Raw genomic sequence first — 288,358 nt, 5'->3', positions numbered from 1 at the left:
CAATGATTTTTAATGTGGCTTCTTCAAAGTGACTCAAGGTTTTGAAGTTTTTGGGGCTTTCCTCCCATAAGCGTTGCCTCCCTTCTACTGCGTGCTGCTTTATCTTGCAAGCATAGACATAACACTGAGATGTTAGCAGTGTTATGAGCACATAAAGTGGCACCCAACTGCTCATTCTGCAGCCTGTCCTGTGAGTACATGAACATAAATCATGCAGCTAGGCTTTGTTAGAATGATTTTTTTTCGTGAGAAGCTTTCCTAAAATGTTCCCTGTTTGGGGGATCAGTGATAAGGGGTAATCAATTTAAACATTGGCCGGGAATTTCCTTGGAGCTTCTTCTGCTCCATTGCCGTTAACAATGTATCCACCGCTCCTCCGGTGAAGTTACAGTGGTCAAGCAGAAGCATCTCCAAGGTCATTCTCAGCCATTGCCACTAAGAGAGTGACAAGAGATTTGGAGAATTGATTTCACGCAGAGAGTTCATAGAACATGGGAATGCTGTGCCGCAGGGAGAAATTGAGGCAGAGACCATTGCATCTTTTAAATGAAGAGTAGATAAACATTTGAATCAGAGGAAGATACAGGGCCATGGGGAGAGAGCAGGACTGTGGGATTAGTTTTGGATTGCTCTGGCATGATAGACAAAATGACAAAGCGTATGGAATTGGAGGTAATCTTGTGGCATGGGTTGGAAATTGGGTGGGCAGTAGGAGACAGAGAGTAGCGATAAAGGATATGTATTCTGATTGGTGGGGTGTGACAAGTAGTGTTCTCAGGGATTTGTACTGGGGCTCTTCGCCATTTTTATCAATGACTTGGATGAAAGAATAGAGAGTTGTATATCGAAGTTTGCAGATGACACTAAGTTGTGAGGCACAGTAAATAGTGCAGGTGGGAGCAGAAAGTTACAAAGAGACAGATTGATTAAGTGAGTGGGCAAAACTGTGGTAAATAGTGTTCAATGTGGGGAAGTGTGAGGTCATCCACTTTGGATCCAAGAAAGATAAATCAGGGTATTGTCTAAATGATGAGAAATGGGAGTCCAAGTGAACAAATCACTAAAAGCTAGTGGACAGGTACAAAAAGCAATCAAAAATACTAATGGGATGTTGGCCTTTATCTCAAAGGGGCTAGAATACAAAGGGGAGGGATTTATGCGTCAGCTGTATAGAGCCTTGATCAGATCCCATCTGGAGTACTGCGTTCAGTTCTGGGCACCGCATCACAGGAAGGATATATTGGCCTTGGAGGGAGTGCTGCACAGATTCATCAGAATGATACTGAGGCTAAAAGGGTTAAATTATGAGGACAGATTGCATAAACTTGGCTTGTATTCCCTTGAGTATAGAAGATTGAGGGAAGCATAATCTTAAAATTAGAGCCAGGCCATTCAAGAGTGAAATCAGGAAGCACTTCTTCATAGAAAGGATAGTAGAAATCTGGAACTGTCTCCCCCAAAAGGCTGTGGATGCTGGGTCAATTGAAACATTCAAGACTGAGATCAAAAGATTTTTGTTAGGTATGGGTATCAAAGGATATGGAGCAAAGGCAGGTAAACGTGGTTGAGGTATCACAAATGATTTAATTGAATGGCAGAACAGTCTCCAGTTTCTATGTTCCTATAATGACTAACCAGAGACTTACCTTGATGGAGGTGAGGACCTCTTTAAATGCTGCTTGTGGAAGCTGTTTATTGATTATTCCCACTATGATTTGTTGGGCGGGTTAAGGACGTGACAGTCGAGGTGCGTATGGACAGCAATTTAAGAAAAAGGCCCCGATACAGGCGCAGGATCCCTATTATCATATTTAAATGGTGCCTGAGCTTGTTGCAGGTGGCCACCATTGATGCCTATCAAGCAACCAGACCATTATGGTGTCACAAGCACCTCCGGTGCTCTATAAGCGCAGAACATCACGCTGCTCTATTCAACACGTGCAAGATGCATCTCAATTTCTCTCTCGGCGAATGGGAAAAGTCAAATTTTCAGCTTGCAGCATTCTTTGATGTGTCTAGAATATGTGAATACTTCTTGGATCAATTATAGCACAGGACAAAAATCCTGTAACGATGCCTGTGAAACATTTTGTTCATTGCACAATATAACAATAGAACAGGGGATTCTTCTAATGAGGCATGCCTCAACAAAACATCTGTTATAAAAAAACAAAATGATGGCACAACTTTAACAAGGTAATCATATTTGTGATTAAAATAGAAATGTACCACAATGTCCTAATTCAAACAGATAATACTTCCAAAAAGATCAGAGTGTTGTAGTTCTATTTTCAGGAAACATCCATCAAGGTCACAGAGAATTAGAAACCCATGGAATATGATAAGCTTGAAAGGAGCTCTAGTTCTTTTCCTTGGAGTGTAAATAGGCTACTTATACACCCATATACTTTAAATATTAACTCTGTTTACAGTGGGGAAGGCAATAGAATTGCCATCATTCAAAAATGAAAACAATGAAAACAATAGGCCTTTTCTCATTCCATACTTTCTCATAACCTTAATTACATCACCATTTCAGCACTTTACTGGTTCAGTCAGAATAGGCAAAACTGCAGTCTATAGAAAGTCCAATTGAAGCGGATAAGAACAAATTCTATAGATCTAGAAGAGTTTGTTATTTTACAGACTGGAATTTATTTTCAACACCATAAATGACAAAGTTCAATTTCCAAGAAGACATAAAATGATGGAAGGAGAAGCTGTCATACATTGTCCAGGAGAAGCAGGCCACTTGCAGGGGGATCCCGGATTTAAGGGACCTCACTGATTTCAAGGAACAAGTTATCCCTGCTTGCCCCTCCCCCCTTTCCCCTGGCTCTGTATTTACTTAAAAGCTGTTCATCCCTAACATCTTCCAATTCTAAGGAAAGGTTATCCCCACAGGCCGCCTGGCCTGCAGAGTGTTTCCAGCGTTTACTGTTCTTATTTCAAACTTCTAGCATCCGCAGTATTTTGCTTTTATATAGATTATACAGAGAAAGGACTGAGAAGGAGGGTGAATTAGAGTGGGTGAATTCAATGTTAAATCAGGTACAGAAAGAAAAATAAAGAGAGGAAAAGAAAGATTGGATTAAAAAGGAGAGAGACAAAAAAAAGACAGAAAGGAAAAGTAAGAAAAAAATTTTAAAATTTAAAATTTGACATTTTTAAAATCTAAAACAATTCACAACCTGAAGGCATGAGACGCCACACATATAATAGGTCACTATCTGGGCAAGAGAGGTTGATTGGCCGTCATTAACAATTATCATGTTGTTAAAAGGGTACTTACTCTATTAATTACTAGACTTAACTTTCTGTGGCGAGTTTAATGGGAAATTAACGTGCAAAGGCAGCAACTTCATGAAAATCACGGGGAGGTTAAAAGCGGGATGCCATTTTCGCGAAGCTAACATTGGAGCAGCACAAATCGGCCAGCAACTTGTGTCGATTCACAATTTATGGGGTACCTCTTCCTTGCTACAACTTGCTGGCCGATTTGTGCATTAAAAATGGCATGCATCGTTCTGACGTCATTATATTTTCAGCAAAATCTGACCCATTCAAGTAATGCTTCATTTGGAAAAATAGGCTTCCTCCATCTTGATATATATTTTAAAATTATGAACAGTTACTGCAGCTTTTATACTCACTTTATGCCATATCTAGCTAGTATTTTAAACAATATCAATATCTATAAACATCAACCTCCATAGCCAATGTATGAAACCCAGTGTCTTCTGTGACAGAGAAAAGGCTGTCTGTGGGAAAGGTAATAACATTAGTTTCCCTGTGTGAGAGAGGGAACAAATGTTCAATATGTAAGTGTGAGAGAGAAGCAGCAAGAGAAAACTATTGTGTTTTGTGAGAAAGGAACATTACTGAAATCTCTGTGAGGGGATGAAAAGCAACAATGTTTCTCTGAGAGATGAGGGGGCAGGACAGTATCTTTGTGTGAGCAAGAGCTATGTTAGTGTCTGTCAGATGTGAAGAATAAAATCACCATCTTAGTGAGTCAGGGCAACATCACCATCTCTGACAGGAATAAGGTCTCAATATCTGGTAAGGAAAAGGGACCAGTAATGACATCTCTATAGAGATATGGAGAGGAGTCAAGCCATTTGGTATCATATCAAGCAATTTTCCAAGTTCCTGTAAATTCAAACCGTAAGAACATGTGGGAATGCTGCAGTTTTCTCTGAGCAGCTCTGCAATACTAGCTAATCATGGAATTTAGCACATCACTCAGTGCAGAGCCTCAATTATCAGAGCTTGATACCTTAACAAACTGGCAATGGGCCCCTTCAACCCCATAAGAAATTACCAATCAAAATGTGCTGATTGATAACTTTATTAATATGGTTCAAAAGTCATTGCAAAAGACTTGTTTCATTTACAATGGCGCGTCAATTATTGAGCAAGTATTCTGCAATGATTGAAATCATCCTTTTATTCCCTTTGTTTCCTTTGTAACTTGTACCTCTGGAAAAGCACAGGGCAATGGCAAGGTCAGGCAATTTGCAATGATTGCTGCTATATCAAAAGAAGAAAGATGCTCTTTACTATAATAAATAAATTATTATATCCACACATCAATATGGACAAGTACTATGTAACATCTCATGATTAGATGAATACTTAAGAGTAAATTCACCAATCCTGCACTCAGTAGGTAGCTGCACTTGAAGGGAGCCTGGGTTAGAGAACTGATGCTACAGTGTTGTAGCCCCATTCCCTTTGAAAGTGGCTCCTCATTGGGAGTGTGAGACCAGTGAATTTATTCTTTAATGTGTGAACAGGTTTCAGCCAAATTAGGATTAGTATTTCTCACTTTGACTTTGATAATTACCCTTATTGAAATGGGTGGCAGTCAGATTGGGCCTAATGTCCTGTGCTATATTATAGCATGTTCAGCTGATGTGAGCATTTGGAGTCTTCAGTTTTCTGTAGGCACTGTTTAAACACATTCTCATTCAGTTCAAAGTGAAGTCCCTTCTTGATGTAAAGATTGCAACAGACTACAATCCATCTGTACAATTTGAATAGCTCATTATGCAAAACACCCCGCTCCAAAATTGTCAGAATACTTGAAATACTGCTTGAGGACACTAAGGCCTAAAGGTTCCTGGGATGAAGAGGGCACAAGTCCCATTTCCGTTTGAGGGTTTGGAACATTGGGTCCGCATTCCATTTAATTTAGACAGGATCTTTAAATTCCGATCAGGGAAGCTGTGGGCGAATCATCCAACCCCCATGTCAAGTGGGTATGTTATGGGGAGATCCTGGGCTTCCCCAAGAAATCTCTTCATATCCTTGAAAACAGGCAGGAGTCCCTTTGAGGAAGGTAGATCAGCTCGGGCCGGGGTAGCTGCCACTTGCCCAATACACTGATGGAGTGGCAGCACATCCCAGTTATGCTAATGATCCCGTCCCTAGGATTTAGGACAGGTTCTCCAGTCTTGGGCACTTACATGGTGGAACCTGGTTCCAGGAACTTCCAGGCCTCATTTACCTGATATTGCATGAACATTCTTCCCATAGGCATACACTCCACTTACCTAAATTCAGAGAAGTTAAACGTAGGTTAGTAGAGCCAAGGCTCAAGGAGCCCCAAGTGTGCACTGTACTGCTGCAATTTAGCAGGCAAAAACAGCACATAATGCACTAATAAGCTTCTGAATCAGTTCTGAATACTGGTGGGGGAGAGATTCCACTAGGCAGTGCAGCCAGAGCCAAGTCCACAGCACCATGGGTGGCTCAGCTGCACAGGAGGGAGGAGGAAGGTCAGGAGAATGATAGTGATAGGGGATTCTATAGTTAGGGGAACAGATAGGCATTTCTGTGGCCACAGACAAGATTCCAGGATGGTATGTTGCCTCCCTGGTGCCAGGGTCAAGGATGTTACCGAGCGGCAGCGGAGCATTCTGGAGGGGGAGGGCGAACAGCCAAAAGTTGTGGTCCATATTGGGACCAACTGCGTAGGTAGAAAGAGGGATGATGTCCTTCAGGCAGATATTAAGGAGTTAGGAAAGAGATTAATAAGAAAGAACTCAAAGGTAGTAATCTCTGGATTACTCGCGGTACCACGTGCTAGTGAGTATAGAAATAGGAGGCTGGAGCAAATGAATGCGTGGCTGGAGAAATGGTGCAGGGGGGAGGGCTTTAGATTCCTGGGGCATTGGGACCGGTTCTGGGGGAGGTGGGACCTGAACAAGCCGGAGGGGTTGCACCTCAACAGGGCAAGAATCAATATCCTCGCGGGGAGGTTTGCTAGTCTGTTAGGGAGGGTTTACACTAGCTTGGCAGGGGGATGAGAACGTGAGCGTATATTCAGAAGGTAGAGAAGCAGAACTGGAAATGGAAGGCAGAAAATTAGTAAGTGAGTTTGGAAGGCAGAGGAAATAAAGATTAGAAACTAGACAACAAAGGAGTTAGGCAGTGCTTAAAGGTATATACCTCAATGCAAGGAGTATAGTGAATAAGGCAGATGAGCTAAGGGCACAGATAGACACATGGAAGTACATTATCTCAGCTATTACAGAAACATGGCTTAAACAGGGGCAGGAATGGCAGCTCAAAGTTCCTGGTTGCAGGGTTTTCAGACGAGATAGAGAGGGGGATAAAAAAGGAGGGGGGGTGACAATATTGGTTAAAGAAACAATTACAGCTGTCAGGAGGGATGATATGTTAGAAGGATCATCAAATGAGGCCATATGAGTTGAGCTAAAGAACAAAAAAGGGGCAGTCACACTGCTGGGATTGTACTATAGATCCCCAAACAGTCAGAGGGTGATAGAAGAGCAAATTTGTAGGCAAATTTCTGAGAAGTGCAAAAACAATAGGGCAGTAATCGCAGGGGATTTCAACTACCCTAATATTAACTGGGATACAAACAGTGCAAAAGGTATAGAGGGTGCAGAATTCTTAAATTGCATTCAGGAGAGCTTTTTTAGCCAGTACATAGCAAGCCCAACAAGAGGGGGGGCAGTTCTGGATTTAGTTTTAGGGAATGAAGCTGGGCAGGTGGAAGGAGTATCAGTGGGAGAGCATTTTGGTGGTAGTGATCATAATTCAGTTAGGTTAGCATAGTAATGGAAAAGGACAGAGATAGAACAGGAGTAAAAGTTCTAAATTGGAGAAAGGCCAATTTTTCTAAGCTGGAAAGTGATTTAGCAAAAGTGGACTGGAAACAGCTACTTGAAGGTAAATCAGTGTCAGAGCAGTGGGAGGCATTCAAGGGGGAGATTCAAGCGGTTCAGAGTAAACATGTTCCCACAATGAAAAAGGGTGGGACTGCCAAATCTAGAGCCCCCTAGATGACAAGGAGCATACAGGGTAAGATAAGGCAAAAAAGGGAAGCTTATGTCAGACACCGAGTGTTCAATGCTGCAGAAAGCCTAGAGGAGTATAGAAAGTGCAGGGGTGAAATTAAAAAGGAAATTAGGAAAGCAAAGAGAGGGCATGAAAAAATACTGGCAAGTAAAATTAAGGAAAACCCAAATATGTTTTATAAATACGTAAGGAGCAGGTGGATAACTAAGGAAAGAGTAGGGCCTATTAGAGGCCAAAAAGGTAATCTATGTGTGGAGGCGGAAGATATGTTTCTTAATGAATACTTTGCGTCTGTCTTCACAAAAGAGGGGGATGATGCAGAGATTGTAGTTAAGGAGGAGGAGTGTGAAATATTGGATGGAATAAACACAGTGAGAGAGGAAGTATTAAGGGGTTTAGCGTCTTTAAAAGTAGATAAATCGCCAAGCTCAGATGAAATGTAACCCAGGCTGCTGCAGAAGCCAGGGAGGAAATAGCAAAGGCACTGACCATCATTTTCCAATCCGCACTGTATACAGGCGTGGTGCCAGAGGATTGGAGGACTGCTAACCTTGTATCGTTGTTTAAAAAGGGAGAAAGAGCTAGACCGAGTAATTAGAGGCCAGTCAGTCTAACCTTGGTGATGGGCTAATTATCGGAATCGATTCTGAGGGACAGCATAAGTCATCATTCAGAAAGGTGTGGTTTAATCAGGGACAGTCAGCAAGGATTTGTTAAGGGAAGGTCGTGTCTGACTAACTTGATTGAATTTTTTGAGCAGCTAACAAGGAGGGTGGATGAGGGTAACATATTTGATGTAGTGTACATGGATTTTAGCAAGGCTTTTGACAAGGTCCCACATGGCAGACTGGTCAAAAAAGTAAAAGCCCATGGGATCCAAGGGAAAGTGGCAAGTTAAATCCAAAATTGGCTCAGTGGCAGGAAGCAAAGAGTAATGGTTGATGGGTGTTTTTGTGACTGGAAGGCTGTTTCCAGTGGGGTTCCACAGGGCTCAGTACTAGGTCCCTTGCTTTTTGTTTTAATGATTATATTAATGATTTGGACTTGAATGTGGGGGGATTGATCAAGAAGTTTGCAGTTGATACAAAAATTGGCCGTGTGGTTGATAGCGAGGAGGAAAGTTGTAGACTGCAGGAAGATATCAATGGACTGGTCAGGTGTGTAGAAAAGTGGCAAATGGAATTCAATCCAGAGAAGTGTGAGGTAATGCATTTGGGGAGGGAAAACAAGGCAAGGGAGTACATAATAAATGGGAGGCTATTGAGAGGTGTAGAGCAACAAGGGCAACTTAGAGTGCATGTCCACAGATCCCTGAAGATAGCAGAACAGGTAGATAAGATGGTTAAAAAGGCATATGGGATACTTTCCTTTTTTAGCTGAGGCACTGAATGTAAGAGCAGGGAGGTTATGGTAGAACTGTGTAAAACATTGGTTAGGCCACAGCTTGAGTTCAGCTACAGTTCTGGTCACCACATTACAGGAAAGGTGTGATCGCACTAGAGAGGGTACAGAGGAGATTTACGAGGATGTTGCCAGGGCTGGAGAATTTTAGCTATGAGAAAAGATTGGATAGGCTGGGGTTGTTTTCTTTGGAACAAAGAAGGCTGAGGGGCGATTTAATTGAGGTATATTAAATTATGACAGGTGTAGATTGAATGGATAGGAAGGACCTATTTTCCTTAGCAGAAGGGTCAGTGACCAGGGCGCATAGGTTTAAAGTAATTGGTAGAAGGATTAGAGGGGAGTTGAGGAGAAATTTTTTCACCCAGAAGGTGGTGGGTGTCTGGAACTCACTGCCTGAAAGGGTGGTAGAGGCAGAAACCTTAACTCATTTAAAAAGTACTTGGATGTGCACTTGAAGTGTTGTAACCTACAGAGCAAGGGACCAAGTGCTGGAAAGTGGGATTAAGCTGGATAGCTCTTTTTCGGTTGTCACGGACACAATGGGCCAAATGGCCTCCTTCTCTGCTGTTACTTTCTATGATTCTATGATTCCATAATTCTAAGCTTCCTGCTGCTTGTCAAGCAGGAAATCCTTACCTGCTAAAAGAGTGGCTTGCAGGATTATCTGGGCTGAGTGAGAAGAATTGCACCTGTAGTGATAAGGGGCTCAATTTTAAAACCGAGCCGGGAAGGTTTCCCGGACGTCCTTACGATTTTGACTTAAGGACATCTTTTATTTTTTTTTGTCGGTTTCTCGTCCGAATGACCGGCCTGATTGACAGGCTGGTGTCAGACGGATGGGAGACCAGTCAGGGAGAGGACGTCTTCAGGTAAGCCTGCAGGCAAATCATTGTTTGTATGGATGGTGGGGGGCATGAGTGGGCATGAGGGGCATGATTGGCATGGATGGACATAGGTTGGCATGGATGGACATAGGTTGGCACGGGGCTATGAGTCATGGGGGATGGGATCGGGGTCAATCATGGGAGAGTGTCGGGATCGGGGGTCATCGCGGAGGTCTGCGATTGTTGAGGGGGAGGATCAGAGTGTCGGAGTGGGGGCGGGAGGATCGGGTTTCAGAGGATCGGAGTTGGGGGAGAGGATCGGGGTCAGGAGTAGGATCGGGGTCGGGGATCTGGAGGATCGGAGTGGAGGGAGGATCAGCGTCGGGGGTCGGGGGTCCGCGATCGGGGGGGTCTGCAATCGGGGGTCGGGTGTCCACAATCATTGGGGGGTTGGTGCAGGTAGGCTTGTTTGGCCTGGGGGAAGCACTCCTGCTCCTCCGGGCCCACAAGCTGTGCCTTTCTAGGCACCTACCTGTTAGTCTCGAGCCTTCTCACCTCCTTTCACTAGGCGTAAAACAGAAGGTCCGGGAATCCCAGTCCCCCGGGGCTGAAATTGTGAAGTCCAGAAAAATGGAGGCCCGAAGCCTCCTTGAAAGGTTTTAAGGCCTGACCCACCTCCTGGTGAAAACCGGAAATGGGCGGGTTGGGGACGGGTCTGAAATGGTGGCAATTTTCAATGCTCCCCTGCCCCCAACCCACCCGTTTTTGAATGTTAAAATTGAGCCCAAGTTGTCTACTCCAGGTTCCGTTCGTGAGCTAGGTTGGTTGATCAAAGATCAGTAGTGCTTCTGAGTATTGAGAATCTGCCTTGTCTCAGTATTGAATTACTACCACTTTGCTCCAAACTTCCATCACCAGATGTGTCATCTTTGAGCCACCTTAGTCCCAAAGGTGTCTCCACTCAGTTTACTCCACGTCCCCCCCCGTCCCCTATGACGGTTAGACAACTGACAGGCATGGGTTTGAGCCCTCACTCGCTGCACATGGTGAGCAGCATAACACACCATAAAATATCTACGTGCATTACCACCAACCTCTGGACCACAACAAGGACACACATCATACTCCATTAAGGGTGAGTTCACCGATTGGAAATATGGGAATTTATTTGCATCTCCTTGCCTTTAGAAGCTTTAGAACTTCCCCCTCAATTCCATAACAAACATTTGCATTCAGCATGCTGGCATAGCCTAGACAAAGAAGGTTTTGACTTGCCAGCCATATTGATGGTCTAGATGCCCTTGTCCAATACTGTGCACCATACTAGCTTGTCATCAACTACTTAATTAAGATCCTCATGTGACAGGCTTTGTCAGGATGATGGTTATTGCATTCAAATGGCTGAGGATGTATGAGTCACATGTCGATCCCAGGAACTTTGTATTGTCAAAATCTTTGACTGTGGATTAAAAATCATTCATAGGATTGATCATAGGCACATTCTACACCAGTGCAGTCAATGATATTCAAACTTTTGGGGGAAAACAGTAATAACATAGAATTGTTGCAGTTTCGCATCTGTATATTCACACCTCTGAGGAAATAGATAAGCTTGTGATCCCTCTGAAACAGCACATCAGTTACACACTCAGTGCAGGAATTATATTGTACTCTGCCCAATGCCAACTAAATCACCACTAGGCAGTTGGAATGATGCAGTTGTAAAAAATTTAGATCAACTATTATTTTTATAGCCACAGGCATATCAGTTCTGGTCACATTGGGAAACATTCACATCATATACAATTGTTTGTCATTGTTCAGTAATCTTCTCTTTTGATAGCAACAACCTTCAGAAGGGGCGATGTTGAATATAAATATCATGGGATTTCATCTGCGACATAATAAATAAGTAATGTAACCCCATTTGATTCAGCAATTAGGGATGGGCAATAAATGCTGGCCTCGCCAGCGACGCCCACATCCCGTGAACTTGGATTCAAACATTAGGAATCCCTATCGAAGCAGATTGTAATGGCATGGGTAACACTGCTAGTTGCTTCAGTGAATCAAATTACTCTCAAACCTTAAAAAAAAACAGGATGTGCGATTAGTAAAGAGAACAGCTTGGCTACTAGAAGTATAACTTGGTGTAATTTTAAAAATTACATGAGTGTTACACACAGAATACTAGAAGTATCCTTGATGCATTTAAATTATTGTAAAGATTTCGATAAAAAAGATCTGAAACTGTCTCATATACATCCACGTTGTAACCAGCAGCACCAGGCATACCTAAAAATGTGGTGCCAACCTGGTAAAGCTAAAACTCAGGACTACATGCGTGCTAAACAGCGGAAGCAACATGCTATAGACAGAGCTAAGCGATTCCACAACCAACGGATCAGATCAAAGCTCTGCAGTCCTGCCACATCCAGTCGTGAATGGTGATGGACAATTAAACAACTAACGGGAGGAGGAGGCTCTGTAAACATGCCCATCCTCAATGATGGCAGAGTCCAGCACGTGAATGCAAAAGACAAGGCTGAACCGTTTGTAACCATCATCAGCCAGAAGTGCCAAGTGGATGATCCATCTCGGTCTCCTCCCGATATCCCCACCATCACAGAAGTCAGTCTTCAGCCAATTCAATTCACTCCACGTGATATCAATAAATGGCTGAGTGCACTTGTACAACAAAGACTATTGGCCCCGACAACATCCCGGCTGTAGTGCTGAAGGCTTGTGCTCCAGAACTAGCCGCGCCTCTAGCCGAACTGTTCCAGTACAGCTACAACACTGGCATCTACCCGACAATGTGGAAAATTGCCCAGGTATGTCCTGTCCACAAAAAGCAGGACAAATCCAATCTGGCCAATTACCGCCGCATCAGTCTACTCTCAATCATCAGCAAAGTGATGGAAGGTGTCATCGACAGTGCTATCAAGCGGCACTTACTCACCAATAACCTGCTCACCGATGCTCAGTTTGGGTTCCGCCAGGACCACTTGGCTCCAGACCTCATTACAGCTTTGGTCCAAACATGGACAAAAAAGCTGAATTCCAGAGGTGAGGTGAGAGTTACTGCCCTTGACATCAAGGCAGCATTTGATCGAGTGTGGCACCAAGGAGCCCTAGTAAAATTGAAGTCAATGGGAATCAGGGGGAAAACTCCAGTGGCTTGAGACATACCTAGCACAAAGGAAGATGGTCGTGGTTGTTGGATGGCAATCATCACAGCCCCAGGACATTGCTTCAGGTGTTCCTCAGGGCAGCGTCCTAGGCCCAACCATCTTCAGCTGCTTCATCAATGACCTTCCCACCATCATAAGGTCAGAAATGGGGATGTTCGCTGATTATTTCACAGTGTTCAGTTCCATTCGCAACCCCTCAAATAATGAAGCAGTCCGAGCCCACATGCAGCAAGACCTGGACAACATCCAGGCTTGGGCTGATAAGTGGCAAGTAACATTCGCGCCAGACAAGCACCAGGCAATGACCATCTCCAACAAGAGAGGGTCTAACAACCTCCCCTTGACATTCAACAGCATTAGCATCGCTGAATCCCCCACCATCAACATCCTGGGGGTCACCATTAACCAGAAACTTAACTGGACCAGCCATATAAATACTGTGGCTACAAGAGCAGGTCAGAGGCTGGGTATTCTGCGGCGAGTGACTCACTTCCTGACTCCCCAAAGCCTTTCCACCATCTACAAGGCACAAGTCAGGAGTGTGAAGGAATACTCTCCACTTGCCTGGATGAGTGCAACTCCAATAACACTCAAGAAGCTCGACACCATCCAGGACAAAGCAGCTCGCTTGATTGGCACCCCACCCACCACCCTAAACATTCACTCCCTTCACTAGTGGCGCACAGTGGCTGCAGTGTGTACCATCCACAGGATGCACTGCAGCAACTCGCTGAGGCTTCTTCGACAGGACCTCCCAAACCCACGACCTCTATCACCTAGAAGGACAAGAGCAACAGGCACATGGGAACCACACCACCTGGATGTTCCCATCCAAGTCACACACCATCCCGACTTAGAAATATATTGCCGTTCCATCATCGATGCTGGGATAAAATCCTGGAACTCCCTTCCTAACATCACTGTGGGAGAATCTTCACCACACGGTCTGCAGTGGTTCAAGAAGGCTGTTCACCATCACCTTCTCTAGGGCAATTAGGGATGGGCAATAAATGCTGACCTTGCCAACGATGCCCACATCCCATGAACGAATAAAAAAAACAAAATCAAATCAATGGGCTGAAAAAACTAATAGTAAGGTTTAGCCCACATCTGTTCTGCTATCCTTAATGGTGCTATTACTATTCCTCAGTACTTGGTGACTAGATATGACGGGACTAATAGAAACAGTAAGGGTGCGGTCTATATTTCGGATTACATATCTTATGTATAATTCAAATCTAATTGAAAGATTTAAATATTGACTGAAAAAAATCTAGTTTGAAGTTATTTATTCTTGCATATCTGCAATAAAAGAGGAAATACCTTAAACCGAAAGAGACAATTCTTCTTGGTGATCTCAACCTAGACGGGGCAAAATTAAACTTTGAACTTCTCAAATCTGCTTTTTCATCCTAAACACAGGATGTATAATTTAAAATGCTATACTAGAGGATATCTTGAAGATATAAATTCAGCAGTGATGTGTACCAGGTACAAAGATCAAATGGACTAAAGTAAAATGGCCATCATAAAGCTGACTCAAATATAACTTGAGTAAGCTGAGCCTGGAAATAATCTAATGAAAGTAAACTACTTGATCATTTATATATATATAGACAATAAACAGGTCTGGGAGGCATTGTACAGTAGAAGTGAAACATAGTAAGGGCTCAGTAAAATTAAGGGGCTTATGAATGTACCATTTCACTAATAAAAAGGAAAGTGCCTGAATAGCTTGTACTAGGAATATGCCATGGTATGTGTCTTCACATTAGGATTGGATGATTTATAGAGCAAACATAGTTCATACTGTAACAAAAATTATATGCAAGTCAAAGTGAGCTACAGCTCCCCATTCTCACTCTGTGAGTTCATCCGTTAAGTAGCTAATCCATACAGATCATGAATGATCCAGTTTCAATCCCTGGTCTGTACTGAAGCAGCTGATTTCAGTCAGAGTAGTGGCAGGGATGTTGTAATAATTGTTGGCGGCTCTGGTTAGGGAGGGAAAATCGGCCTAGGTTGCTGCTTCTGATTATTATTCAGTGACCCCTACTGGAAGTATGAAAATTGATTGAGGGCAGGATTAGGCTCCATTTGTGGCTGAATAGGCTTTAAAACAACTTTATTAGCAAAAACATTGATAAAGCTCTTAAGTGTCCTGGCCAACGTTCCTCTCTCGACAAAAACATCCCAAAAAAAACATTCTGACTGATCATTTCCTGGTGCAGAATGGCGCCAGATTTGCCTATATGACACGTTTGCTCTTTAAATGCAATTCATTGTGTGAAGTGCTTTGAGGTACTATATAAATACAAGTATTATTATAACAGTGCAGACTTTTTGAGATTGGGGTTAACGCACATTGTTGGCAGTTTCACTCTGCATCTGGTTATGTTCTACCTGACCACAAGTTAGAATCAAATTCAAGGCAGTATTCTGGGCTCTCGTGGTATCTACCAAATGTAATCTCATGTTTTATTTTTGTTTCTTTACTGATGCCAGGTGAGGAACTTTCAGAGCTAGGAGACAGTTAAAAATGAGAAGAACAGAAATGGAGAGAAGCATAATCCAATTGAAATTGGATAGAAGGCACATTGGGCAGAGTAGAGATTGCCGCTGTAAATCTAGCAATGCTGTACCTAACTTGGAAATGGTTGGTGCTGACTCGAGGGGCACAATTTTAAAAGTGAATAACGGGTGGGTTGGAGGCAGGGGGTCATTCAAAATTACAACCATTTCCCTAGCTGGTCTCCTGTCTGACTGAGACCAGGGGCATGATTTTGACTCCGAGCCGGGAAGGGGCAGGGGGGTCAATTGAGGATGGGAAACCCGGAAGTACGGTTTTCTCGGAGGCCTTTACGATTTTGATGTAAGGACGCCTTTTTTTTTGTCAGTTTGCCATCGGACTGACCGGCCTGATTGACAGGCTGGTCTCAGTTGAACAGGAGACCAACCAGGGAGAGGACGTGTTCAGGTAAGTCTTCAGGTACGTCTTTGTTTGTATGGATGGAGGGGGGCATGGATGGGCATGGAGGGGCATGGGTGGGCACGAGGGCATCAGTTGCATGGGGGTATGGGGGCACGGGTTGGCACGGGGCATGTGTTGACACAGGGGCATGGGTTGGCATGTGTCATGGGTTGGCAAGGGGCATGGGTTGGCACAGGGGCATCAGTTGGCACAGGGTCACGGGGAAGTCAGTCATGGAGGGAGGGCTCAAGGGTCAGTCACGGGGGGGGGGGGGGGAGTGTCGGGATCCGGGGTCATCGCATCAGGGGGGGATCGGGGATTGGGGTCGGGAGTCCGTGATTGTCGGGGTGGGGGACGATCTGGTGTGGGGGTCCACGATTGTTGGGGGGTCACTGCAGGTAGGCTTGTTGGGCCTGGGGGAAGCACTCCTGCTCCTCTGGGCCCAGAAAGGCACCTACCTATTAGTCTCGGGCCTTCTCGCCTCCTTTCACATGGCATGAAAGAGAAGGCCCAAGCATTCCGGCCCCCCGGGGTTGAAATCAGAAACTGTGGAAAAATGGAGGCACGCAGCCTCCTTGAAAGGTTTTAAGGCCTGACCTGCCTCCTGGGAGTGGGTTGGTCACCCGCCCCTTGTCCCGCCCTGGTGAAAAATGGAAATGGGCAGGTTAGAGGCGGGTTGGGGGTGGGTCTGAAATGGTTGCAATTTTGAATGCTCCCCTGGCCCCAACCCATCCATTTTTCACTTTTAAAATCGTGCCCCAGACTGTCAATCAGGCTTGTCTGTCGGACAGCAAACCGACAAAAAAAAAAAGACGTCCTTACGTCAAAATCGTATAGACGTCCGGGAAACCCATACTGACAGGTTTCCCATCTGCCATTTGACCTCTCCCTGCCCCCTTCCCGGCTCGGAGTCAAAATCATGCCCCAGGTGATTAAAGTGATCATATTTTTTCTTGTTGTGCATGGAAATGGTATTGAATATAAAGAGGCAGATTTTGGTGTCCAGTTTTGGAACCCGTGGGAGGTGGGCAAGCCCCGAATAGCACCTACCCGAGACTACGAGGCTGAACTTGGTCATGTTTCCTGATTCAGTTTAATTACTATATTATGGGTGCATTTCAATTGCAGGTTACACCAAGCAGCTTGCCCAAAAGGGGGCATGCAATCTTGTGCTAGAGGAGGTCTTGAAGGTCTGCAGGTCTTAAAGGAATGCTTGACTTTATCTGGCCAAAGGGGGGGGGGAGAACAACATTCAGCAGCTGTGCTGACACATCTTCTAGCAGTTCAGGGAGCAGCAGAGCATTTTGCTTTTCTGACAGACCTGTGGAAATTTTACTTGAGCAAGTTCACCTAAAGATGGTCGTCCTCTTTCCTGCAGCTAGTTGAGTTGGTCAGAATGGTTGGCAAGAGGTAACCATCCATCTGAAAGCTAGCAGCCTTGTTGCAAACACCTGGCTGGAGTGCAACAAAAAGTTCAGTGATCTCATCAGGGATACCAAGATAGGAAACCCTATCTTTTATTGTTTCAAATATAAAGGGCATGATCAGTGCCCTTGCCTTCACAGTCTGACATTACCTTGGAAGCTTCCCATGTTTTCCCATTGTGCAGCAGGGAAGACGTATCTCCACTCCACCCATTATACCAAAACAATGCTTCCTCCTGTGATTATTAATACTATGATCAGAAGGCTGCAAAATGGCTGTGTCTAATGCCCCCTATCATTGTCAATTATTCAACCCCTTCCACTCTTCTTGCAGGAAAAGACTGTTCCTAGCACTGCCATGCAGCCTCTACTACTCTTGTCCCTTCCTTAGCTGTGCTGGAGTTTATGAAAGCAGGAGCTTCAATAATCTCAATGCGCTCCTTGAGACTTCTCCCATACACATCTGTGGACCCGCTCAGACAGAACCTAATAGCAAGGATAGGTATAGAATGGGCATTGTTGATGTTGCTGCCTCCTGGATGGCAACACCTCTGTACCTTTGTGCTTCCACCTCATTGAATAACTACACATGTTTCAAAATACAAGCATGGCCTGGCTACCCCTGCAGCCACGAGAGCAATACAGCCTGCAGCTCGACTCACAGAAGTCAATTATCACCACCATCCCAGGAATTTGACTGAAACACAGTAGCTAGCCACTCTTATGCTCCAGACATTGGGGAGCACCTCATAGAAGGATATTATTATGGATAAGAGCACTGCGGTCAGGCACCAAGAGCAAATACCAAGGTGGCAAACATTAGCAACCCAGATGAAATGTAAAGAAATAACATTTTGTGGTACTTCATTTGCATTGTTTCCAGAAGGTAGATTGGAACCTAAGATGAAATGCATGGTCTGGTTGGCAGTTGAAGAATAGTAGTTCATTATTGTGGTAAGGACTCTTATTTCCAGGAATTGGTAAAAATGGTTGGTAGGACCATTAATACAAAGAGCCTAAGGTGTCATTATGTAAAGATGTCATTAATCAGACCTTGATGAATGGCTCTGGTAGCTAGTAACTCTTGTTCAATAGTGGTATCCTCAGCATCCTCAATGTCACATGTGTCTTTTTGCCTCATGTGTATTCCTCAGTGCACCCCAAAGTTGTGAAGCATGCAATGAACCAAGTAGCACTTGGTTTGGGCTAAATTAGAGGAAGCCGCCAAACCTATCAAGCTGTCAAGATTGTTGCTTCATCGTTCTTATAGCTACAAGGACCTCATTAAACCTGTTCAGTAGGTGACTGTGTATTTTGAATGTGTCGTAAGCCTGTTCTGCAGTGGGTGGCCTTGGTCTCCAAGGAGCTAACCTTGCATTTTTTGACCAGGGATAAACAATGGAGGACTGGCATAAGATAAAGGAAGCATTGCTATTGCCTGGGAAGCGAGAATTGATCTGTGGAGATGGTCATAGAATAGATGTCCATTGATAGAATGGAAGTATTTGGAATTCATGAAGATTGCACTATGGTGGCCAGGAGCATACAGGGCAACAGGTGCACAATCTATGCCATTCTGAATTTTGGCAAATCCTGCAATTTGGGAAAAAGCCAGAGCCCACCCCTACTGTTTCCAGTTGTCCATTAAGAAAATAATGAAGGTTTTTGCTCTGGCAAATAATGTATCAGTCATCTGATTTATATTTGTATGTATTGCGGATTTGTATGTACTGCCAATATTACTGATGTTCCCTTGGCAGACTGGAAGCTGACAGAGGCAAAAAAGTTCAGGGCTGCAGTGACCTTTACTGCATTTGACAACATTCCTCTTCCTCCTCATTCTTGTCCAAGTATTCCAAGTAAAATGGAGTTCCCTGAAGGACACCATTTGTTCAAAAGGCTTGAAAACTTGGAAAAATGGCCAAACCAAGATCTCTCCAACAAACTACCCTTCACACACTGACTGCCTACATTTTCATAAAGTAAGTTTCATTTAATAAGATCAGTAAGGTCATCCTCCACCAACTTAGAAAGTATCTGGTAAGAGCTGCAGATCACTTGAAAGGGTCGCCTTCCTTCAGCAAACACTCTAGGTTTGCGGGCCTTCATCTGGAATTGGAAAATCCCAGCTGAAATTCTGCGAAATCGCAGGAGGTCACTTCCTCTTCAATTTATGATTTTTTAAATTCGTTCATGGGATGTGGGCGTCGCTGGCGAGGCCGGCATTTATTGTCCATCCCTAATTGCCCTTGAGAAGGTGGTGGTGAGCCGCCTTCTTGAACTGCTGCAGTCCATGTGGTGAAGGTTCTCCCGCAGTGCTGTTAAGAAGGGAGTTCCAGGATTTTGACCCAGCGACGATGAAGGAACGGCGATATATTTCCAAGTCGGAATGGTGTGTGACTTGGAGGGGAACATCCAGGTGGTGTTGTTTCCATGTGCTTGCTGCTTTTGTCCTTCTAGGTGGTAGAGGTCACGGGTTTGGGAAGTGCTGTCGAAGAAGCCTTGGTGAGTTGCTGCAATGCATCCTGTGGATGGTACACACAGCAGCCACTGTGCGCGATGGTGAAGGGAGTGAATGTTTAGGGTGGTGGATGGGGTGCCAATCAAGCGGGCTGCTTTGTCCTGGATGATGTCAAGCTTCTTGAGTGTTGTTGGAGCTGCACTCATCCAGGCAAGTGGAAAGTATTCCATCACACTCCTGACTTGTGCCTTGTAGATGGTGGAAAGGCTTTGGGGAGTCAGGAGGTGAGTCACTCGCTGCAGAATACTCAGCCTCTGATCTGCTCTTGTAGCCACACTATTTATATGGCTGGTCCAGTTAAGTTTCTGGTCAATGGTGACCCCCAGGATGTTGATGGTGGGGGATTCGGCGATGGTAATGCCATTGAATGTCAAGGGGAGATGGTTAGACCCTCTCTTGTTGGAGATGGTCATTGCCTGGCACTTGTCTGGTGCGAATGTTACTTGCCACTTATCAGCTCAAGCCTGGATGTTGTCCAGGTCTTGCTGCATGCGAGCTTGGACTGCTTCATTATCTGAGGGGTTGCGAATGGAACTGAATACTGTGCAATCATCAGCGAACATCCCCATTTCTGACCTTATGATGGAGGGAAGGTCATTGATGAAGCAGCTGAAGATGGTTGGGCCTAGGACACTGCCCTGAGGAACTCCTGCAGCAATGTCCTGGAGCTGAGATGATTGGCCTCCAACAACCACTACCATCTTCCTTTGTGCTAGGTATGACTCCAGCCACTGGAGAGTTTTCCCCCTGATTCCCATTGACTTCAATTTTACTAGGGCTCCTTGGTGCCACACTCTGTCAAATGCTGCCTTTATGTCAAAGGCAGTCACTCTCATCTCACCTCTGGAATTCAGCTCTTTTGTCCATGTTTGGAACAAGGCTGTAATGAGGTCTGGAGCTGAGTGGTCCTGGTGGAACCCAAACTGAGCATCGGTGAGCAGATTATTGGTGAGTAAGTGCCACTTGATAGCACTGTCAATGACACCTTCCATCACTTTGCTGATGATTGAGAGTAGACTGATGCGGCGGTAATTGGTCGGATTGGATTTGTCCTGCTTTTTGTGGACAGGACATACCTGGGCAATTTTCCACATTGTCGGGTAGATTGTTTCTGAAGCTCCTATTGATTTAGGATGGGAGCTTCCAGCCCCCGACCCAATGCTCAGTGGAAAATCGTCCGATTCCATGATTGGGTGGAGACCAGATAGAACTGATTCCTGCCAAATTTCCCGTTCTATTATGCTGCATCAGCACCCAGTGTTGGAGTGTAACAAACAGCAACATGGACTCCAGAATATCTTCTCGGGACTTAATATCAAATGCAATTTACTTTATTCCTAGAAAAAAGTACGATTGAAAGAGTACATAGCTAACTTTGAAATATAAATAAAAATGTCATTTTCCAAGCTAAACGATTGAGCTATCTTAATATTTCAACAGCCATATTTAATACAAGGTTTCATTTGGGACACCGCCAAAAACTTTCCTTGGCTGGAGTTTGAGAGATTGTTGATTTAGATTCTAACTGTTAAAGGTGATCAGTTTAGGCAATTCGAATAAAATGACAATGAAGATTTATTTTTCTTTGTGAAAACAAAACGTTTTTTTACAAATGTCAATTGAAACTGGGCATTGAACAGATTAATAACCAACTGCAGTAAGAGTGCACAGAAAAATAAGTGGTAAATCATTGTTATAACAGCATTGGCCATCTGGACATGGAATTCTGAAGTTTACCTTCTAAAAGACAAAAAATTTATACCTTCCCAATGTATTCATTGCAAATAACTTAATTTTACGCACACGATGAAGTTCGTTCCTGTTGCAGTTTTTGTTTTGTTATGAAAAGTCGGGTTTCAGACAGGGCTCCAGGGTGTCAATGTTCACAATGACAACTTTTCAACTCAATTTCGACGCTTAGAACTTTATTAGTTTCAAGTGTTTATGAATATTTTCTGGTTATTTTTCCTTTACAGTGATTCTAAATGTACGTAGAGTAAAATTCATAACTTTCCTGGAACAAAAAAAGACACACTAAGTTAATTAGGTTTCAGTAACTAGGCAGTAAATCAAACTATAAGTTCTAAACAAAAAGGGGTCTCCCTTAAAGATTTTTTTAATGAAACAATCTCTCGATGTGGACGATGATTTAATAAAGATATAAGAGCTGTCCTTTGTGCTGAAACCGTTCTGCTTGTTGGAAACAAAGACGCCCTTGAATCAGGTGACCCACTGGCCAATCGGTAAAGGTAACTTGTGTTAACCCCATTCCTTCAAAATCTTGTTTCCTTTGCACTTTTGATTCTCCTTCACAAGTGTTTTACAACAAATGTATTTTCGGTTTTAAGAAAGTGTGCGCTGACACTTCTAAAGAATAGAATATTTCCCATTTTGCCTCCGATAACCTTGTCGAATACAGGCAGATCCGTGGGGCACCGTCTTGTTCCATTTTTTTCCGTGGACGAAAATGCCATAATGTTCACATCGCCAGAATAGCGCTTTGCATATTTTGCTTGCATTTCTGAATCGTTCAGAGATCAGACTACCCATGGTATCAAGTGAAAATAATGGAAAGATGTGAACTGTGGCACATTTAAAAATGATTTGGAACATTCAGATAACTGTGGAAAAAAGTGTTTTTCTTTTGTATTCACTTTTTACTCGAATATTTCCAGAGTGGCTTTAAAAGGATTTTGCTTCAGAAACAATTCACACACAAGATATAAAGAGAAATGTATGCCCACTCAATTAACTACAACGATCTTTGCCAAAAAGTAGTTATATAACTTATTTATAAAAGAGGGCTAAATTGAAAGAAAAGTGTTTAACAATTAAAAACAAAACAAATCCCAGACGCGGCTAAATGGCGTTGTTTTAGGGGAGACAGCGAGCCAGTGGGGCCTCCTTATCAAAGCCAGCATCTTTACAATTACAACTTTCGCCATCTCCAGAGTGGAGTCAGATGCTGATCTTACGGCGAACCTCTAGTCTCTGCAATTACCGCAGGGCAAAAATGAGTGAATTGGAGTGATGTGGAGGTGCTATCAGAAATGAAATGGTAGGCATGTCAAAATGACAATGCATATTACATGGTTAGAAGAATAAATGGTACGTGCGATAGCTGCGGGTGATTTCAATAGCTATCTTCAATAAGTATTCTTTTTTAAGTGAATCACGAGAATTGGCTCCAATTCAATGCAGATTAATTGTTTGCTCGAAGCATCTCCTTGCATGAGCAAAACCGTTTGTACATTGGATTGTAAAGAAAGCAACGTATATATAGGATTTTTGTACACGTCCCAGCTTACAATCTCACACAGAAAGAGCACCAGTAAACGCAATGTCAGCTGTAGAAGTTGAAAGCAACAGATCTGGAAATGCAATGCCTGTTTGCAGTGGTAAGGGAATTTGTTTCTTATTTTCATTCGTGCAGTGAAATATTTCTAACTGCTTCCTTCTGCGTGTCTCAGTGTTTTAAAATTGACATCACACGAGATTTCCTATAAATTTGAAGGTATTTGCTGTACACGCTGATTAGATTTGCCTAGGTAGGAACTGACATCAAACAAGCCTCTGCATTAATATTTTTATTGCATTGCAGTTTCACTTCGTGCTTTAAACTTCCAAACTACAAAGCGGAAGTATTTGGTCAAATTAATAGTTTAACGTCTGCATGCGGCTCGATGCAAAACAGCTAAGTATATGACTTACACAAATTCTTATGACTGAAATGTTCATATATGTAGTTTGCACCTACTAACTCTCTTAACTCTGTGTCACACACACAGACATACAGAGAAAGAATTTACTTAGAATTATTTTTCCTAGTGGAATGGTTTTGATTGAATTTGCACAATCAGGACGCTCGAGTTGGGCGTCTAAGCGATGTAATTGATTTCGAGTCGAAATACTTAAACAACATGATTTTGCGAGGCGAAGAGTGGCGATTAGAACCTAAAACCAACGTCTAGAAAATAAATTAAAGAGTAAGGCTGAAGGATGCGATGATCACAGCGGGCGAGACGAAGAGTGTTAGCGGTGCAACAGGTCCACCGCTTATATGTGTCCATTATCATATTTATTGTGCACAACATCTCTTAGGAGTAAAAAGTAAAATGATATGTTATCCCATTTCTTGGATTCTAAAGACAGAATATCTACATGCCTATTTCTATGTTTTAAATGCTGGTCAGGTACACAGCGTAGATATTTCCATTGGATGGTTTGCACCTTCATGGATTGTTACTCAACATTCTCTCATTTTCATGTTTTCCGGTATGGGTTCTCCCAGGCAGTCCTCATGACTGCCCACAAAATACAGGGCCAATCTAAGTTTGCCACTGCAAAGATTTTTGTTTGCTTTTAACACTGGCAGTTCAAGCAATGTTGGGAGAGGGACTGGATTCCTATTAGTCACAGTTACTTACAAGGCTGCATGCCTGCTTTAATCAGAATTATATTTTATACTTTTGTTATTATAATATGCAAAGTACGGAAGAGTTAGGGAGCTAACAGTATAAACTAGCTCCATAACATACAGGTATGTGATTGTTGGAGTTGTCCAATCGAATCCTCAATAATGGGATTGTCTAGAAGAGGGGTATTAAATCTTCTGGAAAGAGATGGTACACGCCTCACATTAAGGCCGAATCGACCGTCCACATTTACAATAGCCCAAACTAAAATACATTTTTACGCAAGTGATATATGGAAATTAACTCGGTTATATTGTATGCTTTTTGTGTTACAAACAGAATGTTCATTGCTAAGCTATTGAATACAGAGTTTGTGGCACTAGTCAGCAGGACTGGTGCGTTATTCGATCCCACTCACTTGGGTGAATGGATCATTATTAAGGTATTGGACATCGAATATATTTCATATTAATATGTTAGGTTCTGTAACATAACACCTTATGTTAGTAAGGTTTATGTGTCAGGTCTTTGAGAAGTTGTACTAATATCCATTATATCCCAGGCGTTCAGAGTAAAATTCCTTTTTACACGATACGTTTTTCAACTAATAAGTATTCAAAGGAAAATGATCTCTCAAGTATGAAGGTGGATGTTTACTAACTCATTAATGTGTAAGAAGAATGATGCAAACTGTCTGTATTTCTTTATAATCATTGCAGCATTTTCGGAGTAAAGTTTATTTTTGTATCAACACCACATCCTGTACACTGTATTCACCATAGACGATCCTTGTATTGATTACTGAAGTATTGAAATCTTGAATCGATTTTCCTTAAAGAGGGCTATTGCCCACATTTGGCATAAACCGCAAAAGTTTTTCAAATCTTAAGACTCCTTAATTTTCCCCGTGTTATTCCATTCCAATAAAGGGCCCAATAATACCAGCAAATCCTGCCGTGCCGTATAATGGAATCAAGGCAATAACCCATTTTGTTTATTGCTTTGGCTCCTTTTCGTTGACTTTACCAGATGTGCTTTATATAAAATGTGACTTAATTGCTGATAGCCCACATGATAAGGCAATAGAGAGCTTACACTGCCCAATATGATTTTCAAATCAAATGCCACAGATAGAATGAAGGAATAAGAGGGCATTTGTTTTCTGTCTTGCTAACTACGCCAACGCCAGCCGTTGGAGCAGGCTGAGGCATTCCAATAAAGATATTAAGCGTCCAACATGTTTTATTTAAAATTAGGCTTAGTCAGTCTTGGAGATGTAATAATGAGTTAATTTGGGAAGGTTGTTTGTTAGTTATAGTTATACTGCCCGTACCAACTGTTCAACAGTTCTGCGAAGTTAGCGTGCAGTCTGTGCGCTCAGGTGCATTCGCTATAGTTAGATCGCATCTCAAGCTTCAGCAACACTGTCCGTTTTGTTCACGTTTCTTTAATGAAGAATTCTTATAAAGGTCATTCTGACAGTATTTGTGGACCACATAATTTTTTTAATACAGGTACAATTTTCTGTCCATTTTGTTGTTGGAACTGAGATTAAACGGGTGTCTTTAAGTTAAACATTTGCTGTTGTATCTCAGTATAACAGTTACACATTCAGAAAAAGAAATGAAGAAGGAGAAATAGGTTGTTAGATACATACAAGATAGATAGATGGATGGACGGACCTATGGCCGATTAGAGCAAGAGAGATACAGTGGGATTTTTACATGGGACAAGGATGTTCACTATTTATGGAAGTATTTGTATGTGAAAGGCAGTATCAAAACTGAATATAATACTTACAGTATTACAGTAATGCTTACAGTATGTATAGTCATAAGCATTTCCTCACAATTTTCACAAAATTAAAATCATATTTTCTGTTGCACATTTCAGTAATTATGTGCTATTGTAAAGTATGATGATTAATGAGGTTTTCATTTATGCTACAAATTTGCAATTAATGTCCACTAAGTACAAATTAATTCTCTGTTGGCTAGTTTAAATGAAATTTGTTGCAATGGAACTTGTGGTCACATTTCTCAGTCACTCAAAGAATGTCGGGGTCTTATCCACAAATCCAGTTTACAGACACATTGGGGTAATTTTAACCTAACTCGCTGGGTGATAAACCCTGCCCAATATTACCCTCCATTAACTTCGAACTAAATATAATCATATGCTTAAAACAATCATAATGCTAAGCTTTTATATTACTAAAAGTAGCAAATATGTCAATAACTCTTTATACTACTGTAGTACTACAGAAAGAAAAGTTGATGATCAATAATTGACAAATACACGTGACCAATTTTCAAACTGAAAAAGTAAACTTTGTGCCAGGTAACACATAGGAACATTTGATCTTACCAAAATTGAAGTACATATCAAAACATTTAATGATCTAATTGTCTTTTATGATAATGGTGGTTAAAATAATCTTTAAAATCTTTCTCTGTGTGGTAAAAACAGAGGTCATCACATAAATTTACACTGCAGTCAGGGCACTTGATATGTGTCTGTTTGCTTAAACCTACTCTCTGAACAAACAGCAGTCTAAACTTGTTGCTGTTAACACAGGGGAATGCCACTCACTATGTTCCATACAATCTGTGAGTTGACAATCTTTTAGTAATGCCAACTTGCTTTGCTTCTGCATTTCTAGTAGGAAATTAATAAGCTGCATTTGGAAATCGAGCAATATAGTTGGCGATGAGCCTGTGAACAGGACGCCAAGTCAAAGAAGGAGATATTAGAAAGATGATCAAAAGCTTGGTCAACAACAACCATTGGCAGGTAAAGTATACCTGATCCAGGACAAACTTCTGTCTATTTTGCTGCAACAATGTAACTTAAGTACAACCTCAGAAGACTATCCCTCATTGACCCAATATGACACTTTAATTTGACACATCAGCCATTCTTCTTGCCTGTCTGAGTGAGATTGCCAAATTATGACTGAACTCTGGAAATAGTTATGCTGTAGACAGATATCTACTGGCAACTGAACTGATTGACTAGACTTATCATAGAATCATTGATGTCAATGTTCCAGTAGGGCTGCTCCACCAACTGAAAAGTGGTGGAGTAGACTTTTAGCATGCCCAAGCAGATAGGCCCAGAACCCATTCCAAATCCCTAGGATGGGCCACCTGAATGGATGGAGCAGGCTGCTGGCACCTGCAAGGGTCCATCAAACCGGACAGAATGGAAGTTAAAACCCAAGCGGTGCAGTTATGGCTCCTTTACCACCCTGTGGCCATTTTAACACTGCTGTTTTTTTTTGGGCGGTTGAAGCACCCACCTATCGCAGGCAGCAACCTAATGAAATCAGGGCCCCAGGACATACATGGGACACAGAGGCTATTCTAATGGCCTATTAGTCAGAGTATCTGTTGTGGACACTCAGTTCAATAAAACCTGATGGGCAAGAGGGGATGGGTGGCTGGTCCCTCTAAGAAGGAGATTAGAGAACCAGTTGGGTTTTTATGATTATCTGCAGCTCTCATGGCAATTTCTCTACTGCCAGCCCACAAATTCTCCAATTATTTTGCATTCAGTTTCACAATGGTGGGATTTGAATTCGCAACCATAACCACTAGACTACCATAGCCTAATGAGTAGGTCTTTATGTTTTGTAATCTATTCTAAATGGTCATCCCAGCTAGATTTCTTTAACTTTTTCACAGACAATCAGAACAAAATGAGTGCAATTTTAATGGGCTGCCTGGTGTAAATGGGACAGTAGCAATCGAATAATGGCTTCCTACTCTGTATATGGCACCACAACGGCCGCCATCACCTTCAAAGGGGCCTACCGCCAAGAGTCTGAAGTGCCCGCCTGTTTCAGGTGGTAGACCCTTTTAATATGCAAATTGGAGTCCTGTGACCTACATAAGGCCTTGATTGACACGTTAGGACATAATAGAGTGGATCCTGTGCCATGCATGTTCTGTTCAGTTTCAGCTGGCAATCTAGCCAAAGACTAGCCCAGAAGTAAGTACTTATTTATTTTTATGAGTCCAGAAGGATCATGAATGCTCCTCTGGGTTGCACAAAAATAACTTAGACCATTGTCGATCCAAGTGTATCTCCCACAAACGGACTCCCCCCCAGTGACCTACCTTTTTCTGGGCTGTCCTGGCATCCGGGCATCACAGATTGCGCCAGCTCAGAGCCGACCGGCTGCCCTGGAGTGTCTGTTTTCCACCCACAGCGCACTTAAGGAATGATAATGAAGTCCGGCACTCAAAATAGACCTGGCCTCCTGCCAGCACTGTTGGCCGGCTGATAGTCAAAATTGGGCCCAATGATTCTTATACACAACAGCAAGATCTAGCAGGTCTGTAAGCTCATTCCAAGTTTTGAGGAGATTCTCAATAAAAGTCCTCAATTTAAACATGCTTCTTTAAGCATAGCCATTTGGTAATATTAAATACAGCTGCAGCTATATTTGGTAAAGAAGGAAAGATGCAAATTAGTTTAATCTTTTCTTAATTGTATATATTTCTTGCCATCACTATAAAATCAGGGACAGTAAAAAGTAAGAAGGCAGCTCACCACCACCTTCTCAAGGGCAAATAGGGATGGGCCTTACCAGCGACGCCCAAACCCCATGAACAAATAAAAAAAAAGTTGCTCCCCCGTAATACATGCCGAGATTTATTTATTTAAGTGTGGTATGTGAGGCCAACACATTTATTATTTATCTACCTGTAGTAGATAATAAAATAATATTTATTTATTTTCAAGAAATCAGTCAAAAAACAGTTACTTCACTGTGTCTGATGAGATCTCTTACAAACCTCTTTCCAAATCCTAACAAATACTTCTTCCAGCAAAAGTCATTGGACAGTGACCAGGAGCCAAACCCTAGTTGATTTTTCCTCTTTTTAGCTAAGGGACACTGAAGCCAGTTGTAGTACTCCATGCACTGCCCCAGCTGAAATGAACTAAGTCAGCACTGACAAGGAGGTGTAACTAAGGTTCTTTAAGATCAGAATCTTTCTTGTAGCTCTCCTCTGAACTTTTTCCAAGGCCACTGTATCATCCACCATGTGAGGGGACCAAAACTGGGCACAGCACTCTAGATGCGGTCCAACCAAGGAACTATACAATAACAGAATGATGTCCTTTGATTTGTACTAAATGGTTCTATTAATACAACCCAATAGCTTGTTTACTTTAGCTACAGTTTCTCCGCATTGGCCATGAACCTTCAGTGATCTGTGCACAATAACACTTAGATCCTTTTCCCTCTCATCCGCTTTCAGTATCATTCCCTGTAAATGTAAATGATTAATGTATTCTGTGTTGGTCCTGTCAACATGCATGACACTGCATTTATCTAGGTTAAATGCCATTTGCCATTGTTTGGCCCATTCCCCTAGTGCATCTAAATATCTTTGCATTAGATTGTACTCCTCCAGTCTTAACCCTTGCACAGATTTTAGTATCATCTGCAAGCTTACTGACCATAACCCCAACACCACTGTCCAGGATATTAATAAAAACAGTGAATAGTAGTGGGCCTAAGACCAATACCTGGGGGACACCACAAGTAACGTGCCTCCAGGCTGATCCACAACTGTTAACTACAACTTTTTGGCTGCAGGATTGGAACCAATTTCCAATCCAGCATATCAAATTCCTACTGATACCACAAGATTCTATCATGTGAAGTAACCTAGTATAAGATACCTTATCATAGGCTTTCTGAAAGTCCAGTTAGATGATGTCAACAGGAAAAATCGGAGAGCAAGTTATTATCTCAATGGCGAGAAACTGGAAAGTACTGCAGTACAAAGGGATCTGGGGGTCCTATTGCAAGAAAATCAAAAGGTTAGTATGCAGGTGCAGCAGGTGATCAAGAAGGCCAACGGAATGTTGGCTTTTATTGCTAGGGGGATAGAATATAAAAACAGGGAGGTATTGCTGCAGTTATATAAGGTATTAGTGAGACCGCACCTGGAATACTGCATACAGTTTTGGTGTCCATACTTAAGAAAAGACATACTTGCTCTCGAGGCAGTACAAAGAAGGTTCACTCGGTTAATCCCAGGGATGAGGGGGCGGACATATGAGGAGAGGTTGAGTAGATTGGGACTCTACTCATTGGAGTTCAGAAGAATGAGAGGCGATCTTATTGAAACATATAAGATTGTGAAGGGGCTTGATCGGGTGGATGCGGTAAGGATGTTCCCAAGGATGGGTGAAACTAGAACTAGGGGGTATAATCTTAGAATAAGGGGCTGCTCTTTCAAAACTGAGATGAGGAGAAACTTCTTCACTCAGAGGGTGGTAGGTCTGTGGAATTTGTTGCCCCAGGAAGCTGTGGAAGCTACATCATTAAATAAATTTAAAACAGAAATAGACAGTTTCCTAGAAGTAAAGGGAATTAGGGGTTACGGGGAGCGGGCAGGAAATTGGACATGATTTTAGATTTGAGGTTAGGACCAGATCAGCCATGATCTTATTGAATGGCGGAGCAGGCTCGAGGGGCCGATTGGCCTACTCCTGCTCCTATTTCTTATGTTCTTATTTCCCTCATCCACTAAGCTAGTAACTCTTCAGAAACCTCAATCAAGTACGTAAGACATAATCTTCATTTCTGGAAGCCATGTTGAGTATCTCTAATGGCCCCTTCTCTTTCCCAGTGACCATAAAGAATATCTCTTAGGATCCCTTCAAGCATCTTCCCAATGGCGGATATCAGGCTTATAGGCCTGTAAGTCCCTAACTCTGATTTATCCCCCTTTTTTTGAAAATTTTAACTACATGAGCTAGCTTCCAGTCTAAGGGAACTATCCCTGACTCTATTAAGCAATTGAAGGTACAGACAAGGGGCTCACAGTGCACCTATCCCATCTCTTTAGCATCCTTGGGTGGATATCATCTGGACCTGAATTCCTATCTTTTTTGAGATTTCCTATTCTAGCCAAGATGACATTTCTATTTATTTTAATATTTATAATGTTATTTAATACAAGACACCCCACCACTGGAACATGAGCATCATTCACAGGAATATAGACTGATGTGAAATAGTTATTTAACAGCTCTGCCATAACTTGAGAATCAGTTTGAATCTGTCCCAAACTGTCCTTCAGTGGCCCTATATGATCTTTAATGGTCTTCTAACTCCTGACATAGCTGAAAAAGCATTTGTTATTACTACCACAATTGCGCACCATCTTCTTTTCCAGAGATCTCTTAGCTACTCTAATGGCTGCTTTTGTCTCCCTCAATTTCATGTGATATTTGTCCCTTTTCTCCTGTAAATTAAATTGCTTCAGTTTGTAGAATGCCTTCTGCTTCAATCTAATTTCTCTGCGTACATTATTTGTCAGCTCTAATGATTCCTGCAGCAAAAGTGCTTTTCTGCCCTCCACCTGTGACAGGCTCCCAAGTGCAGACAGAAACACTGCCAGAAGCCCACCAAAAAAGTTCAAATAGAGCTGAGGCAGGAAAATTTGCTTTAGGTGCAAAGTCTACCCTGTCAATTTAATGCTGGCAATCAAAGCAAAAGAAAAATTCTGGCATGTGAAGTAAGTGTTTATTTAATTGGTTTCTGGAATAAAGTAATGTTTTCTTACCACTGCAGGTAGATAAATAAATGTGTTCCCTCTTTACCATTGCTGTACATCTACTTAGGGTATGCACTTTTATAGTGAAGGCCAAGAAATATCAATTTGTACCTTTCCTTCTTTACTAAATATCATTACAATAGTACTTATTGTTAGCAAAAGCTTCTACTTAAATAAACACATTTACATTCAGGACATAATCAGAATTTACCTCCAAATTTGAATAATGGTACAATCCTTCCAGAACTTGCCCGTGGGATTGAGCAGCGCTGGTGAGAGGATCCTAGGAGTTGGAACTAGAATGGAGGTCCTATGACTCGGCAGCACTTCAGAGGGGAAACCTGGGGTTTCACAGGACCGTGGTGGTAGTATGTGGGGTCCAGGAGAGAGAAAAAAGTTTTTTTAAAAAAAAGGTTTGTAAGAGATCTCCCCAATGACAGTCAAGTAAGTGTTTTTCATTGATTCTTAGAAAATACCTACATTAGTGTTTTCAAACACTAACAGTGAATAAACATTCAAATATTTGTACCATATGGACATTGGCGTATGGGAGTGAAGGAGGCAATGAGAGAATTTGGAAGGAAGTGCCTAAGACTTCTATCTAGAGAAGTGAAGCAAGTGTTTTTTGATTGGTTCCTGGAAAATAATTAATTAAGGGCCAAAATTGTATAGAAAGGATGTAATTGGGCAGTAATTCTGATGAGGAGGGCCATAATTTGTGGCGGAATCAGGATCCTACTGGGTTTCTGCTCCGTTGTTGGTTTTATAGGAAGATGTATTTGGAAGGTGGGGGGGGGGCGGTGGGGTGACCATTTCTTCTGCCCATCCCATTGTGTTGCTGCAGCACTTTGGGGGCATATCCAGGTTTCCCCAGGAAGTCTGCCTAAAGTGCCCTACACTAACTCAGCAGGACCTATGTCTGTTGAGGGCAGGCATAGGTCTTATTCTGAGCCTAGTGAAGACCCCAGCAAAGAAGAAGCAAATGGTAATCAATCAGAGCAGCAGGTGGAAGTACCACCCTGCACACTTGTGCCCCCTTAAAAGGATCAGTGGAATTTTGGAGCCCAAATAAGATATAAATTAATAAAATGGACTGTCCCCACTTTGCCCATTGAGTACTTATAGATCCTGTAAGGGAAATTTCCTACAGTTTTATAGCAATAACACATATGTTGCACATGTGATCAAATACAAATCTCAGGTATTGCACCATGGGACCAAAAGCAGAAAATATGTGTAAAAAACAAAGGTGTCTCTATTAGCCTAAGTTGAAAAGGACTCCCAGAGCTGAAGTTTTAACTGGTGTAAAGAACACTGATTCAAACATTTAAAATACTGCGAGGCAAACATTATGTAGATGTAATCTGTCTATTTAATTTGGACTTCGAACATACAGCTGGAGGATGAGTTCAAAGTTAAGAAACATCATGTGTTCACGATTATAGGATTCCCTCCTCCCCCCCCCCCCCATAGAAGTGGACACATGAAACAGATTAATGTGCATTTATTATTCCATCTATTAACTCCTTTAAAATCTATCTGGATAAATATTAAGGTTGGAGAAAGGGTAGGGAATTGGATTTAACAAATGAAAAGAAATGGGTGTGCAGGATAAACATATTGGCCCTGAATTTCCTTGTATTTTCAAATGCACTGAGGCGATGGTGATAACCATCCATACAGGAGCACTAGTTAGGATGGAACCCATTTTTATTGAATTTCCACCCGTTTATAGAATCATAGAATCATAGAAGTTTACAACATGGAAACAGGCCCTTCGGCCCAACATGTCCATGTCGCCCAGTTTATACCACTAAGCTAGTCCCAATTGCCTGCACTTGGCCCATATCCCTCTATACCCATCTTACCCATGTAACTGTCCAAATGCTTTTTAAAAGACAAAATTGTACCCGCCTCTACTACTGCCTCTGGCAGCTCGTTCCAGACACGCACCACCCTTTGAGTGAAAAAATTGCCCCTCTGGACCCTTTTGTATCTCTCCCCTCTCACCTTAAATCTATGCCCCCTCGTTATAGACTCCCCTACCTTTGGGAAAAGATTTTGACTATCTACCTTATCTATGCCCCTCATTATTTTATAGACTTCTATAAGATCACCCCTTAACCTCCTACTCTCCAGGGAAAAAAGTCCCAGTCTATCTAACCTCTCCCTATAAGTCAAACCATCAAGTCCCAGTAGCATCCTAGTAAATCTTTTCTGCACTCTTTCTAGTTTAATAATATCCTTTCTATAATAGGGTGACCAGAACTGTACACAGTATTCCAAGTGTGGCCTTACTAATGTCTTGTACAACTTCAACAAGACATCCCAACTCCTGTATTCAGTGTTCTGACCAATGAAACCAAGCATGCTGAATGCCTTCTTCACCACCCTATCCACCTGTGACTCCACTTTCAAGGAGCTATGAACCTGTACTCCTAGATCTCTTTGTTTTATAACTCTCCCCAACGCCCTACCATTAACGGAGTAGGTCCTGGCCCGATTCGATCTACCAAAATGCATCACCTCACATTTATCTAAATTAAACTCCATCTGCCATTCATCGGCCCACTGGCCCAATTTATCAAAATCCCATTGCAATCCACGGACCACAATGCCACCAATCTTGGTGTCATCTGCAAACTTACTAACCATGCCTCCTAAATTCTCATCCAAATCATTAATATAAATAACAAATAACAGCGGACCCAGCACCGATCCCTGAGGCACACCGCTGGACACAGGCATCCAGTTTGAAAAACAACTCTTTACAACCACCCTCTGTCTTCTGTCGTCAATCCAATTTTGTATCCAATTGGCTACCTCACCTTGGATTCCGTGAGATTTAACCTTATGTAACAACCTACCATGCGGTACCTTGTCAAAGCCTTTGCTAAAGTCCATGTAGACCACGTCTACTGCACAGCCCTCATCTATCTTCTTGGTTACCCCTTCAAAAAACTCAATCAAATTCGTGAGACATGATTTTCCACTCACAAAACCATGCTGACTGTTCCTAATCAGTCTCTGCCTCTCCAAATGCCTGTAGATCCTGTCTCTCAGAATACCCTCTAACAACTTACCCACTACAGATGTCAGGCTCACCGGTCTGTAGTTCCCAGGCTTTTCCCTGCCGCCCTTCTTAAACAAAGGCACAACATTTGCTACCCTCCAATCTTCAGGCACCTCACCTGTAGCTGTCGATGATTCAAATATCTCTGCTAGGGGACCCGCAATTTCCTCCCTAACCTCCCATAACATCCTGGGATACATTTCATCAGGTCCCGGAGATTTATCTACCTTTTTATGGGCTGACAAAATTTCCTGGTTCGGTGTGGAGCCGCTTCCCACACCTGCCCCTTCAGCAACATGAATATTTAAATTAAATATTAATGATGCAGTGACATCATAGATTCTAATTCCCATCATTACTGCCCCCATTCACAATGTGTAACTTATGACCAGATAAATGAGGTGGTGTGGCATGCAAGGATCACCTGATTCTTGTGGCTGTTCACTGCCTGGACAACTTTTGCCCTTATCTGAGGTTTGCTTCCATATATTTTCCCCTTGAAGCTACAGAGATGGACTTTAAACAGCCAGATTGAGGGACCCTTTGGTTACCTACAAATTTATGACCCCACCCACAGTGAAGAATACTATTGACCAGCATGTGATGCCTATGGGAATTCCTTTGATGTAAGAAGAGGAGACCTGAAGGAAGCAAAGGAGAGTGTGGCAACATTGAAGAAAGATGCGGCCAAATCACAACTATCCTAACCCTCTCCGTATGTATATATAGGTCCAGGAGATCTTATGAGAGTTTAACTGAATAACTGTGACTTCACAGACTTAGATTCACTAAGGTATTCCTGAATGAAGTATGCCAGTTTCTACACATGCATTTGCAGTCCAGATTAAGTGCCCAAACAGCTCTGCGAGTGGTTGTCAACTTTTATGCCATTGGCTTATTTCAGACTGCAACTGGAGCCTTCAGTAACATCACCCTGGATGCTATCCAATTCTACGTTCACTAGCTCACCAGTGCCATCTTTAGAAGAGACAGATAATTCATCCATTTTGGGATGACTCCAAGGCAACAGCATGAAAAGGCCATTCAGTTCTATCATGTTCTTGGTTCTCAAAAGTTCATGGGAAAATAGATGGCACCCATATTGCACTGTGGATCCCTACCATTGAATCTCCTGAATATAAAGTGATTCCACTTTGTTTGTGGCCAGCAGAAATTATTTATCCATGTCAGTGCCAAATTTGCAGGAAGTTGTCATGACTTTTTTTTAATAAGAAACTCCAACTTCCAGCAATATTCAGAGAAGACAGTCATATGTTGGTATGGATGCCTTGCACAAATTTGCTATTCAAAAAAAAATGGAAATGAAATCTGTGGAGGAGGAAGATTTGACTACTGTGGATGCTGAGGCATCTGGAACCCAGCATCATAAGGATCTTGACTTGGAGGAGGCTACTATCCTGGCTGCTGGGGAAATTCATAGGCATATTAGTAACAGATTCTCTTCAGATTAAAGGACTCACCTGACTACATCTCCCCAGCCTTCATGCCTACTCCAATCCTTCCAAGAGAAAACATCTGTCTATGTATCTCACAATAGCCATGCCACTTCACCCCAATCAGACCTCATGAGACCTAATGAGCTCACTGAACAGCACAGCCAATACAAACATCAATATCTGTTTTATTATGGCTACACTGAGTTCACATTCAATATAAGGCTTTACTTCTTAACACCTATTTCCCATAGGTGTTTAGGTATGCTATTCTTTGACCTAACATGGAACTTTTATTTGAATCAATGCATGAAATGGACTTCCAGATAGAGTAGTGAGATGAAAACTTTTGAAACATTTAAGAAGCAGTTGGATGTTCTGATGGGGGAACTGTGAATTTCTTAGAATGAATGAGCTAAGGTGGGTCAAATGCCCTTCCTCATCTGTATCTATCTAGCGACCTATGTTTTCACTACAAAATTCAGCTCAGCGGCCAATTTCTCTACTATCGGAAGAGTGGACAGAACTCTGCTCATAACAAAAGAAATTAGCAGTCAACAGCTTGGCTCTGCTTCAGGCTCTGCCCTCTGCTGGCCATTTATATTACTCTCCCTGCTACTCCTACTGGGGACAAATCCAATCACTACACAAATATTTTCGGCACCTATTAAGTGCCTTAACAGGTCTACAAATTGACATAAAAGTGGCTATGGCCTTGAAATCAATCGTGAAGTGTGGAAGTTTGGATGTGAGTGTGGAAGCTCCTCAGAGAAGAAATATGTGATTGATACATCACACTGTCGCTTTCTTAGTGGATTCAGTGTTTGCTCCTTGGCAAATCATCTCTAGATTACGCTTCCAACCAGACCTGCTGATTCCGAGAGGAGAGGGTGTCCTCAACAAGAAAAACAGTTTTTAAAAAGGGGGATATTAAAAACTCACCAAGGTAAGTAATTCCAATGCAAATAGTACTACTCACTGCACAACATAATGCACCGTGATCTTTCTCTTCTGATCAGCAATATGATTAGATGCATCCAACAACAACAATAACTTGCATTTATATTGCACCTTTAGAATCATAAAACGTTCCAAAATGCTTTTTCCTGATCAGGATATTAATCCTGATGCCACAGCTGACTAATGTGGTATGCCTTAAGAGAGAGAAAAAATGAGTGAAGCTGTCATCTCAAAAGCGTACCATAAAAATAGATGGTTTTATCATTTAAGAATGAGTGAATACGTTAGCTATGGAAAGATGCAGCAGGAAACAGCTATGCACTTTGTGCAAATATGAGAGCACAATGTAATAATAAAATTGTGGAAGGCCAAATAATTGTTTTATTCCTGTATGGTTTGTGTGGCAAAATGGAACCATGTATGGTATTGCAAGCTAGTTAGACAAAGCATTAGACATGTAACTAAATAACTGCAAAGTGATCATGTGTGCCCTAATATGCATCATATGATTGTTACATTTCTGGGTCTTTTGTATCCTTCTTAGTCTGGATTTTAGACGGCCATACTTTAAACTTCTCTCATAGATGTACCTTGACTGCATCTTTCTCCAATCTATGAAAAATGGCAGAGCCTCACAACATCAAACCTTGTTTCAGACTTTGACTATCAAGTGAATTTATTTAACAACTAATAAATCTCCTGTGGCCTTGGTCAAGATCAAATGTAATCTTCAGGTGAAGTGAGTTTAGAGGGCGGGGCTAATTGGACCAGGCAGTGCAGATATAATTCAGACCCTATTTTAAAGTCATATAGAATCATAGAATCATTGAATGATACTGCATATAAGGATGCTATTCGGCCCATCGTGCTGGCTCTTTCCCCAAGCCCTGCAAATTTTTCCCCTTCAAGTATTTATCCAATTCCCTTTTGCAAGTTATTATTGAATCTTCTTCCATCACCCTTTCAGGCAGTGTATTCCAGATCATAACAACTTGTTGTGTATAAAACGTTTTACCACTTGTCGCTTCTGGTTCTTTTGCCAATCACTTTAAATCTGTGTTCTCTGGTTACCGATCCTTCTGCCACTGGAAACAGTTTCTCCAAATTTACTCTATCAAAACCCTTCATGATTTTGAACACCTCTATCAAATCTCCCCTTAACCTTCTCTGCTTCAAGGAGATCAATCCCAGTTTCTCTAGTCTCTCCACGTAACTGAAGTCTTTCATCCCTGGCATCATTCTAGTAAAGGGGTCCGCTGTAGCTCAGTGGCCGCACTCTCGCCTCTGAGTCAAAAAGTTGTGGGTTGAAGTCATACTCCAGAGACTTAAGCACAAAACCTAGGCTGACACTCCAGTGCAGCACTAAGGGAGTGCTGCACTGTCAGAGGTGCCATCTTTCAGATGAGACGTTAAACCGAGGCCCTGTCTACCCTCTCAGGTGGACATAAAAGATCCCACTGCACTATTTTGAAGAAGAGTAGGGGAGTTCTCCCTGGTATCCTGGCCAATATTTATCCCTCAACCAATGTCACTAAAATAGATAATCTGGTCATTATCATATTGCCTTTGTGGAGCTTGCTGTGGGCAAATTGGCTGCTGCGTTTCCTACATTACAACAGTGACTACACTTCAAAAAGTACTTAGTTGGCTGTAAAGCACTTTGGAACATCCTGACGGCATTATATAAATGCAAGTCTTTCTTTTTAAATCTCCTCTGCACCCTCTCTAAGGCCTTGACATCCTTCCTAAAGTGTGGTGCTCAGAATTGGCCATACTCCAGCTGGGGCCTAACAAACTTTTTCTAAAGGTTTTGCATAACTTCCTTGCTTTTATATTCTTTGCCTCTATTAATAAAGCCCAGGATCCTGTATGCCTTTTTAACAGCCAACTCAATTTGTCCCACCGCCTTCAAAGACTTGTGTACATACACCCCCAGGTCTTTCTGTTCCTGCACCTGCTTTAAAATTGTACCATTTAGTTTATATTGCCACATTCTTCCTACCAAAATGAATCACTTCACACTACTTTGCGTTAAATTTCATCTGCCATGTGTTGGCCCATTTCACCAGTCAGTCTATGTCCTCCTGAAGTCTGTTACAATCCTCCTCACTGTTTACTACATTTCTGAGTTTCATCTCATCTGCAAACTTTGAAATTATGCCCTGTATACCCAAGTCCAAGTCATCAATATATATCAAAAAGAACAGTGGTGCCAACACCAACCCTTGGGGGACACACAGTATACTTCCCTCCAATCTGAAAAACAAACGTTCATCACTACTCTCTGCTTTCTGTCCCTCAGCCAATTTCCATGCAGCCACTGCCCCTTTAATCCCATGGGCTTCAATTTTGTGAACAAGTCTATTATGTGGTACTATATCTGATGCCTTTTGAAAGTCCTATGCATAACATCAACCGCACCACTCTCATCCTCCTTCTCCGTTACTTCATCAAAGAACTCAATCAAGTTAGTCAAACACAACTTGCCTTTAACAAATCTGTGATGGCTTTCCTTTATCAACCCATATTTTTCCAAGTGTCAATTAATTTTGTCTTGGATTATTGTCTCTAAAAGTTTCCCCACCACCAACGTTAGGCTGACTGGCCTGTAATTGCCGGGTTTATCCCTCTCCCCTTTTCTGTATATTCTGTACTTTTTTTAATATAATACTTTGATTTTCTATTATCATTTGTAGCTAAATAGCAAAATTTATGGCGGTTTGGGAATCAGGGAAATAGAGTTGTTTGGAGCATGCGAGCTTCTCTGCAGTACAGGCTGAGGAGCTGGGGGACTAAGGTGCTACAGTGACACCACTGGTACAAAGGTGTAATTACAACATGTTATGTTTACAAAAGCAATTTCCATTACAAATGTGGCCCTAGGAATTTATAATAGAAAAAGTTAACAGTAGTGGATGGCCATCAACGACAAAAAGGTATGTGTTTGACATCAATGGTATCTGATAAGAGGTCGGTAGATCTACTCAGCCTTTAAAAGCATGCAAATCCCACTCCTATATTAGTAGTATTGTTATGACTAGAAGTACATTGCACCATGTATGCCCAAAGTTCATTTTTGCCCTTGTGCTCTCTCAGCAGATGAAGGTGATGTGCCAGTATTACAGGAGGCTGGGTGTGAACAGCTAGATACATCCACACAACTACAGTTACTTTCACAGAGCACTTCTCATAGTCCTAAGAACTCAAGCACCTCACTTTCTCAGCAAGAGCACATTTCACCAGGTGATAGTAACGCAACACAAGGTTAAGGGTGGATCCAGGGAAGTCTTCAGACAGGACAGTAAATTCTTTATTGAGATTCATGTCGCCTGCTGCCACTCCTGTGTTGCCTAGGTATCAAGAGCTCTCTGTTGATCTGTTGGGATGGTACATGCTCGAACATGTTGTGAGTGCGAGATCATTTGGCTCCATGGAACACAGTTTGAGTGCACATCTATGTGCCAAACAGAAGTGTGTGACCCAGATATCCAAAAATATAGGCCAACCAACTAGAGCCCGCAAAGCAGAAGTTCTCTGAGCTATATAGTAACATAGTAAGATAGGAACAGGACGCCAGTCAGTCCCTCAAGCCTATTCTACCATTCAATTAGATATGGCTGTTCTATACTTTCATTTACCCTCCTTTGCTCCATATCCCTTGCTGACTTTACCTAATAAAAATCTATCAATCTCAGCTTGAAAATTTCAATTGACTCAGCATCTAAAGCTTTTTGCAGGAGAGAGTTCCAGGTTTACACTACCCTTTGTGTGAAAAACTACTTCCCCTATATCTACCTTATGGAATCCCTTTATCATTTTGAAGACTTTAATTAGATCACCCCTCAATCTTCTAAACTCAAGGGAATACAAACCTGCTGATATGGTGCACATTGCAACCTCAGTCTCTGAGGGCATAGCTACAGTGTGTTCAAGTTTAGCACTGTTCTTTTGTCAACATAAGTGGTAATAAAAGAAGGTTTTCAATGCTATTAGGGACTTCAAAAAGTTGTCGATTGCCAGAGTTTAAGCCGATGTTGACATTGACGGTAAGTAATTGGTACTAATGTTCAGAGAAGGGACTGGAATATCACGTTGTTGTAGAAATAAATGGGGACTTGACAGGGACCTTCACCTGCTGGGATCACATATTGGTAATTCGAGCATATGCTGTGCATGATTTTCAGAACATTATGATTGCAAAGTGTAAAAATTATCCCTCAAATATTGCAGTACATCTTCACAGAGGATATCACAGAGCTAGGTTTTGCAGTGCAAGTATATTCAAAATGTACACAACAACTTTTTTTAAATTCGTTCATGGGATGTGGGCGTCGCTGGCAAGGCCAGCATTTATTGCCCATCCCTAATTGCCCTTGAGAAGGTGGTGGTGAGCCGCCTTCTTGAAACGCTGCAATCTGTGTGGTGAAGGTTCTCCCACTGTACTGTTAGGTAGGGAGTTCCAGGATTTTGACCCAGCGATGATGAAGAACGGCAATATATTTCATGCAGTTTGAATTCTCTTCACAAAGCAAATTCTATTCTTCCAATAAATTTACTCATTTTTATTTGTTTCTCACCTTTTGCAATTTGGTTTCAGACTTCAGACAGGTTTTATTGGATGGATTCCAAAAATATGCTTCCATTAATCCTTCCTAGTGGGCTGCTATTGGATCTCTTCCAACTTGAATGGGGTACGAGGCAGGAATGCCCAATTGTTTTTTGGACTAGAGCCTTTGAATCAGATAATTGCATTTTTCCTTAAATCTAGGGAATAATAAATGGGATAAAGTATTGAATTTATTTATATGTGGACAATATTGTCCTGGTAAAAGAAAAAAAAGCCTAGAATAAAAAACAGCCAATGTCCCATAGTTCTGTAATGTAACATGTTGGTACTTTGCAAAAACAGCAACAACAACTTGCGTTTATATAGCACCTTTAACGTAGTAAAACATCCCAAGGCACTTCACAGGGCCGTTATCAAACAAAATTTGACATTGAGCCACATAGGACAGGTGACCAAAAGCTTGGTCAAAGTGTTGGAAGGAGCGTTTTAAAGGACGAGGGAGAAGTAGAGAGGCGGAGAGGTTTGGGGAGGGAATTCCAGAGCTTAGGGCCTAGGCAGCTGAAGGCACGGCCACCAATGGCGGAGTGAAGAAAAACAGGGAGGTACAAGAGACCAGAATTGGAGGAGCACAGAGATCTCGGCAGGTTGTAGAGCTAGAGGAGGTTACAGAGATAAGGAGGGGCAAGGCCATGGAGAGATTTGAAAACCAGGATGAAAATTGAGGCATTGCTAGACCGGGAGCCAATGTAGGGCAGCAAGCACAGGGAAAATGGGTGAACGGGACTTGGTGCGAGTTATGATACGGGCAGCAAATTTTTGGATGAGCTCAAGTTTATGGAGGGTGCAAATTGGGAGGCCAGTCAGGAGAGCATTGGAATAGTCGAGTCTAGAGGTAACAAAGGCATGGATGAGGGTATCAGCGGTGGATGAACCAAGGCATGACGGACAATGTTAAGGAGGTGGAAGTAGGCGGTCTTGGTGATGGAGCGGAGATGGGGTTGGAAGCTCATCTCAGGATCAAATAGGACGCCAAGGTTGCAAACAGTCTGGTTCAGCCTCTGACAGTGGCCGGGGTGGGGGCACTGAGTTTGTGGCATGGTATGGTAATGAGGCCTTGCCTGGCCCTCAAAATGAACTGCACCTCCTGTTGGCACAGTTGGGTGGTCGGCCAGCTTGCTGCACTGGTCAAAATCTAGCTCAGGGAGTCAGAACCAATGGGGTAATTTTTAGTTTGGATGCGGATAGAAAACTGTTCCAATAGAAATGAAAATTGTGATGGTGGGGGGGGGTGGTGGATGATCTGCAACCGCCAGTTTTCTGCCCAGTGTCAAAGTGAAAATGACCCCACCAAGTGCGGTATGCTGTTGAAGTGGGGTTAGAACCAAGGGGATAATTGGACCAGGCATATGGGCATAATTCAGTCATTATTTTAAAATCATACATTCTGTACTTAGTTTGTATAGTAATTTCTGCCTAAATAGCAATACTGATGGCAATTTGGGAAGCAGGGCAGTAGAGTTTGAAAAATACCAATAAATCTGAGTCATTTAACATAAATCTCGAATGTACTGCTTATTTCATTTTGGTTTAGGGTAATGCAGAAAATATAAGGGCTATGGGGAAAGAGCGGGGTAGTGGAACTAATTGGATAGCTCTTTCAAAGAGCTGGCACAGGCATGAATGGCCTCCTTCTACGCTTTAAGATTCTATGATTCTATGATCCTAAGCACAATGGAAATATGTAATTTATCCCATTACTGGAAAAGATCTCATGGCTTCATTACAAAGTTGCAAATAGATTGGTTGTGAAGGTCATATTGAAAAGTGGATTGAACTCAACATTTCAATGTTATTTATTATTTCTTCTGTTTAACCCATATAAAATGATAAACATAAGCAATAAAATTTATTAAAGTTCTTAATTATGTGGAATTGCTGAAGTATGGAAGACATTTATATAAGCTCCCGATAGTTTTTTAAAAAGTCCAGAAGGTCCAATGGACCCAGATATTTTGTTAATTCTGGATGGACACCCCCCCCCCCCCCAGAATTACACTTCTTGCAGTGTGAAAGCAATGTGAAACTACCTCCTCTGAGAGTCTCCCACCACTTCACTCTATGGTCAAGTGGGGGCCTGAATCCATATTTATACTACACCCTTAGCGTTGCCATGAAGCGGAAAGTGACACTTAAGTTGTGACATTTCAGAGACTTGAGCACAAAATCTGGGCTGACACTCCAGTGCAGTACTGAGGGAGTGCTGCATTGTTGGAGGTGCCATTTTTCAGATGAGATATTAAACCATCTGCCTTCTCAGGTGGATGTAAAAGATCTCTCAGGTGGATAAATGATCCCATGGCACTATTTTGAAGTAAGAGCAGGGAAATTCTCCCCATGTCCTGGCTAATATTTATCCCTAAATCAACATCACTAAACAAACAGATTAGTCATTATCACGTTGCTGTTTGTGGGATATTGCTGTTTGTGGGACCTTGCTGTGTGCAAATTGGCTGCTGCCTTTCTTACATTACAACAGTGACTACACTTCAAATGCACTTCATTGGCTGTAAAGTGCTTTGGGACATCTTGAGGTCATGAGAGTCGCTTTATAAATGCAAGTTCTATCAATCAAGTTTTATGGCAATAATAACAAGGCCAGTGGAGCAATGGTAAGGTGGAAGGGTTCAACAACTAGGCAGGAAGATTCAGGAGCTACATCGATTGGGACAGACAAAAACTTGATGAAAGGTCAAAAAGTAAACCTACCTGCTCTTGCAATGAGGTGTCACTGGCCTAAGTGCACCTTAGAGAAGAACAAGGAGTGTGATAGACACGCACAAGTCTATTCCTAATCTCATGAGATCCAATAGCCAATGACGAATTTTGGAGATCTGGTGAAAAAAAAATCGAGAACTGGTACTGTAAGTACCCACCCAGGTGAAAACAGGAATGGTATCCTGGACCATCCCAGTTCACTTTAACCCCTAGTTCTAATCTATATGTATTGACCTACTGATTGTAAGGAATGGAAACTCTGCCATTTTTTAAGTGTAAGTGTAATGGGTAAACTAAAGTTATAAGCTTTTCACCTACCAGATAATTCTTAATAGCACAAATCTTTCATGATTGCTTAGGTAATAGGTTTCAATAATTTTGGCTTTCTGATATATATATATATATAGATAATTTATAAAATATATAACCATCAAATGGTATAACCATTCTGCTTAGGGATGACTGTAATGATCACAGATAGTTTTCAATCAGCCGTGACCTGGGTTATTCTACATGCTGCTGCTGAGGGGTGGAGATTTGCCCTTTGGACATGTACTGTACCGCGCTTTCAGCCAATCGGTTCTCCGAATGTTAATAGTGTTTAATAACTCTGTTCCAACACCTTGCGGCTTACAACAAGAGCAGGAAAGTACTGCAAACTTTTTTTAAAAAATTATTATTTTGGAAGGAAAGTAAGCTTTGTTGTGCCTGAACTTGAACTGTGCCTATTCCAGGAAAACAAGCAAGCAAGCACAACATGAGTGCTCCAGCTGCCGACCATGAAAGTCCAGCGCCAGGTCCCCCCAATGTGCCCGTGCCAGTTACTGAGCTGGAAATCAAACACACCAAGGTGAGTGCGTTCATTTAAATCTCAACAATTCCTGCGCTTACAACTTGCCCGACTGCAGCCCTGTGCGTTTAGTCATCCCCATCCGATCTGTTATTTCATTGAGATGTAACATAATTTGTTTCAAACCTGACATTAAAAGCTATGCTTTTACGTGAAATGCGGGTATGCTGTAAATCCCCCAAAACAATACCAAGTTTATAAGGGTTTTTTGCGCCACAATGTGACCTAATATACGATCGGGAAAAAGTTGTTATTACTTAGGTAAATTTCAATGGAATTTTCTTATTAAAACAACAAAAATTGACCGCTTTCGCTTGCCCCCAAACAACTTCACGCGGACTTGTGGCAGAACTGGGAGACTGCAGCCAGCAACCTGCCGACAAAAAGCCCCGATCTCACAGGGTGCTATAAACTGGAAGATTAAAGTATTTGTTGATAACGAAGACAAAACATGTTCTCACAAAACTACCGTTTTTTTCAAAGCACGTGTTTAGAAGTGTCTGAGGAAAATATATGACTATCAGGAACCTTGACCCTAAAGTGTAGTGTTAATTGGAAAGCCGGCCAGCCTTTAGATGTTAAGAGGATTCACATTGGTATTTCTTTCTCCCTTACAACTCCGGTAAAACTTAGACAGCACTGAACTGGAGAAAGAAGGAAGAAGTAAGCGAGCTCTACACTGGGGTCTGGGTAGCTCTGTTTGCCGGCGGTGCTATTTTGAACCGTTGCCCATTTTTAGGTGTTTGTTTTATTGTAGATCTTTATAAACAATGAGTGGCATAACTCCAGCAGCGGCAAGAAGTTCGCAACCTGTAACCCTGCCACGGGAGAGAAGGTCTGCGACGTGGAAGAAGGCGACAAAGTGGGTTTCGTTCATAATTTAAACATATATTTTTTAAATAACTCTAGTGCGTGCTTCGGAGAATTTTTCAAAACTCTTAATTATTTGTCGGTCTTCTCTCTGTTTTCACACATAATAGAACAACAACTGAATTGAGACCATATTTGAATCCATGTTTGGAATTACACTCTTCAGCTCTTTCTGCTCTAAATACTTATTATAGTATTCAGAGTTCATTGATATTTGTTTGGTATATTTAACTTTTGCTTCATTGATTAGCTATAAAGTAGTTTATGCTGAATACTTCAGTTAACTGTAGATACGTATCTATAGCTAGTTTCAAAGAGAGATTGAATTATTGATGGTTGGGCATGAGTAATAAGACCCAGGAGTTGAAATCATGTCAAGCCAAGACAGTCTTTATTCACTCTTTACCACCTTTAATATTTTTACAATATGTGCTATAATCTCAATAAAATGTTAGTCATACTAACAGCAGTAACAAGCAGCTCAGACGTGACATTATAAAGAACAATAAATAGTGACTGTAAAGTCATCATTACAGAAACATATTGTTTGGTGATTGATATGAGCATGTAATAAAATAACTATTCTACAGTTTCAAGAAGAATCATAGGGGAATCAAGAAGTTATTGAAGAACAGCATGTATCTGAAGTTACTGTCATATGGGAGTAAATTAAAAACACAATCATGTTCTGTTCGGGTGCAAAAGTTCTCTTCCAGTGCTCAGGTGGTTAAAGTACCACTGTCATCAACTACAAGGTCACAATAACTGATTGGAGAAATGTGATTATGTCAGAACAACTTGGATAGTAAATTCTCTTTAATTTTGAAGGCTAAGAAAGTTGTATTATAGTTTTCATAATATATATACTCTCAGCAGAAATTGTATAGGTATAAGTTTTGTATAGGTTTTCTGTCATTTAAAATCTATAAAGATGATTTAATCCAAAACTCAATGAAGATATATTTTAATTTAATCTCAAATGTCCTCTAAATACTCTTTAAAAATGACCTTGTTGTAACTTGGGATATATTTTCCTCCATTCATTAACATGTAAACTTACAGTTCTTTTCTGAGAAAGTCATACTGCACTACTCTTAGAAATCAAAAGAGAATAACAGGAACCTCAAAAACCAGACCAAAATAATTCATATTCTGCCAATCTTCTTTTATCTGATGATTACTGACAATGGGAGGGTATTTTGATCTTTCAGAAAATAACATTTTGGGATACAGTAAATGAGTAATTTGAGACATGACATGTGGTAAGTGTAGCATGCTTGGGAGAAACAGGTGACTTTGGATCTATAGTTCCCAAAGCTCTCCAGCATTGGGATTTTCCTCACGTCATGTCTGGGTCTGGTGTGGACTAATTGATAGAGATTGATTGCAGTGATTAGTCAACAACTCCATTATTGTTGTATCATTTGACTACCAGGATGGTAGAAGGCGAACTAGATGGACCTTGGTATTTTCTCATTTAGCAATTCTTACATTCCTATCTATGATATGAAAATCATAATATTTTAATTTTGTAAACCATTGCTGCCTGCTGTTCTGAATGTACATGATTACCTTACCTTAGTTTCCAGACATGATACAGTAGCCGTAAATATTAAGACTAACAAACAGTAAAGAAAATGAAAATCTTCTTTGTATTTTATAAATAATAACAGAAATAGTTTCAGTCTAATCTTTTTCAGAGAACATTTCTAAGACACTTTAAGCACTTCAAGGTTTATGACATCAGAAAATCTTTGGATTCCAAAGCTTTAATCACACATTGAAAGCTATAATTCTATACATATAGGTCACATTTTCACAATTTTTTACTATGCTATTCTTTACAAAAGTTGGTATATTAGAATATTTAGAGTAAATGTTTAGATATGTATTATATTGCAAGGTCACCTATTATTTTTGATTAATTACTACAGCTACAATCTGCGATTGATATCTAAGGAATGGGATACATGCTTGCTTGATTGGAATTATACTGCAGACTGTGCATCATTGAAGGTCGCACTAGATTAGCTACAGTGGAGTGCTGCGCCTTTATGGTCTGGTCCCTGGGTGGCTAATTTTAATGATATGAAAGAGTGGGTAGGAGCTTTCTGCTCCCATTATAAAATTGAAAGGTAGTTTATGAAGTTGATAAAACTGAAGGTAGTTTCCTATGTTCCTAAGTGCCCACGAGATCCAGTGAAGTGCCTCGACATTTTTAAAATGTAGCTTTGCATCAGACTACAGTTATACTGCACTTAGTGTGAACTCAAACCCAGAGAGGTTTCACACCTCCTGAATTTGGTGCACTCAAGGGTTTGATCAGAACCTGACTATTGAGTTATACTGTCACATTTCTGTCAATGCACACCCCATATTGCATTGACACAAAAGTGAGAGAATAACTGCACCATAATGTTCTTTGCTGATCTGTAAAAAAGTACAATGTTAGCAGCGCTACCAAGGACATCCTATCCTTTCACACTTTCTTGTGAATAGGCATTTTGAACTCTCGAATATGAAGGCTTATCCTGTACTATGATTCTTTACCCTTCATCAACTTTAAATATTACACCTTAATTATTGTGACAAAAAGGGTTACCATGGCACAGTACACAAAATTGCATCTGAGCAAACTATATAATGACACAAATAACCACAGGCTGGGAATCTGGTGATAATTTACAGGAAAGTGAGTGTGTGTGTGTGCGAACATGTGGCTATGTGCATGTGTGTGTGTATGCATGTGTGTGTCTGTGTGTGAGTGCGAGTGTGCTTCTAAAGGCTCGATTTTAAAAGGGCGGTGGGATAGCAGTGGGGGGGGGGGGTGGTCAGTGGGCGCACGGCAAACCCGAATAATAAAAACTTACCGTTCCCCACGCGATCGCAACTTAATTAGTGCCCCTTAGCCTTGTTTCCGAGTTTGCCGTCCGAAAGCTGTGCAGTGGGCGGACTGCACGCCCGCATGACAGGCTGTCATCTGGAATGTCTAGATTTAAAGGCCATTGCTCCAATAGATTTTGCTGGAGCAAAGAACAAGAAGATCCAATGAGCAGCACAGGAGCAAGGCTGCTCTGAGATTCAGCGATGCCTCACTTCAGCTGCTACTGGCTGGGGGGAGGAGGAGGAAGGAACTATTTTACCCGGCTGACAGGAGGAAGTGCCCTGCCTCTGCCACCAAGAAGACCTGGCTCGAGGTGGCAGAGGAGGTCACCAGCAGCAGCAAAATCTGTCACACTGGGGTCCAGTACAGGAAGTGTTTCAATGACCCAACTAGGTCAACAAAAGTAAATACACTTACTCATTCTTCTACATTCCGTGTTCCACATCACCCCCTCCCCCCCCACAACTCATTCTGCACTGCCAAGATGACTCCATCACATCACTCCTCACACCCACTTAAGGCTCATCCTCAACTTACCTTCACTTCCTGAGCATTTCCTCACCTCCCCATTTGTGACCCTGCCACTACCACTCACCCCAATACTGATCCAACGGTGATTTATCTGTCTCATACTCACCCACTGATGCACCTCTTTCACGGTTAGCCTTACCCAAAGCATTGCATTCATTGGCTGGCCACTTCACCATCACTCAATCACACATCTGTACTTCCTCCCCTTGTAGGAGAAGAGAGCGCAAAATGCACGCGAGAGGGTGAGGACTGGAGGGGGGGCCACAACAAACAGCAGTCCTCACAGAGGCTAAGCAGGAGCCCCTGGAGATCAGCCACACCTTCGAGTGCCTGTCCATCGGGGACGCGAGACTGGTACCCCACAAACATCTGGTGACACAACTTTAACATTCATCACACACAACATGAATTGATGTTAACAATGCTTGGCATGTTGAACACCTCAGTATGCTCATCGCAACATGACACATCTGCGATGATGCTTAATATTGCCTTCTGTTCAATGACCGCAGTGACGGGAGAAAGCGATTTCTCAGAAGAGCTCCCGGCCTCTGAGGGCGCACCGTCACATCTTAGTGAGCCATCCACCAGCGCAGATACTCACACCTCTGTGGGTCCTGGTAGTCAGTTAGTTGGGTTGATACCTGATGAGTCACCACACACAAGTGAGCACGAGCAGACACTGGTGGCAGGGGCAGTGGTGGGGAGTTTGTGTCGGTGGGCGCACTCCTCTTCAGGCTCTGCTCAGCTGGAAGCAGATGCTGAACCCCCGAGGTCCATCTTTCAAAAGGAGAATGATCGAGGGACAGCAGCACATTTGTGAGGTACTGGAACAGGTGCCACGCACACTCCCCACAATAGCGCGGAGGATGGAGGAGTCCAATTCCTGCATTAGTGGAATGGTGGCACAGATATGTGTGGGAATCTCTGAGATAGTGTCACAGGGACGTGAGCAACTGTCTGAGCTAATGTCGCATGTAACTGCTGAAATGTCTGAGATATTGGGCTCAATGTTAGCAGGGCTGCGGGTTCTCGGCGGGGGGGCTATCGGGCGCGTGGGTAAGGCACCCGGTGAAATTAGTCAGCTTCCCGCGCGATTGTAGCATCCAATCCACTAATTGGATCCACTTACCTGCTCCTCCGGGTTCCCCACTGCTGATCTGCACGTCGGGCGGGCTGCGCATGCGCAGTAAGATCTGTCAGCTGGAGGAGCTCTATTTAAAGGGGCAGTCCTCCACTGACAGATGCTGCAACAAATAGAAAAAATGACAGCATGGAGCAGCCCAGGGGGAAGGCTGCTCCCAGTTTAATGATGCCTCACTCCAGGTATCAATACATGGGGTGAGGAGGAGGGGGAGGACAGAGATCTTCCTCCCAGCGGGCGGGAGGAAGCGGCCTGCCTCTGCCACCAGGAAGGCCTGGCTCGAGGTGGCAGAGGAGGTCACCAGCGCAACCAACATATCGCCCACCTGCATACAGTGCAGGAGGCATTCCAATGATCTCAGTAGATCAGCCAAAGTGAGTACACGTAGTCTTTCCCCTACACTCCGTCTGACACATCACCGCCCCCACCCCACATCTCCTTCGGCACTGCCAACACTACTCTGTCACATCACCCCTCATACCTACTCAAACCTCATTCTCATCTTACCTGCACCTACTCACCTTGCCAGTACTCATCCCGCCACTACCACTCAACCCAATCCTCATACAATCTCATGGCTCTATCTCATACTCACCCTCTCGTGCATCTCTTTCACGGCCAGCCTCACTCAACCTGCCACTACCTGTGCTGCAGCCACAGGGCATGCATCACATATGTGCAGTAGGCAGCGTAAGGCAAACGTGTCGTGAGCATGAAGGGGATGCACAAGGGTGTTTGAGGGTTTGTCATTGTTTGTACTTATATTGAATTTCTGACCAACTCACATTACATATTATATTGGCACCACTACTGCCATGTCTTCGTGAATCCTGTCTGGTTTGTGCAATAATGCCCTTTCCTGAGGATCACTATGAAGACCCACAACTGATGCCACCCATTGTGTCACTGCAGAGTGGGTGTAGGTGTATTTGCAGGGCTCCTTTGCGCAGACGACTGAGAGACATCGGCGATGTCCCCGGTTGTACCCTGGAAGGATGCGGAGGAGAAGTTGTTGAGGGCAGTGGTGACTTTGACAGCGACAGGTAAGAAGATGGTGCTCGGGCCAGCCGGGAGCAGCTCAGCATGAAAGAGGCTGCAGATGTCCACGACTACATGTCGAGTGACTCTGAGCCTCCATGTGCACTGCTGCTCAGAGAGGTCCAGGAGGCTGAGCCTCGGTCTGTGGTCCCTGTGGCGAGGGTAGTGCCCTCTGCGATGCATCTCTCTCTGCGGTAGCCCTCCCTCCTGCTGTACAGGTGGATGTGTCACAGCACTCTGTTGTGAAGCTCCACGTGTCAGAGGTGGACGGCGTGGATGGCGAGGCTGGTGATGCTGTTTGCCCTCCGAGGAGGTCATGACTGCAGCTATGGTGGCCCCCATCCGCAAGATGTACATCTGAGGGGGTCCGCAAGGTAGGTACATGTCTCCGGATCCCGGGGTAAGTGTGCAGGTTGGTGACTTTGACTGTCAGGAGGAGGGTGGTGGAGGCCAAACTTTGTCCCAAGTGACAGAGTGGCCTCCTGCAATGAGTGAGGGTCTCTTTTTCCCCCCCGGCCCCCCCTCAACCTGTCAAATGGACCTTTGCAGCTGCCACACGCTGACAGCTGCAACAGGTCCATTTGAACTGGGAGTGTTTCCCCCAGTGTGGGAAACAGTCCCAGTTTGCTCTAAAATCCCACCCCTCCTCACATAATCCCTTCATCAGGTCAAAATAAATAGCTTCAAGTGGAACCCCGCTGGCTTTAATTGCCTGCGGGATTCCCACCAGCGGGGGCTGCGCGCGCACGCTGGCGCGTCAGCGGGGAACCCGGAAGTGCACGGGTTCGAGGCGGGCTCCGGTCCCGCTCCGGGATTTCCCGATTTTCGGGGCCCCCCCGCCAGGAACGCACCCGCTGGTGGGTGCTAAAATGCTGCCCATTGGCTCAGGTAACTGCAGAAATGTCTGAGATAGTGTCGCAGGTAAGCGTGGGAATGCCTGCGATGGAGAGAAGGCTAGCCTCCGTTGAGCTTTAAGCGCAGCTCACAAATGAGTCCATTCAGGCCCTGACAACGGCTGTTCAGACTCACGGTGAACAACATTCTGCCATCTTAAACAGGCAAACAGAAACTTTACAACTGGGCTTCCAAGACATCACTCACCAAACTGTTCTCCAACAGGGTGGTCGGAGTGATATGGGCCTGGACCAGGAGAGGGAGGATGGTGAAAGGGGACATGGAAGTGGGGACTTCACTCAAAGTGCTCCCACGTCTCACCCGTTGCCTCCCCCCCCACAACCAGTACCCACAATGCTGCCTCCTCTCGAGGTGGCCGAGTCAGCCCCTGCACAGGTGCAGGTGGAGCAGTCTTTGGAGGGGCCCTTACAGGCACTGAAACCCAGAGGGCGCAGACCAAAAGCAGCTAAGCAATCAGGGCATGAACATGAGCAACCTGCCACTACCTCTGCTGCAGCCATTGGGGATGCACCACATAGAAATGGCAGGAAAAGAAAGGCTAAGGATTTGTGATCACGAAGGGTATGAACAAGGGTGTCTGACAGACTCATGTTTTTCATTTATATTTGTTTTTTGTTAAAGTCACATTAAATGTTATCATTCTCACCACTACTGCCACATCTTGCCCATTCATGACTGGCTTTTGTGATAGGGTCCTTTCATGTGTTTCATCACGAATGGTGAGACTTGATGCCACCCAGTGCGTCACTTTACAATGGGTGTATGTGTAGTTACAGGGCTGTTTTGTACAGGGGGTGGGGCGGTGCTGGTGTTGGCGCTGCTCTTTCCAGGTGGTGTGAGGACTGGACTCATCTCACTTTCTGATCTTACGTGAACCTTTCACATATGAGTGACTCCCTGGCCTCACGGGCAGCCAGGTGAGCCGCTGCTCTGCCAATGGGTTTGTCCTCATTCTCCTCCTCCTGCTCCTCCTCCTCCTCCTGCTCCTGCTCCTGCTGCTGTTGCTCCTGCTCCTCCTCAATGTGGATGGTGGATGAGGGGATGGGGCCTCATCAACTGGTACCCCTCTCTGTTACGCCATGTTGTGCAGGACACAACACACTACTATAATGTGACCCACTCTCGCTGGTGCGTATTGAAGCACTCCCCCAGAACGATTGAGGCACTGAAATCGCATCTTCGGCAGTCCTATTGCATGTTCAATTATAGACCTAGTGGCGATGTGGCTGTCGTTGTATCGACGCTGTTGCTTGTTGATGGGGTTCCTCAGATGTGTCATGAGCCATGTGTGCAGTCGGTATCCCTTGTCCCCGAGGAGCCAGCCCTTGAGGGTGTTCGGTTCAGGGATGTTGGATTCCCTCAGAATGAATTAATCATAGCAGCTGCCAGGGACTCTCACGCACACGTGAAGAAATCTTTTGTGGTGGCCACAAACGAGCTGAGCGTTGATGGAGTGATAACTCTTTCTGTTGATGAACAGTCCTGGCTGGTGTGGAGGTGCTCGGATTGCTATATGCATGCAATCAATTGCAACCTGTACCCGTGGGAAGCTAGCCACAGAGTGGAATTCCACTGCCCTCTCCGTCTGGATGAGGTCGTCCATGGGGAAGTTGACGTATTGCGAGGCCCTGCAAAACAAACCGTTGGTGACCTGCCTTATGCACTTGTGTGCAGACGACTGAGAGACCCTGGCGATGTCACCGGTGGCACCCTGGAATGATCCGGAGGCGAAGAAGTTGAGCGCAGTGGTGACTTTAACTGCGACGGGTAATGAGATGCCACCAGGCCCAGCCCGGGAGCAGCTCGGCATGAGGGAGGCTGCAGATGTCTGCAATCACCTGGCAACTCACTCTGAGCCTCCGTATGCACTATTCCTCATAGAGGTCCAGGAAGCTGAGCCTTGGTCTGTAGACTCTCTGATGAGGGTAGTGCCTCCTGCAATGTCAGTCCATCTGTTGTTTCCCTCTGTGCTCTTGTGCAGGTGCCTGTGGCGCAGCACTGTGTTGTGGAGCTACAAGTGACTACAAGTTGCACGCCGTGCCTGGCGAGGATGGTGATGTTGCTCGTCCTCAGATGTACTGGTGAATGCAGCCATCACACCCCCCATCCTGATGGTGTCAGTTTGAAAGGGTCTGAAAAGTTGTTAAATATGTGTAAACAGGACAATTCTGAGTGGAAACCAAGAATTTTCAGTCGAAACACAAAGATCTCCCAGCCAAAAGTTTGTCTGAGAGAACTGAGTGCTCTGCTGCAGTAACTGGCCTTTTAACCCATCTGTCAAACAGGGGTTTAAATGTCCAAATGGCTACTGACTGAAACACGACTCGCTTCCCATGGCGTGTTTCACACAGCATGGGAAACACGCTTAGGGAGCGTTGAAATCGCTTGGCTTCATACCTAATTGTATTTTTGGACTTTTTAAACTAGGTTAACTAGTTGAATTGATGCTTTAAATATCGTCTCACTGGCTTTAATTGCCGGCGGGACTTCCGTGTTCGGGAATGGCGCGCGCACCCAGATGACTCAGGGTCATGCGGGTTCTTAGGCATGTTGGAGCCGGGATTCCTGCCCGCTCCTGGAAAACGCGATTTTCTTTGTCCCCCCCTGCCCCCAACGCACCCGCACTTCCGTTTTCAAATCGAGTCCTATGTGTCTGTGTCTGCTACTGGATGTGTGTAACTGAAGAGCATGTGCATTTTTTCATAAGTTCATGAATTACACAATTTTCAGTCTGGTGGAACTATTGTATGTCATCATCACATCAAAATATAAGTAATTGTACGGCTTCCACAATTTTAGCACAGTTAACATTTTGGACACACACAGAAAATAAAGGAAAACCATTGAGCAACAAAGTTTGATTATGATGCGATAACATTTGTTTTGGTTTTCCAACAGCATTACCAGGAGGCAATCCTTGAGAGTTCTGTATAATTATATACCTTTTTTAATAATTTAAAAAAAAATTCAAGTTAGTATGTTAAGCGGACATAGTCAATACATTTTACAGAAGATGATCATTTTAATGGTTGACTACAGTGGAGAGTTCATTCCTATTAAATATTATTTGCTGGTAGATTCACCAGTGATGTAATGGGGAGCGACCACTGAGACATATAAACTAGGAATAACCTAAACGGCGCAGGGCATAAGGGGGAAAATATTGTTTGCTAAGAGTTTTAATATTTATTTATTATTGTAGCTACATTCCAAAAATGTATTTGCTAGTTCGCTAGCCAAGCTATTCCAGTGTAACTGTTTCATTGGTATCTACCCGACAGTATGGAAGATTGCCCAAGTATGTCCAATCCACAAAAAGCAAGGCAAATTTAAAATGGCCAATTATCACCTATCAGCATCCTCCCAATCATCATTAAAATGATGGAAGGAGTTATTAATAGTACCATCAAGCAACACTCACTCACCAATAATCTATTCAATAATGCTCAGTTTGGGTTCTGCCAGAACCACTCAGCTCCAAACCTTATTACAGCCTTGATCTAGGTATAGACACGAAATCTGAATACCAGAGGAGAGGTGAAAGTAACTGCCTTCGGTATCAAAACAGCATTTGACCGAGTAAGGCAAAACTGAGCTCAGTGGGAGTGATTGGGAAAACTTTCCAGTGGCTAGAGTCATATCTGACGCAAAGAAAGATGATGGTCATTGTTCAAGACCAATCAGTGAAGCCTCAGGACATCATTGCAGGAGTTTGTCAGACCACGATCCTCGGTCTAAGCATCTTCAGCACCTTCCCTACATCACAAGGTCAGGAATCGGGCTGTTTGCTGATGATTCTATAGTATTCAACTCCATTCACAACTCCTCTGATAAAGAAGTAGCTCATGCCAGCCTAGAACAGGACCTTGATAACAATTCAGGCAAGATTGACAAGTGACAGACAACATTCATGCCACATAAATGCCAGATAATGACCATATCCTGCAAGAAAACGCCCAACAATATTCCACTGATCTACAACTGCTCTGCCATTGCCAAGGCCCCCACAATTAACATTCTGGTCACCATTGACCAGAAGCTTAATTGGACCAGCCATATTAACAGCGTGACTACAAGAGCAGGACAGAGGCTGGGTACTCTGTAATGAGTTGTTCACCTCCTGTCCCTTCAATACCTCTCAACCATCTACAAGGACCAAGTCAGGAGAGTGATGGAATACTCACCTGGGTGTAGCTACAATAATATTCAAAAAGCACAACATCATCCAGGACAGAGAAAGCTGCTTGATTGGTGTCCCTGCTACTGGATTGAATATACACCCCCCTCAATTGGCATACGGTGCACTGCAGAAATTCACCAAGTTTACTTCGAGTACACCTGCCAGCCCTGTGACCACTACCTCCAAGAAGGACAAGAACAGAAAAATCATGGGAACACAATCGCTGCCAGTTCCCCACCGAATCATACACCATCCTAACTTGGACATATATTGCTGTTCCTTCATCATCGCTGGGTCAATATCCTGGAATTCCCTACTTAAGACCATCATGGGTGCACCATTAGCACTGCAGTGGTTCAAGCATTGCCTACATTCCGAGAAGGAAATCAAGAAAAAATAACTTGTAAAGTACATTAAATTCCAATTCTAGTGGAATATCTGATAAAGATATAAGAATTTGACCACAATGTTGTGGCACAATGGGGGTATTGTTTTATCGCTACCATCCTGTTTGTACATAAAAACGGGATGGCAGCGGGACCAAAAAGATGCGACTGGTGGAAGCAGCAACTTACCGCCAAGTTATCATCTGCCTGATTTTTGGGTGGGGCTCCATTCTAGTGGCCAGAGCTCCCATTGGAAACAGGTCAGAGGAGGCAGTTAATACCCTTGACACTATTTGAGGCTCGGCCCACCTGACTATCACCAGTTACTGCTCCTGCTCACCAATCATGGGCGGTACAACTTAGGAAGCACCCCTTTCCAGCGATAGTTAATGAATTCCTTAGCTGCAGTCAGGGAAAGATGGATCGAGGTTTGGGCATTATTCTTATGGTGGCCGCTTATGGGTTTTGAGCCTTAAAGACTTTCAATTTTAATGTATTTGCTGCTGTAGATTCTGTACATATGTTGCTTGCTGCTGTAAAGTGCTGATTCTTTTCATTCCCGATACCATTACCGTTCCCCTTGTGCAATAGTAAGATACAGTTTGAATCCCATGATTCACCACACAATGAATTTCAGATCTTAGCCATTTCAGGCTCCCCTTCAAAGTAAAGAATGAAAGAAAATCAGAGTGTGACTCATCCAAGTAACTTTAAAGTACCTCCTATTGTCCATTGGCAGGAGCCTGGGAGTAGGTTGTCTGCTTGACAAAATTGTACATGAGATACAGAGATTTAAAGGGGTGGACAAATATAAAGTTGAAATAAGGCAAAACACTTTTTTAAAGAAAACTCACCATTGTTCATTAAAGGGTTAAGTATACCACCACATGAAAGAATAATATTTTTTGGACTTTGCCTTTGTTAGTTTACTGGACTTTTGTTCTGAATTCTAAAGATAAAATTGTGAGAAGTACTTTCCAAACATGTAATGATATGTGTAAGTTCGGACTATAAATTAAATTATCCTATTTAAAAGATAGAATTCTGTTTACACTGAATAAAAAGTATAGATTTACTTAAGATTAAGTTACCACCATACTTAGTTTCGCTGATATTTGACCAGGCAGGAATTACAAGATGAACTGTAATTGAATTACCTCAATCCATTTTTTGACAGCTCACTTAAAGCTCTGTTTCACTGGCATTCATTCTCCATATACAGATGAGAGAATGGATAATGCCATTATGCCCACAGGTGCCTTTTTCTCTAACTAATTGCTAGGGCAACAAGCTGTGTTACTGCAGACATTGCACTTTGCTAGTTTTACTGATACAAAAGAAGGAGATGTACTTCTTTTCCTTTCCTTCCATGTTCCTCTTTGTATTTCTTGTCCGTGGCATTAAGAACATAAGAAAGTCCGGAATATTAAAAATAGGAAATACTGGAAATGCACAGCTGGTCAGTCAGTCCCTGGCGACCATGTGTGCAGGAAGTGCGTCCAGCTGCAGCTACTGGCTAACCGTATTTCGGAGCTGGAGCTGCGGGTGGATTCACTGTGGAGCATCCGCGATGCTGAGACTATCGTGGGTAGCACGTTCAGTGAGGTGGTCACACCGCAGGTAAAGATTACGCAGGCAGAAAGGAAATGGGTATTCTGCTTTGGATACTATTGGGGGAGATAGCTTATCAGGGGAAAGCAGCAAGAGCCAAATTCGGGGCACCACGGGTGGCTCTGCTGCACAGGAGGGGAGGAAGAAGAGTGGCAGGGCTATAGTGATAGGGGATTCAATTTTAAGGGGAACAGATATGCATTTCTGCGGCCGCAAACGTGACTCCAGTATGCTATGTTGCCTCCCTGGTGCTAGGGTCAAGGATGTCACAGAGCGGCTGCAGGGCATTCTGGAGGGGGAGGGTGAACAGCCAGTAGTCGTGGTCCATATTGGTACCAACGACATAGGTAAAAAAAGGGATGAGGTCCTTCAAGGTGAATTTAAAGAGTTAGGGGATAAATTAAAAAGCAGGACTTCAAAGGTAGTGATCTCAGGATTATTACCGGTGCCACGTGCTAGTGAGTATAGGAACAGGAGAATAAACCGGATGAATGCGTGGCTGCAGGGATGGTGTAGGAGGGAGGGATTTAGATTCCTGGGACATTGGGACAGGTTCTGGGGAAGGTGGGACATGTACAAGCGGGACGGGTTACACCCGAGCAGGACCGGGACCAATGTCCTCGCGGGGGTGTTTGCTAGTGCTGTTGGGGAAGGTTTAAACTAGAGTGGCAGGGGGATGGGAACCTGAGCGGGGAGTCAGAAGGGAGTAAAGTTGAGAGTAGCAAGAGAGGGGAAGACCCAGGGGATATTTACAATACAAATAGTACAAACAGTTGTTCAAGAACAAGTGAAAGGGAAAAGCGTAGAGCAGCGGAAAGAAAATGTACTTTAGGCACGACAGATAAAGTAAAAACTAGAAGGTGTAAGGCGATTAACCCAGCATCAAAGCTGAAGGTCAGGCTAGGGTGTGTGGCCCAACTAAGAGTTCGATATACAAATGCACGGAGTATAAGGAATAAATTAAATGAACTACAGGTTCAAATTCAAATTGGAGGGTATGACATGATAGCTATTATTGAGACATGGCTGCAGGATGGTCAGGATTGGGAAGTAAATATACCAGGTTATAAGGTCTACAGGAGAGATAGGGAAAATGGAAGAGGGGGAGGAGTAGCCTTAATGATTAGAGATGAAATCACTTCAATGATAAAGGGGGATATAACGAGAGGTAAGCAGCCAACAGAGACCTTATGGGTTGAATTGAGAAATAGGAAAGGATCTAAGACTATAGTGGGAGTTGTATATAGGACCCCTGGCAGCAGCTCTGAAGTGCTAGATTGTATAAATGCAGAGATTAGACAAGCGTGTAAGAAAGGCATAGTGGTCTTAATGGGGGACTTTAACCTTCACATAGATTGGGAAAAGCAGACTAGCAACTGTCAGAAACTGGCGAATTTCTTGAGTGTGTCCGGGATAGTTTTCTACAGCAGTATGTCCTAGAGGCAACAAGGGGGCAAGCCATACTAGATTTAGTAATGAGTAATGAACCAGATTTAGTTAACGGCTTAACTGTGCGTGAACATCTATCCAATAGTGATCACAACATGATCGAGTTCAATGTAATGCTTGAAAGGGAAAAAAGTGAATCAGCTGCTAAGATTCTAGACTTGGGCAAGGCCGACTTCAATGAGATGAGACAGAGACTGTCCACAGTAAACTGGGCAAATCTGTTAATGGGTAAAACAACTGATGATCAGTGGGAAATGTTTAAAGAAACATTTAACGTGATACAGAATCGGTTTATACCCCTGAGGGGCAAGAACTCTACTTGCCAAAAAAAACAGCCATGGACAACTAAAGAGGTAAGGGACAGTATAAGATATAAGGAAAGGGCATACAAAAAGGCAAAAAATGGCACAGATCCTGGCGAATGGGAAAGATACAAAGATCAACAAAGGGTCACAAAACAGATAGTAAGAGCTACAAAAAGAGAGTATGAAACGAAACTCGCAAGGGATATCAAAACCAATACGAAGAACTTTTATAGTTATATTAGGAAAAAGAGGGTGGTCAGGAGCAGTGTTGGCCCCTTAAAAACTGAAAGTGGGGATATTGTCATTGACAATGGGGAAATGGCGGACATGTTGAACAATTACTTTGCGTCAGTATTTACAGTCGAAAAAGAGGATAGCATGCCGGAAATCCCAAGAAAACTTATATTGAATCGGGGACAGGGACTCGATAAAATTAACATAAGTAAAGCAATAGTAATGAAGAAAATAATAGCACTAAACAGTGACAAATCCCCAGGACCAGATGGTTTCCATCCCAGGGTTTTAAAGGAAGTAGGTGAGCACATTGCGGATGCCCTAACTATAATCTTTCAAAGTTCTCCAGATTCAGGAACTGTCCCTCTAGATTGGAAAATTGCACATGTCACTCCGCTTTTTAAGAAAGGAGAGAGAGGGAAACCGGGGAATGATAGACCAGTTAGCCTAACATCTGTTGTGGGGAAAATGCTGGAGTCTATAATTAAGGATAGGGTGACTGAACACCTCGTGAATTTTCAGTTAATCAGAGAGAGCCAGCATGGATTTGTGAAAGGTAGGTCGTACCTGACAAACCTGATTGAATTTTTTGAAGAGGTGACTAAAGTAGTGGACAGGGGAACGTCAATGGATGTTATTTATATGGACTTCCAGAAGGCATTTGATAAGGTCCCACATAAGAGACTGTTAATTAAGATAGAAGCCCATGGAATCGAGGGAAAAGTACGGACTTGGTTAGGAAGTTGGCTGAGCGAAAGGCGACAGGGATAATGGGTAGGTACTCACATTGGCAGGATGTGACTAGTGGAGTCCCGCAGGGATCTGTCTTGGGGCCTCAATTATTCACAATATTTATTAACGACTTAGATGAAGGCATAGAAAGTCTCATATCTAAGTTTGCCGATGACACAAAGATTGGTGGCATTGTAAGCAGTGTAGATGAAAACATAAAATGACAAAGCGATATTGATAGATTAGGTGAATGGGCAAAACTGTGGCAAATGGAATTCAATGTAGACAAATGTGAGGTCATCCACTTGGATAGAACAGGTACTTTCTAAATGGTAAAAAGTTAAAAACAGTGGATGTCCAAAGGGACTTAGAGGTTTAGGTACATAAATCATTGAAGTGTCATGAACAAGTGCAGAAAATAATCAATAAGGCAAATGGAATGCTGACCTTTATATCTAGAGGACTAGAGTACAAGCTGGGATGACCATTTAGAATAGATTACAAGACATAAAGACCTACTCATTAGGCTATGGTAGTCTAGAGGTTATGGTTGCGAATTCAAATCCCACCATTGTGAAACTGAATGCAAAATAATTGGAGAATTTGTGGGCTGGCAGTAGAGAAATTGCCATGAGAGCTGCAGATAATCATAAAAACCCAACTGTTTCTCTAATCTCCTTCTTAGAGGGACCAGCCACCCCTCCCCTCTTGCCCATCAGGTTTTATTGAACTGAGTGTCCACAACAGACACTCTGACTAATAGGCCATTAGAATAGCCTCTGTGTCCCATGTATGTCCTGGGGCCCTGATTTCATTAGGTTGCTGCCTGCGATAGGTGGGTGCTTCAACCGCCCAATAAAAACAGCAGTGTTAAAATGGCCGCAGGGTGGTAAAGGAGTCATAACTGCATTGCTTGGGTTTTAACTTCCATTCTGTCCGGTTTGATGGACCCTTGCAGGTGCCAGCAGCCTGCTCCATCCATTCAGGTGGCCCATCCTAGGGATTTGGAACGGGTTCTGGGCCCATCTGCTTGGGCATGCTAAAAGTCTACTCCACCACTTTTCAGTTGGTGGAGCGGCCCTACTGGAACATTGACTTCAGTGATTCTATGATAAGTCTAGTCGATGACACAAAGATTGGTGGCATTGTAAGCAGTGTAGATGAAAACATAAAATTACAAAGGGATATTGATAGATTAGGTGAATGGGCAAAACTGTGGCAAATGGAATTCAATGTAGACAAATGTGAGGTCATCCACTTTGGATCAAAAAAGGATAGAACAGGGTACTTTCTAACTGGTAAAAAGTTAAAAACTGTGGATGTCCAAAGGGACTTAGGGATTCAGGTACATAGATCATTGAAGTGTCATGAACAGGTGCAGAAAATAATCAATAAGGCTAATGGAAAGCTGGCCTTTATATCTCGAGGACTGGAGTACAATGGGGCAGAAGATATGCTGCAGCTATACAAAACCCTGGTTAGACCGCACCTGGAGTACTGTGAGCAGTTCTGGGCACCGCACCTTCGGAAGGACATATTGGCCTTGGAGGGAGTTTAGCGTAGGTTTACTAGAATGATACCCGGACTTCAAGGGTTAAGTTACGAGGAGAGATTACACAAATTGGGGTTGTATTCTCTAGAGTTTCGAAGGTTAAGGGGTGATCTGATCGAAGTTTATAAGATATCAAGGGGAACAGATAGGGTGGATGGAGAGAAACTAATTCCACTGGTTGGGGATTTTAGGAGTAGGGGGCACAGTCTAAAAATTAGAGCCAGACCTTTCAGGAGCGAGATTAGAAAACATTTCTACACACAAAGGGTTGTAGAAGTTTGGAACTCTCTTCCGCAAACGGCAATTGATACTAGCTCAATTGCTCAATTTAAATCTGAGATAGATAGCTTTTTGGCAACCAAAGGTATTAAGGGATATGGGCCAAAGGAAGGTATATGGAGTTAGATCACAGATCAGCCATGATCTTATCAAATGGTGGAGCAGGCACGAGGGGCTGAATGGCCTACTCCTGTTCATATGTTCCTATGTATCTTAGATCACTCTCACAAGCAAGTCCCAACTCCCATTATATTGGGAAGTGTCAGCCCTGCCTTAAGATCTAGCTAGGCTCTTGTTAACAAGGCCAGGAAGTGAACAGCAAACCCTGTCAGATAATTGCATTTAGCTGCTGTAATTTTAAAAATATATATTCTTGGGATGTGGACGCCGCTGGCCATCCCTAGCTTCCTAGAAGATCTTCTTGAACCACTTTTGCAGTTTGATATAACTGAGTGGCTTGCTAGGTCACTTCAGAGTGCAGATAAGAGTTAACCCATGTAGCTGTGGGACTGAAGTCACATATAGGCCGGACCTGGTAAGGACGACAAGATTCCTTCCCTGAAGGACATTAGTGAATCAGGTGGGGTTTACAACAATCCAAGAGCTTCATAGTCAATGTTACTGATACCAGCTTTTTAATTTCCAGATTTTTCAAAAAACAAATTCATTATTCTCAAAATGCCATGAACTCACGTGCTCTAAATTATTAGTCCAGGCCTAATCCGGTAACGTAACCACTACATTACTGTACCCATATTCTTCATAAAATCAGTCTTCAAAGGCAGTACGTCATCACATCAGACTTCATTTTAAGTTTAAACTATCAAGTGAATTTATTTTACAAAAGATTAACAAGCACATAAGTAACAGTTAGATAATATAGTTATATATTTACAGTAGACACCTAATTCCTTGAGTGGACAAAATAATAAGATCACAACTTTAAAAACCAAGCTAATCCTTTGTATATGAGTTTCAAATAATAACATAATAGTGCTAATTTTCCTTTTATTGCATTTAGCCTAAAGAATAACCTGGGCTCAACACATTGAAGAAAATTAGGTGGTGAGGATCAAACAATTGCAATGGAGCCTGCCTGATTTTCCATCCATAAAAAATTGCCTCATTGTTTTTTCTTATCACTATGGGAGCCTAATTAATTTAAACTCTTTCTTGAAAAGCCAAATGGATTTTTTCGTCTTTCTGGAGTTTCAAACTGACCGGTTCCTTCTCTGAGATTTTCAGACTCTCTGATGAACAGAGCAGTTTTTTTTTAAATCTCGGCAAAGAGTTACCAGGACTTCCAAGATTTTGAATATCCCACCACTTAAATTTGAGAATAATCTACCAATCTAACGCAAATTGAACAGCATTGTTTAAGTTTACATTATTACAGAAGGTTGAGGGTGACCTAATCGAGGTGTTTAAAATGGTAAAGGGATTTGATAGGGTAGATGCAGAGAAATTATTTCCTCTGTTGGGGAAATCCAAAACAGGAGGGCATAATCTTAAAATTACAACTAGGCCATTAGGAGTGAAATCAAGAAGCACTTTTTCATGTAAAGGGTAGTAGAAATCTATAACTTTCTCCCCCAAAAGGATGCCGGATCAATCAAAATTTTCAAGAATGAGATCTTTAGATTTTGTTTGGTAAGGTTATCAAGGATGTGGAGCAAAGGCCGGTAAATGAAGTTGAGATACAGATCAGCCAGGATCTAATTGAACAGCGAAACAGGCACGAGACACTGAATGGCCTACTCCTGTGCTTATGTTCCAAAGTAACAGCTAAATTTCATTTGGTTTTACTAATAGATCGCCAAATCACTTCCAAATAAAGGTATGACTACTGATATGCATTGTGAATCCAAGCATTATGGCCTAGAAATTTGGGCCTTTTTTATCGGTGCGCGGGGGCCACAAGGTACAGTCCTTGTGCCTGAATGGTGAGGTCCAAGGCACTCCCGATATCGGGCCTCGGGTCTCATTTCCGTCAAGCCAGTGGGCTGCGGAGAGTAACAGGCAGCTCAACGGTGAAGTGTGATCGAACATTGGGCCGCTGTGATGCTGGCCACAGCCCTCAGGCAAGTGAGAAAGGGGTTAGACTGGGCCAGAAGGGGGGCGATCGTGTTGGAAGGGTGCTCCTGCTCCTCCAGGCTCCACATTCAAGTAAGTATATTTTAAAAACTTACCTTGTTTGTTGCGGCCTGTTAGGCCACATGTAGACCTGGTATTCCTGAGTACACCTGGCATCTTGCAGTAGGGGCCTCAAACAGGCGTTAGGCTCCTTATTTGCCAATGCAAAGGGATTAATGCCTGTTTCAGATGTGGGTACTACATGCCGATTTTTTGGCATTTACCAAAATGGCAGATGGTGCATATCTGGCTCATAATGAGCATGCACGTCATGCCCGCCTTATTGGAGGCTTACGAGGTTGTTTAGCGCATGAAAAAGAGGCGCTGCGTGGCTGAATTTCTAGGCCTATTTCTTTCTAAGTATGTCAGCTTTAATTCTTTTCCTCAACCACATCTCATATTCATTTAATGTTGTTTCTCTTGATTTGTCAATGTGTGTGCGCCCTAAAATGCATCATTATATTCGGGCATTGAAAAGCCGAATGTGAGTAGCTAAGTAGATATATTTGTAACCATTTCTTCAAGCTTTAATTATATCAAGTGTAGAATATCTTAATGTTATTTACTGTAGGATGTTTTAAAGTTAACTACTGTACTGTTACCCATTAAAATGTTACCTAATTATAACAGTGTTACCTATACTGATAAGCTGTCATAAAATCTCAGGGTAACTGTTTTGCTTGTGCATTGTCGCCTTTAAGGTGGATGTTGACAAGGCAGTAAAAGCAGCCAGGGAAGCATTTCAGATTGGATCACCATGGCGCAGGATGGATGCTTCTGAAAGAGGAAGGCTTTTGAATAAACTTGCTGATTTGATGGAACGGGATCGAGTTACGTTAAGTGTGAGTTATATTTTACATTTTCGTGATCAGACCTGTGAAGGTTCCAACATTACTGTATGGTGCTCTATTGTACTAAAAGTGCTGCTTACAAGGGCATTCACTTAACAAATAACTAGAGCATGACTTCTAGCACAACTTTCCCATTTGTGTGTGTTGGAAATTATTTTAAGAGTATTAGTACAGGTATGAATGCTCTAAAACAATGGCTTTCTCTTAAAACTATACAATTTTTTTTCTACTACGGTCACCTTTACACATTAGAAATACTATTGCTAATTAAAATAAGTGCTTAAGTATCAAAAAATGGACAAGATAAATTTTGAAAGGATTCACTATGGTCGTAGAGCCAGAAAATCTGCAAGAAGGCTTCGCCAGCACAAGTGCCGGGAAGTGCTTACTGAAAATCTCCACTCCTGACCTCGCTGAAGTATCCAGGGTTGGGGGAGGTCCCTCATTTCCACATTGTTGTGCCACTATGGGTGCCCTCCAGAAGTGGGGGGCGGGGGATTGGATAATGCAGCGCTGGGCAGCTGTTAGTTCTTCACCCAGCAGCCCGGCACAGCAGACAATTATTTTTTACAAAGCCAATTTTCCTTTACAATGCAGCCGATTTCCTCATGCTGCCAGCATTTTTTGCAGGGGCCCCGGACAGGACCCCCAGGTGGGCCTCAAATCTGTCACGCCAAGGGCTGGTACGCCTTGTTGAGTCTAGCGTACTGGCTGCTTAGCATAGCCAGGCTGTTGATGCAGAATTTCTTTCCTCCCTCTGCAATGTCAAGAGCCATGTTTGGAGTGGTGGAGGCTATGCCTCAAATAGATCCCCCCAGAAACTTCAAATAGAGGTGTTTCAGGTTTTCTTTTGCATTTCTATCTTTAAAGATCAATGTATCTGCACTGCAAGTTTTCTCTGTTCACTCTTTTAAAAGACTTACTTTTTAGGGTATACTTCACTTCACTGTTCTTTTCCCAAAATGGATTACCTCACATTTCTCTGCATTGAACTGAATCTGCTCACTCACTATCTGATCACTCCTTTAATCTGCCTCTATTCTTCTACAATCTCCCACACTAATCTTTGCGATTTGCCCTGCCCACTAGTTTGTTATCATTCTTGTGCTTAGTCCAGTCATTCATATAAATAGAAGACAGATCTCAGCAGATTCCTATGGAATACCAGCAGCCCACATCCTGCCAATCTGAAAACTACCCATTTACCCCTACTCTTTGCTTTCTGTCTCCTAGCTGGCTCTCAAGTGGCAGTTTGGCTCAGTGGTAGCACTCTCGCCTCTGAATCAGTTTGAAGTGCAGACAGAAAAGGCTGTCAAAAAGGCAAATCCAGTGTGGTTTTTCACATTGGAGCAATGAATATAAAAGAAAGGAAGTGATGTTGAATTTGTTCAAGTCCCCCTCCAGGACTTCAGCATATAACCTAGACTGACACTTCAGTGCAATATTGAGGGAGTGCTGCATTGTCAGATATGCCGTCTTTCAGGTAAGATATTAAACTGAGGCCCCTTTTGCCTGTTTAGGTGGATATAAAAGATCCCATGACATTAATTAAAGAAAAGCAGGGTAGTTCTCTTGGTGTCTTGGTCAACATTTGTCCCTCAGCCAACACCACTAAAAATAGATAATTGATCATTTATCTTATTTGCTATTTGTGAGACCTTGTTATGTGTGAATTAACTGGTTGGCTGCCACATTTGCTTATAAACAACAGTAACTACAATTCAAATGGCTGTGATTGCACTTATACTGAGTGTGACATTCAGTACTCCATTCAGCCTAATACCACGTGAGGTATCAGGTTATGACCAGTTATTCCCAAGTAATATTTTAAATGAATACAACTCAATATAATCTTATTTGTGCACTATTAGGTAAATAACTTAACTTAGCACTCCCCGTGCAGAGCTTCACACGACAGGGGTTTATATTGGGAATTCACAGTCGGGACAATTTTCCATCCACTATGGAACACAAATGAGGTACACTAACCTTTACACCTGACTTCCTGATATACGTGCCCAAGATGCGAAACTCTGTATGGGAGTGCTAGATCATAAAATGTACCCCTATTAGAATTATCATGGACACTCAAGTTGGGTAACTAATGCAGTTAAAACAAATTTAGTAAGTAAGATTATGGGGATGAATTGCAACAGGGTTCTCCTGATTGTCCACTGGAACTTCAGCAGAAGAACTGTGGAAACCCTGAAAAATTGGTCATTAACTCAATTTCTCCTGGGTTTTGCAGCTCTTCTGCTGAAATTACAGCTGATGAACCCTCATGGAAATTCACACCCACTTTGTTTATGTAGTTACATAGCGACAGCCAATTCCTCTACACATCCTCCCTCATCCTCCTTCCTATATTTAAAGTATGAAGAGTTAGAATCAATTGATTAACTATACCATAATGTAAACAATTTTACAACACCAAGTTATAGTCCAGCAATTTTATTTTAAATTCACAAGCTTTCGGAGGCTTCCTCCTTCGTCAGGTGAACGATGTGAAAATGAAATCCTCGAAATGAAATCGCATCTATAATTGTTCTGTGAATTATAAATGCGATTTCATTTCGAGGATTTCATTTTCACATCGTTCACCTGAGGAAGGAGGAAGCCTCTGAAAGCTTGTGAATTTAAAATAAAATTGCTGGACTATAACTTGGTGTTGTAAAATTGTTTACAATTGTCAACCCCAGTCCATCACCGGCATCTCCACATCATGTATACCATAATGAATCAGGAAAGAAAGAATTAAAACATCGAAAAGGAAAGGCCATTTGGCTGATTAAGCCTGCTCCTGTCACAAACAACGCACCCTGTCATCCACTCTGTCCAGGCCATTTAAGCATAAGTTCAGTGATCACATGCTGTTAGAGGAGAGCAATGCTTGAAGGGAGCATAAGTTGGAAATACAGCTACAACACTGTAGAGCAAGTGCTCCAACTCATGGGCCCTTCGAGTGTGGTTTCTCACTGGGAGTATCGCTGAATCTATATTTTAATTGCTTGAGGAAAAGTTCTGGATAAATACACGTTGATATTCAAAGGTTATCAAACAAATCCAGAAAATGTATTCATCATCACAGCCACATTATTCAAACCTGTTTGCTGCCCTCCAGACAACACTCCATTCCCCTCCCCCCACACACAAAAGCTTCCTGACTACAGCAGTACTTATACGTCCCATGAAGCATTTGAGTTACTTGACTTCAATTAATTAATATAAGGGCAAATTTGAATGTCAGCAAAAGATGGAATTGTGATCCCCAGGTTACTGACACGAGTTTCAAAGCAGCATTTTTAATTGTTACCTTAATATTGATGAGAAGAGCTTTCACATTCATCAACTATTTAGATCTGACATTCAAAAGGATCAGGTCTTATAGTGTAATAGCCACAAAAGCATGTGCCAAATAATTCAAGGAATGGTACAATTAAGCTGAATGTCATAGTAGTAGATTATTAAAAAAATTCTTTACACAGTATGTATGTTTAGTTATCCCTAAATTATAATGAATTTTAACTTCTCAATTATTAGAGATAGCTCCAGTCAATCTTGGGAAGTGGTTAAATCTGATCTAACTGTATGCCATTATAATTAGTTTCACTGACTGGCAGATTTTTCTTTTTATTTAAGACAATAGAATCTATTGACGCTGGGAAGCTCTTCCTTCACGCATACTATGTTGACTTAGATGGCTCAATTAAAACACTGCGTTATTATGCTGGCTGGGCTGACAAAATCCAAGGGCGTACCATCCCTGTGGGTAAGGTTTTATTTATGTCCATTAATTGTGTTGAATTAATGCGGTTGAAATGAACACGGAATTTTCCCACTTTGGCAGGAAGAATAGAAATGCAGAATATTTTTTAAAAGGTGAGAGACTAAGAAATGTTAGTATTCAGAGGGATTTGGGTGTCTTTACACGAATTACAGAAAGTTAACATGCTGCAACAGCAAGCAATTAGGAAAGCAAATGGTTTCTTAGCCTTTAGTAAGGGGGTTGGAGTATAAGAGTAAGGAGGTCTTGCTGCAATTATATCGTTGTAAACAATTTTACAACACCAAGTTATAGTCCAACAAATTTATTTTAAATTCCACAAGCTTTCGGAGGCTTCCTCCTTCCTCAGGTGAATAGTGTGGATAGGTGAAGTGGATAGGTGAATAGTGAGACTTCCTCCTTCCTTCACCTGAGGAAGGAGGAAGCCTCCGAAAGCTTGTGGAATTTAAAATAAATTTGTTGGACTATAACTTGGTGTTGTAAAATTGTTTACAATTGTCAACCCCAGTCCATCACCGGCATCTCCACATCATGGCAATTATATAGGGCTTTGATGAGACCACACCTGGACTACTGTGTACAGTTTTAGTCTCCTTACCTAAGGATAGATATACTTGTCTTAGAGGGGGTGCAATGAAGGTTAACTAGATTGATTCCTGGGATGAGAGGGTTGTCCTATAAGGAGAGATTGAGTAGAATGGGCTTATTTTCTCTGGAGTTTAGAAGAATGAGAGTGATCTCATTGAAATGTATAAAGTTCTTAGGGGGCTTGACAGGGTAGATGCTGAGAGATTATTTCCCCTGGCTGGAGAGTCTAGAACTAGGGTTCATAGTCTCAGGATAAGGGGTCAGCCATTTAGGACTGAGATGAGGAAAGATTTCTTCACTCAGAGGGTTGTGAATCTTTGGAATTCTGTATCCCAGAGGATTGTGGATGCTCAGTCGTTGAGTATATTCAAAACTGAGATTGATAGATTTTTGGACACTAAGGGAATCAAGGGATATGAGGATAAGATGGGAAAGTGGAGTTGAGGTAGAAGATCAGCCATGATCTTATTGAATGGCGGAGCATGATCGAGGGGCCTTATGGCCAACTCTTGCTCCGATTTCTTATGTTCTTAGAACATTGTTTATTTTTGGCCAAATTATTTTAATCTCAAGCTTTTCAGAATCAGAAACAAAATTATCTGTTATTCCCAGTACAGGTCTTAAACTTCATTAATCATTGAAGACCCCTGTTAGGAAGAATAGTTATTTAAATATATAATGAGACAATTATAATTAAATTATTAATAAGTTATTCCCAAAAAATACATTTATCTAAGGTGATTCATCATTAGAGATCTTTAGTTTTGGCTGTTCCCCCCCTCCCCGACCTTCTAATCTACTGGAGACATTGATTTCTTCCTGAGGTATGGTTCCATAGGCACCAGGATACCTCCAGTGGAAGTGGCCATGCTTCATATGTGAACTTAGCTAGTAGACATTGGTAAAACTATTCAACTTTGAGGGGTATCACAGCTGAATTCCAATTCTGTTCTTACAAGATGTCCACAGTAATACACTTTTCAGCATAGATCGCTGAGCAATGATTAGGAATAGTATTCCCCCCCCCACCCCCACCCCCACCCCACCCCACCCCCCTCCCACCCCACCCCACCCCCCTCCCACCCCACCCCACCCCCCTCCCACCCCACCCCACCCCCCTCCTACCCCACCCCACCCCCCTACCCCATCCCACCCCCCTACCCCACCCCCCACCCCACCCCCTACCCCACCCCCCACCCCACCCCCCTACCCCACCCCCCTACCCCATCCCCCCACCCTACCCCACTCCAGGAATGCTTTGGACAATTGTAGCATCCCTACTACCATGACAGCTGAGATCATTTAACTCACCATAGACCAGAAATTGGACCTGGAAGCTGCAATTCTATTGGAGCTCGGTGCTATCAGTAAATGGTATGCAGTAGAAAAATAGGTTTTCAACTCGTTTGTATCTTTAGCAGCCTAAAAAAAAAACATGGCAGTTGATTAAGAATAGGGAACTACCTGTGGCAATCTTCACTGCAGAGTTTGGTATCTAATTTACAAGGTACATGGAGTTACATGTGCTGCACTTTGGCCAGTGCAACAGTCCAGCTAACCCTGACTTCAGGGTGTTTAATATTTTTACTATTTCAGGTTTATAGGTCAATTATACTTTACAGTTTGTTACGTTAATGTAGCTGCATGGTACTCAAGGGTGAAGTGAACTAGATTGAATTCTGGCAAGGATGTAAGGATAGCTTGAGTCCTGCAATTCGTTCCCATGCCAGCTGCAGTATAACTACAACCGATGCAAAGAAAACCTTTTAAAAGTTCCATCTCAGTTGGTTGGGCTCCCTAGAAACTTTTTAACCTTATTTTTAAACTGTTTAATATTAGCAAAGAGCCGACTGTCCCATTGGCACTTCACTAATATTAAAAGTTCAGCAATATTGGCTCCATACTGCTCTAAGCTGGTATGGATCCAAACTGGGTACTTGTCATATAACAATATCATTAAAAGTATAACCTGGCACTACAAACTGACAAATTATAATGTTCTCTCCCATTGCCAGAAGTAAACTTTTTAAATAATCTGTTGCAGAAGAATCTGATAGTTCCCAGAGAGGTCAAAGGGCAGAACAAAGGAAGCACACCTAAATTAAACATCAAATATAATTTGCCTAATAAATATATACTTATTAGCCTTTCAAATAACTTCCAGTCATTGAAATGAAACCACAAAACATTTCCAGTACTGATTTGAATTGAAAATAAATCAACTCAGCCAGATCTATAGAGATTCAAGCTTATTAAATTGCTTTCTTGATATTAATAACAGCTTTATTGTTTATTTTTAAAGATAAAATGGCATCAAATGTTTTCATTTTGTAGTATAATTTTTTTTATTTGTTCATGGGATGTGGGTGTTGCTGGCGAGGCCGACATTTATTGCCTATCTCTAATTGCCCTTGAGAAGGTGGTGGTGGTGAATGTTATATGAGTATGTTTAGTTTTCTATTACTAAAATCACAAGCAATCATTCCTAGGCTAAAGAGTTTAGTGCAAATGTATGATCTTGTTATACTTTTTATGCATATTCTGTTACATGTGCTCCTATTGTTTATATTAATTTTAAAAATTACACATGAACTGCAGAACTATACAAATGTTTGCTTATGTTATGTGATAAATTTATTATGAAGTTAAATTCATATTTTCTATTAGATGGAGATTATCTCACATTTACAAGACATGAACCAATTGGTGTGTGTGGACAAATTGTACCTGTGAGTAACAATTGTAATGTTATTTTATTTTATAACGATTTCTGTAAGGAGTTTGACTTCCAGTTACATGAGTACAAAGTAACACAATAGTCACCTGTATATAACTCTACAAAGTTGGGACAAGTTGGTTGAGTCTTTTAGAAAATTGTATTTTCACCTCTGGGAGCTATCTACAAGTTCAGCTCAGACAGATGGCGGCCATGCCTTCAGCTGTCTAGGCCCTAAGCTCTGGAATTCCCTCCATAAACCTCTCCATGTCTCCACCTCTCTCTCCTCCTTTCTCACCCTCCTTAAAAATTACCTCTTTCACCAAGCTTTTAGTCACTTGTCCTAATATGGCCTTCTTTGGCTTGGCGTCTGATTACCTACCTGTGAAGTGCCTTCAGACCTTTTCCTATGTTAGAGGCACTATATAAATGCAAGTTGTTGTTCAGGTGGAAGCCCTCTTTCCCCTTCTCTTTCTCTTTCTAATGCTGTTTCTGATGATTGATGATGGCGGTAAAGAAAGTTAATTTAGACAGTTCCATTACATAAGCCCAAATAGAAAACTGCTTTAATTTATGACCTTTTGCCTTTGGCCACTTTATTTCATATGAGGAAGAAAATCCTACCGATTACTAAAGTGCTACCATTTTCTTGCTTATCAATTACCCACCAGTGCTCAGAATAGAGCAAATTAGGCAGTTTCTCTAATAGACGGCCGAACCACAATGTCAGTTTTACACCTGGGTGGTAAGTTGAAAATCTACTCCGTGCTATTGCACATAATTATTACTTCAGCATTAAGTAAATAATAGAGACGAAGTACTGTCATTTTTTACTGAGCTATACTATGTTATAATGGTAATTTCCATTTGTCATTGTTCCTCATCAATAAATTATTCCAAAACTTTCATTAAATGCTTTAATGTGCAAGCTCAATATTTATCCAGCACAAGAATCATTTATTGCTTTATAAAGTTCAGCCAAATCACAGGCCATTTAATTATGTAATATTATAGCTGGTTTCCTGACAGGCAACTGAATTAAAGGATGTGCATGAATGAGTTGAGAAGTCAATGTATTTATTAACAATTAGTGCTTGATACTTCAAAGAATTCAATAAACTGCTTGTGAACTTATGGTTATGCATGATCAATTTCTAGTGAATATAACAGTTAATTTGCATTAATTTCATGCAAGTTAATTTTGATTCATTATTAACTTACTGATAAATGTCACGGCCAAGAGCAACATTAGCTAGAAGATTATTGACATGCTAACGATCCTTTAATTATAAATAATTTTAATCAAATTAGGATAAGAGTTTCACTGTCCTTTATGTGTTTCAACATTGAAATTTATTTCTGATGATTTCCTCTGTTCAATATTTCTAGCAGTATCTTTTCTTAGAACATAGGTTAAATTCTATGATCCTGCACAGTAGGGAACTGCACTTGAAGGGTGTGTGGTTCATAGAATTGTGTTGTAGACCTGCCTCTGACCCACACTCCCTTTGAGCTCAGTTCTCTGCTGGGAGTGCAGGGGTTTAATTTACAATCATGTTTACATTTTCAGTGGAGGCATCGAACATAGGAAATTTCACAAACATATTTATGATATCACCATACATATGAACAGAGAATTCTTACCCCATTATGGTATATTAATATTACTATTATGGTATAGCAATAGTATTATTATATCCATAGAGCTAGTCTGTAATCTTTAATAAAATCTGATGCCAATAATGTAATACTTTTTTTGTCACTATAGTGGAACTTCCCACTGCTGATGTTTGCTTGGAAGATTGCTCCTGCACTTTGCTGTGGCAACACAGTAGTTATCAAACCAGCAGAGCAAACCCCACTCACCGCGCTCTACATGGGAGCTTTAATCAAAGAGGTAATTGGTTAAAATTGAGAATTATGAGCTCGGCACTTACTGATGTTCCTTACAAAATCAAATAAAAGCTCCTGCAGCAGTAAACTCAAGTAAATTCATATCAACCCATGTAAATGTCGTAAAAGTATGGACTGGCACCCAGCACCAACTGACAAAGGAGAAACCTATAAATTAATAGAAGTTCATTGTCTGTGATGTTTTGATGTGAACAGGACTCATCAGGTGAATGAAAATGCTATAGGGGTAAAATTGGCCTTTGTTGCGTCTGCTTTCTGGGCAGAAAACAGGTGAACAGAAGTCCAATTTAGGGGGCCAACCTCTCGCACCTGAACAGCATCGGAAACACGTCTAATACTATTTTGGTTCGGGTGCTGTAGAGGCATTTCTGGCAGCTGCCAAAAACAGATTTTAGGTCCTTTGAATATGCTAATAAAGGGCCTAATGCCTCTTTTAGGATCCAAACCAGAAATTGGTTTGCCCTGAACGCAACAGACTCCTCCTGGCTCCACATTAAAAGTGCAGGCTGCTGCCAGCCACCGCTCACCCCCCCTCCTGATTACCACCCCCACTGGACTCACCTAGGCCCTTTGTTGGAGTCCCAGCTAGCCAATCTTGCTACCCCTAGCGATTGGCTAGCTGCCTCTGTGGTCGCAATTGGTGCCCGCAGCTCGCCGGTACTATATTAATGAGGCCAATTTGCTGTGTTCCTGCCATTGGCCTCATTAGGTACGTGCACCGTGCTCTGCACCCAGATCACCCCCCAATTCGGGCGTGATCCAACTTCTAGGCCTACATCTCTCAGTTTTGCAGTGGACTGATTCCTAAAATATTAACAATAACCCTTGAGTATTTGCTCATAACTTTACAGCTCATTCTTTCCAATCCCACTGCCACATCATGGGCCAGGTTAAAAATCTTTAAATCCTTTTCTGGCTCATCTAGAATCTTATGAGTCAGTTTGATTGTAAATAGTTAAATATAGCAGGTTGAATGGTTTTCATAAGTCACAGCAAGTAAATTATTTACCAGAGCTGTAGACATCGAATTGGAATTGGTTGATCATTTTCCTTTCACTTCATGCTAAAGGTCTAGGTCAAGTCAAGCTTGAGTTGATATCCTCAGGCACCTTACTGAACAGCTGCCATAAAGGATGCAAAGCTTCCTGTTCTACTGATTTTTGAAATTAACTGTTAATCTGAGGCGAAGCACCTTTCAGAAGCAAAGTATTAATGCTTCAGTTATATAAGGCTATTAAAATCGAAAAACTAAGCATTGTTATCAAGTTGTTCTGAGGATTATTTTAGTATGGATATAATAAATGTTAACATTTCTCATTATTAATCAACCCTAACTACCAGTTGTGACATTGTTCACGTTCGGTAAAAACAGGGAGACCAGCAGGCTGATGTTTCTTGTCTCTGAAAATTAAAAATTAACTTTGACGGGATAAGTGCTTTGATTTTTAGACAGAATCAGTCAAATGACCACAGCAATGCTGTTCTTTGTTTCTCTATCCAATCTAAAAATAATATTGAGTTGGAAGTTCTACATTAATTGTTTTTCAAGAATCTGCACTTTTTATTAAGAAACCTAGGTGAAGGGCTGAGGCCTAGGGTACAAAACACCACTACAAAAAGGGTAGAAAATGAGTAAATCAAGCAGTAGTCATTAGATGATACTAAGCTTGGATTTTAAAAGCCTGTTTTGAATTGTATAAAAATATTGTATTGTATTATGCAGTGTTTAAAAACCTGTAAGCCTTCAAATTTAAAAACTATACAGTATCATTATGCAACCTTTTTACAGAATGTTATTACATTAGAGCTTTCAGCTTTAGTTTCCTTTAATTTTCTCCTGCATTCACAAATAACATTTGTAGAAATCTGTTTCATGTAACATAGCAGATGCTGTTTTAAATTACAGTCATGTCACCCAGTGAGCTTGGACAGACTCTTCAAAGCTAAATTTAAAGCCGGCCAATTTTCTTCACTCCCCAACTGGCCCGCTGCCTCGGAGACCCGGTTTGGTGCCCAAAGCTCGCGGCTGCATGTCAATGAGACCTGGGCCTCAAAGTGGCTCGGGCCTTGTGGCAGGAACAGTGGGTGAGAAATGGATGCACTCTGCCTACTGACCGCCCATTGTGCGCCTGTAGTTAAAATCGCTCCCGTTGCTACATTCAAAGTCAAACCAAACTATCAAGTCAGTGTAAAGCATGATGAGCTAGATTTTGCACTTGATGAGCAGAAGCATATTTCCTGTCAATGCCACAGGAAGAAAATATAGCACCATTCCAATTCATTATTGCACCACTCCTCCCTCCCCACCCCATAAATATATCAATGTAGACACAATGAGGGAAAAATTTGATAAGGGCCGTTTTCAGGCAGGGGTAACGTGATACGCTAGCACCCCACGCCCAATGGCCCCTACGCAGGCAGCACATGAATTTTGTGCTGCCTGCTACTTACCATGATATCTCCGTGCAGCCAGCGCTACCCGCGCTGCTGAGAGGCTGCACAGACAATGAGGAAGTTGGAAATGGGGCGTGCACAGTGCACGTCATCAGCAGCCTGCACCTCTTAAAGGTTCAGGTGCACATTTCAAATGGCAGGAACACAGTTTACTCGGAGAAGGGAAAGATGGCCATTAGGATAGCAGGACCGGCACGAGAGAGGGGTCCACGCTTCTCCGATGATGCACTGGAGGCCCTGGTGGAAGGGGTGGATAAAAGGAGGGCCAACATGTACCCGCAGGGTGGCAGGAGACCCTCCAGACTGCAACTCCACAGGCATTGGCAGGCTGTGGTGCAGGAAGTCAGGAGCATTGCACCATGCACGTGGGTGCAGTGCCGAAAGAAGTTCAATAATTTGACACAAATGGTCAAGGTGAGTGAATGCAAGTGTCAAGTGGCACATCCTACCAACTGTACCACTGCTCCACGCATCATACTGTTGACTGGAGGTCACCGGTTATGGTTATTGGCTTAGTACAAAGAAGAGAAGAGTCAATTCTCTCTTAACTCTCAATTCGCTTTATTCACATCGTTAGATCGTATACATATAGCTTATACGTCTGGTTAGTTATAGACATGCAGTTTGCACCAGCTTATACAGTTTTATACCCAAACTAGGATCTAAACACACACCCGCTAGGTTTCTCTGACACTCCCTGAGTGGTCACAGAATATAAAGGCTAATACCCGAAAAGGAGAGCTGACGCTGGCCAAGCGTTCTATTCTCTCTCTCTTTCGACGTCGTCTCTACGTCCCTGATGTAGGTTCTTCCACTTCCGCGATGGTTGGTCACCGGAGTCTTCACTCTGGCTCCACGCCCGAGATTCTTCATTCTTATTTTGAATCTTATCTCTTCAAGCTGTGCTGTCTCTTTCCCGTTGGTTTAAGCTTGCTCGCCTAGTCCGTGTCTTCTCCTCATTGGCTCTGTCCCAAGGACTTAGGTAGCATTACCTCATTACTCCTTTTCTAAATAAGGACTTGTGTCTTATCACATCTCCTTTGTCTTTCACAAAACTTAACTAATTCAAACCAGTTCCAGCCAGCTCAGGCCAGTGACTGAACTCAGGTTACTTCAGTTCAAAAGTTGCTTTTGTCTGTGTGTCAGCAGTTTGGAATAAACTCAGTAGTTTCTGCAGCCTCTGGCCAACAATACTCCCTGTCACCCACCCACCAACAAATACTGCCCATCCATACGCAATGCTGCACACGGCATGCTGCATCTCACCCGCGCATAGTACCATATTTGCAGGCCACACGACCATCACTCACAGGTCACACAAACTGGCAGCTATTCAGCCACAACAGGCACATCACCCACACACCTTGCAGGATACTCACTGACACAGAGACCCCTTTCTTGCAGGAGAAGGTGGCACATAACAGCTGGCAGCAGGAGGGACTTGAGGGTGGACAGGCACGCTTACATATCCTCATCCCCTAGAGGAGACAGTGCTTTGGATCATTGGGCGGGCAGTCGCTGCAGCAGTGACAACATGTCCCGCTGGAGGTCCCGGGGAAGCGGATCTCTGCATATCTAATGCTCCTTCTCATTTCCCACATCTCCCTCCTCCCATAATCTTTTCTGACTCACATGCTGCACATGCTGTCAGCACGCACATCTTACTTGCTCCTCTCCCCACTCCACAACCCAGCCAGTTTCCCATTGTCATTTCAAATACCCAAGAACACGTGGAGGCACGGTCCGAGGAGGAGGAGAAGGAGGAGGAGGGAAACACTGAAGCCACACCCTCACTTGATCTGACACTTGCTTCCACCAGCTCACAGACTGACACTGCGCGTCCTTTAGAAGCTAGGTTAGAGGAGAGATCTGCACGTGGTGAGACACCGAGCACAAGTGCGCAGGAGCTGGGGCGGGGGGAACGGATACCACAGGCATCAGCTCGCCAGAGGGCGAGGTCGTTCACTAGTTCTGCTGCAGAGGAGTCAGATGAGGACTTCGATGGGCCAGGCTACAGAAGACGGCTGATGAGCATTCACCACCAAATGCTTGGGGCACTGGAAAGCCTGCCAGAAAGCCTGCGCACATTGAGAAGGGGCATGGAGGAGTCCAGCTCCAACTTGGCGCAGAGCTTGGAGCCCATCCTTTCCAACATGGAATGGGTGGTCACCTCCATCATCGCACCTGTGGAACCCACCATGATGCAGTGTCTGATGACCGATGTCACGGCTTCCATTGCAGCACAAACATCTGCCATCCAAGGTCTGACTGCTGCCTTGAAAGCTCAGACTGCTGCATTGGAAGCTCAGACTGCTGCTATTGTAGCTCTGGGGACCACTGTGGAATGAGGCTTCCAGGGCATTGCAGCATCCAGCAATCCGTTCTCCAGCTGATCACCAGGATTGCTGAGGCGCCACCCCAGGAGAGTGGCAGTGGCTCCATGGCAGTCGGACCTGCTGCCCTCTCTCAGGATGACAGCCTTCATGCTCCCACTTCTGCCACTCTGCCAGCGCCCCTGTTGTTGCCTATCAGCCAGCCAGGCCAGACTGCTGCAGCCCATGCTGAGATGGTGCAGCCTGAAGCCGGGCTGTCCCAGCCCAGAGCTGCTTGAGGTCATACTCCAAGGCCATCTGCACGCTCCTCCATTGAATGCCAGCAGCCTCCCACCCCCCATGCTCCAGCCACTGGGGAAGCACCTCGTAGGAGCACTGGGATAGGTAAAAGCACACGAACAAAAGGCACTAAGAGAATGCGCAAGGGTGAATAGTTCTGTTATGTTTGCAACATTTCATTTATTCATTGATAAATGAGATTTTGATTTTGCATTTGATGGTGGTTTTTATTTATGCAATGAGCTGAGAGGGAAACCAACGTGTAATCAGATGGAGGGCGATTTGATTGTCTTGCGGGAGCGGAAAGGTGAGGAGTGTAGGTGGTGAGCTGGGGGATGTAGTTCACATTATTGATAGCGGGCACGGATCAGGCGAGCAGAGCGCTTGCAGACAAGGCGTATGGTTCCAGTTGCACCCTTGCGTCTTCCTCCACTTCCTCTTCCGGCTCCACCCCTCCCCCACCTCCTCCTCCTCCTCAGCCTCTTCCTCCTCCTCCTCCTCAGCCTCTTCCTCCTCAGTCTCCTCCTCCTCCACCTCTGGCTCAGAGTCTTCTCCCATCATTGGTGGCAAAGGCTGGTACCTCATGATGGCGAGGTTGTGCAGCATGCAACATACCACCACAAATCTGCCCACCCACTCAGGGGAGTACTGCAGGGCTCCTCCAGACCGGTCCAGACAGCAGAAGCGTTGTTTGAGGAGGCCTATGGTGTGCTCCATGATGTTGCATGTGGCAGCATGGCTCTCATTATAGGCCTGCTGTGCACTTGTGCGTGGGTGACCTTCACAGCCACAGGCAGTGCTGTCCTTGCCCTGCTCTGAGGCTGCAGTTGTGGCCGCACCAGTTGACAGATCTCGGTCATGGCTTCCTTGGTGAACCTCAGACGTCGGATGCAATCCTCCTCGATCATGTTGAGATAAGAGAATTGGTCCCGGAAGGCCCTCATTGGATAGGGCCTGCTGCTCAGTGCCCTGCGCCTCCTCGTCCTCCGTCTCCTTGCAGCTTGACTTGTTATGTGTGGCCTCTCTGCGTGCTCCCAGGTATGCTCAATGCCCAGTGGGAGCCCTAGCAGATCACCCATGGTTGCCAGGAATGTTGTTCAACCATGGTTGTAACTTTCTGAACCATAGGGCAATACCTGCCAAACCACTCTCAAATGTATTCTAGGAACTTTCAGTAAGTATACGGAGCTTCAAAAAACACTTCCTATTCCACCAGCAGCCAGAAGCAATAATCCAGCAACTAACCTGCAACACCTGCATGGCCCCTTTAAATAGCGCTGGTGGGTTATCCTCCAGGCACTCTAATACATGTTCAGGTGTGCATGATTAAGACTGTGCGTTGAGTTGAGCATTAAGGTCCAAAATGATGTCTATCACTTTAAATCAGCATTGCATACTGATTGCATGCATTTTCTCCCTACTTTACATGCTTGCAGCGTTCGTTTTTTGCGCATGCGCTAACTCCTATACCAAGATGGCGTCCGGCACACGTCACGCTGGAAACATGCGTGTGCATCCAAGACGCCATCTTGGATGTCAGAGAGGCTGTGTAGCGCTGAAACAACAGGTGCTACATGGTCCAATTTAGCGCCCATTGAACTTTATGTATTGCCTTGCTTTTCTCAACTTACACCAGTGTGTAGTAGGTGGAAATTCTACCCAACTAATAATTATTTGCCATTTTCCCCGTAATGTTTCTTCCTGATTTTCCCCTATTGGTATGTGCAGTGTTTAAGTGGATTTGTAATCTGCCTCCATTTTCAGGATCATAAATCTTATTCTTAGCATTCTTTCAATATTGGCAGTCTGTAGCAGTTAGATAACCTTTTTTCACTACTGGTTAAAGTAATCTATAAACTAAAGAGCACAATGCATTCTTACCTAATTCTTCATAAAGTCTTATGAACATTAACTCACTGGGTTAATTTACTTTAAGGCTGTCATTGTTTTTCTCTGCAGGCAGGATTTCCTCCTGGGGTGGTGAATATTGTACCAGGATATGGATATACAGCAGGAGCAACTATAGCCAGTCATATGGACATAGATAAAGTAGCCTTCACCGGTTCTACTGAGGTACATTGAATTAAACACCATTCTTTGGTAGGAACTGTGCATATCTCAGATCAATTTAGAAGATTTTTTTTTAAATAATGTTGATAATTATTGTTTTTGACAAATTGCGGATTTCAAGGGTACTTTAACCAGATTTGGTGTCTCTAGGATTTGGAATTGGGTTGTGCTACTACAGTACACTTCATAGAGTCATAGAATCATAGAAAGTTACGGCACAGAAGGAGGTCATTGGGCCCATCGTGTCCGTGCCGGCTGAAAAAGAGCTATCCAGCTTAATCCCACTTTCTAGCACTCGGTCCATAGCTCTGTAGGTTACGGCACTTCAAGTGCACATCCAAGTACTTTTTTAATGAGTTGAGGGTTTCTGCCTCTACCATCCTTCCAGCAGTGAGTTCCAGACACCCACCATCCTCTGGGTGAAAAAATTCTCCTCAGCTCCCGTCTAATCCTTCTACCAATTACTTTAAATCTATGCCCCCTGGTTACTCACCCCACTGCTAAGGGAAATAGTTCCTCCCTATTCACTCTATCTAGTCCCGTCATAATTTAATATACCTCAATTAAATCACTCCTCAGCCTCCTTTGATCCAAAGAAAACAACCCCAGCCTATCCAATCTTTCCTCATAGCTAAAATTCTCCAGCCCTGGCAACATCCTCGGAAATCTCTTCTGTACCCTCTCTAGTGCAATCACATCTTTCCTGTAATGTGGTGACCAGAACTGTAAGCAGTACTCAAACTATGGCCTAACCAATGTTTTATACAGTTCTAGCATAACTGGCCTGCACTTATATTCTATGCCTCGGCTAATAAAGTAAAGTATCCCGTATGCCTTTTTAACCACCTTATCTACCTGTCCTGCTGCCTTCAGGGACCTGTGGACATGCACTCCAAGGTCCCTTTGTTCCTCTATACCTCTCAGTATCCTCCCATTTATTATGTACTCCCTTGTCTTGTTTGCCCTCCCTGAATGCATTACCTCACACTTCTCTGTATTAAATTCCATTTGCCACTTTTCTGCACATCTGACCAGTCCATTGATATCTTCCTGCAGTCTACAGCTTTCCTCCTCACTATCAACCACACGGCCAATTTTTGTATCACCTGCAAACTTCTTGATCAAGCCCCCCACATTCAAATCATTAATGTATACCACGAAAAGCAAGGGACCTAGTACTGAGCCTTGCGGGACCCAGCCTTCCAGTCGCAAAAACACCCATCAACTATTACCCTTTGCTTCTTGACACTGAACCAATTTTGGATCCAACTAGCCACTTTTCCTTGGATCCCATGAGCATTTACTTTTTTGACAAGTCTGCCATGTGAGATCTTGTCAAAAGCCTTGCTAAAATCCATGTACATTACATCAAACATGATACCCACATCGACCCTCCTTGTTACCTGCTCAAAAAATTCAATCAAGTTAGTCAAACACGACCTTCCCTTAACAAATCCTTGCTGACTGTTCTTGATTAACCCACACCTTTCTAAATGATGATTTATGCTGTTCCTCAGAATCGATTCCAATAACTTGCCCACCATCGAGGTTAGACTGATTGGCCTGTAATTATTCGGTCTATCTCTTTCTCCTTTTTTAAACAACGGTACAACATTACCAATCCTCCAATCCTCCAGAACCACGCCTGTAGCCAGGGAGGATTGGAAAATGATGGTCTGAGCCTCCACTGTTTCCTCCCTTACTTCTCTTAGCAGCCTGGGATATATTTAATCCGGGCCTGGCGATTTATCTACTTTCAAAGATGCTAACCCCCTTAATATTTCTTTTCTCGCTATGTTTATCCCATCCAATATTTCACACTCCTCCTCCTTAACTACAATCTCTGCTTTGTCCCCCTCTTTTTTTGAAAACAGACGCAAAGTGTTCATTAAGAACCTTACCCACATCTTCCGCCTCCACACATAGGTTGCCTTTTTGGTCTCTAATAGGCCCTACTCTTTCCTTAGTTATCCTCTTGCTCTTTATGTATTTATAAAACATTTTTGGGTTTTCCTTAATTTTACTTGCCAGTATTTTTTCATGCCCTCTCTTTGCTTTCCTTATTTCCTTTTTAATTTCACCCCTGCACTTTCTATACTCCTCTAGGCTTTCTGCAGTATTGAGTTCTTGTGTCTGACATAAGCTTCCCTTTTTTGCCTTATCTTACCCTGTATGCTCCTTGTCATCTAGGGGGCTCTAGATTTGGCAGTCCCACCCTTTCTCTTTGTGGGAACATGTTTACTCTGAACCCCTTGAATTTCCTCCTTGAATGCCTCCCACTGCTCTGACACTGATTTACCTTCAAGTAGCTGTTTCTAATCCACTTTTGCTAAATAACTTTTCAGCTTAGTAAAATTGGCCTTTCCCCAATTTAGAACTTTTACTCCTGTTCTATCTCTGTCCTTTCCGATAACTATGCTAAATCTAACTGAATTATGATCACTGCCATCAAAATGCTCTCCCATTGATACTCCTTCCACCTGCCCAGCTTCATTCCCTAAAACTAAATCCAGAACTGTCCCCCCCCCTCTTATTAAGCTTGCTATGTACTGGCTAAAAAAGTTCTCCTGAATGTAATTTAAGAATTCTGCACCCTCTATACCATTCACACTGTTTGTATTCCAGTTAATATTAGGGTAGTTGAAATCCCCTACTATCACTGCCCTATTGTTTTTGCACTTTTCAGAAATTTGCCTACAAATTTGCTCTTCTATCTCCCTCTGACTGTTTGGGGGCCTATAGTACACTCCCAGCAGTGTGACTGCCCCTTTTTTGTTCTTTATCTCAACCCATATGGCCTCATTTGATGATCCTTCTAACATATTATCCCTCCTCACAGCCATAATTGTTCCTTTAACCAATATTGCCACCCCCTCCTTTTTTATCCCCCTCTCTATCTTGTCTGAAAACCCAGTAGCCAGGAACTTTGAGCTGCCATTCCTGCCCCTGTTTAAGCCATGTTTCTGTAATAGCTAAAATATTGTGTCTATCTGTGCCCTTAGCTCATCTGCCTTATTCACTATACTCCTTGCATTGAGGTATATACCATTAAGCACTAACAAACTCATTTGTTATCTAGTTTCTAACCTTTGCTAGAACCTTCAGTGCATTCAACATAGGGATGAACATTTTTCTAAATTTCTGTGAATCAAAATATCATTTCAAAATTTGAATCCCAAACTTCAAATCCCAGCAGACAAATGTGAAGAACCTCAGCTAGATTGCTGATGAAGTCACATGCATACTGAAAAGCCTCAAATGTGCTTCCCACCAAGACTACTACAGAGCTGACACAAAGGCCCTGAAATTCTGTTCAGTCTCCTGCTGTAGCTACGGTGGGCAATCAGCAAACCTACACCAACCACCACAAATTAACTGTAGACTCACTGCTAGACCATTTCCTTTTTTCCCCACTCATCTATGAAGGATTGAAACAGGAATATATAAGTCTTAATAATTAATAGTGCATTCCTTTTTTGCTGTAGCTGCAGTACCACAGATATTATTTGGAAATGTGATTTATCTCTCTTCAGACATGTGCATAGCAGGAAACATGTATCTGGTGATAGAAAATTAGATAACACATTCATAGAAGCACTTTTGTCTTTTTGGCATTTTCATGGTCCCAGCAACACAAAAACCACTGGGGTCATTTTCATTTCCAGTATATAGTGGGAGTGTGGTGGGTGGGGCAGCTGCTCCATCTGTCCAATGCAATTGGCAGAAGGTCAAATCAATTTTCATGGTTGGGCCTCATTTACATTGAATAGTTGAACTGCTAATACTAATTGCAGTCTTTATAGGCAGTTGGCTGATTGGGAGGGCGGGAAATCTGGTGAGGTGACTGCTGCTTAAAGGCAGCCTACAGCCTCTTAAAGGGGAGGTGTACTTTTCAAAGGTGAACACTAATTTACTGAAGCAGCAGGCTGCATGATGTTACCTAGGGAACCCAGATTCTCCAATGCAGCCATGGAAGTGCTCATAGAGTAAGTGAGCAACAGGAAGAAGGTCTTCTTCCTCTCTGATGGGTAACAGATGTCTCATCAAATTAGCCTGCAACAATGGAGAGGGATGGCTGAGTAGGTCACTACCAGCAACATTGTTCTGGGGACCTGGCTGCAGTGCAGGAAGAAATTTAATGACCTCACCAGGACTGCCAAGGTAAGACTCCCCTTCGCATCTCTCTTACTGTCTGTACAGAACTGCAGCGCCCTGCTTTAGCTCCAGCATATCAATCCTTCCTTCCCTGCTTCCCTTTGATCACAATGGGATACTTCACTATGCCTCCTTCTGCTTGCACTGACATGCTCAAGACCTGCTGCCCTCACAACTACTTTCCCTCTTGGCCACAATTGTTGTTTCTTCCTCTCAGAATGCAATCTATGTTAAATTGCCTCACACATCTACAAAAACCCTATGAAAGGATACACACTAACCCACTGCCAGTCTTCTTGCAGGAGAAGCTGGCACATAACCAAAGGGAGAGTTGAAGAACAAGAGGAAGTCATGTTACACTGCAAACCTGAAACCAATGGAGGAGATTGCCATTGACTTATTTGGCAGGGAGAGGGCATGCGACATTAGAGATAGCGAGGCCACACCCAGCATCTTCCCTTCCTTTTCTCTTTCTACTTAACTCTCTCACTCTCACAAACACATGTGCACACACACACTCAGCATGACAACCTGTTGCTACATTGTATTACCACTCATCAGCTACTTCTTACCCTTGCTAACCTTTATCCTTCTGCCCTTTTTCTAGGTCATTTGACAACTGGGGCCCTGCAAGCACAAAAATTGTGGAAGACAACCCTCCCAAAGATGCACCATCACTTACTCTTACCCTTCCAAGCACCAGTACAGAAATTGGCACCCCGTATGATGTAGATAGTGAGTTAGAGGGATTTGCACTAGGTGATTCACATAGCAGAAGTGAGCAGGAACAAGTTCAGGTGGGAAGGAGGGCCCAACTTTTAAAAGAAAATGTGTTTTGTGCACCAGCAGTGCTCAATGCATTGGACTGCCTGCCAGGGAGCTCTGCAACATGTCGGAGCATGTGCAAGAGCCCATTAAAACATGTGTGGGGTTCTGGCACATGATATCAGCACTCTGCAGTCAACTATAGAGTGTGTGGTCACCTCAATGGATGCTGCAGTTGGGCCCTTCTTGCAGGAGTTGGTGGTGGAGGCCACTGAATAACAATCAGAAGCAAGAGTCCTAGTGGATTTTTCTCTCCCTAACCTTGGATACTTCTAATGTCATCCCACTGAGATCAGCTAAATCAGCATAGAACAGGAATTGAATGCTTTCATGTTTGCCTACAAAATATTTGTCACTACACTTCAAAGTTATTAATTGTACGTGAAACATTTTGAGTGCAATATAAATGTAAGTCTTCATTTATGTGGATATCATATTCACAATTATAATTATAATTTTTCACTCAGGTTGGTAAACTAATACAGGAGGCAGCAGGCAAGAGTAATCTAAAGAGAGTAACACTGGAACTTGGAGGGAAGAATCCAAACATCATATTTGCTGATGCAGACTGTTAGTATTAAAACTTATTTCTATTCTTAAAGTTCATGTTTATCAGATGTCTCACCTGTTTTTCTTATTTGGTATCAAGATGTGGGTGGTATTGGCAAGGCTGTGTTTACTGTCCATGTCTAGTTATCTCAAGAAGATGGTGGTGGTGCTTCTGTCAATTTTGATCCAGCAATGATGAAAGATTGGTGATACATGTTCAAGCCAGGAGAGTGCGAGTCTTGGAGGGGAACTTGGAGTTAATGGTGTTCCCATGATCTTGCTGATCTTGTCTTTCTTGGTGGTAGTGGACAGGAGCTGGAAAGTGCTGGCAAAGTGACCTTTTTAGCGTTGTTGCAGTGCCTCCTCTAGATAGTACATTCTGCAGCCACAGTGTGCTAGCGGTGGAGGGAAGGAAATTGAGACCAGAGGCAAGGGCGCCAATCAAGCAGACTACTCTGTCCTTGATGGTGTCAAGCTGGTGCTGTTGAAGGCCAGAGAGAGGTGGTTGGGCTTTTTCTTGTTGGAGATGGTCATTGCTTAGCACTATGTGGTGCAGATGTTATCTGCCACTTGTCAGCCCAAGCCTGGATATTGTTCAGCTCCTGCTGTAGGCTGGCATGGGCTGCTTCATTATTTTCCTCTTTGAAGGAGTATGTTCTTCATCCTTGTGTCTTCTTGTTTTTTTTAGAAGTGATATTATTGAGTTTGTAATTTTGCTTTTGAGTTCAGATGCATTGGGGTAGATTTGAACTTTCACCACCGAGCAGCAAATTTGACATCATGGATCGGCCACCCATTCCACACCCTACCCAATTTTCCTTTCAAGGAAAATCAGGTGGGTGTATAACTGGCAGCGATCAGGCAAGGCTGAGTTTACCACCCAGCGGTGAAAGATAAAATCTACCCCATGGTGTTAAATTATAATCAAACTACAATAACTATTGGCCAACAGACTGTGGGGGTAGAGTTTCCACTTTGGAAAAATGCGCTCGAAATTGCACTGGTTAGGTTACAGTTCAGGTTTCCGATCAAATTCATTTGCAGAATTACAAATGTAAAATCTTCAATGTACCAGCGCAATCGGGCAGCGTAATAGAACATAATCATTTCTATTGTTACCATTAAAAGTATTCCTTGATATATTTAAGAGTGGTGACCTGGTGCAGTTTTATTAATATTGCTGAAAATGGGTTTATCACCAAAAATAAGTATTTTTAATAAGGGTGTCCAGTCCTCCACTTGTAAGTAACCTGATTTAAAATTACTTAAAATGACTTTAAAAAAACTATACTGAACCATTTAATAGTTTCATTGGTGCACATTAGTCAGTTTCTACGTAAATTAAATATTTTTTGATATAAAACTTTAAAAACATGCCTACTAGTGCCAGTGCGCTGAAGAAAATGAGCGCAATTTGAAGAGCCTTCCCTAACCAGCGCAATTGGCGGAAACTCACAAAATCGACCTGGAGGCGAGGCTAATTTTGTGGGCGGAGCCTGATCCGGGTGAATTGAATCTTAAACCACCGTAAAAGATCGCGGAAAACATGAACGTAAATTCTCCAATCTTTTACGCTGGTTCGCCCAATTTCGCTCCAGTTGTGCTGATGTTACTCGCGGAATCGAGCAGAAACTCTACCCTTGTATATTTTATTTTATTGTAATGGGATTTGACAAAGCAGCTTAAATGTTTACTGGAAACTGTTGTAATGCTTATTGTTGCATTCTGAAATTACCTGGGAGCTAGTTGCACAATAATTAATTTTCTGGGTTTCACCATTTAGAAACTTGAACACAGCTATCAATGAATTTTAGTTTCTTGAAATGAATACAGCATAAAAACTGTTAATTCAGAAGTCCAGTTGTAATTGATTAACTGTGGCCAAAAATCAAACAATGATTCATTAACCAGAAAGTGGCCATTGCACCTTTTTGGCCGAGTCTTCTGTTCTCCATTTGCTGTCATTCCTGTTGTGATATATAGTAGTAGCTCACAAACTATGCCAAGATCTCACTCATGTGGAGTAATATCAGGGGGAAAATCTCATAAATCCAAAACTGAGTTTGTTACAACACCACCAGAATAGCTCATTGAAATTACTTAAGGCAACAGTGAATGGCAATAAAACTGCCACAGCACAAGGTACATTTTCCCAAGTTAACTATTTAACTACAATACGTGACCAGGCACTTGGTGAACTGCTCTCGCTCCAATCACACTCAGTTGACTATAACATGATTTACTTGGGTCCCTTGGATCCCAAGCCCCTGTTGTTTGCTGTGAAGCTTATCCCTCCTCCCCCTCTCCCCCCCTCCCCCCACAGCAGCCTGGCAGTAAGAGAGACCTGACTTGAGGGTCTCCGTGCTGGCAATAATAATGACATTTCTAAGAAATTATCAGATAAAATAATGGTGATATTATTTTCTTTATGGAAGAGGAGACAACAAGTACTCTCCCAGAGTTTCCTTCCTCTGTAAGTGGAGGATCAATTGGGAACCGGTAAATTAGATTAAAAATAAACTGTTCAGTGAGATCAATCCATAGAACTCCCAGGCTTTGCTACAAAAGCCAGAATATTCCCCTATTTCTGGTTAAGGGCTATTAGTAACATTTTAAGTTTTGCTTTGTATGTATTCAATTTCATAATCTATTATCAAATTATTTAATATAAATTGTGAATAATATAACTTCACGTAATTACTTTCAAAGTGTAAAAACACTAGGTCATAAACTTGAGTGCATGTTAATATTTAATAAATGGATCAAGTCAATGTGATGTGAGTAGCACGTCCAGGTGATTTTGCTGTTGTAAAACGTGGCTTTAATGATTATTCTATATGATCGTACAAGATCCTTTTAGGTTTCTAGGAGAACCCCTGTGGGATTAAATAGAACAAATTATAATTCTATTGGAATGCTGGATTTGAACTCTTATAAATAAATTAAACTGTATGAATTTTCCCCAAATGATATCCCATATTTTCAAATATGAATGACTGTGCTAACCTGACTTATATTTTGCAGTGGATTTTGCCGTAGAACAGGCTCATCATGGTCTCTTCTTCAATCAGGGACAGTGCTGTTTGGCAGGATCCAGAATATTTGTGGAGGAATCTGTCTACAAAGAATTTGTCTGCAAGAGCACTACACTAGCACAGAAGCGTGTTATCGGAAATCCTTTACATGTAGCAGTCACTCATGGGCCGCAGGTATCGGAGAAAAGGTGTTACATGGAATGTACTGTAGACTAAATGAGGAGTTAAGATGATGTTATATGTTATGGGAGACCCCTTGTAATATGAAAATCAAGGTCCTAAGACATATATCAGACCCCAATTGCAATTTTGAGGTACAAAAGGGTGAATCATACATCACTCATGCTCTGCCCATTAGTACCCCCTTAAAGGGAGTGCTGGAAATGGCTGAGAAAGTGGACAAAGTTTCTTCTTAACTTTTATTTTTGTGGGGCCAGGAGGAGCAGGAATGCTCTTCCTGAGCCCACAAAAAACTCTGGCCTGTGCAAAGCCCACCACCGAATCACCAACCCTCCCCCCCAAGCTCTGTTTATTTGCCAACTGATTTCCCAACTTCCCCAATCGGCGAGCTGCTGGTTTGGGACCCACAGCTCGCCAGCACCCGCCAAGTGAGACCTGAGCCTCAAATTGGCTCGAGCCCCATAGCATGAGCAATGGATGGGACGTGGGTGTGTTCTACTTGCCAACTGCCCGTTGTGTGCCTCAAATTAAAATCGGCCCCACTGTGTGTAGAAACTAGGGTTTCAAATTCAGACCTGGAAAAAAATGATGTCACCACACTGTTTCCATAAAAATCCTAAATGAATTAAATGTATTAATTTCAGGACAGTCCACAGTGTAAAAGTTAAATTTGGAAACCTAGCGAGAATTTAAATATAAGCAGTGGTAATCCCATTCATTGTGTTGATTGGTGCTTGTTTAAGATTGGAGCCAGGATATATCATCAGCACAACGTAAAATCAGAGGAGACCAAACTTCCACAGACCTATGGCTCATGTGATATCAGACAGCTCAATCCTGTTGTTAAATGCAGAGTATAAATATATTTCAGACTTTAGTACTGTCCCTCTGTTAACCACAGCTCTGTGATTAATCATTGCCACTTATTAAAATAAAACCCAATTGCAATATCATTTATTATCTCACTGAACTGTTAAATATAGGATAAAAGTTTTGTACCTATCCCATTTAATTGAAATGATTTATCCTGGCCTATTCTTTAATGTTGAACAATGTCACAATGTCACAGCATTAACTTAATGTGATAATGGAATGAGCTGATGACTGTGGGAGCATTTATTATCAGTCTTTGAATATGATACTGTAACAGTAAAGTTCGTCACATCAGCATTACAGTATTATCTGGCAACAATAGATTGCAATAATTGCAATACATTGTCTTCCCAAGACACTGAGTTATAGGAAGTCTACTGAATTATCATTTTCACTGAGACAACAATTGATGATTCATAGTCACAAGAAGCAATAATAACAGATTTAGACGGATATTATACTGAAAGGTACATATTACTGTATTTGAAACATAACACATTTGCCCTTGTGATTACACTATGGGATACTAACTCACCAACATTTAAACAACACAAAAATTAAACTGCAGATACTGGAAATTTGAAATAAAAACCCAAAACTCTGGAAATGCTCAGCAGGCCGGGAGAGAAAATAGGATTAGCATTTCAGGTCAATGAGCTTTTGCCTAATGTCATCAACCTGAAATGTTAACTCTGTTTCTCTTGCCGCAGATGCTGCCTGACCTGCTGAGTGTTTCCAGCATTTTCGGTTTTTATTTCACCAACATTTAACAAATTTATCTGAAGTTCCTCTCTGCTATTATAAACAAACGAACATACAAGTTAAGAGCAGGAGTAGGCCATTCGGCCCCTCGAGCCTGCTCTGCCATTTGATAAAATCATGGCTGATCTGATTGTGACCTCAACCCTACTTTCCCATCTACCTACTATAACCTTTGACTCCCTTGTTAATCAGGAATCTATCTAACTCAGCCTTAAAAAATAGTCAGTGACCCTGTCTCCACCGCTCTCTGGGGAAGGGAGTTCCACAGACTTATGACCCTCTGAGAGAAAAAAATTCTCCTCATCTCCGGCTTAAATGGGAGATCCTTTTTTAAACCGTGTCCCCTAGTTCTAGTCTCTCCTAGAAGGGGAAACATCCTCACAGCATCTACCCCTTCAAGTCCCCTCAGGATCTTATATGTTTCAATAAGATCACTTATTCTTCTAAACTCCAATGTATACAGGCCCAACTTGTCCAACCTTTCCTCATAAGATAATCCCCTCATCCCAGGAATCAGTCGAGTGAACCTTCTCTGAATCACCTCTAAAGCAATTATGTCCTTTCTTAAATAAGGAGACCAAAACTGCACACAGTATTCTAGATGTGGTCTCGCCAATGCCCTGTACAACTGTAGCAAAACATCTCTACTTTTATATTCCATTCCTCTTGCAATAAATGACAACATTCCATTTACCTCCCTAATCACTTGCTGTACCTGCATACTAACTTTTTGTGATTCATGTGCTAGAACACCCAGATCCCTCTGTACCTCAGAGTTCTGCAATCTCTCTCCATTTAAATAATATACTGTTTTTCTATTCCTCCTGCTAAAGTGGACAAGTTCACATTTTCCCACATTATAGTCCATCTGCTAAATTTTTGTCCACTCACTTAACCTATCTATATCCCTTTGCAGACTCCTTATGTCCCCTTTACAACTTTTACTTTCCTACCTACCTTTGTGTTATCAGCAAATTTAGCAACCATACATTTGGTCCCTTCATCCAAGTCATTGATATAGATTGTAAATAGTTGAGGCCCAAGCACTGATCCCTGTGGCACTCTACTCATTACATCTTGCCAACCTGAAAATGACCCATTTATGCCTACTCTCTGTTTTCTGTTAGCTAACCAATCCTTTATCCATGCTAATATGTTACTCCCTACACCATGAGCTCTTATTTTGTGACCCTTTGATGTGGCACCTTGCCAAATGCCTTCTGGAAATCCAAGTACACCACATCCACAGGATCCCCTTTATCCACGTTGCTTGTTACTTCCACAAAGAACTCGAATAAGTTAGTCAAACACGATTTCCCTTTCACAAAGCCGTGTTGACTCTGCCTGATTGCAATGAGATTTTCTAGGTGCCCTGCTATAACCTCCTTAATAATAGATTCTAGCATTTTCCCTGTGACAGATGTTAAGCTAAGTGGCCTGTGGTTTTCTGCTTTCTGTCTCCCTCCTTTCTTGAATAGAGGAGTTACATTCGCTATTTTACAATCTGATGGGACCCTTCCAGACTCTAGAGAATTTTGGAAAATTAATACCAATGCATCTACTATCTCTGCAGCCGCTTCTTTTAAGACCCTAGGATGAAGTCCGTCAGGACCTGGGGACTTGTCAGCATTTAATTCTAATAATTTTTCAGAACCCTTTCCCTGGTGATTGTAAATGTTTTAAGTTCCTCCCTCCTTTTCACCTCTTGATTCACAGTTATTTCCGGCATGTTATTTGTATCCTCTACAGTGAAGATGGATGCAAAATATCTGTTCAATTCATCCACCATTTCCTGTTCTCCATTATTGATTCCCCAGACTCACTCTCTAGAGGACCAACGCTCACTTTACTTACTCTTTTTATTTTAAATACCTGTAGAAACTCTTACTATCTGTTTTTATATTTCTAGCTAGCTTTCTCTCATACTCCAATTTCTCCCTCCTTATTATTCTTTTAGTCATTCTTTGCTGTTTTCTGTATTCTGTCCAACCTTCTGACCTGCCACTAATCTTCCCGGAATTATATGCTTTTTCTTTCAATTTGATATTATCTTTAGCCACGGATGGTACGTCCTTCCTCTAGAGTCTTTCTCACTGGAATGTATCTTCGCTGAGTGTTATGAAATATCTCATTAACTGTCTGCCACTGCATCTCTACTGACCTATCCCTTAACCTAATTTCCCAGTTCACTTTAGCCAGCTCTGTCTTCATGCCTTCATAAATGCCTTTATTTAAATTGCAAACACTAGTCTTAGACTTACTCTTCTCTCCCTCAAACTGAATGTTAATCATATTGTGATCACTACTACCTAGAGGCTCCTTCACAATGAGGTCATTAATAAATCATGTCTCATTACACATTACCAGATCAGAATAGCCTGCTCTCTGGTTGGCTCTGGAATGTGCTGCTCTAAGAAACTGTCCCGAAAGCATTCTATGAACTCATCTTCCAGGCTACTTAACAGGTTAATGTTTCACTAAACTAGTGGACAAAGGAATTTCAGACAAGCATACGAAGTGTTCATATATTAGTATCCGATGACTTAATTTCAGGCCCATTGGGCTCGATTTTGAAAGGGCGGTGGGATGCGGGGTGTGGGGGGGTTCAATGGGCGCGCGGGTAACCTGACTAATAAAGTCCTACCATTTCCCACAATTAACTTGCGATCGCAAGTTAATTGGTGCCCCTTAACGTGGCTTCCGGGTTTACCGTCCGAAAGCTGCGCAGTGGGCAGTCTGCGCACCCACATGACAGGCTGTCACCTGGAGCGGCTCTATTTAAAAGGCCATTGCTCTATGGCTGCAGCAAACACCAAAAGGCACAATGGAGCAGCACGGGGCAAGGCTGCTCCAAGATCTAATGATGCCTCACTGCTGCAGCTACTGGCCGGGGTGAGGAGGAGGTGGGAAGTGTTTTACCACGTGGTCGTAAGGAAGTGCCCTGCCTCTGCCACCAAGAAGGCCTGGCTCAAGGTGGCAGAGGAGGTCACCAGAAGCAGCAACATCTCCCACACCTGGGTCTAGTGCAGGAAGCGCTTCAATGACCTAACCAGGTCAGCAAAAGTGAGTACACTTACTGATTCTCCTGCATTCCCTGTTCCACATCACCGCCGCCCCCCACCCCAACTCATTCTGCGCTGCCAACATTATATAGCACATCACTCCTCACACCCACTTAAGGCTCATCCTCAACTTACCTGCACTTCCTCACCTCCCCATTAGTCACCCCCACTATCACTCATTCCAATCCTCATATGATGTCATGGCTTTGTCTCATACCCACCCTCTGATGCAACTCTTTCACGGTCAGCCTCACCCAAAGCAATGCATTCATCAGTTGGCTACTTCACCATCACTCACTCACATGTCTGTTCTTTCTCCCCTTCTAGGAGGAGAGAGCGCAAAATGCACCCGAGAGGGCGAGTACTGGAGGGGGGCCACAGCAAATAGTGGTCCTCACAGATGCAGAGCAGGAGGCCCTGCAGATCAGCCGCACCCTCGAGTGCCTGTCCGTCAGGGATGCCGAGACTGGCACCCCACAAACATCTGGTGACACAACTTTAACGTTCATCACACACAACATGAATTGATGTTAACAATGCTTGGCATGTTGAACACCTCAGTATGCTCATCGCAACATGACACATCTGTGATGATGCTTAATATTTCCTTCTGTTCTCTTTCAGGCCCTTCAACGACTGCAGTGTCGGCAGAGGGCGATTCCTCAGAGGAGCTCCCGGCATCTGAGGGTGCACATCATAGCGAGCCATCCACCAGCGCAGTTACTCCCATCTCAGTGGGTCCTAGTCATCAGACTGTTGGCTTGGCATCGGGTGAGTCACCACACACAAGTGAGCACGAGCAGACACTGGTGGCAGGGGGCATCTGTGGAGAGTTTACGTCGGTGGGCGCACTTCTCTCCAGGCTCTGCTCAGATGGACGCAGATACTGAACCCCGGGGGCCATCCTTTAAAAGGAGAATGATCGAGGAACAGCAGCACATTTGAGAGGTACTGGAACAGGTGCCACATACACTCTCCACAATAGTGCAGAGGATAGAGGAGTCCAACTCCTGCATTAGTGGAATGGCAGCACAGGTAAGTGCGGGAATGTCTGCGATGGAGAGAATGACAGCCTCCGTTGAGCTTCAAGCACGGCTCACAAATGAGTCCATTCAGGCCCTGAGAAAGGTTGTTCGGACTCAGGGAGAGCAACATTCTGCCGCCTTAAACAGGCAGACAGATACACTAGCTCTGGCCTTACAATGCATCACACATGTCCTCCAAACTGTTGTCCAGCAGGGTGGTAGAAGTGATATGGCCCTGGCCCAGGGGAGGGATGATGGTGAAAGGGGACGCCATTCAAAGTGCTCCACTGTCTCACCTGTTGCCCCCTTCTCAACCAGTACCCGCAATGCTGCCTCCTCTCCAGGTGGCTGAGTCTGCCCCTGCACAGGTGCAGGTGGAGCAGTCTTTGGAGGGGCCCTCATGGGCTCCAAAACCCAGAGGGCATAGGCCCAAAGCATCTGAGCGTCAGGGCATGGACATGAGCAACCTGCCACTGCATCTGCTACAGCCACAGGCGATGGACCACATAGAAGTAGTAGGAAGAGATTTGTGATCACGAAGGGTATGCACAAGGGTGTCTGACAGACTGTCATGATTTCCATTTATATTTGATTTTTGTTATATTCACCTTAAATGTTATCATTCTTACCACTACTGCCATGTCTTTCCCTTTCTTGACTGGCTTTTGGGAAAGGGCTCTCTCATGAGCTTCACCATGTACGGCGACACTTGATGCCACCCATTGGGTCACTTTACAGTGGGTGTATGTGTAGTTGCAGGACTGTTTTGTGCAGGGAATGGGGGTGCTGGTGTTGGCGCTGCTCTTTCCAGGTGGTCTGAGGACTGGACTGTTCACACTTTCTGATGCTGGCTGAACCATTCATATATCAGTGACTCCCTGGCCTCACAAACAGCCAGGTGAGCCGCTGCTCTGACCATGGGCTCATCCTCCTCCTCCTCCTGCTTCTCCTCAATGTGGGTGGCAGATGTGGATGGGGCCTCCTCAAGCGGCATCCCTCACGTTGAGCCATGTTGTGCAGGACACAACACACTACTGTAATGCGTCCCACTCTGTCTGGTGCGTATTGAAGTGCTCCCCCAGAATGATCAAGGCACCTAAATCGCATCTTGAGCAGCCCTATAGCATGCTCAGTTGTAGACCTGGTGGCGATGTGGCTGTTACTGTATCGACGCTGTTGCTCGGTGATGGGGTTCCTCAGAGTTGTCATGAGCCACATGTGCAGGGGGTATCCCTTATCCCCAAGGAGCCAGCCCTTGAGGGTGTTCGGTGCGTGGAAGAGGGGTGGGGTGTTGGATTCCCTCAGAATGAAGGAATCATGGCAACTGCCAGGGTATCTGGCGCACACGTGAAGGAATCTTTTGCGATGGTCACAAACGAGCTGAGCATTGATGGAGTGATACCCCTTTCTGTTGATGAACAGTCCTGTCTCATGTAGAGGTGCTTGGATTGATATGTGGGTGCAATCGATTGCACCCTGCACCCGTGGGAAGCCAGCCACAGAGTGGAATCCCACTGCCCGCTCCGTCTGGCTGAGGTCGTCCATGGGGAAGTTGACATATTGCGAGGCCCTGCGAAACAAGCCGTCGGTGACCTGCCTTATGCACTTGTGTGCAGACGACTGAGAGACCCCGGCGATGTCCCTGGTCGCATCTTGGAATGATCTGGAGGCGAAGACGTTGAGGGCAGTGGTGACTTTGACAGCGACGGGTAATGAGATGCCGCTTGGGCCATCCAGGAGCAGCTCTGAGCCTCCATATGCACTGCTGCTCAGAGAGGTCCAGGAAGCTGAGCCTTGGTCTGTTGACACCCTGGCGAGGGTAGTGCCTCCTGCAATGTCGGTCTCTCTGTTGTTGCCCTCTGAGCTCTTGTGCTGGTGCCTGTGGTGCAGCACTGGGTTGTGGAGCTCCAAGTGGCGGAAGTGCACACCGTGCCTGGCGAGGATGGTGATGTTGCTCGTCCTCGGATGTAATGATGAATGCAGCCATGGCACCCCCCCATCCTGATGGTGTCAGTTTGAGGGGGTCCGAAAAGTTGGTAAATATGTGTCAACAGAACAAATCTGAGTGGAAACTGAGAATTTTCAGTGTAAACACAAATATCTCCCAGCCAAAAGTTTGTCTGAAAAAAGAGTGTCCTGCTGCAATAACTCACCTTTTAACCCCATCTGTCAAACAAGCATTTCAACATCCAACTGACTGCTGGCTGAAACATGTCTCCTAAAATATGGAGTGTTTCCCACAGCACGGGATACATGCTGAGGCTGAATGAAAATCGGACCCCTGCCTCAATCAGCATGAAATTAACTACGTCAAATACTTAATGTTATTTAACTGTGTTAACTATCATCCCACCAGCTTTAATTGCCGGTGGGACTTCCGCAGTCATGAGGCGTGCGCGCAAACGGACACATCTGTGGGGAACCCGGAAGTCAGCGGGTTGGAGCCAGCTTCCTCACCCACTCGGGATTTCCCCGATTTTCGCAGCCCCCAACACACCCGCAATTTCCTTTGAAAATAGGGGCTATTGTGTCTTATCTTCCCCTTTGCTGGCTCGTGCTGGAACACAGAGCCTGGTACTAACATTATATCTGAGCACCAAACTCCAGCTTTCTGCAGTTATACAAAAGCTATTTCTTGTGATGTAAATATGTATGTGGTGTAGTCAAGATAGCTGAACCTGGGTATTTTCACTCATGGGCACGTTGAATATAATAATAAGGCAAATGTAGAATATATATTTTTTTAAATCAATTTTTATTTTTAGAAGAAAAGACACCCAACTTCAGTAGTAGTACACAAAATGGTCTACTCAATGTGGTATCGGCCTCAAGGATACCTTGCAGCAGCTCTGATATCATGGCAGTAATTATTTGGGTGGGTTTGGGGCGGAAATGAAGGAAAATGGGGTAGCAAGGTTAGCCACACCCCTTGACTTATTTAAATGTGGTAGAACGAATTTCCAGCGGGTCTTAAAGGGAACTGGTGGGTTTTTTGGGAGAAGGATTCAAGTGCAGTTTTTTGTGGTGGATTTGAAATGGTAGCCTTTAAGAATGCTACCATTTCATCCCCCAAGGCCACCGGGAAACAGACAGTATTTCAGAGGATAACCCACCTATTTATCTTGTCTGCTTAAGGGAAAGACTTAGGGGATCATATTTTTGGCACACTAACTGACAGCAGGCCTACCTTCTTAGCTAGGCAGCAGTCATATGAGTGGGAAAGCTAACTGCAAAGCCTTTGTACAGCTTTCAGCCACTGTCACTAGAGAGTGCTGGCTATGCGAGGCCATTTGTACAAAGGGCAAACATGGACTAACCGATCTCAGTCAGGCATTGACGCACAGTGTATAAGAAAGAAAGAAGTTGCATTCATATACTGTCTTTCACAACATCAGGACATCCCAAAGTGCTTCAAAGCCAATGAAGAATTTTTGAAGTGTAGCCATTGTTATAGGGTACATGGCAGCCAATTTGCACACAGCAAGATCCCACAAACAGCCATCAGATAAATGACAAGATAATCTGTTTTTTGGTGGTGTTGGTTGAGACATAAATATTAGTCAGGACACTGGCAGAACACCCCTGCTCTTCTCTGAATAGTGCCATGGGATCTTTTACATCCACCTGAGAAGACAGACGGGGCCTCGGTTTAACATCTCATCCAAACATCAGCACCACTGACTGTACAGCATTCCTTCAGTACTGCACTGAAGTGTCAGCCCAGATTACGTGCTCAAGTTTGGAGCCCACGACCTTCTGACTCAGAGGCGGGAGTGTTACCATTGAGCCAAAGCTGACATCTAAGCTAAGACTGGTGCTCATATGGTTTGTTGTTGAAATGTATGTAGCTGCGTGCATGGCAATATAAGGTTTCAGTTACCTCAGTAGGGGAGCAGTGCATGGAAAAATTGTTGACTTTTGAGATGTCTCCTGTGAGTGTCTGGAAGGAGCCAGTGGCAAAAAAGTTGAGGGGGATGGTGAACTTCACCGGCACTGGTGGCACAGTGGAAATGTTAACCTCTGACTACTGGTCTTCTTAGATTAAATGGCACATATTAGCAGCAACTCTTCTGTGGAACCAGAAGTTCCTCAGTCATTCCTCTTCTTTGAGGTCTAAGCATCTGATTCTATTGCAATAGATCTGGTCCCTAGGGCAGTACATAGGGTGAATGATGCACCTTTTATCCCTTCTGCAGTTCTAGCTGCCTTTTCCTCCTCCACAGTGGCAAAATTGCCAATGGTCACTGCATCTATGATATGGGTCAAAAATCTCCTCTGCAGCATGAACACCTGTGACTACTGTACCAAGACTTGCAACTCTTCTGGATCTTTCCACTGGTCCAGCAGTAGTTCTTATTAAATTATAGAAGTTTACAGGATAAAAAGAGGCCATTCAGTCCATCGTGCCAGTGGCAGCTCTTTGATAGAGCAATCCAAAACTAATCCCACCACCTGACTTTCTCCCTACAGCCTTATTTCTTCACTGCTTTAACTGTTTATTTACTCTTGCTTCCCTTGAAAGATGCAATAGTCTCTGTCTCAACTATTTCCTATAGCAAAACATTCCCGGCTTTAACAACTCTGTATAACAAAGTTTCTCCTAACCTCTATCCTCACCCTCTTAATGACAGTTATGAAGCTATGACCATTCTTTACTGACTTCCCAACCAGAGGAATAGTCTTTTTTTCTATTAACCCTATCAAAACCATTATAATTTTAAAAACCTTTATTGAGTCTTCTCTGCTCCAGCAGAAATAGTCACAATATGGGGTCCCCTAGCAGAGATATTTGAATCATCGACAGCTACAGGTGAGGTGCCTGAAGATTGGAGGGTAGCAAATGTTGTGCCTTTGTTTAAGAAGGGCGGCAGGGAAAAGCCTGGGAACTACAGACCGGTGAGCCTGACATCTGTAGTGGGTAAGTTGTTAGAGGGTATTCTGAGAGACAGGATCTACAGGCATTTGGAGAGGCAGGGACTGATTAGGAACAGTCAGCATAGTTTTGTGAGAGGAAAATCATGTCTCACGAATTTGATTGAGTTTTTTGAAGGGGTAACCAAGAAGATAGATGAGGGCTGTGCAGTAGACGTGGTCTACATGGACTTTAGCAAAGCCTTTGACAAGGTACCGCATGGTAGGTTGTTACATGAGGTTAAATCTCACGGGATCCAAGGTGAGGTAGCCAATTGGATACAAAATTGGATTGACGACAGAAGACAGAGGGTGGTTGTAGAGGGTTGTGTTTCAAACTGGAGGCCTGTGACCAGCGGTGTGCCTCTGGGATCGGTGCTGGGTCCGCTGTTATTTGTTATTTATATTAATGATTTGGATGAGAATTTAGGAGGCATGGTTAGTAAGTTTGCAGATGACACCAAGATTGGTGGCATTGTGGACAGTGAAGAAGGTTATCTAGGATTGCAACGGGATCTTGATAAATTGGGCCAGTGGGCCGATGAATGGCAGATGGAGTTTAATTTAGATAAATGTGAGGTGATGCATTTTGGTAGATCGAATTGGGCCAGGACCTACTCCGTTAATGGTAGGGCGTTGGGGAGAGTTATAGAACAAAGAGATCTAGGAGTACAGGTTCATAGCTCCTTGAAAGTGGAGTCACAGGTGGATAGGGTGGTGAAGAAGGCATTCGGCATGCTTGGTTTCATTGGTCAGAACATTGAATACAGGAGTTGGGATGTCTTATTGAAGTTGTACAAGACATTAGTAAGGCCACATTTGGAATACTGTGTACAGTTCTGGTCACCCTATTATAGAAAGGATATTATTAAACTAGAAAGAGTGCAGAAAAGATTTACTAGGATGCTACCGGGACTTGATGGTTTGACTTATAGGGAGAGGTTGGATAGACTGAGACTTTTTTCCCTGGAGAGTAGGAGGTTTAGGGGTGATCTTATAGAAATCTATAAAATAATGAGGGGCATAGATAAGGTAGATAGTCAAAATCTTTTCCCAAAGGTAGGGGAGTCTATAAAGAGGGGGCATAGATTTAAGGTGAGAGGGGAGAGATAAAAAAAGGGACCAGAGGGGAAATTTTTTCACTCAAAGGGTGGTGAGTGTCTGGAACGAGCTGCCAGAGGCAGTGGTAGAGGCAGGTACAATTTTGTCTTTTAAAAAGCATTTGGACAGTTACATGGGTAAGATGGGTATAGAGGGATATGGGCCAAGTGCAGGCAATTGGGACTAGCTTAGTGGTATAAACTGGGCGACATGGACATGTTGGGCCGAAGGGCCTGTTTCCATGTTGTAAACTTCTATGATTCTATGATTCTAATATCTTAAGCCTCTCTTCATTACTATATTTTCTCATCCCTGGCATCATCCTGGTCAATCCATGCTACATGCTCTTCTATAATAAACATTAAAACAGCACAGAATACTCTTAACTGTGGCCTTACCAATGCCTTAAACAAATTTATCAATACCTCTTTGCTCTTATACTCTATATGCCTAATTATAAAACCAAATTCCTATTGGTCATTTTTGTGGCTTTATCTCCCTGCATTTGCAAAATTTTACATAGAAAGTTCAAACATGCATAATTCTTCATAAGTTCATCTTAATCAGCCATAACAAGCAACAGCCAGTTTTTAAAAACTGTTCATTGCCATTTATAAAGACTATTTCCAAAAATGAGGAATGTGAGGAGAATACTCTGTTAGCAGTTTCTTCACACAATGTTCCATTTTTTATAACTATTTATGCAGTCAATAAATGTTATGGCAGGAGCAATTTCAACCCCTGGATAAGAGCAAATGATTTCTCGTATAAGCAAGCCTATTTTTGTTTAAATTGCAGTGCTCTGATCGTGATGGAAGGTTTAGAATGAGGTGTTCAATGCTAACAGACATAACAGATTTTGTTGTAGCATTAGAAACTACTGCACTGCACTTAAATTGGCATCTTACTTCAGCTTGGCATCATCCCACAGTGCCACAGCTTTGATTAGTAAGCTCAAAGGAAACTCAGATCATAAGCTCTCATCCTGTTGCTCTGTGTGCCAGAGTGCACTGAACCATCACTGTCCTCAGAACTTTTTGGACTTGTGGTAAGGTGAGGGATGCCAGTATCATGCAACTACACCTCTTGGAGGACTTAATCCTCGCCATCCTCTTCAACATCATCATCTTCTTCCTTGTCACCCATTGCTGTGGTGGGTGTGCAGGAAGGGAGGGTAGAAGGCAAGTAAGCATCACTCCTTTGCAATTTGGGAGACAGAGAAGGGAGTGGAAGGTTGTGGCAATGTGCTGTGCTTCAGAGCGATGCTAGGGTGACAGTACAGGTATTCAGTCAATAACCTGGAGTTAACAAGATGCCACCAACCTCTCCATCTCCCATGGCAAAAACTGAGTGCCTCCCCACAAGATGCCTGACCTTGTCCTCAAAGTGGGCAAGGAGTTCAAAGGGGATGAAGCATCTATTGGCCTGCTTTTGGCCTGTCTATGGTGGGCATTGGGCACTCATTTCTCCTCCAAAGAGGTAAGTAAATGAGAGTAAGGCTGGAAGTTAAGGAGTGTTTGGCAAGTGGCATGGATAAGGTGAAGTAATAGATTTGGAGGTGTGAGGGTGTTAAATTGGAGGTGGGTTTAGAGGTTGTTTATTGTAATTGTGTATTAGGGGAGCTGTGTAGCCATAATACAGGATGAGGAGTTTGAGGGGCCCTCAACCAAGATGAAGGGTTAGTTGTGTGAGTTTTGCTTTAAGAGGGTGAAGAGCGTGCTGGTTCCTAGGATGGGCAAGAAAGAAAAGGAAGAGTTGTGCAGTGTGTTGCCTTCCTGCCCTGCTGAAGATGTGAGAATTCTTGTGGCACTGCTCTGCAGTCCTGGGGGAAGGGTGTTCACACTCAGTGCCAGTGCCACTTCCCTCCAGATGGCATAGGTGATAATTCTGGATGACTAGGTAGCACCCACGCCGAGGAGTCTGTTCATCCTGCCTTCAATGCCCCCACAGAGAGTTTGGAGGTCTGTACGACTGAAGTTGTGCATTCTTCTCCTATCTAATTCAGATATCAGTAAGATATGCAGCAAAGTAATTTGAGAGAGAAATAAAAGAACCTACCAGTGTTCCTGCCTTACCTTCTTGTCTCCCAGTACTCTGCTGAGTAACGTAAGCTGCACAGAAGTTTCCTGCTTGTTCAACTGCTTGCACCAGTTTTACACCAATTCTTGCACCAATGGAGAGATAAATGAGCACATCCAAGTAGCTTCCATGTATCTCTCTCTAGAGGCGTAAGGGCAGATGTAATAGTGGCAGGGAATTTCCTCGGAGCTGATCTCACTCTGCTGCCATAACTTTGCCAGAAATCCCATTTATGCGTGTAAATGGGGTTTCTGGCAATGTTACAGTGGCTGTGAAGGAGTTCCAAGGAAATTCCTGGCCTTTGTTTTTAAAGGTGCACAGCAGTGTAAATCACAATGAGAAAATTCAGTGCCGTAGACTTTTTAAAATTTGTTCTCAGAATGTGGGTGACACCTGGAATTTGCCCTGAGAAGGTGATGAGTCTTTTTCTTGAGTAGTGATTGCTTGTATAACATAGGTATAGGAGTAGGCAATTTAACCCCTAGGGCTTATTCTGCCATTCAATGAGATCATGATTGACCTGTGACTGATCTGTGTATAACTGAGTGGTCATTTCAGAGGACATTAGAATCAACTACATGATGTGGACTAGAGTTACATGCAGGCCAGAGCAGGTGGGAGTGGCAGGTTTCCTTTCCTGAAGGACATTCGTGAACAGTTGGGTTTTTACAACAAAAAAAATATTTTAGAAGCTAGCATATGCTTACTTTTTGGCTGCTATAAACTCTGACACAGCCTTGCCTCAATCACCTACCGAACAGAAGCAGTAGAATCAGTAGTGGGAGAGACAACAGGAGAATCTGCAGCTAAAGAGCTGGAAGCAGTGGGAGAGGTGCCAAAATCTGGAGCAGGAAAGTTGCACAAGGTGAAGTCAGCTTTTACTGTAAAGTTCTTAGTTAATATGGAAGTCTTGTTTTCTTTCAGCTGCTGCCTGTTCTCGAGCTACAGATCATGTTGCTGCCTCTCTCGTTGCTGCTTTTCCCACTCCTGCCCTGGTGGCTCGCCCAGTGTCAACACTTCCCCTGCTAGATCTCCTGATTCTATTGCTGCCTCTCCTGCTCTTGATTCTGCTGCCGCCTCTCCTATCCTACATACAACAGTGACTACACTTCAAAAGTACTTCACTGACTGTGAAGTATTTTGGAACATCCTGAGGTTATGAAAGATGCTCTCCCACTGGTGATCCCTTTCCTGCTCCCATAGCTTGCTAAACAGAACCTATGCTCCTCCATTAACTTCTGCATATGGTAGGTGGTGCTAGCTGGCTGCTAGTAGTTGCTGGTGGTTGGCTAGCTGGCTGCTGGTGGTGAATGGCTGTGGGCTGACTGGCTGCTAGTGGGGGATAGCCGACTGTGGTTTGACCGGCTGCTGTGGTGGGCTTCTAATGGCTGTCTGGCTGGCTGCTGATGGCTGACTGGCTTCTGGTGTCTGGTAGCTGGTATAGATGGTGGCTGTAGACTAGTGGCTGTCTGGCTTTTGATACTCCCCTACTGATGGTGACTGGTTGGCTGAGTGTCGGCTGGCAGGTTAGCTGGCCTTCCTGATCTGGCTGAGCTAGTCAATAGATAAACTCACTGAGCCATCAAGGAGCCATTAAAAGTCTACTTCAAAATGCTGGGAAATGCACTATCCCCCAGAAAATAAATGAGATCCATAACTTACCTCATTGGGGAGAGGCGCTGAGGGGGAGGGGAAGAAGAGGGCCTCTGTGAACTGGGAGGAGGTCAAGAAGAGTGACTTCATAGCACTATGACGACTATGGAAACTGTTTTAACAATGACACTTTGCAACAAACAGTACCAACATATACCTTCAATAGTCCATAACAAGCACAGAAAATCCTGAGAATTTCTGCCATAATCTTCTGCAAAACAAGCAATGGAATGTTGGGTTAAGTTATGACAAGCCTGTGCCCTACTGCCTTTTCGGTGTAATTACATGTTGTAGGCCTACATTCAGGCCTAGATCTGAATTGTCAGCTTTTTTGCAGCTGCTGCTCAGCCCTTGCTAGTTTTCTAGTTGGCATGTGTATGTATGTATTAGACTGCTATGTTTTAATTCTAAAAATGACCAAAACAAACAGAGGTCTATTTTCAAATTGCCATTGTTTGTGCAGATTGCCTGATATTCTGATGGTATTTCACTGGGTGTCCATGGATGGTAATGGCTTACTATTCATGTGGGTATATTGGTGCATAAGAGTCACATTCTCACTGGGGCACTGGGGCTCCAGTCATATGAATTATTCACAATTAAAAGTAGAAGGAATCTTACTGATCATTGAAAATCACCTGGCTCATACTTTACTACCAGGGCAGATATCTCTTCTTACCCCATCTGCCAGTGATATTGGTCATTTCATGTTTTAAGAATGGATGAATACTTTTGGTGCTATATTGAAATATCTGAAGTATATCCTTTTGCCAGTTTGGACCAGTAGTAGCACTCTCACCTTTCAGTTAGAAGTCAAGGTTCAAGCCTCGCTGCAGGACTTCAGCACATAATCTAGGCTGACATTTCCATGCAGAACTGAGGGAGTGCTGCATTGTTAGATGTACCATCTTTCAAATTAGATGTTAAATCGAGGCCCATGTTCAGATGGGCATAAATTATCCCATGGTACTATTCAAAAAAGGAACAGGAGAGTTCTTTCAGTGCCCTGGCCAGTGTTTATCCTTCAACTAACACCGGCAAAAACAGATTATCTGGTCACTTAACTCATTACATTTGGTGGGACCTCGCTATGCACATATTGGCTGCTGCATTTGCCTACATAATAGTGATTACATTTCAAAAGTCAATAATTGGCTACGAAGTGCTCTGGGATATCCTGAGCGCATAGTAAGTGCTACATAATTGCTAGTCGTTCTTTCTTTTCTAAGATCAGAATATAGCAGTAGCAGAGGCAGTGATGATTTTCAATTCGTGATAGCCACTACTTCACTCCAATCTGAAAACCTGCCCAACATGTTTAAATTAAATATCCTTTCCCAAACTTATTAAGTTATTAGTACGTGGATCTGATAAAGGTATTTAATTTCAGTAAAAATAAATTATTAAAGTGCTTTCTAAGGCACCATTACATTTAAAAGTTCTAGCTTCATTGTGGAACAAATGGCTAAACCTTAAAATTGAAGCATTACAAGCCTATTGCATAGGGGAACTATTGTGTTACATAAGAACATAAGAAATAGGAGCAGGAATAGGCCATGCGGCCCCTTGAGCCTACTCTGCCATTCACTAAGATCATGGCTGATCTTCGACCTCAACTCCACTTTCCCACCCAATCCCCATATCCCTTGATTCCCATAGAGTCCAAAAATCTGTCGATCTCAGTCTTGAATGTACTCAACGACTGAGCATCCACAGCCCTCTGGGGTAGAGAATTCCAAATATTCACAACCCTCTGAGTGAAGAAATTCCTCCTCATCTCAGTCCTAAATGTCCAACCCCTTATCCTGAGACTATATCCCCTAGTTCTAGACTCTCCAGCCCCAGGCAAACATCCTCTCAGCATCTACCTGTCAAGCCCTCTTGGAATCTTATATGTTTCAATGCGATTGCCTCTCATTCTTCTAAACTCCAGAGAGTATAGGCCCATTCTACTCAATCTTTCCTCATAGGACAACCCTCTCATCCCAGGAATCAATCTAGTGAACCTTCATTGCACCCCGTCTAAGGCAAGTATATCCTTCCTTAGGTAAGGAGACCAAAACTACACACAATACTCCAGGTGTGGTCTCACCAAAGCCCTGTACAATTGCAGCAAGACTTTCTTACTCTTGTATTCAAACCCCCTTGCGATGAAGGCCAACATATCATTTGCCTTCCTAATTGCTTGCTGTACCTGCATGTTAAATTCCTGTGTTTCGTGTACAAGGATACACAAATCCCTCTGAACACCAACATTTAATAGTTTCTCACCATTTAAAAATATTCTGTTTTTCTATTTTTCCTACCAAAGTGAATAACTTAACACTTCCCCACATTATAATTCACCTGCCACCTTCTTGCCCACTCACTTAACCTGTCGATATCCCTTTGCAGGCAATTTGGGCTAGAAATTGGGTCGTCTAGCGCCCGTTGTTTCAGTGCTACATGGCCTCCCGAACATTCAAGATGGCATCTTGGATGCTCACGCACACTTCTAGTGTGATGTCCACCAGACGCCATCTTGGTAAAGGGTTTAGCACATATAAAGTAGGGAGAATATGCGTTTGATCAGTGTGAAACGCTGATTTAAAGTGATAGACACCATTTTGGGACTTAACGCTCCACTCAACCATGACCATCTGAACATGTCTTAGAGTGCCTGGAGACTCCCCACTAGTGTTATTTAAAGGGAACATGCAGGATTTACAGGTTAGTTGCTGGATTATTGCTTCTGGCTGCAGATGCATTTGTACCTGTTTTTGGAGGTCTCCTATACTTGAATACTAGGACTAGGGGACATAGCCTAACATTTAGAGCCAGAACGTGCAGGAGTGAATTTAGGAAACGCTTCCACGCGCAAAGGGTGGGAGAAGTTTGGAACACTCTTCTGCAGATGACAGTTGCTGCTAGCTCACTTGTGCATTTTAAATCTGAGATTGATAGATTTCTGTGAACCAAGGGTATAAAGGGATATGGGGCTAAGGTGGGTATATGGAGTGAGGTCACAGATCAACCATGATCTCATTGAATGGCGGAACAGGCTCAAGGTGTTAAATGCCACTGCCACTTGCTGCCTCCTGTTATGCACCACCTTCTCCTGCAAGAAAGCAGGACGTGTGTCTGGGTGATGTGCCTCTCATGGTTGAATAGCTGCCAGTGTGTGTGGCCTGTGAGTTGTGATTGTGCAGCTTGCAACAGTGGTAATGTGTAAGTGTGAGAGGAAGCATCTGGTTGGAAGAGTTGAGTACTGATTGAAAGAGTTTGTTGGTATGTGGGTGATGCGGGGTATAGAGTGTGGAGCAGTGGATGCGGCTAGTGGTGCAGTTGGTAGGTGATACCATTTGACAGTTGACCACACTCACCTTGACCACTCGTGTCAAAGCATTGAACTTCTTCCTGCATTGCATCCATGTTTGTGGTGCTACGCGCCTGGCATTGACTGCGTCCCCTATTGCCTCCCACTGCTCTTTGAGCATATGCCTGGAGGGCCTCTTGTGCCCCCCCCCGCGGATATAGGATACCCCTCCTTCTGTCTACCTCTTGCACCAATGTCTCTAGTGCATCAGTAGAGAATCTTGGTGCACGCTCTCTCGCAGATCTGGTACCAACTCAGACCGGCAGATTGATGAGGTCTGGCATACAGATTGGAGGATGTGGGATTTAGTGGTGGGCAACCTTTATTTAATGGTTTAACATAACTCAACAGTTTGTAAACATAGGGATGAGACCTGCATCTGTGTTTTACGTGTGCAATGTCTAATTTCCGTTCAGACTCCATGCAGACAGCACACTGTTATTTTTAGCAAATTACAGGTACTGGCTACCTTTAAGAAATTGTGATTTTCTAAATGCCCTGTTACTACATCCTTAATAATAGATTCGAGCATTTTCCCTACTACTGATGTCAGGCTAACTTGCCTACAGTTCCCTGTTTTCTCTCTCCCTCCTTTCTTGAATAGCGGGGTTACATTTGCTACCTTCTAGAATCTAGGAAATTCTGGAAGATCAAAACCAATGCATCCACTCTCTCTGCAGCCACCTCTTTTAAAACCCTAGGATGTAGGCCATCAGGTCCAGGGGATTTGTTAGCTTTTAATCTCATTAATTTTTCGAAAACATTTTCTTTAGTAATCTTAATTAGAACCTTGGTTCCCCATTATTTCCAATATGATTTTTGTGTCTTCTACTGTGAAGACAGATACAAAATATTTGTTTAACGTCTCTGCCCTTTCCTTATTCCCCATTATAATTTCTCCTGTCTCTGCCTCTAAGGGACCCAGGTTAGTTTCGCTAATCTCTTCCTTTTTACATACTTGTAGAAGCTCTTACAATCTGTTTTTATATTTCTTGCTGGTTTACTCTCAAATTCAATTTTCTCCCTCTTTATCAATTTCTTGGTTATCCTTTCCTGATTTCTAAAACCCTACCAATCTTCAGGCTTACTAGTCTTTTTGGCAACATTGTAAGCCTCTTCTTTTAATCTAATACTATCCTTAACTTCTCTAGTTAGCCCCATTTGGATCACTTTTCCTGTAACGTTTTTATTCCTCAAGGGTACGTATATTCATTGGGAATTATAAATTATTTCTTCATTGCTTATTTACTGTCATATCTTTTAATCTAATTTCCCAATCTACCTTAGCCAACTTGTTCCTCATACCTACATAATTGGCCTTGTTTAAATTTAAGACCCTAGTTTTGGACTTAACTACATCACTCTCAAACCCAATGTGAAATTCTATCATATTATGATCACTCTTCACCAGAGGATCCTTTATTATACGATTACTAATTAATCCTATCTCATTACACAATACTAGATTTAAAATAGCCTGTTCCCTAGTTGGTTCCTCGATATATTGTTCTAGAAAACTGTCTTGGATGCATTCCATTCCATTTGTTCATTAACAAATAGACCGAAATTAATAAGATTAAAATAAAAACTGCGAATGCTGGAAATCCAAGTTAAGGAATAGAAAATGCTGGAAATACAAAGCAAGTCATTATTTCAGACCAAGATAAATATTTGAAATTGCAGTACTTGAGCATTGGGGCGCTCAAGCAGGGCAAACAGTATCCTTTTCATTGTAATTTAACTTGCATGTCATTTCTACAATAGCCATGTTTTTGTACACAGTGATTCCTGTACAAAAATTTACCTGTGATATAAGATGCTCAGAAGAGCTTATGTCATCATAATCAAACGACTTTGTCTAATAAATTTAGTCATTTATTTTCTGTGATAACATTTTGATAGATTGACAAAAAGCAGTACGATAAAATTCTCAGTTTAATTGAGAGTGGGAAGATGGAAGGAGCCAAGCTGGAATGTGGAGGTTTGCCATGGGGAGATAAAGGCTTCTTCATTCAACCTACAGTTTTCTCAGAGGTTACAGATGAAATGCGCATCGCCAAGGAAGAGGTAAAATAGCTGTGCACATGCCAGCTTATAATGTAGATACATATTTCAGAATTGTACTCTTAAACAATTCATCATAAAAGGGAAGTTAATTTATTATTTTGTTTAATAGAAGAAGTATTCTCTTACATGGCTCATTAGTTCTGGCACTACAGCCTGAGTAAGAATCCTGACCTTGACTGGTGTTTGATTCCAGTCTACCCTCAATGGGCGAGCTTCCCCTGCTCTCAGCCAGGCTGATAAAAGACAGCACTTCATTATGGTGGAGTGCTTCGTCTTGGGGGAGGAAAGGCTGGCAGAGTCCTATCTCATAAAAGAAAAGCATACCTCCTGGTACTAGTCACAGAATACCACTTATAGCATCCATGACATCTGTAGCCCAGATCATTTGAGCTGATGGAAAACAATATCAGAGAACTTTAAAAAATTGGAATACAGCGGGAAACATTGGATTTCATGTTTTTTAACAAAAAGCTACATTACCTCCAAATTAGGTTGCATTTGTCGACTTTAATACGAATATTTGTTGTTTTTCAATATGAACATATGCTGATTAATGTCAGACTAATTAGTCCTGGTTGTTCTTCAAATATTATCAACCCTTCGGCCATCAGTATCAGGCAGGTGCGATTCTTTAAAAAGCAGTCAATTATTATTTTTAATTATAGAACACCAGAATAATAAGTTGTGTTGATTTAATTTGTATTGACCTTGTCATAACAAGCAATTTTGTGGCACTCCTGAATATTTTCTCTTGTTTTTCAATTATTGACCCTTTGTTCTTAAAGGCAACAACTCATGCTTGTGTATGACTCCCTGGGCATCTGCAGGGTTCCATATTTGTCTGAGTCACAATTCAACAAGTGTAGGCTTGAACAGTGAATGTTGGCAGGCTATTTGACCATGAGAACTTGATGTTGCCCTCACTTGACGTCCGTGCCTGTGTATTTTCCACAGAAATCAATAGGACAAATAATCACTGCTTGCCACAATTATAAAGTACCCACAATGAGGGAGGATTAACTCTGTCTATTGGGTGTAGTGAAATTGTAAATATGATCTTCTTGAATACATTTATGATGTCACTGCGCATAGTGACCAGAACAGTTCTTCACTCAAAATTTGTTGAAGGGTTTATTTAATTTAAAGAAAGGAAAAACAAGAAAACAAAATAGCGTACATTATATAACAATACTCTTTAATTATGATCAATTTTTTTATACTATTAGTTAAAGTCAATGTGTAAGGACTACTAAAATCATTGTGCATTAAGTCTTGTTTCCATAACAATTTATTTCCTACTTTAAAAAAAATAGATTTTTGGGCCGGTGCAACAGATTATCAAGTTTAAAACAATAGATGAAGTTATTAAAAGAGCCAACAACACCCATTATGGTTTGGTTGCCGGAATTTTCACCAAAGACATCAATAAAGCATTTACCGTGGCTTCAGCCCTTCAAGCTGGAACTGTATGGTAAGCGGTTTATTTTTTAAAAAATATTTACAGAATATGGTGACATTCCACTAAGCTGTATATATGTGAACTGGAAGTCCTATTGCATTGAATTGCACTGTTGAATATATTAATATTCCCACAGGGTTAATTGCTACAATGCATTGCATGTTCAGAGTCCTTTTGGAGGATTTAAAATGTCTGGAAATGGTAGAGAAATGTAAGTATTGAAAAAAAAATCCTTTTAATGGTATTTAAGACTTGTGCACGCTTTTAGTTCAATGCCATTTACCATTGCAAAATATATGCAAATTTATATAAAGGAAATATATTAATTATGCATTGGTGGTGGGAAGGATGTGACTTACATTTTCTAATTTTGAGGGCCCGAGGCCCAGAGAAAGATAGGAAAATTTGAAAATACCAAGTGAAGAAAAACAAGGGTTGAGGTTAGGGTTATAATTAAATCAACTTTAACAGGAACCCTTTGGGGGGAATTTTAACCCCCCAAACCCACCCCAAATGTGCCTACTTCCAGTTTAACTGAGGCGGGATAGTGGGCGGGCGAGTAACCTGCTCTTGAGGCAAGAATTAGCAGATCCAGCAGTTAAATGCTTCTCCAGCCCTGCTTGTGGGCCAGGAGGAATAGGAGTGCTTCCCCCGGCCCCTCAAGCTAACCAACAGCAATCTGCCGACCCCCTCCCAGCAATCTCCAGACCCCTTCCCTGCGATCGGCTGACCCTCCCATGATCCGATCCCTCTCCCGCGATCTCTTCCCCCCACCCCCATGATCTCTTCCCTCTCTCCCTCCCTCCCTCTTCATTTCCCAGCTGCGGCCTTCTACCGCAGGCCCTTCCACCCAACAGCCAGCCAGCCTTTCAATCTGGCTGGCTGCCAGGAGGGAAGTGGAGAAAAAAAATTCAAATGCGTTCCTGCCGTTAAATTCAGTAGGACCTTCGCATTCCCCGTATTTCCAGGTTTTCCAGCCGCTAAAAGTCGGCACCTCACACTCCCTGCCTCCCTGTAAATATGGGGGCCTTTATTTATAGGGTTAAGGTACATTTTTTAAAAGCAACGACAACTCTAGGTTGATGCAACAGCCCTGATTTTCTGAGGCTTTGAGAGCATCATGGAGCCTTGCTGGCATGAGGTGTGGGTTGGACAATCAGGCCCTTGACCACAGATCTGTGAATCGCATTGTGTTGAATGTTTCAACATGTGATTTTTTTTTAGGCCAAAGGGAAGCTGTGCTGCAGGCAGCACAAGCCTCATTTCAATAAAATAATTATGAAAATCGGGTCTCTCATTGAATCCCGCAAATTTGGTGAGGCTCTGTTCCTCAGCCTGCACCTTATCCATCCATGATATTCATGACATGGAAATAAACTTGGCCTGCTTTGCAGTGTCCCTTAATGTAAGGTTGCAGTTTCTATCACTAAATGCTGAAGTTTAGATTTTTGCCAGTGAGCATTTCTCTACTTATGCATTGAGCATCTTGCAATCTTTTATTTCTCTCTTTTGTTTTTGCCTTTTTGTTGAAACTTTCAGTTTGTTAAGGCACACTTTCCTAGAATCTTGACAATTACTGCTGAAGAGCTAAATGTAGCAAACAAAATTGCAAGGATGAGAGTTCTTTTGGCTGTTCCCATAGTGCTGCATGCATTGAATGAGGAGGACACAATCATGAAAGCACAGAATTTTCAGGTCCAATGACATCTTGGGGATATTTCACTGCTGTCAATACTTAAAGACTTATGTTTACAAACACCATTCCTACCTGGTTATGTCACAGGAGATCTATCTTGAGCACTTCAGTACAGTGACTGAGCTTTGCTTATGTACAAACTTGACTTGTAAGCTGAACACAACAAAAAAGATTAAAGGAATCCCAAACAACACCCTTGTGCCCAGACAATCTCTCTCTCGGGCCAAGACTTTGTAAAAGAGCTATCATGGGTGTTTTCATAGGCAGTACTCTATGCGAGTGGAATTTGGAACTGCAATATGCAAAATATTACTGTGCTCCACTGCAGATATATCCTTCACCTTCTGTTGTATGCAAGTATGCAACATAAAAGGGTAAATGTTCTCTGCACGCTCTCTCCCTGAGAGAACAGAAGAGAAACAGTTCCATACATGGATGAAGAGCAAGTATGCATGCAAATGAGGGTGTACTTACCTCAGTACTTCTCTCTGGACTTTGGAAAACTCCTTCCTCATTTGTTCCCAGGTACAATGGACCTTAGAGACTCCATCCATTGTCTCTGCCACCTACCTCCATGCAACTTAAGCTATCGCCTTCACAGGAAGATGACCTTCTGCTCCAAAAGGGCAGCCTCTCCTTTGCCATACTTCTTGCAACAAGTACTCCATTATTAATAAAAGGGGCAGTTTAGCCCACATTGCTACTTGCAGACATATCCCTATCCAACAAATGGTTTGTTTGCAGTGCGAAAAATTGTCTTCTCTTTGAGGGCCAGTAGCAGCCATTTAGGAGCTGCTAGCCGGCTGGATTTCGCAACTGGCAGCCAATACATGTTGGTCTGACTCCCTGCAGATGTGTTCCATGTGTAGGGAGCCAGTTGTTTTGAAGAGGAGGGGCTTGCCTCATCAAATTCCGTCCCTCTCTACTGCGGGCCTGGGGTTGAGCATAGCCTCAATTTTGCTGGTCTGAGAAAGTTGGGGCTAAAGTGGTCAAATACAGAGATGTGTTCAAATATGTAAATACCCACAGATGAATAGGATTTTTGATCATTTGCATTATATAGAATTCAATACAAAAGCAGAATTACTGAATTTAATTCTTTTTGTCTAGGGGAGAATATGGTCTCCAGGAGTACACCGAGATTAAGACCATCACCATCAAAATTCCACAGAAGAATTCCTAAAATATTCTAAATTAAAATATGTTATGCCTGAAGAATTAGAAAGAGACTAGATACAGCACTGCAATGTGAGGCTTTTAAAGTCTAAAGTAATACATCATGTTTCATCTGTATAATTTCACAATAATGCAGCCAAGTATCTTACAGCTGCTCTGACCCACAAAGCGTGAATAATATATCAAAGTAGTATTTACCTGTTAGTGTTTACATAGCAAAACAGCGATCAAAAAAAAATAATTTTACTAACTTTTAGTTTGGAATCTTTGTTTCTAGCATTTTGAGTTTTAGTCATTTAATAAAAGACTCAGCTCATTTCATTCTGTCTATCAAAGTGATAAAGGTTCCATATTTTTAAATGTTTGATTTAGTAATATTTACCAAATACTGCAAGTCTGTCAACTGCTTTGAAATTTGCAATTATTCGTCAGTTTATTTGAAATGTCAGTTCATTTCCTGCAGGTTGTAAAAAAAATTGAAGTGTATTCCCACTATTTTTCCAATCATTTTTGGCAGATAAAAGATAATGTAAATAGTACACATGACATCAGGATAGATTTAATAAAATGTAAATGCATTGGTTTCAGAAAATTCAGAAAATAAGGGGGCATAGCAGCTTTAACAAACATCAAAATGAAATCCCTCAGCTAGAATCATGAGGATCACCACTGCAATTCAGCCTTATAAGCAAGAGAGATTTCACCAATGCCTTAAACTGCACATAAAGCAAAAGACTTACATTTATATAGCACCTTATCACGACTCTCAGAAACATCTCAAAGCACTTCACACGCAAAGAATTTCTTTGAAATGCTATGGTTGTAGTTATGTAGGTGATTAAAAAGTAACATCTGGATGAAAATATACTACACTTTAGAACATGTTCATCGGTTACCATAGTAAACACATCAATGAGTTGTAAACAGTGAGATAGCTAAACGTTAGCTTGGCAGACTCATAAGCGAATCTATTGGAATACATTTAACATTGTTTTTTTCATAATTATTTTTTTCCTTTCTCCTTCCTGCATTGAATTCAAGACTTATCATATTGGGTTCAAAATTTCTCTCATCACTGTGTGTAGAGAAATTGTAAATGAGTTCATGAAGATTTCTTCTCTTTAGTATTTCCAGCCTAATCATAAATGCGTTCTTTTACAGTACATTCACACTATAAATTTAGCACTGATACAAAGTGATATCAACATCGCACCAAAGCTAAACGTGTGTGCCAGGAATTTCCTTGGGGCTTCTTCGGCGAATGTTTGGCGGAACCCTATTTACACTCATAAACAGGGTTTCTGCCAAAGTTAGGTCGATGGAGCAGGAGAAGCACCAAGGAAAGTCCCGGTGATGGAGTATAAATCGGGTGGTCAAGGCCTGAACTGACCAGAAACTAGAGTGAGCATGCTTTCTCCAGGAAGTCTCCCTCCACTTCGCTCTTACTGTCAGTTTGGGCCCTGGCTCTGGGTTCAGGCTGTATTTACACCTTAACTGCAGTATTGGTGACAGCAGTAATCTGAATGCACCCTTAGAAACAGAGAACGGAGGAAATCTTCAGCAATGCATTTATGATGTTGCTATGCTTCCCGATCAGAGGAATTCTTATCCATTGTCTCCTACTCTAACTCAGTCATTTTCATAACATCAAAAGTATAAAACTCCTTGGCTCTCTCAGTCTTTTCTTCCTCTTACAACCTGCAGAGATTTAAAATTTGGCTTGCCTAATCACTACTTCATGATTTAGCTCATCTCTTTATAATCTTGTTCCTGTCCTGTACCATGGCTAAAGGGTAATTTTAATGATTTAGCACTCCTCGAACCAAGCTTCAAGTGATGGGAGTGCATTATTGGGAATTCAGGTATAGAGGTTCATGTATCCAATTTGAGCCCCCCACAATTTTCCAGATATTAAAATTAATGAACAGAAACTTGTGTGGCCCAGGAATTCTGCATGCTGACCTCCATACCTATATTCCCAATATGTGCTCCTGTCGAATGAAACTCTAAGCTGAGGATACTAAATCGTAATGGGGGTAATTTTAACCTAACACACTGGGCGGGAAACCCACGGGATCGTGTAGAATGCTGGTTTAATCTCCCGCCCAATATTACTCTCCACTGACTTTAATAAAGAATAAAATCGAGTGGGGTGTAAAACCAGTGTTGCACCCAATCCCATAAGTTTCTCGATGGGTCGGTTTGGTCAAAATTGCTCCCTTCACCTTGATTATTCAATAATTAAATAAAAATAATACCATCATAATTGACAATGTCATGCTGTAATTATAAAGTGATTTTATTACCTTATCTTTTAACATGCTTGTAAATGTAGTCCAAATGAAGGATAAATTGAAATATAGTTACAATCTTGCTTTGCAATAGTGCTAAAATTTTTATATGCAGTATACAATACTGCTTCAGTATGTGTCACAGACTAACAAGCCATTTGACTGCATTCAGGTTGAGCTGTGAAGAAGTTGCTAAATTTGAAATGAAATTATTTTTTTACCCAAATTTGTCAATTTAGGATTAATTCAGGCATTGGAAGCAAAATGTGTTCACTGAAGGTATACTGATCAAACTACAAAATGTGAATCTAGATTTTGGATTCAGAGATTTGAGTGCCAAATCCATTTCCCTCCCCTGCCCCTCTCCCCATGCTTCAATCTAATCTGGACACTGAATTCTAACAGCAGTCATTTTAGCACTACTGCTCCAGAAAGGTGCATGCAAAAGGTGTTGCTAATGTTATGATTTTGTGGTTTCATTAATTGTTGTAAGATATCTCAGTATAGCATTTAGTAGTTAATAACTTAATACTTTACACTGGACAATCGTCGTTATGATGCACTCTGTGTTATAGAAATGTACAACATATAGGCTTGAACATTTACATTTTCTTTTTGAAGATTCAACCATTAATAGTGAATAATGTGAGTATATCAATATATTTGTGTAGGACTTTTTTTTGATTCCAGAATTAAACAGCATTGGACGCTTTTAAAAAATATTTTAAATATGTTCAGTTATAAACTTGAAAAAAAACTTGTTTGAGGACTTAGAGGCTTTATCATCTCCTTAGAAACAATGGGGGTGATTTTAAACCCCAAGAACGGGTGGGTTGGGGACGGGTGGGAGTTGAAAATAGTTGTTTTTTTGGGTCGCAAACGCAAGATTTTCGGACTTTGCATTCCCAGTGGGAAGCCTGTACTTTTACACGCCGACGTTAAACCCAGAAATAAAGCCGGGTTGCGGTCACGACCCAAAAAACAACTATTTTCACTCGAACCTGCCCTCAACACATCCGTTCTTGGGGTTTAAAATCACCCCCAATTATATTTTCTAACTGATACTTCTCTGAAATGGCATTCTGAAAAAATCTTTCACAGCACATTTGGAATGAAGCAGAAAAGTTAAGGAACACGGGGAATGATTTTCGTCTCCCTACCGCCCTGTTTATGCCTCTAAAGCGGGTGATAGCAGGACGAAAATTGCATAGAAAAAAATACACTGACTTATGCTGGAGGTTTACCCGTTCCAATATTTGGGTGGGCCTTGATTTAGGCATCCAGTGCTCCCGCTGGAAATGTACAGGAGCGCATGGAGCTGCAACTACAGTGAGAGCAGCTAGAAGGTGGTGAACTCACAGGAATCTTTACCCTCCCAACAGAGTCTATAGGCCCAAATTAACATACCTGCAGTTCTCTGAGAAGCAAAAGGAGGCTGCACATCTCTAGGTGGCTGTCCCAAAGTTATGTTGCCTCTTGTAACAAGATCTGCAACCACTGCCACTGGCATTGTATTACCTGTTGCAGTCAAAGTCAATACAGCACTTTGCCTTCAGCTTCTTCCAGGCTACAACAGGGTATATCAGTAACATCAGCCAGTCTGCAATTCATGCTTCTATTAAGCAAGTGACTGATGACATGTTTGTTAAGCAAACTTTTTCATCACATTCCCCATGGACAACCGGAAACAGCAGGTTAGAGCTCTAGGGATCGCACAGATTGTAGGCTTTTGATGTGACTGTGACCATGGTGCACTATCCTTCCTCATCCTTCTCAACCTGACTGCAGCCTTTGACGCGGTTGACCACACCATCCTCCTCCAATGCCTCTCCTCCATTACCCAGCTGGGTGGGACTGCGCTCGCCTGGTTCCATTCTTACTGTCTAGTCGTAGCCAGAGCATCTCCTCAAATGGCTTCTCTTCCCACTCCCACACCGTTAATTCTGAATTCCCCAAGGATCTATCCTTAGCCCCCTCCTATTTCTCATCTACATGCTGCCCCTCGGCGACATCATCCAATCAGATTCCACACGTACGCTGATGACACCCAGCTCTACCTCACCACCACCACTCTCGACCCCTCCACTGCCTCTGATTTGTCACATTGCTTGTCCGACAGCCAGTATTGAATAAGCAGAAATTTCCTCCAATTAAATATTGGGAAGTTCGAAGCCATTGTCTTCAATCTCCTCCTCAAACTCCGTTCCCTAGCCATCAACTCCATCCCTCTCCCTGGTCACTGTCTGAGGCTGAACCAGACTGTTCTCAACCTCCGCATTCTATTTGACCCTGAGCTGAGTTTCTGACCTCATATCCTCTCCATCAACAAGACCGCTTACATTCATCTCCGTAACATCGCCCATCTCCGCCCCTGCCTCAGCTCAGCTGCTACTGAAACCCTCATCCATGCTTTTGTTATCTCCAGACTTGACTATTCCAATGCTCTCTTGGCTAACCTTTCACCTTCCACTTGCCGTAATCTTCAGATCATCCAAGACTCTGCTGTATTCTAACTCCCACCAAGTTCAGTTCACCCATCATACTTGTGCTCGGTGACCTACATTGGCTCCCATCTGGCAACTCCTTGAAATTAAAATTCTCATCTGTGTTTCCAAATCCCTCCATGGTCTCGCCCCTCCCTATCTCTGTAACCTCCTCCACCCATACAACCCTCCGAGATCTCTGCGCTTTTCCAATACTGGCCTTGTCAATTTCCATCGCCCACCATTAGTGGCCATGCCTTCAGCTGCCTAGGCCCTAAACTCTGCAGTTCCCTTCCTAAACCTCTCCACCTCACTCTCCTCCTCTAGGATGCTCCTTAAAACCTACTTCTTTGATCAAGCTATTGATCACCTGTCCTAATATCTCTTTATGTGATTCGGTGTCAAATTTTGTCTGATAACACTCCTGTGAAGCAGCTTGGGATGTTTTGCTATGTTAAGGATGCTATATAAATGCAAGTTGTTGGTGTTGTTGTTCCCCCAAGTTCAGGTCCTCATTGACTGCACCTATGTCCCCCTGTGGCCTGCCTCAGATGAGCCCGCTGCGTTCATGAATCACAAGGGCTTCCACTCCATTAATGTGCATCAGTTGTCCGATCACCAGCAGCGCACGATGCAGGTTTGTGTCCATTTTCCTGGCAGCTGCCATGATGCATGTATATTGCGGCAATTTTCCATCCCCGCCACTTGGGCTGAGACAACCTGGCTGCAGACTTCAGCAACCTGCGGCTGCCAGGCAGTCTGACTAAGCTGGCTTTCTGGCACTAGGTATTGGTTGAAGGGGAGATGAGTGTGCAGACATGCTTTCACCCTAAGAGAGGGCAACATGTTCCACTCCCATTGCATGACTGTTCCTGCTATTGGGCTGCGGCTCTGCACTCCCACTGATCTGTGATAGAGCAGACTATACATAATCCATGATCTGATTGAAACGCCTATACATTCAGTCTCCCAACCTGTCCAAGTCAGAGGAGATGGTGGAGGCATGAGAATTCCTGAGAGATGTTACTACTGGTGCCAGACTCCTGCAAGGAGGGCTCATCTGCAAAGTCTATGGTTAATTGCAGAGTGCCAAAGCCTACCAGAACTTCACACAAATTGGTAGTAGACTCCTCCACAGTATCCGACATGTTGCGGTAGTTGCTGGGCAGGCAGTCCAATACATTCAGTAATTGCTGATGCACAGAAAGCATTTTCCTTTTAAAGGCTGGGCCCCTGAAGTCTGCATCTCAGCAGGTCCTCCTCAGCATAGCTAGGGTCTGAGCTTGCCCTGCAGCAAGGCATCTCCTGAGCTGACCTTTCCACTTGCGCCTGCTCCTGCTCACTTGTGCTCTGTGAATCACCCTGCGCAGAACAACAACAACTTGCATTTATATAGCGCCTTAATGTAGTAAAACGTCCCAAGGCGCTTCACAGGAGCATAATCAAACAAACATTGATATCTAGCCAAAGATAGATACATTAGGACAGGTAACTAAAAGCTTGGTCAAAGAGGTAGGTTTTAAGGCCCCTAGCTCACTATCTACAGCACTACCAATTTCTATGCTTGTTAGTGTAAGAGCGAGTGACAGTTCGGGAGGGTTGTCCCCCTCTGCCAATGTTGCTGCAGGGCCTGACTCATCTAAAGGATCTAGAAAAAGGGCAGAGAGTTAGCATGTAATGACAACGGTAAGCAGTAGCAGATGAGTGGCAGCACAATGCAGCCATTCTGTCGGTGTGTGTGGGTGTATGATCTAGAGAGTTCAGTGGAAAGAGAAAAGAAAGGGGAAATGCCTGCAGCCTCACCATCTCCAACACTGCATGTCCTCCCTCTGTCAATGATGCCGATGGTGGTGTCCTTCATTGGAGTCAAAGTTTGCACTGTGGCAGGACCATCTCCTATTCTTGAGGTCTCCCTTTGATTGTGTGCCAGTTTCTTCTGCAAGAAGAGTGGGAGTGGGCTAGTGTGTTCCCTATTGAAGAGTTTTGAAGATGTGTGAGGCAGATTACTCTGGTGCCTTTGCTGAGAAGAAGAAGCAGCAAGTGTGGGCAAGAGGGAAAAGTCATTGTGAGGGCAACAGCAGGTGGTGAGTGTGTGAGTGCAAGCAGAAGGACATTTAGTGAAATGTCCCATTGTGATTGGAGAAGAGGCTTGTGAAGCGGGTGAGGGTAGGATTGCTGGTGCTGGAGCTACAGTAGGGTGTTATAGGGCTGAGTAAGAGAGATGTGAAGAGGAGTATTACCTTGAAAATCGTGGTAAGGTCATTAAATTCCTTCCTGCACTGTAGCCCAGTCCTAGGAATTATGCTGCTAGCATTGAACTGCCCAGCCACTTCTGCTGGCTAGTTTTTCAGGACACCTAACACCCATCTGAAGGAACAAGGATCTTTTTCCTGGTCCTCCTCAACTCCACAAGGACCTCAATGGCAGTATCTGAAAATCAGGGTGCCCTGGCCATTGTCATTGGGCCTGATGCTTCAGTAATATGCTGTTCACTCATCACCACTAAAAACTCCACCTGCCGTTTAAGAACTGCAGGATGGCTTTAAGAAGCTGCTGGCACAGTGGATTTCCCGCCCTCCCAAATGGCAAGTTGCCAATAAGCTGCACAATTAGCGCTGACAATTCACCTCCTGTATCTAGTTGAGATCTGACCATGAAAACCAATTCTGCTTCCCACCGACCCACCCACCGTTCACCCGATCTGTGTAACAAAGTGAAAATTGACCCAATAAGAACATAAGAACATAAGAAATAGAAGCAGGAGTAGGCCAATTGGCCCCTCGAGCCTGCTCCGCCATTCAATAAGATCATGGCTGATCTGATCCTAACCTCAAATCTAAATTCATGTCCAATTTCCTGCCTGCTCCCCGTAACCCCTAATTCCCTTTACTTCTAGGAAACTGTCTATTTCTGTTTTAAATTTATTTAATGATGTAGCTTCCACAGCTTCCTGGGGCAGCAAATTCCACAGACCTACTACCCTCTGAGTGAAGAAGTTTCTCCTCATCTCAGTTTTGAAAGAGCAGCCCCTAAGATTATGTCCCCTAGTTCTAGTTTCACCTATCCTTGGGAACATCCTTACCGCATCCACCCGATCAAGCCCCTTCACAATCTTATATGTTTCAATAAGATCGCCTCTCATTCTTCTGAACTCCAATGAGTAGAGTCCCAATCTACTCAACCTCTCCTCATACGTCCACCCCCTCATCCCCTGGATTAACCGAGTGAACCTTCTTTGTACTGCCTCGAGAGCAAGTATGTCTTTTCTTAAGTGTGGACACCAAAACTGTATGCAGTATTCCAGGTGCGGTCTCACCAATACCTTATATAACTGCAGCAATACCTCCCTGTTTTTATATTCTATCCCCCTAGCAATAAAAGCCAACATTCCGTTGGCCTTCTTGATCACCTGCTGCACCTGCATACTAACTTTTTGATTTTCTTGCACTAGGACCCCCAGATCCCTTTGTACTGCAGTACTTTCCAGTTTCTCGCCATTGAGATAATAACTTGCTCTCTGATTTTTCCTGCCAAAGTGCATAACCTCACATTTTCCAATATTGTATTGCATCTGCCAAATCTCCGCCCACTCACCCAGCCTGTCTATATACCCTTGCAGGTTTTTTATGTCCTCCTCACTCTCTACTTTCCCTCCCATCTTTGTATCATCTGCAAACTTTGATATGTTACACTCGGTCCCCTCCTCCAAATCGTTAATATAGATTGTAAAGAATTGGGGACCCAGCACCGACCCCTGCGGAACACTACTGGCTACTGGTTGCCAGTCCGAGAATGAACCATTTATCCCAACTCTCTGCTTCCTGTTAGATAACCAATCCTCCACCCATGCCAGAATATTACCCCCAATCCAGTGATTCTTTATCTTGAGCAATAATCTTTTATGTGGCACCTTGTCGAATGCCTTCTGGAAGTCTAAATACACTACGTCCACTGGTTCCCCTTTATCCACCCTATACGTTATGTCCTCAAAGAACTCAAGCAAATTTGTCAGACATGACTTCCCCTTCGTAAAGCCATGCTGACTTTGTCCAATTAAATTATGCTTATCCAAATGTTCCGCTACTGTCTCCTTAATAATAGACTCCAAAATTTTACCCACCACAGATGTTAAGCTAACTGGTCTATAATTTCCAGCCTTCTGCCTACTACCCTTTTTAAATAAGGGTGTTACATTAGCAGTTTTCCAATCTGCCGGGACCTTTGCCGAGTCCAGAGAATTTTGGAAAATTATTACCAAAGCATCCACAATCCCTACTGCCACTTCCCTCAAGACCCTCGGATGTAAGCCATCAGGTCCAGGGGATTTATCCGCCTTGAGTCCCATTAATTTACTGAGTACCAATTCCTTAGTGATTTTAATCGTATTAAGCTCCTCCCCCCCTAGAGCCCCCTGTTTGTCCAGTGTTGGGATATTCTTAGTTTCCTCTACCGTAAAGACTGAAACAAAATATTTGTTCAATATTGTTCTAAAGGACATACCAATTCTCTAAATTTTAGATACAGTCTAAAAATACTATCATCCTATGCTCCTTAAAGGGTTAAATTGTTTCAATAATACTTTCGGGATGAGTATTGAATAGGAAGTGTTTGATCTGAATTTGGCTGATTCGATCATCTCAAAAAGAATTTGAGTTTCACCCAGTTCAGAACAGTTAACATTTGAAAGGAGGGTGGGTTCAGGTGGAAAAGGTAGTATAAATAATAAATCTAAAACAAACGAAAAGTGCGAGGAGCTCATAGATTGAGACCATCCGTTCAGCTGCCTCTGCTGCTTCCCTCCATTCCCCTAGCCCACCAAGCCAAATTTCCCCTGTTGTTTCCCCCTGCTCTAGCCCTGAGCTCCAATCTTTCTCCAGTTTTTCTCCTATCTCCCCTCATGCATTCTCTGAGCTCATCTTGACCATGAGACCCACCTCCTGCTCCTTCGACCCTATTCCCAATAAACTGCTGACCACCCAACTTCCCTTCCCCCATGTTAGTTGATATTTTTAACGATTCCCTCTCCTCCCCTTCAAATCTGCAGTCATCACCCCCTCCTAAAAAAACCCACCCTTGCAAAATACCACCCCATCTGCAAACTCCCTCTCCTCTTCAAAGTCCTTGAACGTGTTGCCACCTCCCAAATCCGTGCCCATCTTTCCCGCAACTCCAAATTTAAATCCCTCCAATCAGGTTTCCGCCCCTGCCACAGTACTTAAACGGCCGCTATCAAAATCACAAATGACATCCTATGTGACAGTGACAATGGTATTCTAAACCTTCTCTTCCTTCTTGACCTGCCTGCAGCTTTTGACATGGTTGACCACACCATCCTCCTCCAACACCTCTCCTCCGTTGTCCAGATCGGTGGGACTGCTCTCGCCTGGTTCCATTCTTATCTATCCAGACGTAGCCAGAGAGTCACCTGCAATGGCTTCTCTTCCCGCTCCCACACTGTTACCTCTGGAGACCCCCAAGGAGCTATCCTTAGCCCCCTCCTATTTCTTATCTAAATGCTGCCCCTTGGCGACATCATCCAAAAATACAATGTCAGATTTCACATGTAAGCTGACGACACCCAGCTCTACCTCACAACTACCTCCCTCGACCCCTCCACTGTCTCTCATTTGTCACATTGCTTGTCTGACCGGATGAGCAAAAATTTCCTCCAACTAAACATTGGGAAGACCGAAGCCATTGTCTTTGGTCCCCGCCGCTACGTTCCCTAGCCACCGACCCCATCCCTCTCCCTGGCCACTGTCTGAGGCTGAACCAGACCATTTGCAAACTTGGCATCCTATTTGACCCTGAACTGAGCTTCTGACCATATGTCCACTCCATCACCAAGACCACCTACTTCCACCTTTGTAACATTGCCTGTCTCCACCCCTGCCTCAGCTCATCTGCTGCTGAAACCCTCATCCATGCCTTTATTACGTCCAGACTGGACTATTTCAATGGTCTCCAGGCTAATCTCCATTCTTCTACCCTCTATAAACTTGAGCTCATCCAAAACTCTGCTGCCCGTATCCTAACTCGCACCAAGTCCCGTTCTCCCATCACCCTTGTGCTCACTGACCTACATTGGCTTCTAGTCTGGGAGAGCCTCGATTTTAAAATTCTCATCCTTGGTTTCAAATCCCTCCATGGCTTCGCCCCTCCTTATCTCTGTAACCTCCTCCAGCCCTACAACCCTCCGAGGTCTCTGTGCTCTTCCAATTCTTGCCTCTTGCGCATCCCCGATTTCAATCGCTCTACCATCGGTGGCCGTGCCTTCAGCTGTCTAGGCCCTAAGCTCTGGAACTCTCTCCCAAAACTTTTCCGCCTCTCTACCTCCCTCTCCTCCTTTAAGATGCTCCTTAAAACCTACTTTGACCAAGCTTTTGGTCACCTGTCCTAATACCTCGTGTGTCAAATTTTGTTTGATAACGGTCCTGTGAAGTGCCTTGAGACGTTTTACAATGTTAAAGGTGCTATATAAATGCAAGTTGTTTTTGATATTGTAATAGGCAGAAATTATGCTTTAGGCACTATAGGTAAAGGGAAAACTAAAAGATGTAAAGTAATTAAATCAGGAGGGAGAAATAAAAAATGTGTGAGAAAAACAACATTAGAGCAGAAGGACAGGTTACGACGTGTGGCTCAAATAAGCATTCTTTATACAAACACATAGAGTATAAGGAACAAATTGAATGAATTGCAGGCACAAATTCAACTTAGAGAGTACGACATGATAGCCATTACTGAGACATGGCTGCAAATCGGTCAGGACTGGGAACTGAATATACCAGGTTATAAGGTCTATAGGAAGGATAGGGAAACTGGTTGAGGGGGAGGAGTAGCCTTAGTGATTGAGGATGAAAATACTTCAATAAGAGAGAGGATTTAATGAGAGGTAAGCTGGCAGTGGAGACTTTATGGGTAGAATTAAGAAATAGAAAAGGATTTAAGACTGTAGTGGGAGTTATGTATAGTAAAAGCTATGAAGTGGTAGAACATATAAATGCAGGGATTAGACAAGCATGTAGCAAAGGCAGAATAATTTTAATGGGGGATTTTAACTTTCATATTGATTGGGATAAGCAGACGAGCTCATGTCAGAAAGGTAGCGAATGTTTTGCACGTGTTCAGGACAATTTTCTGCAACAATATATCTTAGAACCAACGAGGGGGCAGGCCATGTTAGATTTAATAGTGAGTAATGAGCCACATTTAGTTAACAGCCTAACGGTACGTGAACATTCATCAAAGAGTGATCATAATACGATCGAGTTCAGCGTTGTGTTTGAAAGGGAGAAACCCATACCAGCTACAAAGATTCTAAATTTAGGTAAGGTCGATTTCAACGGGATGTCAAAGTTCATCCAAATTCCTTTGCATGTTCTCCCCAACCCCCACCTCCCCAACTCTTTATTTTGCTAAGTCCTATAAAGGAGCTCTATTTTGTTCCCATACTTAAGATGATGAAGAAGCTCCAGCTGAAATGTTAGTATAGAATCATAGAAAGGTTACAGCACAGAAAGAGGCCATTCGGCCCGTCGAGCCCGTTCCGGCTCTCTGCAAGAGCAATCCAGCCAGTCCCATTCCCCTACTCTTTCCCCATAGCCCTGCAAATTTTTTTCTTTCAAGTACATAACCAATTCCCTTTTGAAAGCCACGATTGAATTCTCCTCCACCACCATTTCAGGAAGTGCATTCCAGATCATAACTACTCGCTGCATAAAAAAGTTTTTCCTCATGTCGCCTTTGGTTCTTTTGCAATTACCTTGAATCTGTGTCCTCTGGTTCTCGACCCTTCTGCCAAAGTGAACAGTTTCTCCCTACCTGCTCTGTCTAGACCCCTCACGATTTTGAACACCTCTATCAAATCTCCTCTCAAACTTCTCTGCTCTAAGGAGAACAATCCCAGTTTCTCCAGTCTATCCACATAACTGAAGTCTCTCATTCCTGGAACCCTTCTAGTAAATTTTTTCTGCACCCTCTCTAAGGCCTTCACATCCTTCCTAAAGTGCAGTGCCCAGAATTGGACACAATACTCCAGTTGTGGCCAAACCAGTGTTTTATAAAGGTTCATCATAACTTCCTTGCTTTTGTACTCTATGGGCGCTAAATTGGGCCGTGTAGCACCCGTTGTTTCGGCGCTACGCGGCCTCCCGAAGTGCCAAGATGGCATGTTGGCTGTGCACGCATGTTTCCAGTGTGACGTGTGCTGGACACCATCTTGGTATACCAGTTAACGCAGGCGCAAATAACGAACGCCCAAAGCATGTAAAGTAAGGAGAAGTAAGGAGTGTGCAACGCTGATTTAAAGTGATAGACACCACTTTGAGACTTAGCATCAACTCAACGCACAGTCTTAACCCCGACCATCTGAACATGTCTTAGAGTGCCTGGAGGACCCCCACCAGCGCTATTTAAAGGGGCCATGCAGGATTTACAGGATAGTTGCTGCATTATTGCTTCTGGCTGCCGAGACATTTGTAACTGTTTTTGGAGGACTCCTATACTTGAATACTGGGACTAGAGGACATAGCCTAACATTTAGAGCTAGGACGCGCAGGAGTGAAGTTAGGAAATGCTTCTACACGCAAAGGTTGGGAGAGGTTTGGAACGGTCTTCTACAAGCAGCAGTTGATGCTAGCTCAATTGTGAATTCTAAATAGAGATTGATGGATTTCTATGAACCAAGGGTATTAAGGGATATGGGGCTAAGGCGGGTATATGGAGTTAGGTCACAGGTCCACCATGATCTCATTGAATGACAGAACAGGCTCGAGGTGCTAAATGCCACTGCCACTTGTGTCTCCTGATATGGACCAGCTTCTTCTGCAAGAAAGCAGGACCTGTGTCTGGGTGATGTGCCAGTCATGGTTGAATAGCTGCCAGTGTGTGTGTGGCCTATGAGTTGTGGGTGAGCGGCTTGCAACAGTGGTAATGCGTAAGGGTGAGTGGAAGCATGTGATTGGAAGAGTTGAGTACTGAAGGAAAGAGTTTGTTGGTATGTAGGTGATGGGGGGGTGTAGTTCGTGAAGCGGTGGATACGGCTAGTGGTGCAGTTAGTAGGAGATGCCACTTGACAGTTGACCTCACTCACCTTGACCACTCGTGTGAAAACATTGAACTTCTTCCTGCACTGCATCCATGTTCATGATACTGTGCACCTGGCATTGACTTCGTCCCCCGCTGCCTCCTACTGCCTTTTGGGTGTATGTCTGGAGGGCCTCTTGCCCCCCCACCCCCCACCCCCCCACAGCAGATATAGGATGGCCCTCCTTCTGACCACCTCTTGCACCAAGGCCTCTGGTGCATCAGCAGAGAACCTTGGGGCACTCACTCTCGCAGGCCTGGTACAAACTCAGATCGGCAGATTGGTGAGGACTGGCATGCAGATTGGAGGATGTGGGATTTAGTAGTGCGCAACCTTTATTCAATGTTTTAACATCACTTACCAGTTTGTAAACATAGGGATGGGACCTGCATCTGTGTTTTACGTGTGCGATATCTAATCTCCATGCAGACAGCAGACTGTTATTTTCAGCCAATATCAGGTACCAGCTACCTTTAAGAGATTTTTAAGAGCCAGCCTGACATGAAGAGATTTTTAAGAGACAGCCTGCCTTTAAGAGATTGGAGCTCCCCCTGCTGGCGGAAAATGCGAATTCCATGGAATCTTCGTTCAACGCTGATTTTCAACACAGATTGCAGATAAGTCCTCAGGCCTGACGAAAGTCTCGTCCTGCCTGCGCAGGGGCCATTAGGTGCAGGGTAATAGCGGATCGCACTACCCCTGCCCAAAAACAGGCCCTATCCAATTTTTTCCACTATGCATCAATTTATAAAGCCCAGGATCCGGTATGCTTTTTTAACCGCTTTCTCAAGCTGCCCTGCCACCTTCAGCAATTTGTGCACATATACCCCCAGATCCCTCTGTTCCTGCACCCCCTTTAGAATTGTACCCTTGAATTTATATTGCCTCTCCTTGTTCTTCCTACCAAAATGTATCACTTTGCACTTCTCTGAGTTAAATTTCATCTGCCAGACGTCCACCCATTCCACCAGCCTGTCTATGTCCCCTTTAAGTCCATCACTATCCTCATCACTGTTTACTACACTTCCAAGTTTTATGTCCTCTGCAAATTTGGAAATTGTGCCCTGTACACCCAAGTCCAAGTCATTAATATATATCAAGAAAAGCAGTGGTCCTGAGGGACATCACTGTATACCTTCCTCCAGTCCGAAAAACAACCGTTCACCACTACTCTCTGTTTCCTGTCACTTAGCCAACTTCATATCTATGCTGCCACTGCCCCTTTTATTCCATGGACTTCAGCTTTGTTGATAAGCCTATTATGCGGCACTTTATCAAACACCTTTTGGAAGTCCATATACACCGCATCAACCGCATTGCCCTCATCTACCCTCTATGTTAGCTCATCAAAAAACTCAATCAAGTTAGTTAAACACAATTTGCCTTTAACAAATGCATGCTGACTTTCCTTAATTAATCCATACTTGTCCAAGTGACTGTTAATTTTGTCCCGGATTATCATTTCTAAAAGTTTCCCACCACCAAGGTTAAACTGACTGGCCTGTAGTTGCTGGGTTTATCCTTACACCCCTTTTTGAACATGGGTGTAACATTTGCAATTCTCCAGTCCTCTGGCAGCACCCCCATATCTAAGGATGATTGGAAGATTATGGCCAGTACCTCCGTAATTTCCATCCTTCCCTCAACAACCTAGGATGCATCCCATCTGGACCTCGTGACTTATCTACTTTAAGTATAGCCAACCTTTCTAGTACCTCCTCTTTATCAATTTTTAGCCCATCCAGTATCTCAACTACCTGGTCTTTTACTGTGACTTTGGCAGCATCTTCTTCCTTGGTAAAGGCAGATGCAAAGTATTAATTTAGTACCTCAGCCATGCCCTCTGCCTCCATGAGTTGGTCTCCTTTTTGGTCCCCAATCGGCCCCACCCACCCTCTTAAGGTTGGGAAGCCCATTAATACGGGTTTCCTGGACATCCTTACGATTTTGATGTAAGGACGTCTTTTATTTTTTCGGTTTCCCGTCCGACTAACTGGCCTGATTGACAGGCTGGTCTCAGACAGATAGGAGACCAGCCAGGGAGAGGACATCTTCAGGTAAGTCTGCAGATAAGTGTGTGTATGGATTGGGGGGGGGGGCATGAGGGGCATGGGTGGGCACAGGGGGCATTTGTGAGCACGGGGCATGGGTGAGAATGAGGGCATGGGTGGGCATAGGTTGGCATGGGTGGTCAAAGGTTGGCACAGTGTTTGTGAGTCATGGGGGATGGGATCGGGGGTCAGTCACAGGGGGGTGGTATCGGGATTGGGAGTCATCGCGGGGGTCCGCAATCGTTGAGGGGGGGTATCGGGGGTCGGAGGATCGGAGTGGGAGGGAGGATTGGGAGTTGGAGGATCAGAGTGGGGGGAGGATTGGGGTTGGGATCAGGGGGGAGGATCAGGTTCGGGGATCAGAGGATCAGAGTGGGAGGGAGGATCGGGGTCGTGGGTCAGGGTCCATGATCGTGGGGGGTCCGCAATCAGGGTTTGGGGGCCCACGATTGGAGGTCGGGGGTCCACAATCATTGGGGGGTCGTGCAGATAGGCTTGTTGGGCCTGGGGGAAGCACTCCTGCTCCTCCCGGACCACAAGCTATGCCTTTCTAGGCACCTACCTGTTAGTCTCGGGCCTTCTCGCCTCCTTTCACAAGGCGTAAAACAGAAGGTCCGGGAATCCCGGCCTAATGGGGTTGAAATTGGGAAGTCCAGAAAAATGGTGGCCCGAAGCCTCCTTGACAGGTTTTAAGGCCTGACCCCCCTCCTGGGAGTGGATTGATCAACTGCCCCTTTTCCGGAAATGGGCAGGTCGGGGGCGGGTCTGAAATGGTGGTAATTTTCAATGCCCCTCCCGCTCTCAACCCACCCATTTTTCAATGTTAAAATTAAGCCCTTTATACCTGAATCCAAAGTTTGGAATTATTCAAACACTCAGCTCAACTGCTTTTTGATTTAATAAATTCTCTCTACTCATCTGAAATAGCTTGATGTGACTTTTATTGTCTCTTAATCATTGCAGTTTTTGATTAATAAAGACAGTGTAAACAGCACCATTGTGATTTAATACAGTAGATATTATCTGTTATTTTCTGCAATGGTTTAAGTATTTATATCACATCCTATGCACGTCTATATTCTGTAAGCCAATTATACAATTTAATTTCAAGAGGACACAGACAGGCTGGTGGAATGGGCAGACATGTGGCAGATGAAAGTTAATGATCAGAAGTGTGAGGTGATACATTTTGGTAGGAAGAACGAGGAGAGGCAGTATAAACTAAAGGGGGTGCAGGAACAGAGAGATCTGGGGATATATGTACACAAGTTGTTGAAGGTGGCAGGACAGGTTGAGATAGCAGTTAAGAAAGCATATGGGATCCTGAGCTTTATAAATAGAGGCATAGAGTGCAAAAGCGAGGATGCTATGTTGAACCTTTATAAAACACTGGTTGGGCCACAATTGGAGTATTGTGTCCAATTCTGGGCACCGCACTTTAGGAAGGATGTGTAGGCCTTAGGGAGAGTGTAGAAAAGATTTACCCGAATGGTTCCAGGGATGACGGGCCTCAGTTATGTGGATAGACTGGAAAAGCTGGGATTGTTCTCCTTAGAGCAGAGAAGGTTGAGAGGAGATTTGATAGATCTGTTCAAAATCATGAAGGGTCTAGACAAAGTAAATAAAGAAAAACTGTTCCCATTGGCAAAAGGGTCATGAACCAGAGGACACAGGTTTAAGGTGATTGGCAAAAGAACCAAAGGCAACATGAGGAAAAACTTTTTTACGCAGCAAGTGGTTAGGATCTGGAATGCACTGCCTGAAAGGGTGGTGGAAGCAGGGTCAATTATAGCTTTCAAAAAGGAACGAGATAGGTACCTGAAGGAGAAAAATTTGCAGGGCTATAGCGAAAGAGCGGGGGAGTGGGACTAGCTGGATTGCTCTTGCAGAGACCCGGCGCAGGCTCGATGGGCCGAATGGCCTCCTTCTGTGCCGTAACGATTATATGATTCTATGAATCTCTATGAATGTCAAAAGGAGGAAGAGACAAAAATAATAAGACTTTCTGGCACAACTGGCACATTGATCTCGATCTTAAGTCGGGGCAGGATCGGTTCAGCAAGAGCCCTGGGCAAGTGACAAACTCGCATGCCAAGGCCTGGAGAGATTTTGACTTCTGGGCCTCATTTCTACATTCACCCGAACCCAGCAGGAATCACTGCCCGGCCAGCAGGTGGGAGCCGAAATTCGGGCGGCAGGAGTCCGTTGCTGCGGGCATGGTCCCCGGCAATCAGGTGAGTAGCGAGGGGGGGCTCCAGACGTGATCACAATCGGGGCAAAGGAAGCCCAAGATTTCCCTGTGGGGTCTGAAGGAGCACTGCTGCTCCTCTTGGCCCACAAGGAAACTTAAAAAATAATTTATCTTACTGGGCCTCTTCTGGCCCTTGATCCATCTCCTGGCAAGTTTAGCCCGGCGGAGAAGTTACCATTACTCCCCCGCTCAGGCCTCAGGTTAAAATCACAGATCAGACCCCGGTGACGTAAATGTCATGAAGACATTTACATGCATAATTTGTACCTTCCAATATATGGAGAGATATATTGTGAATTCCACTGACATCTCTAGGGCAGCTAGGTAGCATAAGATAGTCATACCATGCAACAATGCACTGCAATAAGCAGGTTTCCCAGTTGCAGCCACCTTGCCCTCACTGCGTTGAACATCATCTGCATCTTACTACTTGCAGGTGATACCACAATATCCTTCACAACCCCTTCCTTCTACTGCAAGTGTTCCTTTTTTAATTATAGATGAATATATAATGGAAGACTCACAGGAGTTTCATTGCCAGCATCTGGTCTCACTCCCATTAAAGAATGCCTTCTGAAACCTGGGTTACTGTTCATGTGGCAGCTCACAGACCTTATTGGCCACCAACAGCAGGAAAGAGGAAAATGCTTGGTGAGTATTTTGGGACAGGTGCAGTGTTGGGCCTCACTGCCTGATTTTCCTTCAAGGGTTGCCCCTTGAACACCTGAAAATGACTGGTAAAATGGAGGAAAATCCAGCCCTTAATTACCTAATATATGATTATGTCAGCCGTATTCAGACTGGGTAGCTGCAACACATGCAAGAAACACACAGGAGTCCTAAACCAAATACATCATTTGGGTTTTTTTTCTTAAACATTTTCTATACTTTGAAAAATTAAGAAAGGAAAATGGCTAGTTATCTAGAAAGGTACTCTCAGTAGTTAATTGTAAACAATTTTACAACACCAAGTTATAGTCCAACAAATTTATTTTAAATTCTACAAGCTTTCGGAGGCTTCCTCCTTCCTCAGGTGAATAGTGTGGATAGGTGAAGTGGATAGGTGAATAGTGAGACTTCCTCCTTCCTTCACCTGAGGAAGGAGGAAGCCTCCGAAAGCTTGTGGAATTTTAAATAAAATTGTTGGACTATAACTTGGTGTTGTAAAATTGTTTACAATTGTCAACCCCAGTCCATCACTGGCATCTCCACATCATAGTTAATTGTAGCCCTTGACATTAACAGTGGCCAATTAAAACTAAGATCAGTATATTTAGAAATAGACAAGTGAATGGAAGTAAACCTGGATCAATGAACCAGTGTCAATCTATGCTCACTGTATCATGCCCACACAAAAGAATCTCCACAGACTTTTGACAAACCTATTCCGACAAATATCTATGTATGCATAAAGATTCTATAAGAAAGAAACTGAAAATGCTAGCAACATGAGAAAAACATAAGAAAGTGCTGGAAATACACAGTAGGTACATCAGCATCTGTAAAGAAAAAAAGACAGGTTAACACTTCAGGTATGATCCTTTGTCAGAACTGAAAACTGGAAGATAAGGTAGACCCTACTGTTGTGAATGGAGAGGAAGGGGAAAGAGCAGAGGCCTGGAAAAACCTGGTGGATGCAATCAAGTGCTGTCAACCCCTTGTCCTTACTTTCCACCGCACCAGTCCCAGGATGTTGGCCTGTTACTTTTCTCTTTTCAGGATTGGCTGATCTACTGTGTGTTTCCAGCATTTTCTGTTTTCATTTCAGACATACTCCATCTGCAGGGGTTTTTCCCCCAATTTCTCCCATTTTCTTGCCTTTTGCTCTGTGTGGGTCCTGCTTTTCTATTAAGAAGTTTACAGATCACACACAGTTGGAGTACAGTGCACATTTTAACGCAATAGAAACAATATAAAAGCAATGGAAAAGGTGCATTGTAGATCTACTAGGATATTACCAGGTAGGGGGGGCAGGGGGCGGTGTTATAATTATGAAGAGAGACTTGGGAAGTTAAGGATTTTGTCACTAGAGATGAGAAGGTTAAAGGGTGACCTGATAGAGGTCTTTAAAATGCTGAAGCGTTACAATAGGGTAAATAGCGCTAGATTGTTCTCGCAGGTCATTGAGACAGGAAGAAATCACAAACTTAGCAGTCACAAAAAGAATTAAAAGAGGGATTGGAAAAAATCTTTGCACAGAGCGTGCTCAGAAATTGAAATTTTCTGTCACAAACCCTTGTTGAAGGAGACGCCATAAACTGTTTTTAAAAGGGATTAGATATTTGAAAAAGGAATAGTCAAGAGTCTGGGGAGCAAGTAGGAGTGTAGGATTAGACTAGGTAGTTCATGGGGAAGAAAAGTATCAGCAGATTTGATGACCTCTTTCTGTGCTATAACACTTCATTCCGTGATGCATTCAAGCCATTAACTTCCTTTGTAATTGCTTCTTCTTCCCACTTTTTTCTTCACTAATGTTACTAAAATGCTTAGTTTTCAGTTGATGAAGGGTTACACCCAGAATATTACCCATCTCTTCTCTACGGATACTAATAGATCTGCAGTGTATTTCCAGCAATTTCTGTTTTTATTTTAGATTATTATCTTCTGTTATATCGTTTTTTTAAAAAAACTATGGACCATCTGCTTTCTGATTTTTCATGATTTTGTGGTCTAATTTTCAGCCTTGCATTCAGTCATCCCCAACACACCAATATAATGAAAGATGCAGCACAAAAACATTTGCCTTTCATGCGGCGATAGTTCTGCCCTGTGCAACAAATAGTATTTTGGTACTCAGTGCCATTCAAGTAGCACTGTGGCTGTTTGTACTTGCAAAAGGAAAATTATCACCTCATCAATAAGAATAGTTTAGGATATACATGTTCATAGGAATAGTTTGGGATGTACACTTTCTACATTATATATATTAAAAATCTGATGTGAAAAAATTTGGTTATTATGGTAACTTATTTTTCAATTTGTATTGACTTTAGTAATCTTCAACAAATCTGTAGAACGTTTTAGACATCATCTTTACCACCCGCACTTTGTTGTTGCACTGAAACAGCAAACAATTCCCAGAGATGTGTGAACAATTAACACATCTAACAAGCAGCATAGTAATGTTTGCTAACACAGTGTGAGGGAGGGGCAATTCTTGGCTGGTTTGAAATGGAATGTTGGAACACAGGACATGCCAATGTCATGACCCAAGTTTTACTTGTTCCTACAAATTCTGTGCCAGGGTGTACCAACCAAACATTGCCTACGTGACCCCTAAAATTCCATGATGTGGAGATGCCAGTGATGGACTGGGGTGGACAAATGTAAGGAATCTTACAACACCAGGTTATAGTCCAACAATTTTATTTTAAAATCACAAGCTTTTGGAGATTATCTCCTTCGTCACCTGACGAAGGAGATAATCTCCGAAAGCTTGTGATTTCAAAATAAAATTGTTGGACTATAACCTGGGGCCCGATTTTAGCAGGCGTGCGGGTTCCCGGCGGGTGGTCCATCGGGAGCGTGGAAAACGCGGATGGCTAAATGAGTGCGCCCCCCGCGCGATCGCGGGATAATTGATGCCATTAAGCCGTGGTTACGGGTTCTCCGCTCCCCAGCTGCGCGCCGGCGGCCTGCGCATGCGCATTGACGTTAGCGCGATGGTGGAGCTCTATTTAAAGGGGCAGTCCACCAAAGCCCCTCCAGCTTCAAGCAAGAGGCATCACACCATGGAGCACCCCAGGGGTAAGGCTGCGCCACGGTTTTCGGACATCGCGCTCCAGCTGCTTCTGGAAGGTGTGAGGAGGAGGAGGGACACGCTGTTCCCGACTGACGGACGGAAGTGCCCTGGCTCCGCCACCAGGAAGGCATGGGCAGAGGTGGCGGCGGAGGTCAGCAGCAGGGCCAACACCACCAGGACATGGGTGCAATGTAGAAAGCGATTCAATGACCTCACTAGGTCCGGCAAAGTGAGTACACTAACGCACCCTCCAACAACCCGTCTCCAACATCACGCCAAACAATTCACAACCCCTTCTGCACAGCCATCACAGTGCTCCCGCAGCAATCCTCACAGCCACTCAACTACCATCCTCACCGTGCCTGCACGTACCCACCGTCCCTGTCCCCACCCGAACACTACCACACACCCCAATCCCCATGCAATGGGATGGGCATGTGGCACACGCATCCTCCCATCCATCTGCCCCACGCTCAACCCACCCACACCGATGCTTGAGGCGTCTCACAATGCAATCTGCACTCACTCACTCATCTGTGTTTGCCTTGACAGGAGAAGAGATGCAAGAACGCCAGAGAAAGGGACCGCACCGGAGGGGGCCCGCCACACCTGCTGGTACTGACGGACGCAGAGGTGGAGGCGCTGGACATCAGCCGCACGCAACATTGCCTCTCTGTGGCGGATGGCGAGGCTGGGGCTGCAGAAACATCCGGTAACGGAAAGCTGACACTCAGCACTCATGATCGCGAATTACCTTAGCATCACCTGGCATCTGCCGCACCGCAACGTTTGTGCACATGCCTGATATTGCCCTCTGTTCTCGTGCAGGGCCGTCTGCGAGCGCCGTGTGTGAGGAGGGCGATTCCTCAGAGGACATGGCGGTCTCTGAGGGTCCATCGTCACATATGAGCCAACCATCCACCAGCGCAGAGACACGCACCTTGGTGGGTCCCCCTCGCCAACTAGTTGGGGTTGCACATGGTGAGTCACCGCGCACGTGTGAGCATGAGCAGACCCTGGTGGCAGGGGCAGCCGCGGAGGGTCCGCGTCGGTGGGAGCACTCTTCTCCAGGCTCTGCTCAGCCGGACCCAGATGCTGAACCCAGGGGGCCACCAGTCAAAAGGAGAGTTGTCGAGGGGCACCAGCACATTGCCGAGGTACTGGGAGAGGTGCCACGCGCATTGTCCACAATCGCGCAGGTGCTGGAGGAGTCCAACTCCTGCATGCGGGCATTGGTGGCGCAGGTACAGGAGGGTATCGGCGACACAGTGTCGCGGGTAGGTGCGGGAACGTCTGCGGTGGAGGACAGGCTAGCCTCCCTCGAGTGTCACGCACAGCTCAACATCGAGTCCATGCAGGCCCTGACAACGGCTGTTCGGATTCAGGGTGAGCAACATTCCGCCGCCATAAACAGGCTGACGGATACACTAGAGGTGGCCTTGCAAGGCCTCACACATGCCATCCAAACTGTCGTCCAACAGGGTGGAAGGGGTGATGTGGGCCGAGGCCATGAGAGGGATGATGGTGAACGGGGACATGGAAGCGGGGACGCTACTCAAGGTGCCCCCACGTCTCACCCGTTGCCCCCCTCTCAACCAGTACCCGCAATTGTGCCTCCTCTCCAGGTGGCCGAGTCTGCCCCTGCACAGGTGCAGGAGGAGCAGTCTGTGGAGGTGCCCTCACGGGCACCGAAAACCAGGGGGCGTCGGCCCAAAGCATCTACCCGGTCAGGGCATGAACAGGAGCAACCTGCCACTACCTCTGCTGGAGCCACAGGGGTAGCACCACGTAGGGGTTCCCGTAAACATAAGCCAAGGGCGTTATAAGCACAAAGGGAAAGCACCAGGGTGTCTGTCAATTTGTAATGTTTTTGTTTATAGTTGTTCACTAAGTACATAGTAAACACAATCGTTCTCACCACTCCTGCCACCTCTCGTCCATTCTTCTGCGGCTTGTGCAATAGGTCCCTTCCGTGCGGGCCATCATGACGACGAACACCTGGTCCCGCCCATTGGGCACACTACAGTGGGTGCAGGAGTACTGGCAACACTCTTCTGTGGAGGGGGCTGGTATGGCCCCTCGTCTGTGCACGTGATGATATGTGAACGCCTCAGACTGTCTGACTCTAGGAGAACCGTTGACATATGAGTGCCTCCCTGGCCTGGCGAGCATCCCGGTGAGCCGGTGTTCGGCCCATGGGTCGTTCCTCATCCTCGCGCTCCGCCTCCTCCCCCCCCCTCCTCCTCCCCCTCCTCCTCCTCCTCCTCATCGTCGTCCTCAATGTGGGCGGCGGGTGTGGATGGGGCCTCCTTCAGCGGCACCCCTCTCTGTTGGGCCATGTTGTGCAGGGCACAGCAGACAACTATAATTTGTCACACTCTGAATGGCGTGTATTGGAGCGCTCCCCCAGAAGCGCATCTTGAGCAGCCCTATGGCCTGCTCAATTGTAGACCTGGTAGCAATGTGGCTGTCATTGTATCGATGCTGCGGCTCGGTGATGGGGTTCCTCAGAGGTGTCATGAGCCACGTGTGCAGGGGTATCCCCTTGTCGCCGAGGAGCCAGCCGTTGCCGGTGTTGGGTGCGTGGAAGAGGGGTGGGACGGTGGACTCCCTGAGGACGAAGGCATCGTGGCAGCTGCCAGGGTATCTGGCGCACACGTGTAGGAATCTCTGGCGGTGGTCACAGATGAGCTGGGCGTTCATGGAGTGATACCCCTTCCTGTTGATGAACAGCCCTGGCTCATGTGGAGGTGCCCGTATTGCTATGTGGGTGCAGTCGATTACACCCTGCACCCGTGGGAAGCCAGCCATAGCATGGAAACCAACCGCCCTCTCCATCTGGCTGCGCTCGTCAATGGCGAAGTTGATGTAGTGCGAGGCCCTGCGGAACAACCCATCGGTGACCTGCCTTATGCACTTGTGTGCAGAGGACTGACAGACCCCGGTGATGTCCCTAGTGGCACCCTGGAAGGATCCGGAGACGAAGAAGTTGAGGGCAGTGGTGACTTTGACGGCAACGGGTAAGAAGATGCTGCTTGGTCCATCCGGGAGCAGCTCGTCATTAAGGAGGTTGCAGATGTCGGCGACTACCTGGCGAGTGACTCTGAGCCTCCGTATGCACTGCTTCACGGAGAGGTCCATGAAGCTGAGCCTCGGTCTGTAGACCCTGTGCGGAGGGTAGTGCCTCCTGCGACGCATCTCTCTCTGCGGTTGCCCTCCCTCCTGCTGTGCAGGTGGGTGTGCCACAGCACCGTGTTGGGGGGCTCCACGTTGCTGAGGCGGACGGCGCGGACTGCAAGGCTGCTGGGGCTGGTGATGCTGTTCGTCCTCCGAGGATGTCGAAGCGGCCCCCATCTGGCAGGTGTAGGTCTGAGGGGTTGTGCACGGTAGATAGGTGTTTCCTCGCACTGGGGCTGCGGTTCCACGTCGGTGTATCTTCTGGCTTGGAGGGGGGTGGTGGAGGGCAGGTGTTGCCCTATGTGACGGAGTGGCCTCCTGCGTTGGTGAAGGGTCTCCCCCCCACCCCTGTGGAGTGCACCTTGGCAGCTGCCACAGGCTGCTGGCTGCAACACGTCTGTTTGGAGTGAGACTGTTTCCCCCAGTATGGGAAACAGTCTCAGTTGAAGGTAAAATCCCACACTTCCTAATAAGGCAGCTGAATCAGGTCATTTAATGACCTGAACAAGCAAAGTAAATACACTCAAGTGGCATCCCACTGGCTTTAATTGCCTGCGGGATTCCCACCAGCGGGGGCTGCGCATGCACCCCCGCACGTCAGCGCGGAACCCGGAAGTGGGCGGGATCGAGGCGCGATCCGGTCCCGCACCTGGATTTCGGGATTTTCGGGGGCCCCCCGCCGAGAAAGCACCCGATAGTGGGTGCTAAAATCGGGCCCCTGGTGTCGTAAGATTCCTAAAATTCCATGGCAGTTCTCCTGCTGCAACTTTGGAGACTGGCAGGAGCTCCCAGATAAACAGTCATTTACACCCTCGCTCCAGGAGTTCCACTGGTCTCCTCCCAAAGTTATTAACAAATGCAATAGATTAAGCTTTCTATCATATCCATCCTAAAATAATATGAAATTAGACTAATTGATTTGACAATTAGTCCTGAATTAGTATTTCTAGATGTTCCTTAATAACATGCCACACCACACTTTAGCCAGCTTGATTTTTCAGTGACATTGTAAATATCAAAAGCAACTACATAATTACTGCTGACATGATTTATAGTGCACCTGCCTTTAAAAGTCATAAATCACTATTAAAGAAATAAAAGAATCAAATCTCTCCATCAGTAACTCTTCACATTTACATTTATGTTATTCTTAATGACCATCAATATAGGACCAACTTCAACAGCTCAAAACAATTAACATCCTTCTAATTCATTTACGTCAGAAAACATCATCTTTACATTAAGTTTCCTTCAAAACCAGTACTTAAATGAATATAAAGTATAATGAATTCAAACAAATTCAATAAGAAACCTCAATGCTTAAAAAAAAACCCATCAAGCTCAGACTATTACAGTTAAATTATTTTTGCTTCTTATAGAACTTGGTGAGTTTGTTGGTGATGGATTAAACAGTTTTGATGTTGGTTAAAAAGTTGTCCAGAATCACGCCCGTATTTGACAAAACTTTTGTAACAACAATCTCATACTGACAGCTCAAAGTACGCTTGAGAGATGGTTACATTTTCCTCTCACAGCTCAACGTCTTGGTTGACCAGGGGGCGGTCCATGTGGGCGTGGACTTGCAGTTCCAGATCTTGGTTGTCCTGGGGGACGTGACGTTTGTCTTGGGTTCGGTGGTTTTGTTACTACCATTCGCGGTGGTGGTGGCGCCAGCCTCATTTCCCTTCCATGTTTTCCATTGGCTCTTGTCACTCCATTGGTGGCAGTGGGTTGTTTCTCATCCACTTTTTTATTTGTGTTTTGCCCTTTCAACATAAAAAAAAATAAATATGCTTTTATCTCAAAAATAATTTAATGAATTAATTATAAAACACTGAATGAAAGAAATTTGTGAAAACATGTTGCCTAAAATAGACTTTCAATAAACTAATAATTGCAGACACTTATTCACAATTTTGGTGAAGTCTCTTTGAATCCATGGCTGTTAAAATTGATACATTGGCCTTTAATTGAGTCAAGTAATATTCTGTTCATGTATGCTATAAGTGACTCACAATATTTTGAACTGTTGCTTGCTAATGCAAGACTAGTTACTTTTCCCAACTGTAACCTTGATTCTATTAGAAAACTAATAATGAAGCCATTTCAAGGTTAAAAGAGAACATGAACTTAGTTCATTCACAATATCATGGCTCTTTAAAAGGGAAATCTGCTCCAATCATTTTACATTAATAGAAACATTTACTTAGCTCCCCGTTCTCCGCTCATTCCCCTCCTGAATCACCGTTTCACGTTTAACTGCTTAGTTGTCTTGAATGGCATTCGAAATGGGTACTGACATAGCATATTGCACTATGGTGTAATTGATCTGTGGTCAATCCATTTTTACCTGCTACATTTTTGTTTATATTAAGTATGGTATAATTTAATTTTGTTGACATTTTTTGACAACACATTCAATGGATGGAACTGTAGTCGGAGAGAACTAGATAAATTGAATGAACTTTTCATGTTCTTCTCCTCCTTATGTTCGTCAATGCTGGAGATTATCTGTTGGCTGCTGCTGTACTCTTTTTATTCAGATTGAAATTTATGGTATGATTATAGTTGTGTCACTGGTAGAATACTAGCTCCAGGATCTGAATCTACATAAATAGATCTTCTGAGGTTGGCAGCTAGTGTTGGTATTTGTGAAATTTCTGTTATATCCCTATACATTTTCCAAGCCTCTGGTTTTTAAGTTACTCAAACTGCAGTTTACATTATTTAATGGCTTGCTTGGTTAATTTTTTATTGGTGTCAAAAAGTAGGTATGTATTAATCAAAAAATCAACTAGAGTCATATCACCTTTTGTATAACACTGCAATTTAACATTTTATTATTTTATAACATTTGTATCAATTTTCGTCTTGCAACAACACAAAGAAAACTTTTTTGAAACTTGACTGATTAGTTTTCTAAATTTATACTTTTTTGGTCATCATACAGAGAGATATCAGGGTTGGGGAATGGGATACTTTTCTACTTTTGACACTTTGGGCCCGATTTTAGCACCCGCTACCGGGTGCGTTCTCGGCAGGGGGGGCCCCGAAAATCCCGAAATCCCGGAGCGGGACCGGATCGCGCCTCGATCCCGCCCACGTCCGGGTTCCGTGCTGACGTGCGGGGGTGCGTGCGCAGCCCCCGCTGGTGGGAATCCCGCAGGCAATTAAAGCCAGCGGGATGCCACTTGAGTGTATTTACTTTGGTTGTTCAGGTCATTAACTGACCTGATTAAGGGACTGTGTGTGATTTTGGATAAACATGGGACTGTTTCACACACTGGGGGAAACAGTCCCAGTTGAAATGGACGTGTTGCAGCCGTCAGCCTGTGGCAGCTGCAGAGGTCCATTTGACAGGTGGGGGGGTGGGGGGGGGAGACCCTCACTCATTGCAGGAGGCCGCTCTGTCACTTGGGACAAAGTTTGGCCTCCACCACCCTCCTCCTGATGGTCGAAGTCTCCAACCTGCACACTTACCCCGGGGTCCGGAGACATGTACCTACCTTGCGGACCCCCTCAGATGTACATCTTGCAGATGGGGGCCGCCGTAGCTGCAGTCATGACCTCCTCGGAGGGCGAACGGCATCACCAGCCTCGCCATCCACGCCGTCCACCTCTGACACGTGGAGCTCCACAACAGAGTGCTGTGACATATCCACCTGTACAGCAGGAGGGAGGGCTACCGCAGAGAGAGATGCGTCGCAGAGGGCACTACCCTCGCCACACGTTCCACAGACCGAGGCTCAGCCTCCTGGACCTCTCTGAGCAGCAGTGCACACGGAGGCTCAGAGTCATTCGACACGTAGCCGTGGACATCTGTGGCTTCTTTCATGCCGAGCTGCTCCTGGCTGGCCCGTGCACCATCTTCCTACCTGTCGCTGTCAAAGTCACCACTGCCCTCCCGAACTTCTGCTCCACAGCCTTCCAGGCTGCAACCGGGGACATCCCCGATGTCTCTCAGTCGTCTGCGCAGAAGATCCCTGCAAATACACCTACACCCACTCTGCAGTGACACACTGGGTGGCATCAGTGGTGGGTCCTCATAGGAATACCCAGGAGCAGGCATTATTACACAAACCGGACAGGATTCGCGAAGACATGGCAGTAGTGGTGCCAATATAATGTGTGATGTGAGTTGTTCTTTAATTCAATAGAAGTAAGAACCATGACAATCCCTCAAAAACACTTGTGCATCCCCTTCATGCTCACGACACGTTTGCCTTACGCTGCCGACTGCACATATGTGATGCATGCCCTGTGGCTGCAGCACAGGTGGTGGCAGGTTGAGTGAGGCTGGCCGTGAGAGAAATGCACGAGAGGGTGAGTATGGGATAGAGCCATGAGATTGTATGAGGATTGGGTTGCGTGGTAGTGGCGGGATGAGTACTCGCGAGGTGAGTAGGTGCAGGTAAGTTGAGGATGAGGTTTGAGTGGGTATGAGGGGTCATGTGACAGAGTAGTGTTGGCAGTGCCGATGGAGATGTGGGGTGGGGGCAGTGTTGTGGCAGGCGGAGTGTAGGGGAAAGACTATGTGTTCTCACTGTGGCTGAACTACTGAGGTCATTGGAGCGCCTCCTGCACTGTATGCAGGTGGGCGATATGTTGGTGGCGCAGGTGACCCCCTCTGCCACCTCGAGCCAGCCCTTCTTGGTGGCAGAGGCGGGCCGCTTCCTCCCGTCCGCCGGGGGGAAGATCTCTGCCCTCCCCCTCCTCCTCACCCCATCTAATGATACCTGGGGTGAGGCATCATTAAACTGGGAGCAGCCTTCCCCCTGGGCTGCTCCATGATGTAATTTTTGCTGTTTGTGGCAGCATCTGTCAGTGGAGGACTGCCCCTTTAAATAGAGCGCCTCCAGCTGACAGATCTTGCTGCGCATACGCAGCCCGCCCGACGCGCAGATCAGCATCGGGGAACCCGGAGGAGCAGGTAAGTGGATCCAATTAGTGTGTTGCCTGCTACGATCGCGCGGGCAACCCACTAATTTCACCGGGCGCGTTGCTGGCCTACCTGCCGAGAACCCGCACCCCTGGTAAAATCGGGCCCTTTAAGTCAATATCAAGCACCCTTAGGTCACATATTTCACAGGGCAGATGCAAATGTGTTAACCAAACATCTTTAGGAATACTTTGGATGATATTGTCAATTTGTGACAAATCATGACAAGTTTATGTTGTGCTACGTGTCCCCACCAGCCAACAATGGGTTGAAACTGCCAACATTTCATTTCACACAAAGCCTTTATAACCAGTGGACAGAGTAGAATTTCATCCCATCAATTTGGCCTGGATTTGAACTTTGGCCTCAAAGACAAAAGGAAAGTATACTAATCCACAGCACCAGTCTCATTAGAGAAAGAAAAAAATTGAAATGAAAAAACACAGAAAATGCTGGGAATGCACAGAAAGGCAGGATGATGTTTGGACGTGCACCTCAGTTCTGATGAAGGGTACCATTTGACCTGGACATTCCCCAGTCACAACAAAGAGGCAAATCTCCCTTTAAACGTCAGTGCTGTTTAAAGTCTGGGCACTTTATCAACTTACTGTAGAATCTCTTCAACATTGAGAGAGCATGGACACTCCTGCCTGCATTCTCAAAACATTAATGCTGGTAGTGCAATATAACAATAGCCTCAAACTGGTTGAAATTAGCTTTAAAATGTCTGCAATGGATAACTAGGCAGACTTTAACACCAAAACTATAGAGGAAATGGCAGAACATTATTTATTTGTTGAGAAGCATAGACAAGAGAGGTAAGGAAGGTGAAAGAGGATAAATATAATCGACATGTTTGAATGTGTGGGAAATGTTAATTATTTTTAGCTGAAACTAAAAATAATAGAAAACAATTTTATTTCCAGAAAGAAAACCTATTTTTTATGTTGTGTTCATGTTTTCTCTTGGCTGACTCCTCTGGACATTTTGCATTTTCTTTCGTTCTGAAGGAGTCGTTGGATGACTGCCATTGCTGTTGAAGGTCTAATGTGACCTGCTCATGGGCACTGGTAAACATTCTTTCACTTGTGAAGGGGAAAACCCCAGTTTGGTTTGCCAGAAACCCCCCGATATAAAAATGTCCATTAGTTGTGCTCATACATTTAGTGCTGATAAATTATATCAAAAATTAACCTGGTTATCTCATGGATGAGATGATGTCAATCCTTAGATGTAAAGGCCTTGAACGGATCTAAAAAAAACCTTAGAGTCATATTATAATTTTTGTGATATGGTGCCCACCTTGTAAATTGATACTGGGACCTAGAAGGTAGACAAGAATTTATTTTTTTTTACAGAAAATAAATATAAATTAGATGGAATGAGACATATTTGATATTTGTAATCAGAAAAATAGAAGGGAGAGAAAATGGAGAGAACAGGTAAAGCAATGGAGAACAGAACTTTTTTTTAAATGGAAAACTGTCTATTTTAATTGTATAGGTTTATTACAATAATAAAGCTACTCATGGGGCATGATTTTAGCCCGGGGGGGTGGAATTCCTGTCGGGAAACCGGGAAGTGGGTTTCCTGGACGTCTTTACGATTTTGACATAAGGACGTCATTTTTTTCTTTTTTTGCCAGTTTCCCGCCCCACAGGCTGGCTCTCAGTCGGACGGGAGAAGAGTCAGGAAGAGGACATGATCACCTAACTGTTAGCTTGGGGAGGGGAGGGGTCACTGCGGGGGGGGGTTAGTCATCGGGGGGGCTGTCAGTCATCCTGGGGGGGGGAGGGGTCAGTCATCGGAGGGGTATCAGTCATCGAAGGGGTCAGTCATCGGGGGGTGTCTGGGTCAGGGGTCATCACGGGGTCAGAGATGGTGGGGGGAGATCGGAAATGGTAAGGGGGTTCGGAGATGGGAGGGGGAGCCAAAGATCATGGGGGGGGTTGGAGGTTGTAACGGGGGTCGGAGATCGTGGGGGGGGGGTCGGAGATCGTGGGGGGGGGGGGCCGGAGATCGTGGGGGGGGGGGGTCGGAGATCGTGTGGGGGGGGGGGTCGGAGATCGTGTGGGGGGGGGGGTCGGAGATCGTGGGGGGGGGGGGTCGGAGATCGTGGGGGGGGGGTCGGAGATCGTGGGGGGGGGGGGGGTCGGAGATCGTGGGGGGGGGGGGTCGGAGATCGTGGGGGGGGGGGGTCGGAGATCGTGGGGGGGGGGGTCGGAGATCGTGGGGGGGGGGGTCGGAGATCGTGGGGGGGGGGGGTCGGAGATCGTGGGGGGGGGGGGTCGGAGATCGTGGGGGGGGGGGGGTCGGAGATCGTGGGGGGGGGGGGTCGGAGATCGTGGGGGGGGGGGGTCGGAGATCGTGGGGGGGGGGGGTCGGAGATCGTGGGGGGGGGGTCGGAGATCGTGGGGGGGGGTCGGAGATCGTGGGGGGGGGTCGGAGATCGTGGGGGGGGGTCGGAGATCGTGGGGGGGGGTCGGAGATCGTGGGGGGGGGTCGGAGATCGTGGGGGGGGGGGTCACTGCAGATAGGCTTGTTAGGCCTGAGGGAAGCTCCTCCGGGCCCACAAGCTGTGCTATATGGGCACTTATCTGCAGTTTCGGGCCTTCTCGCCTCCTCTCACATGGTGTGAAGTAGAAGTCCCAGGAATTCCGGCCCCCAGGGGCTAAAATCAAAAAATCTTTGAAAATGGACACCCGCATCCTCCTTAAAAACTTTTATTGCCCAACCCGCCTCCTGAGAGCAGGTTGGTCGCCTGCCCCTCATCTCGCCTCCGTGAGAATCGGAAATGGGCGAGTTGGGGGCGGATTATAGATTTTTGCAATTTTTACTGTCCCCCCTGCCCCCAACCCACCCGTTTTTCCAGGCTAAAATTATGCCTATAATATGAGTAGTTTTATGACTGCAATATTAGTGTTTGTGACAGCATCATGGGGTATGTGCTGCGAACTTAAAGAAATAAATATCCCAGACTAAACGTCTGTCCCCTGCTTTCATTCCATCGTGACTCTGATTAAAATCCCGGGAATGAGTCACTTAAATAATAGTCAGAACAACAGAGGTGCTTGCCCCCATGGAGGTAGCATAGTCTTGCAGTGACAAACTACCACTCCAAGAGGTTAGCCAGAGGCTATATTGGGCTGAAGAAGTAGGCAAAATCGTTTTTCTTATTACTTCCTAGGAAAGATGGCCCGGTCTGGAACAGTAATCATTCCCTCTGGGAGCGATTACTGTTCAGCTCTTCAGTGGTGGAACCCACATTCGGCCCAGAAAAGATCCAATGCCTGCTCTAAGCAGATGTAGGTACCACTGAGCTTAACAGGGATCTATCTGATGTACCTCCCTGGTAACCCAGGCACAGTTATAGCCATGATCCCAAAGCACCTTGGAACGTTTTACTACCTTAAAGGCACGATATAAATACAAGTTGTTATTGCTGTTATTGCTGGATCTAAGTGGGACAGGCAGAAGAAACTCCCCCCCACCCCTCCACCATCTGGTTGGAATTTATATGGTCTTTGAAAATGAGACAGAAACCTGGCTGATCCTGTTTTCCAACTACTCCCCACCCGCATCAGATTTCCACTGTCAAAGCCCAAAATATCATGCAGTTTCTATCCCAATATCTTGCACATCTTTCCAAAACACGGCAATGAACAGACACTGCTCACAAATGTGCTCTTGCAAATGGAAAGGGGTAAATACAGCCCTTAATTTGAACTGTTACACTTCATTAATGTACCATTCCTGTAGAGCTTTCAAAGACAGTCAATGGCTAAAACTGAGCAACATGAAACCAAAGGTAAAACTACAAAATGTTAACATTTGAAAAAGCTGATTTAAGCTAACATTTATAGTGCAGTCGTTTTACTAATGAAAATCCAATCAAATTTCATCATGCAAATAATGGTATAATTGCTGAATAAAGATTTATATGTGAGAGTCTTTTCATTCTATTTGATTTTTTTCTAGATTTATATTTTTATCAAAATTTGACAGCACACACAAAAAAACAGCTTCTAAGAACCCGGCTCTCGCTCTCACCTGATTCAGGTTTGCTACCATTCCCTTTAATTGGTAAAAGGTCTTCCAAATCTTGCAACATAGGATTGACAGTATTTTTATTGTTCCTTCTATTCTTTTGTTCCTCACGTTGCTTTTGTAAAGGAAAAGAATCAGACTGTATTTAATGACACCTCATTGCAAAATATAAATATATTTACGGAATACACATGATCTGGAGTACACAGAGATAATGGCATCGTTATCTATGAGTAATGTTATTGTGTTGGATAACACTTCAGAATGTGACATAATATAGAAATACAATTATTTATTAACTTCTATGTTTGATTTACGATATTCAGTTTTGTCAGGAAGGTGTCTTGGCTGACTGCAATAGACAATGCAGTAAAGCTTGGATTGTATTTTTAACCACATGATTAGGCCCAAAGAAATATCAGCATTTATTTTACTAGTTGATACAAGGGAATGTTATACAGTGCATTGACAATACAATTTTAGCATTGGTATAAAGCACTTTCGGTTTCACACCGGCTTTAATCTCATGTAGCGCAAGTTGTGTTGAAGGCACAAATGGAGTCCGAAGCAAAGCAGAATGAGATTTCTTCCTCCAGGGAGAAGTCTCACTCCACTTTGGTTCAGTATCAGACTCTGACTCTGGAATTAGGGTCCACTGGCATTATAACTAATGGTGTAAAGTGAAACCGCTTTGCACCAATGATGTAATTTTACTGTGACTGCACTCATTATATGCAACTACTAATACATTCAAGCAGTAGAGTTCAGAAACATAGAAAATAGGAGCAGGTGTAGGCCATTCGGCCCTTCGAGCCTGCTCTGCCATTCAATATGATCATGGCTGATCCTCTATCTCAATACCATATTCCTGCTCTTTCCCCATACCCCTTGATGCCTTTTGTGTCCAGAAATCGATCTAGCTCCTTCTAAATATATTCAGTGACTTGGCCTCCACAGCCTTCTGTGCTAGAGAATTCCACAGGTTAACCTCTGAGTGAAGAAATTTCTCCTCACCTCAGTCCGAAATGTCCTACCCCGTATCCTGAGACTGTGACCCCTCATTCTGGACCTCCCAGCCAGGGGAAACATCCTCGCCGCATCCAGTCTGTCTAGCCGTGTCAGAATTTTATATGTTTCAATGAGATTCCCTCTCATTCTTCTAAACTCGAGTGAATGCAGGCCGAGTCGACCCAATCTCTCCTCATACGACAGTCCTGCCATCCCAGGAAACAGTCTGGTGAATCTTCACTGCACTCCCTCTATGGCAAGTATATCTTTCTTAGGTAAGGAGACCAAAGCTGCACACAATACTCCAGGTGTGGTCTCATCAAGGCCCTGTATAACTGCAGTAAGACATCCTTGCTCCTGTACTCAAATCCTCTTGCAATGAAGGCCAACATATCATTTGCCTTCCCAACTGCTTGCTGCACCTACATGTTTGCTTTCAGTGACTGGTGTACAAGGACACCCAGGTCCCTTTGTACGTCAACATTTCCCAATCTATCACCATTTAAATAATATTCTGCCTTTCTGTATTTCCTTCTGAAGTCGATTACTTCACATTTATTCCTGTTACACTGCATCTACCATGTATTTGCCCACTCACTCAACTTGTCTAAATCGCCTTGAAACCTCTTTGCATCCTCCTCTCAACTCACAATCCCACCTAGTTTTGTGTCATCAGCAAACTTGGAAATATTACATTTGGTTCCCTCATCCAAATCATTGATATATATTGTGAATAGCTGGGGCCCAAGCACTGATCCCTGCGATACCCCACTAGTCACTGGCTGCCACCCCGAAAAAGACCATTTATTCCTACTCTCTGTTTCCTGTCTGTTAAGCAATTTTCAATCAATGCCAGTAAATTACCCCCAATCCCATGTGCTTTAATTTTGCACACTAACCTCTTATGTGGGACTTTATCAAAGGCCTTCTGAAAATCCAAATAAACCACATCCACTAGGTTTGTCAAACATGATTTCCCTTTCATAAATCCATGTTGACTTTGTCTAATCCCATTGATATTTTCTAAGTGTCCTGTTATCACATCCTTTATAATAGACTCTAGCATTTTCCCTACTATTGATGTTAGGCTAACTGGTCTGTAGTTCCCCGTTTTCTCTCTCCCTCCTTTTTTAAATAGTGGGATTACATTTGCCACCCTCCAATCTGCAGGAACTGTTCCATAATCTATAGAATTTTAGAAGATGACAACTAATGCATCCACTATTTCCATGGCTACCTCTTTTAGTACTCTGGGATGCAGATTATCAGGCCTTGGGGATTTATCGGCTTTCAGTCCCATTAATTTCTCCAGCACTTTTTTTTACTAATACTAATTTCTTTTAATTCCTCCTTCTCACTAATCCCTTGGTTCCCTAGCATTTCTGGGGAGTTATTTGTGTCCTCTTCCTTGAAGGCAGAACTAAAGTATTTGTTTAATTGCTCTGCCAATTCCTTGTTCCTCATTATAAATTCTCCCGTTTCTGACTGTAAGGGACCCACATTTGTCTTCACTAATCTTTTTACATACTTGTAGAAGCTTTTACAGTCCATTTTTATGTTCCTTGCAAGTTTACTTTCATACTCTATTTTCCCCCTCTTAATCAATCTCTTGGTCCTTTTTTGCTGAATTCTAAACTGCTTTCAGGCTTGCTACTTTTTCTGGCAACTTTATATGACTCCTCTTTGGATCTAATACTATCCTTAATTTCTTTTGTTAGCCATGTTTGGGCCGCTTTTCCTTTTGTTTTTTTGTGCCAGAAAGGAATGTATAATTGTTGCAATTCATGAATTCATTCCTTAAATGTTAGCCATTGCCTGTCCACCATCATGCCTTTTAATGAAGCTTCCCAATCTATCATAGCCAACTCACTCCTCATATCTTCATAGTTTCCTTTGTTTAGATTTAGGACCCTAGTTTCGGATTGGACTACTTCACTCTCCATCTTAATGAAGAATTCTATCATGTTATGGTCACTCTTCCCTAAAGGACTCCGCATAATAAGATTATTAATTAACCCCTTCTCATTGCACAATACCCAATCTAGGATAGTCTGTTCCCTGGTTGGCTCCTCAACATACTGGTCTAAAAAAAAATCTTGTATATACTCCAGGAATTCATCCTCCACAGTATTATTGCTAATTTGGTTTGGCCAGTCTATATACAGATTAAAGTCACCCATGATTACTGTAGTACCCTTGTTACATGCATCTCTAATTTCCTGTTTGATGCCATCCCCTACATTACCACTACTGTTTGGAGGCCTACAGACAACTCCCACCAGTGTTTTCTGCCCCTTGGTGCTTCTTAACTCCACCCAGACTGATTCTACATCTTGATTTTCTGAGCCAATATCCTTCCTCACTATTGCTCTGATTTCATCCTTTACTAACAATGCCACCCCACCTCCTTTTCCTTTTTGCCTGTCCTTCCTAATATTGAATACTTTTGGATATTCAGCTCCCAGTCTTGGTCACCCTGCAGCCATGTCTCCGTAATCGCAATTATATTGTATCTGTTTACATCTATTTGCATTGTTAATTCGTCTACCTTATTACGAATGCTTCGTGCATTCAGAAATGACGTGCTATTGAAACCCTGTGATAAAGTTTGCAAACACAAACCTATTATTTATTTGAATCGATGAATGGTTCACAGCATTCTATTTTAAAATGCAGTGCAAATTCCTGTCAAGCTCTGTCTATGGCAAAATCTATTTTAAAAGTGTCAACATTTACTTGAAGTACCAGTTATGCCTGTAAGTGGGGGTATGATAGAGGTTAGCAATGTTAAATGCAACATACCTTTAGCTACTAAAACAGCAGCAGTGATTGAATATTACTGATTTTAACATTGCATATCCATTCACACCATAACTTCTAGACACCAGAAACCAGTAGGAAAGGGCTATAGGCTTCACTACTACAGCAGGCTTCCCCCAAATTCAGGCTGTGATTGACTGCAGCCATGGTCACCCACCTTTATGGTCAGCTGGTGAGTGATAACCACCAGTGCATCATGCAGGTCTGTGCCTGCTTTTCTGGTAGCTTCATGATGCCTACATACAGTGGCAGTCCTCCATCACCTCACTCTTTGACCCAACACAGCAAGTCAGAAGATGGCTGCTTGAGGACAAGGGTACATTTGGCTCATGACACCTCACAAAACTCACATTTGCCAGCTAGGCAGAGGTATAACCTGAGTCATGGTACCACGTGACCCATCATCGAGCAGACCATTGGAATGGTCAAACAACAATCCACCGCCTGGACATGTCTGGTGGCTTTCTGCTGTACAGCCCATAGAGTGTCCTGGGCTGCGGTCATTTACTGTTTGTGGCACAACGTTGCTGTGCAATGCAGATAATAAATGGAGCTGGCACAGCAAGAAGACCTTCCACCATCAGATCAGGAAGACCCCGGCGATGGCATGGTTGGAGCAGAAGCAGGAGTGCAACAACACCAGTCTGCTTCCAGAGCTTTTTGGTAACAGTTACTGGACAATTGCATCATCTGAATTCTCCTTACCCCCACCTCTGCATTAACAGGCCTGCACACTATCTCTGCCACTCCTTCCACCATCCTATAAAGTATTTCCAATCATTGATCAACATTAATATACATGACACCTGACACTGCAGGCTCTGTAGCTACTATAGAACCACACTGAAAAGTCGCAACTTATAATGCTATGACATTTTAATGGCAGACACATCTGCCATCAAACAATATTTTCACCCATGTGTTAGCCCATAAAGCTTTGCTTCAGTGATTGCTGGCAGTTCTTGTGCTTCTACGAGGTTTTCCTCCAAAGGCTTCAGCATGGGGCGGGGGGGCGGGTGTTGGGGGTGGAAGGTATCTGATGGTTAGATGAGGGCGGTTGAGATGCTTGTGGTCGGTGACCTGTAAGAGCTCGGGCCCCGAGAGGTCCCGGCTACATACTATGGCATCTCAGCTTCTGCCATGGCAGTCTGACTCAGCTAGCTTTTTGGCACGATAGCAGGCATTGCTTCAGGGGGTGATGAGGGAGCATATTTTCTGTCGCCCTGAACAGAAGGCAACACTTGCCACCCTCTTTGTGCCACTCCCATTCCCATAGCACCACAGGTCAGCATTCTCACTGATTTGCAGGCCAAACTATAGAAGATCTGTGCCACAATTGCAGCTCCTATCAACATGTTCTCCAAGCCTTTTGAAGTTGGTAGAGAAGTTGATGGAGCCCAGATCCTGAATGGCACTGATCAAAGATGCAAGAACTGTTAATACAGAGGCCCCTACTACCATTGAAGTGGCCATATGCTCCATGGTAGACGGCAGAGTGTTAACGCCTTGCACCAGAACACCACACAAGTGGAAGTGGACTCCTCCAAAACTCTCAAGACAGTGCGGCAGCTCTGAGGCAGGCTTTCTAATAACTTGTAAAATTGTTGGTGCGCAGAAAACTGTTCTTTTTATATAGGCTGGGTCACTAAAGTTAGCATCTCTGTCCTCTCCACCAGCGCTAGAACCCAGGCTTGCCCTCCGGTGAGCTGTCTCCTGGGCTATCCTTTCCACTACCCCCTTCTCACTAGTACTCCATGATTGACCATGTGCAGACTGCTCTAAACTCAGGCTGCCGATTTCTGTGCTAGTGCTTGGGAGGGATGGAGTTGAGTGTCGGTGTTTCTTCTGGAGGTTTGTACCATTCTGAGTTGTGCTTATTATCGTCTGAGTCATGGGATGGACCTAGAAAAATGGAAGCGAGAAAAGAGTCAGCATGGTAGGGAAGGGTTAGGCAGTAGCAGATGAGTGGTAGCGCTAAGTAGAACTAGGTTGACAAGATAACTGTACGTGTGATTGCTTGAGAAAAGAGCAAAGCAGACAGCCTGTTGAGCATGGCCTGCAGTCTTCCTACTGCCACGCTCCTCAAGCTGCCTGCTCCAATGATGTCCACTGCTTCCGCTTCCATCTGTGTGAGGGCCTGGGTGGAGGCATGTTCTCCCCCCCAGTTCTGCTCCTCTCCCCAGTTGTTGTGAGCCAGTTATCCTACAAAAGGAGTGGGCGAGAGTTAGTGTGTGGTTCTTGTAAAGGTTTGTGCAGATGTGTGAGGCACCTTCATATAATGGGCCTGCTGAGAGGGAGAAGCAGCAAGTTGTGAGCAGGATAAGGGAGGTGGTCATGTGCAAGAATGTTGTTCCAGTGTGAAATGTGAGAGCAGTTAACAGAAGAGTGAGATGCTTTCTAGTTGCTGTTAGATGAAAGCAGAATACTGTTTCTGCTGCTATGAGGGCAATAGCAGCAGGTGAGTATGTGATTGGAAGGAAGGTTGGTGCAGTGCCCCTTGTGGTTGGTGGAGAAGCATGTGGAGTGGGGGAGGGAAGGTTTGGAGCGCTCAGGGGAGGGAGTGCTGTGGCAAGGTGTACTGGAGAGAAATCCTGGCCCGGAAATTGCACTGAGCGGTGAATGAACTTCGCCCGCCACTCATAAGTAACTAACTCTCCCACAAGCTGTTCACGGGCTTCTGGGCGCCAACTTGCATCAATGGAGACCTGCAAGGAGAGCAGCGTTATTTCATGGGCTTCTTTGAGCTGTGTGTGCAGGCAAAGGACCTCGTTCCCCCCTCAACCAATCAGCTTGAAGCATCCTTGACAAACCGCGCAGTCAGAACCAGGAATTGTCAGGTAGATTAGTAAATTCTCTATAAAATTAGTTAGAGAAAATGAAATAAAGAGAGGGTGAGATTAAAATGCTGCACTTCTTGCAGGTCTCCATCGACAATTAAAAGACAGAGTTAAAAAATAACAATTTAAATTTTTTTTTAAATGTCCCCAAACAAGTAATATCGAGAGGAATGGGACTCCACCTTTTTAAGTTAATTTTCAGTGCCAGAGAGATTGTTTGGCAGTCATTAATACTTACCACGCTGTTAAAAGTTAGTTTAGACCTAAAAAACCCAGTGAACCTTTTTTATGGAGAGATACTTTGCATCTGTCTTCATTAAAGAGGATGCTGCCATTGTAGCTATAAAGGAGGAGGTAGTAGTGATATTGGAGAGGATAAAAATAGATAAAGAGGAGGTACTTACAAGATTGGCAGCACTCAAAGTAGAAAAATTACCCAGTCCAGATGGGATACATCCCAGGTTACTGAGGGAAGTATGGGTGGAAATTACGGAGGCTCTGGCCACAATCTTCCAATCCTCTTTAGATATCGGGACAATGCCGGAGGACTGGAGGATTGCAAATGTTACACCCCTGTTCAAAAAAGGGGAGAGGGATAAACCCGGCAATTACAGGCCAGCCAGCCTAACATTGGTGGTGGGGAACCCTTTAGAGACAATAATCTGGGACAAAATTAATTGGCACTTGGAAAAGTATGGGCTAATAAATGAAAGTCAGCACAGATTTGTTAAAGGAAAATCACGTTTGACTAACTTGATTGACTTCTTCGATGAAGTAACAGAGAGGGTTGATGAGGGTAGAGCAGTTGATGTTTTGTATGTAGACTTTCAAAAGGCATTTGAAAAAGTACCACATAATAGAATTGTTAGCAAAATCAAAGGCCATGGGATTAAAGTGACAGTGGCAGTGTGGATAAAAAATTGGCTAAGGGACAGAAAGCAGAGAGTAGTGGTGAACGGTTGTTTTTCAGACTGGAGGGAAGTATACAGTGGTGTTCCCCAGGGGTCAGTATTAGGACCACTGATCTTTTTGATATATATTAATGACCTGGAGTTGGGTATCGAGGGTATAATTTCAAAGTTTGCAGATGACACGAAACTCGAAAATGTAGTAAACAATGTGGAGGATAATAACAGACTTCAGGAGGACATAGACAGACTGGTGAAATGGGCAGACACATGGGCCCCGATATCAGAGTAGAGGCGGGATGGGGAGTCCGACTCCTGCATGAGTGGAATGGTGGCACAGGTAGCGGAGGGAATCTCTGAGATAGCGTCACAGGGTCGTGAGCAACTCTCTGAGATACTGTCACAGGTAAGTGTGGGAATGTCTGTGATGGAGAGAAGGCTAGCCTCCATTAGGCTTCAAGCACGGCTCACAAATGAGTCCATTCAGCCCCTGACAACAGCCGTTCAGATTCACAGTGAACAATATCCTGCCGCCTTAAACAGGCTGACAGATAAACTAGTACTGGCCTTACAAGGCATCACACATGTCCTCCAAACTGTTGTCCAGCAGAGTAGTACGAGTGATGTGTCCATGGCCCTGGCCCAGGGGAGGGATGATGGCGAAAGGGTACATGGAAGTGGGGACGCCACTCAAAGCACTCCTACGTCTCACCCGTTGCCCCCGTCTCAACCAGTACCCACAATGCTGCCTCACCTCCAGGGTGGCCAAGTCTGCCCCTGCACACGTGCAAGTGGAGCAGTCTTTGGAGGGGCCCTCACAAGCTCTGAAACCCAGAGGGCGTAGGCCCAAAGCATCTAAGCAGTCAGGGCATGAACATGAGCAACTTGCCACTACATCTGCTGCAGCAACAGTGGATGCACCACATAGAAGTAGTCGGGAGAGAAAGGCGAAGGTTTTGTGAGCATGAAGGGTATTTGACAGACTGTCATATTTTTCATTTATATTTAGCTTTTGTTAAAGTGACATTAAATTTTATGATTGTCACCACTGGTGCCACGTCTTGCCCATTCTTGACTGGCCCTTTCATGAGGTTCACCAAAAACGGTGACAATTGATGCCACTCATTGGGTCACTTTACAGTGGGAGCATGTGTAGTTGCAGAACTGTTTTGTGCAGGGAGGGGTGGGCAGCCTAGTGTGGGCACTGCTCTTTCCAGGTGGAGAGAGGACTGGACTGTTCACATTTTCTGATGTTAGGAGAACCGTTCACATATCAGTGACTCCCTGGCCCCACGAGCAGCCAGGTGAGCCACTGCTCTGCCCATGAGTTCCTCCCCCTCCTCCATGTGGGTGGCAGATGTGGATAGGGACTCCTCAAGCGGCATCCCTCTCTGTTGTTGCCCTCTGTGCTCTTGTGCAGGTGCCTGTGGTGCAGCACTGTGTTGTGGATCTCCAAGTGGTAGAAGTGGACGCCGTATCCGGTGAGGCTGGTGATGTTGTTCGTTCTCGGATGTATTGGTAAATGCAGCCATCGCGCCCCCCGTCCTGATGGTGTGAGTTTGAGGGGGTCCGCAAAGTAGTTAAATATGTGTGAACAGAAGAATTTTGAGTGGAAAGTAAGAATTTTCAGTGAAAGCACAAAGATCTCGCAGCCAAAACTTTGTCTGAAAGAACTGAGTGCCCTGCTGCAACAAGTGACCTTTTCTCCCCACCTGTCAAAGAAGCATTTCAATGTCCCACTGGCTGCTGGCTGAAACACGTCTGTTACAACATGGAGTGTTTCCCACAGCACAGGAAACACACTGAGGACGCTTCAAAATCGCACCCCTGCCTCAACTGGAGAAAATTAAGTAGTTCAACTACTTAAACTATCTAAACAACGGTGTCAAGTATCATCCCGCTAGCTTTAATTGCCGATGGGACTTCCGCTTTTGGGAGGCACACGCGCACCCAGACGCGTCAGTGGGGAACCCAGAGGTCTGTGGATTGGAGCCGGGTTCCAAATCGGGATTTCCCTGATTTTCGGAGCCCCCCTGCCCCCAATGCACCTGCAATTTCCCGGGAAAATTGAGCCCATGGCAGATGAAATTTAACACAGAGAAATGTGAAGTGATACATTTTGGTAGGAAGAATGGGGAGAGACGATATAAACTGAATGGTATAATTTTAAAGGGGGTGCAGGAACAGAGAGACCTGGGGGTGTACATACACAAATCTTTGAAGGTGGCTGGACAAGTTGAGAAAGCTGTTAAAAAAGCATAGGGGAGTACAAAAGCAAGGAAGTTATTCTAAACCTTTATAAAACACTGGTTAGGCCTCAACTGGAGTATTGTGTTCAATTCTGAGCACCACATTTTAGAAAGGATGTCAAGGCCATAAAGAGGGTGCAGAGGAGATTTACTAGAATATACCAAGGATGAGGGACTTCAGTTATGCGGATTGGAGAAGCTGAGATTGTTCTCCTTAGAACAGAGAAGGTTAAGGGGAGATTTGATAGAGGTGTTCAAAATCATGAACGGTTTTGATAAAGTAAATAAGGAGAAACAGTTTCCAGTGGCAGAAGGGTCAGTAACCAGAGGACACAGATTTAAGATGATTGGCAAAAGAACCAAAGGTGACCTGAGGTAACATTTTTTTTACGAAGCGAGTTGTGATGATCTGGAATGCATCACCTGAAAGGATGGTGAAAGCAGGTTCAATAGTAACTTTTAAAAAAGGGAATTAGATAAATACTTGAAGGGAAAAAATTTACAGGGCTATGCGGAAAGAAGAGGGGAATGGGACTAACTGGATAGCTCTTTTGCAGAGCCGGCATGGGCATGATGGGCCGAATGGCCTCCTCCTCTGCTCTATGATACTGTAATAAGTTTGTTTCCAGCTGGGCGGTGCAGCAAGTTCGCGCCAGTCCATTCATTCTCCCGACGAGATCTCTTTAACGTGAGGCTTTCAAACAAGCAGGGCAAATGTTAGAGCAATTTCTGGATTTCTGCGTTTGACTGTGTATGTTTTTTTTAAATTCGTTCACGGGATGTGGGCGTCGCTGGCGAGGCCAGCATTTATTGCCCATTCCTAATTGCCCTCGAGAAGGTGGTGGTGAGCCGCCTTCTTGAACCGCTGCAGTCCGTGTGGTGAAGGTTCTCCCACAGTGCTGTTAGGAAGGGAGTTCCAGGATTTTGACCCAGCGACAATGAAGGAACGGCGATATATTTCCAAGTCGGGATGGTGTGTGACTTGGAGGGGAACATGCAGGTGGTGTTGTTCCCATGTGCCTGCTGCTCTTGTCCTTCTAGGTGGTAGAGGTCGCGGGTTTGGGAGTTGCTGCAGTGCATCCTGTGGATGGTACACACTGAAGCCACAGTGCGCCGGTGGTGAAGGGAGTGAATGTTTAGGGTGGTGGATGGGGTGCCAATCAAGCGGGCTGCTTTATCTTGGATGGGCTCCGAAAATCAGGGAAATCCCATTCGGGTTTGGAACCCGGCTCCAATCCACAGACCTCTGGGTTCCCCACTGACGCGTCTGGGTGCGCGTGTGCCTCCCAAAAGCGGAAGTCCCATCGGCAATTAAAGCCAGCGGGATGATACTTGACACCGTTGTTTAGATAGTTTAAGTAGTTGAAGGTGTGCTCTGCAGAACTTGCTCTTCCATTTGCCCTGAAATAACAGTGAGCCCTGTTAGCCTCACCATTATTTCATGAGCAATTTCTGGGCCAAAGATTACAAGATACCATTCTCATCTTTGCTATCCGGGTCAGGTCATTGAAGCAGTTGTGACACTAAACCCATGTCCTGCGCTAACACTGTCAGCCACCTCCCTCCAGGCCTGTTGCAAAGTCTGTCTTACCATCCTTCTGCCATCCAAGGGGAAGAGGATCTGCCTGCATTCCATCACCTGCTCCACAAGGATTTCTACCTCTTGTCACTAAATCTCAGAGCTCATGACTGTGACATCTTAACACCTTAAATCTCCAAAAGATCAGCAACAATTTCATGAGAGTAAAAGGACACCTCGCTTTAAGAGGTGCATGCACACTTTAAATAGGCGCTGAGCTCAATGGAAATCCTGCTCTCCAATGGATCGTTCTCAGATCAATTGTCATTTGGATACAATGTTGCAGAGTCCGTTGACATCCTTGTACGGAGGAATTGGCAGGATTTTGGGGGGAGTTTGGCCTCTCGCCAGTCCTGTCTCCAAAAAATTACATCATGGCAGAGCACTGGCTGCCTGTCAACATTTTCCTGATGTTGGAAAGGGGCAGAACCTGTTTCTGCCCACATTCCTGCCTGTCAGCTTCCACTGAAATTCCCGCTGAAATTGCACCCGTCAGATGCCAGGAAATTCACGGTTTCTATATTTATGTGCTTTTCTATATAAACCATAAATATAGAAAACCTTGTATTTGCCATGTTTGTTAAGTAACTGTATGTGCAGGATAAGTATTTTTCAACATGAACTTACCATTTGCATCTTCTTTTTTAGCTCCAGGTTTGCTGTTTCATATGTTTTTGAAATGGCATTAAGGTAGTAAATGGCTAAACTGCAATTAAATACAGGTTAAAAGGTAGTGAGACATCTTAATACTTGATAAATTATAACTAATTCTGTTTAAAATACACTTTGTACCTTGGCATATGCAAAATGATTATTATTCCCTATTCAGAATTACAATTAAGATGATGACTGCTCAGTTAGGTTCGTACCAGAGTGAATCCAATATTGATCCCAAAATTGATGTTTGCCCATTCAGTCAATCTAGCCCTATAAACCTTTTCTTAAAAAGTAAAAGGGCCTGAAAACATGCAGGCCAGCCATCCTGACAGATACACCAGGATCGCACCTGCAGTGACCTCTTCCCTGCTGCTTCCTTGACAGCTTACATGCCTGAGTATGTGGGGTTAGGGAGGGGTCTCCCAATTTAAATACAGTTACAGGAACTGGGGGCATATTTCAGGCACCCACTTCTCTCAGGAGGCTACAAAATGCAGCCTTGTTGCCCAGGATGGATTCAGCCCAATCTGCCCCCTTTATAAAGGGGGCAAAATGAATCATGAGCTAGAATTTTAATGGGGGTCCAGGCCAAATTTTTGAAGTAAGAAATTCCCACCACCAGTAACCAGGCCTAAAACCTACAGGTGACAAAAGTTGAAAGTAAAATATAAACATTCTCCAAGTAAGTTATGGTCAATTTCACAAGCAGAATATATGTCATATGTCTTGATTCTTCATCATTGATTTATTACCCATTAAAGCAAGTTCAGCTCCCCTGATGGCCTGCTTATAGTACTATTTGGTGTCATACTAAACCATACAGACCAGAAGGTCTCAGATTTAATTCTGGGTCAGGTAACCTCAATCAGACCACTGGGATAGGAAAGGGAGGAAAATATCAGCCAGGGTTCCTGAACCTGTTCCCCTCCCTCCAATGACTCCATCCGGAAAGTGCATGCGTTATGGATATTAGACCCAGATAGGATTGGGCTCATCTCCGATGCCATCCACAGTCAAATAGCTTGCTACTGTCTAGGCACACGTAAAGAATTAGTACATAGTGGGTATGAGGCTGCAGCACATTAATGTCCATTAAGTGGTTTCATCTCCTTTAATGTTCCCATAATATAATCACACATTATTCCCTCCTCCTAGTATCAGGCCCAATATAGGCAAGAGCTCATCGGTATAAATCTAAATATATTAAAATCAGTCGACTAAGGGAAATCCAATAAAGTCACTGTATAGACAAAAGCTTTATGCCAGTCACTTTGGCCAGATAACTTGTAAGGTAATTTATCTCCTCCTTAATTTCCTATCAATATTGTATAATATGCTGCAGAAATTTTTATAAATCTTAATTTTACTTCCTTGCACATTGTCCATGGGGTGCTGCATTGTAGTAGCAATAGTGCATGAAAGTAATAAAAATAAATTGAAGGTCAGTTTGACATATTCATTTGTAAACCATTTTATTTTCTTCCCAATTTAAGAATATAAGAACATAAGAAATAGGAATACTGTGTACAGTTCTGGTCACCCTATTATAGAAAGGATATTATTAAACTGGAAAGAGTGCAGAAGAGATTTACTAGGATGCTACCGGGACTTGATGGTTTGACTTACAGGGAGAGGTTGGATAGACTGAGACTTTTTTCCCTGGAGAGTAGGAGGATTAGGGGTGATCTTATAGAAGTCTATAAAATAATGAGGGGCATAGATAAGGTAGATAGTCAAAATCTTATCCCAAAGGTAGGGGAGTCTATAATGAGGGGGCATAGATTTAAGGTGAGAGAGGAGAGATACAAAAGGGTCCAGAGGGGCAATTTTTTCACTCAAAGGGTGGTGAGTGTCTGGAACGAGCTGCCAGAGGCAGTAGTAGAGGCAGGTACAATTTTGTCTTTTAAAAAGCATTTGGACAGTTACATGGGTAAGATGGGTATAGAGGGATATGGGCCAAGTGCAGGCAATTGGGACTAGCTTAGTGGTATAAACTGGGCGACATGGACATGTTGGGCCGAAGGGCCTGTTTCCATGTTGTAAACTTCTATGATTCTATGACCAGGAATAGGAGTATTTCTCCCATTCATTCCTCACTTGAAGGATTGTCCCATTGTTGGTGTATAGCTGGCCACCTTCCAATACCTCATCCAAGTGACCGTTATTCAAGTGTGAGCCTTGACCATGAATATTAGCAGAGTGCTCGATCACTGGGATATTGTAGCCTAGCCCAATCCTGCCCTCATCCAGCATCCATAAACATGCACACAATTAATGGGTAATTGGTTAACAATCAAAAACAGGAACCCTAAATCATTTTACTCTCCCTTACCCAAGGTCAGTGCCCAATTTAGTGCCCTACTATTGCAGCTAAGATGAGATCAGCTAACATGGCAAAAAACAGGATCAAACCTGGAATATTGCAGTTCTGTATGTCTCAGCTACTCACTGAATTAATTCACTGAGTCATCAGGGGAGCACCTTAATATAATTAGCTTAGAAATTCATACACATTTAAAGTGCTTGAAGAGGCTGTGCAATTGACCCAACAGAATCAATGCTAGATAACTGGTTGGATTTTTAATTCCCCTTGAATTAAATGTTTTGAAGTAAACTGCAAGAAGGTTAATAAAAGAGGTACAATTGATAGTATATTTTACTAATAAGGCAGCTAAACTAATATAAAATTGATAAGAATTTATCATCTATATAAAATGGAGTTATATCTAAAAACTAAACCTATAAGTATGTATTAATTGTATATACATGCCCTCAATTAACAGGGCTTGTTATGTGTGTACATTGTAACAATACTCAAGAAGAAATCCGAGACTTACGACCTAGCAGTCAGTCTCATTGTGGAAACGTGGATTAGATCACATGAATAGCATGGTAAAAAATTGAGAATTTAGGAGTGAGAGAACCTACCCAATACATTTCTGAGGCATTCCGTCATGTCATATGAACAACCAGTTTCATAGCAAAATACTTTCCATGGGAATACAACTCACAATGTGAGTTACATCATACAGCAAGGCAGTAGAAGCCACTTAAACAGGATGGGGACAAGCAAAATATGTGCACTATAGGAACAACCTGCTAGGAACCAAATTTATTTTAATACATTCCTAGAGACTAACCCGCATGTTTAACAAGACAGCCAAATGCTGTTCAACCTGTTGAGTTGACTGACTGAAATGTTTGGTCCAATACCTTGGTGCAAACAGAACAAAGTCCATAACTGGCTATGCTGTTTACAAATTTTAATTCGTCTTTCGAATTTGCGTATCAGTAAAATAGCTGAGTCTCACAGCTGACTGTTCTTTCTGCTTCACTCCTTCCTGATTCAATGACTTCCCCAGTCTACCCACATTTCAGTCAGAGAGGCATGCTAACAGAATAGTAAGCTGTGAGATGGAAAATTTGTTAATCAGTTCAAATTGGTATCCGTTAAAGTACTCCAATTAAATGGCTTCTACTGTTTTGTAATGACGTATGGAGGATACATCAGACCAGTCAGGAAAAAGGTCTAAGCATTTATAGTCAGCAGTGTAGGACATGATTTTACGTTTGAAACATTAACTTTCAAGGTGGTAGACCACAATTATCATTCAAGTGGTTAGAGAATTTTTTTTTGGACAAGTGGAACAAATAAACTTACACCATGAGTAAGATTCCAGGAAGAATCAGCCCTGGATTTGAAGCATAACCGAAGAGCTTGCCGATAAACGCTGGAAAATCATACTGGATTGTTTCCATAATGACCTCAAACATTTTACTTTTCCCACTGTTGGTTAAAAAAAAGAATTAGACTAAAGTGTGGTCTAAACGAATCCAAAAGGTCGAAGTTGAACACTGTATTTTAATAGTGAGTAATTCATGTTGTTTAAAGGCAGTCCGTCACTCATTAATTTTTAGCTTGCAAGCCAGAAACTGTTTGCAACCAGAGTGTTCACTATTTGATGTCATAGTACTCCAATCCAGAAAAGTGCCATCTTCATAAAACCTTTAAAAGTCCCACCTAAAATAACTGACTGGAAGATTCTTGTCTACCATCATAACCACATTCCAAATACTTCTTTTTCCCTTAATATCTCTTAATGATCTACGAGTCCAAGTATGTCCAAGGCTTGAATACTGCCCCCATATCTGGAGAGATTCTACCAGCAGCTCTCACATTCCTGCACAGGATATAAGAAAAAGTTTGCTGTCCAAAAGCAAATTCCTCTCTTTTCTATCCATCCCAGCATTTCTTTATCAACTTTATTAATACTACTATTGACAAAATGCTCCTCTGAACTTTCTTGTCTTGTTCCTTCTAAGCTTCAAATAAGCTGTTTCTCATCCCTGGGCATCTTGACTGTGTTTGACAATTTATTTTCTAATACTTTTCTCCCTTGCGTATGACCTTGTCAGTACTGTTCTTTAATTGACCCCTCTCTCATGCAGAAATGCATCCACTAATTATCCAAGGAAGTTATCAGTAGTGATTTGAAATAAAACATTAATATATAAGGCTGAATGGAAGAATAGCATAGAGTCATAGAGTTATAGAGTTATACGGCACGGATAGAGGCCCTTCGGCCCATCGTGTCCGCGCCGGCCATCAAGCCCTGTCTACTCTAATCTCATATTCCAGCATTTGGTCCGTAGCCTTGTATGCTATGGCATTTCAAGTGCTCATCCAAATGCTTCTTGAATGTTGTGAGGGTTCCTGCCTCCACAACCCTTTCAGGCTCTGAGTTCCAGACTCCAACCACCCTCTGGGTGAAAACGTTCTTTCTCAAATCCCCTCTAAACCTCCCGCCTTTTACCTTGAATCTATGCCCCCTTGTTATAGAACCTTCAACAAAGGGAAAAAGCTCCTTAGTATCCATCCTATCTGTGCCCCTCATAATTTTGTACACCTCAATCATGTCCCCCCTCAGCCTCCTCTGCTCCAAGGAAAACAAACCCAATCTTCCCAGTCTCTCTTCATAGCTGAAGCGCTCCAGCCCTGGTAACATCCTGGTGAATCTCCTCTGCACCCTCTCCAAAGCGATCACATCCTTCCTGTAGTGTGGCGACCAGAACTGCACACAGTACTCCAGCTGTGGCCTAACCATAATAGCATAAGATCTGTTGTAATCATCTTTAAGACCATAAGGTCTTGTGCTGGCTAGAAAAAGATGCTCCTGCCTTTCGTCATCAGAACTCATCATACGGTTTCTTACTCTTATAACATATTCTTTCATAAGGCTTCAAAACTGTGGAACTCCTTACCTCCCTTTGTCTGTCCTCCTATTAGACACAGGTTTGGTGACATCAACCTTTTTTTTTCCTGATTTACCTCATCTTCTCTTGCTATTATTGAGTTGTTATGGCTCCCTTCCCAATGTTATGGAGCTTCAAATATCAATTTACTGAAAGGTGTAAATGAACCAAACACACTCATATGGTGCAACATCCAACAAAGGTGGCCATTAAAAAATAATATTTAATAAAAGCTATGATCAATATAAATTACACTGTGCATATAACGAATCATATTAATTGACTGATGTTTTATTGCTAAATAATCAATGTTGTGATTTGTCATCTTTCTGAAATTAAGTAATTATCTGAGAAATTTGTTACACAGAGATGCCATTGCAAATAGTTTGGGTTTTTCAACATCCATATTCCTTAATGGTATCTTCACTCATCAAAGGGGAAGATTAAAGTTTGGATAAGTAATTAAAAGATAAATTACTTCCTCTGGTATATGTCCTACAATACAGATTTAAAAATCAGTCTATTTAATAAACCCAGAAATTATTATTGGCAATGTTAATTAATGAATGCTTAGCACATTCACAAAACATGATCTAATCGAATGGCGAAACAGGCTTGAGGAGCTAAATGGCCTACTCCTGTTCCTATTCCTCTGTCCACAATTTTAATGGGTTAACAGCTCTACTAAAATAGAGGCTTACAGATGGCACACAAATGTATTAAGCATTCATCCAACAATATTGCCAGCTGTAATCTCTAGGCTCTAAACCTAATGTTGAATATTTCCTCCAAAGTGCATAGAAGTCATACAGTTTCTCTCACTACCTGCAATTTGGATATGTTCTGATGATGAAAGGCAGGAGCATTTTTTTCTAGCCAGTACAAGACCTTATGGTCTTAAAGATGATTACAACAGATCTTATGCTAGTCTTCCATTCAGCCTTATATATTAATGTTCTATTTCAAATCACTACTGATAACTTCCTTGGATAATTGGTGGATGCATTTCTGCATGAGAGAGGGGTCAATTAAAGAACAGTATTGACAAGGTCATATGCAAGGGAGGAAAGTATTAGAAAATAAATTGTGGAGCATAATTTTAAATACTTGACATGTTGCTCAGTTTAATGTTAATAGCAAAACCACATACTAATAGCATATTATAATAATAATGATTACAAATAAATCTCCATTTTGGGGTTTGAAATATTTGTTCATGAGGCATATGTACAGGTTCACCCTGGGTAAGGACTAAAAATGTTCTGACACCTTGTACTAGAAAATTCCTGTGTCATATCCTATTTGTGTCTACTGCAAATATTTTTTTTTGCCCACCCTATAATTAAGGGCACAAGTTGCACTGTTGATGGTGGCACCAGCATTCCTTTGTCAAACAAATAAAAGAGCTATATAAGGAACACATCAACTTTTATCAGTGTAGATGGTGAGGTAAACGATTCTTCGATACTGATGCACTGTGTGACACAGCACTCTAGCTATATAAAAAATAGTATTTTAAACCATTATAAATTGATCAACAGTTCTGTAATTCAGACAAAATATTTCAGCATCAGTAAATTCACATGGGCATAGGAATGCCTGAATGATACTACAGATGTTGATGTGACAATCTTGCACTCTCAAAAGGGAACCTCGCTCAAAGTGAACATGGACAGAAAACTGGACCAACACTGTTGTAGCACTAACTCTGACTCATGCTCCGCTTAAATGCAATTCCCCACCGGAAACATGGAATTGGTGAATTTTCCCTCTAATGCCTAGTTTTCACAAGTTCTTGGTGCCATTCAAATTATACATACACCTGGAATTTCCACATGGGTTCCCTCGATCTCCCAGCCCAAAGTGTTGTGTGGAACTACCACCATGCCAAATGGGATAGATTCAGAACAGATCTAGCAGCTCAAAACTGGGCATCCATGAGACACTGTGGGCCATCAGAAATAGCAGAATTAAATTCCAGCACAATCTGTAACCTCATGGACCGGCATATTCCTCACTCTACCATTACCAACAAGCCAGGGGATCAACCATGGTTCAATGAGGAGTGTAGAAGAGCACGCCAGGAGCAGCACCAGGCGTACCTAAAAATGAGGTGCCAACCTGGTGAAGCTACAACTCAGGACTACATGCATGCTAAACAGCAGAAGCAACATGCTATAAACAAAGCTAAGCAATTCCACAACCAACGGATCTGATCAAAGCTCTGCAGTCCTGCCACATCCACTCATGAATGGTGGTGGACAATTAAACAACTAACGGGAGGAGGAGGCTCTGCAAACATTCCCATCCTCAATGATGGCAGAGTCCAGCACGTGAGTGCAAAAGACAAGGCTAGTGTTTGAAACCATCTTCAGCCAGAAGTACCGAGTGGATGATCCATCTCGGCCTCCTCCCGATATCCCCACCATCACAGAAGCCAGTCTTCAGCCGATTCGATTCACTCCACGTGAAATCAAGAAATGGCTGAGTGCACGTGATACAACAAAGGCTATGGGCCCCAGTAACATCCTGGCCGTAGTGCTGAAGATTTGTGCTCCAGAACTAGCCACGCCTCTAGCCAAACTGTTCCAGTACAGCTACAACACTGGCATCTACCCGACAATGTGGAAAATTGCCCAGGTATATCCTATCCACAAAAAGCAGGACAAATCCAATCCGGCCAATTACTGCCCCATCAGTCTACTCTCAATCATCAGCAAAGTGATGGAAGTTGTGGTCGACAGTGCTATCAAGCAGCACTTACTCACCAATAACCTGCTCACCGATGCTCAGTTTGGGTTCCGCCAGGACCACTCGGCTCCAGACCTCATTACAGCCTTGGTCCAAACATGGACAAAAGAGCTGAATTCCAGAGGTGAGGTGAGAGTGACTGCCCTTGACATCAAGGCAGCATTTGACCGAGTGTGGCACCTAGGAGCCCTTGTAAAATTGAAGTCAATGGGAATCAGGGGGAAAACTCTCCAGTGGCTGGAGTCATACCTAGCACAAAGGAAGATGGTAGTGATTGTTGGAGGCCAATCATCTCAGCTCCAGGACATTGCTGCAGGAGTTCCTCAGGGCAGTGTCCTAGGCCCAACCATCTTCAGCTGCTTCATCAATGACCTTCCCTCCATCATAAGGTCAGAAATGGGGATGTTCGCTGATGATTGCACGGTGTTCAGTTCCATTCGCAGCCCCTCAGATAATGAGGCAGTCCGAGCCCGCATGCAGAAAGACCTGGACAACATCCAGGCTTGGGCTGATAAGTGGCAAGTAACATTCGTGCCAGAAAAGTGCCAGGCAATGACCATCTCCAACAAGAGTGTCTAACCACCTCCCCTTGACATTCAACAGCATTATCATCGCCGAATCCCCCACTATCAACTTCCTGGGGGTCACCATTGACCAGAAGCTTAACTGGACCAGCCACATAAATACTGTGGCTACAAGGGCAGGTCAGAGGCTGGGTATTCTGCAGCGAGTAACTCACCTCCTGACTCCCCAAAGCCTTTCCACCATCTACAAGGCACAAGTCAGGAGTGTGACGGAAGACTCTCCACTTGCCTGGATGAGTGCAGCTCCAACAACACTCAAGAAGCTTGACACCATCCAGGACAAGGCAGCTGACTTGACTGGCACTCCATCCACCATCCTAAACATTCACTCCCTTTACCACCGGCGCACTGTGGCTGCAGTGTGTACCATCCACAGGATGCACTGCAGCAACTCGCCAAGGCTTCTTCGACAGCACCTCCCAAACCCGCAACCTCTACCACCTAGAAGGACAAGGGCAGCAGGCACATGGGAACAACACCACCTACACATTCCCCTCCAAGTCACACACCATCCCGACTTGGAAATATATCACCGCTCCTTCATCGTCGCTGGGTCAAAATCCTCGAACTCCCTACCTAACAGCACTGTGGAAGAACCTTCACCACACGGACTGCAGTTGTTCAAGAAGGCAACTCACCACCACCTTCTCAAGGGCAATTAGGGATGGGCAATAAATGCTGGCTTTGCCCACATCCCATGAATGAATAATAAAAAAAGATTGCTAGAAACCCTGGAGAAATGGCTGTTTATGCCAATTCTCCAGGGTTTCTGCCAATCTTCTGACGAAGCTATGGCAGACGATCAGATGAATCCCAATATAATTTCTATCCCAGATTTCAGTTTGGGGAAGCAACTGCGAACTATAGTCCTGAGGTTCACACAAGCAGTGGAAAGTGTATTACAATTCCTGAAGGGCAACGATTTGGGTGTTTTGACACTCTGAAGGTCACTTCAGTAATCAAACAGGAATAGCTTACCAATTAAATTACATTCCCCAAACTACAGTCAATATTGGCTTGGCTATGTTGTTTCACTTAGTTCATTTTTTATTTTAAATGAAATACTTTCATCTGTTTGACATAAACTCCACGGGAAGTGTTATCTGTTGCACTGTTCAGTGATAGCTCCACAGAAAGTCATGAGCTTCCATTGTCAATTGAAGATCATTTTGCGATTATGTAATGAAGCTATGGCCAATTAGTTTTAGAATTTTGGTCCAAGGGATGCATGAGTGAATAGATAACATGTCAATAATAGCTTTCTATCTTATATACATACATTGCATCAGTCAGAATCTCCATTTTTAAACGTCCATTAAAATGATGTCCCTGCCGCTTTGACGGGGTAGATTTGTAACACTGCAAATGAGTCACTCATTAAAGAGAAAAAATTGTTAATAAAGGCTCTTCCCCATTGCTGAGAAACAGAAAGCTATTGGCTAGCAGCAATTTTATAGCAATTTAAATTTTAGTTTATCATAAATCGGAGCTTTGCTTTGGTAAGGTTGCCATCCGCAGGCTTGTACAACTCCATCTGTGGGACTGCTGATGTCATCACATTAGCAATGATCTTGTCATGCTATCAGAGAAGTTGCATTTGATGTGAATCTGAGAAACCACAAGCTATGGATCGTAGATGCACATTTATGGCAGAGCTCCTCAGTTCCATTTTTCCACCAACAATTCAGATTGTTAGTGTACTTCCTCTACTCAGGTTCATGGACAGCTTAAACAAAAGTTGCCTTACACTAGTTGATCTCACATGGCATTGTACATAAGGACTAAAGACCAGGAGCTAAATCTTCATCTTCACCGCATTGGTGGTGATCTGGTGGAACAGATTGCCTGCCTGTTATAGAAACTGACTCGATTTTCATTCCATTCAGTCATGCTGTAGTTATACCTTCCCACCAATGGTGGTGATGCAGAGTGTAATTACAGTCTGGCAGCTTACCAATATAAATGTGGACATAGGAATTTACAACAGAAATCGCTGACAGGAAGGACATGCATATTTATGCTTCTTATGTAAACATAAGATTTTTTTAATATATTACTAGTCAATTTCCTGTGGCATTGAATCACAGAAAGTTAACATGCAAATACAGCAAGCAATTAGGAAGACAAATGGTGTTTGCCTTTATTGCAAGGGGGTTGGGGTATAAGAGTAAGGTGGTCTTGCTGCAATTATATAGGGCTCTGTTGAGACCACATCTGGAGTACTATGTACAGTTCTGGTCTCCTTACCTAAGGAAAGATATACTCGCTTTAGAGGAGGTGCAACGAAGGTTCACTAGATTGACTTCTGGGATGAGAGAGTTGTCCTATAAAGGAGAGATTGAATAGAATGGGCCTATATTATATATTCCCTGGAGTTTAGAAGAATGAGAGGTGATCTCATCGAAACGTATAACATTTTTTAGAGGGCTTGACAGGGTAGATGCTGAGAGACTGTTTCCCCTGGCCGGAGAGTCTAGAACTAGAGGTCATAGTCTCAAGTTAAGGGGTCGGCCATTTAGGACCGAGATGAGGGAAAATTTCTTCACTCAGAGGGTTGCGAGTCTTTGGAATTCTCTAACCCAAAGGGCTGTGGATGCTCAGTCGTTGAGTACATTCAAGACTGAGATCAATAGATTTTTAGACACTATGGGAATCATGGGATGTGGGGATCGGATGGGAAAGTGGAGTTGAGGTAGAAGATCAGCCATGATCTTATTGAATGATGGAGCAGGCTCAAGAGGCTGTATGGCCTATTCCTGCTCCTATTTATTATGTTCTTATGTTCTTATTGAAAATGGGGAGTCAAAGGTGAAACAGATACTTTTGCCCAGAGCTTTGAATTCTGTGAGCTGAACCTGGATTGCGCAGTCTGAGCAGGTGTAGTGTACCCGACTTTTGAGGAAGCATCAGTACAGTTCATTCAGTTAATGGAATTTTTTTCGATTGGTGGGGGGGGGGGGGGGGGGGGAAGGTAAATTGCCCTGAGCAAAATAGCGTCAAGCGGGAACAGAGTGGGAAAGTGTCAGTGAGATCTCTGATTTTAGGCTTCAATGTGGCGGACCAAGTTAATATCAGCCCTCATATTCTCCGACTTATCATGTGCAACACCATGGGAGATCCAATAGTAATACATTAAAGGTCTTGCATATAACACATACTTCTTCTAAGTGTGTATTACATGACATAACACCCCTATTGTTATAAAACAGTGCATCGTCCAATGTATTAACAACAGCATCACGAGAGATCCATTTTCTTTTTGAAATAAATGATAAATGAGACTGAAAGTCACAGATGTCTTCGATAAAACTTGTATTTTTGTCTTTAAAACATCATCATAAATGCAGGGAAGCCTTGTTTATCACCAGATTTCATGGAACAAATATATTTTACAGCAATTCTAAATCTGTTTACTATTGTCTACTAGAAGAAGTTAGAGAGAAAAAATTCACACAGTGGGTTATTAGAACATGAAATGCTCTACAGAAGTGACTATTGAGGCAGGGACTATAACAATTTAGAGAGAAACTGGATAAGTATTTGAAAATGAAGAATATAAAATGATATGGGGAAAGGACTGAGAAATGGAATTAGATTCCCATTTGAAGCTAACAGCAGCACAGTGGTAATGCACCAAATGAACTCCTTCTGTGCTGTGATGTCTATGATCAGCTTACTTGATAAGATGATTCAAATGGAAGCTGTGGGAATGCACCGTTTTGATGTGTTAGTGTAATTCCATCCCATATTAACCTACAGTTTCTTGAGTGAAAGCATATTATTATTCTTAGCGTGTGATCCATTATTAGTTTAGATACAGATAAAGGAAAACAGAAGAGGAATAAAATATAAAGAAACATAGAAAGGTTACAGCACTGAAGGAGGCCATTCGGCCCATCGAGTCCGCGCCGGCTCTATGCAAGAGCAATCCAGCTAGCCCCACTCCCCGCCTTATCCCCGTAGCCCTGCAAATTTTTTACTTTCAAGTATTTATCCAGTTCCCTTTTGAAGGCCATGATTGAATCTGCCTCCACCACCCCCTGGGGCAGTGCATTCCAGATCCCAACCACTCACTATGTAAAAAAGTTTTTCCTCACGTCATCTTTGGTTCTTTTGCCAATTACCTTAAATCTATGTCCTCTAGTTCTTGACCCTTCCACCAATGGGAACAGTTTCTCTCTATCTACACTGTCTAGACCCTTCATGATTTTGAATACCTCTATCAAATCTCCTCTCAACCTTCTCTGTTCCATGGAGAACAACCCCAGCTTCTCCAGTCTATGCACGTAACTAAAGTCCCTCATCCCTGGAATCATTCTAGTAAATCTCTTCTGCACCCTCTCTAAGGCCTTCACATCTTTCCGAAAGTGCGGTGCCCAGAATTGGACGCAATCTCCAGTGGTGACCAAACCAGTGATTTATAAAGGTTCATCATGACTTCCTTACTTTTGTACTCTATGCCTCTATTTATAAAGCCCAGGATCCCATATGCTTTTTCAACCGCTTTCTCAATCTGCCCTGCCACCTTCAACGATTTGTGCACATATACCCACAGATCTCTCTGCTCCTGTACCCCTTTTATAATTGTGTCCTCTAGTTAATATTGCCTCTTTTCGTTCTTCCCACTGAAATGTATCACTTTGCGTTTTTCTGCATTAAATTTCATCTGCCACGTGTCCGCCCAGGCCACCAGCCTGTCTATATCCTCTTGAAGTCCATCACTATCCTACTCACTGTTCACTCCCCTTCCAAGTTTCGTGCCATCTGCAAATTTTGAAATTGAGCCCTGTACACCCAAGTCAAAGTCATTAATATACATCAAGAAAAGCAGTAGTCCCAGCACCGACCCCTGGGGAGCACTACAGTACACCTCCCTCCATTCCGAAAAACAACCGTTCACCACTACACCCTGTTTTCTGTCACTTAGCTAATTCTGTATCCATGTTGCTACTGCCCCCTTTATTCCATGGGCTGCAATCTTGATGACAAGCCTATTATGTGGCACTTTATCAAACGCCTTCTAAAAGTCCATATACAACACATCAACTACATTGCCCTCATCTACCCTCTCTGTTACCTCATCAAACATTTTTCAGATTAGTTAAACATAATTTGCCTTTAACAATGCCATCCCATGTTAACCTAAAGTTAACATGTCTTTTGATCATGTAAAAGAGAACATTTTAGACTTATAACAGGAATGCATTCTGCACACATTATAGTATTTTTTAAACTGATTACCTGAATGGCCCACAATCAAACGAGGGGGTGAACGTCATTATGGTGTAGACTACTGGCAATAAACTTAGGAACAAGATCAACAGTAATAAAGCCATGTAAAAATTATTAGACCCCGATGCCTTGAAAACTCTTGACTGAGGGACATTGCAACACATAACAGCCCAGCACTGCAAATACATGGACGTCAACAGCCGTAGGATATTGATGCCAATTAAACCAGGAGAATAGAAAGTGCCCATCCTGAAAAAAAGAGAAAAAGACTCTCCAGTTCTGTATTAAGCTCATGCATGCAAGTACAAACATTGTGAAGACTATCCTTACCTAATTTTCTATTGTCTGGCGTTACCACTCTGTTGAGATGTCTCATACCATTGGAATGGAGTTATTGTGTTCTCTAATATTTCTGCTGATCGATACCTCAGCGATATGTAGCTGTAACACGCCATCATTTTTTTCCCCTAATCACTGTTGTTACATGCTTACTGCTAAGATGATCCACTTCATTAGTCCACCAGCACTCTTTACATGTTGCTGTGCTGATCTTTTTGACAAATTCATTTGATTTTTTTTTGTGTACCTTTATTATCCTTTTATTTAAAAGAATGAGTTACAATCTACTATTGTGGCCCTTTCTTCAGACTGCAAACATAAAACCACATTGGTGGTAACCTGGCATTAATCGCATTCAGTTACTGCCAAGGTATTCACACCTAATATTCAATCCACTTCTTTTTAAACTTACTGCTGGTAGTAAGTTACACCATCCACAAGAACATAGGAATTGTTAGACAAAATAAGATCAAGGTCCATCTAGTTCACCTTCTACCAACCTGGTAGTCGCATGATGCAATAATGGAGTTGTTGAATAATCATAGCAATCAGTCTCTATCAATCAGTCTCTATCAATCAGTCTCTATCAATCAGTCTCTATCAATCAGTCTCTATCAATCAATCAGTCTCTATCAATCAATCAGTCTCTATCAATCAATCAGTCTCTATCAATCAGTCTCTATCAATCAGTCTCTATCAATCAGTCTCTATCAATCAGTCTCTATCAATCAGTCTCTATCAATCAGTCTCTATCAATCAGTCTCTATCAATCAGTCTCTATCAATCAGTCTCTATCAATCAGTCTCTATCAATCAGTCTCTATCAATCAGTCTCTATCAATCAGTTCACACCAGACCCAGACATGCACGAGGAAAACTCCAGTGGTGGAGAGCTTTGGGAACCACAGATCCAAAATCATCTGTTTCTCCCAAACATGCTACACTTACCACACGTCATGTCTCAAATTACTTATATAATGTATCCCAAAATGTTATTTTCTGAAATCCAGTGGGAAGTTAGTTGAAGTGACTCAAATTTACCACTCTTGACTGAGGTTGAAAATCCACAGGGGGCACATCCCTGCGCAAGTGCTTGGACATGTCCACCTGGGATCTCCAGTGCTGATCCTTGTTGTTAATTGTATCCATGTGATTTATATCAATTAGTATTAATTATATTCAGTTGGTGCATATCAAATGGGGACTCTCTTGTATCCATTTATCTCGGGTATAGGTTGTGTTGATCTCTGTGAATAAAGGCTGGGAAGCAACTGAAAAAAAAATTAAACTTTATAAATACACAATACAAGCACCTGGGGTAAGGGGCAGCTTTTCAATTTTAAATGCCAATGGCAAACGTACATGCTGCTAGGCGCGCACCTAGAGTGCCCGCCTTCCCTAGGAAATCATAACGTCCGCTAATACGAGTGAGGTCGGTTCCACCCCCAGAAAGAAAATTAAAGTAACCCCATGTTGCCCTTTTGTACGGGGAGGTGTATTTAAATAATTTTTTTAAAAAAACATTTCTTTACGAGTCCCACATCCATCACTTGGTGGCCTGGTACACCAAGCATATCACTGCGTATGATGTGCCAGGCCTCTGCTAAGCCAGGAGCTCCCAGCATTGGAAGTCCCCGTCTCTAGCCCTGCCCAGTCCTGCATCAATGGCTTTGTTTGGCGCAGAGAGAGGCTCCTCTCTTACATGGCCAGGTGGAAACTCCAGGGCAAGACCAGGTCCTGACCTAATTTGCAGCCCTTCCGCAGCACTCCCACGCATCAGTGTGCTGGGAAGGTTGTGAATTTTAGCCCCAGTGATTCTTTTGGTGCACCAATTGTCTACAGCGGTGAGGTATCAAAAGGCCTCACCTTTTATTGTACATTCAATCAGCAATGCTGTTAATGGCCAGTATGATGCGGAGAAAATCAATCAATAATTTGAAATGTGTTGTTAGGTTCAAAATAATACACAAGTGAAACAGATCATTGATGGACAAGAAAGTGGGATAGGGACAGACAAGAAAATTCGCAAACTGCAGCACCTCTGAGTAAAGGAAACATCACCTCCTCTCTTGACTGCAGATTCTGATAATAATATACGGTTTTGGGATGTCATGAGGTCATGAAAGTTCTTTCTTCTCTTTCTTCTTTATGTTGATCAAAAATATTTCCAAAGCTGCTAACTCCATCTACTGGCAGAAAATCTGTTCTGCAGAACTATTTCCTTCAATGCTAACATATCTAATTATATTAAATCAAAAGCAAAATACTGCGGATGCTGGAAATCGAAAATAAAAACAGAAAATGCTGGAAAAGCTCAGCAAGTGAGGCAGCATCTGTGGAGAAAGAAACAGAGTTGACATTTCAGGTTGAAGACCTTTCGTCAGAACTGGAAGATGTTAAAGAGTTGAAGTGCTAGAAATTGGGTCATCTAGCGCCCATTGTTTCGACTCTACGCGGCCTCTTTAAGTGCCAAGATGATGTCTTGGCTGCGCACGCATGTTTCTAGCGTGACATGTGCTGGACGCCATCTTGGTATAGGTAGTAGCGCACGGGCAAATAACGAATGCCGGCTGCATATAAAGTAAGGAGAAAATGGATACAAGCAGTGTGCAACACCGATTTAAAGTGATTTTGGAACTTAACGCTCAACTCAACGCACAGTCTTAGCCACAGCCATCCGAACATGTCTTAGAGTGCATGGAGGTCCACCAGCACTATTTAAAAGTTAGTTGCTGAAACATTGCTTTTGGCTACCGACGCATTTGTAACTATTTTTGGAGGTCTGCTGCACTTGAATAATAGAACTCGGGGACTTGTCCTAACATTTCGTCGTCCAGTACTTCCCCGGAGCGGAGAAACTACGCCATGTTCTCCGCAGCCTTCAACATGTCATCAATGACGACGAACACCTCGCTAAGGCCATCCCCACGCCTCCACTACTCGCCTTCAAACAGCCACCCAACCTCAAACAGACCATCGTTCGCAACAAATTACCCAGCTTTCAGGAGAACAGCATCCACAACACCACACAACCCTGTCACGGCAACCTCTGCAAGACATGCCAGATCATCAACACAGATACCACCATCACACGAGAGGACACCACCCACCAGGTACATGGTTCATACTCCTGTGACTCGGCCAACGTTGTCTACCTCATACGTTGCAGAAAGGATGCCCCGGAGCATGGTACATTGGCGAGACCATGCAGACACTGCGACAACGGATGAACGGACACCGCGCAACAATCGCCAGACAGGAGGGTTCCCTCCCAGTCAGGGAACACTTTAGCAGTCAAGGACATTCAGGCACCGATCTTCGGGTAAGCGTTCTCCAAGGCAGCCTTCGAGACACACGACAACGCAAAATCGAGCAGAAACTGATAGCCAAGTTCCGCACCCATGAGGACGGCCTCAACCGGGATCTTGGGTTCATGTCACGCTACACGTAACCCCACCAGCAGGGAAAAAAAGTTATCTGTTTTTAATACAACTGGAAATTCTCTCTCTCTCTGCCTTTCGGGTCTCTTTCTCTCTGTCTGTGTAATTTGACACATTGTGTATTCAGTATACTGGGACCTACTGTTTTCCGTGGCTAACCTGTCTGAAGACCAACAACACCTTTGATTGGTGTGATGGTGTCCCAGCCTAATATAAGATATGCGATTTGAGAAACTCTCATTCACTATTCACCTGACGAAGGAGATAATCTCCGAAAGCTTGTGATTTTAAAATAAAATTGTTGGACTATAACCTGGTGTTGTAAGATTCCTTACAACTAACATTTAGAGCCAGGGCTTGCAGGAGTGAAGTTAGGAAATGCTTCTATACGCAAAGGGCGGTAGAAGTTTGGAACGCTCTTCTGCAGATGGCAGTTGATGCTAGCTCAATTGTGAATTCCAAATCTGAGATTGATTGATTTCTATGAACCAAGGGTATTAAGGGATATGGAGCTAAGGCGGGTATATCGAGATAGGTCACAGTTCAACCATGATCTCATTGAATGGCAGAACAGGCTCGAGAGGCTAATTGCCACTGCCACTTGCTGCCTCCTGTTATGTGCCACCTTCTCCTGCAAGCAAATGGGACATGCGTCTGGGTGACGTGCCTATCATGGTTTAATACCTGCCAGTGTCATAGAGTCATAGAGTTATACAGCACGGATAGAGGCCCTTCGGCCCATCGTGTCCGCGCCGGCCATCAAGCCCAGTCTAATCTACTCCCATATTCCAGCATTTGGTCCGTAGCCTTGTATGCTATGGCATTTCAAGTGCTCATCCAAATGCTTCTTGAATGTTGTGAGGGTTCCTGCCTCCACAACCCTCTCAGGCAGTGAGTTCCAGACTCCAACCACCCTGTGGGTGAAAAAGTTCTTTCTCAAATCCCCTCTAAACCTCCCGCCTTTTACCTTGAATCTATGCCCCCTTGTTATAGAACCCTCAACGAAGGGAAAAAGCTCCTTAGTATCCATCCTATCTGTGCCCCTCATAATTTTGTACACCTCAATCATGTCCCCCCTCAGCCTCCTCTGCTCCAAGGAAAACAAACCCAATCTTCCCAGTCTCTCTTCATAGCTGAAGCGCTCCAGCCCTGGTAACATCCTGGTGAATCTCCTCTGCACCCTCTCCAAAGCGATCACATCCTTCCTGTAGTGCGGCGACCAGAACTGTGTGGCCTGTGAGTTGTGGGTGGGTGGCTTGCAACAGTCGTAATGTGTAAGGGTGAGAGGAAGCATCTGATTAGCAGAGTTGAGTACTGATGGAAAGAGATTGTTGGGAGGTGGGTGATGGGGGTGTAGTGCGCAGAACAGTGGATGCGGCTAATGGTGCAGTTGGTAGGAGATGCCACTTGACAGTTGACCTCACCCACCTTGACCACTCGTGTGAAAACATTGAGCTGCTTCCTGTATTGCATCCATGTTCATGATGCTGTGCGCCTGGCACTGACTTCATCCCCTGCTGCCTCCCACTGCCTTTTGGGCATTTGTCTGGAAGTCCTCTTGTTTGCACCCACCATCACCGCCCATGTAGGATGTCCTCCTTCTGTCTACTTCTTGCACCAAGGTCTCTAGTGCATCAGTAGAGAACCATGGTGCACACACTCTCTCAGGCATGGCAGATTGGTGAGGTCTGGCATGCAGACTAGAGGATGTGGGATTTAGTAGCACAACCTTTATTCAATGTTTTACCATAACTCATCAGTTTGTAAACATGAGGACAGGACCTGCATGTATGTTTTATATGTGTGATGTCTGATCTCCATTCAGACTCCGTGTAGACAGCAGGCTGTTATTTTTAGCAAATAACAGGTACCAGCTACCTTACAGATTTTTTAGAGACATCCTCCCTTTAAGAGATTGGGGCTCTCCCTGCTGGTGCAAAAAGCACATTTCCTTGAATCCTCATGTCAGGCCTAGTTTTTAATGCTGCTTGAAGGTAAGTCCTCAGGCAGAACGAATGTCTCGACAATGAAGTTATCAGACCATGACCATTGCTCCTATTTTTTTTCAATTTTTTTTTTATTTATTGGACTGCAGCTGCTGGTTATGGTTCTGCTGTTGCCATTTACAGCTACTCTAGACCAATCTTTTGTTTCTTTACTTGTCCCATTACCACCCTCCTTGCCTTGCACCATTATCCCTTTTGTCATTTAATCACTCCAGTCCTCCACCCTATTAGAGACCTTCCCTTTGTTCTTTCCTCCCCTCCCCTCTCCCCTTTCCTTGGCTCTGCACTTGCTTAAAAACTTTAAATCTTTAACATCTTCCAGTTCTGATGAAAGATCTTCGACCTGAAACGTCAAAACTCTGTTTCTTGCTGAGCTTTTCCAGCATTTTTTGTTTTTATTTCTTATATTAAATCCTGATACAGATCAACTTTTCTTCTGGTAGATCATATGAAACATTCATTATGTAAGAAAATGTTATTCCAATAAACTAGTTATTGGTGGTTCCATTCCCATGTCAAATATTCTACACAAAGATTACCCAGTTTATTTTTAACTTCTAAAACTAATCTAAATGTAGTTAAAAGAGCAAGAAAGTAATTATTGGTAATACAAGCGGGCTAAATTTTGTTGGTAATTAACTAAGAGATGTTCTATCACAATTCGACATGATCTTGGTACATTTAACTAATTTATTTCTATGCAGCTTAATTCCAAATGAACAACACTTCTGCGTATGAATAACTTCTACAATCAGCACAAGTGAGCTCTCTTCATTTAGCAAGAGACGACTCTGCTCTTGTCTAGCTAACTGATCAAAAGCAAACTGGTTCAAGTTTCTGGCCGAGATATTTGTTTAAAAATTTAGGATGTTACAATAACCAGAAAATGTGCTGGTTACAAATTGTACAGAGTTAATGGGGGTTATTTTAAATCCTGGATGGGAAAGTGGCCTCGTGACTGGCCGGTCCGTCCGGGAATGGCAGAGGGAGGCACAGCTGATTTCAACAGCCAGGCCTCATCAACATGCCACTGGCAGACTTCCCGAGCAAAACATCTGAGGAGTCCGCAGGAAGCAGCTGCCCAATCGTTAAAATCGTGCGGCTCGGAGGCTACCAGTATAGCCCAAGGTAAGTGCGGGGATGGGGACGATGGGATGGGGTGCGGGAGAAGAAGGGTTCCAGGGCAGTCAGAGATTTGGGAAGGAGGGAGAGGTCCAGGGCCGGTGCTCCTCCGGGCACCAGGAAAGAAGTACACGTATCTTGAGGGGCCTTTTCTACCGGTGATCAGCAGGTTTCATCCTAGCGGTAAAGCCAAGCCGCAGCCGCTTCCCCACTCAGGCCAGCGTTAAAATGGCAGTCGGGTCGCGATGACGAATCCAAGGCTTCCAAAGCACAAGGGGAACTAAATTAGTCCGCGTAGCGCCCGCTGTTTAGGCGCTACGCCAACTCCTAAGCCCCTAAAATGGCGTCCAAGATGCACGCGCACACTTTCGGCGTGTAGTGTGCAGGACGCCAACTTGATAAAAGGCGTATGGTACGCACACCTAACGAACACCGGCAGCATGTAGAGTAGGGAAATTATGATGTTAATCAGTGTGCAACGCTGATTTGAAGCAGCCGGCACCCCACTCCAGCCTACGCGCTGTCCTAACCTCGCACAGCTGAACAGGAGTTAAACGGTATGAAGGACCCCCCCTCACCAGTGCTATTTAAAGGAAGCATGCAAGAATTATAGGTTAGTTGCTGGATTAGTTATTCTGGCTGCTGGTACAATTGTGGGTGTTTGTGGAAGTTTCCTATTCTTGGGAAACGTTGCAATATTCTGTAGAGAGTGGTCTGGCTGGTCGTGCAGTAATGTTAGTGGCATTTAAAATAGTGTGCTGAACAAGGATGCTGCCAGACGTGGGTGGCCTGCTAGGGCTTCCTCTGGGAATTGAACATGACTGGGAGCATGCAGAGAGGCCACGCAGAGCAGGACAAGCTGCAAGAAGAGGGAGGAGGAGGAGCCAAAGGCACTCAGCAGGAGGCCATACCAATGAGGGTCTTCAGGGAGCAATTCTCTTTCCTCAACTTCAGTGACAACCAGTACATCTGACAGCTGCGGTTCACTAAAGAGGTCGTGATTGAAATTTGTCACCTGCTGCAGCCACAAGTGCAGCCTCAGTGCAGGGCAATGACAGCATTGTCTGCGGCTGTCAAGGTAACCATGGCACTTAATTTTTTTTGGCTCTGGCTCCTACTCAAGCTGTTGCTGGAGATATAAGCAACATCTAACAGTATGCAGTGCTCTGCTTTATAAAGGGGAGGGGGGGGGGGGGGGAAGTCACTGAGACTTTGTACACACTCAAACAAATTCATCTCGTTCCCTCTTGACAGAGACAAGCAGCAGGAGTGAGCACGAGGGTTTGCTCACATTGCAGGCTTCCCCATGGTGCAGAGTGCTATTGACTGCACGTTTATTGCCATTTGTGCTCCACATCAGAACTCGGCCATATTCATGAATAGAAAGGGATTCCACTCCCTCAAGTTTTGGTTGCAGTTTTGGTCTCCTTATCTGAGGAAGGATGTCCTTGCCATGGAGGTAGTGCAACGAAGGTTTACCAGACTGATTCCTGGGATGGCAGGACTGACGTATGAGGAGAAATTGGCTCGACTAGGCCTATATTCACTAGAGTTTAGAAGAATGAGAGGTGGTCTCATCGAAACATACAAAATTCTAACAGGCAGGGGTGGAAGCAGGAATGCTGTCATCCTGAGAAAGGGCAGCAGGTTCGTCTTCCATGGCACCACGGCCACTCTCCCGGGGAGGTGCCTCAGCAATCCTGGTGCTCTGTTGGAGAACAGATTGCTGGACTGCTGTGACTCCCTGGAAGCCCCATTCCCTGCAGCAGTCTGAGCTTCCAAAGCAGCAGTCAGAACTTTGATGGCAGATGTTTGTGCTGCAATGGAAGCTGTGACATCGGTCATCAGACGATGGGTTCCACAGGTGTGCTGATGGAGATGACCACCCGCTCCATGTTGGAAAGGGTGGGCTCCAAGCTCTGCGCAAAGCCTTATACCAAGTTGGAATTAGACTCCCCCATGCCCCTTGACTGTGCGCAGGCTTTCTGGCAGGCTTTCCAGTGCACCAAGCATTTGGTGGAGTACACCCATCAGCTTTCTTCTGTAACCTGGCCCATCGACGTCATCATCTGACTCCTCTGCGGCAGAACTAGTGTGCAGCCTCGGCCTCTGACAAGCAGACATCTGCAGTATCCATTTCTCCTGCCCCAGCTCCTGCGCACTTGTGCCCAGTGTTTCACCATATGCAGATCCCTCCTCTATCCTAGCCTCTAAAGTATACGAAGTGTCAGCCTCTGTGAGTGTAAGATCGAGTGACGATGTGCCTGCATCATCACTGTCATCTTCCTCTGCCTCTTCTGACGGTGCAGGTTCCAGTTCCTGGGTATCAGAAATGACAAAGGGAAACGGGTTGAGCTGTGATGAGGGGAGAGGAGAAAGTAAGATGTGCGTGCTCACACCATCTGCAGCACGGGAGTCAGAAAAGATTGTGGAATGAGGGAGAAGTGGGAAGCGAGAAGGAGGATTAGGTATGCAGAGACTCTCATCATCGATACCTCCAGCACCGCCAGTGACCACGGCCGCAGCGACGGCCCATCCAATGGTGGACAGCACTGTCTCCTCCATGGGGGTGAGGACGTGTAGATGTGCCTGTCCTCCCTCAGATCTTTCCTCCTGCCTGTTGTTATGCACCATCTTCTCCTGTAAGGAAGAGGGAAGTGTGTCAGTGAGTGTCCTGCAAGATACTTGGGTGCTGTGGCTGTCATGGTGGAATAGCTGCCGGTGTGTGTGACCTGTGAGTTGTGGGTGTGCGGCTTGCAAGAGTGGTAATGTGTGAAGGTGAGATACAGCATCTGATTGAAGAGTTGCATGTTGATGGAAAGAGTTTATTAGACGTGGGTGACGGAGTGTAGTGTGTGGAGCAGTGGATGAGGCTAGTGGTGCAGTTGGTAGGAGATGCCACTTGACAGTTGAAGTCACTCACCTTGACCACTCGTGTCAAATCATTGAACTTCTTCCTGCACTGCATCCATGTGTCTGGTGTGATGCTCCTGGCATTTACCTTGTGCGCCACTTCCTCCCACTGCCTCCTCAGCATGTGTCTGGAGGGCCTCCTGGCCCCCTGCGGATATAGGATGCCCCTCCATGCATTCATCTCTTGCACCAAGGCCTCTAGTGTGTCGTCCGAGAACCTTGGTGCCCGCTCTCTCGCAGGCCCAACCATTCTTCAGTGTATTCCAGAAGAGAGTTAGTTGCCACACCAAGTCTAGGTCTCCCTGTAGCCACAATGCACCTCCCCTTTAAAAGGTGCGTGCTGCCTTTAGGTAGTGCTAACCACTCCCGATATCGGGGCCCCTGCTGGTGTGCGCAGCCAATCAACAGTTCAGGTGGCACTGGCTGCATGCAGCAATCATTGCAATCACCAGGCAGCAGGATTGTTACGTGCGTCTCAACGACCAGGCAAGGGTTAATCACGCACCATGATCCCAGTGCATGTTTTCGGAGGTTAACCAATTTAACCCCCAAGTTCTTTCTTTCTTTACACAGTCTCACTGCTTTTGAGAGCTATAGCAGTAAAATACTATTATGAGTCATTTCTATGACTGAACGGTCGACAGTTTACTGTATACCCTAACTCTACAGTCAACATGGTGCAGTCTGAAGCCGGGCCCTCTCAGCCCAGAGCTGCTCAAGGCCATCCTCCAAGGCCATCTGCACTCTCCTCAATTGAAGGCCAGCAGCCTTCCACCACCCAGCCACTGGGGATGCACCTCATTGGAGCACTAGGAAAGGTAAAGGCACACGAACAACAGGCACTAAGGGAATGAACAAGTGTGAATAGTATCAGTTTGTTTGAATCATTTCATGTGTAAATCTATAAATGTGGTTTGAATTTGTATTTGGTGGTGGTTTTCATTTCTGCGATGGGCTGAGGGAAGAAGCAATGTGTATTCATATGGAGGGTGATTTGATGGTCATGTGGGGGAGGACAGATGAGGAGGGGAGGACTGTTGAGGACCTGGGAGATGTCGTTCACCTTATTGATATCGCTCCCGGATCAAGCAAGCACGCAGAGCCCTGGCAGACAGGATTCCTTATTGCCCCTTTGCGTCTTCCTCCACTCCCTCCTCCGTCTCCTCCCCCTCATCCTCAGCCTCTTCCTCCTCCTCTTCCTCCTCCTCTTCCCCCTCTGGCTCAGGGTCTTTCTGGATAATCGGTGGCATGGCCTGTTCATAAGAACATAAGAACATAAGAAATTGGAGCAGAAGTAGGCCAATCGGCCCCTCGAGCCTGCTCCGCCATTCAATAAGATCATGGCTGATCTGATCCCAACCACAAATCTAAAGAACACAAGAAGTCGGAGCAGGACCCGGCCACATAGCCCCTGGGCCCTCTCCGCCACCCACAGGGCATTGACCGATCCGAACTCAGCTTCATGTCCAATTTCCTGCCCGCTCCCCATAACCCCTAATTCCCTTTACTTCTAGGAAACTGTCTATTTCTGTTTTAAATTTATCTAATGATGTAGCTTCCACAGCTTCCTGGGGCAGCAAATTCCACAGACCTACCACCCTCTGAGTGAAGAAGTTTCTCCTCATCTCAGTTTTGAAAGAGCAGTTCCTTATAAGGGCGAGGTTATGCAGCATACCACGACGAATCTTGTCACCCGCTCAGCTGAGTACTGCACAGCTCCAACAGAACGGTCCAGTTGCTTTAGGACGCCTATGGTATGCTCAATGACGTTGCGTATGGCAGCATGGCTCCCTTTGCAGGCCCGCTCTGCACGTGTGCGTGGATTCCTGACCAGTGTCATGAACGACCTCATGAGGGGATAGCCCTTGTCACCCAGCAGCCAGCCTTTCATTTGCTAAGCCGATTCAAAGATAGCTAGCATGTTTGACTGCAACACAGTGAAGGCGTTGTGATTGCTGCCAGGGTAACGGGCATTGAGCTGCATGATGCCCTGCGTGTGGTCGCACACCAGCTGCACATTCAGGGAGTGGATCCCCTTTCTGTTCATGAAAATGGCCGAGTTAAGATATGGCACACACATGGTAATATGCGTGCAATCAATGGCATCCTGCACCATGGGGAAGACTGAAATGCGAGCAAACCCTCGTGCTCACTCGTTCTGCTTCTCTATCAAGAGGGAACGTGCTGAACCTGTTGCACAGCTCGTACAGTGCCTCCGTGACCTCCCTTATGCAGCAGTGCACTGCACACTGAGATGTTGCACAGATCACCAGCAGAGGCCTGAAAGGATCCATAGCCATAGAAATTCAGCGCCACGGTGATCTTGACAGCCACAGGCAATGCTGTCCTTGCCCTGCTCTGAGGCTGTAGTTGTGCCTGCAGCAGGTGACATATCTCTGTCACTACCTCGTTCATGACCTCAGCCTTCGGATGCACTGATCCTCGCTCATGTGGAGGTAAGAGTCGTGTTTCCTGAAGGCACTCATGGAATATGGAATCCTGCTCAGTTCCTTGCGCCTTCTCCTCCACCTCCTCATCCCTCGCCTAGCAGCTTGATCTGCTCTGCGTGGATTTTCTGCATGCTCCCAGTGGGGTTCTATGCCCAGCGGGAGCCCTAGCAGACCAACCATGGTTGCCAGGAATCTTGTTCAAACACTGTTGTAAATTACACCAACCGAAAGACAGTACCTGGCAAACCACTCTCAAATATATTATAGCAACTCTCTATAAGTATAGGATACGTCAACAAACACGTATTCTACCAGCAGCCAGAAGTAATAATCCAGCAACTAACCAGCAACACTGGCATGATATCTTTAAATAGCCCTGATGGTTGGGGGAGGGGGGGGGGGTCCTCCAGGCACTGTAAGACATGTTCAGGTGTTTGTGGTTAAGACAATGCGTTGAGTGGAGCGTTAAGTGCCAAAATGGTGTCTATCACTTTAAATCAGTGTTGCACACTGATCTAATGCATATTCCCCCTACTTTACATGCTGCCGGCATTCCTTATCTGAGCGTGCGCAAGGGCGTTCACAAAAATGGCGTCTGGCACACATCACACTAGAAGCGTGCGCGTGCATTCCAAATGCCATTTTGGAACTTTGGGAGGCCACGCAGCGCCGTAACAACGGGTGCTACACGGCCCAATTTCTAGCCCATAATGCCGAGGAACCAACTAGGGAACAGGCTATTTTAAATCTAGTATTGTGTAATGAGACAGGGTTAATTAGTAATCTTATAGTTAAGGATCCTCTGGGACAGAGTGATCATAATATGATAGAATTTCATATTGAATTTGAGAGTGATGTAGTTAATTCCAAAACAAGGGTCTTAAATTTAAACAAAACCAATTACATAGATATGAGGGGCGAGTTGGCTAAGGTAGATTGGGAAATTAGATTAAAAGATATGACGATAGATAAGCAATGGCAAACATTTAAAGAAATCATTCATAATTCTCAACAAATATGCATTCCATTGAGGAATAAAAACTCCACGGGAAAAATATCCAACTGTGGCTAACTAAAGTAGTTAAGGAAGGTATGAGATTAAAAGAAGAGGCTTACTATGTTGCCAAAAAGAGTAGTAAGCCTGAGGACTGAGAGGGTTTTAGAAATCAGCAGAAGATGACCAAGAAATTGATAAAGAGGGAGAAAATTGATTATTAGAGTAAGCTAGCAAGAAATATAAAAACAGATTGTAAGAGCTTCTACAAGTATGTAAAAAGGAAGAGATTAGCGAAAGTAAATGTGGGTCCCTTAGAGGCAGAGACAGGAGAAATTATAATGGGAAATAAGGAAATGGCAGAGACGTTAAACAAATATTTTATATCTGTCTTCACAATAGAAGACACAAAAAACATACAGGAATTAGTGGTGAACAAAGGGTCTTAATGAGAGTGAGGAACTTAAAGTAATTAAGATTAGTAAAGAAAAAGAACTGGAGAAATTAATGGGACTAAAAGCCAACAAATCCCCTGAACCTGATGGCCTACATCCTAGGGTTTTAAAAAAGGTGGCTGCAGAGAGAGTGGATGCATTGGTTTTGATCTTCCAGAATTTCCTAGATTCTAGAAGGTAGCAAATGTAACCCCACTATTCAAGAAAGGAGGGAAAGAGAAAACTGGGAACTACAGGCCAGTTAGCCTGACATCAGTAGTAGGAAAAATGCTAGAATCTATTATTAAGGACGCAGTAACAGGGCATTTTAAAAAATCATAATATGATTTAGCAGAGTCAGTGTGGTTTTATGAAAGGGAAATTGTGTTTGACAAATCTATTAGAGTTTTTTGAGGATGTAACTAGCAGGGTAGATATGGGGGAACCAGTGGATGTAGTATATTTGGATTTTCAAAAGGCATTCAATAAGGTGCCACACAAGAGGTTGTTACACAAGATTAGGGCTCATGGAATTAGAGTAATATATTAGTGTGGATTAAAGATTGGTTAATGGACAGAAAACAGAGTAGGAATAAACTGGTCATTTTCGGGTTGGCAGGTTTTAGCTGGTGGGTTGCCGCAAGGATCAGTGCTTGGGCCTCAGCTGTTTTACAATATATATCAACGATTTAGATGAGGGGACCGAGTGTAATGTATCCAAGTTTGCTGACAATACAAAGCTAGGTGGGAAAGTAAGCTGTGAGCAGGGCACAAAGAGGCTGCAAAGGGATATAGACAGGTTAAGTGAGTGGGCTAGAAGGTGGCATATGGAGTATAATGTGGGGAAATGTGAAATTATCCACTTTGGTAGGAAGAATAAAAAAGCAGAATATTTTTAAAAGGTGAGAGACTAAGAAATGTTGGGAGTCAGAGGGATTTCATTGTCCTTGTAAATGAATCACAGAAAGTTAACATGCAGGTACAGCAAGCAATTAGGAAGGCAAATGGTATGTTAGCCTTTATTGCAAGAAGGTTGGAGTATAAGAGTTAGGAGGTCTTGCTGCAATTATATAGGGCTCCAGTGAGACCACACCTGGAGTACTGTGTACAGTTTTGATCTCCTTACCTAAGGAAGAATATACTTGCCTCAGAGGAGGTGCAATGAAGGTTAATTAGATTGATTCCTGGGATGAGAGGGTTGTCCTATAAGGAGAGATTGAGTAGAATGGGCCTATATTCTCTGGAGTTTAGAAGAATGAGAGGTGATCTCATTGAAACGTATAAAATTCTTAGAGGGCTTGACAGGGTAGATGCTGAGAGGCTGTTTCCCCTGGCTGGACAGTCTGGAACTAGAGGTCATTGTCTCAAAATAAGGGGTCGACCATTTAGGACCGAGATGAGGAAAAATTTCTTCACTCAGAGGGTTGTGAATCTTTGGAATTCTCTACCCCAGAGGGCTGTGGTTGCTCAGTCATTGAATATATTCAAGACTAAGATCGATGGATATTTGGACACTAAGGGAATCAAGGGATATGGAGATAGGGCGGGAAAGTGGAGTTGAGGTAGATGATCAGCCATGATCTTATTGAATGGCGCAGCAGACTCGAGGGACCGTACGGCCTAGTCCTGCTCCTATTTCTTATGTTCTTAGAACAATAAAAGTGCAGAGATACCAATAACTACAGCCACTACAAATCCTATCCCAAAACTGTTTTAACCCACTGATTCCCAGTCCCTTTCTCCCTTTCCTCCATACGGAGGATCACAGGAACAGACCTTCATCCTATTATTTAATGGGCAGCAACTCAACACACCCTTGTGCTATGCCAGAGAGTTGCCAGCTAAGTTTTTTAAAAAACTTAGGATATTTCAGATCTTTTATATTAACAGTACATGGGAATAAAACAGAGGCACTGAGTGGAGTACATATAAAACATGGAAGGAAATCATTTTAAGAGATGACTTGAAAATACAGCAGAATGTACAATTAACCTTTTCTGATCCTTGTACATTCACAACTCTTATTCAAGTGGGAGAAAAATATAGTTAAAGTAACCTTGTGCTACATCCCTAATTTGCTGAATAAATGGCAATCTTGTTCAGAACAAATCAAACATATTGTACCACTGTCCATCATATGATCTTCTTCAGACACATGTACTCAACCTACATGCTCTCTCAACACTTATATTTATCAATTAACTGGTTGACTACCCTTGCACAAATAAATCACAAAAGATGCAATGGATGTATCCCAAACGTAAAATTGTTACTCAACTATACATACTTTCACCTGTTGATATTTATTTTTGTGCTCTGTTTCTACCCTGCCTCACTTGTTTATAGGACTTAGCATGACATATTGGGTAAGATTAGACAGCTCTACTGTATTAACTAAAGTATGATAAATTGTACAGTTGTAACAAAAAGCTTCCTTACCATATCATTCCTTGATTGAAGATAAGTCCTAGTACATTTCCACTGATGTCAAACTCAGTATAAGAAGGCTAAAGTTTTAATGGTAAACGTAGCAAGATTAATAGAAGTGAAGCAACAGCATAAGAGGCGTCCTATTGTCAAATACTATTAAACAATGTCAGAACCATTTACTACTGTCTTGTTCTAATTCATGTACCAGCCATTGTTCCTCAAGAGTTGCTTTTTACATGCGCTTATTGAACAGTGCGTAGATGTGTACTAGGAAGCTATATGCAATTTTATATCTTTGAATATGAAACTGTGGCTAGATGGGGATAAATTTAGCTTCTGATCTTTACTGGTAAGCAAACGTTAAATATAACTAATAAAACATACAATGAAAGTGATCATTTGTAAAGCGTGAACATTTCTTTCGATAAAAAATACTTACAAATCCGTACTCCAAATCCCAGCACCAGCAGTAGTTAATAAATCTGACAAACAAAGCACGTAGGAAATCCCCAACCAATATACTACCATAAGTTACGAGAATGTCAGATACAGTAAGCTTTGTAAACTCCTGTAAATAGCAATTAACAAAAAGATTCATTATTCAGCAAAGAATGCAACACACTGATGTTTTAATAATCTTAAGTGTTAACTTCACAATAATATCTATGAAAATGAAATCATGTTTGAAACAGACGGAGTATCACTTTCTCCCCATTAACACAGCCGTAAATTGACAAAAACAAGTGTGAGCTAAAACCATTATTCCACGTGAGGAACCTACTGAAACCTATGTGATACAAGACTGTGTCTTGTGCTACAGATGTGAGAAACACATGAATACTAGAAAATAAAACATCCCAAAATCCATTTCGACAGTACAGATTAAGATGATTTACCAATCCAACACCTGTCTCCCAGCAAGGCCCTCTCGGAAAATCTGCAGGATCTATTAGCAGAGTGCTTTCAGAAGTCGAATTAATGGACGTTAAATTGAAGGAATTTATCATGGCTAAAGTCTTATTCTTTATACTTTCTTCCTCTGCCAACTGAATAAAGCAAAAGAAAACATTTTCAGGATATGAATACATACTTGTAGCTATAATGTTTTAAGGAAATGGTTTAGTAGCAAAGCGGCTCCTGAAAAATTTCTCGCTCCCTCCTAAGTGTATAAATCCTCATTACATGGTGATTGGAGGCTCTCAAAGTCATTGCTATAACAGGCAATATTATAACTGAGAGTGGCTTTCTTCCATGTGTCTATCTACTCCCAATTTCCCTCTCAATGGATTCTCCTTTGCTTCTTACCCATCTCCATCTGTTCCCAGCTCATCTGAGATTGTTTAATGCATGTGGCTCCCAAAGCTAGCTCCCTCAGTTTCTAACATCTCACAATGGATTCTCATCCATTTCTCAGTATTCTTATCCAGTTCAAACATCTCTTGCTCAATACCAACACTTTTTGAGCACACTAAGTTGCGGAGGCCCCACATTTCCTCAAGAGGTTTTTTGAGGCTGGTATGGAGTGACATGGAAGTTCTGCCCACCCGATGGATGCTCCGCTCGCCACCATCAAAATCCCAGGGTCAGGGGCATTTGAAGATATTGGGCAGGGATCTGCGACATCAATAGCGCACTGGAGTGCCCACTTAAGAAAATTCAGAGTGGGGCACATCCGCTGCCAAAGAAATCCAAGAAAAATATTTCTTGCCTTTGTTGAATAGGCCTGCAGTGGGGAAAGCTTGGCCTCTTACAATTTAAAAACATATGATGCCCTTAGCACCGATGCCGGTGGGCTCAAAGTTGCTAAGGGTGAAAATGTAGGAACGATGCCATATGTTGATATTCCTACATCTGCCCGTTTGTAAGGCCTACCATCCACCCGCCTCCAAAAGGTGTAGAAATTATGATGGTGTAATACGGTCCTGCCCACCATTAGTACATGACTGTTATGCGGAAGAAGATAAGGAAATTCGGCCCCAGTACATTTATTCTTTTCTTACTGATCCCTAAAGCTTGTGCTAAGAATTTTTCACTTCATGAAGACAGTATATATGTTTTTTTTAATTATAAAAGTTGTTTGTTGAAAACGAAACAAAAGCTAAAGTGAAAAAAAATTTTCAACCATAATCACGCCACATGGGAGAATACTGTGGAGCTGTTAATGTCTTACGCTGTCTTTGAAAATACTGCTCAGTCTGAGGCTATGAAGGTGACAATTCATTTCAGTCAGCCACAGGGGACCTCTGTAATATCAGCCAGGGGGTAGTATGGGCAAGTGTTCATCAGGTGATTGATGCACTTTATAGGGAACTTGGGGAATTCTTTGATCCACTGGTATCCGCACACCCACATCTACAGGCAGTGTTGACAGGACCTCACTTTGGCTTACAATTATTGCAGACACTTCAATACTTAAGGTAGGTTGTGACAGCAGGCCCAAGAGGATAGCTGTGTGTGAAAATTTTGCTAGCTATTTTGCTGTTGTTTCTTCAGAAGCATCCGAATCACAGCGTATCATTCTTTATGTGGTACTACATAAAAAGGTGCCATACCAGGGTAATCATCAGCCAGCAAAGTCGAATTGCTGCACCGAGATGCCAACAACCACACTGAATGCACTGTCACACGTACCTGGCAATAGATATGGAGAAGTGTCTGTATCAGCGGAGAGCCAGATGTAGAGTAGTTCCTAGAGCAGAGTAATCTGACAGCAGACAGGGTTTCCTTTCTATTCATTTTTGACTGTCACTGCTTAATCTCCTGCCCCTTCAGCCTTAGCAAAGGGGACCATATAACTTTAAAAAATGGCTAACCAATTCAAAATCCCCTCGAAACAAAGATATACCAAAGTAAATAGCATAATAACAATGAGACTATCACACCTGTGCATTGACTTGATCAATAAGAGCCAACAGGAATGTGTACAGATTACCAAGGAAAAGAGCAAACATTCGCCAAAGCTGCCACTTCAACGCAATGCGGGGATGATAATTTTCCAGAGTCGCAATAGTTTCAAACAGCGAAGGAACAAACGTTCCCAACAACGCCATAACTATATCAATCTACATAAAGAACAAAGTGAAAGGACAGTTATTACTACTGTTTTTCCAAGTATTTGCATGATTTCTACAAATGTAATTTGCATCACAGAATGTATGTTGAATACAGCCAAATCATTAAGCATAAAACTCCTATGAATTGACCCATAAGTGAGGGAACAAATCACACAATAATATAAAATGATTGTCCTATAGCTATTTAAAAGACACTCCTTCAAAATTTTGATTATGGAGCTGCAATGAAGGTAGAAGAAATCAGAGTTCACCAAAGGTGATGTTTTAGTCAACACGAACTGGGGCCAAAATTATTGTCCCAACCGTGGAAATTGTTCCTGAGACTACAATTAGGTCTGCTAAGTTCAAAAGTCTTCTTGGCCAGAAAGCTTCTAAAGTCTGTATTAATCTTTTGTATTTCACCACGGAACTGGGTACTCAATCAGCCTCAAACTCTAGAGGCATAGGACACTGCTTTCTCTGCAGCAGAGGGACACAGAGCTTAACGGGCTCTTAATTTTTCCAAGTTCTTATTATATACAATTTTTATTTTCTGAAATACTGAACGGATTACTTAGAGGCTTGAAATGGCATAAAATCCCACTCAACAAACACTGAAGGAAAGTCAAATCCAAAGGATATTTCATCCATCTCTTTTGGCATCCAATTTGTCAGATATCTTGGGGGTAAAATTCATTTTGGGTTGTAGCACAAAATTGGAGATAGCAAATTGATAGCCAGTTTTATACTCCGCCTGATTTTCTTTTCCATTGACTTCAGGCAGGCTTTGAGCGTCCGAGGGCCCCCTGCCCCAATTATAACTGCGACTGGCAGTTAAAAATCACCTGTACAGTGACTTTCCTCATTTTTTTTTAATCTTGAATTTTGAAAGCAGACAAAGCCTTTATGAGGGAAGCAGATAAGATGGGAGGGGAGGGGAGGGGAAAAGGAGGGGAGGAAGGAAACAAGTTTAGGTTAAAGGGGCCTTGATGGGAGTAAGTGGGAGTGGGCAGGGTGGATGGAGGGTTAACGATGAGGAGAGTAACAATGGAGCAAGGGAGGGAGGGAAGATATAGTGCTTTAGTAGTTAGTTCGAAAAGAACGACGTGGGATAGTGATGGGAGTGAGGGGGCGGCAGGAAGAATAAGAGATAGTGAGAAAGTGAAATGACTAGGGAAACATCAGTGATTGGGGAGGGGATGCAAAGGGAGCCGCTGAATGTCACATCTTCCCTGAACTGTCACTCCAAATTCAGCCTGCATGTGTTGGTGGCTACTTTTCCTGCCATACCATCCACCACCTCCCACCCAAATGAAATGAAAATGACAGAGAGAGAAGCAGAAGAGGACTGAGAGATAAACAAAAAGAGCTGAGGGGCGAGAAGAAAAACAGAGACAGAAGCAGATGTGAGAAACAGTAACACGGGTCCATCCAAAACAGGTAAGATTGTGATCATATTGCAGTGAATAAAAACCTTTTCTATAGTTAAGTATGATAGAGGAGCGTGACACTAGAACCATGACAGGAAATGCATGCAATACATATCATCTGAGTATAATACAGATTAATTTTGTTAACAAAAATTAGAAATTGTCATTTTCCACTGTGAAAATAGAAATTCAAAATGAAACGTCTATTTACAAAATTAACAATATGACAATTTTTTTTCTAAAAAAGCATAAATTTGTGTCTCTTTAATTATTCTTTTCATTTTATGACAGTAGTTACAAAAGAACATTTACCTCATTTTTCTGATACCATGTTAAGTCTTCCAATGCTGAATATGTCTGGGACTTTTTCACAACAAAATAAATGAGATAGCCACTTCCAGCGAGACAACAAAATATAAGAAAATTAGCCAAAATAATGAGAAATCTCCTTAGGTGAACATTTTCATCTTTTTGGTTTTCCTCTTCATCCACAATGGATTCCTGACAAAATAAAATATATAAAATAACTGCACGTGAAAGGGTACAACATTATTAAAACTGCATGTATTAGTTTTCTAAGGAAGCCTTTTGTTCACTTCTAGAATTCTCAGTGAATATAAAGTAACCTTCAGAAACAGTTTTCATCCACTGGCTACAGCAATATCAAAGGGTCTCAATGTGGGACAGCCAAAAATTTGGGGAAGAAATAGCGAATTGTGGAAAAAATAAGGAATTGTGGAAAGGACGTGGAAAATTACACGAAATTTAATTTAGTAAGAAATAAATTCTTAAAATGTGCCCAATGTCAAGTTACACTAAAGTATTTAATATGGGCTTAAATCAGCAGCAATCAGTGTAAACAAGAAAAGCACTGAACCCATACTAAAACAAGAGAAAGCCAAATCATCTCCCCTTGACATTACGACTATCGACGAGACCCCCACCATCAACATCTTGGGGGTCACCATTGACCAGAAGCTGAAATGGGCCAGCCACATTAATACCATGACTACAAGATAAGGGCAAAAGCTGAGTACTCTGCGACGAGTGGCTCACCTCATGACCCTCAAAGCCTCTCCATCGTTTACATGGCTTAAATCAGGAGTGTGAAGTATGCACTTGCCTGGTTAGGTGCAGATGCAACAATGCTCAAGAAGCTTAACACCATCCAAGGCAGAGCAATTCACTTGACTGGTGCCCCTTCCACTGGAATCAATATCCACCCTCCTCCACCACTGGCAGCAGCTGCATATATACAATCTACAGGATGCACTGCAGTACCTCACCATGGTTACTTTGACAGCACCTCCATCCTCTGCGATCTCTACCAACAAGGAGGACAAGAGCAGCAATGTCATGCAAAACCATGACCTCCAAGTCACACACCACCCTGGCTTGGATTCCTATTGCCATTCCTTCATCACTGCTGAATCAATATCCTGGAATTACCTACTTAACACCACTGTGGGAGCACCATCACCGCAAGGCTGCAGTGGTTCAAGGAGAAGGCCCATCACTGAAAATACACTGATTTCCTTAATTTCCATGGGAGAGCACTCGTATTGAGATTATTTTCACAACTGAACTCATAGTAAAAGTCAGTCAACAGGCACATGGATGATAATGACATCATAATTTACCACAGCTCTAAATTTACCTTGAAGCTAGTTGTAATGGATGCAAACTTGTTATCGGCTGTTTCAGGATTTCCAATTAGGTAATCCCAACTGGTAAACGTTTTCCAGCTAAAGTTAAAATCTCCATCATCTCCATCAACTCCACTTTCATTCGCATTTCTCGCCATTCTACACAGGATTAATATTGTCATTAAACTGGCATAATTTTTAACTGCTATTTTCTACATATAAATATGGTTTCAAATCTGTACTGTCAACTCAGGACTCAGGTGACAGTTATAAACAGCTCAAGCTTCATGGTTCACAATGTCACTTGAACCCTTTGATTAAAACTGGCCTGTAATCTTTTATCCATCAGTTTCTATACAATGCCTGGTTTGTCATATTCCTAGATTAATTTGGTAACAGCTATGTAAGAATCTAAACATTCGCTCTACAGTTTATTCAATACTCACGTTCTAATCACAACCATGAGACTATATCCAAAGGAGCCCACACCAACCATGAAATAAGACAATGGTAATCTATACTTGAAAACGCCAATCATTCGCTGATTATTGTAATATCCATAGAAGAGAGCTGAGTACTTCATATATCCCTGTAAAATACAAAAATATTTATTTTTCAAAGCCATTGTGGTGTAATAATGTTTAGGCATCATGACTTGGCCTTACTGCATGTAATGCATACAAGCCACTGAAAGACATTTTATCATCTCACTGCACAGCACTGGTTGAATAATACTTTTTTTTAGGATGGCATAATAGTACACCTCATGCCATAAATTTCTCATGACATTAAAAAGCGTAATTGCAATCTAGTTTATAAAAGTAACCTTTACAAAAGTTCACGACTATAAATAAAATACAAAAGTTACATGAATATTGAGCTAATTTCATCAGTCTTCAATGGCTCAGTCATGACCTCAGCAAATCAACTCTCCACTACTCACTCGGATGTGATTGAATAATTCAGTAGTGTAGACCTGATCTTGGTGGTGTTAAAATGGGTTCATTTTTCAAAACGTTGTCAATTTAGGGAATATATTATGAAAATCTACAGGATATTCCATGTACGCAACACATGGACCCATTAGTCATACTACCATTTCATGAAAAAAAAGTAACTGATAATCAAAAATAAGATTCAAGATCATCTATACAGAAATAACCTAGTTAACAGCAGTCAGCTTGGATTCAGAAGGGGAACATCCTACTGGCCAACCTCCTCAACTTCTTTGATGAGGTGACGCTCATGTGAACTGTGGGAAGCCTTCAGACATGGTGCGGGCGAAATTGGGCCACGTAGCACCCGTTTTGGAGGCACTACGCGGATTCCTAAGCCCCAAAAATGGTGTCCGAGATGCGCGCGCACACATCCAACGTGAAGTGTGAAGGACGCCATCTTGGTAAAGGTGGTTGCGCACGTGCTCCTAATGAATGCCGGCAGCATGTGGAGTAGGGAGATTATGATGTTAATCAGTGTGCAATGCTGATTTGAAGCAGCCAGCAGCAATTTGGAACTCCTTGCTCCAGCCAACACACTGTCCTAAACTTGCACAGCTGAACAGGACTTAAACAGCATGAAGGACACACCCGCCCCGCCCCCCACCCTGCCTCTCCACCAGTGCTACGCATAGGGATCATGCAGGAGTAACAGGTTAGTTGCTGGATTAGTTATTCTGGAAGCTGGTACAATTATGGGTGTTTGTGAAAGTTTCCTATACTTGGAGAAAGTTGCAAAATTATACTGAGAGTGGTCTGGCTGGTCTTGCAGTAGTATTAGCGGCATTTAAAATAGTGTGCTGATCAAAGTTGCTTCCAGACATGGGTGGTCTGCTAGTGCTTCCTCTGGGAATTGAACATAACTGGGAGCATGCAGAGAGGCCATGCAGAGCTGGACTAGCTGCCAGAAGGAGGAGGAAGAGGAAGAGGAGAAGGCAGAGGGCACTCAGCAGGAGGCCATATCCAATGAGGGCCTTCAGGGACCAATTCTCTTACCTCAACTTCAGCAACAACCAGTGCATCCGACAGCTACGGTTCACTAAAGAGGTCGTGACTGAGATTTGTCAACTGCTGCAGCCGCAAGTGCAGCCTCAGAGCAGGGCAAGGACAGCATTCCCTGTGGCTGTCAAGGTAATCGCGGAGCTTAATTTTTACGGCTCTGGCTCCTTTCAGGCTGCTGCTGGCGATATAAGCAACATCTCACAGTTTGCTGTGCACTGCTGTATAAGGGTGGTCACTGAGACTCTGTACACACTCAGAATCAGATTCCTCTCATTCCCTCTTGACAGAAACAAGCAGCAGGAGCGAGCACAAGGGTTTGCTCACATTGCAGGCTTCCCCACGGTGCAGAGTGCTATTGACTGCACGCATATTGCCATGTGTGCTCCACATCAGAGTTCGGCCATATTCATGAACAGAAAGGGATTCCACTCCCTCAATGTGGAGCTGGTGTTTGAACAAACACGGCGCATCATGCAGGTCAATGCCCGCTACCCTGGCAGCAGTCATGACTCCTTCATTCTGCGGCAGTCCAAAGTGCCACCTATATTTGAACCAGCATGGCAAGTCAAAGGCTGGCTACTGGACGTCAATTTAATCACCTCATGAAGTGGCACATGACTCCGGTCCAGAGCGCATGCACACGTGCACAGCAGGCGTACAATGAGAGCCATGCTGCAACATGGAACATCATCGCGCACACCATAGGCATCCTCAAGCAATGCTTCTGCTGCCTGGACTGTCTGGAGGAGTCCTGCAGTATTCAGCTGAGCAGGTATCAAGATTTGTCATTGTATGCTGCATGCAGCACGTCTTCGCCATTATGAGGGAACAGCCATTGTCACCGCCTATCTGGCGATAACCTGAGCAAGGGGCAGAGGAAAAGGAGGAGGAGGCAGAGGCGTAGGAGGAGGAAGAGACAGAGGAAGAAGTGGAGGACAAGGAGGAAAAGGAAGTGAAGGATGAGGCAGGGAGGCAATAAGGTAGATAGGTCCTGTCTGACAGGACTCTGTGTGATCAGATGATTACTGAGTGATACCAGTAACCTCGATGACACCTCTCTATTCACCAGCAGTCCCCACACTCCTCACCTTTCCTCTCCCACATGACCATCAAATCGTCCTCCTTATGATTACACATTGCTCCCTCCCTCAGCTCATTGCAGAAAAAAAAAGCAACACCAAATACAACTTCATTACCACATTTATAGATTTACAAATGAAATGATTCAAACAAACTGATATTATTCACCCTGCAGGAACTCCTGCAGCAATGTCCTGGGGCTGAGATGATTGGCCTCCAACAACCACTACCATCTTCCTTTGTGCTAGGTATGACTCCAGCCACTGGAGAGTTTTTCCCGATTCCCATTGACTTCAATTTTACTAGGGCTCCTTGGTGCCACACTCGGTCAAATGCTGCCTTGATGTCAAGGGCAGTCACTCTCACCTCACCTCTGGAATTCAGCTCTTTTGTCCATATTTGGACCAAGGCTGTAATGAGGTCTGGAGCTGAGTGGTCCTGGCGGAACCCAAACTGAGCATCGGTGAGCAGGTTATTGGTGAGTAAGTGCCGCTTGATAGCACTGTCGACGACACCTTTCATCACTTTGCTGATGATTGAGAGTAGGCTGATGGGGCGGTAATTGGCCAGATTGGATTTGTCCTGCTTTTTGTGGACAGGACATATCTGGGCAATTTTCCACATTGTCGGGTAGATGCCAGTGTTGTAGCTGTACTGGAACAGCTTGTCTAGAGGCACAGCTAATTCTGGAGCACAAGTCTTCAGCACTGCAGCCGGGATGTTGACGGGGCCCATAGCCTTTGCTGTATCCAGTGCACTCAGCCGTTACTTGACATCACGTGGAGTGAATCGAATTGGCTGAAGACTGGCTTCTGTGATGGTGAGGATATCGGGAAGAGGCCGAGATGGATCATCCACTCGGCACTTCTGGCTGAAGATGGTTGCAAACGCTTCAGCCTTGTCTTTTGCGCTCACGTGCTGGGCTCCGCCATCATTGAGGATGGGGATGTTTACAGAGCCTCCTCCTCCCGTTAGTTGTTTCATTGTCCACCACCATTCACGACTGGATGTGGCAGGACTGCAGAGCTTTGATCTGATCCGTTGGTTTTGGAATCGCTTAGCTGTCTATAGCATGTTGCTTCTGCTGTTTAGCATGCACGTCGTCCTGAGTTGTTGCTTCACCAGGTTGGCACCTCATTTTTAGGTACGCCTGGTGCTGCTCCTGGCATGCTCTTCTGCACTCCTCATTGAACCATGGTTGATCCCCTGGCTTGTTGGTAATGATAGAGTGAGGAATATGCTGGGCCATGAGGTTACAGTTCATACTGGAATACAATTCTGCTGCTGCTGATAGCCCACAGCGCCTCATAGATGCCCAGTTTTGAGCTGCTAGATCTATTCTGAATCTATCCCATTTAGCACGGTGGTAGTACCACACAACACGTTGGATGGTGTCATCAGTGCGAAGACGGGACTTCGTCTCCATGAGGACTGTGCGGTGGTCACTCCTACCAATACTGTCAGGGACAGATGCATTTGCGACAGGTAGGTTGGTGAAGACGAGGTCAAGTAAGTTTTTCCCTCGTGTTGGTTCGCTCATCACCTGCCGCAGGCCCAGTCTGGCAGCTATGTCCTTCAGGACTCGGCAAGCTCGGTCAGTAGCGGTGCTGCCAAGCCACTCTTAGTGATGGACATTGAACTCCCCCACCCAGAGTAAATTTTGTGCCCTTGCTACCCTCAGTGCTTCCTCCAAGTGGTGTTCAACATGGAGGAGGACTGATTCATCAGCTGAGGGAGGGCAGTAGGTGGTAATCAGCAGGAGGTTTCCTTGCCCATGTTTGACCTGATGCCATGAGATTTCATGGGGTCCAGAGTCAATGTTGAGGACTCCCAGGGCCACTCCCTCCTGACTGTATATCACTGTACCGCCACCTCTGGTCGGTCTGTCCTGCCGGTGGGACAGAACATACCCAGGGATGGTGATGGTAGAGTCTGGGACATTGGCTGAAAGGTATGATTCTGTGAGTACGGCTATGTCAGGCTGTTGCTTGACTAGTCTGTGGGACAGTTCTCCCAATTTTGACAAGTCCCCAGATGTTTGTGAGGAGGACTTCGCAGGGTTGTCTGGGCTTGGTTTGCCTTTGTCGTGTCCGGTGTCTAGTGGTCCAATGCTGGGTGGTCCGTCCGGTTTTATTCTTATTGTGACTTTTTTTAGCGAGATTTTACAACTGAGTGGCTTGCTAGGCCATTTCAGAGGGCAATTAAGAATCAACCACATTGCTGTGGGTCTGGAGTCACATATAGGCCAGACCGAGTAAGGACGGCAGGTTTCCTTCCCTAAAGGACATTAGTGAACCAGATGGACAAAAGAGCTGAATTCCAGAGGTGAGGTGAGAGTGACTGCCCTTGACATCAAGGCAGCATTTGACAGAGTGTGGCACCTTGTAAAAAGTCCTTGTAAAATTGAAGTCAATGGGAATCAGGAGGAAAACTCTCCAGAGGCCGGAGTCATACCTAGCACAAAGGAAGATGGTAGTGGTTGTTGGAGGCCAATCATCTCAGCCCCAGGACAATGCTGCAGGAGTTCCTCAGGGCAATGTCATAGGCCCAACCATCTTCAGCTGCTTCATCAATGACCTTCCCTCCATCATAAGGTTAGAAATGGAGATGTTCGCTGATGATTGCACAGTGTTCAGTTCCATTCGCAACCCCTCAGATAATGAAGCAGTCGGTGCCCGCATGCAGCAAGGCCTGGACAACATCCAGGCTTGGGCTCATAAGTGGCAAGTAACATTCATGCCAGACAAGTGCCAGGCAATGACCATCTCCAACAAGAGAGAGTCTAACCACCTCCCTTTGACATTCAATGGCTTTACCTTCGCCGAATCCCCCACCATCAACATCCGGGGGGGTCACCATTGCCCAGAAATTTAACTGGAACAGCCACATAAATACTGTGGTTACAAAAGCAGGTCAGAGGCTGGGTATTCTGCAGCGAGTGACTCACCTCCTGACTCCCCAAAGCCTTTCCACCATCTACAAGGCACAAGTCAGGAGTGTGATGGAATACTCTCCACTTGCCTGGATGAGTGCAGTTCCAACAACACTCAAGAAGCTCGACACCATCCAGGACAAAACAACCCGCTTGATTGGCACCCCATCCACCACCCTAAACATTCACTCCCTTCACCACCGGCGCACTGTGGCTGCAGTGTGTACCATCCACAGGATGCACTGCAGCAACTCGCCAAGGCTTCTTCGACAGCACCTCCCAAACCTGCGACCTCTACCACCTAGAAGGACAAGAGCAGCAGGCACATGGGAACAACACCACCTGCACGTTTCCCTCCAAGTCACACACCATCCCGACTTGGAAATATATCGCCGTTCCTTCATCGTCGCTGGGACAAAATTCTGGAACTCCCTTCCTAACAGCACTGTGGGAGAACCGTCACCACACAGACTGCAGCGGTTCAAGAAGGCGGCTCACCACCACCTTGTTGAGGGCAATTAGGGATGGGCAATAAATGCTGGTCTCGCCAGCGACGCCCACATCCCATGAACGAATAAAAAAAAAACCTCCAGCACGATGCCATCACCAAACTCATCTTCCCCTCCCCTCCCCTTTCAGCATTCCAAAGGGATCGTTCCCTGTGCAACATCCTGGTGTACTCTTCCATCACCCCCAACACCTGCTCTCCTTCCCACGGCACCTACCAGTGCAAGCGCAGGAAAAAAACATAACACTTGCCCTTTCACCTCCCTTCCCACCAGCCAGGGCCCCAAACACGTCTTCCAGGTGAAACTGTGATTTACTTGTACTTCTTTCAATTTAGTTTATTGTATTCGCTGCTCTCCATGTGGTCTCCTCTGCATTGGGGAAACCAAACACAGATTGGTTGGTCGCTTTGCTGAACACCTCCGCTCAGTCTGTAAGCATGTCCCTGACCTTCCGGTCGCTTGCCATTTTAATTCTCCATCCCACTCCCACTCTGACCTTGGTCTCTTACACTGTTCCAATGAAGCTCAAGGGAAGCTCAAGGAACAGCACCTCACCTTTTGATTAGGCTCTTTACAACCTTCCAGACTCAACATTGATTTCAATAACTTCAGATCAAAATCACTGCTCCCATTTTTTCGGACAGCAGGTGCTGGTATTTGTTCTGATGTTGCCATTTACAGATCCTCTAGACCCATCTTTTGTTTCTTTACTTGTCCCATTACCACCCTCCTTGCCTTGCACCATCATCCCTTTTGTCATTTAATCACTCCTGCTCTCCACCCTATCACAGACCTTCCATTTTGTTCTTTCCTCCCCTCCCCTCCCCTCCCCCCACCCCCGATTCTGTACTTGCTTAAAAACTGTTAAATCTTTAACATCTTCCAGTTCTGATGAAAGGTCATCGACCTGAAACGTTAACTCTGTTTCTTTCTCCACAAATGCTGCCTGACTTGCTGAGTGTTTCCAGCCTTTTCTGTTTTTATTTCAGATTTCCAACATCCGGAGTATTTTACTTTTGACTCGTTAGAGGAGTTATGTTGGAGTGGGGAGACTACTGAGTGGAGTACCTCAGGGTTCGGTGCTGGGATCTCTCCCGTTTCTAATTTACATAAATAACCTGGATTCAGAAACTCAATGCAAAGTGGTCAAATTTTCAGATGATTCTAAACTAGAAAGGGCAGTGGAATCTGCAGAAGCAGCTCAGACATTACAGAATGAGTTGGACAAATATGCATGGGTAGAACGTGGCAGGTGAAAGTTAACACAGACAACTGTGAAGTACTGCACACAGGAAGAACAAATAGATGACATGTGTACTCCACGAATGGAACTGAAATAACCAAGAATGACGTTGAAAGAAACCTAGGAGTCTTAGGAGAGTGGGCGGTAAATACATCCAACCAATGCACAGCAGCAATCAACAAAATCTAATAGGATGTTGAGCTACATAGCCAAAGCAGTAGGATACAAGCAAACTGTATAATTCTCTGGTCAGACAACACCTTGAATACTACACACAGTTCTGAGTACTAAGAAACAAGAGAGACAATCAAGTGCTGGAGACAAAGCAGAAGCCACAAAGCTGATCCCCTGTGTCAGGGGTCAGAATTATAAGAAGGCATTGGATAGACTTGGACTTTTGAAAAGGAGGAGTAATCTTAAAAAGGAGTATAAGCTTGTTAAGGGTTTAGAAAAAGTTAACCTGGAACATTACTTTGGATTAAATTGCAGGAGTAGAATTGGCAGACATAGGTTCAAACCAGTAAAACTGATTTGGACTGATAATCAGGAAATTCTTCTTCTTCACACAAAGAGTGATCAATGTGTCGAATGAATTTCCATATAAAAAATAGTGGATGCAAAAAGTTTGGAATCATTTAAGAAACAATTGGATGATATAATAGTGGGACATTAGGATCTCTATGGATGGATGAATTAATATGGACCATATGGCCTTCCTCATCTGTAATTATCTTGTGATCCTGTGAAGGGAAAGAATGCACAGAACGCTGGAATCAGAAGACACTGGTACAAATGGGGCGTAATGTTGCGCACAAGCGACAACCAAAAATGAGGGAAATGAAACCCAAAAGACAGGCTCAAGTCTTCAGGCAAGTGACAGTGCAGGGCAACACCCCATCCTCTGGTTGACAGCTGTTCAAGTGGAGATTGTGATGCATGAAATGAGGAGGGTGTCCCCTTTGTCACTTCACAGCACCATCCCCAATAGTCAGAATTGCAGCATGCTTGCCAGAAGGTGGAAGTAGGTTGAAGGCTGCAGTTCACCAGTAATGTCATTCGATGTGCTGGCCCCATGTAGTGTGGCTAAGGCTGGGACTTTGGCAGAGTGAGTAACCAACCTGTGCCCCATCACTCCAGGTCACCAAAACAGGATATTTATTGGCAGCTTATTAGAATTTCTACAGACTCACCCCGAACTCCCAAAGTACTGAAAAATCCATAGCAGTTGGCTGCTCTTTTCTTGGCACAGTTTTCCTAGGTATGCTGCCATATTGTTGGCCCATCAACACCTGAAGTATAAAAGCAAAAGAAAATAAATAATATTTCTGACAGTTTCTCTTCCTTTTGAATCATTAGTGATTACTATTTCGATCAATAGGGAAAGTTCCATCACATTATTTTTATATTTTCTGTTTAATACAAGCCATTAAAAAAATTGATTACACAAATAAATGTTTTCAATTAATCTCCAAAATGGCCAATTCAATCATACAATACTTTAAGAGGAATGGTTTCAGATTTTAAATCCTGAAGAGATTAGTAAGATGTATGTTTTGAGACCATAAATAATGGCATTTGTAAAGCACTGAAAAAAGTTACGTTGTAAATCCTAATAAGGCTGAGCTATGTTAACGACATAACTTGCATTTATGTAGCACCATTTATGATTTCAGGGCATCCCAACTTACTTCAAAGCCAATAAAGAACTTTTAAAGTGGTTGAGGGATAAATATCGGCAAGAACACTGAGAGGACTCCCCTCTTCTTCGAAAAGTGGCATGGCATCTTTTACATTCACACACACTGTTCCCATGGCCCATCAACCCCTTTTCCTTCATCCACCTAGCCAATATAATCTTGAACGTTGACATGCCTCAACCACCAACCCTTGAAGTGAATTCCACAGAATTCCAAATCTGTGTGTGAAGACGTTTCTCCTGCTCTCCATTCCATACATCTTACACTTAATTTTTTTCTTTTGCCCTCGTTGCAGACCCTTCATCTACAGGAAACAAATGCTTCTATCTACCCTGCCTCACCCTTTTATAATTGTAAACGCTTCTATCATGTTGCCTCTTAATCTGCATTGTTCTAACAAATAAAGACCCAACTTTTCCAGCCTTTCTTCATGTTTGCATTTCCTCAAACCAGGCAGTAACCTGGCAAAAGCCTCAAATCCCTTTTTATAGTCTAGAGCACACAGTGCTCTAAATGAGGTTTTATTAAGGTTTTATGTAGGCTCAGCATTGTCTCTTGGCTTTTATATTCTATACCTCGTGATAAAATGTAGAATTCTATTACCTTTATTTTTTACAGCCTTAACTACCTGAGGTGCTGCCTTTAATGTCCTGTAAACCTATACACCCAATCCATCTGCTCTTCCACAACACCGAGCCCATTACCAAAGTATAGTTACAGCTTTTTCTAAAACAAAAATGCATCACCTCACACTTATTGACACTGAATTTTATCTGCCACTTTTAAGCCCATCCCCCCATCTTATCAACATCTCTCTGCAGTTTCCTTTGGTCTCCTAAAGAATTAATAATTCCTTCTATTTTGGTTTCATCCACAAATTTTGACACCACTACCTCTAGACCCATATCAAAATCATTGATATACATAGTGAACAGAAGTGGCCCCAAAACTGAATGCTGTGGGACACTATAAACCACTTCCGAAAAACTACCTTAACTCTTACTCTTTTTTTTCCTCCTTTCTAACCAATTTTTAATCCAGTTTGCTATTTTACCCCAAATTCCACATCTCTCCATCTTTTCCTGTAATCTCTCATGTGGTCCCTTGTCAAAAGCTTTCCTAAAGAATATGTATACTACTGCTACTGCATTTCCCCCCTCTACCATGCCTGTTATCTCCTCAAAGAAATCTATGAGGTTTGTCAAGCACGGATATGTTGCGGTGTATGCTGCTGCACACTTCTGGTTTCCATCCTCTCTTCCATGTCCTCATCATTCACTTCCAAAACAGAAATCCATTACTTCCCAAAAATTAAGTTAAGAACATGAGAACATAAGATATAGGAGCAGGAGCAGGAGTAGGCCAAATGGCCCCTCAAGCCTGCTCCGCTATCCAATAAGATCATGGCTGATCTTCTACCACGACTCCACTTTCCTGCCCAATCCCCATATCCCTTGATTCCCTTAGTGTCCAAAAATCTATTGATCTCAGTCTTGAATATAGTCAACGACTGAGCATCCACAGCCCTCTGGAGTAGAGAATTCCAAAGATTCACAACCCTCTGAGTGAAGAAATGTTTCCTCATCTCAGTCCTAAATGGCTGAACCCTTATCTTGAGACTATGACCTCTAGTTCTAGACTCTCCAGCCAGGAGAAACAGCCTCTCAGCATCTAACCTGTCAAGCCCTCTAAGAATTTTATATGTTTCAATGAGATCACCTCTCATTCTTCTAAACTCCAGTGAATATAGGCACATTCTACTCAATCTCTCCTCACAGGACAACCTTCTCATCCCAGGAATCAATCTAGTGAACCTTCACTGCACCTCCTCTAAGGCAAGTATATCCTTCTTGGGTAAGAAGACCAAACCTGTACATAATACTCCAGGTGTGGTCTCACCAGAGCCCTATATAATTGCAGCAAGACTTCCTTACATTTATATTCCAACCCCCTTGCAGTAAAGGCTAACTTACCAATTGCCTTCACAATTGCTTGCTGTCCCTACATGTTAACTTCCTGTGATTTGTGGACAAGGACGCCCAAATCCCTCTGACTACCAACATTTCTTAGTCTCTCATCTTTTAAAAAATATTCTGCTTTTTTATTCTTCCAACGAAAATGGATAATTTCTCATTTCCCCCACGTTATACTCCATCTGCCACCTTCTCGCCCAGTCACTTGACCTGTCTATATCCCTTTGCAGCCTCTTTGTGTCCTCTTCTCAGCTAACTTTCCCACCTAGCTTTGTATCATCAGCAAACTTGGATACATTACACTCGGTCTCCTCATCTAAGTCATTGATATAGATTGTAAACAGCTGAGGCCCAAGCACTGATCCTTGCGGCACCCCACTAATTACAACCTGCCAACTCGAAAGTGATCCGTTTATTCCTACTCTCTGCTTTCTGTCCGTTAACCAATCCTCAATCCATGCTAATAAATTACCCCCAGTCCTATGAGCTCTAATCTTGTGTAACAACCTCTAGTGTGGCACCTTATCGAATGCCTTTTGAAAATCCAAATATACACATCTACTGGTCCCCCTTGTCTACCCTGCCAGTTACACCCTCAAAAACTCTAATGGACTTGTCAAACACGATTTCCCTTTCATAAAACCGTGTTGACTCTGCCTAATCATATTATGATTTTCTAAGTGCCTTAATAATGTCCTTAATAATAGATTCTAGCATTTTCCCTACTACGGATTTGAGGCTAACTGGCCTATCGATCCCTGTTTTCTCTCTCCCTCCTTTCTTGAATAGTGGGGTTACATTTGCTACCTTCCAACCCAAGAAGTCAATTTTAAGTTGCTTGAAATGTCTAGCAATAACCTTTTAACCTTTTATTCCCAAGATTTCAACAGGCTTCTTTATTGGCAATCTCTTCCATGCTTTTCTGTCCTGCAGAATCACTGATTGGCGTAAGCAATGGCCTCCGCTATGCGTTCCCATCTCTAGGACATCATACTGGTCCCAACAAGGCCAGCTTGAAAGTGGCAGTGTTTCCTGGGGTGGGAATTGGGCAGAAGCTAAAGGATATCTCGGGGACAATAAAGGCACATGCCTCGCCTTCACCTACATGTGATAAAGTGGGCTCAAGGTGGGCAGATTCTGCCTATCTTGGGGTCATCACAGAAAAAATATGATGGGCATTTTTCAGGGCAGAATTTTGGCACTAAGCCTCTCTGCCCTACCTTTCTTTTCCATATTGCTTCTGTGCTGCCTGAACTCGGCCAGGTTTCATGAGGAAAGCCCAGGCCGAAGAATGATGAAGCCAGGGAGATTATGGCAGAGTCCCAAGGGAATTGTGAGAATAGAAGCAGGAGATGGAGTTGGTATAGAGCCAGGTAGAATGCAGGATAGTGGCAGGAATATGTAAATATGTAAAATAGGGGCTGTATCATCAGGCTTTGAAAGGAGAGTAGCAAGATACTTAGACCAGGTAGGGGAGAGAGAGTAAAACCATTGAAACCAGTACAATTTAGCTGCATATTAACTGAAGATGGTTTGCAATAGTTTCAACAATGATAGCAACAATTAGACTTATAAGGACACAAGCCCAATGGCATGTCATCATTTATACCTCTACGACAAGATAAAATATTCTACTTTTAACTATGAGCAACTGACTGACTTACATTTATACATCCAGAATGGTATTTAACGTAATCAAATATTTCCTGTTTTCAAACTATTAACACACACTGAGGGTAATTTTAGCTTTTTGCGATACTGTAAAATGGATGATAGCGAATCGGGAACCCGTTTTACACCCTTCCTGATTTTTACTTCCATTGCCTTCAATTGCCCCCAGTGTGTGTGAATGTACCTTATTCAGATTCCACTTACACAATATTCAGCAGTTTTAAAAGTCATATTTTGGAGATTTGAGTCTGCAAGGTATGAGGATAATTCAAAGAATTAACTGTCCTTAATTTCATTTGACATGAAACACGAGAGTTTTTTTTAAATTCCATACAATATGATATATTTAGGTGTGAAGTGTAGTCAAGAACACAAGGCCCTACCTCTGGAATGACAACCAAGCCAAAAGTTAAACTAAACAGTACCAGGTTCATCCCATAGAGCCACCGTAGGAAAATAAAATATGAAGCTACGGAAGAACCAAAGTGACCTGTGATAAAAGAAACGTTTTTATAAATCTCATAGTTATCATTACTTTTTGAAAACATATAGACTAAATTTTTACATTTTCACTCTCCCATTCAATTTGTTTACTACCATTAGGTTTCTAAGTGACTGAATAACAGTAATACCCTTCAATGTTCAACAACTTGCACTTATATTGCACGTTTAACATAATAAAATGTCCTAAGGCACTTCGCAATAAAGGGAGGAAGCAAATTGACACCAAGCAGGAGTATCAAGTATTGAGTTAGGGGAGGTAACGAAAGACATGGTCAAAGCAATAGGTTTTGAGGCGACCATTGAAGGTTACCTGAGATGTAGTGAGTTGGAGGAGTTTAGGAACAGGGTTCCAGAGTGCAGTGGCCACCGATGGTGAGACTGAGGAAGAAGGGATGTATAATAGGCCAGGGTCAGAAAATTGGAGGGCATGAGCTGGGTGAGGGTTTGAGAAGGAGGGCTTTGAAGCCAATTTACCGGGTAACAGGGAGCTAATGGAAGTCAGCTAGGACAGGAGTGATATGTAAGTGGGACTTAGTGTGGGCTAGAATGTGGACAATGAGGTTTTGGCTGAGTTAGAGGTCATCTAAGGTAGTGCTTGGGGTGTGGTAAAAACAACACAGGAGAAGTCAAGTCTGCAAATGATGAAGGTAGACATGAGGACTACAGCGGCAGTGGGGGTGAGGTAAACAAAAGGTGGGTAATGTTGCAGAGGTGGAATTAGGCAGTCTTGGTAATAGATAGGATATGGAGTTGGAGTCTCAGTTCAGGGTTAAAGAGGACATTGAGGTTGTGCACTGTCTGCTTTAGTCTGAGTGAGCAGCCAGGGCTAGTGTGCTGAAGTTCCATTGAAAGATGATTTTAGCCTTGCTCAGAAGGTGGTGAATTGACTGTTGCAACCCCATCTCCAACCCATGCTCCCTACAGCACACCTCCATACTAATAGCACGGAATGCAGGATTACCCCCTACACGTTCCCAACATATTCACGCCCCTACCATTTTAACTAGCCTGAAGTCAGGCACGGGAAGGCCTCCAGCCCCATTGGAGCAGGGGGCCTAATTTAAATTGCGAAGTCGCATCCTGATGACGTCATCAGGATGCACACACCGTTTTAACCGTGGGCCCGACTAAGGGCTGCACTGTCTCAAACCTGCCAGTGAAAGCTGGCGTCAGTCAGGATACTGGTCACCAGAGGCCTTAATAAGATTAATTTTTTTTAATTTTTAAAAGTTCCTGGTAGCCAAGAGGAGCCCCACAAGGATAATTTAGGTCTCCCCAGTCTCGGACTTCCCACTCTTCCCCCCCACCTCCACCGCTCAAAGACTCTGCTGATCCCCTCCCCCATTCCTTACTTAACTTGCCAAGGACGGTTTTCATGAGTCCCTGATGGCAGCCTGATCCTCAAGAATTTTGATGGCGATGACATCATTCCCACCGGTTTCGGGTGGGAGTCTGTGTCAGGAATTACTAATCAGGCCCAGAAGTTAAAATCTCCCGGGCCTCACGCTCCAGGGGACTGGACGGTTCAGTGCCGCTTCAGTCCCCACATCCCAGATTGTCACCTCAAGTTAAAATCGGGGCCTATGCGACAATGCACAGTGCAGGATCTTAAGTCATGGCCAAGATGTTTAGATTCAATTTGCATCAGTTTGTATAACAGGGTAGGAGGTGATTACAATGTACGAACAAAGAACACAAGACCATAAAGATTGTTCTCTGTCTGTCGTTCAAGTCCAAAAAGGCCAGAACTACTCTGGAGATAAGCATAAACAAAGTTTACCTCTTTGGTATTAAAGCAGTTTGTCAGGTTCAAATGCTACCTAGGAAGACAGTAACAAGGATGCCACACACATGTTCGAGTGAAAACACCTCAGCAACCAACACAAAACTCAAAGACGACTTGTTGGCATAAACCAATTGGCAGGAATCACTAGAGAAGTGTTGGCAAAGAAAACTGTCAGTGTCCCTGACATGCATCAGACCAAAAGTAGAAATAACCTCCCCCATCGACTGTTAGATCCCCTCTGGGATATATGGTAGCATACTACAATGTTAACAATGATACAGATAGTTTAATGCAGGTCATACTTCAAACTCAAGTCTAATGCTCACTCAATGAATGTGCAAGTAGTCAGCATCGGATAATTTACATTTGGAGTATCCAATATGTGTTGATAGGATTCAGAAATGAACCTTCAATGCTCATGAGCAGTTTTCCATAATACATGGCTCAATCAAGAGTGGGATTTCCCTTCATTTGTGCTTAGGATAACATAGAAATAGAACTTGAAGAGAATCAATGCAATGACCTGGATCCTGGCTCATTCCTCCTGGATTAATTTGATTCACAGGATAAATGGCAAGAACAATAATAATCCTTACTTTTCTGATGGTTGTTCTGACTGGACCATGGGCAGTGTATTGCTGGTCCCCTATCTCAGGATGATGTTCCTTTTTATGAGAGTGCATTGGAGTTATTATGAGGCACTGCAGGAAGGAATCACATTTATAGACTTCCAGGAAGGGAGACTGGAATACCTCGTATTATTCCAGCTTTAGGACTTGGCATTTATAACAGTAGTTTCATCCAGTTTGTTTGACAGTGTTTTTGACTTCATGGACACGCATCATATTTGAAGCCTCATTTTGTTTTGTCTCCTACCATGCAACAGTAGATGTTTTAAAGCACACATTTAACAACTAAAGTAGCAGGATTGGATGACACTGTTCATTTGCCTTATACCACTAAAAACAAGGTTAGAATCCAGTTCACACTGAAGCAATGAAAGATTCAACTCTCTAAGTAAAGTTACTTTGGTAGTCTCAATCCAGTTTCTAGTGAGAGTAAATGTACAACACAAAAACTACCTGTAATTTGGCACTAATATTACTAGTAAAACGTCCCAAGGCACTTCTCAGGAGCGTGATCAAACAAAATTTGACACCAAGCCACATAAGGAGCTATTAGGTCAGGTGACCAAAAACTGAGTCAAAAAGGTAGGTTTTAAGGAGTGTCTTAAAGGGGGAGAAAAAGGTGGAAGGGCAGAAAGGTTTAGGGAGGGAATTCCAGAGCTTAGGGCCTAAGCAGCTGAAGGCACGACCACCAATGGTGGAGCGATGAAAATCGTGCATGCGCAAGAGGCAGAATTAGAAGAGCACAGGGTCCTTGGAGGGTTGTAGGGTGGGTGGAGGTTACAGAGATAGGGAGGGGCAAGAGCGAGGCCATGGAGGGATTTGAAAATAAGGATGAGAATTTTAAAATCGAGGCATTGCCAGACCGCAAGCCATTGTAGGTCAGCGAGCACACGGGTGATGAGTGAACGGAAATACTTGAATTAAGTAAGAACGAACTTACATATATATAGCATTTAAATGACTGCTTTATAATTTACAGGTGCCAATTACATTTATATAATGCAGTGAATATATTAATGAAAGTTCTAAAGTCTATTTACAATATTATTGAAACATTGCATGCAACTACTGTATGATATATTTATTTTACAGGAGCATACTTACTCTCAATTTCTTTTATTTTCATCTCCCAAGGTATGCATGAAGTCTTAAAATTTTCAAAGTCCCTTTTAAATTTGATCCATTTCTGGAATATTAAATAAACATGCAAGTGATGGTCATCCCTTCATTTTCCTAAAAAAGTATAAATATGTACATTTAAAAAAATAAAATATTCCTGTGCAGATACAGTTCCTTCATCGTCGCTGGGTCAAAATCCTGGAACTCCTTTCCTAACAGCACAGTGGGAGAACCGTCACCACACGGACTGCAGCGGTTCAAGAAGGCGGCTCACCACCACCTTCTCAAGGGCAATTAGGGATGGGCAATAAATGCCGGCCTCGCCAGCGACGCCCACATCCCATGAACGAATAAAAAAAGATACAGCCCATAACAATAATCATGAATAAGATGATTCAAAACTTGTTCCTCATAATGTTCTTGTAGGCCTTCAAGAAGTAAAAGCTTTGTTTTCTATTTCGTGCAGACAGGCATAACCCTTTTGGAGACTAAAGCATCATTTAGATCACAAATAAAGCTTAGTGTTCAAAAGTTATTATGAATCAAGAACTGATTTACCATTCTATATATTTCTTGAATAGCTTTAATGTAATTGCTGTTTGTGGTTAGAACTGTAATTGCAGCATGACGGCACACTGCTTTGTTGCTCCAATGTGCTGTGCTACATAATAGTAAGAAATAGGTTTGTGCCATCATTTGAGCTCAGGCTGTGCCATCAAGGAGAAGCAGCAAGAGCACAAGAGGCTGGAGTTGAGATACATTATTAGGGCACAATACAGAGAACTATATTCTGAATTGGCCATGGGAATGCTTAATGCTGACCTTGGGTGGAAAAAGTGGCAAAGTATTTTATTCACTAACATTGGTGAGAACAAAAATTCACAATTTTAAAAAAATGTTGTACTTATGATACGCAAGGTTAATAGAGGGTAATTTTCACCTCCACCACTTGGCTGGTAATCTGGCAGAGCAGAGCCCCTGCCCATTGTAGAATTCATCTGATCTTCATTCTATTGAAATGTTAAACAAACAGGCAAGTGATGATTGTCCTCTCATTTTCCTAAAAATAAAAGTGGCAACTGCCTTGCATTTTTGCCACTGAGAGATCTATGTCACATTAGGCAGGCAACAGCACAATATTGTACAATGAAGGTCACTGATGCCCTACTCAGGTGGGCTTCACAGTTTATTAACTTTTCCACACAACTTGTGAAACAAAGAGAGCAAGCAGTCCAATTCTATAGATCAGCAAGGTTTCTACGGGTGGAAGAAGGAATTGACAAAACACATGACACCAAAAGCCCCGTATAACAACCCCCTCAATTTCATTAATAGGAAAGGGATTCATTCAACAAAAATCCAGCTAGTGCGTGATGTCAATCACCTTATCATGCATGTTAATACCTACTACCCAAGAAGCTGTCATGACATTTCTTTCATGTGACAATCCAACATACCAGTCTTGATGACTCAGAGCTATGTATTAGCATGGTTGATTGGTGATCAGGGCTATCCGTTGCACTCATGATCTGATTCCAGTAGGTCATCCACAAACAATGGGGAGAACAAATATGAGACTCATGGAGCTAGAAGAATTTAATAGAGCAGACCACGAGCATTTTTAAGTCTCATTTTAAGCACCTGGTGGAGCCCTGTAATATCACCCAGCAAGAATCTCCAGAATCACTGTTGCTTGTTGTGTTCTGCATAATATCACCATTCAGAAAAGATTAGGACTACCTGAAGTTGAAGGGGATGATGATAATGATGAAAAGGGAGAGGTAGAATGAGTAGGCCTTCATCAGGAGGAGGGTGCACAGGAAAGAGAGGAGCCATCAGTAGCAGCCAGAGAAAGGAAGCAGCAACTTATGATATTCAGTAAATAAAAGCTGCAAAACCAAATAAATTTCCTCCCACTTGTACCTCCCCTCTACCCCAACTGCCTTAAAAAGACCTGCATTCTGTATCTTACCTCCATAATACCAATAAAGTGCCACATAAAAGATTACTGCACAAGATGAGAGCTCATGGTGTTGGGGGTAATATATTGGCATGGATAGAGGATTGAATAACTAACAGAAAACAAAGAGTCAGGATAAAAGGATCATTTTCAAAATGACAATCTGTAACTAGTGGGATGCCGCAGGGATCAGTGCCGGGGCCTCAATTATTTTCTATATATATCAATGACAATTTTTACTTTCCACAACAAAATTCACCAAAAGCTTCCAATAATTTCCTACATCATAACTGCAACTACTTTTTACCATCGTGCCAGCTAATTTACTTATTCCAGCTCCTAGTCTACTACTTCTATGAGATGCACCCTGATCGGGCTTGATCGGGTGGATGCGGTAAGGATGTTCCCAAGGATGGGTGAAACTAGAACTAGGGGGCATAATCTTAGAATAAGGGGCTGCTCTTTCAAACTGAGATGAGGAGAAACTTCTTCACTCAGAGGGTGGTAGGTCTGTGGAATTTGCTGCCCCAGGAAGCTGTGGAAGCTACATCATTAAATAAATTTAAAACAGAAATAGACAGTTTCCTAGAAGTAAAGGGAATTAGGGGTTACGGGGAGCGGGCAGGAAATTGGGCATGAAGCTGAGTTCGGATCGGTCAAGGCCCTGTGGGTGGCGGAGCGGGCCCAGGGGCTGAGTGGCCGGGTCCTGCTCCTACTTCATGTGTTCTTTAGATTTGAGGTTAGGATCAGATCAGCCATGATCTTATTGAATGGCGGAGCAGGCTCGAGGGGCCGATTGGCCTACTCCTGCTCCTATTTCTTATGTTCTTATGTTCTTACGAGAGTTTGTGAAGTTGATGCTTGGGAAGATTCTTCTGGGCCTTCGAAAACTGAGGTGACTCTTGTCCAAGCGAAGCTGCTGCCCAGGAGCCACCCACTTCGGGTTGCCATTCTCTTGTATTGTCAGGGGGAGCTAGGTCCAGGTCTGGAGCTAACCATTGGAAGGGGACTTAAAGAAGTAGGAACACTGTCACTATCATGAGAGACAGCAACATCTATTACTACTCCTTGCAGCCCATTGGTGCAGGACACAGGCTCAGATATGCTACTGGTTGGTGTCAATACCTAACAAACGTTATGGGGCCGATTTTCCGATGGCCGAGCGGGTGCGTTGGGGGCGGGGGCTCCTAAAATGGCGGAATCCCGGAGCAGGCTCGGAGCCCTGCTCCAACCCGCTGACTTTCGGATTCCCCAGTGACGCGTTCGGGTGCGTGCGCAGCTCCCGAATGTGGGACTCCCACCGGCAATTAAAGCTGCGGGATGCTGCTTTACATAGTTAGGTAGATAGTTGAGTTACTTGACAGATCTCACTGAGTGGAGATTTTGGCAGGGGTGCAACTTTGAAAGATCCTCAGCGTGTTTCCCGTGCTGTGGGAAACCCTCCCTGCTGTAGCCGACGTGTTTCAGCCAGCAGCCAGTGGGAGATGCAAAGGATTATTTGACAGGTAGGGGGAAAACCTCATTTATTGCAGCAGGGCACTCTGTCACTTCAGACAAAGCTTTGGCTGCAACACCTTTGTCTTTCCACTCAAAATTATTAATTTATACCCTAAACTCTGCTGTGCAAACACATTTACCTACTTTGTGGACCCCCTCAAACTCACACTGTCAGGATGGGGGAGTGCCATAGCTGCATTCATCACTTCATCCGAGGACGAGCAACATCACCAGCATCGCCAGGCACAGCGTCCACCTCCGCCACGTGGAGCTCCACAACACAATGCTGCACCACAGGCACCTGCACAACAGCACGGAAGGCAACAGAGAGAGAGTGACATCGCAGGAGGCACTACCCTCACAACAGGGTCCACAGACTGAGGCTCAGCTTCCAGGACCTCTCTGAGGAGCAGAGCATACGGAGGCTCAGAGTCAGTGCCAGGTAGCCGCGGACATCTGCAGCCTCCTTCATGCCGAGCTGCTCCCGGCTGGCCTGAGCAGCATCTTCTTACCTGTTGCTGTCAAAGTCACCACTGCCCTCAACTTCGCCTCCGGATCGTTCCAGGGTGCCACCGGGGACATCGCCAGGGTCTCTCAGTCGTCTGCACACAAGTGCATAAGGCAGGTCACTGACGGCTTGTTTCGCAGGGCCTCGCACAATGTCAACTTCCCCATGGATGACCTCAGCCAGATGGAGAGGGCAGTGGGATTCCACACCGTGGCTGGCTTCCCACGGGTGCAGGGTGTAATCAATTGTACCCATATAGCAATACGAGCGCCTCCACACGAGCCAGGACTGTTCATCAGCTGGAAGGGCTATCACTCCATCAACACTCAGCTCATCTGTGACCACCGGGAGAGATTCCTTCACTTGTGCGTCAGATTCCTTGGCAGCTGCCACGATTCCTTCATTCTCCATGAGTCCAACATCCCGCCCCTCTTCCACGCACCAAACACCCGCAAGGGCTGGCTCCTCGGGGACAAGGGATACCCGCTGCACACGTGGCTCATAACACTTCTAAGGAACCCCACCACCGAGCAACAGCATAGATATAACCACAGCCCTATCGCTGCCAGGTCTACAATTGAGCATGCTATAGGGCTGCTCAAGATGCGCTTCAGGTGCCTTGATTGTTCTGGGGGAGCGCTTCAATATGCACCAGAGTGGGATGCATTATATTCGTCTATTGTGCCCTGCACAACATGGCACAACAGAGAGGGGTGCCACTGGATGAGGCCCCATCCACATCTGCCATCCATATTGAAGAGGAGGAGGACGAGGAGGAGGACGAGGAGGAGGCAGAGAAGGAAGAACAACCCATGGGCAGAACAGCTGCTCACCTGGCTGCTCGTGAGGCAGGGAGTCACTGATACGTGAACGGTTCTCCTAACATCAGACAGTGTGAAGAGTCCAGTCCTCACCACCTGGACAGAGCAGCGACCACCTCAGCACCCGTCCGCCCCGCCCCCTGCACAAAATAGTCCTGCAACTACACATACAACCAATGTAGAGTGACCCAATGGGTGGCATCAAGTGTGGGCGTTCATGGTGAATCTCATGATAGGAACTTATTATATAAGCCAGTCAAGAATGGCCAAGACGTGGCAGTAGTGGTGATAATAATATTTAATGCGCCATTAACAAAAGTCAAATCTAAATAAAAAACATGATAAACCGTCAAACATCCTTGTGCATCCCCTTTGTGCTCACAAAACCTTCGCCTTACGTTTACGAGTACTCCCATGTAGTGCCTCCCCTGCGGCTGCAGCAGAGGTAGTGGCAGGTTGCTCTTGTTCATGCCCTGAACGATTAGATGTTTTGGGCTTATGCCCTCTGGGTTTCGGTGCCCGTGAGGGCCCCTCCAAAGACTGCTCCACCTGCACCCATGCAGGGGCAGACTCGGCCACCTGGACAGGAGGCAGCATTGTGGCTACAGGTTGAGAGGGGGGCAATGGGTGAGATGTGGGGGCACTTTGAGTGGCGTCCCCACTTCCATGTCCCCTTTCGCCATCTTCCCTCCCCTGGGCCAGGCCCACACCACTCCTACCACTCTGCTGGACGACAGTTTGGAGGACATGTGTGAAGCCTTGTAAGGCCAGTGCCAGAGTATCTGCCTGCCTGTTTAAGGCGGCAGAATGTTGCTCACCCTGAGTCCGAAGGGCTGTTGTCAGGGCCTCGATGGACTAATTGGTGAGCCATGCTTGAAGCTTGATGGAGGCCAGCCTTCCCTCCATCGCAGACATTCCCGCAACACTATTTCAGAGATTCCCTCCCATACCTGTGCCACCATTCCACTCATGCAGGAGTTGGACTCCTCCATCCTCTGCGCGATTGTGGAGAGTGCGTGTGGCACTTGTTCCAGCAACTCGCAAATGTGCTGCTGCCCCTCGATCATTCTCCTTTTCATGGATGGCCCCCAGGGATCAGCATCTTTGTCCAACTGAGCAGAGCATGGAGAAGAGTCCTCCCACCGATGTGGACTCTCCACAGCTGCCCCTGCCACCAGTGTCTGCTCGTGCTCACATGTGTGTGGTGACTCACCATGTGCAACCCCAACTAAGTGAGGATGGGGTCCCACCAAGGTGTGTATATCTGCACTGGTGGGTGGCTCACTCAGATGTGACGGTACCCCTCAGAGGCTGGCAGGTCCTCTGATGAATCGCCCTCTGCCGTCACGGCGGTCGCTGAAGGCCCTGTAAAAGAACAGAAGGCAATATTAAGCCTGATGACAGATGTTGAGGTGCTGAAGATGGCAAGGCATGTTAACATTATTTGCCATTGTGAGTGCTGAATGTTAAAGTTCTGTCACCAGCCGTTTGTCAGGTGGCAGTCTCGGCGTCCCTGACGGACAGGCACTCGAGGGTGGGGCTTAGTTCCAGAGCCTCCTGCTCCGTGTCTGTGAGGACGACCAGATGTTGCGGTCTCCCTCCGGCCTTAGCCCTCTCCCGTACATTCTGGGCTCTCTTCTCCTATAAGGGGAGAAAGTAGAGAGGCGTGAGTGAGGGATGGTGACGTGGCCAACCGATGAATGCATTGGTTTGGGTGAGGCTGACCGTGAAAGAGGTGCATCAGGGGGTGAGTATGAGACAGAGACATCACATTGTATGAGGACTGGGTTGAGAGGCAGTGGTGGGATGAGTACTGGGGAAGTGAGTAAGTGCAGGTAAGTTGAGGATGAGGTTTGAGTGGGTGTGAGGAGTGATGTGATAGAGTAGTGTTGGCAGTGCAGAAGGAGTTGTGGGGTGGGGTCGGTGATGTTGAAGACGGAGTGTAGGAGAATGATTAAGTGTACTCACTTTGGCTGACCTAGTTAGGTCATTGAAGCGCTTCCTGCACTGGATCCAGGTTACTGCTGCTGGTGACCTCTGGCACCTCGAGCCAGGCCTCCTTGATGGCAGAGGCTGGCCTCGTCCTCCTGTCCGCCAGTTAGAAAATATCCCTCCTCTTCCTTACCCCATCCAGTAGGACCTGGAGTGAGGCATCAGTAAATCTGGGAGCCGCCTTTCCCCTGGTCTGCTCCATTGTATAATTTTGGTTGGTTGCTCCAGGAGCAGCATTGGAGGACTGCCCCTTTAAATAGGGCTCCTCCAGCTGACAGCCTGTGATGCGGGTGCACAGTCCGCCCGCTGTGCAGGTTGACAATGGGAAATCCGGAAGCCACGGTAAGTGGCTTCAATTTACACGCGACCGCGGGGGAACGGACGGATTTTACTGGGCAGGTTACCCACGCGCCCAGTGGCCCCCCACTCCCCCACCTCGCCATCCCGCCTCCCTAGTAATATCGGGGCCTACATATCAATAACAACATGTAGAATTACTGCAAACTGCATAACATTGTGGAAAACAAGAAAAAGTAAAAAAGTAAAGATACTGTAGTTAAAATAAAATGAATGTCAGATACTAACCTTCATCATCATCACTTTGTAGGCATAAAACTTTCTACCTTTCCCCTTCCCCAGAGCTCCTTCAAATTTCTCTATAAATGCCTGAGATTCCCTATTAAATGGAATTTAAAACTGATTAAATAAGAGAGCAGCTGAAGGATCATTTTACATGTTCAGGGGAGTACAATTATTCAGCCCTGAAATTCCACGGAGGTCTCCTGATCTCCCACCATAACTCTAGTGGGAGACCAGGCGAATCCTTCATGTCTGTTATAGACCAAAATATTTAATTCACAAAAATTTATGAGCAAGAGTTCCACTGCCTGGATGAAATGAGTTAACTATTTTCAGTGTATCTCAGTCAGTTCAACCATGAAGAACAAAAGTTTGTCTGAATTTGTGATCTTTGGCTTTGCAACGGTAAATTATCATTTTAATAAGGATAAGTTAAAATGTTGTACTTGCCTCCACACAAGGTTATAGGAAGTATCCAATAAAATAGTTTTGAAATAGATAAGTGCAAGCGTCAGTGCTTTTCTCACACCTTCATTCACATACTCTCAATATTGAACATTCTTTTTTAACTTTGTTCTTGATTAACTCAGAAATACCTTGAATACAGCTGAACTGGTCTTCAAATTTTTGTGCCAAACCATCAACAGAATCTGGTCAGATGCCATGTAAGAACCCCAAACACAGATTACTACTTTGTCTAATGATTAACTTCACACTAACTAGTCTTATCCAGAAATAAACCTATCTCAGGGAATTGGAATGTGCCCTCCAAAGGGTGCAGTTAAAGGTGGCTAATACGGTGGGACTACTTCTGGTCACTCATGAGGACCTTGAGCTGGACTAGACTATGGACAGACTCTGGTTCTTAAAAGACAAAAACAGTTCTACTGTCATCTAAAGACAGATATGGCATGGAAACAGGTAAATTCAATTCCTTGAAGACAAAACCCTTAACTGACCTTTATACCATTAAAGTGTCCTAATGTCTTTTCTAACTGAATGAATCACTGGACTGCTTAACCATTGTATTTTTCAGCAGTGTGTAGTTTTTTTTTTGCAAATTACAATCACCTTGAAATCATATACAAATATTAGCATACAAAATATTAACATGTTTGTATGAAATACCTTTGTCCAATATTGTAATTAATGCATTAATCTGCAAAAAATGGGTTAATGCCTCAGTTAAAATAATGGACACAGGAATTTACACAAACACATTAATCATTTATACCCTAATATTCACAGAGGATAATTTCAAGATTAATTTCTTTCAAATTAAAAATATGTGTTAACGTTATACTATATTATGTGCATGATGCAACAGCCTGGCTACACAGAGTCTTGAACTGTAATTCAGACAATCTTAGAGAGAAATCATGTTGATAGAACTGATTTTGTTTTGTACCATAATTTTTTTAAATGAACACAGATTGTTTAAAATTGTTGGATATTAAATTCTTTAAAAGGTGATTTTAACAATGTCATGTAGATTATTTAAGTGAAGAAGAGGACTTTGAAATATTATGTAGAAATTGCAAATCAATTACTTTAATTTTGCAAGCTTCCTTTTCATACGCCAAGCTTTGGTCCTCATGATTGCTACTAGCTTCTTCTTTTCTTCCACTTCTTCCAAAACCTTGGCAAGTTCGCCCTCTGACAAAGAATCTTCACTGTCTGATGAATCTGATGAGCTGCAACAAAATAAAATGAAAAAAATAGAACAGTTGTAAGCAACACACGGTCTAGATGTGGCAAAGGGCAACTATTGGGGTAGATTTTCATCTTTACCACCTGGGTATTAAGCCACGCCTGGGCAGACTGTAGAATGGAAAATCTGGCTAGGAGAATTGCATGCTCCTTACAAAACCTGCAGGATTTTCCTTCCGTTCATTTCAATAGGCCAAAACTTACAGGAAGCCTTGCCCACAGCTGACACACACCCAGAAAATCTAACTAAAGGTTTGATTAAATGTGTGTACAAATTTGACATACTATTAAACGAAAAGCATGTGCACAGGTTTTACATTATTGTCTAAGCGATACTACATAAAGTTTTAATTAGTAATAAATTAAATATTTCATCACTGGTTAGGCTACAGTGCTTATCATTGTTAACACAGGGTATCAATCATCCAGCTTTCTGGCATCAGGCAGGACAGGATAATTTCACCATTGAGAAGTTTTCCACTGAACAATGGTTTTCCACTTAACCTAGTTAAGCAGGACAACAAAGAGCAATAAAAAAGAGATCTGTGAAAAGCAGAAAGTAATATTTATGCTACTGTTGTACTGCTAATGGCAGCCCTGACTCAGACAGCAGCAGTGTATTATAAAGGAGGCAGTACTAATGCCTCAAAACACCTCTGGAAGTGATTTTTCTTCTGTGCTGCTGGAGGGAAACCACTGCTAGTGGCTAGCGGCAAACATAAATGGATTCAGCCAACATTGCTGGATGCCAACCATTTTTCTCGTTGCAGGAATGCTGACCTCTCAGCCCACCCATATAAGCCAGTAATGGATATTTTACTTTCCTGGCTGCACCAACCCTCATCCTGGGAAAATGCAGAGAAAATAAAACATGCAGTGTCAGCCTTGATTCAGTAGTAGCACTCTCACCTCAGAGTCAGAAATCTGTGGGTTCAAGCCCCATTCCAGAGGCTTGAGCACATAATCCTGGCCGACGCTTAAGTGCAGAGCTGAGGGAGTGCTACACTGTCAGAGGTGCCGTCTTTTCAATGAGACATTAAACCAAGGCCCCGTCTGCCCTCTCAGATGGACGTAAAAGATCCCATGGCACCATTTGAAGAAGAACAGGGGAGTTCTCCTGATGTCCTGGCCAATTTTATTCCTCAGCCAACATAACTAAAAACTAGTCATGTATCTCACTGCTGTTTGTGGGATCTTGCTGTGTGCAAATTGACTATCATGTTTCCCTACATTACAAGAGTGACTACACTTCAAAAGTACTTCACTGGCTGTAAATCACTTTGGTACGTCCTGAGATTTCCTTTAAAACACTTAACACCCTAAGGTTAATCCATTTAAATAACATTTTCCCCCTGTGCTGCTCATTGGTTTCTCCCACTCACATTGCGTCAGGCAGTTCTGCTCACATGGTCTGTCTGGGTTCAGATGCTTTGGAATATTGCCCAATTCAAGAGAACAATGTGTGCCGCAAACAAGCAAGATTCTTTCATTGATTAAAAATATAATGCAAATGCTGAAAATCTGAAATAAAAATAGAAAATGATGGAAATGCACGGCAACTCTGTCAGCGTTTGAAAAGAGAGAACAGTCTAATGTTTTAGGTCAAGATTCTTAATCAGATCACAAATTGTTAATGAAAAGTGTACACCCAAAACATCAGATGCTGACAGAACAGGTGTGTATTTCCAACATTTTCTTTTTTTATTTGATTCTTTAAAAGTGTACTAATTTCTTTGATTATTGTGATGAGTACAAATCACCCACAACCCCATAAGGATGCCCCTCCCTAAAAAAGACTCTTTGGGACCATTTTAAGGTTTGGGAAGGAAGCATGAGAATCAGGGATTTGTTTCTTTTCAGTCTCTGATGTTGGAAATCTCCTGGGCTTTACTCATTGATTGACTATTTATAACTATAATATGACTCTTTATAACTATAATCTCGCACTTAATTCAAAGCACAAAATGTGACAGCTAGTTCTTCTCCTTCCCTCTTCTTTCCCCATTTCCTTCTCCAAATATATTTTCTTTCTAGTTTAACTCTCTTTTGATTAAATGCTCAATCCATGTTCCATGCATCGTGAGATGGGACATTTCAAAGTATCAATGCCCTTCTGTAAGTAAAAGAACAAAACTTTATACAGCCCTATGGCTTAACAAATACATTAGACTACTGGCATTTACCTCTTGGTCTTACATTCAGGTGCTTCTTTCTCACTAAAATAATTTCATATCTACTGTAATACACGGGCAACATCCATACACAGCAATCAGCAACCAAATACCTGGAGGATTTGCCTTTCTTCTTCTTGTCCTTCCCATTGCCCTTTTCACCCTTATTGTTGCCTTTTTTGTTTGCTTGTTTCTCCTTTTTATTATCTTCATCCTTCTGTTTTTTGTTTGCATTGTTTCTATTGTTTCTGTTATTATTCCCTGCTGGGTTCATTTTCGCTTTCTTACTTTTTCCTTCTAATTCACTTTCATCATCACTTTCCTCTACTTTGCTGCTCTTTTTATTTCTTGTTTTCATCCTTGAATTTTTAGCTGCTTCTTCGTTGCTTTCTTCTTCTTCACTTTCATCATCTTTATTATTCTTGTTCTTTTTTGTCCCACTCTGAACCTGAGGCCTCCTCCTGTTGTTCCTTTGTTTTGGTTTGGCATCTTCTTCTGAATCATCCTCTTCATCCTTAGATGCTTTAGAAGGTTTTCTACTATTTTGTTGCTTTCCTTTCTTCTCTGGTTGCTTCCTAGCCTCTTCTTCCTCTGCATTAATAGAAAAATTACATTAAAACCAGCAAACCAGAGTTAGAAACTCCTCTACACACAAAGGATGGTAGGAGTTTGGAACTCTCTTCTGCAAACGGCAATTGATGCTAGCTCAATTGCTAAATTTAAATCTGAGATAATATCTTTGGTTGCCAAAAAGCTATCTAAGAGATATGGGCCAAAGGCAGGTATATGGAGTTAGATCACAGGTCAGCCATAATCTTATCAAATGGCAGAGCAGGCACGAGGGGCTGAATGGCCTATCCCTGTTCCTATGTTCCTATGATGACTCAATTGGTAGAGTAGCAAAAAGTCCCAAGTTTGATTCCTATCTGTGATACGGAAAATCAACCAGGATTCCGATTGCAATCCAGTGATACCTGCTGGAACTTGTGAGCATGTAGATCTCAGGTGAGGGCACAATCAGGATTCACTGTCATGTGCCCCATAGGGGAATAGCTCAGTGTCTAGGATTACTATTGGTGTAAAACTCCTTGGATAAGGTGCCCAACAATCACAGAACCATACCCCAGCAGGAGTCAACATTTTCAGAAGAATGAGGTCATAAAAGGGGAAAATAATTGGGGGAAAAAAACAAAAAAATCAAAACAAACAGTTATTGTAAACATTCAGTATATTTGTTGCAGAATACAAGTTGCACTCCAATGTTAAAGTTTCCAAAAATTCATAATACAGCAGATTTTACTGCAACTATAGTATAAAATAAAATTACAAAAACTCATTTTATGATTCACATCCACATCATGGTTCTTATATTTCAGGCAAACATGATGGATTTGAATACACATACTTTTAGCTCATTTATTCTGGATGCTAATTTTGGACTGTCAAGTGTAAAGGAATTTAGACGGTTTTCTAACTGAAACAATATACATTTACCACCAGACATATTCTATTCCAATGCATTTTAACTTGAAGAAAGACCTTACATTTATACAGCACTTCAGATCATTCCAAAGCACTTCAAAGCCAACAAAGTACTTTTGAAGTGTAGCCACTGTTGCAATTTAGGGGAATGTGACAGCCAATTTGTGCATCAGCTAAATGATCAGATAATCTGTTTTAGTGGTGTTGGTTCGAGGATAAATGTTGGCTAGGATACTGGGAAAACTCCCCTTTCCCTTCTTCAGAGTGCTACAGGAAGGTAGATTGAGCCTCAGTTTAATATCTCATCCAAAAGACAGCACCTCCAACAGTGCAGTACTCCCTCACTAAAACACTGAAGTGTCAGCCTAGACTATGTACTCAAGTCTCTGGAATGGGGCATGGACTCACAACTTTCTGACTGAGGGGCAAAAGTATTAACACTGAGCCAAGGCTCACACCTTACTGCTTACTGCTAATGGGATTCATAGTTTCAATGTTTGAGCAAATATTTGTTTTAGAATATTATTGTTAAGTATAATTAGTTGTTAGAAGAACTGTTGATGATGAGCATTATTATAGTCTAATGACAATTTTTAAAAGAAGTAATTATGTTTGTCTTACCATCGTCATCTTCGTCTTCTGTCTCAGTCATTTCATCACCATCTATCTGAATTCCAACTGCAAATGAGAATTTGATTTTACACCAAATGCTTTTTTGATTTATTGCTTTAGTCAGTATGTAAAACCATAAAGTAACTAGAATTTTGCTTTATTCTTAACAAATTTCCACTATTTAGTATCCATATAAAAAGCAAAGTAAGACCTAATTAAACTTTTACAACCATGAGACCTGAAACTGGGCTCCCTTGTGCCACCAATGCAGGCATAAGCACAGAGGGAATAGGAATTCTGGAATTTCATCCCTGCACCACTTCTGCAACAGCACCGTGCTTTTACTGGATCTGCTCCAGTGATGCAAGAAGCTTGTGCTGCTCCACAGCATGAGCCTCATTGAAATATACACTGGAGGTGGGGGGGGAGGGGCGATGTCCAGACCTCTCCAGATATTGTGCTACTTTGTGCCATTGGCGCAGTGCCATTCTATAATGCCAAAAAAAGTGGAGCAGAGTGCAGGGCTGCTGGTGCAGTACCCCCAGAACTTCTTAAAGATTAGCTCATTCTCTCTGTACACAACTCCGAAGATCTTGTTGCTTGTTCCTTATTGTGCCAGGTATTTTTTGACTTGAGAGTCTTGACATTTTTGTGTACTTCCTCTTAATATGGCAGGCAGCAGCCATTTGTTTCAGAACTTGACTTCTGCACCTCAAAACATCCGTCCACCTTGCCTGGGCAGGGCAACTTAACCCACACTATGGGCATTCCTTTAGGGATTCTGCTAGCCCTTCTCAAAATTGAAGATGGAGAGAAAATAGACCAGAAGCAACAGAGAAAGGGGCCACTGATGAGTCAGAACAAGAGGCACAGGATGTGAACTTGTCACCATCCCAGTGATCCAGGTTTACCTCTAAATTCTGAAGGTTTAAACGTAACAAACTACTGTAACCACCGCTGCTAGATAAAAATCAGCTCAGCCATGATCTCATTAGATGGCGGAGCAGGCTCGAAGAGCCAAATGGTCTACTCCTGCTCCTATCTCTTATGGTCTTATCACAACTTCTAAAAGGTGGAAAACAAAAGGTCAAGTAAACTGCAAATATCTGGGGGGAACAAATATCCATGGGTGCAGCCAGTGCCCAAATATACAGAAAATACTATGTTAAATAATCAATCTTGTTTAGGTAAAATAAAATCAAAGCTGCAACAAATTTTGTAATAAAATGATTTATTATTACTGCAATTGTGCAGTTGGTAACAATTATAGAACAGATATTCATTCTTTGTGCACGTACATGACAAACTACTTTTCACAACTATGAAAAACTTTTTGTATTATAAAACGCAAACCTCAGACGTCTGGAACATCAGGCAATCCTTCATTAGAATGATACTTTATGCCATTGTTGTCCTTGTAATATTTAAAACAAGGACAAAAGGAATATCACCAACTACATAGCAACCTGTAAAGTTGTCTCAAAAAAGAAACTAAGCAATTGGCACAACTCACTCATTGATTGATTGATTGCTCACCAAACCATTTAACTCTATTTACCACGTGTACAAATCACATTGAACTTTAACGGTTGGAATAATGTAACGAAATGCAAAGTGTACAACGGTAGGCGCAGGAGAAAGGTGCCTTATAAAAAACATACAATACTCACCTTCTTCCAAATCTTCATGATTTTTGTTCTTGGTCTTATTCGTATTTACCATGATCGTCTCGTTTCGCCAGCTTCTCCATAAAAGAGATGTCCCTCCTTGTTTGAACTCATAAAACCTCCCCAGGCGTCTTGCGTGAAGACCGCTCCCCAAATGTCAGGCGGTGTTTGAGTCGATTTGACGACAACTTCTCGGGGTTTGGAGGACTCGAGGGTGCTCTGCAGATGCTGCTGCTGCCGCCGCCCTGTGACAAACTGGATTACATATGACCCCGACAACAGGCAGAGGGGATGCGCTACAAGTGGAAGAGAGTCTTCCTGTGCTTGACACACAGGACTGTCTGCCATTCAACATTTATATTAGGTTAATATTTCACACGCTTTGTTCAAGTTTATCTGAACATTCCAGTGCTGATGTGCTTTTCATAGTTTCTTTGTCCCTTTTCATGTAATTTGAATGACAGCAGCACTGTGAAATTCAGAGTTGGGGACTGTTTTAAAAAAAAAAGTCCAATGTAAAATGTGGTAGCAGTCTGCTCCTGTGGCCACGCCCATTACAGAGAACAATCCGCAGCCCCTTCAATGGTAGACAAAGCCTTTTCTCTATTGTACCCTGAGCCATGGGCTAAGTAATAAACCCAAATGAACGGTGGACATGATCCAAGGGTTTATAATCCCCACAAAAATGGGCAATATAGATGCAAACAGATTAGTTCATTTGGGCTGGGTAAACAAAATTAGAGGTATAGGCACAAAATTAACAAGCCTCAAGCAAAGCTAGAAATTAGAAGGATGTTTTTCCTTACAGAACTCAGGAGGAATTTTCCCTCTTACAGATATTCATTGTCATCTCTATATTTGAGTTTGTCATCAGTTCGTCTTACTCTTCCCTTTGCATAAATCTCTCCTTATCTTTTATCTCCTTACATCTGTACGTCTCCTGCTCCACGTCTTGCACACAGTTTCTCGCTCTCTGAATCCCTCTGTTACTATGGGCACGATTTTAACAATGAAAAACATATGGGTTGGGGACTAAAACCTTTCAAGGAGGCTGCAGGCCTCCATTTTTGCAGATTTTGCAATTTCAACCCCTGGGGGCCAGGATTCCTGGGCCTTCTCCTTCACGCCACATGAGAGGAGGCGAGCAGGCCCGAAACTGCAGGTTTGTGCCTTTCTGGCACAGCTTGTGGGCCTGGAGGAGCAGGAGTGCTTCCCCATGGCCCAACTTGCTTACCTGCAGCGACCCCCCCAACGATCGAGATCACCTCCCCGATCTCTGCTTCCCCCCCCAACAATCGCAGACCCCACCCTGATCTCCAATCCCCACCCAAACGATTGCGGACCCCCGCGATGACCTCCGATCCCTCCTCTATGACTGACGCCTCTCCATGATCCCCATGCCCATCGGTGCTCTGGTGCCCATCCATGCCCACCCTGCCCCCATGCCCTCCACCCCACCCCCCCCCCACATCCATACAATCTAAGACTTACCTGAACACATCCTCTCCCTGGTTGCTCTCCGGTCTGACAGAGACCAGCATGGCAAATCAGGCTGGCCAATCGAAAGGCAAACTGACAAAAAAAAAAGTCGTCCTTATGTCAAAATCGTAAGGACATCCGGGAAACCCGTACTTCCGGGTTTCCCGTCTGCAATTTGAATCCCCCACCCCCTTCCCAGCTCGCGGTCAAAATCACGCCCTATATGTCTAGTCAGTGTTTGTATTGAGATAGAGCAGAAAGCTAGATCCTGAAGCTGAAACAGAGAGAATGGTGTCCATAGACTAGCTCTGTCTCCATTATTAATATTAATAACTAATGGGTCTCTCGTGGCATTGCTCATGGCTAGTATCCCTTACTGTTTGAATGATGTCCTTGTTCTGAACACCTCTCATATCGCTTTCCATTCTTATCACCTCTTCATGCATTGCATTGTCCTTTATGGTTGGTTCCTTGTTAACTGTCCTTGCCATAACACAGGTATATTGTGAACCATGTTGTCTTGTATGGTTTACACAGACACCATCAACATCTGACTGCCAGTTCTCCTGTCTTGTTGCACTGCCGGCCACGTGCTTTCCACTGTGAACCAAGAGAAATGCTGTGTCCTGAATCCTATCTGCTAAAGCCCCTTTTTCCCTAAGTACTCTATCCCTGTGGTGTTTCAGTTCCCTGTCAGCATGCACCTGCTTATTTATGCCCCTTTTAAACTACTTGAGCTTCAGTCGAAGTTCTGGCCTTTAACATTATACTGTTCAACCATGGGTTTCGATAGAGTGGATCAGACCATTTTATTTTTAATTGGTGCTGGCAGTGGGGTGTGAAGGCAGTGAAGTGGGCTAGATGGATACAGCAGCAATGGGCTTTCTGTCGAATGATGCAAAAGAGAATGTTGCCAGGATCAGCTGGGGAGCGGGGCTGGGTAATAGGTTGGGCACCAGTGGGGGTTTCCACCATGTGAGGCCAGGCAGAGCCAGTAGAGGAGGCATAAAGTGGAAGCTGCAGAGCAGGAGTGATACAGAAATAAATAGTAGGAGAGGCCAGGAATGTCATCACTGGCAATAGGGATGGAAGAGGAGGCAGAAAGTGTGAAGATAGTGGGGCAGCTGTGGTAGTGGGAAGGGTCATAGAGGCAGTGGTTGCAGAGTAGGCTAAAAGCATGAAAATAAGCAGGTTAAAATAAAAAAAACAATGTAGATAATTTTAAAAATAAAACTTACCTGAAGAGAAGGCAGAATGGCATAAAAACAAAGTAACAGACAAAGTTGGACGACCTGAGCCACAGCACCATTGTTGGTGGGAGGGCTGAAAGGCAATGATATATATGTAATGGTAATTTTAACAGGCGGTACACTTTATCTATTAACTGTAATATTACTTCAAGCATTACCAAGCATCACAAATCATGACAAAATCATGACACAGGTAGTGCATGCAGTTGGAAGAAAATAAATATATAAAGATATTATTGCTGTGTGCTGTCTGTATTTATTACTAATTATTACTAACAAGCTCCATTTTTGGCTGTTTATTATATATCATTGTTTTTATATACAGCTATATAATTATATACTGGTGGATCTCCCATAACATTGTTCAGTAAGTCAGAGGTTACAGTCTCATTCTTACCTCTCTTTGTCATGTTTGTGTTGCTGTTTTCTCTCAGTAGGGTCTAAATTTAATATTGTTGCAAATGTTTTATGGGCCTAAAATGGGCTCAACCATACCAATTTAGCAGGGCAGGGGCCCTCACGCGATCTGCACAGGCGCTCCGGCCATTGCTAAATTGGTTGAGGCCTTTTTATAGACAGCCCTGGCGACTGTCTGAAATGAGCGCAGGCCCCATGTCAATGTTGAAATGAGACTCCTGCGCCAATTTCAGACCCCAATTGTTAAATCGGTTTGCCTTAGTTTGCCATGCACAAACTCCAACTTGAATTGAGCAGCCTAACCAGTGGTCCTTAAAGGGTCCGCTGGAGGTCACTCAAAAAAGGCCCATATACTTTGAAAATTTTTGTGGAGTCGAAGGGAGACGATATGCTCCTCCTGGTTTACCTCTGGTTCTTTGAGTGGGAGTGAATGAAAAGGCCCCAAAAGGCGATCAGCAACGTGGCACCTAATTGGTGCCCACAGCTCGCTTGATTTATCCTGATGAGGCCCAATGATAAATTTAGTTCAGTCCTTGGGCCTCTCTATTCCGGCGTGCCATCGCTGCACATTGCCGGAATTCCGCCCAGTTTGGGGCATTAAGGAATTTAGGCTCCTGTCTCTCTCCTTCTGCTTCTGTGTTTATCTTTCTTTTCTTTTCTCTTCTATTCTCTGTATTTATCTTCTTTCTCCTAATCGCTCTCTATTTTTTCGCTTCTTTTTTTCTTTCCTTTCAGGTTGGAGGTGATATGTGACATGGCGAGGAGCTGCTGAAGGTTGCAGGTCGCACTTTCTGGTAGGTGCTTTATCACACTCCTGTTGTTTCTCCTAATCCCCTCAATCCCATTATTCCCATGCCACTACCCCACCCAACCATTCCATCCACACAACGCCTCTCCTTCCCACCACCTCTCACTCCTAGCATGTCCCTGACCCCATTCCCTTGGCACTACCCCCTCATATCCTGTATCCTCTCTAACTCCATAGTTGCTCCCTGTTGCTCCTCCTGTCACTCATCTCTCCATTGCCAAATTCCTCATTATGCCGATTATGTCCCCATTCCCTCCCCACCAGCTTTATCCTAACCCCCATCCCTCTCCCCAAACAGTCTGATCGAAAACCCCTCTCCCATTCCCCACCATCCTCATCCAAAACTTTTACTTACCTATTCCCTTCCCCCTTCCAGCATCAGCCAACAAGCCCACTTCCATATCCTCTCCCTCCTCATCCAAATCTCCTCCTCTCCAAATCAGCCTGCTATGAAAGCTGCATCATTGTTCCTGTTCACCTGAAGAGCTCCTTCTTCCTTTCAGTTTCCCAGCATTAAGCTAGGAAAGCATCAATTTGTATTTTAAAACATGTTTGGCTGTAAATAAACATAATGCTATAAGTGATTTAAAAAATGTAGTTCTGGGCATTGGGGGATAAAAGGGTGACCATGTGGAATGGGGGGAGGGGGCATGATGCCTGAAAAGAGGGTGGTTGGGCATTTGAATTGGCAGCAAGTCAGATGTTGGAGCTAGGAAGAAGGTCGAGTCCCTTAGTTGGCCTGAGTCCTGAGGCCCCACGATGGAGAAGACAGACAGGCCCATGGAGTTGGCTGAAATAAAATAAGTAAAAATGCCACCTAGAGAAATGGACCTCAGCGTTGGAGCCTGAAGGAGCAGCAGAGGCCTGAAAGAAAGAATTTGCATTTATGTGGTGCCTTTCACAACCTCAAGACATCCCACAGCACTCTACAGCCAATTAAGTGCTTTTGAAGTATAGTCAATGTTGACCAGGACATTGGGAGAGCTCCCTGCTCTTCTTCAAATAGGGCCATGGGATCTTTTACATCCACCTGAGGGGGCAGACAGGGTTTCAATTTAATGTCTCGTCTGAAAGACAGCACCTCCAACAGTGCTACATTGAAGTGCCAGATTATGTGCTCAAGTCTCTGAAGGGATTTTGAACTCACTACCATTCGAGGTAAAAGTGCTACCACTGAGCCAAAGCTGCCAATTAAAAGGAAACTAAAAGTAAGTACAGATTTTTGTGCAACCTTATTGTTTAAAAGCAATTCTCACCTGCAACCTTTATCACCAAGAAGGACAAAAGCACCAATGTCATGAGAACATTATCACATCCAAATTCCCTCTAAGATACCATCCTGACTTGGACATATATCGACGTTTCTTCATTGTCACTGGATCAATATTCTTGAATGCCAAACCTAACAATGTTGTGGAAGCAAGGACAGCAGAGGTTCAAGGCGGCCCAACATCACCTTCTCAGGGTAACTAGGGATGGGCAATAAATGCAGCCTTGTCAGAGTAGCCAACATCCTGAGAACAAATAAAGAAAAAATCTAAGCCAATAACAATTCTTTGTGTCCTATGTAAGTGTGATGCCTTTCGCAGGTGTGTGATACTACACAATAGTGCTAGACATAGGATTTTTAATTGAAGAGAAAGTGTAATCTTGTAATATTGTAATCTTGTAAATATAACAGCCCAGAAATTCAGGTGAAGAAATTAACTTACATTTTTTTAAAAATCATTTAATGCTTTCTATTAAACAAACAAAATTTGTTTGTTTGTTTAATAGAAAGCATTAAATGATTTTAATGCTTTCTATTAAAATCATTTAATGCTTTCTATTAAACAAACAGAGATTGTTTGTTTAATAGAAACTCAGAGATCAATGATTTATAGAGAATAGACCACTCCAATTGAGGCAGAAATGTAGCCCTTGTGAGTTATGCAGCTGGCACATTTCAGTGCTTTGTTTTTCAGTAATGTCCAGTCCCTCACATGTATCTTCTATCACATTATTGAACACAGATACATAAAAATGCAGTTTAGGTTACATTCACACACCAACTTTAGAATTGCAACAAAGCAGACAACAGTGTAAAGCAAGGTTTTCAGCACTTCGGGTTCTGGAAGGTAATAGGAATCAGGCTATTCAGGCTATCAGGTAATAGGCTGCGATCCGATGATGTCATCACATGATAAAGTCATCATTTAGTCACACTCCACTTACCTGCTGCTAAAATTAGACTTTTATTCACGGAAAGAATGTTTTTGTACAAATAATTTTAAAGCAGGTTACTCACAATACTGACAACATGACTTAAATATTACGCTTTCTCTTCTGATGAATGCACTAAGTATTATGATGTAACCATGCAAACATCTGGCACCTTCAGACCGCTAAGTCCAATGAACTCAGGTCAGGTGGTGGAGGAGACAGCATGGGCTCGAATTTAGCAGGCCTGCGGGTTCCCAGCGGGTGGTCCTCCGGGAGCGTGGTCAACACGCTCGGCGAAATTAGTGGGTTGCCCGCGCGATCGTAGCAGGCAACCCACTAATAGGAATCAATTACCTGCTCCTCCGGGGTCCACGGCGCTGGCCTGCGCGTCGGTCGGGCTGCGCATGCGCAGTACCATCTGTCAGCTGGAGGCTCTCTAGTTAAAGGGGCAGTCCTCCACTGACAGATGCTGCAACCAATGGAACAAATTGCAGCATGGAGCAGGCCAGGGGGAAGGCTGCTCCCAGTTTAATGATGCCTCACCCCAGGTATCATCAGATGGGGTGAGGAGGAGGGGGAGGACACAGATCTTCCACCCGGCTGGCGGGAGGAAGCGGCCTGCCTCTGCCACCAAGAAGGCCTGGCTCGAGGTGGCAGAGGGGGTCACCTGCGCCACCAACATATGGCCCACCTGCTTACAGTGCAGGAGGCGCTGCAATGACCGCAGTACGTCAGCCGCAGTGAGAACACGAAGTCTTTCCCCTACACTCCGTCTGCCACAACACTGCCCCCACCCCACATCTCCTTCGGCACCGCCAACACTATTCTGTAATATCACCCTTCATACCCACTCAAACCCCATCCTCATCTTACCTCCACCTACTCACCTCGCCAGTACTCATCCTGCCACTAACACGCAACCCAATCCTCATACAATCTCATTGCTCCATCCCATACTCACCCTCTCGTGCATCTCCCTCATGGCCAGCCTCACTCAATCTGCCACCACCTGTGCTGCAGCCACAGGGCATGCATCACATATGTGCAGTAGGCAGCGTAAGGCAAACGTGTCGTGAGCATGAAGGGGGTGCACAAGGGTGTCTGAGGGTTTGTCATGGGTGTTACCTATATTGAATTTCAGAGCAACAAACAGCACACATTATATTGACACCACCACTGCCATGTCTCCGCGAATCCTGTCCGTTGTGTCCAATAATGCCCGCTCCTGGGTATCACTATGAGGACCCACCACTGATGCCACCCATCGTGTTACTGCAGAGTAGGTGCAGGTGTATTTGCAGGGCTCGTCCGAGCAGACGACTGAGAGACATCGGCGGTGTAGCCGGCTGCACCCTGGAAGGATGCGGAGGAGAAGGTGTGGAGGGCAGTGGTGACTTTGACAGCGACAGGTAAGCAGTTGGTGCTGGGGCCAGCCAGGAGCAGCTCGGCATGAAAGAGCCTGCAGATCTCCACGACTACATGTCGAGCGAATCTGCGCCTCCCTGTGCACTGCTGCTCGGAGAGGTCCGGGGAGCTGCGCCTCGGTCTGTGGACCCTATGGCGAGGGTAGTGCCCTCTGCGATGCGTCTCTCTCTGCGGTAGCCCTCCCTCCTGCTGTGCAGGTGGGCGTGCAACAACACTGTGTTGGGGGGATCCACGTCTCTGCGGCGGACGGCGTGGACTGCGAGGCTGCTGGGGCTGGTCATGCTCTTCGTCCTCCGAGGGTGTCCACACACCACCCATCTGGCAGGTGTTGGTCTGAGGGGTTGTGCAGGGTAGGTGGGTGGTTCCTCGGACTGGGGCTGCGGTTTCGTGTCGGTCTGTCCTCTGGCTTGGCGGGGGGTGGTGGAGGGCAGGGGTTGCCCTATGTGACGCGGTGGCCTCCTGCGTGGGTGAGGGCTGTCCCCCGTGGAGTGCACCTTGGCACCTGCCACAGGCTGCTGGCTGCAACACGCCTGGTTGGAGGGAGACTGTTTCCCCCAGTGTGTGAAGCTCACTGCCTTGAACCTAAAATCCCACACTTGCTCTTTTGACAGCTGATTCAGCTCATTAACTGACCTCAACAAGCAAGGTAAGTACACTCAAGTGGAACCCCGCTGGCTTTAATTGCCTGCGGGATTCCCACCAGCGGGGCTTGCGCGCGCAGCCCCGCACGTCAGCGCGGTACCCGGAAGTGGCCGGGATTTCGTCGCGATCCGGTCACGTGACCGGATATCGGGATTTTCCGGGCCCCCCCACTGGAAACCCGCCGGAAACCCGACGCCAAAATCGAGCCCCATGAGTTGGTTTTCCAAACCTGAAGCAAACTCGGGAGCGATTCTTTCTCAGTTTGCTTACTACATTATGACTGCATTATTAGTGTTTCTTTCATAGTAATCAATATTATGAGGATTTTTTTTTTAACTGGGCCCTTTTAAGAACTCAATGGCTAAGCTGCAACCTATGTATATAGGTTCAACAGTACTGTTCATCTGCCCATCTGTTATCGTATCCACACTTCATAGATTTAAGTAATATTTTACTTCTGTGGCATGCAACTTAATAGCAGAGGCATAATGAAGCAATGACGTTAAATTTTAATTAGGCTTTAAATTTCCTTTCATTATTTTTGTAAGGTGTAACATTGTATTTCTTGAACATAATTGCTTGGAACGTACTTAAACATCAGATACAAAGCAGCACAAATTGCACTTATAAAATGGGACACACTGGACGGTTTATATGAATATTTTTCAAAGCATAAAGTGCCTTTAAACAGTTTTTTTAAAAACCTGAGAAAAGTGTTACATATAGAACTGATGATATGCTGTAATTTTGAAAAGAGAAATTAAATTTTATTTTGATTGTTACAGCAAGAAAAAAGATCAGTGATGTGCATCATGAACATTAGGAAGGACACAACACATAATCATTCTCATTATTGCTATTATGTTTCTAATAGTATTCATAAATATGGAGTAATGGATTTAAATAAAGCTAACTTCAATTAATAATAGAAGAACGTGTTCAATAAAGTGAAACAGTACAAATCACAAAGCACTGCCAATATTATTTGTAGAAAACATAACCTAATTTAAAGTCACTTATAAGCAATTAAGACACCTGATTCAGAATTATTTGTAAAATTAAACATGTAGTCATGAAATGTAAAAAAAACAGTTCTGTTTCTCAATGACTCAGCTGTGCAATGCACTTTCAGATTTTAGAGTACATGTGGTTATTAGCTGTTTATGCAACAATGCATAAAAGTAACCCCTGATGCTTCTAGAGTGATGTAATAATTATGAATAATCTTTTCTTCACCATCTCCTGGCAAAACAACAAGGAGGACATGTTCCACTGTTAGACTCTTTGCAATATAATGAAAATTATTAGGAACCCATGTGGTGAGAATAATTTTAAAAAAACAATAATTGACAGGTATGTCCAGGTATGTCCATTATTCCATTCCCACCCTGAACCTGACCAATTTTTTTTTAAACTTACTTTTTTGGTGGCGACCTGCAGCGATCCCTTTCAGGACCCTAGTTAGGCCACATGTAGATCACCATTAGACCATGAATGCAATTGGAGCTGGGCCGGCTTTGTTCAGGGCAGCCCAATTTTACAAAGGGGGCCTCAAACAGGTGGTCTGCCCCCTATTTCCATTTGCAATGGATTTAGCGCCCGTTTCAGGTGCCTCTTTTGATGCATATACCAATATGGCGGGCAGCACTTCCAGTATATATTGTACATGCCCCACCCACCATATTGGAGGCTGACATGCCCGTTTTGCACCTGAAAAATGGGTTTGGCCCATTTAGGCCATAATCTCAGTTTTTTAAACCACAAATGGAGTTAATGGAAACAGAATATGGAGTGATATGTTGTGTAGAACCAAGAAAAGGAATTCATGGATATAGTAATAAGTTTAGGCAGGAGAATTTAAGCCTACCGGCCTGGTGGAACCCAGGCAGATGGGCGATTAACAACGCCCAGGTTACTTACTTGCCCTGGAGATGCTGGGAGCTGATGCTTCCCTATTTAACCTTCTCCACAGAGCAGGCGGCAAGCACACCCACCCAAAGCAGGCAGGGTCCTTTTTTACATATGCATGTGATGTCATCGGGACCTGACTGCAATTTTAACTCAGCGGCCTGAGCAGGAAGCCACAGTGAGTTTTTTGGCAGGTGTAGACAATAGTGAAGAGGATCGGGGCCAGAAGAGGCCCATAAAGTTTTTTTTAAACTTTCCTTGTGGGGCCAGGAGGAGCAAAGTGCTCTCCGGGCCCCACATGGAAAGCTCAGATCTCCTTTGCCTTGAACTTCTTGACATTCACCTGAGGAAGGAGGAAGCCTCCGAAAGCTTGTGATTTTCAAATAAAATTGTTGGACTATAACTTGGTGTTGTAAAATTGTTTACAATTGTCAACCCCAGTCCATCACCGGCATCTCCACATCATCACTATTTACTGATCACGTAACAGGTGGGACTGGTTTTGGCGGGTGGCCTCCGGGCTGCATGACTTTCTGTCCAGAATGGATGGGTAGCCGGCCGTGGGATTTAAATGAGGCCTGGGACTTAAAATACCCCGGGCCTCATTTTTGGAGCAGTGGTGAGTTTCTAACTCACACCACTACTCACCCACTGAAATGTGGCTTGGAGTTACAATCAGGCCTAGAAATTTTTTAACATTAACCCCAGGATTACTGGGACCAAAATTTCTGCTGGGTAGGGGGCAGGAGTTTGGGCGTAACCCAAATCCACTGCGATTCCACCTCATTTCCATTGCTCCTATAAATTCCAGTGTGCACAGGGGACATTAGGTGGATATTACTCAATTTTTACACATATTTGAATCAGAGGAAAATATAGGGCTATGGGGAGAGACAGGATCAGTAGGATTAATTTTGTGTTGCTCTAGCAAAGAGCAGGCACAGGCTTAATGGACCTACTGGCCTCTTTCTGTGCTGGGAACTTATATACAGTACTTTAAATTGATAAGGCAATTAAAATAAACTAATGGACTTCTAAATTTTATCACGAGGTATAGAATATAAAAGCCAAAAGGTAATGATGACCCTATATAAATCCTTAATAAGACCTCAATTAGAGCACTGAGTGCAGTGTAGGAAGGATATTGAGGCTTTAGAGAGGGTACAAAATAGATTCACCAGGTTGCTGCCTGGTATAAGGAAATAGAAATATGAAGAAAGACTTGAAAAATTGGTAATTTTTCTTCAATAAACAATGCAGATTACGGGACGATATCAAAGGAGGCATTAATATTATGAAAAGCTGGGCCAGGTTAGATAGAGGCAGGCTTTTCTTAGTAGTTGAGCGGTCAAGAATGAGGAGCTATAGATACAGGATTAAATGTAAGAGATTTAAACAGAGAGCTAGACAAACCTTTTCACACAGAGAGTCATGAGACCATGGTATTCAATTCCAGGTTTAATGGTTGAGGCAGAAACATGCATGATTAGGTGGATGAAGGAAAAGGGAATAAAGGGATATGCAAACCGGGCAGGTAAATGTGATTAGGACTATTTACTTATGTGAAGGGTAAATGCCGACATGGACTGGTTGGACAAATTGTTTCCATGTATAACTTTTATAAAAGATGTATTTCTATATATAAATGAGCTGCACATTCAGAGAGTGGAATCTTTTCCAATTCATGTTAGTAGTAGTATTGTTATGGAGTATGTAGGGTCACATGGTTTTTTTTTTATTCGTTCATGGGATGTGGGCATCGTTGGCAAGGCCGGCATTTATTGCCCATCCCTAATTGCCCTTCAGAAGGTGGTGGTGAGCCGCCTTCTTGAACCGCTGCAGTCCGTGTAGTGACGGTTCTCCCACAGTGCTGTTAGGTAGGGAGTTCCAGGATTTTGACCCAGCGACGATGAAGGAACGGCGATATATTTCCAAGTCGGGACGGTGTGTGACTTGGAAGGGAACATTCAATCTATCACCCATAGACCTTTGGAAATTCGGTCCTCCTATAAATTTGCACAGCTTTTTCATGCTGCTGCCAGTTACCCATCAGGAAGGAGGTGAAAATGGTTGCTTGAGCAAAAAAAAGGCATCCGTCACTTGTTTTTAGCATCTATGTACTGCAGGTTGACAAATGTGGGCAATGTCACCAGTGGTATCTTAGAATGACCCAGAGCCATAGACAGTAAGGACTGTTGTGACCTTCACAGCCATTGGCAGTTCCATGCTTGTGGATGGGTTTGGCTGCAGGTTACTTTGCAGCATGTGGCACAACGCAATCACAGCCTCCCATGTGAATTTCAGCCTGTACAAGCACTGCTTCTCTAACAGTTGTAGGTACGTGCATCTTGATCTGTAAATTTGTGCAAGAGGGCACTGATAGGTGGGCATGGAGCACCTCTAGTGCAGCTTCACCTCCTCATCTTCCTCCAAAAAGCACGTGCAGCGAGATCCCCACTATGTCATTATTGTCGGCACAATTGTCATAATGGCTCCAGGCCACCTAAGTATGAACAGCAAAAAAGAAAGCAAAAAAAGGGTCCTGAAATGGGTTGAAAATGCTCTTAGGCTGCCTTTAGGTGCCATCCGAGAAGCCCAATTTCCCACCGCTCCCCCAAACAAGCATGCAGCCAATGAATAGCACAGGGTGCATGTTTGACCCATTATAATGAGGTCCTAACACCAATTTCACGTGGCCTTTGCTAAACTGTAACTACAGGGGCTGTGTGTTGATTTGATGTCATAACTTAATGATGGCAGTAACTTATGCAAATGGTTTCCAAAAATATTTTGTTGCTGCCAACCAGTAACTTTGTCCTGTTAATGCAGCAACTATATCTAAAGGACTCTAATACCCACAGATTGGATAATCACCTCAAGCACTTTAAACTATCTATGAAAAATGCCCCAAGTAAGGATTATTAAATGTAAAATGATCCCATTTTCCCATGATATATTCATATATTCCGAAAACACTCCAGTTCAGAACCCAAGTAATAACTCTCTCTTATCTCCACCTACCCCCTTCCTCTCAGAACAAATCAGCAACACTATCACTCTCGAACCCCTGGCCATTTGGAATATTACATGTGGCCGCTCCAGTTTATACAATCGAGCCATGAAACCAGTTCCCCGGCCATTTGTCACCACCAGAAGTTTTCAGAAAAGAAATTAATTCCGTTATCATTCAGACAGTCTGTTCAGAGGATTATTGGCTGTAAGTGGTGGAATTAAAATAAATCTATTTTCATAAGAACATCTCACAGAAAAAATTCTTGATTTTCTGTGGCTGGATGACTATCAGTTATCAGTGAATTGTAAATAAACAAAATACGTAGCATTCTGAGAAGAACTGGCCTGCTCTGAACAAGTGAGGTGACTTATGAGAGTACTATGAGGTCAGGCTAACCCTTCTCGAAACACTGCCAAAATAGTGTATCTCTTTCACTTTGATCATAGGACCAGTAATGTGATCTCTATATTCTCTTCCAGATCACATGCTAAATAATTCATTAGACTCCTGGAACAGACGAGCAAGAATAGACTCATTCATATTCCACCATAATGTTTATAGCAAAATTGTAAAGGCAGAGAAGCAGCCAAAATGATTGGGTTTTTTTGCAGCATGATTTCAAGTTATCCATTATTTTGTGCATAGTGTTGTGTAAAATATATTACAGCATATAAATTTCTGCTTTTTCAATTTATTGGGATTCTGTACAATACTAGTAATATTTGGTAAAATAAGGCTTTAGGTTTCATTGATTTATTACACAGTTTGATTTGTACAAGATATGTACAGGAGTTGTCATAACATCATTACCAGTTGAATCATATTTTCTTAATGAATCACATTATAGCCTGGTCTTTTTCAACTTGTTCTTTAAAAACAGCTCTTTTTCAAATTATTTTCTGCCTCCCTCCTTTATTCCTGATCTGCGAAGGACTTACCTTTAATATAGGATTTGTCTTGCCGGATCTGATTCTTTTCTCACCACCATTATAAATGAATATGCATTGAAAGTTTAAACATTTTTTAAATATATTGCTGCCCTGTAAATACCACAGTGGTGTCCATTTTAAAGGTTTAAAAAAATATAAAATTGAACATCTTAGTTTTTCTTCCCCTAAATCTGTTGTACTTCTTTCTCTTCACTGTTCTTTATCTCAAACTTGATGCTCATGTACTTAATAGTTTACCTGTACCATTGCTGGACAGTGTAAATAATTGCTGGTTGTCAATTAGCTTAACTGTTTTTTTTAATACCTTGCTTGTTCTCTTGTCTTCCAACAATGTACCAAATAAAAATTGATGTTTACTGAATTTACCTGGGGCTTTTGGCATCCATTGCTCCCTCCCTTGATTTCAAACATAACCTCAAAAAACCTAACCATGAAAAAACAACTTTAAGGATCCTTGGTAACATTGTGGACCATCTGGATAAAATTGAGGGCATTTGCAGTGCTCTCTGAGGAGAATGTCATTGTCCTGTGCTGCTACATGAAAATGAGAGAATATCCAAAGCAGACCTGAAATTTATAACATGGGTTTAAAAAGAAAAGAGCCTGTCTCTTGCTAAACACAAAGTTGATCAAAAACCTTCAATTTCAAGGTGGGCTGGCATATATGGTGGAAGTTTTATACAGCCAAATCATTTACAGTTGCAGGGACAGAAAGGGAAAGAGGAAAAAGATGAACAGGTTAAACTCCATCTTTGGAACCCAAGTTCAAAATCAGACTTATCTATCCAGAGATGGATCAGATGTTGGTCTCCTTGGTCTTTGGGTAGTTTTAAACCATTTTCTAATGGACATTGATTCACATCACAAAACTGCCAACAAGTCAGCACAATCTAGCACTAAATCAGTAATCTCACTTAGCTGGTCCAGGAAATGGAAAATTCTCCAATACAATAGGGTGTGCTTTTCCAAGACTGGGTTAAAGTCAAATTGTTCAGAGTAGGAAGTGCTTTGCTCTGTATCTGACCGTGCTACATTAGATTTGGGAGTGTCTAAAGTGGACATGAAACAAAAGCAGACAAGTGTTGGATTTCCTAGATTGAAATTCTGTACCCCGAAGAGCATAACTTTCAAAAATAAAAGTTCCATCTACTCACAAACCAGACCTATGTTAGATATAACAACAGGTTTCACTATTCAGCAAAGAATGTTCTGCAGATTTGGCCAAGAAGGCAGGTGGGCAATGTGCTCCCAGGCCTCTGTCAGCACCACCCTGAATCTGCTGAAAGAAGATGCACAAAGCAGTCTGCTGATGAATCTGCCTCTAATTTTTCATTCCCAGCCATGAAGAGGCTCAATACCTCCCAAAGTAACTTTGCTAAAATTAGGAACATTGAAAGGTGAAAGATCACAATTGTAAACCCATGCCCCATATTACATGATGTCACACATAGAAGCACCACCACTGCATTTCCTTTTCTGTACTCTTTTAAATTCATAAAATACTAAGGCATAACTAGTAACTATGCTATTGTATCTGGTTCCATTCGCAATAATTTAAAGTGATTTGAAACATTAGCTATTTAATCTTAGCAATCAACAGACTTAAGGGGGTAAATTTTAACCCGGAGGAATGGGTAGGTTGGGAGGCAGTAAAAATGTTAAAAGTTTTGAGTGGGAATGATTCCCAGCTCCAACCTGCTGAATTCCGCGTTTCACCCAGACACATCTGGGTGTGCCCGCGCTTCAGAAACCCAGAGGTCTCGCCGGCACTTAAAGCCGGCAGGATGACATTCAAAGAGGCAATTAGGATAGTTGAAGTAGTTAAGTGAATTCAATTTTTGTGTATTGAAGCAGACAAGTGATTTTAACTCTACCTGAATGTGTCTTCCGTGGCCTCTGAAAGACGCCATGGAAATGGAGGCGAGTTGCTGCTGGCAGCCACTTGGACCTTTAAACTAGTGACTGACACAAGTGAAGAAAAGGTGAGTTTTTGCAGCAGGGAAATCAGTTCTCTCAGACAAACCTTTGGCTGGGAGTTCTTTGTGTTTAGACTCAGATTTCTTTGTTCACACTCAGAATTCTTGTGTTCAGACATATTTACCTACATTTTGGACCCCCTCAAACTGACAACATTAGGATGGGGTGGGGGGTGCGGGGGGCAATGGATTTATTCAGCAGTACATCTGAGGAGGAGGCACATCACCATCCATGGCAGGCACGGCGTGCAGTTCCGGGAGTTGCAGCTCCACAAGACAGAGGTGTGCCACAAGGACCCGCAGAAGAGCAGAGAGGGGACCAATGGAGCGGCCAATGTCGAAGGCGGCACTATCCTCGTGAGAGGGTGTACAGGCAGAGGCTGAGCTTCCTGGACAGCAGTGCCTACAACAGCTCAGATTGAGTTGCCAGGTGGTCGCATGCTCCTTCATGCAGAGCTGGTCCCGGATGGGCCTGGTGGACACGCATTGCCTGTGACAGTTAAGGTCATCACTGCCCTCAACTTCTTTGCCTCTGGATCTTTCCAGGTGCCACCAGTGACATCACCAGGGTCTCTCAGTTGTCTGCACATAAGTGTATACGACAGGTCACAGATGGCTTGTTTTCCAGGGCATCCGACTATGTCAGCTTCCCCTGCAATGACATCAGCCAGACTGAGAGGGCAGTGGGTTTCCACTCTCTGGCTGGCTTCCCACGGGTACAGGGTGCAATTGATTGCATACACGTAGCAATCCGAGGACCTGCAGATGAGCCAGGACTGTTCATCAACCGAAAAGGATATCACTCCATCAATGTGCAGCTGGTGTGCGATCACCGGAAGAGATTTCTGCAGGTGTGTGCCAAATTCCCTGGCAGCTGCCATGATTCCTTCATTCTGCGCAAATCCAACATCCCAGCCCCCTTCCACGCACAAGACAGATTTAAGGGCTGGCTTCTTGGAGAAAGAGATACCCCCTGCAGACGTGGCTCATGATACCTGTGAGAAACCCCACCAATGAGGTACAGCAGCAGTACAACGACTGTCACATCACCACCAGGTCTGTCACTGAACAAGCCATAGGAATGCTGAAGATGCACTTCAGGTGCTTGGATTGATCTGGGGAGCCCTTCAGTACTCACCAGCAAGGGTGTGCAGAATAATAGTCGTGTGTCGCGTCCTGCACAACATCGCTCAACAGAGATGGTTACCAGTAGATGAGGTCCCATGCACTCATGAAGCAGCCACACCTGCCATCAACATTGAAGAAGACGAGGAGGAGGAGGAGGAGGAGGGAGATGATGGACGAATCATCAGCAGAGCAGCATCTCACCCGACTGCTCGTGAGGCCAGTGAGTCAATCATATTTGATAGATTCTCATAGGGAGATCAGCAAAGTGACGATAGTCAAGGACTCAAACCATCAACACCAGCACCCACCCCTCCCACCCCACCCCACACCCCCAGGTTGCACAAAACAGTTCTACAACCACAGATACACTCATTGTAAATGCACCCAATGGGTGGCATCAAGTCTCACCGTTCATAATGAAATACATGCAAGGGCACTTTCACAAAAGGGACTCAAGAATGGGCAAGACGTGGCAGTGGTGGTGAGAATCATAAGATTTAATGTGCGTTCAACAAAAACCACATATAAATTGTATTCCAGCACAATCTGTAACCTCATGGCCCGGCATATTCCTCACTCTACCATTACCAACAAGCCAGGGGATCAACCCTGGTTCAATGAGGAGTGTAGAAGAGCATGCCAGGAGCAGCACCAGGCGTACCTAAAAATGAGGTGCCAACCTGGTGAAGCTACAACTCAGGACTACATGCATGCTAAACAGCGGAAGCAACATGCTATAGACAGAGCTAAGCGATTCCACAACCAACGGATCAGATCAAAGCTCTGCAGTCCTGCCACATCCAGTCGTGAATGGTGGTGGACAATTAAACAACTAACGGGAGGAGGTGGCTCTGCAAACATCCCCATTCTCAATGATGGCGGAGTCCAGCACGTGAGTGCAAAAGACAAGGCTGAAGCGTTTGCAACCATCTTCAGCCAGAAGTGCCGAGTGGATAATCCATCTCAGCCTCCTCCCGATATCCCCACCATCACGGAAGCCAGTCTTCGGCCAATTCGATTCACTCCACGTGATATCAAGAAACGGCTGAGTGCACTGGATACAGCAAAGGCTATGGGCCCCGACAACATCCCAGCTGTAGTGCTGAAGACTTGTGCTCCAGAACTAGCTGCGCCTCTAGCCAAGCTGTTCCAGTACAGCTACAACACTGGCATCCACCCGACAATGTGGAAAATTGCCCAGGTATGTCCTGTCCACAAAAAGCAGGACAAATCCAATCCGGCCAATTACCGCCCCATCAGTCTACTCTCAATCATCAGCAAAGTGATGGAAGGTGTCGTCGACAGTGCTATCAATCGGCACTTACTCACCAATAACCTGCTCACCAATGCTCAGTTTGGGTTCCGCCAGGACCACTCGGCTCCAGACCTCATTACAGCCTTGGTCCAAACATGGGCAAAAGAGCTGAATTCCAGAGGTGAGGTGAGAGTGACTGCCCTTGACATCAAGGCAGCATTTGACCGAGTGTGGCACCAAGGAGCCCTAGTAAAATTGAAGTCAATGGGAATCAGGGGGAAAACTCTCCAGTGGCTGGAGTCATACCTGGCACAAAGGAAGATGGTAGTGGTTGTTGGAGGCCAGTCATCTCAGCCCCAGGGCATTGCTGCAGGAGTTCCTCAGGGCAGTGTCCTTGGCCCAACCATCTTCAGCTGCTTCATCAATGACCTTCCCTCCATCATAAGGTCAGAAATGGGGATGTTCGCTGATGACTGCACAGTGTTCAGTTCCATTCGCAACCCCTCAGATAATGAAGCAGTCCGAGCCTGCATGCAGCAAGACCTGGACAACATCCAGGCTTGGGCTGATAAGTGGCAAGTAACATTCGCGCCAGATAAGTGCCAGGCAATGACCATCTCCAACAAGAGAGAGTCTAACCACCTCCCCTTGACATTCAACGGCATTACCATCGCCGAATCCCCCACCATCAACATCCTGGGGGTCACCATTGACCAGAAACTTAACTGGACCAGCCATATAAATACTGTGGCTACGAGAGCAGGTCAGAGGCTGGGTATTCTGCGGCGAGTGACTCACCTCCTGACTCCCCAAAGCCTTTCCACTATCTACAAGGCACAAGTCAGGAGTGTGATGGAATACTCTCCACTTGCCTGGATGAGTGCAGTTCCAACAACACTCAAGAAGCTCGACGCCATCCAAGATAAAGCAGCCCGCTTGATTGGCACCCCATCCACCACCCTAAACATTCACTCCCTTCACCACCGGCGCACTGTGGCTGCAGTGTGCACCATCCACAGGATGCACTGCAGCAACTCGCCAAGGCTTCTTCGACAGCACCTCCCAAACCCGCGACCTCTACCACCTAGAAGGACAAGAGCAGCAGGCACATGGGAACAACATCACCTGCACGTTCCCCTCCAAGTCACACACCATCCTGACTTGGAAATATATCGCCGTTCCTTCATTGTCGCTGGGTCAAAATCCTGGAACTCCCTTCCTAACAGCATTGTGGGAGAACCGTCACCACACGGACTGCAGCGGTTCAAGAAGGCGGCTCACCACCACCTTCTCGAGGGCAATTAAGGATGGGCAGTAAATGCCGGCCTTGCCAGCGACGCCCACATCCCGTGAACGAATTTTAAAAAAAATAAATAAATGAAAAACATGACATTCTGTCAGACACCCTTGTGCATACCCTTGGTGATTACAAAACCTTAGACTTTCTCTTCCTACCGCTTCTACGTAGTTCATCCCCAGTGACTTCAGCAGAGGTAGTGACAGGTTGCTCAGATTCATGCCCTGACTGCTTAGATGCTTTCGACCTACAACCTCTGGGTTTTGGAGCCCATGAGAGCCCCTCCAAAGACTGCTCCACCTGCACCTGTGCAGGGGCAGACTCAGCCATCTGGAGAGGAGGCAGCATTGCGGGTACCGGATGAGGTGAGGGCAAGGGGTGAGACGCGGGAGTGCTTTGAGTGCAGTCCCCAAATCCATTGCCCCTTTCGCCACCATCCCTCTCCTGGGCCAAGCCCACATCACTCCTACCATTCTGCTGGACAACAGCTTGGAAGACATGTTTGATGCCTTGTAAGGCCACTTCTAATGTATCTGTCAGCCTGTTTAGGGCAGCAGGATGTTGTTCACCCTGAGTCCGCACGGCCATTGCCAGGGCCTGAATGGACTCATTTGTCAGCCGTGCTTGAATCTCAACGGAGGCTGCCATTCTCTGCATCACAGATATTCCCGCACTTACCTCCGCCACCAGTCCACTAATGCTGGAGGTGGACTTCTCCAGCCTCTGCATCAATGTGGAGACTGAGCGTGGCAAGTCTTCCAGTACGTCGCAAAGGTGCATCTGTACCTCTATCATTCTCCTTTTAAAGGATGGCCTCCGGAATTCAGCATCTGTGCCAAGCTGAGCAGAGCTTGGAGAGGAGTGCACCCACCGACATGGACTCTCCACCGCTGCCCCTGCCACCAGTGTCTGCTCGTGCTCACTTATGTGCGGTGACTCACCGGGTGACAACCCAACTACCTTTCTAATAGGACCCACCGACGTATGAATATCTGCGCTGGTGGATGGCTCACTAAGATGCGACGGTGCGCCCTCAGATGCTGGGAGCTCCTCTGAGGAATTGCCCTCGCCCAGGTCTTCAGTCCTTGACAGCCTTGGAAGAGAACATACAGCAATATTAAGATTCATCGCAGAACTAATGTTGCGATGAGCATACTGAGGTGTGCAACAGGCCAATGATTGATAACATCAATCCATGTTGTGTGTTAGGGATGTTAAAGTTCTGTCACCAGACATTTGCGGGGTGCCAGTCTCGACATCCCCGACGGTCAGGCACTCCACCATTCATCTTATTTCCAAGGCCTCTTCTTCCACCTATGTATGGGCCATGATTTATGGAGGCCCCTCTCAAGTCCGACTCCTCTACCTTGCATTTTGTGCTCTCATCTCCTACAAGGGGAGAAAGTACAGACGTCTGAGTGAGTGAGGGTAATGGGGTCAGCCGGTGGATGCGTTGCTCTGGGTCAGGCTGACAATGAATGAAATACATCAGAAGGTGACTATCAGATGGATTGATCACATTGCATCAGGATTGGGGTGAGTGGGAGAGGCGGGTGCACAAGTTGTGGGGTGAGGATGTGCACTGAAAGTGAAGGTAACTTGATACTGAGCCTTAATTGGGTGTGAGGAGTGATGTAATGGTGTAGGCTTCACAGGGCTGTGTGAGGAGGGGTAATGCTCACCACAGAATGCAGGTGAATCAGTAACTGTACTCACTTTTCCTGACCTGGTTAGGTCATTAAAACGCTTCCTGCACTGCATCCATGACCGGGGTCACTATACTCCTGCTGCTTACCTGTTCTACCACTTCCAGCCACGCCTTCTTGGTGGCAGAACCAGGTGTCTTCCTCCTGTCTGGAGGATAAAGCACCTCCATCCTGTTTCTGACAGCAGCCAGTAGTGCCTCCAGGGTGGCGTCAGAGAACCTGGGTGCAGGCTTTGCTCTAGGATGTTTCATTGTGATTTTCCCTCCTTTCTCCTTCAAAGTGCATTGTCGCATTTCCCCTTTAAATAGAGGGCTTTAAATCATGTCATGTGGGTGCGCAGTACACCCGCTGCGCAACTTGAGGACGAGAAACACGGAAGTTGAGTTAAGTGGCTTCAATTGAGTCGCAATCGCTCAGGACCACGCACAAAATTTTTTACCAGGTTTCCCACCCGCTTATTGACTCTCCTGCTGAGGTCCCGCCTCATTGTTAAAATTTAGGCCAAGGTATTGCATTGACACCCAAGTATCAATTTATTAATGTGTGGATTCCAGTAACAGCGCGATAAATTTTGCATGAAGAGCAGCTATCAATTTTACAGCACTCATGAAATATTTACATAAAGAACTCAATGAAACAGATCCTATTCTTTCTCTATATCAGGTCATTTTCTGCCATTAAAACATACTGTACATTAATCCTTGGCAATATTATCCTACAAAATTAACTTTAGATTTGCAAGTGTTCAAAATATTCCATTAAGTACTACCTATTAATTCTTGAACAACCCTACTTTTTACAAAGAGTACTCAGGATTAAATTTGCATCCATCAATATTTTGCGATATATTTTACAACTGAACATATTTCTGCATTGTGGTTCTTTTCTGTTTCAGTTTGCAACATTGTTTACACAATACTGATGAAAATTTCAGATTGAGACACAAATTTGATGTAAAATTAAATAAGCAAGTTTTAGAAAATAATTGAATTACATTAGATCCAAAAACAAAATTAACACTGAGAAACAGTTTTTTTCAAAAACTAAACTTACTAAATGAACAACCTATTGGCACAAAAATTTATTAAGAAAGAGGGATTAAGGTTACCAAGATGTGTAGATAGAAGCAATCAGAATTAATCATGTCCCAGAGTTTCTTTTGATGTTCTTATTTATGTACCTTTCACAGGGTTATTGTATTTGTTAAAAAGTATTTGGCAAACCTTTTCTCTGTTCACTAAACAATACAGTAAAATGATACACCTCATTTCAAAATGCATCACTCTGTCATAAAAATATAACGACAGATGTCTTCACAATGAAAATTATCATGTGTGACTATTCTGCTCTACTCTTTTCCTTAGCATACAGACAGTGGCCCAAAACCCCACAAGGTCATAGTCCTGGTAGTTGTGCTGGGATCATGTCTGCTATGGAACTTCACTGCTCATCCTGCTGAAGTTTGCAGCGTGAAGGAGGGGGGCCTCAAGGAGCAGAACTTCAGGATAGTTTGAGGATACATCTGTGGCAAGCCCTCCTCTGAAAACTCTGGAAATGCTATAAGAAGTTGGTGGGCCTCAGGGAGCGGGGATTCCGGGTGCTCCCTACCCCAGAGGAATAATCTGGCTGGTCCACTGGGCTCCTTGCAAAGGGGGCCATTTTATTAAGATTTTAAAAATTCAGCCCCCTCCTTCATTTTTAGGGGTCCAAACCCTGATCCCACCCTGGACTTACTGGTTTTGGTCAGGTATGCCTGCTGACAGCGAACAGATATTGGGCCCCAACTGAGGGCATGATTGGGGTGTGGGAATTCCCAACCAAGGGAGTCCCTGCCCCCTGCCCTGCCCTCCCCATAATCGATGTGCTTGTAGGGGTGGGCAGAGACATCACCCCCACAAGATCACAACCCAGCTTCCTTCACTTTGCAGAATTGTTCCAGTCTCCCTAAAGAAAATGTATCACATTCAATAGGAGATGCTGCGTTTGACTCACTGCCTACACAGCTTTCCCTAACTCATTTTCTCATTGTGAGAGGAAGAGCAGCAGATTAGGAGGTATGATTGGGAGAAAATGTTTCTCTGTCACCTCCAGACTCGACGACCCCAACCCTTTCCTCCAGACTCGACGACCCCAACCCTTTCCTCCAGACTCGACGACCCCAACCCTTTCCTCCAGACTCGACGACCCCAACCCTTTCCTCCAGACTCGACGACCCCAACCCTTTCCTCCAGACTCGACGACCCCAACCCTTTCCTCCAGACTCGACGACCCCAACCCTTTCCTCCAGACTCGACGACCCCAACCCTTTCCTCCAGACTCGACGACCCCAACCCTTTCCTCCAGACTCGACGACCCCAACCCTTTCCTCCAGACTCGACGACCCCAACCCTTTCCTCCAGACTCGACGACCCCAACCCTTTCCTCCAGACTCGACGACCCCAACCCTTTCCTTGATGGCCTCACATCCAACAATCTCCATAAACTCCAATTTGTCCAAAATTCTTCCACACCAAGTGCCATTTGCCCATCGACTCTTTCAGCCATCTCAGCTCCATTTTGGAATGACCTTTCTAAACCCTTACAGCCTCTCTCCACCTTTACAAAACTTCGAAAAATTCATCTTTTCAACCAAATTTTCAATCACTTCTAATTCTCCTAATTCAGTGTTTGTTCCCTTATCTATTTTATTTATTTTCCCTCCCCAATCAGTAAAATATGTTGGGACATTTTCTATATTAAAGGCATCGTGTAAATGTACGTTCTTGCTGTTCAAGGGATATTTTTTACAGGCAGGTGACCAAGTTCGGGATGGACAGGAAGGATCAGATTTATGCCGCCTGGCAAACAATTTGGCTCAGATTTTGCTAGAGTGGGGCATCTTGCGGTGTGCCCCGTTAGTTAGACTTCTCCCTCATCCTTCAGCTCAAAAATTCTTTACACCGCAAGTTGCTGTAAGTGCAAGCTGATAACAGCACGGTGAGGGCAACGGGGCATTTGGAACCTTGGTGAACGACGGGACCAACAGTCTATCTCCTTACCCAATGAGATTTAAGGATGCAGAAAGAAACAGAGGAACCTCAGAGAAGGAATAGGGTGAATTAAAGTCAAATCAGGTACAGAAAGACAAATAAAGAGAGGGAAAGAAAGATTGGATTAAGAGAGTGAGAAAAAAGAGAGACAAAAAGGAAAAATTTAAAATTTACAATTTAAAAAATCTCTAAGAACAATTTAATACCTGCAGGAATGAGACTCCACAGTTTCAATTGTTCCCTTTCTGGGCTGGAGAGGTCGAGTGGCATTGCAGGAACACAAATCTCGTCATTAAAAGGGTACTTGCACTGTTAAGTACCAGCCCTATCTTTCTGCGGCAAGTTTAATTCATAATTAATGTGCAAATGCAGCAATTTCTTGAAACTCATGGGGAGGTTGACGGCGAGCTGCCATTTTTGCGAGGCTAATGTCGGAGTATTTGTAAATCACAGGGTAGCTCTTCCTCGCCACAAGTTGCTGGATGATTTACACACTAATATCGAGGTGCGCATTAAACTCGCCGTTATTTTGCCAGCAAATTCTGGCCCAATATGTTTTAGATTTGAGGTGAGGGGATGTACTATTTGACCCTCTGATTTTACCTCCCCTCTGTCTTTAACACAAGGCTTCCTCATAGCAATGCAGCTGGCACTGTATCTCAGCAAAGTGTCAGAGCATGGGCACAAACCCATATCTCACCACTTTATACGTTACTCCTCCAGTGTGCCATGCCACAACACTTTAGAAGAGGAAAACAATGAGGAGAATGCAGCTGTTTATTATTTAAGACTGCAAACCAAGGAATGGTTCCTGAAGCTCGTCTAACAAACCACTTCAGTAGCAGTGGATGACAAACTCCACACTTTTTATGGTAAACTCTACAATCTCAACAACTGTAAAACTTTTTAGGGTTATAAGGGTAATTTATGAATTCATGATTCTGCATTAATGGGTGGAAAATTGTAGGGTTGGAGATTTGCCTGACTTCCTGGTTAAAAACACTGTTAATTCATAAAATTGTTATTATTCCTGCCTAGTCTCCCATTTACTACTGTTAAGACATGAGCCAGGAATTCCCTTGGAATTGCTCTCGCTCCGCTGCCATAACTTCATCAGAAGTGCAGCAGAAACCCGTTTACGTGCAGAAAGAGGATTTTCTGCTGCACTTTCATTGAACTCACATCGGCAGATTGGGAGCAGCTCCGAGGAAATTTCTGGCCATGGTTGTTCAACTTGTGATGTCTGCTATTAAATCTGTCGGTTTTCCCATCGAATCCAAGAACTTAATGCCTTACTGAGTAATAGAGATTTAGGAAGGTGCGATCCCTGGTCTGTTGTGAGATAGCTGATTTGAGCTTGGGGCAGAGATAGGGGGAATAAAATAGGGGTGATTTTGGTCTCCGTACTGCCCTGTTTACACCTAAAAATGGACAGTAGCAAGACAAAAATCAAGTGGAGAACAGAACCATCAAGCTATGACTGATTGTCTGCTCGCTCTGATTTTCGAGCGAACCCAATTTAGGCGTCCGGAGCTCTCACCAGAAACAGGTGGGTCCCTAATGGATATAAGCAAATTGGGATCAAATGACCTTGTCCAGTCACTCCATGCCATTTTTATCTTTGCCCGCATTTCTACCGCCAGTTCCTCACCCCGCTCACAAACCATGGATGTACAAGTCGGAAGGCAGCCATTTCTAGCTCTCAGTTACAATGCTGGAACATTTTGGCAGACATTTTGCTTGTATTATGTTATGATTTTTGACAACTTAGACCATTTCAAAGTGCTTGTAGTGGAGGTAGAAAGTTCTGAACTCTTAAGGGGCTTCTGGCAATGCACTTTTTTCACCATGGGAGTCCTTCCAGCAATTCCATTCTGGCAAGAGGAAGAGGAGGAGCAGCAACAGGAGGAAGGAACAAAAAGAGCTGCAGCTGCAGGGAGACCAAATAGAAGGAGGCATGCCTGCAGTAACCTTTAACCACGAAACAGAGTTTATAGGCTGAGGACAACACACCTGCTGTTTTCCTAGGAGTTCTGTATAAGGAGGCTGCACTTTCCGAGGGAGGCCGTCACAGATTTGTGTCACTTCCTGCAAGAAGACTTGCAACTAACTGCCACAGCTCACACAGCATTGCCCATTGCAGTCAAGGTCACTGTAGCCCTCACCGACTTTGCCTCTGGCTGCTTCCATGCTGCCACAGGAGAATTAGTAACATCGGTCAGCCTGCATTTCATGATTGCCAGAGCAAACACTTTCATTGATTTCCCCATGGACATCTGGAAGCAGCAGGCTAGGGCACTGGGCTTTGCACAGATTATAGGTTTCCCCCAAATCCAGGGCCTTACTGACTGAGACCACCTCACCCTGCGGGCTACTTCACACAATCCACTGCCTTCAAAAATCACCAGGGTTTCCATTCCATTAATGTGCAACCAATGGGCGATCAGCAGCAGTGCATGATGCAGAACTGTGCCTGCTATCCTGGCACTTACCATGATGCTTTTTCCAGTGCAAATCCTCCATCCACCACTGTTTGCTGCTTATGGACAAGGGCTATCCCCTGCACACATGGCTCATGATTCCTCTCATGAACACATGCTCTCCATGGTTGACTGTAGAGTGTTGATGCCATGTGTCGAAACCCCACACAAGTTTGTACTGGACTCCTCCACAGTCTCTGACATGTTTTGGAAGCTCTCTGGCAAGCAATTCAATGCTCTGAACAATGCACAGAGAGAAAGGCTGGGCTCTTGAAGACTGTATCTCTGTCCTCCTCAGTTGAACTTGGACATGAGCTTGCCCTCTGGTGAGCTATTTCCTGGCCATCCTTTCCACCTGTACCTGCTCCCATTCCTGTACATTAGTGCTGTGTGAATCACCCCTCTAACTCGCTATCACATGTGGTGCCGATTTCTGTACTGGTGCATCTTCAGGAGGGTTGTCCTTCTCAGTCTGTGTGCCTGCAAGAACTGAGATATCTGAATAATCTAGAAAAAGGGGAGAGGGACATAGTCAGCGGATAGTGGGAACAGAGTTCCCCTGTGCTGTGCAAATGGCTCAGGAAAGGAAAAAAACCTGGGCAGTTGTTTCCTCTCAGGCACAGTGCTCGACAATGTGCCCAGGAGGGGGTCCCAGAGGAACATTTACCCTAACAAATTTATAGAAAACACTTGTATTTGATTAAATGACAATTTTTTATTGGTAGAAATGTCAAATGATAAGAGATTGTTTAAAGCATTGACATGGATTGAGATCCAGGTGAGTCCACTCTCAGGGAATGTGAGCACTGAGTGAGTGTTAACTCAGGAACACGGGATTGGAAGAGTGATGTTTTTTCAAGAATGATTAATTGTGAATAAGCTCTAACTGTGAGACTGACTATAATTATTTTATATTTACCAAAATAGCAACACTATTTTAAAAAAATGTATTCATGGGATGTGGGCGTCGCTGGCAAGACCAGCATTTATTGCCCATCCCTAATTGCCCTTGAGAAGGTGGTGGTGAGCTGCCTTCTTGAACCACTGCAGTCCATGTGGTGAAGGTTCTCCCACAGTGCTGTTAGGAAGGGAGTTCCAGGATTTTAACTCAGCGATGATGATGAAGGAACGACGATATATTTCCAAGTCAGGATGTTGTGTGACTTGGAGGGGAACATGCGCCTGCTGCCCTTGACCTTCTAGGTGGCAGAGGTCGCAGGTTTGGGAGGTGCTGTCAAAGAAGCCTTGGCAAGTTGCTGCAGTGCATTTTGTAGATGGTACACACTGCAGCAATGGTGCGCGGTGGCGGAGGGAGTGAATGTTTAAGGTGGTGGATAGGGTGCCAATCAAGCGGGCTGCTTTGTCCTGGATGGTGTCGAGCTTCTTGAGTGTTGTTGGAGCTGCACTAATCCAGGTAAATGGAGAGTATTCCATTGCACTCCTGACTTGTGCCTTGTGGATGGTGGAAAGGCTTTGGGGAGTCAGGAGGTGAGTCACTCGCTGCAGAATACCCAGCCTCTGACCTGCTCTTGTATTGACACTATTTATATGGCTGGTCCAGTTAAGTTTCTGGTCAATGGTGACCCCCAGGATGTTGATGGTGGGGGATTCGGCGATGGTAATGCCGTTGAATGTCAAGGGGAGGTGGTTAGACTCTCTCTTGTTGGAGATGGTTATTGCCTGGCACTTGTCTGCCGCAAATGTTACTTGCCGCTTATCAGCCCAAGCCCAGATGTTGTCCTGGTCTTGCTGCATATGGGCACTGACTGATTCATTACCTGAGGGGTTGCATGCAATTTGTATGCTTCTGCATACATTTGGGCTGTGCTTAGTTTATGACATTACATAGGAACATTTTTATAGTTAAACAGCACCATTTTTATTAGAGATAGATCGGAGGGTAAGACCATTGCATTGGTTGCTTTTCTCATTGAACAATGATGATACATTGGGGTAGAAATTGACATGAGTTGCACCCATTTTGCGCCCGAAAAACAGGCGCAAAACATACCAATTTAGCAGTGGGATGGCCTGTACCCAATCTGCCCCCAGTAGGCATTAGGTGCCGTGAATATGTTAATGAGGTGCCAGATGCCCATTGAAGGACCCCTTTACAAAATTAGTTATCGATGAGCGGGGCAGGTGTCAGGCCTGCTCTGCTCAGCATTCTTCAGCGGCCGCCATCAAAAGGTAAGTGTTAATTTAGTTCTTTTTTAAAAAAAAATCTAGCTGTGGTGCCAGTAGGAGCAGGAATGTTCCTCCAGACTCCATAGTCCTGGCAATCGTACACTCCCCCCTCCCATTGCCTGCTCCAACCCCCCCCCTCAGAACCTACCTGAAAGCCGCTGCCAGCGAGACAGGCGGCCTGACATTCATTTTTCTTGTGGAGGAAGCTTGCTGTGGAGGCACTACAGCCGCCGGCAGCTCACCTCAAGGCCCAAATCTGGGCTGGTCTCCGGACTCTTTGCTTGGGCACGAGATGCTCACGCAGTGCCAACCCAGACTCATTTCTACCCCATTGTTGCCTTCAACCTTGTAGGAGAACAATAGTGCCCTCCAGTGGCAACATTTTATATTAACTCCTCTTTAGAACAGTTTTGAAACATTCACGTTTATAAATTAAAGCATTAGCATCAAATTTCATTTTTGCTTATTATATCCCTCCATTGCTCAAAGCGACACTTAAAATACGCTGACATTATGGATACCCTCTTAACTCAACTCAAGCACCTTAAAAATAGGTTATAATTAAGATGCGAGCAATAATGTGAGTTGAATCACCCGAAGCACCACAGTGATTTGGGCGCGGGAGGTCAGTATCATTGGGCACAGTATGCCTAGGAGGCACTCAGTGATTCCATCTGCAGTCATCCAGCTCCACAAAGCATTATCCAAAATGGGAATTGATCTCACAAATTGATTGCCATAAATGAACAGCACAGCGATGAATACCAGTGAGGGTGTTGACACCTCGGGGGAGTGCAGTCAGGAGCAAATCCACGGCACCATGCGAGACTCGGCTGTACAGGAGGCAAAAGAAATGCAGGTGTTATAGGGGATTCGATAGTCAGGTGTTTCAGCAACTGCCGACGTGAGTCCCGCATGGTGAATTGCCTCCCTGGTGCCAGGGTAAAGGACATCATGAAGAGGGTGCAGAACACTTTGAGTAGGGAAGGAGAACGGCCAGAAGTTGTGGTCCATGTGGGAACCAATGATATAGGAAAGGGTTGAGGTCCTGCAGTCAGAGTTTCAGGAGCTAGGGAGGAAGTTAAATAGCAGGACCTCAAAGGTCTTTGGATTACTTACAGTGCCACGCACTAGTATAGGAATAGTAGAATAAGACAGATTAATGCATAACTGGAGCAATGCTGCAGGAGGGAGGGCTTCAGATTCCTGTGGCATTGTGTCCAGTTCTGGGGCAGGAGGGCTCTGTTCGAGATGGACGGGTTGCACTTCAACAAAGCTGGAACCAATATCCTCACAGGGAGGTTAACTAGTGCTGTGGGAAAGGGTTTAAACTAATTTGGCAGGGAGATGAGCACCAGGAAGAAACATTAGAGTGGAGATACAAGGTGCACAAGAGGACTGGGAGGGACAAGTAGCACTAGAGTAAAGAATAGTTCAGAAATAGGAGGGATCAGACAGGGGGCAAATGCGAGGCAGTCTAAGATGAGATTGGAGTACATGTGCATAAATGCACTTAGTGTGATAAATAAGGTTGGTGAGCTGCAGGCTCACATTGCCACATGGGACTATGATATAGTGGCAATAACAGAGACCTGGCTCAAAGAATGAGACGATTGGGATCTTAATATTCCTGGCTACAAGATATTCAGGAAAGATAGGGAAAGAAAGAAAGGAGGGGAGGGGTGGTAGTATTGATCAAAGAAACTATTATAGCGCTGGAAAGGGTGATGTTGTTTTGGTGTCAAAGACTGAATCTATTTGGTTAGAATTAAGGAACAATAGAAGAGCTATTATGTTACTGAGTGTATACTATAGGCCACCAAATTGTGGGAGGGGGTTAGAGGACAACATTTGCAAACAATTTACAGAAAGATGCAAGAACTATAGATTAGTGATAATGGGGGACTTCAATTATCCCAATATAGATTGGGACAGTAACAGTGTAAAGGGCAAAGAGGGGGAGGAGTTCCTGAAATGTGTTCAAAAGAACTTTCTGGAACAGTGTGTTTCCAGCCTAACCAGGCTGGATCTAGTTCTAGGGAATGTAGTGGAGCGTGCTTCAGTGGGGGAGCATTTGGGGAACAGTGATCATAATATCATTAGGTTTAGAATAGTTATGAAAAAGGACAAGGAACAAACAAATGTGAAAATGCTTAACTGGAGGAGGGCAAATTTCAGTGAATTAAAAGGGATCTTACCCAGGTGGTTTGGAATCAAAAATTGATAGGCAAAACAGTAATTGAACAATGGGAGGCCTTCAAGGAAGAGTTGGTTCAGGTACAGAATAGACACATCCTTATAAGGGGGAAAGGAAGGACATCCAAAGCTGGAGCTCCCTGGATGACTAAAGATATAGAAATTAAAATGAAACAGAAAAGGAAGCTTATGATGAATGTAAGTTTCACAATACAGTAGAGAACCAGGCTGAATACAGAAAGTACAGAGGAGATCTAAAAATGGGAATAAGAGGTACAAAAAGAGAGTCTGAGAATAGATTAGCAGCTAACATAAAAGGGAACCCAAAAGTCTTTTAAAAACAAATAAATAGTAAAAGGGTAGTCAAAGGAAGCATGAGATCGATTAGGGACAAAAAAGGAGATCATCTTGTAGAGGTATGGCTGAGACACTAAACGAATACTTCGCATCCACCTTCACTAGAGAAGAGGATGCTGCTATTGTAGCAGTAAAGGAGGAGATAGTAGTGATATTGGATAGGATAAAATAGATAAAGAGGAGGTACTTAAAAGATTGACAGTACTGAAAGTAGGAAAGTAACCCGGTCCAGATGGGTTACTGAGGGAAGTAGGTAGAAATTGCGGAGACTCTGGCCACAATCTTTCAATCTTCCAATCCACTTTAGATATGGGGATGATGCCGGAGGATTGGAGGAGTGCAAATGTCACACCCTGTTCAAAAAAGGGGTGAGGGATAAACCCGGCAATTACAGACCAGTCAGTCTAACGTTGGTGGTGGGGAAACTTTTAGAGACAATAATCTGGGACAAAATAAATTGGCACTGGGAAAAGTGTGGGCTAATCAATGAAAGTCAGCATGGATTTGTTAAAGGCAAATTGTGTTTGGCTAACTTGATTGAATTCTTTGATGAAGTAACAGAGAGGGTTGATGAGGGTAGTGAGGTTGATGTTGTGTATATGGACTTTCAAAAAGCATTTGATGAAGTACCACATAATAAACTTGTTAGCAAAATTAAAGGCCATGGGATTAAAGGGGCAGTAGTAGCATGGATACAAAATTGGCTAGGGAACAGTAGTGGTGAATGGTTGTTTTTCAGACTGGAGGGAAATATACAGTGGTGTTCCCCAGGGGTCAGTATTAGGACCACTGCTCTTTTTGATATATATTAATGACCTGGAGTTGGGTATAGAGGGTATAATTTCAAAGTTTGCAGATGACACAAAACTGGGAAATGTAGTAAACAATGTGGAGGATAGTAACAGACTTCAGGAGGATATATGCAGACTGTGGCAAATGAAATTTAATGCAGAGAAGTATAAAGTGATGCATTTTGGTAGGAAAAATGAGGAGAGGCAATATAAACTAAATGGTACAGGAACAAAGAGATCTGGGAGTGTATGTACAAAAATCTTTGAAGGTGGCAGGACATGTTGAGAAGATTGTTAAAAAAGCATATGGGATCCTGGGCTTTATTAATAGAGTCATAGAGTACAAAAGCAAGGAAGTTATGCGAAACCTTTATAAAACACTGGTTAGGCCTCAGCTGGAGTATTGTGTTCAATTCTGGGCACCGCACTTTAGAAAGGATGTCAGGGCCTTAGAGAGGGTGCAGAAGAGATTTTCTAGAATGGTGCCAGGGATGAAGGGCTTCAGTTATGTGGAGAGACTGGAAAAGCTGGGGTTGTTCTCCTTAGAACAGAGAAAGTTAAAGGGAGATTTAATAGAGCTGTTCAAAATCATGAACGGTTTTGATAGAATGAATAAGGAGAAATCTCCTTCCGGTGGCAGAAGGGTAAGTAACCAGAGGACACAGATTTAAGACGACATGAGGAAACATTTCTTTGTGCAACGAGTTGTAATGATCTGGAATTGCACTGCCTGAAAGGATGGTGGAAGCAGGTTCAATAGTAACTTTCAAAAGGGAATTGGATGAATACTTAAAGGGGAAAAATTTACAGGGCTATGGGGAAAAGAGCCCAGAGGAATGGGACTAATTGGATAACTGTTTCAAAGAGCTGGCACAGGCATGATGGGCCAAAGGTCTCCTCCTGGGCTGTAACTACTATTATACTATGATACTATGAACAGCGCAACAAACAGGGAGCAACCATTAGATAATTTTTTAAACTTGGACACTTAGGCTAGACCACATCCTGCCACACCCACTCAAGGTCTGGGGTTCTGGTACCCTCACTGACTGGGTGTCCCAGTAGTGCCACAGATCATGTGAGAGCCTGTCCCTGTTACACAAATGACCCATCCCTGGGATTCCAGATGGGGTCATCACCGGGACAGATGGGCAAGTGAGCAGAAGTCCTCCCACCACAACTCCAGCAGAGCAGCACCAGGATCATAATTTCCGGGTTAAGGTGTCTTCCACAGTTGAACAGAGCGTATCAAATTAAAGTGATAGGCCCAGAATTTCCTTGGGGCTGCTTCCACTTTGCAGCCTTAACTTCGCCAGATGTGTGGCAGAAACCTCACTCATGCACATAAACACGGTTTCCGCTGCACTTCTAGTGAAGTTGTGAGGAGGCAGCTCCGAGGAAATTCCAGGCCATAGTTTCTTGAACTACTTTCAGATGCAAACCCATTTGAATGTGCTACCAAGCCCTTTTACCAAGCAGTCTGTGTTAAAAGGTTTCTACTTACTTTGCAATCAAGTCATATTTGCCTAAGAATAAAGACTTGTCTTCTGAGTGAGCATGAAATGCCATGGATGTTGTCCGATAATTACACTTATATTTAGCTCAACTCTCTGTTGCAGTTAAAAAATTAAAGTGACCAACCACATTGCATAAATAAATAGATATTAAAACTATAGTAATCAGCCTTAGCTCAGTGGTAGCACTCACCTCTCAGTCTTAATGATGTGGTTTCAAACCCCACTCCAGAGACCTGAGCAAATAATACCTTTGTGCACTACTGAGGGAGTGTTGCACTATTGGAGGTGCCTTCTTTCAGATGAGATATTAAACTGAGGCCCTGTATTTATATATAAAGCATTGCATGGCCCTGTTTGAATAAAAGTGGGAGAGTTGGCCTGGTCAACATTTATCCCTCAGCCAAAATCACTAAAAAAACAAAATCTCTGGATTATTTATCTCAATGCTGTTTGTGGGACTTTACAGTGCGCAAAAAGTCTGCTGCATTTCCCTGTGTTACAACAGTGATGACACTTTGAAAGTACTTCATTGGCTGTGAAGTGCTTTGGACCGTCCTGAGTGACTTGGGCAGTAACCTCCCTCCATGGCGATGACATCTGTGCTTTTAATGGAAGGTGGCCTTCAACCCTAAACAGGGCCAACCACTATTGGTGCACCTCCTGCAGCAGAACCTTCAACTTTTCAGCATCAAAGACATTGGGCATGATTTTAGCTGGGAGATAGGAACAAAGTCCGTCCCTAGATATTCGAGTGGTGAACCCGAAAGCCAAATGAGTGCGTCGCGATCTGCGATCACAAATCAATAGAAGGTAAGTATTTATGTTTCTGGGTTTCCCACGCAGCAGGCAGCCAGATTGACAGGCTGGAGGAGAGAGAGATCGTGGGCCCTGGAACAAATCGGAAGGGGGGAGGGAGGTAGTGGAATATGGACGATATTGGATGGGCCTTGAGGATTGGGAGGGTCCCCCCGGTGGAGGGGGTCCAGCATCAGTGGGGGGGGGGGCTGTCCAGCATTGGTGGGGGGGCGTGGAGGTTGGCTGATCGCGGGGTCATGTCACGCCAAATGAGCTTGTTGGGTCTGGATGAAGCCCACCCCTGCTCCTCCTGGCCCACAAGCAGTGCAATAAAGGCACTCATCTCATGGATCCCACTTTCACCTGATGTGAATCAGAAGCGATAGGAAACCCAAACAGGTAAGGTTAAATTTATTTTACTTTTGTAAAACACAAAAAATTAAGTACCTCAACTATTTCGATGAGGTACATTGCCCTTTTTATGTATCGGCCCGTTGGCTTTAAGTGGGGGCTGGTCTTCCAGGTTGTCTGTTGTGCGCACGCATCCAAAGGTGCCTGGGTCAAACCCAGAAGTGGACGTGTTGGAGCAGGGATGCGGTCCCGCTCCAAAAAGCTCTTATTTTAACCTCCCATCCACTCCCAACCCACCTGTCATTGGGGGTTAAAATAACCCCCATGCAGTGTGGCCTATATGTTCATACTGTGACAGCCTTTGTGCCACCACGACACTTTCCCCTTTTTGGTGAACTGCCTCCTCACTCAGTCAAGTGTGCTGCAGATCAAGCTCCCTGGGCAAATTTTACCTTTGCCTGTAGCCGAGTCAAATGAGAGAGTGGAACTTATATCACAAAATCATGCACAGCCCACCCCATGAACTATCAGGCTTTGGTATACCCAAGTTTTGGTGTACCCAGGACGACCCCATTTTTGCTAGGATCTCAAAATCAGGACTCTTATGAATGAGGCCAATGGAAGAAGGCCTGGTCTCCTTTCACAAGCTGCACTTAAGTGTGTAAACAATCATGGTTCTCTTATCTCAAAGACATTGTAGATTCATAAAACTGTGGATCTATAGGGCTGATTTTAACTTTCGGTGGTAGTACAAACCAAGCAGTAGTAGATCGGCGGCCTGTTATACAACCCGCCCGAATTACCTTTCCATTGACTTCGGTGGAACGGAAAATCAAGCAGGGTGTATAATGGGCGGACAATCCGATACCGGCAGCTTTTTGGAATGCCAGAAGTTAAAATCAGCCCCTATGATTCTATTAGTGTTAGCAATGTAAACACGGTGAGCCAGGCCCATGCATTTACTGTCTGTGAGGCTCCAGTGGTAATGGTTGGAAAGTCATAAGCAACGTGTGCCTGAATTTCCAATATGTATTCAAGGCAAACTGGCTCCCTGCCAGAAGCCAAAATTACCCCTTCAATGTAAACGCAAAGCCGAGAGCAGCCATTGTGAATGACTGTTCTCTGTGAATATAAAAGCAGAGGAATGGTGCAGACACAACCCTCCCACAACTGGGTGCAGTACAACTGGGATGATAAAAGCACCTATTAAAGCTGGGTACTCAATGAGGTACATTATTGTCTTCAATGCCTGTGACACAAAGCTCCACGCACTGCAAGCACTAGGGAAATTAAAACTTACCTCTATAATTGCAAGAAATTATCTCCCGAGATCTAAAGGCAGCTAAAATGTCAAATTTTCATCCATAGCAATTGAGAGCTTTGTATTTTTGAGTGTAAAGTTGCTATTGGTAGAAAAAACTTTGTGGTAAATTTAAAACAATTTACAATTTCTAAGACATGTGGATATGCACGATAAGGCTTTTTTCTTGTGAATTTTACTTCATTCAGTTTTCTGATAGACTTTCTTCCCTCTTCTTTGCAGAAGGTACCCTCAGCCCTCCCGCACCTCAATCAGCATAAGTAAAGCATAAATGCCAACTTAGAAAACAAGCAAGAACTAATCGACAGCTTCAAGAAAGCTGACACGCAGGGTTCATTTTTGAGCATGCACCGTTAGTGAATAAACTCAGCTGCCATCAACTCATATTGTAAAATCCCAGGTGCGTTTCCCTGGGATCATCCTTATTTTATATGGAGGGCAGGTTTCCAGCTGTATTCCTGCTCCTGCCTGTTTTACTGCTGCTGGGAAGGAGGGGAATGCAACTTAAGTGCAGCATTTAAAAAGTCGCAGCTGCTTAAGTGGCCAGAAGCATTTAAATTGGAAGAAGAGAGACAGAGAGAGAGCACACAAAACCAGTTTGAAATGGCAGAAAAATAGCTATCTCTTTGCCAGGACACTGCCACAAGGGTTTAAAAGGAGGGAGGAAAAAGTGGGAGGGGTCAGAGAAACAACAAATAGGTGAAAATAAATCACTAGAACCTAGAAATTCCCTGCCCCCCCCCCCCAACCGTGCACCCAAAAACGGGCACACCCTAATTTCTAGGCCCAAATGTAAGATGGATGAACTCTCAAAGTAATTTATGAATTGTAGTATTAAATGCAACTAAGTTTTAATCAAATTTTAGATCAATTCCTTTACCTATTACAAGAATGAAAGGCCTTTGCAATTACACTGTGAAGAGAAAGCTACACCTTTACAAAGTGTTCCTTCTGGCGTCTTGTTGAAGTTATCTTACCAACACTAATGATGTGTTCAAACTCCTGCTCAATTTGTCGCTGCTCATTCTCAGCCACTGATACTTCTATTACCTTTATCTTTTACATATGAGCACCAGCTGTAAACATTTTTTGAAAATTATAATTTTACTGATTAAAAAATAGTATGCTTCTGTCAAAATTGTACTATATCTGTGAAAATTTCTGAACTGCATATGATATTAGTAAAATATTTTGTACAAGGGTTTGAATCATCTAAAATCAACAGATTATAGAAACACTTCTACGAATGCACACTTCTGTTATGATTCCACACCTGTTAGGAGTGCATATCGGCAAATCATTGATGCATTCCCCATGAGTTTCCATCCATTAAAGTCCATAGATGTTAGAAAATAACTGTAAACTTCCATTTTTAAGGATATAACTTTGTTTAACAAAATTCAAAGCTCTATGGCCCTGAATTAGCTGTGGCATTGCCCTAGGGAATTGGTGTAATCTGGGTGGGCAGGGGTTCAAAATGAGTACCTGTTCTGCTGGGTGCCTGCCCTGGAAAATTTCTGCTAGAAGTGGACCCGTGCTTCCCTGACATCCAGCATTGCTCAGGGTCTTAGGTGGGATTTAATTTTTAAAACGCTACTTTTGGCAAACCAATTGATCGCAGTGTTCCTGACCCCAGGAAACAGATTGGGGCTGGGACGCAACAAAATGGCGGCTGTTAGACTTACCCCAGAGCACAGCAGGGCAACATAAATTCTGGAGCCATATCCTCTATTAAGTTAAGAATTAAATTACAGCGAAATTACAACTCACAAACAGGCTGTTTAGCCCAACTAGTCCATGTTGATGTTTATCCTCCACACGAGCAATAGTTCCAATTTCATGTGCTACCCTGTTCCCAAATCCCTTTATCTTCTTTTCTTCAACCACCTATTAACCTATTCTTAAACATTGACATGGGCCTGGATTTTCAATCCGAGCCATGGAGAGCGGTGGGAGGCGCATTTCCGGATGGGAAAACCGGAAGTAAGGATCTCCCGGACGTCCTTACAATTTTGATGTTAGGATGTCTTTTAAATTTTTTCTGCAGGTTTCCCACACGGCAGCCAGCCAGATTGACAGGAGCCGGACATCAAGGGGGGTTGGTCATTGGGGGGGTCGGTGGTTATTGGGGGGTGGGGGGGGGTCGGACATGGGGGAGGGACAGAGACAGCGGAGGGGTCAGACATCAGGGGGGTCGGACATCAGGGGGGTCCGTCAACGAGGGGGGGGTCGGACAGAGGGGAGTCGGTCACCGGGGGGGTATGGGTCAGCCAATCGCATGTGTCGGATCGCAGCAGGTAAGCTTGTTGGGCATGGAGGAAACACTCCTGCTCCTCCTGGCCCACAAGCAGTGCAATAAAGGCACTCACCTGTTGATCCGGGCCTTCTCGCCTCCCCTTACGTGGTGTGAATCAGAAGACCAGGGCATCCCAGCCCCCAGGAGTTAACAATAAAAAAGCTATTAAAATGGGGGCCCGCAGTCTCCTTAAAAGATTTTACTGACCGACCCGCCTCCTGAGAGCGGGTTGGTCGCCCGCCCCCGCGACCCGCCTCCATTAAACCGGAAGTGGGCGGGCTGATGGCGAATTGGGGTCAGGTTTTACATTTTAACAATTTTTACCTTCTCACCCGCCCCCAACCCACCTGACCTTAAGGGTTAAAATTACCCCATCGTGTCTGGTTCAGTCATTAACTCCAGTCGTGCATTCCTCAGCCTCTCAGCATTCTGTGTAAAAACGTTTCTCTTGCTCTCTGTCCTAAATTTCTTACATTTAATTTTATATCTATTATGTCTACTCATTCTAGAAGCCCTCAATTTGGGGCTGATTTTCGGATGGTGGAGCAGGTGCACCGTGGGCAAGGGGACTCCTAAAATCGTAGAAATCCGGAGCGGGTTCAGAGCGGAGCTCCTACTGGCAATTAAAGCCGGTGGGATGATGATTTACATACTTGTACACATAGCTGAAGTACTTGAGATACCTTGACAGGGGTGCAATTTTGAAGGATCCTCATCGTGTTTCCCATGCTGTGGGAAACGCTCCCTGTTGTCGGATGTCAGTCTCAGCGTCCCCGATGAACAGGCACTCGAGGATGCGGCTCAGATCCAGTGCCTCCTGCTCCACGTCTGTGAGCACGGCTCCCTGTTACGGACCCCCTCCGGTCCTCGCCCTCTCCCGTGCATTCTGGGCTCCCTTCTCCTATAGCGGGAGAAAATAGAGACACACGAGTGAGTGATGGTGACGTAGCCAACCGATGAATGCATTGGTTTGGGTGCGGCTGACCGTGAAAGAGATGCATCAAAGGGTGAGTATGAGACAGAACCATGACATTGTATGAGGATTGGGTTGAGTGGTAGTGGTGGGGTGAGTACTGGGGAGGTGAGGAAGTGCTGAGGAAGTTCAGGTAAGTTGAGGATGAGCTTTGAGTGGGGGTGAGGAGTGATGTGATAGAGCAGTGATGGCATTGCAGAATGAGTTGGGGGGTGGGGTCGGTGATGCGGAAGATGGAGTGTAGGAGAATGAGTAAGTGTACTCACTTTTGCTGACCTAGTTAGGTCATTGAAGCGCTTCCTGCACTGGATCCAGGTGCGGGAGATGTTGCTGCTGCTGGTGACCTCCTCTGACACCTCAAGCCAGGCCTTCTTGGTGGCAGAGGCAGGCCACTTCCTCCTGTCCGCCGGGTAGAACACATTCCTCCTCCTCCTCACCCCATTCAGTAGCACCTGGAGTGAGGCATCGCTGAATCTAGAAGCAGCCTTTCCCCTGTGCTGCTCCATTGTGCTATTTGGGTGTTTTCTCCAGGGGCAGCCATTGGAGGACTGCCCCTTTAAATAGAGCTCCTCCAGCTGACAGCCTGTGATGCGGGTGCGCAGTCCGCCCGCTGCACAGGTTTCGGACGGCAAACCCGGAAGCCACGTTAAGTGGTTCCAATTTACCTGCAATCTCGTGGGGAACGGATGGATTTTATTGGGCGGGTTACCGACATGCCCAATCGCCCCCCCCCCCACCCGCTGCCATCCTGCCTCCACGCTAATATCGGAGCCATTTGTTTCTATCTACCCTGTCCTATCCCTTCATAACTTTAAACACCTCGATCAAATCACCTTGCAATCACTTAGGTTCTAACAAAAACAGTTCCAATTTTTCATGTCTTTCTTCATGTTTGTATTTCCTCATAGCAGGCAACACCATATTGAATCTTTGCTGTACCCTCTCTATTGCCTCAATATCCTTCATATAGTGTGGAGCCGAAAACTACATACAGTACTTCAACTTTGGTCTTACTATGGTTTTATGTAGATTCACCACTGTATCTCAGTTTTTATATGCTATTCCTTTTGCTATAAAACCCAATATTCATTAGCTTTCTTTATAGCCTTATCCTCTTGAGGGGCTGTTTTTAATGTCTTGTGAGCCTGAACCTTGAAATCCCTCTACACTTCCACATCATCCAGACCTCCCTATTCAAAGTATAATTATTATTTTTATTTTATTAGCTAAATATACCACCTTAAACTTACTGATACCAAAATTCCCAAATTTTCTCGACCACAGATGTTAAACTAACTGGCCTGTAATTTCCCGTGTATTTTTAAAAATGGGTATTACCCATGCTGACCATTCTTCAGCACATATCTACTTTGAAATATAATTTCTAGGGCTTCTGCTATTTCTTCCTTCTTTTCCCTCAGGCTCTTTGAATAAATCCTATCAGTTCCTGACACTTTGTACTTCTTTAGCTTAACTTCTTAGCTTAACCTAATTTCTTTAATACTTCCCTTTTATTTATTCTAATATTTCACATCTCGCTTTTAATCAATTCAGGATTTACCTCCTTCCCAATATCCTTCTCTTGTAAGAGAACAACTTGCATTTATATAGGGCTTTCACTTATCAAAACATCACAATGTGTAACTAGATGCCCTAAAATATAATTTCTAACACACAAAATGGAAATAACATAATTCCATTATTTAAAAAACTTGTCTATGGTGATATATGTGCACACACATTACAATTATTCAGAATGGATTTATTGCTAATTGATAATTTCTTTAATTTGTACAAGCACAAAATGTAATCTTTCCCTAAACTCTCTGTGAATTAAGATATGTAAAATTGAATAAGATCATTAAATTAAAAAATAGTAAACATTTAGAACAATTCAGGAACTAAAGTAACCTCCAAAAGCTAAAATAGGTCATCAATTAGGTATTGAATTTTTCACATCAGTGAAAGCCAAAACATTCCATCTTACCTTAGAATTTTACCATCTCATGCAACAAAGTTGTACAAATGTTCTATTTTTTTCCCTTGTTGTCCTAAGAGTTTGATTCTCTGGTAGCGTACAGGTTCACTGACAGTACTGTAGCTACAGAGTAAACTATAGTATTTAGATTTATTTTCAATTCCGTGCAATATAATTCCAATCCTCACCACCCTGATTTAGTTTTAATGAGTTGAGTGAGATGACAAACAAGTGTTGGATTTTATGTCACTTGAAAATGAAAGTGCCTTCTGAATAATTTAACTAGCTATCTCTAATCCACTGCAGAATTTACATTAAACGTCACATGTCACTTTTCTTTATTTTTCCTACATTCTTTTCTGCCTCTATTTAACAAATTGTATTAGCCCTGAACGTCCTCACGAGTTCTGCTGGACTCCCACCAATCCCTGGCAGACTGGCAGAATGTCCCTGAAACAGACAGGGACTTGGATAGATCGGGTCCCCATTGCTGCCTCTGAGAGTTCTTGATCAACTTTGAAAAAGGCGGAATGAATGATACCAAGGGGGCAGACCCCAGGCAGGGCCTCCCTACATTGGGAGTTCCCGCTTCCCCAGCCCAGAAAGGACCAGGTGCAAGCCTGGAGGCCAGTATAGTAAGAGAGAAAAGCACAAATGGGCCCAGCATGGGTGGTCCAGGCCAGGGAAGCGCCTTGGACCCTTGAAGATTAGGTGAGTGTCTTTTCAAAGTTTGGGGCCAAGGGGGAACTCCATGGGGACTCCAAGAATCACAGCATGTGGAATTTTAAGTAGATTTCTGTAGTAATTGGGTAAGCAGATGCAGACAATCCAACGTTCTTGCGTCTTGATACATTTTCCAATGGGCAAGATCAGCAGCGGTAGAAGTGTTCTCCTGAAATGGATGAGGGCCTCACTTTAAATATGCATTTGGGAGTATTTCCATCCTGCATGCTATTTCCCACAGTTCTGGCATGCAAGACACCTAACATAAAGAGCTCCCATTTAAAAAGGGTGTCTAGCATTGCTAGACAGTGACAAAAAGGTGAATGTGCCCAGCAGGTACTTTTAAAGTACTTCTAAAAACTTATTTCACTGTCAATTTTCTTTAGTTTTGATCCTTTTCGCTCATGGCTACTGATTAACCATCTACCTTTGTGCCTTCTGCTGTGGGATCCCATTTTCCCCATTCTAGAGGCTGCAATCAATGTCCTATTGGGAATACTCCAGCAACAAAGGGAGAACATGCTAGTCAGACAGCACCAAAGGTGCAAACCACCTACCTACAGGTGTGCCCCCACGCCAAAATATACAGACTGAGGTACTCCTATCTCCATTCAACACAGGAGCGGCGCTACAAAGGCTGCACTTCGTAAAGGGCATCATCGACAAGTTATGCCACAAGTTTTAATCTGACCTGCAGCCCACCTTCACCATAGGCACTGCACTGCCAATGACCAACCTGAAATTTTATGCAGTGGGGTCATTCTAGGCTGCCACTGGGAACATCAGTAATATTAGCCAATCACCTGTGCACAAATGCTTAAAGCAAGTTACAGTTGCACTATTTGCTAGGGCAAGCGAGTTTATTACCTTCTCCATGGGCAACTAGCAACAATATAATAGGACACTGATGTTTCTCTTCCTACCACGTCTACATGATACATCCCCTGTCACTGCAGCAGAGGTAGTGGCAGGTTGCTCACGTTCATGCCCTGACTGCTGAGATACTTTTGACCTACGCCCTCTGTGGTTTGGAGCCCGTGAGGGGCCCTCCAAAGACTGCTCCACCTGCACCTGTGCAGGGGCAGACTCGGCCACCTGGAGAGGAGGCAGCATTGCGGGTACTGGTTGAGAGGGGGGCAGCGGGTGAGGCGTAGGAGCGCTTTGAGTGGCATCCCCACTTCCATGTCCCCTTTCGCCATCATCTGTCTTCTGGGCCAGGCCCACATCACTCCTACCACCCTGCTGAAAAACAGTTTGGAGGACATGTGTGATGCTTTGTAAGGCCACTTCTAAAGTATCTGTCAGCCTGTTTAAGGCGGCAGAATGTTGTTCACCCTGAATACAAATGACAGCTGTCAGGGCCTGAATGGATTCATTTGTGAGCCGTGCTTGAAGCTCAACGGAGGCTGTCATTCTCTCCACCGCAGACATTCCCACACTTACCTGTGCCGCCATTCCACTAATGCAGGAGTTGGACTCCTCCATCCTCTGGGCTATTGTGGAGAGTGCGCGTGGCACCTGTTCCAGCACCTCACTAATGTGCTGCTGTCCCTCGATCATTCTCCTTTTCAAGGATGGCCCCCAGGGTTCAGCATCTGCGTCCAGCTGAGCAGAGTGCTCCCACCGATGCGGACTCTCCACAGCTGCCCCGGCCACCAGTGTCTGCTCGTGCTCACTTGTGTGTGGTGACTCACCAGGTGCCAACCCAACTAACTGACTACTAAGACCCACTGAGGTCTGAGCATCTGCGCTAGTGGATGGCTCGCTATGATGTGCACCCTCAGATGCCGGGAGCTCCTCTGAGGAATCGCCCTCTGCCATCACTGTGGCCATTGAAGGGCCTGTAAGAGAACAGAAGGCAAAATTAAGCATCATCACAGATGTGTCATGTTGCGATGAGCATACTGAGGTGTTCAACATGCCAATCATTGTTAACATCAATTCATATTGTGTGTGATGAATGTTAAAGTTGTGTCACCAGTCGTTTGTGGGGTGCCAGTCTCGCGTCCCCGATGGACAGGCACTTGAGGGTGCGGCTGATCTCCAGGGCCTCCTGCTCTGCCTCTGTGAGGGCCACTATTTGTTGCAGCCCCCCTCCAGTCCTTGCCCTCTCTGGTGCATTTTGCGCTCTCTTCTCCTAGAAGCGGAGAAAGTACAGACGTGTGAGTGAGTGAGGGTGAAGTAGCCAACCGATGAATGTATTGCTTTGGGTGAGACTGACCGTGAAAGAGATGCATCAGAGGGTAAGTATGAGACAGAGACATCACATTGGATGAGGATTGGAGTGAGTGGTAGTGGTGGGGTGACTAATGGGGAGATGAGGAAGTGCAGGTAAGTTGAGGATGAGCCTTAAGTGGGTGTGAGGAGTGATGTGATAGAGTAATGTTGGCAGTGCAGAATGAGTTGGGGGACAGGGGCGGTGATATGTAAGATGGAATGCAGGAGAATCAGTTAGTTTACTCAGTTTCGCTGACTTAGTTAGGTCATTGAAGCGCTTCCTGCACTGGATCCAGGTGCGGGAGTTATTGCTGCTTCTGGTGACCTCTTCTGACACCTCGAGCCAGGCCTTCTTGGTGGCAGAGGCAGGGCACTTCCTTCAGTCCGCTGGGTAAAACACTTCCCTCCTCCTCCTCACCCCATCCAGTAGCCGCTGCAGTGAGGCATCATTAAATCTTGGAACAGCCTTGCCCCTGTGCTGCTCCATCGTGCCTTTTTGGTCTTTGCTGCAACAAAAGCCTTTGGAGCAATGGCCGTTTAAATAGAACCGTTCCAACTGACAGCCTGTCATGTGGGTGCACAGCCCACCCGCTGCGCAGCTTTCGCATGGCAAACCCGGAAGCCACGTGAAGGGCCACCAATTAACTCATGATCGCTTTGGAAACGGTAAGGTTTTATTAGTCGGGTTACCCGCACACCCATTGACACCCCTCCCTCCCCGTTGCCATCCCACCATCCTTTAAAAATCGAGCCTACTATCTTCATTGTTTTCTGCACACTTCAACTCCCACGGCACCCATTTAAGCTGCCTCATCAAAGTCACAACCCAACCTTACCAAGAGCAATGTTTACAAACACAACAGCTTTATACCATAGTTTTATTTACAACCGTAGTGATCTCACCGTACTTCTTCTTGGTGCCAGTGCATGAAGTATGAACTATTAAACCTAATCTAATATTCCTCTTAAGTGTTTTTGAGTGGCAGGAGTGCATGAGGTGGCTGGCAGCTGTGAGCTTCTTGGGGACTGTGAGGTGACATCATCTCACAGCAGCTAAGACTAGAAATGGACCTGTGGCAAATTGCATATCTTGTCCTGCTGCATGAGCAGCCTGGCCCTGCCTGCTTTTTGCTGCATATGTAGGCATCTGAGGAGGCTGGAGGAAGGGCATGCAGGTGCTGCTATCCTGAGAGCTAGCACCATTATGTAAGCACATTCCTACCATGCCACTAGAACAGGGCACTTGTTCTACATAGCCACTGACATGAGGGAAAGCAGAGACCAAATGATACCAATAAGCCTTGAGAGAGACTTGCCTGTATCCCTGTCCAATCACTTTGAGGCTGAACGAGAAGGCTCTTTCCTGAGGTCAGTAAATGTAAGTTTAAAAGAAAGAAAACAGGAAGAGATTCAATTGCAATATCAATTCTCTTATTCATAAACAAAATACCAGTTTCCAAAATTACCTCCAAGTACTCCTTTTTGTTATCAAAGAATAGTTCAACATTTCCAAGTGCACAGCTTCTGAATTTGCAAACCCAAAACAATGGCCTGGAAATTGGTCTTGCGCCAGAAATCGGCGTGATGTGGGCGTTGGTCTGCAATGCGCTCCCGAAGATGAAGGCCTGAGGCTTGCTGGAAATTGGGCCTCGAACCTCATCTACATAATACCGATGAGCTGCGGTTGCAAATCGGGCGTCCTGATGTAGGTCGCACATTGAGGCTCTGCAGTTAAGTCCTGGTGGGAAGGGGCGCAGGCCGGTAGCAGCGCGCAGTATTTCTCTCTAGCCAAGAGATGGCACTCTTGCTCCTCCTGGCTCCACATTAACATAATTTAAAAGAACAGAAACGTACCTGTTCTTTGCCACCCTCCTGATCTCTCCTGTAGACCTGGAATACTCAGAGGAACATGCATGGTCCATGCTATGTTTTTGACAAATTTGACATTGGAGTCCTAAAACAGGTGTTAGACCCCTGATTACCATATTCAAGGGGCCTAATGCCTGTTCTGCGCCGGAAGTCACCGACTGCCAATTTGGCAGCGAGAACACTTCCAGGAGGGATCAGGCACAGGAGATCACGCCCAGAAATTGGTCCCCCCAACTCCTATTTTTCACCCAGAAATTAGGGGGACCAATTTCTCCCCCAATATTTCCTGGAGTGACTCCTTTAAACTGCTGCAGGTTTTTAATTCCTGGAATGCCACCTGAAAATTGACACACGAGACACACGACAACGCAAAATCGTCGAACAGAAATTGATAGCCAAGTTCCGCACCCATGAGGACGGCCTCAACTGGGATCTTGGGTTCATGTCACGCTGCACGTAACCCCACCAGCGAAAAAAAGTTATCTGTTTTTAACACAACGGGTCATTCTCTGTCTTTCTCTTCCTTTCGGATGTTTCTCTCCCTCTCTCTCTCTGTTTTGTGTTCTGGCCGTTTGTGTATTCGGTGGTCCTGCAGGTAACATCACTCTGTCTGAACACTTTGATTGCCTTGACAACGGGCAGTTGGAAAGATTATCTGTAATCACCAGGTATTGTTCTCTGAATATAAATGCAGTAACCTTCCATGGAATCCCACACTTGCTCGCCTGACGAAGGAGAAAGCCTCCGAAAGCTTGTGATTTTCAAATAAAACAGTTGGACTATAACCTGGTGTTGTAAGATTCCTTACACCTGAAAATTGGGCAGTCTGTAATATGCAAATTAATGGTGATTCCAAAGAACATTCCAATTATGAGGCCGCTAAGCATTGAGTGTCGTTTTTGAGGTATCCATTGCTGCTTAAAAAATATATACACCCTGTGCCCCTTAAGATTCACAGCAATTTGTTTCACAACATTAGTGAATAAAGCTAAAATCTGTTCAACTTAATTTTTTTTGTTTCTCTCTCAAATTTATTTAAGCACATTAACATCATCTTATAAAATAAAGATGGCACGAGGTGGACAGAATTAGCCAAAGCTTCATTTTTAGAAGGGTTCCATGGAGAGAGAAATTAAAATAACTGAATTAAAATCAATTGAAGGTCAAATTGACAGGACAGCATTATAATTAGATACTAGATTTAAGTTTATGAACCAAATTATATGGGAATGTGAGCTAGAATAAATCTTGTTAATGTTAATAATGATTGAGAAACAATGAAGTCAGAATGCAGGAAGATAAAATGTTATTAGAATGCGACTGACTATTAAAATAAATATACAAATCGTACCACTAATGGCTTGAAATAGGCACATCAATATAACTACTGACTCTTTATGCATTGATTACTGCCACAATCCCTACCAACTGTATTTCACAGTGGTAAAAATAACTTTATTTTACATGTTTAAACATTTTGTCATCATGTTGCACTCCACTTGTTACACTGCTTTTATTAAATGTACCATTTCAGGTTTCCACAGGATTGAGGGAAGTAAGGGTGGAAATTGCAGAGGCTCTGGCCACAATCTTCCAATCCTCCTTAGATATGGGGGTGTGGCCAGAGGACTGGAAGATTGCAAATGTTATACCCCGTTCAAAAAAGGGGAGAGGGATAAACCCGGCAATTACAGGCCAGTCAGCCTAATGTCGGTGGTGGGGAAACTTTTAGAGACAATAATCCGGGACAAAATTAATTGGCACTTGTAACAAATATGATTTCTCGACCAAATGATAATCTTGTATCCCATCCTGCAAAGCTTCAGGCGCTTGGCTAAAAAGCGAGGCTGTGGGCAGACCTTCCATCTGTGAGAATACAAAGGGAGGCAACATTCCACAGGGAATGATCATCTGACATCAGGCAAAGTGATTGGGAATATTGCAGAGACAATAGAAGCATGAAGCAGACACATTGAAGACCAATTGTCAGAAACAGATAACAAAATGTCCCAAAGACTCAGGACCTGGACACAGACTAATCCTGTAATGATAATTGTTCAGATAATTAGGTAACCTTCATGATAACTAAGTTATTCACTTTGCTGAGCAGAATATCACAATTGAAGTGCCTGAAGCTCCAGGTACTAACTTATCCCAAGAGGTTTATATGACTGTTCAATTTTTATTTAGTTTTAATTTTTGTTTGGAACGAAGCAGTCAATAACAGGCTCTGCAGACTCCAATCAATTACCTGTTCTTTAGATTAAGACCTATCTAAGAATACATAGCTTAATGACATTTAATTGACTACTGTACACATTCTGAATAGGCTGCTTGTTCTCACTGGTCCCTGAAGCTTTCTCTGTAAACAATCAACCTTGTTATTTTAGCAGAAGGTAGCCTGAGTCCTAGAGTGTTTCTTTTGTTTTAAACTGACCTACAGTGATACCGAGGAAAGCCGATTCTATTTGTTTAAAAGATTCCCTCAGGGTGGTGAAAATATTTTAGGGGGATTTCCCCATTACTGCTAAGTTGTAAAGGCTCCATGGAGATGTTTTTTCTTTCCTCTTCATCATAATCATAACCTTATTGCATTTAATGTTTTCTATATTAATAATAGATGTAAAGCCATGTTATAAGCACTGTATCAGATGTAAGATATTTGTTGTCTCTTTTCACTTTGGACATTTGACATGGGGTCATCAAGGTTACCACATTTTGCCAGATCAAAGTCATACAAGAGGCTGAATAAAGTCGGGACAGTAGATGACATGGCTTGATGTCTTTTTTTTTGCTGAAGTAACAATTCACTGAAAACCTTAATAACCAATACACATCATAACAAACAGGATCAAGTTGGAAAAAAAGCAGGCTACTATTTAAATCAAAGTCCTTGGGCCTAAAAAGTTGGGCACACCCATTTTTTGGGTGTACGGTGGTGGTGCAGGTACTCCCGATATTGGGCTTCAGGTCTCATTTCCATCAAGCCAGCAAGCTGCGGACAGCAACAGGCAGCTCGCTGGCGAAGTACGATGGAAGATGGGGCCGTTGCTGGCGTTGCAGCGGCCTTCAGGAAAGTGAGGAATGGGGATGACCAAGTGTGGGGTCAACCAGGAAGAGGAGCTTTCGGGTCGGGAGGTAGTGGTGGCCGGGGGGAGGTAGTGGCGCCGATTGGGGGGATCAGTGTCCGGCAACGGCCCACGTTCTTTCCAGGTGGTCCCTTTAAGGTCTTCCTGTTAGGTCACATGTAGGCCTGGTTTTCCAGGGTGCTGCCATTGCAGCAAGGCCCGTTATTTGCATATACAAAGTGCCTAACACTTGTTTCAGGCATGGGCACTGAACGCCGATTTTTTTGGCCTTTATCAATGTGGCAGCGGCGCATTTCCAGCTCGTAATGAGCGTGCATTTCCTGCCTGCCACATTGAAAGCTTAGGAGCCTGTTTGGCGCCCGAAAAACAGGCACTGCACGGCCGAATTTCTAGACCCAGATGTCTAGTTTGCCTTTTGTGTCATTTCCAAGACTAACCAGGCAGGCGGTAACCCTAGGAGTGAAAGGCTCAACGGGAATTATTTTCTCTGTTGGAACGCTCAAGACCTTTTTTCCCAATTTTAGCAGATACTGTTCTAATTTCAAATATGGCCCCTCTTATTTCCTTTACAATTTTCTTTTAGGAGACTTTGTTGCAGCTTCATCTCAACCCTTCTTGTTCCTATGTCTTGTCTTCTTGTCTCTTTTTTTGATTGAGGATAATAGATGAAGCCAATGTTAATATTTAGTGGACCAACAACACACAATTGATTACAGTTCCAGGATGTAGGGATATGTTCTTTGTACACAGTTTTCATTTACTTTCCTGAATTTGTCTGACCCAAACCCCAGCCACTGGGAATTGCTGAACTTTTCAGCATTAGTATTGAAATTAGGAAGGAGGTGAGGGGATCATTGTTTTTGCACTCACTATATTTGTACCTTGTATTGCAAATCCATAGATGACATAAAAATGTTAAGGTTTATTTCACGCAACCTGTCCAGCCATTATATGGGGTGCAAATCAATTTGCCTTTTAGTAGGGTATAAAAATCGGTATCTAAATGTTTTAAATGTGGGACGATTGCTGTCTTCCTGAATGAGTCATTCCTTTGATCTAAAGTAAGCATTTGTTTAATGTCCTCTTACTCATAAATGTATTCCTAAGAGGTTATTGGTGATACAGAGTAAAATACTGCTCCGCAAAGTTATGGGACAGAAATCCTCCATTAAAAGAAAGACAGTCACGTCCTTCACCTGGGAAGAATGGGTTGATATGCACTTTCTGGATGATGGAAAGCATGACAACTTCTTCCTCAAAGCCATATGTGGTTGCAATTCTAATTTCTAAAATTTTCTCCCTGATGGCTGAAGAATGTTGTGATGGATGATCTGGAGTGTTTATGTCCTGGTCTCAGCACACATTGTCTTGCAAACTCAAATGTCTTTGTCTTTAATGTATATGACCCAATCATTGAGCCTTCTTCCATTGCTACAAATATAGGGAGCGAAATTGGGCCGTGTAGCGCCTGTTTTGTAGGCGCTACGCAGACTCCTAAACTCCGAAAATGGCGTCCGAGATGCGGGCGCACACTACCAGCGTGAAGTGCGCAGGACGCCATCTTGGTAACGGAGTTTGCGCACGCACAGCTAATGAACGCCGGCATCATGTAGAGTAGGGAGATTATAACATGAATCAGTCTGCTGATTTGAAGCAGCCGGCGGCATTTTGGAACTCCATGCTCCAGCCAACGCACTGTCATACCCTCGCACAGCTGACCAAGACTTAAACAGCATGAAGGACCCTCCACCAGCTCTATTTAAAGGGAGTATGCAGGAGTTACGGGTTGGTTGCAGTATTAGTTATTCTGGCTGTTGATACAATTATACGTGTTTGTGGAAATTTCTTATACTGGGAGAAAGTTACAATATTCCATAGAGTGGCCTGGCTGGTCTTGCAGTACTGTTAGTGGCATTTAAAATAGTGTGCTGAACAAAGTTGCTTCCAGACATGGATGGCCTGCTAATGCTTCCTCTGGCAATTGAACACGACCAGGAGCATGCAGAGAGGCCACGCAGAGCAGGACAAGCTGCAAGAAGAGGGAGGAGGAGGAGGAGGAGGCACAAGTCACTCAGCAGGAGGCCATATCCAACAAGGGTCTTCAGGGACCAATTCTCTTACCTCAACTTCAGCGACAACCAGTACATCTGACGGCTGCGGTTCACTAAAGAAGTCGTGACTGAGATTTGTCAACTGCTGCAGCCACAAGTGCAGCCTCAGAGCAGGGCAAGGACAGCATTGTCTGTGGCTGTCAAGGTAACCATGGTGCTTAATTTCTACGGCTGTGGATCCTTTCAGGCTGCTGCCGGAGATATAAGCAACATCTCGCAGTTTGCAGTTCACTGCTGTATAAGGGAGGTCACTGAGACTCTGTACACACTCTGAAACAGATTCATCTCATTCCCTCTTGCCAGATATAAGCAGCTGGAGCGAGCACTAGGGTTTGCTCACATTGCAGGCTTCCCCATGTTGCAGGATGCCATTGTCTGCACATATATTGCCATGTGTGCTCCACATCAGAACTCAGCCACATTCATGAACACAAAAGGATTCCACTCCCTCAATGTGCAGCTGGTGTGTGACCACACGCAGCACATCATGCAGGTCAATGGCCGCTACCCTGGCAGCAGTCATGATTCCTTCATTCTGCAGCAGTCCGATGTGCCACCTATATTTTAACCAGTACGGCAAGTCAAAAGCTGGCTACTGGGCGACAAGGGTTACCCCCTCATGAAATGGCTCATGACTCCGGTCAGGAACCCTCGCACAGGTGCACAGCAGGCCTACAACGAGAGCCATAGTGCTACACGAAACATCATAGAGCAGACCATAGCCATCGGCAAGCCACGCTTCCGCTACCTGGACCACTCTGGAGGAGCCCTGCACTACTCAGCTGAGTGGGTATCATGATTTGTAATTGTATGCTGCATGCTGCACAACCTCGCCATTATGAGGAAGCAGCCCTTGCTACCGCCTATCAGGCGAGAACCTGAGCAACACACAGAGGAAGAGGAGGAAGAGCCGGAGGAGGAGGAGGAAGTGGAGGAGGAGGAAGGGAGGCAACATGATTGACAGGCCCTGTCTGCCAGACCTCTGCGTGATCAGATGATTTATGAGTGATACCAGTAACCTCAACAACACCTCCCCATTCACCAACAGTCCCACACTCCTTACCTTTCCTCTCTCACATGACCATCAAATCGTCCTCCTTATGATTACACATTGCTTCCTCCCTCAGCCCATCGCAGAAATGAAAACCAAAACCAAATACAAATTCATAATCACATTTACAGATTTACATATCAAACGATTCAAACAAACTGATATTATTCACCATTGTACATTCCCTTAGTGCCTGTCGTTCATGTGCCTTTACCTTTCCTAGGAGGTACATTTCCAGTGGCTGGAGCATGGGTGGTAGAAGGCTGCTGACCTTCAATTGATGAGCATGCAGATGGCCTTGGAGGACAACCTCAAGCAGCTCTGGACTAAGAGGGCACGGCTTTAGACTGCACCAACCCGGCCCGGGCTGCAGCAGTCTGGTCTGTCTGGCTGACAGGCAACTGCAGGGGCACTGATGGACTGGCAGTGGTGAGAGCAGGAAAGTTGTCATCCTGAGAGCGGACAGCAGGTTCGTCTTCCATGGCACCACTGCCACTCTCCCAGCGCAGCGCCTCAGCAATCCTGGTGAGCTGCGGGAGAACAGATTGCTGGACTGCTGTGTCGCCCTGGAAGCCCTGGTGGAATGGACGGACACATTGCAGATCAAATTTAATGCAGAGAAGTGCGAAGCGATACATTTTGGCAGAAAGAACGAGGAGAGGCAATATTAACTAAATGGTACAATTCTAAACGGGGTGCAAGAACAGAGAGACCTGGGGGTATATGTGTACAAATTTTTGAAGATGGCAGGACAGGTTAAGAAGGCAGTTAAAAAAGCATACGGGACCCTGGGATTTATAAATAGAGGCAGAGTACAAAAGCAAGGAAGTTATGTTGAACCTTTATAAAACATTGGTTCGGCCACAACTGGAGTATTGTGTCCAATTCTGGGCACTGTACTTTAGGAAGGATGGGAAGGCCTTAGATAGGGTGCAGAAAAGATTTACTAGAATGGTTCCAGGGATGAGGGACTTCAGTTACATGGATAGACTGGAGAAGCGGGGGTTGTTCTCCATAAAGCGGAGAAGGTTGAGAGGAGATTTAATAGAAGTGTTTAAAATCATGACAGGTTTAGATAAAGTAAATAAAGAGAAACTCTTCCCATTGGCAGAAGGGTCGAGAACCAGAGGACATAGATTTAAGGTGATTGGCAAAAGAACCAAAGGTGATATGAGGAAAAACTTTTTTACACAGCGAGTAGTTATGATCTGGAATGCACTGCCTGAAAGGATGGTGGAAACAGATTCAATCCTGTCTTTCAAAAAGGAATTGGATAAATATTTGAAGAGAAAAAACTTGCGGGGGAATGGGACTAACTGGATTTTTCTTACAAAGAGCTGGCACAGGCTCAATGGGCCGAATGGCCTGCTTCTGTGCTGTAACAATTCTATGATTCTATGATTTGACTCCTCTGCAGCAGAACTAGTGTGCGACCTCGCCCTCCAGTAAGCTGACACCTGCAGAATCTGTTCCCTCTGTCCCAGCTCCTTTGCCCGGTGTCTCACCACCTGCAGATCCCTCCACTATCCGAGCCTCTAAACTATGCGCAGTGTCAGTATCTGAGCTGGTGGCTGCGAGTGTAAGATCGAGTGACAGTGTGTCTTCATCATCACTGTTGTCTGCCTCCTTTGACTGAGCAAGTTCCAGTTCTTGGGTGACTGAAATGACAAAGGGACATGAGTTGAGTTGTAGACCGGGGAGAGGAGAAAGTAAGACTTGCGTACTTACACCATCTGCAGCACGTGAGTCAGTAAAGATTGTGGGATGAGAGAGACGTGGAAAGCGAGAAGGAGGATTAGAGATTCTCATCAGCAATACCTCCAGCACCGCCAGTGGACATGGCCTCAACGATAGCCCTTCCAGTGATGGACAGCACTGTCTCCTCTGTGAGGACGTGTAGGCGTGCCTGTCCTCCTCCAGTTCTTTTCTGCTGCCTACTATTGTGCGTCACCTTCTCCTGCAAGAAAGAGGAAAGTGTGTCAGTGAGTGTCCTGCAAGATGATTGGATGATATGGCTGTCATGGTTGAATAGCTGCCAGTGTGTGTGACCTGTGAGTTGTGGGTGTGCGGCTTGCAACAGTGGTAATGTATGAGGGTGAGTTGATGCTTCTGCTTTGACGAGTTGCGTACTGATTGAAAGAGTTTGTTGGTAAGTGGGTGACGGGGGTGTCGAGCGTGGAGCAATGGTAAGGCTAATGGTGCAGTTGGTAGGAGATGCCACTTGCCAGTTGAACTCATTCACTTTAACCACTCGTGTCAAATCATTGAGCTTCTTCCCGATTCCATGTTCAGCATTCATGTTCTTGGCGCAATGCTCCTGGCATTGACCTCGTCCGTTACTTCCTCCCACTGCCTCTTGAGTATATGTCTGAAGGGCCCCCTGCCCCTCTGCGGATAAATGTTGCCCATCCTTCTGTCCACCTCCTCCACCAAGGCCTACAGTGCATCGTTTGAGAACCTTAGTGCACGCTCTCTCCCAGGCCCAGCCATTCTTCACAATATTCCAGCACAAATTTACTTCCCAATGGACTTCCACCACTTCCTGCAGCCACAGTGCACCTCCCCTTTAAGAGGTGCAGGCTGCCTTTAAGTCGTGCTAGCCACTCCCAATATCGGGGCCTCTTGCTGATGCGTGCAGCCTATCAACAGTGTAGGTAGCACTGGCTGCACGCAGCAATCATTGAAATCATCAGGCAGGACGAATGTTAGGTGCTGCCTGCATCGCTACGACTGGGCGCGGGTTAATCACGCACCGCGATACCAGCGCCCGTTTTCGGAGGTTATCCAATATAACTCCCCACATTTTCTTTTCTTTTATCCCCATGGGCCAAAACAAATATTGTCACTGTTGGAAATGATTTTTGACTATGTTTGCAATAAAGGATAACATTTCTCTTAACTACTTCATTTTAACTTCTGCAAGCCCCTTGAGCCTCAGCTACTTAAACGAAAGTTGGCTAAGGATACGGCAAGCCTAGTATACATGAGCAATGGGAACTTAGAGGGTAGATTTTTTTTCTCTGCTCTGTGTCTGGCAGTGCAGAGGAAATAGGGTCAGAGACCCATTACAATAGTGTTCCGCCCTCATTGCTCTATTCTGGGATTTTCTGCAGCCTCCCCGTAATGCAAAGCTGTAGTAGCACCTGTAGTAGGTGCAGGCCCTGTGTAGCTATTTTAATAAGGTGAGAAGAATGTGCCAGCCTCTTGCCTCATTTTCTTTCGAAAGTTGGGCCCCCTCAGAGCAGGAATGCCAATGAAAACCAGGCACTATGGCCTGCTTCTGGACCCATGCCAATCAGCTGAAAACTTGGAGGCAGGTAGTGATTATTTAATTCTTCTCCCCCTCAGGGTAATTTATAACACTTGGGACCTTCATCAGCATGCAGAAGGCCCCAATCTTGGCAGCCTAGAGAGGTCTGCTGCTGTGCTTTGATTGCCTTCTGATTTTTTAGGTATATGGCCCAGTCAGGGGGCAGACTTATGCCTGTAGATTACCCAGCCCACGCAACTGGGTAATCTCTCATATATGCAGTGCGCCTGAGGTATATTGTTCCCGTCAGACACCCAACAAGTGCCCAGAGAGGAAAATTTACTGCTCTATGTTCTGAGGCACATACAGTATCCATTAGCAACCCTGGTGGAATGACATTTGTAAAATCTGCATTGTATTTATCATGCACTCACATAGGTCCAGTTTCTGAACCCCACAACAGTGAGGTTGCAGTGAAGCAACCATTTCTGGGCTCCATCCTGGACTATGATATTGAAGGAGGTTAAGCCTTTGAACAGCATTATACCTATTGTGATAGCTCACTTCAGTGTCTGTTGGAGCTTCCTATGGAAAATCCCTTAGATTCAATAAATAGCCCAATCAGGGAAAAGAGTACACCTTTACTGGTTGGTTCTATTTAATTGTCTCAAAATATAAGGATGTATGAATATAAATCATTAGACAACGTATAGGAATGTATGAATGGAAGTAGGCCATTTTGTTAACCATAGAAAGCCGTATGCTGCTTCCTGAAGAGAGAAATGGCGGACATGGGGGTCCATGTTAGGATCTAGGCCTGGGTTGTACATAGAAGTTGCAACACAAAAACAGGCCCAACCAATTCATGTCGGTGTTTACCCTCCATGCAGGCAAGTAGACCGAATCACATTTACCCACCTGTTCTCATATTCCTTTATCCTCTTTTCCTTCTAGCACCTTTCCAATCTAATTTTGAATGTTGAAATAGATTCTGCCTCAATCATCAGCCCTGGAAGTGAATTCCACAGACACAACTCTCTGTGTAAAGAAGTCTCTCTTGCTCTGTATTCTAAATCTCTTACTTTTAATCTTATGTGTTTGCCCCTCATTCTAAACCTCTTAACAATTGGAAACAGTCTGCTTCTATCTAACCTGTGCCATCCCTCCATAATTTTAAACACTTCTATCATATTGAAACATAATCAACATTGCTTTAATGAAAAATGTTCCAAATTTTCAAATCTTTCTAAGTATTTATATTTCCTCATACCAGACAACATCCTAGTGAATCTATGTTGTGCCCTCTCTAAAGCCTCAAAATCCTTTCTACAGTGGAGCTCAATACCACACACAGTACTCTAACTAAGATCTTATTAAGGTTTTACCTCGGCTCATCATTACAGAGACAATTGCTTAGACAGTTATTGCAAATGTTAT

The 288,358-nt window shown here is 43.9% G+C and overlaps 2 protein-coding genes and 1 long non-coding RNA gene across 4 annotated transcripts; 2 read left to right on the top strand and 1 right to left on the bottom strand.

Moving 5' to 3' along the window:
- Positions 1-44,469: 44,469 nt before the first annotated feature.
- On the top strand, positions 44,470-119,555 carry LOC137320992 (aldehyde dehydrogenase 1A1-like). 2 transcript variants are annotated; one of them, XM_067983073.1, is made up of 14 exons: positions 44,470-44,643; positions 45,232-45,347; positions 46,105-46,209; positions 66,292-66,432; positions 70,081-70,210; positions 73,481-73,542; positions 75,298-75,426; positions 82,469-82,582; positions 88,027-88,129; positions 91,133-91,317; positions 112,047-112,211; positions 113,525-113,682; positions 113,807-113,881; positions 116,477-119,555. In XM_067983073.1, exons 2-14 carry the CDS (start codon positions 45,255-45,257, stop codon positions 116,547-116,549), a joined length of 1,533 nt encoding a protein of 510 aa, XP_067839174.1. In that variant the 5' UTR covers positions 44,470-44,643; positions 45,232-45,254; the 3' UTR covers positions 116,550-119,555. The 2 variants fall into 2 exon arrangements, with proteins under 2 accessions (XP_067839174.1, XP_067839172.1); XM_067983071.1 differs by lacking the exon at positions 44,470-44,643 and adding an exon at positions 45,063-45,146.
- A 23,174-nt stretch (positions 119,556-142,729) lies between these two features.
- On the bottom strand, positions 142,730-231,192 carry LOC137320509 (transmembrane channel-like protein 2-A). The gene is made up of 20 exons (XM_067982199.1): positions 230,888-231,192; positions 229,227-229,283; positions 227,237-227,714; positions 224,793-224,936; positions 223,249-223,339; positions 215,871-215,952; positions 212,231-212,337; positions 207,697-207,795; positions 199,192-199,334; positions 198,757-198,904; positions 197,412-197,600; positions 195,499-195,678; positions 193,513-193,662; positions 193,056-193,184; positions 192,626-192,693; positions 176,499-176,738; positions 166,331-166,456; positions 162,640-162,718; positions 150,615-150,726; positions 142,730-143,391 (listed from the first exon to the last, which is right to left on the bottom strand). The coding sequence occupies exons 1-20, from the start codon at positions 230,937-230,939 to the stop codon at positions 143,162-143,164; spliced, it is 2,904 nt and encodes a 967-aa protein (XP_067838300.1). The 5' UTR covers positions 230,940-231,192; the 3' UTR covers positions 142,730-143,161.
- LOC137320510 (uncharacterized) lies at positions 224,023-245,258 on the top strand. Its single transcript, XR_010962564.1, has 3 exons — positions 224,023-224,163; positions 234,766-234,824; positions 244,508-245,258. It is a non-coding gene; the product is annotated as an uncharacterized lncRNA (long non-coding RNA).
- The last annotated feature ends 43,100 nt before the right edge of the window (positions 245,259-288,358 follow it).

This window comes from Heptranchias perlo, chromosome 4 (assembly GCF_035084215.1).
Source record: "Heptranchias perlo isolate sHepPer1 chromosome 4, sHepPer1.hap1, whole genome shotgun sequence".
NCBI lineage: Eukaryota > Metazoa > Chordata > Chondrichthyes > Hexanchiformes > Hexanchidae > Heptranchias > Heptranchias perlo.
This window is presented reverse-complemented; position numbering and strand designations above follow the sequence as displayed.

Coding starts and splice junctions, on each gene's coding strand:
- LOC137320992 (XM_067983071.1), top strand. CDS start 45,086: ATGTTAATAGTGTTTAATAACTCTGTTCCAACACCTTGCGGCTTACAA. Junction 75,427..82,468: donor TGGGAGCTTTAATCAAAGAG/GTAATTGGTTAA, acceptor TTTTCTCTGCAG/GCAGGATTTCCTCCTGGGGT. Junction 113,882..116,476: donor TCTGGAAATGGTAGAGAAAT/GTAAGTATTGAA, acceptor CTTTTTGTCTAG/GGGAGAATATGGTCTCCAGG.
- LOC137320509 (XM_067982199.1), bottom strand. CDS start 230,939: ATGGTAAATACGAATAAGACCAAGAACAAAAATCATGAAGATTTGGAA. Junction 212,338..215,870: donor GAAAATAAAAGAAATTGAGA/GTAAGTATGCTC, acceptor CTTTTATCACAG/GTCACTTTGGTTCTTCCGTA. Junction 199,335..207,696: donor CAGTACTTTGGGAGTTCGGG/GTGAGTCTGTAG, acceptor TGTATTTTACAG/GGATATATGAAGTACTCAGC.